The sequence below is a fragment of the Vombatus ursinus genome, unplaced genomic scaffold (assembly GCF_900497805.2).
Source record: "Vombatus ursinus unplaced genomic scaffold, bare-nosed wombat genome assembly UNPS02014791.1, whole genome shotgun sequence".
NCBI lineage: Eukaryota > Metazoa > Chordata > Mammalia > Diprotodontia > Vombatidae > Vombatus > Vombatus ursinus.
In genome coordinates, this window is record NW_020954569.1 from 48,304,415 (window position 1) to 48,578,311 (window position 273,897).

The window sequence follows — 273,897 nt, forward strand, 5'->3', positions numbered from 1 at the left end:
ACTCCCACGTGGCACCGCCCCTTGCCTCAGGAGCACAAGCTCCGGCTACTTCCTTGCACCCAGCTTATCTCACATAGCACTGCCCACTGCCTCAGGGCTTCTCAGTACCCAGCCCATCCCAGTTCACCACGACTCCGCCTACCACAGCCCCTGCCTCAACTTCCAAATACCCAGATCTTACCTTAATCTTGCCACAGTGCCCACCTGGTAGTTGCCAACATAGATAGTCCCTCACAGTTAAGTTCTAAATTCCCTTCCACCTCTAAAGCTATGATCCTAGACTCACCCATCCGAAGGAGGAGAAACGGGATGTTTGAAAGTCAATGGAAATGATCAAATGGATAAGTTCCTCAATGGAAGCAGCAGTTCTAGTATATCTTTGAGCATCTTCTTTTCCCCAGGAAACCTGTAAAACTGCCTCTCTTCATTAGATTTTTTCACCTGTTTCCCAGATCGTTCCGGGCTTTAGCACTCTTTATCCTGTTTCTGTAATGTCATACCATGCATTTTCATTCTTTACATCATTGCAATGGCTTTGACAGAGGCATATTTGGTGTTCTTAGCCCAAAGACTCTAGTGGGTACTAAAAGTGGAGAGAAGAGACTCGGTTTTTAAATCTTGTCTGAGGCACCCAAATGCCTTGGTCCCAGCTTGGGCAAAATACTTCTCTGATAACCAATGTTTTCTGTATCACAGATAACAAAGATCAATTCACTGTCTGAGGAGGAAGAAGTTGAGAAAACAGAGCAAGAAAAGGGCCGAGCTGCTTCAGTTGCTGAGGGTGAGTTAGGGAAAGGGGGGAAAGTTGGTTGCAGAGATGGCTGGTTCTAGCTGTGGAGTGAATGGGGAGAGGAGCCATTACAATAGAGAAGTCAGCTAGGAATCAGTGTCTTAGATTCCTCAACTTCCTTCGGAACTAAGCCCAAGTCTCACCTTCTGCAAGAGATCTTTCCTCCCACCCCCGCCTTACTCCCCAACACACACACACATTGCTCGTGTGCTCTGCATTTGTCCTGGATATATCATGTGTGCTCGTAATTGTTTGCACATTGTCTCCCTGTTGGATTATGAGCTACTTGAAGATAGGTGCTTTTGCCTTTCTTTGTACCCCCAGGCACTTAGCACAATGCCTGGGGCATAGTAAGCATTTAGTCAATGTTTGTTAACTGACTGAGAAGCCAGAGAGATGGGTGGAGGATCTAACTGAGGTACTTGGAGAACCATGATAAGGGCATCACAGTAGAACCAATGCCACCAACTGAATGTCAACTGACAGTCAAAGACATGCTCTGTCCGCTAACATACCAGAGATGCACAAATGCCCAGTTGCTATCTATCACACTGGAAAATGTGCTTGGAAGCTTTGGCAAATAGTAAGTTTCCTCAATCTTGAAACAGCCTGAGGCCAAGTAATGTGAGAGAATGTCATTGTAGAAAGCTGGGAATATGGGAGTATTTCTTTATTTTAACTTGGTTTGCTTCAACTGCTTGAAATGAAAAATGGGAGCACTTTGGGGACAAGGCAGGAGAGAAGGTAGTAATCATATGTTATTTTGAGCTCCCCTGCTAATTTCAAAGTGCCAAAGCACAGCTTGAGCCTGCCTAGGATGGATGAATGTTTGTTATAGATTCTATATGGATGAATGTTATAGAATTACTCTTTATTTGTTTAATTTGTTCAGCAATAACAAGTCAATGCACTTTACAAATAAAATAATAAATGACTATACTGTGCTGGAGAAAATTAACATAATCTCAAATGACCCTTCTCAGACTTATTTTTTTAAGCCCATCTTCTCGGTGTAGTTGAATGCTAATGACTTGAAGTCCAGCAATATATGGAAAAACTGACTTTGAGGCTATGTGCAATAGGAAATAAGTTGTCATGTGAATGAATCCATCAGGTATGCAAAACGTCATCAGTTTATGGTAATGAATGATGTCTTTGCATTGCTTTGCTCAGATTTTCTTTCTATGATCTGAGGTGTCTATCTCAACTCCCAAACATAAATGACACATGTGACTGACAGGACTCTCTTAGGCCATCTGGCTGATACTGCTCTTTGTGAAGTTGGGTTTGGAACATTCTGAAAATACATGCTGTAGTTCATCACACCTTTTAAGAGAATCTGTTGTAGTTACTGTGCAGCCTCATACCTCTCGGACCTGGGTAGAAATCCTGCCTGTCATACATCTCATAAATGTTAAAGGCAGGATTTCTACCCAGGTCTTCCTGGCTCCAAGTCTAGCACTCCAAGGAAAGCTTAAATGGATCTAGTTAGACTAATAATTGAGCATGAAAATATGGTACTGTAATTAAAAAATAATTGGTGACTGTTTTGGAAAACAAAAACACAATCTGGGAATGTAATTATTTCCTTCATAGTAATCTCTCCTAGTTTTAATTGCCATTTTTCTAGATGAAAGATATCATTTTTCTTTATCTTTATTAAGGAAAAAAAAATCCCTTTATTACCATTTGTTCTTTTCAAGGATCAAATTCAAATAAAATTATAGGAAAAAAATGAAAGCCAAGGAAGAAATATATGTCATAAAATTTTTACATTACTTTTAGAAGCCAGTATAACTGTACCTGTTTGTCATAGGCCAAGATATTTGTAGAACTGGAAAGACATTAGCTACCACTTCCCCTCTTTCACCCTTCCCACATTCCCAAAACACTAGCTGAGACTATTGTGAGCAAAGAACTTGTGTAAATCTGGTGCAATTTCAGTTAACTCTGCCCACAGATTTTTCTCTGACCGGTTTAAACAGGTTCCAACTGGTTAAAACCAATTTAAGCAGGTTCCGACCAGTTCAGACTGGCTAAAACCAGTGTGAGCCAGTTCAGACCAGCTAAAAGCAGTTTAAACCTGGTACAACCAGCTAAAACCAGTTTAGACAAGTTCAAATCAGCCAAAAGCAGTTTAGACCAGTTTAGACAGGCAAAAACCAACTTAAACTGATTCAACAAGATTAAACTGGCCAAAACCAGTTTAAACCAGTTGTGACCAACTAAAAGTAGTCCAGACCAAATCAAATGGGCCAAAAGAAGTTTAAACCCGTTCAGAAAAGCAAAAAGCAGTCAAAAATGGTTCAGACCAGTTTGAACCACCCCAAACCAGTTCAAAATACTTTGAACCAGCCTAAATCAGTTACAATGAGTTTAAATGGCCCCAACCAGTTCAAACTAGTTTAAACTTGTTCAAACCAGTTGAGACCAGTAAAAATGGCTGAAGCCATTTTAAACCAGTTTGAAATAGCCAAACACTGTTTAAAACGGTTTAAAATGACCAAAAGCTGTTTAAACCAGTTTTAAATGGTCAAATCCAGTATAAAATGGCCAAAACTGGTTCAAACCATTTTAAACCACCTAAAACTAGTTGAAACCAGTTTAAACTGGGCCAAACCTGTTCAAACCAACTCAAACCAGTTGAAACTGGCCCATACAAGTTCAAACCAGTTTAAAATGGTCAAAACCAGTTTCAAGTGTTATAAAACAGCCAAACCCAGAATAAATTGTCCAAAACTAGTATAAAACAACCAAAACCAGTTTAAATCAGTACAAAACAGCCAAAACCAGTTTAAAATGGCCAAAACTGGTATAAAATGGCCAAAACTGGTATAAAATGGCCAAAACCTGTATAAAACAGCCCAAACCAGTTCAAACCAGCCAGAAAGGTAAATTTCCACTTTAACTGAATAAATTAGCATTTAGGTGCAAATTTTTTGAAATAGCTATGAAGTAGTTTTTTATTGGCCACATAACCCCTGAAAGAGTATGCTACCTATGCTATGAGCTTAGACTTAAGGCAGCATCTACCCTTGAGGCCTCACCCACTTATGCAGCAGCTGACACCAGAACTACACACAACACTATTTGAATAAAAAGAGTAAATCATGCATGATTCACTTATGCAGAGGTGGTACTTGGAACAGGTGACTTGTTTTCAATATCATACAACTATGCAAGTTACTGCAGAATGCCCTGTTTCATCATTAATGTTCTCTCTATTCTCCCACCCCAGAAAAAAAAAACCCCTCAAAACCCCCCCCAAAACTAACAACAACAGCAAAACAGTGGTTCAGGCCAGATGGTGTGAAATTCAGTTAAGGAAAGGATTACTAATATCTAGGGATCTAAAAATCTGCTTTATTGTCTAAAGCTATACTTTCTTATTTTACTATACTGTCAATAAATCAACAATTATTTTTTGAGCTTTAAGTATGAACAGTCTCTCTCAGCATCAAAAGATATTTGCATCTTTGGGTAGAAGCTTGGGAATCTTTGTCTCTTTGAAACCATTTTTAAAAATTAAGTAATCAGTAAGTCTCATTTGAATCCCTTCATTTTCAGATTTCTGAGCGCAGGCTGTATTTGTTAAAAATAAAAGTGCAAAAAAATAAAAAATAAATAAAAGTGTAGTGTGTAAAACAATCATACTCATGGATACTTGTGGGACAGTAGTATATGAATTCAAGTATAGCCTTGATTTTCCCTTTTTTTTTTTTTGTTTTATTCTGCATTTTTTCCCTCCTGGAACATTATACTCTAACCTATGATCTCTTTTATCCTAGAATGTTGGTCCTTAAAGTACTTAATACTTAAAGTATTATGTGGGATTATCAGCCATGCCCTACTTGATTGTAAACTCCCCATATATTGCATTGTATTTCTCATCCACATGCCTTTGTACAGGCTACCCCAGATGCCTAGAAGACTCTCTCTACTCATTCCCACTTCTTGGAATCCCTAACACCCTTCAAAGCAGCTCAAGAGGGATCTCATACCTTTCTTGATACCTCCAATTATTAACATCTGCTAGGTCTTCTTGAAGTTACTTTGTATTTGCCTTGTTTATATTCCATATTAATTTATCCACATGTATGCTGTTTTCCCTCCAGTAGAATTTAAGCTCCCTCATAGCAGGGACCACTTCAGTTTTATCTTTGTTTCTCTAGCACCTGATAGAGTCACCAGTGCTTAATAGGTGCATAATAAAAATATTGAATATTTACATAATAAAAATATTGAATTGAAGCACGATATTTTGTTAATTTTATCTATCTTCCACCAGCCTAGCATACAGTTCTACTAAGAGTAGACACTTGATAAATGTTTATTTGGTTGAATCAAATTTGTTGTAGGTTTATGAAACTTAGAATTCTTACTTGGTGTGCTCAAATATTTACTGTCAGAGACTGAAAGTGATAATACTATCTAGACAGATGGTTTCTTTTCAAACTCTGGATATATAGTCTCCTGAGAATAGCTGATAAAAGTTAATTTGTGATATCTTTTAGGGAGAGACTTTATCTTTTAATATGTCCAATAAAGCACTATAGACATTTAAAGAACTATAGAATTGATAGCATCATACCAGAGTTATATGCTATTTAGATGTGACCTCAGAATGGGAGAGATTCGTGCCCTCTTTAAAGCTATTGGTAGTAGTTGTTGCCTTTCTGCCCTCACAGATTGACTCTTCTAGCCAGCACTTCAGACATGCCCTGCATTGGGCACCATGAAATGGTGTGGTTTAGGGGTGCAGGGACCCCAAAATACTGAGGATCAGGGTGGAATTGTCTGGAAAGAATTCATGGACTTAACCCATCTTCTAATCAAGTGGCAAAAGTTTATTGTAACGCTAATAAAGTGGGCAGAGCTCCTTAGGGAACTTGCAAGCTAGCAAGAGTGTTGCTAAAGCTTATATAAAAGTTCAGTGAATGGTGTGCCAAGTATGCCAATTAGGTGGTCAGAGCCATCCAATCAATATCCTCTTAGACAAGATAGTTTGGGCAACGGATGTATATCTTGATATCTACAATGTGTAGTACTGTTGATACCAGATATCTTAGGAGCCAGTATAAGATAATTCTTCTGGTACAAGATAGTTTATAGAAGGGAAATTCTACAGGGTCAGCTTGTTACTGTACCAGGGAGAGATAGTTTGCTTCATTGGGGCCCACTCATGAGTTACTGCCAGAGACAGTGTCTTTGGGCTGGGGAGAGAGATGGTGTTAGGGTTGAGGTCTGAGCACCCCCTCAATAGCCAAGTTTCAAAATTCCCAGGTGAAAGAGAAAATATTGCAAGCAATAAGAAAAAAAAAACAATTTAAATACGGTGGAAAAACAATCAGGATTTCACAAGACCTAGCAGCTTCTACACTAAAAGACTGTAGGTCTTAGAACATTATATTTTGAAGAGCAAAGGAGCTGGGGTTGCATCCAAGAATAACTTATCCAGCAAAATTGAGTGTAATCCTGAATGAAAAAAAATGGATATTTGATGAACTGAAAGACTCAGGTATTTGTAACAAAAAGACCGGAACTTAATGGAAAATTTGATATAAAAGATTCAGAAGAAATATAAGGAAATCATTAAAGACTAATTATAAGGCACTGATAAAGGTTAAACTATTTGCTTATGATATATGAAAATGTTCTCAGTATTCTTAAAACTGTTATCATTACTAAGGTAGTTTGAAAGAAAGTTTGTGACTGAGTTGTGTATGATGGGGTGATTCTAAAAAACAAAATTGGGTAGGAAAAGGTAAAAAGGAGCAATTATCTCATAAAAAACAGGGCATGAGAGGAAGAACTACTGAAGAGGAAACAGGCGAGAGTGGCGCGCTGGTAATGTTGGAATCTTACTCTCATCTGGGTTGAAGAGGAAACAAAGTGCACGTCTGAAGAGGTTTAGGAATCTTCAGAACTTCTAGAGAAAACTGGGGGATACGTAGGAGAGGGACTTTTAAAAGGATATATAGAATAAGATTAAGAGGGTGAGGGGAGAAGATAAGGGAAGGAATAAGCAATAAGAGGATAAGGGGGAAAAATAAGGTAACGGAGAGGGTAAAAAGAGAGGCTGAGAAGGAAAATGGTGCATAAAAAAAAGATGGAGGAAAATTCATAATAGTAATTATAACTTTGATTGTGAATGGAATGAACTTGCCCATAAAATGGAAATGGATAGCAGAATGGATTAAAAATCAGAATCCAACAATATGTTGTTTACTAAAAACACATTTAAGAATGAGAGATGCAAGGGAAGGATCATTGAAGGGGGGAGTGATTAAGGGCAATGTAGCGAGTAGAAGTAAAGGAGTCAGGAGGGATAGGAAATAAGAGATACAAACATAAAAACAAAGATTAGGAGTATAATCTATTAGGGAAAGTATATGTTTATATATGTATGTGTATATATGTATATGTGTATATATATATATATATATATATATATAAATATAAACATGCTTAATTATAGCCTGGGGGGAGAGGGGAAGGAAAGATGAAGAAGGAACAAAGTAAAAAGTATACAGCAGAGAATAAAAGAAAACCTACAAGGAAGCAAAGATGGACAGCTCTCAACACAGTGTGTAGTATTTAATATATAGGCTTTCTTGAAATGGAAATTTATGGCTATCTATTTTGAATCCTCTCTTACATTCTGCTGCGCACATGATTTTTTTTTTCTTTTATTTTATATTTAAGTTTTAATATTTAAGTTTATATGTTTCTTTTTCTTTTCTTATGTATTTGTTTTAATAAAACATTTTTAAAAGAATGAGAGATACACACAGAGTTAAAATAGAGGGTTGGAGTAGAATTTATTATGTGTCAGCTGATGCAAAAAAAAAGGCAGTGGTAGGAATTAAGATCTCAGACAAAGTTATGGCTAAAATAGATTTAATTAAAAGAGATAAACAAGGTAACTACATTTTGATAAAAGGTACCATAGACAGTGAAACAATATTAATACTGCACCTATATGCACCAAATACTATAGTATCAAAAATTTTAAAGGAGAAGTTAAATGAGTTACAAGTGGAGATAGTAATACTATAATAGTAGGGGACTTTAATCTTCATCTCTTAGAGCTAGATAAATCTAACCCAAAAATAAATAAGAAAGAAGTTAAGGAAGTGAATAAAATTTTAGGTAAACTTGATGTGATGGATATCTGGAGAGAACTGAATGGAAATAAAAAGGAATACATCTTTTTCTCAGCAGTTCATGATACCCTTACAAAGACTGATCATATATTAGTACACAAAAATATTATAGTTAAAAGTAGAAAAGCAGAAGTATTAAAAGTATCCTTGTCTGAAGTACTTTCATCAGGAAACTTGTTTCTTTAGACTTGTTTTGCTTGAGCCCAGAGAATACAATTAGAATACAGATTTCATCTGACAAAAGGGAAAGCTTACTCATAACTTGAGCTGTCTAAAAACTGATGAGCTACCCCAGGAATGAGTGCATTCACTGTCACTGGAGAGCTTCATGTTGACAATCTGTTCAGGCATTTGGCTAGATAACTGCAGAGATTCATTTGAATTCGGGAATTTTGTGATCCTTACATTTCTACCCCTTGGTATTCTGTCCATACTACCTCCAGATTCCTTTCTTTGGTGGTACCTTACTGAGTGCCAGGAAATGGTGAAGAAAAGGGGTGGAGACAGTGGATAAATTCTAGCCCAGACTGGAGCTTCTGTTGTTGGTAATGATTTGGATAGATGAAATTTAGGTTAGAGGTAGTTAGGTGGTGCAGTGGATAGAGTGCCTGGCCTGGAGTCAGGAAGACTCACCTTCCTAAGTTCAAATCTGGCCCCAGACACTCACTAGCTGTGTGACCCTGGGCAAGTCACTTTAACACTGTTTGTCTCAGTTTCCTCATCTATAAAATGAGCTGGAGAAGGAATTACCAAACCACTCCACTGACTTTGCCAAGAAAACTCCAAATGGGGTCGCAGAAGTTGGACACAACTGAAAAACAACTCAACAACAACAGAAGTTTAGGTTAGCATTTTATGGTTAATATGGAGAAGGAGAAAGCCTAGGGTTTAAGACCTGCCTCTGATGCAGACTGGCTAAGTGACCTAACCTCTAACAGTCTTCTAGGGAACTTTCTAAGACTATAAGTTGTAGAGAAGATTCTGACTTGAATTGGCCCAGGGAGTTACCTGTACCAATAAAATCACAGATTCAGACCCTAGCCCTAAATCTAGGGCAATTGGAATTGCATGATCTCCCAAGACACTGTTGTCTTCTTAGAAAGCCAGGCCTATTGATTTGTCTTTTATGTTGGCTTGGCCTACTAGAGTGAACTTAATTCTAGGTGCCAAGAATGGCTCTTCATAGCCTGGAGACCTCCTACCTTTGAAGGCTTTGGATACCTTATTCCATTCCTCCCTACACCCACCCAAGCCCCTGGTACTCTTTGGCCTCCTTGCTCCTCACATAAGACACTTCATCTCCAGACTGGGCATTTTCACTGGCTGTCCCCTTGTCCCTTCTCCTCATTTCTGCCTTTTTGCTTCTCTGCCTTTCTTCAAGTCCCAGCAAAAATCACAGCTTCTACAAAAAGCCTTTCCTGATCCCCGTTTATGCTAGTGCCTTCCCTCTGTTGGTTATCTTCAATTTATCCTGTATATATCTTGTTTATACATAGTTTTTTGCATGTTTTCTCCCCCATTAGACTGTAAGCTCCTTGAGAGCAGAAATTGTCTTTCACCTTATATTCCTGATTAGCACAATTCCTGGCACACAGTAGGCACTTAACAAATGCTCATTGACTTGACTAGTTGCAGATCACATTCTTTGTGTCCCAGTATCTGTCTCTATGCACTTAGAACGGAAACAGTGAATAACTTCCCAGTTAGGTTTTGTTGACTTGATTTGTAGTAAAAGTCTCAAATTACTATAAAATAGAATTATTAAAAACCTCAAAATGCAAAGGGGGCACATAAATGCCAAATATGGGCTATGACGTCTTCCACTAAGCTCTCAGTATCAGACAGTTTGATTATTCACTATTGATGATCATAGAGTCTTAAAGTAGAAAGGGGCCTCAGTGGAATCTACTTCAGCCTGCATTTCTTCATTGGGCAGGAATCCCTGGTATAATAGCCCGGACAAGTGGTGACTCATGCTTTGCTTGAATAATTCCAGTAATGGAGATCTTTACTTCACAAGGCAGCCTTGCTTATTAGAAAGTTTGTCCTTATATCAAAACATTTACTTTTCCATAGATCAAAGCGAAATCTGCCTAACTTTCCTTTTTCATTTGCCTTTAAAACTGGCCATTTCACAGTAAGGAAGAGTAAGACTGAATTGTCCCTCCAGAAGAGGTATGGAAGTGTCACGTAGGGTGGGAATTGTCATGTATCTGCTACAGAGCTCTGTATTAGCCTCACTGTCTACAGAAAGACCATCAATATCCATTCCAAAGTAGTCTTCTGTGCCATCTCAAGGGTCTTGGGACTTACTTTTTTCCCTGCCTGTTGGGGCTTAGCCATGCAATGCTCATCTGACCTTGGGAAAAATCTTTTCATCTTTCTAGGCCTTGATTTCCTGATAAAAGGATCAAAACACATAGTGTGGAACAGCTAGGTGGCGCAGTGCATAGAGCACCAGCCCTGGAGTCAGGAGGACCTGAATTCAAATCTGGCCTCAGACACTTACTAACTCTTTGAAAAATGTTTAAAAATTGGGTATGTCACTCAATCCCAATTGCCTCAACACCCCCGCCCCCCCAAAACCAAACCAAACCAAAACAAAACAGAAAAACAAATCCAAGCATATAGTGCTAGAAGAGACCTTAGACCCTCAATTTACAAGGAAAGAGACAGGTCCAAAGAAATTAAATGACCTGCTCTATATCCCATATTAGGTCAGAGAGCTGAAGTTTGAACCTAGGTTTTCTGACCCCAGATCCAGTGCTTTTTCCTCCTATACCACACTGACTGAAGAAGTTGGTTTAGGTAGATCTCTAAGGTTTCTTCAAGCCCTAATGTTGTCCAACTCCTGTAACCTATTTCTTTTTTTCCCCTCCCAAGGTCTTTATTTATTGATTTATTCTTGACTAAATTTTAATTTTAAACTTAAATAAAAAATGGGAAAAGAAAAAAAAATTGCCATGTACACAGCAGACCGTACCATAAGAGAGGATTCAATATAAAAAATAAATTTCATTTCAAGACCACTTATTAATAAATACTACACAATATTTCCAAAGCTGCCCAGCTTTTCTTTGCTTCCTTGTTGGTTTTCTTTTGTTCTCTATTGTGCACTTTTTACTTTACTTTTTTCCCCTCTCTCCCCCACCATCCTAAAGAAGGCTACATTTAAGCATATATATATATTATATATATATACACATATATATACATATACATGGATATCTATAAACATGCACATATACACTTATATGTATTTAAGCCTGTACTATGCTTATTTCCTCCTATCACCTGCATTTCTGAAGGTGGATAGCATCTTCCTTCATGAGTCCAAGTTTTTCTAAATCAATCAGCTGTTCATTTCCTACACCACAGCAATATTCCAACCCAATCACATCTTATCTGAGAGATTGTCTATGAAAGATTTTTCCCCCTCAGTTTTCTGCATTCCTTCTATTCTTGGCTACATAAATTTTATTTATATGAGAAAATTTTAATTTAATATAATCAAAATTATCCTTTTTACACTTCAACAATGCTCTCACTTTATAATATAGTTTAAAGTCTGCTACTGCTGAATCTACTTCCTTTACATTTTTTTTCCCCTGGTTTCTTTAAAGTTCCTCACCTTTTCTTCCAAATGGACTTTGTTATTATTTTTTCTGACTTAATAAAATAATTTTTTAGTAATTGAATTGAGATGACATTGAATAAATAGGTAAAATTGTCATTTTAAAAATTATATTGGCTTTACCTACTCATGAACAATAAATATTACTTCAATGATTTAGATCTGAGTTTATTTGTATAAAAAGTGTTTAATGTTTATGTTCATATAGTTCCTCTATCTATTTTGGCAGGTAGATGCCCAGGTATTTTATACTGTCTAGGTATTTTAAAGTATACATAAAGTATATACAATATAAATATATATAAAGTACATAAAGTATATACAATTGTTTATTAATGTTTATCTTATATTTCTCCTGGATGTTATATGCTGAATTTTCCCTTAAGTTCTGGGAATTTTGTCACAAAAACCCAAAAGTCTTTGAGTTCATTAAATGTCTATTCCCCCCCCCCATTTTAACTTGGCTGGGTAAGTCACCCTTGATTGTAACTCTTTTGCTCTATGGAATATAGTACTCTAAGACCTATAGTCCTTCAACATAATTACTGCTAGGTCTTGTGTAATCCTTATTGTAGTTCTATGATATTTAATTTTTTTTTGCTGCTTCCAATATTTTCTCCTTTACCTGGGAGCTTTGAAACTTGGCTATGATATTCCTATAAGTTTTCCTCTGGGATCTATTTCAGGTGGTGATTGGTGGATTTTTCTATGTCTATTTTGCCTTCTTGTTTAAGAACTTTAGGGCAATTTTCCTTGATAATTTCTTCTAATATTGTTTCAAAATTCTTTTTTTCTATCATAGTTTTCAGGTAGTCCAACAATTCTTATATTATTTCTGCTCCATCTGTTCTCCAGATTGGTTGTTTTTCAGAAGAGATGTTTCACTTTCTCTTCTATTTTTTCATTCTTTTGATTTTGTTTTATGATTTCTTGGTGTCTTAGAAGGTCATTAGCTTCCCCTTGCCCAATTCCAGTTTTCAAGGAAGTATTTTCTTCCAGTTTTTGATTTTCTATTTCCAGTTGGTTGACATTTTCATAATTTTCTTGATTTTTGTGGGTCACTCTTATTTTTTTAAAAGTTTTTCCTTGATCTCTCTTATTTGATTTTTAAAGTCCTTTTTAAGTTCTTCCAAAAACTCTTTTTGTGCTTGGGACCATTTGACATTTCTCATTGAAACAGGAGTGGCTTTTTTAGCTCCATTATCTTCCTCTGATTATGAACCCAGTCGTTCTCTATCCCCATAGTAACTATCAATGGTTGGGCTCTTTCTCCTTTGCTTACTCTTTTTTTTTTTGTTGTTGTTTTATTTTGTTTTTAGCAGCTATTAGTGTAATCAAGTTGTAGTCTCAAGGTATGGGGAATGACGCCGCAAGTCTCAGGCCCTTTTTACTATTATTTTCTAAGGTCTATCTCGGAGCCCCATCTTGGGCTGTCCTCTCCACTCCCAAGCCACAACTGGGGCCTCCAGCCACACTGTCCCACAAATGATCTTGCTGTCCGTGGTCCTTCCAGTGGCTGCAAAACTACAGCTGTCCTCTCTGTCCTGGAACTGAAACAAGGGACTCCGCTTTCCTGAAAGTGCCCACAGTCAGCAGCTCCCCTGATCTTTGCTACTGCACTCACCAGGGGCGTGCTAGCCCCTTCTCCCTGCAGCCACAGCCTGGGATGTGTCTGGTCAGCACAACTGTGCTTGGTGTCCCTCCAGGGTGGAAGGTCCTTCAATCTTCTAAGGCTGAAGCTGCCTTTCAGCCTAGCTGCCCCAAGGGCTTGTTGTTTATTGATTCTGCTGAATGGGCCTGGAGGTGTTTGCGCTTCACTCAAGCCAAACCTTCACCCCTGGAGGTCAGATCTTCTCAAATTGTCTTGGGACAACTGCTTTACCTGTGTTTGTTTCTGCTGCTCTGAGGAGATGTTCTGTCTTTTGTTTGTTTGTTTGTTTGTTTGTTGAGGAAATATGGAGAGCTGAAAGTTTTCTGACCTATTCCACCGTCTTCCCAGAATCTTCCTCCTACAACCTATTTCAAGAAAAACCAAGAAGGGTGACCAGAAGAAAAAAAAGTTCTAAGTCAATGCTAAACAATTCCTGCATTTTCATATCTTTACTCTTTAGATAGAATGTGGTTCAATGGAAAGAGTGTTGACTCTGGCATCAGAGGACGTGGCTTCAAATCCTATGCCCTACAGGCCCTGAGTGCCTCACTTAGCCTCTCTGAGACTCAGTTCCTCATCTGTAAAAATGAAGGAGCTGGATCGTATATGGTACAATCCCTTCCAATGTTAGGAATTTATGTTAGCAGACTAATTATTTGGCTCTGATCGCCACCTGGTGGTCAAAATAATTATTTTTCTAGTTGGCTGAGGTTTTCACAGAAAAATTCCACAGGATCCTTTCACTGGTAGTTTACATATATAAAAACTGAAATATGTTTCTTGTATCTCGTTTCTCAATTTTTTTAACAAAATTAGTTTGGCTTTTCTTGATGTATGTTTGCTCATTAAAAAAACCCTCTTCTAAAAGTTGTTTGCTCAACTTTTCTGGTTCTATATTACTAAAGGTTTAAATTTGGAAGAGCCCTTGAAATTCATAATGAAATATCATTATTGTACAACCATTTTGGAAAGTAATTTGAAATTATGTACACAAAATGACACTCACCTTTTGACCCAGAGATTTCATTGGTTGGAATATACCCCAAGGAGGTCATTGATAAAAAGAAAGACCTCATTTACACCAAAATATTTATAGTCATCACTCTTTGTGTTAGCTAAGAAGTGAAAGTAGACCAGATGCCCATCAACTGGGAAATGACTAAAGGAATTGTGGAGTGTGAATGTAATGTAATATTATTATGCTGTAAGAAATAACTTAAGTAATGATTACAGAGAAGCATGGAAAAGACTTACATAATATGATGCAGAGTGAAATAAGCAAAGCCAAGAAAACTATATAAGCAATGACTACAATAATGTAAATAGAAAAAACAATCACAAAAGCAAATGTTGCAAAATTACAATAAGTAAGTATGGCCCCAAAGAAAAGATACAAAAAGACATTCCTTCCTCACTCCTTTGGTAGGAGGTCCATAGGTGTGGAACATTTCCTATATCTTCAGACTTTTTCAATGTACCGACTTGTTTTGCTAATTTTTTTCTCTTCCTCTTTTTCATTTTTTGTCTTTTAAAAATACTTGCTATATGGGATGGCTCTCTGGAAAGGGGAGGATGAGAGAAACTGGGAGAAATTCTAGTGATGTATAATCAAAAGATGTCAACACAAATTATTTTAAAAAAGAAACACCATTATTGACAGTCAGGTTTGCTGGTATGCTAAGCACCCTAAAGACCCAACTTCAGTATGGCTCTTAAGGATAAGCTGAAATGGTCATGAAATTCAGTCATCTCAGACATTTTTCATTTTTTCATTTACAAATTTACCCAGAAACAAATAACAAATCAAAAAGTTCAGTCACATCCAAAACACAAGATAGTCAACTCTAATCAATCATTGTGTGGATTATATAGTATGTATGTGTATATACATATATACACATATATATGTATGTGTGTGTGTGTGTGTGTGTGTGTGTGTGTGTGTATATACATATATATATATGTATATATATAAAATCCAGGATGAAATTAGCCTCTGGCTAGCTTCACCTCACTATTGAGTACTTGGAAACATTTTCTCCCATTAGCTGCCTCATATTTAGGGAATGAAAACCAGTTTTTAGATTAACTTAAATAAAATGTAATTCCTCCACTAAAATGCTCCTCTGACCCCACATCATGACATGGAGGTAATCTTGGGTTCTCTTGTGACTGCTAATGCAGTGCAAGGTTTAAGAGGCAGCATAGTATAGCATGCAGAGCACTGGGATTGGGGTGAGGGGGACCCTAGTGCAAATCCTACCTCTGATACTTACTAGCTGTTGGCCCTAAGCAAGCCACTTAACTTCTTTTGGCCTCACTTTCATCTATAACTGAAGTAGGTGGACTCAAGGACCTCTGCCAACTCTACATCTATGATCATATAGGTTATAGGGTGGCCAGGCTTCAGGTGTGAGCTGGGCAATGGACTTTGTGTCTGTCATCTGTGAGCAGCCTACCTAAGTGTAAATAGGCTCTTTGTCAGAGAGTTGGGCACCAAGTGATGAATATGTATGAAAATGAAAACTGCACTGAAGCGTGGAGGAGCTTGTAATATATGCAGTGGAGGGCTGATTATGAAATCACAAGTCTTCTGAAGCCCTGAGGCAAGACATGACTAAGAAGATCATTTTGTGCTCTCTCTCTCTCTCTCTCTCTCTCTCTCTCTCTCTCTCTCTCTCTCTTTCTATGCATCTACTTACCTGCTTACCCATCCTTAAGTCCAAAGGTAAATACGAATGCCTTTTAGGTTGTTATATCTGTTCTTCTGGATTGGTCATGCCATGACTCTCATTAGCAACCCAGACAATCAAGGGTTTATTCTAACACGCGTCTGCATACTCATACATACTTACATGAATCTAGTATTCATATATTTACTTATTCTACTGCTTTAAATAATAAACAACTTAGTACAGTGCCTGGCACACAGGAGGTGCTTGATAAATGCTTATTGATTGATATATTAATCATTAATCTTAAAAGGTCTATAGAATTATAGAAATAATTATATTCTTTCTTCCCATCCCTATCTTACATTTTTTTCTTTTCTAGTAATAGAATGCTCTTCTATGGCCTTTTGCCTTCCACTCTAAGACATGCTGAAGCAGCTGAAAATTGACAATAAATTTTAAAAAGTTTATATTTTCATAGTCCATGTATAGGGAGATCCTACCTTAAGAAAATCTGATCAGCGAGATAGAAATTTGGGGCCAGAATGAAAAACTGGAATATTAGGAGATTTTTCTTCTTATCAAAAGGATTTCCCACTTCAGGGATGCCCCGGAGTGAACTTAATGGAACCCGATTTGAACGCAGATCTTCTTGACTACAGGCCTGGTCCTTTATCCACTGCACCATCTATCTGCCTTTACATCCAGATTAAGCTCCTTTGGATACTCTTCAGCTTATCAATATCCTTCCTAAATTGTGGCATTCTGAACTGAACGTGATATTTCACAAATGTGGTCTTACTATACTATTCCATTCTTGGGAAGCTAGGTGGTGCAGAGAATAGAGTGCTTGGCCTGAAGACAGGAAGACTAATCTTCCTGAGTTCAAATCTGGTCTCACTACCTGTTTGACTCTAGGCGAGTCACTTATCCCTGTTTGACTCAGTTTCCTCATCTGTAAAATAAGTTGGAGAAGGAAATGGCAAACCATTTCAGTATCTTTGCCAAGAAAATCCCAAATGAGGTCAAGAAGACTTGGTCATGACTGAACAACATCAACATTCCTTTCTTAATGCCACCTAAACTCATATTTGATTTTTTTGGTTGCGATGGCAAACTCACATTGAGCTTGCAGGCCACTCAGTTCCCAAATCTTTTCCCGGTAGATTGCTATCTACCCACTATTAAACTGGACTTTAATGAATTAGAGTAATTCCAGTAGAGATAGCCACTGTACTGGAAAGAAGGGGACATTTGCAAGAGATATTTAAAAGGTTAAGTTGGAGGTCTTGGAAACCGATTGAATGTGGGGAGTCAGAGTGAGAGAGAGAGGAGATTCCATAACCTTCTTCAGCTATCTGCTCCACTCTTCAACAGCTTTCATGGGGGAAGACTTTCTGCAGCTTTGACCAGAAAGGATAATAGTATCAACACATTTGGAAAGCAAATACTATATTGGAGAGAAAGTGTTTTAAAAAAAAATCGAACTGAAGTGATGTGAATCTAGAAAGTTAGGACAAAGACATTTTCTAGAAAGGGGGACCAGGGCTCTGCCCCATGGCACTGACATGTAGAGGGTGACAGTTTAATGCATACAGTTGCAAGAATGTTTAGTAAAAATAGGAAGCTACTATTGCTAGTGACACCCATTTGTGACACACTAAAAGTATACCAGTTCCCCATCCCACTCAACTGATTCTGTCTTAATTTCTTCTTGTTCTAGTCCTATATTGTGAATCACAAAATTGATTTGAGGACCCATTTTGAGCGGCTTGCCCCAGTTCTTTTTTTTGCATGGGGCCCCCAAATTGATACTTATGACTTTGGGAATTAATCATTGAGACAACAGGCAATTACTATGGCAAATAATAGGATCCTAAAATCTCAGAGTTGGATAAGACCTTACAGATGATCTGGCCTAACCCTTACCTGAAACATGAATTCCTTTTTGGTCATACAAAAATAAATACACAAACAAATAATATTTCAGAACCTTAGAGGGCTTTCATTCTGAATTATACTAAAATAAAGAAAAAACAACACATGATATCAAAGCACACTTACGGTTTATTTCCAGGCAGATTATTTTTATCACTCATTAGACCTTGATACAAACTGCATCTTTGTAATATAAGTTCATGGGAGTAGTCCTGTTTTTTTTGTTACATGTGATGACCATGTACTTTCCCTGCTAAGTTCACATGATCTAAATAATATACCATGGACACACTTCACTTGGCCTCAGGAGACTGTTCTTTATATGCAGAAAATACTGAAAAAAAGCATCTGTAACAAATAATTGAACCAGGAAGTGGTGGTGGTGGTGATGCATGGTAGTGGTGAATGGGCTGGGTATTTTTGAAACTGATGTAGTCCCCTGGATTGGAACCAGCTGCTCTAGAGTTTAGGGTTTCTCAGATGAATCCTAGAAATGCTCAGATGAAAGCGATTTTCTGAAGCTCTAAAACTCAGGGAAGTTCTCAAAATTTAAGACGTGGTTCTTAAACATTGGTTTTGGATCCCTCAGCTAATTACAAGTGTTGGAACGTAGAAGTATCAGTCAGAATTACAGAATCTCGGAGGTGAAAGGGATCTCTGAGGCCATCTAGTGCAACATGTTCTTGACCGTGAATCCCCTCTATAACATCCCTGAGAAATGGTCATCTATGCTTGATGACTTTCCATGAGGGGGAATCTGCTATCACCCCATCTTCCCCAAACAAGGTCGCCTGTTCCAGTATTAGATGATTGTAATTGTAGAGCAGTTTTTCCTTAAATTGAGTTGAGTTCTGCCTTATTATGGCTTCTCTTTGGACTACTGACTCCATTTCTGCTTCTAATCACTGCAAAACCAAACCAAACAAACAAACAAAACCCTACCACTGTGTTTTAAGAGAACAACGTCAATACTGGGACAGCATTAATAGATTATTAATTCAGTTTGGAAATTAAAGTATAGACACTATCATATTGTACTGCATGAGTACTGCAAAAAACATATTGTGAACCATTTGGAGAACTTGCAAACCATCTATAGATCATACCTTGAGAACCAGCTCCATAGAGAATTTGTTGATAAGAATGAAAGTCTGGTTTGCTTTTCTCATCTTTCCTCTTCCTATTCCTTGGTTAAAAGTTCATTAGCTTAGTGACCAACTCACTTACTCCTTATATTTTCTTCTATCTCTGTCTAATTTTTTATCACTGGTTTCCTTCTCATTCTATCTCATTACACCCCTGTTGACTTGGTGTCTGCTACAATTGCCACCCCCCTCCAATTGCCTACTGCCTTTACCCATGTCTTTGGCATGGTCTTTTCCCACACCCAGCTCCAAGGAAGTTTGCTTTGTCAGTAGCAGTCCTCTAGAGCAGGTTGCCTGACTATCACATCTTTTCTTTAGAATGTGCTGGACTGTGATACAACTTCTCTGAAGGTCTCAGGGATTTTCCCTTCTTCCTGTTAACTTCAACCCAGACTCTCAGAACCGACTGTGAAGAGTAAAAAAAATAGCATTCAGGTGTATTTCGAGTGTGAACTCCAAGAGGGCAGGAATAGTACTAGGTATTCAGCTTTATACAGTGCCTCACCCAGTGCCATGCATAAACAGGCATTTAATGAATGCTTGATGATGGTGGTAGTGGTGATTATGCTGGTGGTCATGATAATGATGATGATGCTTCATCTTGGTTCCATTCCCAACCCAGGACTGATCTCCAGAGGGACAAAGAAAGTTGATGCAAAAGCATCTCACTGTGATGTAGTTGCATGGACTTCTTTTAAGGCACTTAATTCATTTTTTTTAGTGCTGTGGTAAAGTTTTCTAGGGCATCTCTGAAAGATTGAAGCAAGAAGGCTCCAAGCTCATTGCTTGTTTCTTGAATGTCTGGGTCATAGCTTCCAAAGAGAGGTGTGGAAGCCTTGATGTCTTCCCGATTGGCCTGAAGTAGGATTGTATGAAGTTCTTCTGTAATCTTCTCATATTTCTGGTGATCAAATTTGGAGAGGGTGGCATCATCCAATGGATAGTTGACGCCATCTGGATAGCAGTCCCTTGGCACTGGGAATTCAATGGATTTCATCTTGGGGAGTTGACAGAAAACATTGAAGAGGCATTTCAGTGCTTGGGAGGAAAGTGGGTTCCCAAGAAATTTGAAGACTTGCAGTTTCCGGCAGGGGGTCAAACCCACAATCATCATGGTAAGGTTTCTGTCCTCAATGTTGCATTCTTCCAAGATCAGGACCTTCAGGGTACAGGAGGCTTGGCTGAGCAGTTTGAAGAAGGTTGATGGGTACAGGTTGACCACATTGTGTCCACTGAGGTCGAGCACCTCCAGATGGGGGGCATGGAGGCAATTTGCTAAGTAGGCCATATCTGCATAGTTCAGGGAGCAGTTAGATAGGTCCAGAGTTTTCAGGGGAGTTTTCAAGGGACTGTAATGAAAAATGCAAAGGAAAGTGGTTGAGAGAAATAAATAAAAATAGGACTCTACTTCTAAAAGTTTCATGGTGAAACCTGATCAACTGATGACCTCCACTTGGAATAGTTCCTATCAATGGAAGCCCTTCCTCCTATATGAGGAACCTGAAGAACTCTATAGATGCTATCATGCAACATTTCTGGTGGGAGAAAAGTTCAACTTGGGAGAAAGGGAAAACTCTTTCCCTTTGGAATAAAAGCCAAAGCAGGCTAGGCCTGGAGAAGCTGGAGAGAGGAATTCTCAGAGTCTCTCTACCTTCTCCTTTGTATTCCGTCTCTTGGGTTGATTTGGACAGATATGAAAGAAAGAACCATAGAGGGACACTATGGCTTGTAATATGTATATTAGGAGTTTCTGTGTATCTTACTGAATGCTACAATTCTGGGCATGAAAATGGGTGAGTTCCAAAACCAGTAAGAAAGAGGTGGGGGAAGGGATAAATTAAGAAGGGTTGGTTTTGGAAAGGTCTTTGTCTCTATAAGAGAAATCAAACTTTCTGAGTTCACTAATAAACACCTCTGTCGAATAAAAGACAAAATGCATGCATCATGAGTGGGGAGTGAAAGGTGAGTGAGAGAGGCTGGACTTGTGAGGGTGCCCTCTCCCTCCCTATGCAGGGCAGCCCCTTCTCTGCAATTTATAGTCTCAGAGAGTTGCCTACAACAGGGGTTTCATTCTCAGATAGAAACAGAAGCCACTAAACTCTACATAAGAATCCCTGTGAGCTGCATATGGACTCAGGAAACCATAACGGTTTATATTTCTTTTTTATTAATATACCAACATTGGATAGGGCCCACATTTTAATCTAGTTTGGGCTACATATGGTAGTGTTGTGGGGTGCATGTTTCACTGAGAGGTTCAGTGACTACTCTAAGGTCAATATGTATCAGAGGCAGGATTTTGACTCCTAGTACTCCTAGTCTTTTTTTTTTTTTTGGAGGCAATTGGGGTTAAGTGACTTGTCCAGGGTCATACAGCTAGTTAGTGTTTGAGGTCAGATTTGAACTCGGGTCCTATTGACTCTAGGGCTGGTGCTCTATCCACTGTGCTGCCTAGCCACCCTTCTTCCTAGTCATGTGGCCAGGTCTCTACTCATTGTGCTGCTCTACCTCTTTAGGGAATGGAAAAGAATGTAAATGTTTAGACAGTCTCAAAGCTGGAAGAACCCTCTGAGGTCATCTGGTTGAAGCCCTAAGCTAAACCATGTATTCCCTCTACAACAGCCCCTATACTTGGTCATCTAGCCTCTCCTAGAAAACCTCCAGTGATGGGATCCCACTAATTCCCAGGGGAGTCGTTCTGTTCTTGGGTTGTTCTAATTGGTAGTAGGTTCTTCCCAGTGTGATGTTGTAATTTATCTCTCTCTGTAGTTTTTCCTCACTCCTCTTAGCACTATCCCGTAGCACCAAGAAAAACAAGATTAATCTCTCTTCTCTGTGACAGCTCTTTAAATGCTTCAGGACATCAATAATGTCCTTAAGTCTTCTGTAGGCCTCTAACCATTTCCCGTCTGGCATAGTTTTACTTTCCTTCAGTATCCTGGTTACCCTCTGGACACACTCCTGTTTACCAATATCCTTCCTAAAATGTGGTGCCCAGATCACTATACAACATTCCTGATGTGTTCTAACTAGAGCAGAGTACCAACAGAGCTATAATCTCCCTTATTCTAGGCACATCTTTCTTCTGATACATCCCAAGATCACACTTGTCTTTTTGACAACTAGGCCATTTGGTTAATTCCAGTAGGCTTGCACTCCACAAAAAGCCTCAAATCTTTTATTCATGTGAACATTGTTTCCCCCATCTGATATTGGTGCAGTTGGTTGTTTTTTGTTTTTTTTTTTAATCCAAAGAGAGGACTTTGCATTTATTCCCATTACATTTCATCTTACTCTTTTCAGCCCCAACATCCTTGCCTGTCGTCTTTTTGGATGCCAATTTTGTCATCTAGTATATTAGCTATCCCTCCTAGTGTTGTATCCTCTATGAATTTGATAAGCAATATTTTCTCTGCCTTCATCCAAGTCATTGATGATAATGCTTAAGAGTCTAAGGCTCAAGACAGCTCTATGCCGTCACTGAAGCTTTCCCCCAGGCTGACATTGATCTGTTTAATCATTACTCTTTTTATCTGTTCACTCAACTCATTGCAAATCTACTTAACTCTAGTAGGTCCTTATCAATAGGTCCTTATCTTTTCATTCTGTCCACAAGGATATCATGAGAGACTTTCTCAAAAAAGCCTTGACAAAATCCAGCTATATTACACCTAGCACATTTTCCTGATCCTGGCTACCATGGAGAAGAAAATAAAAATGGGTTAGAAAAAGGCAAAGGATGCGTTCTTAGCAGAAAGATTAAATTTGTTCTATTTGACTCCAGAGGCAAGAACTAGGAGCAGAGGGAAAAAGCCATAGAAAAGTAGGTTTTAGTTTACTATTTTGAAAAACTTTCTGAAAATTACAGCTATTCAAAAATAGACAGAGGGGTTAGCAAACTGTAGTCAATGGACCAAATCTGGCATGCCTCCTATTTTTATGTGAACTAAGAATGTTTTTTACATTTTAAAATAAAGTTTTATGGTATTTAAAAATGTAAAAACAATTTTTAGGTCTTGGGCAGTAGAAAAAACAGGAGGCAGGTAGGTTTTGGCCCGCAGGTTGTAGTTTCCTGACTGATCCCTGAAGATGATTCAAATAGACAGTGATTTCTCTAGCCCTGGAGATCTTCACTTTGAGGCTAGGTGACCTTTAGTTGGGAATGTTGTAGAGGGGATTGATGTTTGAGACAGGGATTGGACCAGATGATCTGAGGTTCTTTCCTGCTCTGAGACTCTCTGGTTCTATATGGTTAAAAAAAAAATTGTGCTTTACTCGAAAGGGAGGTGGGGAAATAAAAGGACAGAATATGGTAGCTGAAGCTCCTAATAGCGATTGAGGAAATATCTGCTTTGAAATGTAGAATTTTGGCTCAATTTTCATTGTTAGAGTATGCAAATGAGGAATTTAGAGAATCTCCCACAGGAAGCGGGGTCATTATAGATGACAACAGTCACCAAGGTTCATTCAGCACTTAGCACAGTGCCTGGCACATAGGAGGTGCTTAATAAATGTTTATTGACTGGCAAGGTCAAGAGGAAAGAGCAAAGAGACAAGAGAAGGTTAATACTTAAAAAAAAAAAGAGCATATGAATGTCCAGGGTTTCTCCTTGTCTACCATGCCTGATATATGACAATGACTGTTCTCAGTTGTAACTCTTTCTGTGCCAGCAGGACAAGGACTATGAGTTATTGTGGCCTCCAGAAAGCCTTCTTGCCTCTTACTTCATGTATGTCACTGATCAGTGTTTCAATCTGATGCATTTTTAGGTATAGCTTTGTTGCTTACTTCCTCACTCCTTTCACATATACCTATATATGCATTCTAATATTATTAAACTGGGTAGAAGAGCCAGAAGGTCCCCAAAACAATAGTAACCATTTATTAAGCACCATCTGCTATGAGCCAGACATTGAGCTAGGTGATGGGGATATTAGTACAAAGAATGAAATGATCTCTCCTTAAAATGAGTTAATAGTTTAACTAAAAATTGGGGGACAGTGCCCTGGGAGGAGGGAATATACATTTATTTATGATGATGCAAATGGTATGTGTGACTAGGAAGTTTCAGAGCCTTCAGTGGACACAATAAACAAGTTAAACTTGGCCTAGCGTGACCCTAATGCCTTGTTCTCTCTTTGTCTGTAAGCTGGATTTAGATGTAACCAAATCCGAGGCTGGCATTTAATTCCAAAACCAAGTTGCAGTTGTTGTTTTAAAAGTTTGTTTTGTTTTCATTACTTTGATTTGGGATTTCATTAGTATGGGAGCTTCTTACAGCAGCCCTTCCATATCTCAGGAGGCAGTTTTATGAATTATGGCCAAATATTCATCACCCAGTGGCCAATTTTCTGGTCAGGAGCTTGTGTTCTCTATGAGTTAGGCTAATGTACACACAGCAGACACACTTTCTGTCCCAAGACCCAAACCTGAGGCCTTTTTAGCTGGGTAGGACCTGCAATAGCCTTTGAGGACCCAGAATTACCTCCATACCACAATAGAGTACTGGGCTATGACCTGAGTGGAGAAAACCTTTTTTTTTTTTTAAATAATGTCTAGTGATGTTACCTGTAAGGGTGCTAGTTTGAAATGAGCACAGAGGTCAAGAATGCACACATCAATATATCTCTTTGTTGGTTAATTTTACACTATGCCTTTGGCAATCAGGATTTATCTATATGCAAAGGAGTGTTGGGTGAGGATGACATCTTTTGGAGCAATTCTGAGAAGGAACATTTGAGCTGTTAGCCTTTAGCCCACTGTGTCAGAATGACACATCATTTAAAACCCAACACATGTTAAATGAAAGAGAGAAATTCATGGCCTTGGCAGAGGGGTCAGAGAAGGATCTGGTTTCTCAGGCAGAGGCAACTCTCTATGTGTTACATATTCTAGTGATCCCAAATTTTGCTCTAAAAGGGAAAAGAAAGAAAAAAATTTTGTAATGCCAAGTGGCAGAGGTATATTTTCATTCTTTTCACTATACAAACCACCAGAAATGTGCTAAGATGACATGACATTTTATTTCCTTTCACTGTATTATCCTTTTCAAATAATTTCCCTGAGCATATCCGACCTTCCTTTCAGTATCTGGATCTGTATGATTAAGGAAAGGGATAGTCTGTTGATAACACTTAGCATTTAGCAGGGTTGTGTGGGAGGGAGAAGGGATCACTGGTGCAGAATGTATATACTCCTATATAGTAATCATAGGCATTGGTCAGTGAGTCAATCTCTTTGGACCTCAGTTTCCTCATCTGAAAAATTAAAGGGGTCAAACCAGGTCAAAACCAAAGTCAAACCAAGGTCAAACCCAAAGTCAAACCCAAGGTCAAAACCAAAGTCAAACCAAAGTCAAAACCAGGTCAAACCAAGACCCCTTTTAGCTCTAGATTGATGAGTGCTTTCAAGACTCTCTTTTGCCTAAAAACGGTGTTTTTCATTAGGAAACCAAGCCGAGTACATTGCTGGGGGCAGATGTGTAATGTCTAAAATATGTAGGAGAAATATGTGCATGGTCATTGAAAAGGTGTCAGTTTAGAGTATGAGAACACACTATGAAAGGTAGTCTAATACAAACTGTGACTTGTCAAGGAAAAGGAATAGTGAGGATAACTGCCCAATAGGCTGATTTGATGAGGAAAAAAGCATCTAGTTGGCTATCAGATCTTACCATAGTTATTATTATTTATTTTGATGGTGTTTGTGAGCATTGCTAACACTGTGAAGTCTGTCAGAATTCTGTCAGGAGAATGATAGAATTTGTAAAAGAGAATCATGCCGTGACTATCAATGACTCAATCAGGTTGAATACATCTTTAAGACTATCCATCTTCACCTGGGAAGGCTTACATGAACTGAAATAAAGTGAAGTGAGCAGAAACAGGAGAACATTGTACACAGTAACAGCAATATTGTGAAGGATGATCAACTGTGAAAGACTTAGCTACCCCAATCAAGGCAGTGGTCCAAGACAACTCCAAATTCTTATGATGAAAAATGCTACTTACCTCTAGAGAGAAAACTGATGAAATTTGAATGCAGAATGAAGCATACTTTTTTACTTTTTTTTGTCTGTTTTCTTTTGCAACATGGCTAATATGGAGATTTGTTTTGCATGATTTCTCATGTATAATTGATATAAAATTGCTTGCCTTCTCAATGAGGGGAAAGGGGTGAGGAGGTGGGAGAGAATTTGGAACTCAAAATTTTTTAAAAGTGAATGTTAAAATTTGTTTACATGTAATTGGGAAATATTTAACAAAATAAATAAAATGTATAAAAAAGAAAATATATCTTCAAACTTCAGAGATTAAAAATAGAGTTCAGTTCATAGAGACACAGTACGTTGGAGCTAGAAGGGATCTTGGAGGGGATGGTATGTGGGTTGTCTAGTTAAACTCTTTCATTTTATATGTAAAGAAACTGAAGTCAGGAGAGAAGTGATTTTCCTAGTGTCTCATGGGTAATAAGTAGAAGAGCTAGGTATCAAACCCAGATCTTCTGATTCCAAGTTCAGTGTTCTTCTGTATATCAATATTTTTTAAAATTTGTTCTATGTGCTCTTATTGATTTTGATAATTTAAAAAAGTAATTGTCTTGTATTCATATGTTTAGAGGCAGCTAGGTGGCTCAGTGGATATAGCACTGGGTCTGGAGTCAGTAAGACTTGAGTTCAAATATGGCCTCAGACACTTCCTATGTGACCCTGCTCAAGTCACTTAAACTCTGTTTGCCTTAATCCACTGGAGAAGGAAATGGCAAACTAGTCCAGTATCTTTGCCAAGAAAACCCAATGGACATTATTGGTGTGCTGCGTTTCACAGGGTCATGAAGAGTCAGACATCACTGAATGACTGAACAACAATAATTCATATGTTTATTATCTATCTCATGTCAATGTCCAAAACCCAGTGTACATAAGCCGCAGTTCTAGATTGTTCAGCCATCGCTACTGAATATCTGACACCATTTTTCAACTGATAGAAGAAACCTGAGGGTGTGCTGGAGACATCTCAATTTGAATATGTCCAAAACTGAACTTATTATCTTTCTCTCCACCCCCTTCTCTTTTTCAAACTTTTGATTTCTGTTGAAGGTGCCATCTTTCATTCTCCCAGTTTCTGTTCATATGGCTGCAAATTTAGTTCAGGGCCTCATCACCCCTTTCCTGGATAACTTAAGAGTCTCTTCATTGGTTTACCTGACTCAAGTATCTCATTCACTGCTCCAGTCCCTCCTACATGCTGCTTTTGATGTTGTTCTGTATTTTCAGTCCTGCCTGACTCCTCATGACCCCAGTTGGAGTTTTCTTGGTAGAGATGCTGGAATGGTTTGTCATTTCCTTCTCCAGTGCTGTGAAAATGATTTTTCTAAGGTGCACATCTGACCACGTCCTTCTCTTCTACTCAATAAACTCTATGGGCACCCTACTGCCTCTAGGATAAAACATACGCTTCTCTTTTATATTTTAAAGCTCCAACCTGTCTTCTTCATTTTATTGGACAGTATGCATTCCTCCTCACTCCTCAACTGAGCCAAGCTAGTCTCTTTGTTAGTCACATATAACTCTCCATTTTTGTCTCCATGCCTTTGGACGGGTCCTTCCTCATGCCTGGAATGCATACACTCTTTATCTGGACCTCACAGAATCCCTCTCTGGTTTTAAGATGCAGTTCAGACATCATCTATTGCATGAAGTCTTTCCTGATCCTCCCAACTGATATTGCAGTCCTTCCAAAACCATCTTGTATTTAACTTACTTTGTTTTACTCATTACATTTGTATAACTAGTGCATAACACAGTGCCTGGCACATAGTGCATATAGTCAATTCTCATCTTTCACAGGGGTAATATTCCTAGAAAATGACACAAAAGTAAAAACACAAATGTTGATACATTGAAACTATAGATAATAAGGTATTATTTTCCCTAGACCACCAAAACCTACAATCTTTCACTAGAGATTGCTAAAAAACACTTTCCTGCATACAATTCTTTATAACAAATCAATCCTAATAATGTGTACTTTCCCCAACACAGTAACTATGAAATAACCCATAAAATGCAACATACAACTTTAACACTATTTGATGGTCCATTTTAAAAAACATTTTTGCACAAAATAAAATTGTTAACATATCAAACATTTTTTCTCACTAGCAATTCCTTAGAATTCTGTGACCTTTTGTGCTAACATCTCAACACAAAACTTGAGTTTTTAAGGCAAACAATAGAAATATGCAACAAATATATAAGGAGCTCTTTACAATGGTAGGGTGAGCAAGACCAGTGAAGCACCTAGTAGGACATCAGCTGCTCCACAAATTTGGGCCTGTTGACCTCTCATTTTTTTCTTTATTGCACATAGCCATGAATATGCATGGGTTGCTGAAAGTGAAAATGAGGTTATTAATAAAATCACACAAGTACAGGCAAATGTGGAGGATTGATTGTACTTAATTGATTGTATTGATTGATTCATTGATTGAGGCAAAACTCTAAGCAAGGATTTGTAATACCTAGCAAAGAATGCACCTCAAAAATTATCATATAATGGATTAGAACATCAGGTCATAACTCACGAGCTCCATCCCTGATTTAGGTACTCTCTAGTTCTCCCTTTATCTAGGGGGTGGAAGTAGCTCAGAATTGTTCATTTGCAAACTCGCCTGAGATTTACCAGCCTACCACAATGCTTTCCTCAGCCTATTTTCCACTATGTTGGAAAATGGGGCATTTTTGACTTGCTCAGGTTCTGAGAGGCTATGAGTGTGACTGCTTGAACAGCAGACTAATGAGTGCCCAGTGACGTCACTTGGCCAAGGATTCCAAAGGAAATCACTGCATCTCCACCACGACCTCTGTTTGCTCTGGGTGACCTCTTCACCACTTTTGCCATCCCTTCTCTCAGAGGGAGGGAGAGAGCTTATTCCTCCAACCTCTTGCTTCAGCTGTTATTACCCCTGCCTCCATTACCATGATCCAGTTTTTGCTTAGATTTATGCTTGGCAATGTGGTTGGAATGTAACTGACTCAAAACTATGAAAATCTGAACTTGACCCAAAAGCTTGAAGATACTAAAAAAAGATATAGACGCCAAGGAAAAACCTCCTAGACCTTAATGCCAACATCCAGTAATATTGTCTGGATAATTTCCTGATAGAAACAAAAGCTCCTACTCTCCAGGACTAGATGACTTTCTTTGTGCTGGGATACACTGATTTGCCTTTGAGCTAAAAATATACCACAGTACCCAAACTACTCTTTATTTCTACCCCATCTCCCCTGCCCCATACTCCTCTTAGCCTTATATCTGCGTGGGAGATTCTGATACTTGAATCATGCTGCTTGACTAGGAAATGCTCATTTTGATTGGTGGTCTCTCCCACTCCTTACCTTTTAAATTGTGCATTTCTAGTAATTTTCCTATAACCTGACCATGGGTTACAGAACCTTCCAGGATCAGTATCTCACCTGAGCAGCTTCCGAGTTCTCCCCGTCAGTATGGAAAAGGCCAGGCTGAGCTCCCTGAGCTGGGACATCCGGCTCAGCTTCTCCCCAATGGCGGTGAGGATCGATTCATCTTCTCCCTGGAGCCGGCGCACGTTGAAGGCTCTCGCGGGCAATGTGAGCGAGACCAGCCGGGGGAAGTCCAAGTGGCTGAGTAACACCTGTAGGTGCTCCATCTCCATGTGCACGTTATGGACCATCTCCAGCTTCTCCAGAGAGTCGGGCTCCACCAGGCGCAGCATATAGAAGAGCTTCTTCAGGCCCAGGCTGTCAGCCCGGAAGGCCACGCAGCGCACCTTCAGAGGGGAGTGGCGTCTCACCATCAGGGCCTGCAGCGCACACTCATAGTTGCCCTCTGTGACAAAGAAGTTGATGAAGACGTCGATGCTGATGTCCAAGATGCTCGGGTTGAATGGTCGCCTCTGCAGCTCTACCAGCAGATCAAAGCAGAGTCTGGCTAGGAGGCCGGTCCGGCCCCACCTCCCCAGAGACCTCTGACATTTGCACAGCTGGACCTCCACATCCTGGATGCCGGTGAGATTGGCTGTTCTCAGCCTCTTGGTGTAAGTCGGGGAGTCATTCAGCACATAGTCTTTGAGCCCCACCAGACAGGCTTCCAGGCAGATCTTGCAGGCCCGAGTGCTGAGGTCTTCTGGGTAATCTGCCGTTGGCCCCAACAGGTTTCCGAGGTTGAATTCTGCTAGTGGCCAGTTTTCCAACAGGTCGTGGATCACTTCTCCTTGTTCCAGCAAATAGCTGGCTTTAAAGAGGAGGGGGTAGAGGTTATACGCCACATTTCGCAGACTCTCCCTGGCCACCTGGGCATTGGACACCAGGGCTTCTGCACTTGCAAACCTCAGAGACTTCATGACACCTCTGGGCGCCCACCAGTACCGAGGGGGTTGCTCCGAGGCGCTGCTCAGACTGTGGGGCCGCTTCTTTCCCCCTTCTATTTTTAGTGGCAGCTGCTCCCGAGGCCTGACGGTGCTGGGTCTCTGGGACAGGGGTGAGTGAGCAGTCACATGCTGCCCTCTGAGTTCTATTTTGGTCTCGGCTTCAGACTCTGCCCAGGCCAATACTTGGATCTGTTTGTCCCAAGTATCTCTTTACTTTTGGTTTGCTGTTGTATTCAGGCAGGCTATTGCAGTATGAAAGCAAGGCTAGTTTACTTTTGGGGTTTAAAGGCCTTTAAGTAGAGGCTGCTTGGCAACCATTTGTGGGGCTGTGGTATCAAGGGGCACCCTGGAACTTTACAGAGGCAAGGTCACCTAAGCTGGACCTCAAGGAAGATAAGGGATTTATCAGGAAACAATATTCCCTGAAACCATGCCGTAGAAGGAATGCTTAAATTCATTCCTATGAAAGGATACAAGACCATTAGATTTAGATCTTAAAAACCTGGATTTACCTGAACTGATGCAAAGTGAAGCAAGCATAACAATAAAAGCAATATTGTACAATGATCAACTGTGAATGATTTAGCTATTACCAGCAATACAATGATCCAAGATAACTCTGAAGGACTTATGCTGCTTTAGGATTTGTTTAGGGCCATTTATTTTTTACAAGTATTTGGAGGGGTTTGGGGGAGAGCTCAAGCAAGTCACTGCTTTTACTCCGCCATCTTGGCTCTGCCCTGGACTTATGATAAAAAATGCTATCTACCTCCAGAGAAAGAACTGATGGAGTCTGAATGCAGATCGAAGCATACTTTTTCTGTTGTTTTTTTTCTTTCACAACATGACTAATATGGAAATATGTTTTACATAACTGCACATGTATAACCTATATCAAATTGCTTACCTTCTCAAAAAGGAGGGAGGGGAAGAAGGGAAAGAGAGAATTTGGAACTCAAAAATTTAAAAAACAAGTGTTAAAAATTATTTTTACTAGTAATTGGAGAAAAAAATACTAAATAAATATTAAAAACAATTTAGATCCAAGAGGGATCTCATCTTAAAAACAAGGACAGGTTATCAATATTTAGGAATTTGGAGACTATAACCAGCCAAAGAAAGTGTCTGTACAAGGATAGAGCCTGAGAAACATGAATGAAAGGAGGTCATGTCAGATAAGAGAATCAAGTGCCTCCTGTTGGTTGAAACTCACTCAGAAAAGGCAACAATTGGTTGAGTGGGAAAACACGTCCTTACATACTGACACGTAGCTCTGTCTAATCCTGCTAAGTTGGTCTTTGCGTGGAATCAAGTCTAAACCCTCTGCACCATCCATAAGTACATCTTTAGCATCTGGAATAGAAAGTAGATGATCTTAGTGCCTACCACACGAGGGAGCCAGTGTCAAACTTTGCACAGGCAAACAAAACTCTTTTCATGCTGAGTCCTGGAAAAACCAAGGACTCATGATAGGCTTTGCATGGGATAGGACTGGGTAGTCTGCAGTTAAGCTCTGGGACTAGCCTGATGGGCCCAAGTGTGGGCTGGGAGGATTAACTGATGGTGATACTGGGTTGCGGCTGGAGCCAGGGGTTAGAATTGATGTGTTAATGCAAGACTTGGGTCAGTGGTCAGATCAGCTGGAGTTAGATGGCAGGGGGATTTGATCCAAGGGTAAGTGAGGCAAGGCCAAGGTTAGAGGCCTAGACAAGGGAAGATGGGGGCTGTGACTTTTAAGTGAAGGGGGGTAAATCAAATGGGCAGACGTAAATTTTACATATAATTCATAACATACATATATGTATATGCACACACACGTATATATACATATACATATATATATACACATATACATAACACAGAATATATAAGGGATATAAGGATGGGAGATAAGAAGAATGAGTAGAAACCTGGTCAGTGAAATGTCTAAGCTGGAGAAGCTGAGAAATCATCTAGGAACAGGGAGCTAGGCTAACATCAGAAGCAATAGCTGGACTTTTCCTCAGGAGGGCAATGTTATCTTTGTGTATTGCACTAACTTTGAGTGAATGGATGAACAAATGAAAGAAAAAACATTTATTGAGCAGTTAATATGTAGGAAACATTGTGCTAAGATCTAGTGATACAAATAGAAAAGCACGGCAGACCCTGCTCTCAATGTGTGCTTCCTCACACTCCAACGAGGGAGACAACACCTAAAGAAGGTTTTGGTCTCAGACGGAAATTCCCAGCGCAGGGTACAGTTGGCATAGCAGATGGTAATTCATCTTTTTTGTGTGTCATTTCCTTTAATAAAACCATATCTGTTTCTGATGTTGAACCATTTGAGAGTGCTGAGGATTTTAGTGATGAGAAACTTTTTTTGGGGTCTTCAGAATCTGTGGCTGCCCAGGAGATTGGGGCTGCCACACCTGTGCCCACATCTTCACAAGTGTTGGCTTTGACTTGGAGGCCAAGCTGAAATCAAGGCCAGTGGTCTCTGGATGCTGCTGTTCCCAAGATTAATCTTGGGTTTGTTGGCCAGCAATTGGTATTGGGGAAGGGGAAAGAACAGCCTTCCTCTATAAGGATTGCTCACCTTGATCGTGGATGCAGGGTCCAGGCTGGAAGCAGGGCTGGTGGTCTGGGCTCTTGGGCGTAGGGCCCTGGGCTCTCTCCCATGAGGGCCTGTGAGGAGGTGGTGACTGAGGTGGTTTGACTCACTTTGTAAATGTTACCCTATGTCTCTTCCTCAGAGAGCCCAGGGTGCTACAGCTAGGTTGGCTTCCCTTCCCCACAAGTGGTGTTGGTCAGCAGTCAGTGTTAGTCAGGATGGTGTGCCCCTTTTCCACAAGGGTTTCTCCCTTTATGATGGCTGTAGGAGCTGGGATGGAAGCAGAGTAGGTAGTCTGGGGAGTTCTGTGGTCTTGGGCTTACTTGCCCTTTAGGGAGACATATAAATGGGGGACTTTTTAAGTAACTTTGCTTTGGCCATCATGGGGCCTGACCAGTTGAGGGGACTGAGCTTGAGGAAAACAGCATCTTCATGTCCCTTATGTTAGGAACTATTCATGTCAGGATCAGGAGACAGTACTATAGGATAGATGAGGACTCTCCAAGCCCTTTAATTAAATAAACATCTATAATAATAACCGTCCTGCAATAAATTTCCACTCTGATCTGTCATCATGTGGTAGTTTCTCAGACCCTGACAAGCTAGAAAGGCTTTGGGGAAGAGTATGTGTATATATATATTTGTGTGTTTGCGAGTGCACACATGCATACTCATTGTTAAAAATCTATCTTCTTGTGGTCCCCCTGAGCACTCCCTCCCCTTCTAGTCAGTGTAATAAATAAAATTATAAGTAGCCAGAGCAGGAAAGAAGATGGCAAATGGGAACCTGGAAGTCATGTACAAACTGTTATAAAGATCACAGGAGCATAATTTACAAATTGTATCATATATTAACTAAAATTCACATCCTGTTAATATGTGCTAAATCAGGAGAAACCTTCTAGGTGCTGCTCATCAAGGTTCTGGTCCCGAGATATACAAATTCCAGACAAAATCCAGACCTCCACAAATCTAGATCAGCAGAAGATCACAAAGGTGCTTATAACTTTGGGATGAGGACTTTGAAATTTTACTGATAACTTTGAGATGATATGGATAAGTTAATGAACTAACCCTGAGGGGGTACAGATAGGAGTTGGTCTATTTCCCCTGAAAACCCTACAAAAACGAGACCTTAAACTCCTGTCACTTGAGAACTCTTCCATCTCCTTGGTGTCTATACTGCCCAGTGCTCCTAATTCTAGTTCATGGTTACTGCAGTGATATTCTCCACTTCTTCCCCTCCCCATTCTCTTCCCCAACTATGCCTGCCTCCCTTTACCACCCCATCCCTTGTCCCCAGGCCATCTGCCACTATATCCCTCTCCTCTTTTTACCTTATTAAAGTGTGATTGCCACACTAATTTCTGCATTTTTCTTTCCTTCCCCACCCAACAAGCTTTCCTTTGTACCAAAGATTAAAAAAGAAAGAGGAAAAAAATGAACTCAACAGAACCACCAACAGATGTAATGGATCTGTCTTTAATCTTTGTTTTCCTTAAGATCCATTTTAACTTTGTAGGATAGGGGATAGGGAATAGACTTTGAATTTCTTTGGTATAAAGGACTCCTACAGGAGGAAATTACTTCTGCAGATGGATCACGTTCGCTGGATTTTACAGGTTTGCTGTGTTGCCCAGAGCAATGGGAGTTTAAGTGACTTGCCCTAGATCGCCAACCAGCATATGTCAGGAGTGGGAGTTGAACCCCAGTTTCACTGGACCTCCATCAGGCTCTCCTCCTATTACACCGTTAACATTGTCAACAGTCTCACATCCTTTTCACAAGTGTTGTTGTTTAGTCATTTCAGTTATGTATGACTCTTTGTGACACCATTTGGGGTTTTCTTGGCCAAGATACTGGAGCGGTTAGCCTTTCCTTCTCCAGTAAGCAAACAGTAAAACAGAGCAAACAAAAAAAACAAAAACAAAAAACAGAGCAAACAGATTTTGCCTTCTCCAGTAAGGTGGACAGTGACTTGCCCAGGGTCACATAGTTAGTAAGGGTCAGAAGTTGGATTTGAACTCAGGTCTTCTTGACTCCAGGCCCAGCATTCTCTCTACTGAGCCACCGAGCTGCCCCCTCTTCTACAGAGAAAGTGAAGAGGAAAAGAGAAAGTGAATAGAAGAAGAGAGAAAACAGAGAGAGCAAAAGACCAAGATGCCCATGACAGGGAGAGGAAGAATGCCATTAGCTATGACCTTCAAACCCTAGGCAGGACTGTAAAATTGAAAGGGAGCTTCCCTGCTACCCCCTTTACTTTCTGAGTCCTTTCCCCTACTCTGTGGAGTTCCTGCACCACCTCAGGTATTTAATATCCTCATGTTCTATTCTACATTTCCATTTATAAAAGCCCATTCTCAGAATGATAAACTTCACATTAGACGGTATAAGGCTTGATGCCCTATTTCCCCTAGAGGAATTTGTATCATAACAAGAAATAAGAAGGTGCAAGTCAAAGGAACTCATAACTTGAGGTATCATCAAACTGGTAAATAGGATATTGTTTTCAGATAGGGATACTTTTTTTGGGGGGGGTGAGGCAATGGGGTGAAGTGACTTGCCCAGAGTCACACAGCTAATAAGTGTCAAGTGTCTGAGGCCAGATTTGAACTCAGGTCTTCCTGAATGCAGGGCCCGTGCTGTATCCACTGCACTATCTAGCTGCCCTGGGGATGCTTTTTTTTTTTTTAATCCCGCCATGTGAAGCTGGCCCTGACATTGTGGCCCTCAGGTCATATGTAGATTATCTCAACCAGAGTCAGAGAATGTGAAGAGGATATGGCCCAGTGGAGGTCATCCTTCAGTCATCCTAATGCTTGGGCTCCATACCTTGGTTTCTTTCAAGTTCACAGATTCATTTTGCTAAACTTCTTTCTGTGGGAAAAATACAAGTCAAGTGCAATAAATTCATGAGTAGAAATGAAACTAGAAAGCATGCTCACTCTTTAATACACCTAGGTGCCCAGTAAAAGTCATTTCCATTTGCACCAGTGAAGAAATGTGACATGGTAGAAAAATGTTCCGTTTATTTCTTTTAAGTATTAAACAAGCCTGTATTGAAACAAAGTAACAAAAGTAAACTGTTATCAACAGCTGACAGGTAATGAAATGTTTTCATATTTGATCTCCGAAAAGGTGGTTGAAAATACTTTTAAAAAACCATTACTAAAATCATTCTCATTTTCTAAAACGGTCCATACATTTCTATCTATACACATTGTCTCTGTGGACGCTTGCAGAAGATGCTACTACTTTTAAAAAGACAAGACCTTGTCCTAGTTACGGGAATTTAAAAGTGAGGCCCCAAAATACTATTTACAAAAGCTTCCGGCTATTTCTACCTTTTTCGTTTTTGTTCAGAGGTTAGTGCACTCCTTAGGGTTGCCTACCTTGACAGGATTGCACAATACCAAGTAGAGTCAACTTGAGATTCTCCAAACATGTGTTGTTGGGAGCATGGCACTGTTAGTTTGGCTTAGCAGGAAAACTGGCCAAGGCAAGTGGAGTTATGATGTTGGCCTGGTTTTGTGGAGTTTCAGTGGCATTCAAACACTTGCACCACTTGGCTTCCCTTCCATGGTGTGGATAATCAGGAGTTGACTGTAACTTCTAATATACCTCCTAAGCTATTTACGGAAAGCTTGTTAGAAAAGAAAGAAAAGATTTAAAGTTCTTAACACCCACACAGACATGTGCTCAAAAATACATATTTAGGGCCAATCTCTGCTCCCTTAACTCAATGGGAAGCACACTTCAGGTACCCGCTCCTTCAGTCAGAATTTAGCCCATGTTTTGGTTTTGCAGGTTAGGTACACTACTAACAAAACATTTTAAAATTGATATTAAAAAGTTTGTTACCAAAACCTAAGTCCATCATTATTTGAAAGATGCAGAAGGGCAAGTAAATGGGTGGTGTAGGGACAAAAGCATCACCAGCTGGGACCAAGTTGTGATTTTGGTGTTTATAGTACCTTTGTCCCACGCGATCCTGAAGGCTGAATTTATGTGTCCTTCACAATAGAGGAAGAGGCTGTGTCTTTTCAAGAAAGAAATATTTCTGTCTCCCTTGTGACTTGTCAGCACTACTCAAGTCCCTTTGCTTCCATCTTGAAGGGCTGGTTGCCTTTCTTTGGGTGGCAGGCCCATATTTGGTCAGTCTGAGGTGGGATTGAGTCTAAAGGCTCTTCAGCCTTCTCCCTGACATGTGGGAGCAAATTCAGGGATTAGAAAGGTTCAAAATGGTGGCCGAGCTGGGGTAAAGTGAATGTTGAAATGATGTATAGGTCTAAGTTGGAGTGATCATCATCAAAGGAGACTTCTTGGGTATAAGCAGCCCTACTGATCCTTGTAATGTGGGGACTGTTGGCCCATCAGATGTCACCCTGCCTTGATCCCTTTCTTCCTGATGTCATGTTACAGCAGACATGCAGTCCTTGTTTTCTTCTTGAGATGTACATTCCCATATCTGGATCAGAAGAGTATTGAGATGGTTTGTTGCGTGGCAAATGTCACCAAGTTCAGATCAATCACAGCTGTAAAAACAGTGACTGTTGTTAATATAATGGTTATTTGCTCTTTTGGAGACTTCAATATTGCAGAAAAACACTGGTAATTGATCACACCCTTCACCCTCTTTCCTCCCTTCCCTGTTCCCTCTAGACGACAGACAGAACATTGAATCATTTTGACAAAAGAATCCAAAGCCACTCAGAGAGAAAGCCTCAAGAAAAGAGCAGTGTCTTTACATCATATTATGATGCTGCCAAAGAAAAATGACCACCAACCATGCAGTGCAAACATGCCTTACCCATGTCTCCCAAGCCTGCAGCAGCCCCTTCCTGGAAGTCAGAGTGCATTTTCCCCAGTATCACTATTTTTAGGACCATACACCACTCCCCCTTCTTCCTCTCCCTACCAATTTCTTCTCTCAACCATGGTCTTAGAGTAGGGCAGGGGCACAGGAAAAAGGTGGGTAGGGATAAAAGAGAAAGCCCAAAGTAAAAAGTAAAGGAAACTCAATGGGAACAGAGTTGAGAAGAGTGTGAAGATGTGGGGAAGCTGGTCAGATGGCACAGGCAAAGGTCTATGTACTTAATGAAGAGGTGGTTTTTCTTAATGTTAGCTGGCAAGTGATGGGAGTGCATGAATGGCTTTGTAACGTGGCATCTGCTAAAAAAAAAAAAGCATTGCTATTTCTATCCATTATCCTGAAATATGGCAAAGAGATGCTCATTAAGGTCCCTTCCGGCTCTGAAAACCAATGACCCTCTGATCAAACAGAGAAATATTTAATATTTATACCCCATCTACTGCCCTGGTACCTAATCATTCCACATAAAGCAAAAGGGAAGCTCCTTGCAGTACCTAGCTGCCATAGTGGATAGAGTATTAGCCTTGGAGTTAGGAAGACCTGAGTTTGAATCCTTCCTTAGATACTAACCAGCTGTTCTGGACCTGGAATCAGGAAGACTTGGGTTCAGATCTGGTCTCAAACACTTACTGGCTGTGTGACCCAGGGCAAGTCACTCAATCTCTCTCTGTCTCAGTTTCCTCATTAAAATGGGGATCATGATAACACCTAACTCCCAGGGTTGTGCTGAGGATCAAATGAAATAATATATATAAAGAGCTTTGCAACCCTTAAGTGTTATGTAAATGTTAGCTGTTATTGTGATAATATGTTTACATGCACATGCAGATATAGCTACAAATATACACATGTAGATACATATATGTTTTTTATATAGATTGCGCGTATGCCCAAATGTACACGAATGAATTTGGTGCCAAACATCTTTCACTACAGTCCTCCTGTGTTGCCTTATTGGGGCATGGAGGTGACACTGGCTTCTCAGAGCATTCCAAGGCAGCACGAGCTCTAGCAGGTCATACCAAGATGGAAAGACCTGAGAGACCTGAGTGACTGACGACCGGCTGGTGACAGATGATACTGTATTGTTCAACAAAGAAGTTCATCACCAGAAGGCTGGCCATCAAGATATAACGTTTTTCCCCCTTTTAGCAACCTATGAAAACATTTGAGTTGGGGTTGGGGGCTGCAACCTGCATTAGCAGAAAGAGTATTCACACAGATAAAGTTACATATCTTCTGAAGTATTGCAGTCAGTCAATGAAGTAGAGAGAGTAATAGGAGTGAATGTTTTTCATTAACTCTTCCTTTATCATTGTAAGGTCCTTAAATCAGTCAAGGGGATTAGTTGCTTCATCCCATTCCTCCTACCCCCTTGCCTTGTTAATAGAAGAAACAATGAAGGCAAATGTTATTCTGGATCTGATTCTAAACCATAAGCAAAGAATGTCTGCCCAAACAGAAATGACAATAATGTTTGGAAGGTAGTGATTGTGCCATTTTGAATTCATGGTAGATAAGGAAGCTAGGTGGTGCAGTGAATAGAATGCTGGACTTGGAGTCAGGAAGACCTGTGTTCAAATGCTTTCTCAGACATTTTCCATGCTATGTAGCCCTGACCAAGTCACATAACCTCTGTCAGTCTCAGCCTCTCTCTTTACAAAATAAAGGTAGTAATAGAACTTCCCTCCCAGGGTTGTTGCCAAGGATCAGATGAGACAATATATATATGAAGCACTTTGCAAACTGAAAAAAAGCACTATAGAAATGTTAGCTAAGGGAACACAGGGCACAGACTGATGAGGACCCTAGGTTGTTGGAAAGCAGATGGGATCTCAAGACCTACCACTCTATAAAGCCTGGGACCAACTCTATCCCAGGGAACTTGGAAAGAGCTGCTGAGCCGTTGTCACCAGTGATATCGAGAAAGAGTATAGAAAACAAAAGAGGTAACTGAAAACTGGAGAGAGGCAAAATGTACCAAATTTTCAAAAGATGAAAAAAAAAATGGATACTTCAAAATGGTAGGCCAGTAGCTTGACTTTTTGTGTGTCTTGACTTGATACCAATGCTTTCAATAAAGACAGCTTCCTTATCAGCTTTACAGTTAACATGAAGGTAGGTAGAAGAGTCAGCTAACTCATTGAATGACAAAATTGAGATGCAAAGAGATTTCAACAGGCCATAACTATGGGTCAAAGGTAATATGATGAAGTTGAATATAAAGTTTTACATTTGCAGCCAGTAGGCATAGGATTTGGGAAATATGGCTAGACAATAGTTGAGAAGAAAAGAACCTGTAGGTTTGAGTGGACTAGAAACTCAATGTAAGTCAATAATGTGACATGTAGACAAAAAAGCAACTGTGAGCTTAGGCTAATAGGAGACTAGGGTTCAGAATGATGGAAGTTATTATCCTCCAGGGGAAGCTAGGTGGTGTAGTAGAGAGAGTGCTGTGTCTGGAGTCAGGAAGAGTCTCCTGAGTTCAAAGCTGGCCTCAGACACTTGACATCTGTGTGATCCTGGACAAGTCACTTAACCCTGTTTGCTTCAGTTTCCTTATCTGTAAAATGAGCTGAAGAAGGAAATGGTAAACTATTCCAGTATCTTTGCCAAGAAAACCCCAAATGGGGTTACAAAGAATGAGACGTGACTGAAACAACTGAACAACAACAAATTATCTTACAATCTAGTCAACCACACACCTGGGATGGTGTTTTCACTTTAAGGGGTCATGTCTTGGAAAGAGTACTGATCAGCTGGAGGACATCTGGAGGAAGGCAACCAGGACAATGGAAGGACACAATGCTATACAAGAATCAGTTGTAGCAATGGGAGATAATTAGCCTTGAGAAGAGAAAACTCATGGAGAACATGATTATGGTATCAAAGCTCTAGATCTGGAAATGACTTTACAAATCATCTAGCCCAACTCCCTCATTTTACAGATGAGGAAACTGAGGCCCAGTGAAGTCACTTCCCAAAGTTACACAAGTAGAAAGTGACAGAGGTGAGATTTGAACCTAAGTCCTTCTATTAGAGAGATAACGTTTATTTCTGCTCCACTCTGCTGCCGAAATCTTCAAATATTTGGAGGTTTAGACGTGGAAGATGAATCTAACTTGTTCAGCTTGGCCCTAACACGTACGAATAGGACTAATGGATACCATGGGGAGGATGACTTTGGCCCAATGTAAAAGAAATCCCTTAAGAGAGCTGCTCAGAATTGCAATGGATATCCCCAGGAGGTAGTGATTTCCCCATCACTGAAGCGCCTTAAAGAATTGGTTGAATGACCACTTGTAGAAGAGAGGATTCCTTCTTCAGGTCCTATCTAGATTAATTGACTTCTGAGGTCCTTCCCTGAACTCTTGAGTTTTTATGTTGTTCCCCGCCCTTTTCCCTGGGTATAACTTCACCCATAACAACCTTATTGGCTCTCAGTGAAGTCGGCGTGCCTCAGGGTCCCAGGAATAAAGTGACATGCCAACATCAAAGGGGAATTTCTGTGGGCAAAATAGTCCTTGCATAAGATGCGGTTTCTAGGTTTGTGATGCTGACCCTAGAATGACAAGGTAACTATTAATACGCACATTTGCAGGAAGTTCCTCCCTGAGGGACATTGTCACAGATCAGCCTGGAGTTACCCCAAGGCTGGCAGCAGCAGGCGCAGCAGTGGCAGCCTCATCTGATTTTACCTGGCATGAGGTTAGATCGCATTGCTCTTATGATCCTAGATTCAGAGTGGGGAGGGATGTCAGGGATCATCTAAAACCAGACCCCTCCTTCTACAAATGAGGAAATTGATGTCCATAGAAATGAAGTCACTTGCCCAATGTCAGATACATGTTAAGTGTCAGAGGTGGGATGAACCGAAGCATTAACATGAATGAAACCATTTGCTTTTATAGTGTTTCCATTCACTGGGCTTGAGTTTATTTTTTTTTTCTAAACATATAGGTGAATACATTTCTTAATTAATTCTGGGAAAGCATCTATGACAAAGCTTTGCTCGTTTATAGTACCATTAGTGGGAAATGAGTCTTTGTTTAATATAAAATGTTTTTTGAATGGGTGTTGGTTAAGCCTGATTTTTTTTTACACAGTAAGTTTATTGTCACTGACTGGTCCACATCAGAACAGTTTACGCACTCTAACTTCTCATGAATTTTTTTGGTTACATACCATAACACTGGTGAAGACCTTGGCTAAGACAAGCAAGCCACTCTGGCTGCCAATCCCTGCAGATATACCCAGGTCCTGATTAGTGAGAACAATGAATAATGAATAAAGTGAAGAGGTATCATTATTTGAATTCATATTATTTAGAGTTATATATAAAATCTGGTAGTTGTTCCATCTTGATGGAAATAGGCAATCCAAATTTGAATAATGCAACCATTCATGAGATCCATTATTTACACTAATTGGAACTTACTTGTACTGTACTTTTTTTGGGAGGGTAGCAGCCCCTTTTTCTATTGAGGGGGGAAATATGGTGTAGTAATTATGGCATATTAGGAAAAAGCATGGGATTCAGAATCAAAAGGCTCTGCTACTTAAAACCTGTGTGAGTCTGGGCACATCACATTACCTTTCTGGGCCTTGGTCTCCTCATCTGCAAAACGAGACATTTGGAGATCACTTCCAATAGTGTCTTCAAGTTCTAAATCTTACAAATCTCCCTTTCCTTTCTTGGAGCTAATTTCTTGATAATGATATTTTCTCCTTCAATTATCACAGAGATATATCACATTTGACTTCCACTTCTCACCTGAGTTTCTCAGGTAGTATGTTGTCCTATGGTTATTTGTGTTATATCCTATGACCAGAGTGTAAGCTCCACAAATGCAGAGACTGTATATCATCTAGACTTCATATATTCCCAGCATCTAGCCAGGCGTGCACCAGCAGGTTAAGCTAGCTCTTTCATGTGGTTGGATGTAAAAATATAGGAAACATTTTTTTATGTTGGAAGAAATTAATTTTAATAAGAGACTATGATGACCCCAATGGGTGGCATATCAGGTATACTGGGATGGTGCTTTGAGGGTGTCATGTCACCGGAACGTAAAGAAAAGCAGTGTGTATGAAACTAGGGATATGGACCGGCCAGGGATTCAACCGTCAGAGACCTTCTGGAGGCAGAGGGTCCTCTTTTCTTTAAGTGGGAGCGCACCCCAGCCCAAGAACAAGGTAGGCCATTAATTCATTGTACCACAAAGATATTTCTGGGGAGGCCAGATCTGTAATTTCATTGGTATAAAGAATTAGCTGAGGAAATTCTCTCTCCCAATGCAGTTCAGCACCTGTTTTGTAATTTACAACCTTGAAAGGTTGCTTGAGGTTAAACTGGGTCACATAATAGGTACCAGAGTAGTACTCAGGTCAGACTGATTTCTAGCTCTCTAGCTACTAGGTCATCCTAACTCTTAGCATACAGATATGTCCTGAAAATATTTTTTTTTTAGGCAATCAGGTTTGAGTGACTTGCCCAGGGTCACAAAGCTAGTGACTATCTGAGGATGGATTTGAACTCAGAGCCTCCTGAGTCCAGTGCTGGTGCTCTGTCCACTGCACCACCTAACTGCCCTCTGAAAATGTTATTTAAAAACTGAGGCATTCCCTGGCTCAAGCTGAAGGCTGTGACAGCCAGCAAAGCTTAGAGATTCCTCATGGATGAAGATGCATAAGAATGCCTCAGGGAGTCGAGTTGGGAATAAGCTTCCAGCTGGGGCTGAGAATTCTGCTTTGATGCTCTCTTGGTTTGAATCTTTTTCAAAATTCCAAAGTATATTGTTTGTGGGGTCTTGCTTTTGATTCACTTGTGGGCAGCACTGTCCACTATAAATCTTCCTCAGTTGAACTCTTCCCATATCCTGGGATCAGATGACTAGAGGAAACAGAATGCAGGATGTTCCTATGGGATCCCTAAATGGACTAGCAGACTGGGCTGTCCCTTCCTATCAAAGCAATCCCTCCCTATCAGCCTTCTCTGTCCAGTATTTGAGCATCTATTGTGAGAACTGTGTACTTTAACAGTTACTGAGAACTCATTACTTGAAAAGGCTGGGTGGTCTAGGTAGGTGGACAGGGGAAGGGAGGAGAAGGGAAAAGGGAATACAGGAAAGAATAGGTAAAATGGAAAGGGGGAAAGAAAGCAGTAGGTAGGTGAATAGAACAGAGACGATTACCCTATTCTTTAATTCCTAGTAATCTCTTAATCCCAGGCAAATTACTTAACGGTCATTTCTTTCCCTCAGACCTTCCTTATGTACCTACTATGTCACAAGTGTTGGCAGACAGGTAAAAGAAAGCTTGTCGAGGCACGCTATTGACTTATTCTCAAAATAAGTCAAGAGGTGTGGTATTTTTGTTTTTATTTTTAAGCTTCTGGTGTTGGGTTAACCTATGCCAGGTTCTCTGGTCATTCATCCTGGTCTTAGGCAGTTTGTAAAGCTGATGATAAATGGGATGGGATTAGAACTGCCATATTTTATTGCGTTTCCTAAGTGAAAATATTGTCCACACTCCTAGTGGGTAGAGTTTGGCTGCTGCAAAAGTCACCTTTCTGTTAACAGCGCAATCCATCCCTAAGATAAGAAGTGGCTGGACACATGATACATGGAGGGGAAAATTCAGGGAAGGAGAAGCAGCAGAGAGGAGGGTTACATTACCTTTCTGGCAGAACCCCCCCTTAGGAAGGAAGCATTGTTAATATCAGGCAACGCAATTAAGCTTCCGGTGCTCTTTTAATATGGTTAGACATGCAAATCAGCCTGGAGAAATGTCTGCATGCTCCAATTTAATTGATTGTTAACTTTGACACAGATGTGGCAGCTCAGAGCATCCCTCTTCCCAGTGTTGAGCTGAAAAAACCAGTTACTTACTGAATGTCTGCCTGCCAGTCAAACCACTGTTGAGAAGCCTAATACATGAGAGGTTTTGTTCTGACAAAAAAGGGAGGGAAATCAACTAATTAAAACCAATGTCATTGCTTATCCTAGACAATTTTGGGTATACAACTTCCCCTGAACCAACTGACTGTTCCAAGAGCTATTGCCCATCCTCTTGACTCAGAGGACCGCTAAAATATGGCTGGATATAAAAATATAGGAATATTTACTCTGTGCCTGACACATAGTAAGTGCTTAATAAATGCTGGTTTGCTGGCTGACTGACTTGTAGGTTAATTCATTCCCCCTGCCACTTTCTTACTAGATCTTGGGAGGGACATGACTATGGAAAAAGAGGTATGCATTATGAGTTAGAGAGGATGGTAACTGAGCCAGCATCCTTGGTAACATTCTCAGAAAAGGCTCTGAAGCCTGAATTAACCTTCGAAAGTCACTACATGTTTTCTTCTCCCAGCCTCACCATGGCTACTCATCCTCTTCTCTCATTGGCTCTCATTATAGCCCCATGTCTCCAGCCAGACTTTCTCTGCGGCCATCTTTGCATTTTTATCCACCTCTGCTTTCATTTTTGCTTTTCTTTCCTCGTAAGATGTCTTTCTTCTTTTCAGCCTCTATACTTCAGACTGTTTTGCACTTGATCCAATTCTAGGGGCCTCCTTCCCTAAAGTACTCTATATTTAACTACTTTGTACTTATTTTACATTTATTCTCTCCAAATTTACATATTTTCTCTCCCATAGAAGGTAACTTCCTGGAGAACAGGGATTTTTTTTAATTATTATTTATTTTATTTTATTTTTTTTTTGTGTTTGTATCCCCAGTGCCTAATGCAGGGACTGGATCATGGTTGGCCATGTGAAATGATTGTTGATTAATTGACTGATACTCTGATCAATGTCTTACTTTGCATTTCTAAGCCCTTGTACATTGTTTGTCTTAGATCATCTTAAAGTCTTTTATGTCCTGTTGTGATTGCTAATGCTTTTCTTTTTAGCCTAATTACACCATAAGTTCCACTTGAAGGGCCAAATCTGTTACTTCTTTTATATTCCTCACAGCAACTACTACCTAGAAATGGTAATTAACAAAATCTTGGTGAATGAATGGATTGTTTATTTGCTAATTATCTTTTCTATGAGCATCCGTCCTCATCTAAGCTGTTGAGTTTAGTTTTAATATCCTCAATTCTTCACTGCCTAACTATTTAACTGTGTTAGTGGTTCTTAATACATCCCGGAGATCTACTAAAGGGGATTTAGGGAAAACAAATATTAAATGAGGAGTGGAAGGGTTGTGATCTGTACCAATGGAGGGAGTAACACCCTGAAGAGATCACAGATTCATTGTAGTATGAAGTATGTAGTTGGCTAAAGGACCAACAGCGCTAGTCCATGAACTATCTCTTGATCTCCCATCTGTCAGGACTGTAGAAGCTACTTTCTCCTCCCTCAGAAGAGAACAAACAGATTTTTAAAATCTTTAACTTTAAAATTTAAATCTTTAATTCTTAAATTAACATTAGGGAGGTTTGATGACATTCTGGAACTTTGTATTTAAAGACAGAACAAATTTTTGTACAATGAGTGTAAGATTAACTTTTCTTTGAAAAAAAAAGGTGATTCATCTTTAGTTCATTGCCTTGACTTTTCAGTTTCATATTTTTATCCCCCTTTTTCCATGATCAATTTTAATTCTTAATTCTTGGCAATGTGACATTGTTTCATCTAAGTCTGGTTGTCCCAGTTAGCTCAAAAGTCATCTTATCTTTTTAAATCCTCCAAGATGAGACTAAGTCTCCTTTCCCAAACCAGTGTTATCACCCTTAACAAGGAAGGATGGTGGTATAAAGGTCAGAGTCATATAGTGGGACCTAAGAGACCCAGATTCTACTCCCTGCCCTCCCTTTACTAGGTGATCATTGACAAGTACTTTAACTTTCCTGGGACTCAACTTTCCTCATTTGTAAAATAAGGGGGTTGGACCAAATGATGTCTGAAGTACCCTCAAGCTCTAACGATGTCCGAGTCTAATCCATGTGACCTTCAATGGTGGAGCTACTCATGAGCTTATATTCCATTGGTGAAACATACTTCTAGCACTGAAATTGAGTGAGGAAGAGTTCTCTTTTAGGTAGCAAGGCAGCAAAACAGGTCCCATCCCTAACATCCATGTGGGGCACCAGGGACGTAGATAGGAAATGCAAATTTTATGGCATAGTTTTAATTCTCCTAAAACAACTCTAAATGGCCTCTTATTATAAAAGGTTCTATTGTTTCTCTTGTATTGCCCTTAAGTGCTTAATATAGTTTGTAAGTAGACAATTACCAGGTTCAGTTATTGACCTGGAAGGCCCTTTATGAAATTTCTTCTGAAATTCTTTTGTATGGACTTAGCTATGTATGTGTTTCCCCCCGGGAGACTTCTTGAGAACAAGGATTGTTTTATTTTTATTTGTGTATTCTCAGGGCCTAGATAGTGACTAATACATAGCATATAATAAGTGCTCAAAAATGCTTATTGAGTTGAGTTGAAATGATGTTTTCTCTTAATGTATATTTGTATTAATTCCCTAATGATTACTAATACTAGTGACTAGAATTTTCTTTGGAATGGCTAGATGGACAGTCATAGACTCTTATAGCATCTCAGTGGAATTCAGTTGTTGAAGAGAGTCTGGCTAAGCAGAATTCTTGGTCATTGTCTTCTTTTATTCAACAAGGTAATGGCAGGGCCTTCTTATCCACCTAGACTTTCTGAATTGGGAAGGACTACTAAGAAAAAGGCACCAGCTACATGGACTGTAAATACCATGGGATTGTCTAATGGGTTTGGTTTGCAAGCTGCCTCACTTAAACCACAATTTCATCAGTGCCTTTAAGGCACGGATCCAAGTTGGAGTATTGGTTTTATGACCAGTTTGAAATTGTACTTTGTTTAAAGCTCTCCTATCAGGACCAATAGGTGTTACTTTGGGTTCTCTATCATGGTGGTTCCCACAAAAATGAATGTTATGCTAAGTAGACAGGCTCTTCAGTTTCTGTTGATTGACAAGCAGAGGGCTGGCCAGAGTCATGTCAAGACCACCATTAACTCCCATTGCCCTCCTATTGGTGCAAATCTTATAAGAAAAGCAAAAAGTCTTGTACGCAGTGGGGCTCAATGAACTACACTGCTCTGCTAGCTAATTTCTTCCTTAGTAGAACTGTCCAAAAGTGGAATGGGCAGTCCTAAAACTGTCCACAGAGACTAGTGAGATTACAATACCTACTAACTTCATAAGTATAGGGGTCTAAGTCCTATTTATCTTTGTAACTCTCCCAGAGTCTAGCACTTTCAACATATTTAATTAAGGGAATGAATGTTCATTGGGAGGTTTTATAATGGGAGGCCATTTAGAGTTGTTTTAGAATTAAAACTATGCCATAAAATTTGCATTTCCTATCTACGTCCCTGGTGCCCCACATGGATGTTAGGGATGGGACCTGCTTTGCTGCCTTGCTACCTAAAAGAGAACTCTTCCTCACTCAATTTCAGTGCTAGAAGTATGTTTCACCAATGGAATATGAGCTCATGAGTAGCTCCACCATTGAAGGTCACATGGATTAGGCTGGTTCTGAACTCCCCTTCATGTACTCTATAGTCTATCAACTTTTTGTTTCCCTAATTGCCTCTTTGCCTTTGCATGGGCTGTCCCCTTTACCTGTACTGCAGTCCTTCCTCATCTTTACTTTTTAGCATTTCTACGTTCTATCAAAATTCAGTCCATGTGCTACCTTCTACAGGAAGTCTTTTCTGATTCCTCTCTCTCTCTCTCTCTCTCTCTCTCTCTCTCTCTCTCTCTCTCTCTCTCTCTCTCTCTCCCCCTCTCCCTGTCCCTCTCTCTCTCCTCCTCTTCCTCCTCCTCCCTCCAGATTATTTTGAATTTACATATTGTATCCCTCAATAGAATGAAAGTCTCTTGAGGGAAGGGAGAATGGAAGGACTGTTTTTCCTTCTGTCTTTGAATCCTCAGCACCTATCATAGTGGCTCACACATAGCATGTCTTCATTAAATGCTTGCTGAATTGAAGCCAGGTGAATTCAAAGTCAATAGATAACATGGATATAGCATGAATTTATTAAAAGACAAATACTTACTGTTGTAATATACTGATTACTATCATTTTTCAACCTGGAATTCTTCCCAGGGAGAGCTGGTGATGTGCACTGGGAGGGGGGTTTGGAGCCAGGATTTGAAGCACTTTCATCTGAAAATGTGTCTGGAAGAAGCTGAGACAGCCCAGGGTGGGCTGAGCTGCTAACGCCACTGATGCTCTCACCAGAGGTGCACTGTGATGACTCAGAACTCTCGGTAACTACAGACCAGAAGGAATAATAATAATGCAGTTTAATCAAACATTAATCAGTTTATTAATTTATAGAACATAAGTGCCCCAACCTCTTGTGCTTCAAGTCTAATTTCTTTTGATATTGGAAAGCCTAAATTACAACATTCTCTGCATATTAATTCCTTTTCATCTTCATCAATTCATGTAATCCCTGCTGGTGACTAGGAGAAACTGTAATAACTGCTAACTTTTACTTGGAGCTGTTGTAATAACTGCCAACTTTTTAGTTTTCCTTGGATCTTTATGTTTGATAACTACTTTAAAAATCACTTGTTTTTATCTTTTTAATATTTTTTTGCTTTTTGGTGAGGCAATTGGGGTTAAGTGACTTGCCCAGGGTCACACAGCTAGTAAGTGTCAAGTGTCTGAGGCAGAATTTGAAGTCAGGTCTTCCTGACTTCACATCACTGCACCACCCAGCTGCCCCTAAAAATCACTTTTAAAGTGAAGAGTTGGGCTCTCTGTTCGTTGATTTTTCCCCCTCTTGTAACTACTCTGTGGTATATATTTATATTTTTAAGTTAAAGTGAGTTAACTTTGAGAATTTCACAGCAACATTTGCAGTAATCAGAAACACCTTAAGACATATCCAAACTCAGTGGCCTAGGCAGTCGAGATATCTCCCTCTAACTCAGTGAATCTGAGCACCTGAACCAGCCTTATCAGTAAACTTCACCCCACCCCCACTATTGTACGCCCCTCCCCCCACCTCACGTAATTTTAACATTCTTTAGTACCATGTACAAATCCACTTACTCATTGATGGCTGGCTTCCTATTTCCTGTTCTAGCTCATCTTCTTCTATACAAGTTTTAATGTCATAAGTCCAATGATAGAAGGGAGGGCTTAGCAGACCTGAATAAGATGGACTAGAATAAACATGCAGGTTTAGTGACCCCAAAATTGAAGACGAGGACTGGCTGCTTGAGGAAGAGGTGCTGCTGTTGGAGATGGTAGAGTGGGGCCTTTTGAAGGGTGTTGAGTGATCAAATGAAGATACAGCTATAGATGCCCTAGATCTTGACTCTAGAGACAAAAGAATAAAAGGAAATGTTAGTCTTGCCTCTTTTCTCTGTTCTCATCCAAGCCACTGATGGATTAATCTTATTGCATCTCTTCACTTCCCTTCTCTTCCCTTCCCTTCTCTTCCCTTTCCTTCTCTTGCTTTCCTTTCTCTTCCCTTCCTTTCCCTTCCCTTCCTTCCCTTAGCTTCCCTTTTTCAGACTAAGTCTTCTATCTTGCCCTAGGCTAGAAGTACAGAGGCCACTCCAGTTACTGCTTGCAAAGCAGCTTTGATCTGCTTTGTTTCCAATCTGGGCCAGTTCATCTCCTTTTGGTAGCCTGATATTCTCCTACTCTAGGGGGCTCATTGTATTAGTTCTGGTCTTAAGGTGGACACCTGATTTGAGTACTACAGCTCAGAAAACCTGAGCTCTGTGGCAGTAGGGATTACATCCATGCACCATCATGGCCAGCCTCAGGTTAACCTTCATAGGGCATAGCTCCACTCATAATACCCTCTTCTTCAAAACTCAGAACCTCAAAGCTGGAAGAAGCTCAGAGAAATACAACTTGATATTGATTAGGAAACTCCTCTATGACATAACCAATAAGTGGTTTTCACCTTGGACCTGAACACCGTAAGTGAGAACAAGCCTGTTCCCCGCCAAGGCAGCCCACTCTTCACTTTGAGATAGCTGCAATAATTATGAAGTTTCCCACCTTATATCATGTCAAAATCTTTCAGTAAATTTTTAATAACTCTCTATTGCCTCTTAAGTAAACGAGTGCTCAAGTGGGATGCAAACTTTGCATTATATTAGTCTGGAAATACAACTACCACATATTAGAAAATTCATTATTTTGCTTCTCCTACATTTTCAATGAGGGGATCATTCATTGGTTATGAGACCTTACTGTTCGTGAGACTGTGATTGTTATACATAAAATCCTTGACCCTAAGCCACCAAAGCTCCAAGTCTGGTGTTTTATCTTTAAAGTCAAGTTTCTCCAGTAGAAGAAAGAAGGAAGAGCAAAGTAATAAGTGGCACCTGTTCCCTTCATGATGTAATCTATTGCCCGGTCACTTATGGCTGCGTCGCTGGGTTTGATGTCCATGAATGGCTTGTTGCCTATTCCCATAGATACCATTTCTTGCATCCTGAGTTCTAAAATAGAAACGTGTGTGATATTTGAGAGAGAAACTTCACAGAATTGTAGATTTTCAACTGGAAGGAATGTTAGGAGTCATCTTGCCCATTCCCTCTTTTCTCAAAGGACATTGTTCCTAGAAAGGTCATGTGACTTGCCCAATGATGCGCAGATTGCAAAAAGCCGAGCCAAGATTCAATGCCAGGTCCTTTGACTCCAAATCCAATGCTCTTTAAGTGGATCTTAATTGACAATTTACTAGGGAATATTTACTGTTTCAGGGCATCTGTCAATAGAGAGACTGAACTGACAAACAGGAGAGAGGAGGACTAAAGTGCAAAGTTGAATAAGGCAGGCCGTCGAAAACGAAAAACTATTGTCATGATCTGAGAGATTTGTAGGAGCCGAAGATAGACGAAACAAGAAAACAGCCCTGCGGCAACAAGAAGGATGTGGATAACCGAGGGAGCTCTCTGTCTTTGGCTCAGTTTTTATAGCTGTAGGAACTAATTCCATTGTGGCTCTCTGGGGTCCTGGCAGCAGGGGAGCATGTGAATGGAGTCACCTAGCTAATGGGAAGGAAGAGCATGGGGGTAGAGAAAGCAGCAGCTTCTAGCCCGGCAGATCCCGAAAATCAAATGGAAATGAATTCTGGGAAAAGGCCATTTGAACAGGCAAGAGTAGGGGGCAGCTATGGAGAGGTCAGTTTCATTAAAGTGGACTTTCTCCCAACCACCTATTAAAAAACTCCCCTCTAGGTGTAAAGTATTTATAGCTTTCAGGTAGCTAATTCTCCATAGCTCCAGAGAATAGTTGCTCTGACTCACATGGCTGAATTCTTTATGCTCAAGATGTAATATGACCTGTCTTGTGTCTCTATCATATTAAACTATCATATAAAATGAAATTTGAATGAGCCCTCTCCAGCAAGAACTACTGCTATTGCTTTGTAACTTCCTCATGTTCTATACCTCTGTTCCTCAGAGCTTGTCTCCAAAGGATTTTCCCTATGATATTTGTCCAAGCAATTTTCACTTCTGCTGAACTTGCTTGAAGGATGTATGTATCCTGGGATTTCCGCCTCCTTCGGAACCAGATCTCAAATCTCAGACCACTGTCTCCAACGTTCTCTGTCATTCCAATTTCAGCAGTCTGAAATCATATGCAGAAAAATCAGTGTGTTCAATTTCATCTTTGCATTTTCCACAGCCATGCAAAATTGATTTCACTGCTAAGAATCTGATGGTCCAAATAATTCAACATGGGAATTAATTTACTGTACAAAGCAAATCTTGATTTTCTATGGTCGCTTCTGAGAACTGCAACTACTTCACACATTTATGAAATGTTATTTTTCTCAAATGACTTGTGTATATCAATGTTATCTCCCCAGTCAACCTTATTCATTAATCCATGGTTAAGGGAGGGGGCAGAGATTATTTTCCATACCCTCACCCCCTTTTAATATAGGACAACTAAAATTATAATTAAGTGATTTTCTTAATGCTTAGTTATGAGCTTTAGCACACACACACACACACACACACGCACACACACACACACAGACACGCCCCTCCAGTGGTTCCCCCTATTTCTTCAGGAGCAAATGTAAAATCCTATGTGACATTTAAAGCCATTTACAACCAGGTCCCTTACTGTCATTCTAGTTTTCTCACACTTTACTCCCTTGTGTATACAATGGACACTAGCTTCAATTCACACTGATCTCCTTGATGTTCCTTATAGAAGATACTTCATCTCCTGACTCCATGCATTTTGACTGGCTATCCCTGGTGCCTGGAATATTCTGCCTCCTGGCTTCTTTGAAGAATCTGCTCAAATATCACCTTTTGCAAGAGGTCTTTCCCAATTTTCACTCCACCTCTATCCCCAAGCACGCCATTGCTACTGCTTTCCCTATGGGATTTTTGTTGTTGTTTTTCAGTCATGTCTGACTCTTTGTGACCCCATTTGGAGTTTCTTTGGCAAGGATACTGGAGTGGTTTGCCATTTCCTTCTCCAGCTCATTTTATACTTGGAAAAACTGGGTGAAGTGACTTGCCCAGGGTGACACAGCTAGTAAGTGTCTGAGGCTGGATTTGAACTCAGGTCCTCCTGACTCCAGGCCTGGCACTCTATCCACTGGACCATCTAGTTGCCTTAAGAGATTATCTTCTATTTATATTGCTTATATCTTGCATGTACAATTTTTTGCATGTGAGCTCCTTGAGGGCAGGAATCAGGTTTTTGTATCATCAGTGTTTAGCACAGTGCCTGGTACATAGTAGCACTTAATAAATCCTTTCTGATGGATTAACATGTCTTGTCAAAAGTTAATCAAGGGCAGAGACAGGAGCAAAGGGTGAGTTAGCAGAAACCCAGACTGAGGTGACCATGATGTTGGGATGAAATTACCCCAGTCTAGTGCTTGGCACACGATTGGCTCTTAATAAATACTTGTTTGGTGATTGACTAATCTTTCCCCTTCCCCCTTCCATTTTGTATCAGCCAGGACTCTGATTACTTTGTTATTTATTAGATGGCAAATTCCTAGGTGGTACAGTGGATAGAGTGCCAGACCCAGAGTCAGAAAGACCTGAATTCAAATTTGATCTTAGACTGACCTCAGACCCTGTTTGCCTCAGCTTCCTCATCTGCAAAATGAACTGGAGAAGGAAATGACAAACCCCTCCAGCATCTTTGCCAAGAAAACCCCAAATGGGATCATGAAGAGTCAGACATAAATAAAATGACTGAAGAACAACAACAACAAAATCTCATAGGAAAGGCACTAGCGGTGATAGGCTGGGGGTAAGGGTAGAGGGGAGACTGGGAAAAGTCTTCAAAGTGACCCTGGGCAAGTCACTTCACCCTGTTTGCCTCAGTTTCCTCATGTGTAAAATAAGCAGGAGAAAGAAATGGCAAACCACTCTAGTATCTTTCCAAGAAAACCCTAAAATGGGGTCATGGAGGGTCAGACATGACTGAAATGACTCAACAACAGCAACAAATTCCCGGTTAGTGCTGTGCTGTGAATTAATTAAGCTTCTGTGGAGCACTTTCCCAGGGTCATGCAAGGGATGTTCTGATCCCAGGAGTGTTGGCTCCCATAACAGCGCCATCCCCCCTAGACTACCCTGTCCTGTGATGGAAAAACTCTGAAACCCAATGTTTCTTGCAAACTGAAAGAAGAGGTTTTGCCTTGGCACTCTTTGAAGTGCTAAATTGTTATGGATACATTCCAACTTGGAGAGTAGATGCTGTATATGTGAATATGCCATGTTTTTATTTTTTTAAAATCTAGACAGTGGCCCACACTTTCTCTGCAACTTATAATCTCAGACAATTGTCTACAGCGGGGATGGGGAACTTCTAAATCCTTGGGTTCGGCCTTTTGACTGAGTCCAAGTTTTACAGAACAAATCCTTTGTTGTTTTTGGTTTTTGGTTAGGCAATGGGGTTAAGTGACATGCCCAGGGTCACATAGCTAGTGTTATGTTTCTTGAGGTCAAATTTGAACTCAGGTCCTCCTGAATCCAGGGCTGGTGCTGCCCCAACAAATCCTTTTATTAAGGGGATTTGTTCTGGGAAGTTTGGATTCAATTGAAGGGCTGCACTTGAGGACCTAGAGGGCCACGCGTGGCCTCCAGGCCAAAGGTGTCCTCTCCCTGCTCTAGAGTACTAAGAGGTTAAATGACTTGTGCAGGGTCACCCAACCAGTGTGTGCCAGGTTGGACCAAGGTCTTCTAATTCCAAGACTAGCCCTCTTTCTAGCGCACCACACTGCTTCCTATGTCCTCGCTTGTGTTCCTAATTAAAGGCAGGTGGTCAGAAGCTCCCAATTAAAGGGGACTGGAAGTCCACAGTCAGTTTGGCCCAACTTGCCGGAGCTTCTGTACTGCCAAGTGTGCCGAGGGGCGCGGTTCAGGCAGCTGCTGACTGCCCAATCAGCCCTCTCCACCCTAATAGAAATGCAAAGTAGAATGATTTGCTCAGGAAACATCTGGCTTCCAGTTGAGTCTCATTTAGTAAGACATCTCAATGTACCATATAAATAAATACAACTGGTACAGGGATGACTAACACCTCTGGGGAATAAAGCTGAGTTCACAGTGGTCTGAAGTTTTTGGAAAAATCAGGTAATAGGCATGAAGGAATTACACAGTGAGGTGTAAAAATGCTATCGTGTTGCTCTCTGTTTCATTCCATGAAGTTCAGTTTTTGTCCTTTTTTGCCTTTCCTCACTTACATGTAATTTATGGAATTAGAAAACCAAGAAAACTGTGAGCTCTTTTTAATCCAGAAATAATTACCAACCAACCCCATTCAAAAAACTGTACATTCTGTGCAAAAATCCCATGCATTATGCCCATGCCTTGCATAGGGCGGTTTGTTTGTACCTTGAATGACTGTTTATACATGTAAATATCATATCCCCCATCAATCTTCTTGGTCTTGCTAAACAAGATAAGATCCTCGAAAAGGAAGACGTGTCTCAGATATTTTTTCCTTCCACAACAAACAATAAATTCATCCTGACATCTCAGCTGCCCTTGTTCTTTTAAATTCACCTACAGAGAGAAAGAGAAAGAGAAAGATTTTAAAGAGATAATAGAGATCTTGTCTGATCTGAATTAGGTTAAGGATATTTTTACATTGGTGTCATTGTTCACCTTTAAACATCGCTTTAGCCATGCAAAATTGAAGGATGTTGGAATGGGTGCAAGCTTCTAGCTTAAAAAACAAATGTTAGAAAATTGTTTTAACATGAAATTGGAGAAAATTTTTAAAAAACATATATGTACAAAAGAAAATACGTCTGGACAATATTTTTAAAATTCAACAATATACTTTTAAGCACTGATTAAGCAACAAGAATTGTGCTAGTCGCTGAGGATACAAACATAAAAAAATGACAATCCCTGCTGTCAGTTGCTTCCTCAATTGTAAAGTAGGGGATAATAACAGCACTTACTTCCCAACCTTGTTGTAACAATCAAATGAGGTCATATTTAAAAGTGTTTAGTATGTCTGGCACATAGTACGTGCTATATAAATGCTAGCTATTATTATTATTAGTTTACTATCTAACAGGGAGAATAGGATATGTGTATAAATATGTATGACATAGAGTAAACGAAAAGAGTTCTGAAGAATTTTAAGAAATTTGAAGAAGTTTTGTTGTTTCTTCTTATACAAACAACATGACTAATATGGAAATGTTTTACATGATTGCATATCTATGTATATATGTATATATATGTATAAACCTTTATCAAATTACTTACCATCTTAAGGGGGAGGGGAGGGAGGGAAATTTGGGACTCAAAATTTTATAAAAAAAGAATGTTAAAAATTGTCTTTACATGTAATTGGAAAAAATGAAATACTATTTGAAAGAAAAAAAGAAATTTGAGGAAGATATAAAATTGCATGCCTTCTCAAGGAGGGAGGGAGAGAATATGGAACTTAAAGAAATTTTAAGTATGTTAAAAATTTTATTTACATGCAATTAAAAATAAAATAAAAATCAAATGTTTTAAAAAACAAACTCAAGGAAGGAAAGATGCAAGGCTGAGGGCTAGGGAGAAAGGATTAAGAAAAGCTTCAAGGAAGAAGGTTCACCTGAGTTAGGCCTTGATGAAAAAGAGATTAATTTGAACAGTCAGCTATGGATGCAGGGCTTTCCAGGTAGGAGGATGGCCTACATGAATACACAGAGGCAGGTAAAGGGTATGACAAAGTCTAGGAACAGCTAATGGTCCAATTTGGCTGGAACACAGGATATGAGAAAGGCAGAAATGTGATTGTAAGGTTTGTTGGAGCCAGATTGAGAAGGGCTTTAAACGTCAGACAAATAATAACAGTAATAGCTAGAATTTATAGTACCTACTATGTGCCAGGCACTGTACTAAGTGCTTTATAAATATTCTCATTTTGATCTCACAACAATCTTGCAAAGTAGGTGCTATTATTATTCTTCACATTTTACATTTGGGGAAACTGAGGCAGATAGCGGTTAAATGACTTGCTCAAAATCACACAGCTAGTAAGTGTCTGAGGCCAGATTTGAACTCAGGTCTTCCTGACTCCAGGCCCAGCACTTTATCCATTCACCTCCTGGCTGCGCAAGGTAACCCAGTAAATGACAGAAGCTCTCAGCCCTCAGCCCAGTGAGGCTAAATTCTCTCTTTTTCAGCAGATATCACAGAATGAGCTGATCACTCTAGTTTTAGGAGATAACCTAGAGAGTCACAGAGGTTTTGAAATTGGTCCAGCATCAGGCAAATTGGAATGGGAAAGTTTCTAAAATTTGTTGGAAAATTTCAAAAGTCCAACGATTCTGCAAAGACCAACATTCAGTAATTTGTATAATACTCTGAGGAAGTATTTTGTATAATTTGTATAATACTTTAATACTATAATACCCTGAGGAAGACACTTGTCAAGTCACCTTTCATCTCAGACTGCTAGAATAGTGACATTACCATATGGTGGCACTCTTCATGTCAGTCCAATGAGATTAGTGACTAGAAATGTGTTTTACTTTTTTAATGATTCCAAGACCTGGTACAAATTCCTGTGAACAGGAGTTCAGCTACATCAGAATGCCTGACGTAGAAGGAACCTGAAAGAACATTTAGTCCAATTCCTCTATGTTACAGATGGGGAAACTGAGACCTGGAGTCTTCAGAAAAATTGTTGATTTAATGCCTTTTCCAGCTCTGCTATGGAGCAAAAAGGGCTTAGAGTATAAAGTCAGGAGATATAGAGCTCCTTGAAAGAGATTGTCCTTCACTTTTCTTTTATCCGCAGGCACAGTGCCTGGCACACAGTAGGTGTTTAAGAAATGCTGATGGATGGATTGATTGATGTATGCTCTCTGACACTGGTCATTTAATTTCAGTGAGCCTTGGTTTTCTCTTCTGTGAAATGGGGATATCTGCACTGCTTACCTTGCAGGGTCATAGTGAGGAAAGCAGTTGGTCGACTTTACAGCACTGTGCAATTGAAGTAGTATTATTCTAATTATTCTTATTCTTGTGTGGCTGCGACTGTGAGGTGCGTTTTAAAACACTCAAGTGAACTGAACTTAGCTAGTTCATTTGCTTAGTTTCAGAGTGACTGGATTTTGCAGCTTGAATGACCAAGTGACACAATACTCACTCTCTTCCATGCCCATCCCTAGGTTGGTTAAGCGTGTAGTGCACAAATACCTGCAGGATACTGGAGGATTTATGGAAGGACGGGGACAATAATTACACACAATGAGGAAGTGTGGACGGTTTTAAATCTCCACCAGTGGAAGAGGGCAGTGTCCACATCAATGACATCATGGGTCCTTTGTAGGACTGACCATTGCACAGCAGAGGGGCTGACCGCTAGAGAGGAGCAAGGAACAATGGTATTCCCATCTTCTGATTCGCTTTAATTCTGGGCTCCCTTTAAAGAGCAGCTATCGACAGCTGCCAGAATCACAGAAGCCGAGTGTTGAAAGGGACCAATCCCATCGATACCCAAAAGGACTCTTCAGTTCTAAAACATCTCTCCCACTGTCCTTATCCTTCTTTCCCATCAAAGTCCAAAGTGGCAGATTGGAGCAGATGATTAGGCCTGGAGATATGTGAATGTAATTTCCTTCCTCACTTTCCCACACCCCTACTTAGCCGGGTGGCACTTCTTTGGTCACTCCCTTTACGAAGGGCAGGAGACAGGGACCTCCCGCTGACTTCCCACATGGCATGCAAAGCTTGTCAGGAGGAAGCAAAGAGAGGAAGAACCCTTACATCACACCCCCGGATGGCGTCCATGGCCAACAAGTCGTTCCCGTGGCGAAGCTGGAATTTGACCATCTCCTCGGCAGCTCGGAGGTCACTGAGCTCCTGCTCCTGAGTCTTCGTGCATTCTTTGATCATGTCCTTTAGCAGCAGAGCATATTTGCTCATCCTCTGGATTGGTTTAAGCAGGTAGGAGGCTAGGTCCATCTTATCACCCAGATCTTGCTGCTTGTTCTAAGAGAATGTCAAAAGGGTGAAGACAGAGGTTAGTGCATGGCTGGCAATTCAGGGCCACCAAAATATCTATCACTCACAGACATTGGGTGTAGGCTTCACTGGATGGAGTAATGAAAATATGATTACTTTAAAGAAGGCATTCCCATGGCTGCTAAGCAAAGCATCGGATTGTGGTTTGTTTTTGCTGTATAGTGCATACATCCCAAACTGTTCTTCCTGAAAAAAGAAGAGGAGATACATTTTTTTAAGGTGAAGTCAGTAAAAGTTTACATTCATATGAAACATATCTGCTTCTAAACTGGAAAGAGACTAGATATTTTTCTGTAACTGGAGGGACGAACTGTCATCTTTGTCCTGTGAAATCCTCTAGGTGGTAGTCTTGGTTTAGATGCATTTGAGAGTAAAAAAGCTCTTTGCAAAGTTTTTGTTCTCAGTGGTTCAACTTAATGTTTCATTTAAAAATGCCTCAGGCATCCCAAATCAAGCAGGAGAGCTTTGGAAACCATCCACTTACCATTGCATACACAATTCCAAGAATTCTAGCATTCTTCTTAAACAACAGGACATGAGAAAAACAGGGGAAATGCAGTACTTGTGACTTAGTGGGGAAGTCAGGGAAGAGAAGCTAGTGGTTTATGGTGAAAATTCTGACTGATGGCTTGGATACAAAGTCCTCTAAAAACAAAAATTCATATTGTCATTTGTGATTATTATGCAATACAGAAATTGCAATTTGTGGACAATAATAATTTTTTTTTGATGAGCTGAAAGGATTTTGCAAAGGGGATCTTATGGATCTTTCTAACACTTATTATTAGTGGATTTATGTGTATGATAATAGTGTATTTTGGTTAGTAGAGGATGAGCCAAGAGTTTATCTACTGGGGCAGCTAGGTGGCGCAGTGGATAGAGCCTCCGGACCTGAGTTCAAATACGGTCTCAGACACTTGACACTAGCTGTGTGACTCTGGGCAAGTCACTTAACCCCATTGCCTAGGGAAACCCCCCCCCCAAAAAAAAACAAAACAAAAATCCCAAAAAAACCCATAATAATCATTTAAAATAAAAAGAGTTTACTTAAGCCATTATCAGCATAGATGCTACCATGAGATGGTTACTATTTTTCCTCCCAAGAATGCTTATTCCTTTTGTATCTTTCTATAGAACCTAGTGGGGCAGCTAGGTGTTACAGTGGATAGAGTGCCAGGCATGGAATCAGGAACACTCATCTTCCTATTCAAATCTCAGACAGACACTTACTAGCTGTGTGACCCTGGGCAAGTCACTTAATTCTATTTGCTTCAGTTTGCTCATCTGTAAAATGAGCTGAAGAAGGAAATAGCAAACCACTCCAGTATCTTTGCCAAGAAAACCCCAAATGGGGTCACAAAGAGTTAGACACGACTGAAAAATGACTGAACAACAAATAGCACCTGGTACAGACATATGTTGAAAAGTTGTATTAGTTTGGTGAAAAACGTGATGTTGAGCAAAATCACATTATGTGGGGCAAACTGAGTTTACACCCACAATGCTTTAAGTGGGCTAGCAGTTGAATGGCATTACAGGAAGTTTTGTGACTTTGCAGTAGGGTGTTTTTGTTGTTGTTGTTGTTGTTGTTTTTTTGGTGAGGCAATAGGGGTTAAGTGACTTGCCCAGGGTCACACAGCTAGTGAGTGTCAAGCGTCTGAGGCTGTGCAGTAGGGTTTTGCTATTATGCATTAATGCTGTTATTACAAAATGATGTTGGAGCAACCTCATATTGGGGCACACATATATGGTTCTCTGCATAGAAGAGGCATTCGGTACATATCAACTAATTAATTAAGTAACTTTCCTTATTCCGAGGTGAGAGAAAGGAGATTCACAGCAAGTTCATACAACGTAATTCCCTGTAGCACCCATATCAGGATAGAATGAGTCTGTTTAGAAAGCAGGGTGTATTCCTTGGAGCTTTTTGTCCTCAGAGAAAAATGATACTACTTTTCAAAGGGTAAAATAAACACGTGAGCTCCATCCTCTTATTAGGGAAGAATCCTAGGACTGCTATTGTTTCTCTCTCAGTGGGGGTATAAGATTCACTAATTCTTGGTGTGACTCTGGACCCTTCCTGGATTTGGAAAAGCCTTCTTCTTAGGCATAGTACTGTATTTAATGTGGAACAGCTGAGTGGTGCAGTGGATAGAGCACTGGGCCTGGAGTCAGGAAGACTCATCTTTCTGAGTTCAAATCTGGCCTCAGATACTTACTAACTGTGTGACCCTGGGTAAGTCACCTAACTCTCTTTGCCTCAGTTTCCTCATCTGTAAAATGAATCGGAGAAGAAAATGACAAACTGCACTATTTTTGCCAAGAAAACCCCAAACGGGAGTCAGACACAACTGAAATGACTGAACAACAACAAAATATCTGATTCAGAGCAGCAGCTGCAGATCAGGAGAGATGGGGAGCTGGTTGAGTCTTTTATAGGGAAAATTATTGCTCTATTCAGCACAAACCTTTACAATTTGGAAAATGGGCCCAAGAAGTCACAGTGTAAAATCTTACCACCCCTGTAACCCAATCTGATGGTGTGGCCAAGAGGCTATGCTTGAGTATGGTGTGTAGTGTGTGAGGTATAACTATGAAGTGACATACCTTGCTTCAAGTGAGATATATGTAAAGTGCTTAGTACAGTGCCTGGCACATAGTAGGTGTTATATAAATGTCTCATTCCATTTCCTTTTCAAACAAATATATTAAAAGTCATACATCCAAATGAAAGTTGCTTTTCAAAGGGAACCATTGTCCTTGGAAAACTTCCTACCTTTTCTTCTGATGCTGCTATTGCTCAAAATATCTCTGAGACTTGGTCTTTGACAGTTGCCTTCAGAGTCTGTGCCACCTACTTTGTAATACACTCCATGGAGGTAAATATATAACATGTAGGAGGGGATTTGATTTTTTGGAAATGGCTCCAAATTACATGGGGTCAAATTAGGCTGGCGCAGTGCAGAGTTCACTGGCTCTGGATTTAGAAGACCTGTGTTCAGATCCTGCCATTGATGCCTATTACTTGTGTGTGAGCTTGAGCACATCCCAACCTCCCTGGGCCCCATATTCCTCCTGTAGAAAATGATGGGTTTGGATTATAGCTATATCTACATTTATGTGTATATATATCCATATATAGAGCCTTCTAACACCAGATCTATGATCCTATAAGTTGCTGATTAAGGTGGATGATCAAGCTTGCCAGTGCTGTCTTTGGTTTAAAAACAAAACACAAACGCATCATGGATATAAAATTAAGAGGTTGATTTTCTTGTGGGCCTTCAAAACTGACTCTTGAGACCATTCCAATTTTTTCTCCTAAGTTTTCAGGGAGAGCATACTATCTCAGCAGCTTGTATCTATTTGTTGAGGCTAAAGACATATTTATAAAAGCAGAATAATCAAAAAATATTCATTATTAAATTCCAGAACCAGTGCTTTGTTTATGTTTATTCTGAAAGATGATCATTTGTAAGAGCTTATGTAGGTCAGCTACTCATAAGTATCTGAGCCCGAAGTTCTGTGGCAAAAGAAAAGATGTCGGTAAATTCAAACATGCTTTCTTTTACTCAAAAGAATCAATGATTTGTAAGTGGACTATCTTGTTTAAAATCAATTAGGGGTACCTGGCTTATAATTGTGACCCCTCCACTAAGACATGGTGTAACCTTAGACAAGTCATTTAACTTTTCTTGGCCTGTGAAATGAGAAAGCCTTAGAGAGGTTTCCCCTTGATCTGTGACTTCATGAAAGAAGTCATTCAATCTGTTCATTAAAATGATTAACTTGGATAATTACAAGCCAAATCTTTTATTTTGGGGGGGGGAGGCAGTTGGGGTTAAGTGACTTGCCCAGGGTCACACAGCTAGTAAGTGTCAAATATCTGAGGCCAGATTTGAACTCAGGTCCTTCTGACTCCAGGGCTGCAAGCCAAATCTTAATAAACAAGCGTGCTTATTGTTTTTTTCCCTGTGGGATGTGAATCTTTCATTGCTGGCTAGACCACATCTTAAATTTTGCTAGAGCTCCCAAAGTATGGACCTAAATCCCATTCTCAGTACATATCGTAGAGTCACAAATAGAAGTGAGGCATTTCTAAGAAAAGGTATTGCACAGTTTTGAAAAATGGTTTATTGTCTAGAGAAGTATAAATTACATTGTGGGTAAACAGATTGTCATTTATTTATTTTATTTGTTTAAACTCATTCAGATTGATTCAAATCTATAACCATAGGATTATGGAGTTAGAGATGAACTTAGAGGTTGAGTCCAACCATGTCATTTTACAGATAAGGAAACCAAGGCACAGAGGGGTTAACTGATTTGCTTAGAGTCACACAACTAGTAAGTGTCTGAAGCAAGATACGACTCCAAGTCTTTCTTGCTCCAACTTCAGCGCTCTATCCAGTATATCACAATTTAGAGCTAAAGTGAGAGTCATAGATTTAGAAGTAGATGAGACCTCAGAGGACACCAATTTACTCTCCTCATTTTACAGCTAGGTGCCAAAGTGGATAGAGTGCTTGGCCTGGAAGCAGGAGGACTTGAGTTGAAATCCAACTTCAGACGCTTACTGGCTGTATAAACCTGGACAAGTCACTGATTGCCTCAGTTTCATCATCTGTAAAATGAACTGGAGAAGGAAATGGCAAACCACTCTGGTATCTTTGCCAAGAAAACTCCAAACAGGGTCATGGAGAGATGGACGTGACTGAAACGACTCAACACACATTTTACAGATGAGGAAACTGAGGTCCGAAGAAGTGGGATAATTTGTCCAGCGTCACATGGGTGAAGGCCCTAATGCCCTCACGCCTGGACTTTTGCAATAGGCTGCTAGCTGGTCTCCCTGCCACGAGGCTCCCCTCACCCCGTTTCATCCTCCACTCTGCTGTCAAGGTGATTTTCCTAAAGCACAAGTCTGACTAGGTGACGTTCAGTGGCTCCCTATTGCCTCCAGGATGAAATGTAAAATGCTGTGGCGTTTAAAGCCCAACTTCCCCACTTTTCCAGTCTTCTTACCGCCCCTTTCTCCCACATACTCCAGTGCCACCTCACTGTTCCTCAAACAAGACACTCTCCTGACCGAACATTTTCTGTTGCTGTCCCTCATGCTTGGAACGCTCCCCCTTCCAGCTTCCCTGGTTTTCCTCAAATGCTAGCTAGAATATCACCTTTTACAGGAAGCCCTCCCCGATCCTCCTTAATGCTAGTGCCATTCCTCTGTTGACTATTTCCAATTTATCTTGCAGAGAGCTTGTTTTTGTTTGTTTGTTTGGTTTTTTTTAGGCAATTGGGGTTAAGTGACTTGCCCAGGGTCACACAGCTAGTAAGTGTCAAGTGTTTGGTCTGAGGCCGTATTTGAACTCAGGTCCTTCTGACTCCAGGGCTGGTGCTCTATCCACTGTGCCACCTAGCTGCCCCGAGAGCTTGCTTTTACATAGCTGTTTGCAGGTTGTCTCCCCATTAGATTGTCAGCTCCTTGAGAGCTCCAACTATCTTTGGCTTTTCTTTATATCCCCAGTGCTTGGCATATAGTAGGTGCTTAATAAATGTTTATTGACTGGCTGAAATGGAGAATATGTAGCACAGCTACTATTTCAACTCAGGTCCTCTGATTCCAAATGCAGTGTTCTTGCTTCTGCCCCTTTGTGGTTCCCACTCCCCAAGCACTTAGAAATTCATCTTGGTTAATACTCAGGTGGTTCTCAGCCACACTTTGCATAGAGCAGGTTCTCAATAGATATTTATTGATTTGATTTGATTCCCAGTAAATGCCAAGACTACTTCGGACCTGCCTCCAGAATCACTTACACCTGATGATGGGGAAATGAATTCTAAATTCCACATTTAACAGTCTAAATTCTGCCCTTGGGAGGAAGCCTGGATTCATCTAGGAAACAAAGGGAGCTGCCCGTGTAGCGCCATATCTATTTTTATAACCAAGTGTCTTATTCGTCAACCCTCAAGGGCAGGGGTTTGAGGCTTATTGGTCACATCTGATTCTCATTTTATTTGAGTCTGTAGCGGGTTTTACACAGCATAATGAAGTTGAGAACTGAGCCCATATCTTGACAATTCTCACTCCAGTATTATACTGTTTTCTTAATTATTTGGGTAATTCGGGAAATGTGAAATCTACCTGGGTGATTGAGGCTAGGTAGAGGGCATGTATTTCTGAGGTTTGGTTCCCAACAGACCTATTTGATTCTTGGAGAAAGAGTAATGAAACATGGAAATTATCACTGCCACCACTCTAACAGATTTTCATTATTGATTCTCAGTCACAAGGCGGAAATTGCCCCCAGGTGTATGGCTGAGTGAGCCAACAAGTCTCTTCTTGGCCCTTGACGGGCCTTACTGTCTCTGTGGTCAAAGCAGTTAGGTACAAGTAATACCACTCAGTTGTGTTAGTTATCATATATGCAGAGAGAAGTCATTTATTACCATTTGTGGGGAAAAAACCCCCAGATTAACAACTACCAGTATAGAAATCCATTAGGACTATTGAAGAAGGCCAGGGAAGGGAAATTGAGCTGGTTGAAAATCATTGTGATTTTCCGAGGATATGGAGAGCACATGTGGAAGAGTTTGTGGATACTAGATTAGGATGAGTCACATGGTGGTCATCTATGCCTCCTGCCCTTCCTGGTTTCCTTCCAGACTCGATTTAAATGCCACTTTCTGCATGATGTCTTTTTAGTACCCATTCCACCCCACCTCTTCCACCTAGACCCTACCCCTATCTTCTAACCAGTGCCTCACTACTGCCTTCTCTCTGAGATTACTCTGATTATATACTATTTACACTCCATATGTACTTTTAAAAATGTTTATATGTACAACTTTTTGTTTTTATGTTTACATGTATGACTTTTTCTTTTTCGTATTTCCCTCATTATATTGTAAACTCTTTGAGGGCAGGGACTGTTTTGGCCTTTGTTTGTTTGCACAGTTAGAGTTAAATAAATGCTTGTTGACTGTCTAACTGGTGGAGCCCTGGGAGAGGACGGCTATGGAGGACACTGGACTTCTGTGCTCATTTCACATAAGGTCTGTGGAAGAAATGTGAATTATGGACAGATACAGATGAAGAACCCTTCTTGGGAAAAACCTCTCCTTTCTATTCACTTCAATAGATAATTATTAAGCTCTTGTGGTATATAGAACACTGTGCTAGGTACTTGAATAAATACAAAATCTTGCTAAAATAATCTTTGGCATCATGGACTATGACCCATACAAAATTAACATATTCTTAAGGGCAGATTTTTTTGCTTTTTTGGTTTTTTCTCTCTAGCTCTTACCACAGTTTCTGGCACATGGTTAATGTTTAATAAATGCATTTTCATTTATTCATTCATATATTTATATATGTACAAATTGTCCCTCCTAATGGAATGTAAACTCATTGAAGATAGGACAGTTTTGTTTTTGTCTTTGTGTCTCTAGCACCTAGGACAATGTCTGGCCCACAGTCAATGCTTAATAGATGGTTGTTGATTGATTGATTGATTAACAGTCCTATGAGTCCTGAATCCTAAACACTTTTCAACTCTAATGATGTTAGAGAACGAAACTCTGTGGGGAACTAAGGGGATGTCGGGCTTTAAGTTTGCCAGACTGCCCAGGAACACAGCTGTGTCACCAAAGGTCCAGCTGCCAAAGGGGCCCAGGATAGGATGAAGAAGGATGACAAATGGGGTGACAGTTTAAGTCAGTTTAAGACAGTTTAAGAGATTATGATGTTGTAACAAAGAGGAAGTATGAGGTGGAGAAGCAAGGGCTCTGTTTGGTCTAGCTGTGGTGATGGGCTGGAGATGCTGGGGGGACGGGAAGCTGGCAACAGGTTAAAAAACACTCTGTAGTGGGCCACAGAGGAGTTTCAGAAAGAAAATTGTCACACATGGTTATCTTATTAATCCACATTGATAACAATAACAATAATAATAGCTAGCATTTATTTAATTCTTTGGGGCAGCTAGGTGATGCCATAGTGCACAAAGTATTGGGTCTGTAGTCAGGAAGACTCCTCTTCTTGAGTTCAGATCTGGCCTTAGATACTTACTAGCTCTGTGACTCTGGGCAAGTCACTTAACCCTGTTTGCCTCAGTTTCATCATCTGTAAAATGAGCTTGAGAAGGAAATGGCAAACTACTCTAGTATCTCAGCCATGAAAACCCCAAATAGGGTCACAAAGAGTCGGACTTGATTGAAAAACAACTACACAACAAGAATAACAACGTTTGGTTCTTAAAGGTTTGCAAAGCGCTTTTCATAGGTTATCTCATTTGATTTTCACAATAATCTTCTGAGGTAGATGCTATTATTATCATCCCCATTTTACTGGTTAGGGAACTGGGACAAACAGAGATTAAGGGACTTGCCCAGGATCACACAGTAAGTATCTGAGACTCAAGTTTCCTGATTACAAGTCCAACAGTCTACACATTGTTTCACAAGAGGTCCCTTGGGAATGGAAGAGTTGGGAAACTATTTTGCCAAAACACATACGTTGCATTTTTATAAATGGGAAAGGGAAATACTAGTTGATAATCACTGAGCGGGGTGATGTTATTTTTGAGGCTTTGGGGAGGTCTTGTTGAGGGAGAGAACAATGAGACCAAGAGGTGGACGACTCATAAACCGCATAGGGACAGTCTTAAAATGAGAAGAACTAACACCTCTGTCCCAAGCCACCCTCATTCAAATACCCTCCTTTACACGCTTAGGTGTGAATGCTTACTTAATCCTAAGCATGATTACTACCTGGCAAAGGCTTAATAAAAAACATTAGGAAAGGCAAGTATTTTAGGAAAGACTCTCCACCCATTTATTTCCCTCTAACCTTCAGGGAAGCCTGGGAGACTCTCTTGAAGTCTCCTACTTCATCAACTCCAGCTACCTTAGAGAGAGTGTGAAGATAATGTGGCATGATGCATAATAGAGAGCTAACCTTGGCATCAGCAATCAGAAGTTCATTAGCTGTGTTTCCACAAGCAAGCTGCCTAACCAATCTGAGCCTCAATTTCCTCACCTATAAAATGGATGAATAATAGTACCTATATTACACGACTGTTGCGAGGCTCGAAAGAGAAAGTGTATACAATGAACTTCACAAATCTGAAAGTGTGATATAAATGTGAGCTATAATTATTATCTATATATAATATAATTATATTACAAATATATATAATTTGGTAATTATATAATAATTACCAAACCTAAACACAGGCAGGCTCTGAAGGTGAAACTCTAGAATCCAGAAACCACAATAGTCATGATCAACATAGGAAGGTTTCTAGGAGTGCCCTGTAACAATGTAGTATCTCCAGCAGAAACAGCTATTGAATAGGTTTCTTGGGGCCTGTTATCCTCTACTTGTGGGAAAGAGGGAATAGAAAGAAAAGAGAACTGAGGGCTAGAGAAAAGAGAAGTGTTAAAATGCTAAAAAAGGAAGAAAAATGGGAAACAAAGTTACAATGAAGCAAAAGTGGATTTATTTTCTTAAAGTATAGGCACTGGACCTGTGATTTCATTGGCATTGGGCCCATCCTGGTAAGAAAAAGTCCTCCTAAAAATGTAAGTTGGAGCCTTCTCTTCTACTTAATGTCTTTGACAGTCACCCAGCATCACATAGTTAGTGTCTGAGGCCACATTTGAATTCAGGACTTCTCCCTAAGCTTAGCGCTGTATCCACTAGGCCACCGAACTGCCCCTGGACTACTAATCAAGAAAATGTTTTCAGAGGTCATGACTTAGTACTGTTGTGGCCTAGATTTTTTTATTTTTTTTTAAATAGCAAAATGCTAACATCTGAAGCAGCAGCTGTTTATAGGGCTGATGTGATTACTGAGGGTGGGGAAGGGAGAAGAGGAGATAGCAGATTTTTAGTTTCCTTATCAAAGCTTCCATTTTGACATTGTATGCATTTGGGCCCTGACAATCCAGAAGCTTTTCTTATATTGGTAATGTTCCCCAGGCCACCTAGCGTACTTTATTTATTAATGGGACTTGGGTTGTTTTCCTCTTGCTTGGCAGACCCTGGTCTTGAACATACTGCTAAGGAACTGACAAAAAGACATCTAGTAATTTCCCCTTTCTCTTTCTTTGGCTCTTGGCATTCTCCTTAAGCTTTTGCCAGGGGGTGGAGGGCAGTCAGGGGATGGCCATCTCTCAAAGTCTGTTTTGACATTCCCAAGCTCAGTGTGATTTTGGCATTGCTCCTTGAGCACTTTCTTTATGGTTCTGCTGTACAAAGAGCAAAGAAACAATAGTTTCAAGCAACACATGCCATTATTCTCCCACATCTAAATAGAATGGGTGCCCAAATCTGAAAGCAGGGCTCTAGCTATCACTTATGGTGGCCTCACTTTCTGACCTCTGCAAGCTTCAAAAAATGGTTACCAGTTTCCTTTGGCAATCACTGGAGGGGAATTGAAGGGAGATGTAGAGTTCTTGACACATTCTGTAGCCTGTCTACCATTACTCAAGATATTAGAGAGGGGCATTAATAAGCATAAGCTCATTAATCTTCTTATTATCCTCCTCATTATCCTCTATGGGGACAGGAGAACTGAGTATATCCACTTGTTTCTATTCACTCTTACCCAATAACCACCACTGAGAAAAGGGAATTGCTTTAGAATTTAGGGATGAAGTGTGTGTGTGTGTGTGTGTGTGTGTGTTGGGGGGGAAGGGTAGGAATAGGAAATATGACTTTATAAAAACAAGCTCTTAACATGAACATTCTGATGAAAGGACAAAAGAGACAAAAAAAGTTCTAATGGTCCCAGGATAGAAAATGAAGCCCCTTTCCAAGTTGAAGGATCAAAGATAGGGTCATAGAATTCAGAGCTGGAAGGGACCTCAAAGGCCAAGGAGCCGTCTAGTCCAATCTACTGTTTAGTGATGGGAAAACAGAGATCTGGGGAGATTAAGTGACTTGCCCAGAAGGTGAACGGAATGGAAAGCAACCATTCCTCAATCACTAACCTGAGCTCTTCGAGACTTTAGCTGCCACATTCAAGCACAGAGACCATAGAGTACAATTCTGGATTGGGAGTAGGTGGTATGTCAGTACGTAGGCTAACCCACAAACAGATGTCTATGAAAGCATTTTGAAAACTGCAAAGTCCTATACAAATCCATAGCATTCCTCTTCTTATTTTCATGGACAGGCACTAGGAGGCCAGTAGCAAGAAAATCCGAGATTGCACGCCTACTTCATCTCTTTGACATTGAGTTTGGGCACTTTATGACCAGAGAGCCTTTGCTTGAATGTCGGGAGATGAACTGTACAACTGATTTCATTTACATGTACAGTCAGTATATTTTCTTCCATCCCATGTGTGTGAAATTCCATCCTTTTATGTGAAATGTTAGTTCTCCAGTAATGAGGAGAAGCATTGTGAAGTGTTATTTCCTTCCATTGGTACCTTCCCCTCCTTCTTGATTTTAGGATGATCAAGCTAAATAACACTTCAGCTTTCCCCAAAAAGTGTGGAACCAGATCCCGAACAAGCCTTTTGTAAGAACAATAAATTGTTTTGGTGCCAAATTTTTTGTTTCAAAAATAGCCTTGGAGTTTGCCTCCTATATATATTTCCTGACTCTATATCCCAAGCATCTGAAAAATTCAAATTCACTGCTGTGGGCATATAGGAGTACTCACTGTCCAGGAGGAATTTTTAAAACTGGGAAGGACTTCACAGGGCATTCAGTAGCTAGAGGCCATTTCCTCAGTGAAACCCAGAACAGGTAAGGAATACAGCAATTCCCTTGGTAATCCTAACAGCTAGCTAGCTGTAGACACCTGGAATCTCAAGAAGACCAACCCTTCCTTGGAAGGGGAACTTACATGTCTCAGAAAACAGTGGCTGACAGGCAAGGGACAGTCTCTGCAGTGCTCCAGCTCTTTGAGAAAATACTGACAGTGGAAATCATAGAGCTTCTCCAGGTTCCCAAAGATTATGTTGCGCTTCCCTCGCAAGTCCTGGGGGAGGTCCATTCTTTCCATTTCTGGAAAGTAGTTGTCGATGATATATCCTAAGGATCTAACATATTCCCTTTCAGTGGTGATCATTTCATCCATTATATGCTGCACTTTATTGCTGGAAGACACAGAACAGCTGTTTTGAACATGGAAAGGTCATGACAATGTTTGCTCAGCACTCAAACATGGCGAGGGGTCCTTGGCTGCAGTCACAGTGGCTTTGCTTTGGGTTTTATAAAAGAAATTTTATTTCATGTTATACATGTCACACATAGGAACAAAAACAGGCTTAGAGAACCCTAGTGTTTAAAAAAAAATCAATTTTTGAAGTGAGGAGGTAAGCTGGGTTATAAATAGATTGGTCACATGGTCAAAAAGATAATCTTTCTATTCAGTTCTTCCAGTTTTCAAAGAATGAATAATTCCAAGCGGTAAAATATTCACAGTCTTAGTGGATGGCCTAATACCTTGGTTTCCCTCCTTTCCTCCCAGATAACCTCAGAGTAGAGCCAGGATAGGGTTTGTGAGTACTCTAAACAAGGATGAAATTAGCATGACATCTCTATCTACCTTTCCCTCTACTTGAAAAATTCAATTCCTCTATGCTACTTAAAGTAAATTATCACAACATAAATCCCCGTATTGCACAGACAATGGAGTTTTCTGGTATTAAAAATATGCGCATTTATAAAAAAGCATTCCTCTATGCATCCTTCCTTCCTTGTATTACACTCTTGGTTGCATGCTACCTACCTTACCTTATTTAGTCCTAAGAGTTGCTTTTTTGAGGTAGGGAAGTAAGAAATGGTAGAAAAAATAAAAAAGCCTTAGCTGGATTTGGAAAGATCTTTCTGTGACAAGAAAGTTTTCCATATTACTTGTAAAAGGCAGTATTGGCCTTTCCTCACCCAAGTGTAAAGGACCTGTTGGAAATGAAGAGGATGATGTATAATATGACTGAATTCCACACAGGCTCCATGCATCACTGAATTTTAGATTTGGAAGGGATTAAAGAGGCCACCTATCGCAAACTGTCCTGGAAACAGGATCATATCTAACTGATGTACTTGACAGATTGTCACTCAGCCTTTGCATAAAGACTTCAAGGAAGGGAAACTTGCCACCTGGCAAGGTAGCCCAATTATACTTTGGGATGCTTTAATTATCTCGAAGCTTTTCAAGCCTAAACTTGCCTCTTTGTGATTTCCATCCATTCTTCCCAGTTCTGCCCTCTGAGGCAAAAAAGAAAAAGTCTAATCTCTCTGTAATGTATCAGCCCTTCAAATGTGTTAAGATAGCTATTTTGTCTCCCTTTAAGTCTTTACTTCTCTACATTAAGCATCCCAAGTTCCTCCAGCCAGTCCTCTTAAGGCATGAACTTGAGGTTTCTCTGTCCTGTTCACTCTCCTCTACCCACTCCTCAGTTTATCAATGCTCTGCCTAAAACATGGCACCCAAAACTTCACTAAAACTTCAGATGTGGTCTGACAAGAGCAGATAGTGGGACTATCACCTCATTTTTCCTGGATCTTATGTACTTCCATGTAACCTAAAATTGCATTAGTTGTTCTGCCTTCCAAGTCACACTGTTGACTTTTATTGAGCTTATAATTCATTAAAACTCCCAGATATTTTTCACATGATTTGCTGTCTAGTCATACTTTCCTCATTTTGTACTTTAGTTGATTTTTTAAATCCAAATTAAGATTTTACCTTTATTCCTATTACAATTCATCTTTTTAGATTTAACTCAATCTTCTAACCTATCAAAATCTATTTGAATCCTAATACTGTCTTCCAACATGCTAATTATCCCATCTTCACATTGGATATGCATGATATCTTTCCCATTATCCAAGCCATTAATAAAAATTTTGCATATATTTTGAGTCAAAGTGACTTTCATTTCAGAAATAAATCCAGTTCTTGGAGTCTTAAATACACAAGTAGTTCTATAATTAAATAAAAATGGAAAATATTCAACAAAATAAAACAAGAATGAGATGAAATAAATTGGAGAAAACTGACTTCTGATTCATAAGCTAACTACCCAAACACAAAATGCTCTGAAAAAATCTATTTTGTCTTATAGTCACAAATTCAATCAAATAAAAAATGAAGAATATAAGCTGTGGATGGAAGTCAACAGGCCTCAAAATAAAATGGACTCCAAAGACACAGGAAAAGAAATGGTTGAGATGACAGTTCAGGAAATAGTCAAGAAAAGTTCAAGACACCCAGGTCAAGGAGAAGGAGTTATGGAACTAGCAAGATTATACCTATCATGGCCAGGGTAAATGTTCACAGGAGACTGTCCCTGAAATAATCCATCCTAAAATCGGGCTGGGAGATAATTTACTACAAAGATAAGTGTATTTCCTATCAGGAAGTAACTGCCTTAAAATGTGATCAATGTAAAATGGGCTGTGTCATTAGAAATTATGACATATTTTGAAAGGCTGATAAAATGAAAAAATGGGATATTCTAATCCTAAACACAGAAAAAAGCTCATGGTCATTATGGAGTGGATAAAAAGGAGAGATATAGTCTAAGAATTTGTCATGGTGTCTCCAGAGTGAGAAAGTGGGAGCCTGAACAGCTAAAATGAATATCTCTTCTTTGTGATTCAAGGTGTGACTGTCTCCCATAGCTTGACAACAGTACCTAAAGCCATTCAAGTATGTTGTAATAAAAGGGTACTGGATTTGGAATCTGAGTACTTGACTTATGATCTCAACTGTGTCATCTGCTACCCAATGTAACTTGAGCAAATCACTAAACCCCTTTATACCTCAGTTTTCTCATCTGTAAAATAAGAATGCTGGACTCTATGGCCTCTGAGATCTCTTCCGGCTCTGAATCCATGAATTTATGACTTGTAAGGGCTCTTCTAATTCTAAATCCATGATCCTGTTAACCTTTTTGCTGTGCTTCTGTATTCAGGAAATCATCTCTTGACTTTTATTTCATTTCCCAAGAAGGTGTCCTTACTGGCAAGAGACCATATTGTCTTATTGTAGTTCTCAAAATCGAACATATTGGCCTTCTGGTTTACAAATCAATCTTGTATGAGTTTTGTTAGTATGACTCACTTCACCAGACCCCTGCATGATAGATAAAGTGGGTCTTCAGCATGAAATCCTGGAACACAAATAGAAGGCAGAGTAACTGAGAGGCCAAGTCTATGGGATATGAGATTCAGTGTTCTGGTTGTGTGGAGAAATCAGAGTGTGATTACTTTCAATTTATGCCCCTACCAGATTTAGCTTTTGTGCCCTTTGGCTTAAATCAATATTCAACCATACTTTCAAGAGGAGACCTAAATGAAGTGACAGCTTGTTTCGTAGCCATATACAATCCTTAAAAAACAAAACAAAACAAAACTAAGCACTTATCTTGACTCTTTTCTAGGATACTGTAAATTAAAAGTCTTCTGAAATCCTCAGTAGTACCTGCAATAATTCAGTAGAGGAGTGAATTGATAAGAAGTGGTGGGGATAGATGTTGAGTTGTCATCATTTATACAATGTGACAAAGTAAGTATCAGCTACCTAATGACAGAAATGATATCCACAGTAAGAAATTCTGATGATATTTGATTTGTAGCATAGCTGGATAGCTGGTTTGATTTGCTCACTTCATCAGACAGTGGGTTTTTTTTTTTTAAATAATGTGAATTGTTTAAACAAATTCAGATATGACAGATTATTAATAGCACCACTGGCCTATGAGGAGCTGACCAGGACAGCTGAAACACATTTCTGGCAGGTATTTGTGCTACCAAATTAACTTTCTCCAGCAGACCAACAAAGAAGGAAAGGATTTCCTCTGCTGAACAAGACTTAGGTTTTATGGTCAGTTTTAGAAGTACTGATCCACCACTACTACTGGTAAGAGGGAAGCATATGGAATTAGTGATTTTTGTTCTTAAATTAAAATGGGGTTGCAGTGGGAGCAGTGAGGGGGAAGAGGAAGTAGGGTGTAATATTGAGAACAAACTCCTTTTTCTGTCGTTTGTTTGTTATAATTCAATCCTAATTTTATCTGGATAGCTAAAATAGTAATCTTTATTTTTTCTTGAGGGGGCAGTGGTCTGGTGATTTATTTTAATTGGTTTTAATGTTTTGTTGATGCCTTCTGTTTTTCCATCACAGTTAATCTGATGACTCAGCTCAAAATAATAATTTAATTAGATTAGGGAATAAAAGTCAGGAAAGAAGGGAGTATGTAGTGATTGCATTCCTGACCATTCCTGAGTTTGTCTCTCGCCAGTTCACTAAATAATTCCTCATTTTAGAAATTTTGAATTACCATAAAGATGTTAATGAAGCACTAACCTGAAATAAGGCATGCCTTGCTTAAACAATCCGGGTGCCAGGCTTAAGTTGTTATTAAGCGAGACTTGAGCAAAGTGTCTTCTTTTTGAAAAGCACAGGGCTTTTGGATAAAAACACTTTAGTTTAGACAATAGTCTGCATACCAGTATCTGAAAACAATATTTTAAATTTTTCTTTTTGATTCTTGCAATGAAAAGTGTTCCCCTAACTTTGATTTTTGGGAAGGACTGAATTTCCTCTAAGTATGGGTGTTTCCCCAACAGTGTGACTTCCTTCCACAATTTCTATTGCAGTCTGTATATTTCTACTCAATGCAAAATTCCTGAACCTATCCCCCCAAATTTGTACTTTGCATACAGCAAAAAAAAAAAAAAAGATAACGTCTCTTTGAAGTAGCCTATTTATTCCCTGTAGGGCAAATTCATGTCAGAAATAATGCCTTTCTCAGAGTGCAGACTAATTCAGAGATGGGCCTGAGTAAAGGATGGAAACCAAGCATGCTTGGTCCACACACAGAGCTCATGTCCATGGCACCCTAAGCTCAAGCTTTCCCTCTCTGCCTCCACTCCCTAAGAAGTTAAATGCAGTTAACTCATTGATTCAGGGGCTAATTATCAAATTCATGATGAACCAGGCTTTTGGATTGTCCTATTTGTCCACCTTATATTGGCCTCTCTCGCCAATTTCATTACTCCTTGGAACCTCTGGTAAAGAATAAGAGAAGAGAAATGAAGATAAAAAACCCAGCAAGCATGGCTACTTCCTCAGAATTTTTTGGGTATATTCACATGAAGAGGTGTGTGTGTGTGTGTGTGTGTGTGTGTGTGTGTGTGTGTATCTTTTTCTTTTGCAGTGGGAGAATAGAAGACACCAACTATTGACTAGAATGGAGTTTTGGGATTATCTGTGGATCCTGATAATCAGGATTCACAGATCCTCATTACCTCATTATTATCCTCGTTACCACAGATAACTCAGAATAGATTAGAGGTTACCAGGGTTGCAAGACAGCCCAGGAAATAATTATATTTATATTAAAAAAAAACTCACAAAGGCATCTTGAATCTTATTTGCTTTTATGTTCTATGTAAAGATAGACATTTAATATGGCAGTATAAATAAAGAATGATGAGGATTGAGGAAAGGCTATTAGATAGTACACTTAAGAGACTATTGGTAACCTTGGAGAGGGCAATTTTGGTTGAATGATGAAGTCAAAATGCAGAGAGGGTTATGAGAGTGAGAGGACATAGAAGCACTGAATGTACACAGCTTTTTCAATGGGTTTAGCTGAGTAGGGGAGGAGGGATGAAGGATGATAGCTGGCATTACGATGCAGCCAAGCTTTTTAAAACCAGTAGGTAGCCTTGGGCATGTTTGTAAGCAGCAGAGAAGAAACTAGCAGTTAGGGAGAGATGGAAGATTAGAGACAGTACGGATGATGATGGGATAGTACTTACAATACCTTCTTCATAAGGTTTGTTAGGAGGGAAAACATAGTTTTGGCAAATGGTAGATGCTCAATAAAGGCTCCATGTATTGAGCTGAAAGTACTTTGCATACTTTAACTCAGTATAATGCCTCCTCACAAAATTGCCTTGAATTAATTTTGCATATTCTTCTATGTTGAAATTTCTTCCCCTATAGAATGTAAGTCCCCTGAGGGCAAGGACTCTTTGCATTTTTGCCTGCATGCTTGGAGCCTAGTAAGTACTTAATAAATACTTGTGACCAATTTATTATTTTAAAAAATTATATACACATTTAGCAATCTTAGGTGTGTAGTGTTTGTGTGTGTATGGTTGTTTTGCCATTCAGATGTCCTAAAATGTTAGCCTATTGCTATAATTATTGCTCTGACCTCATCATCCTCATTTTGGATTAAGGTGCCACTTTAAGCACTAATGAAAAATACCTTCCTTTAGAACTTAAAACCAATGAAACCCCAAACCACATTCAAACTGCTGATAAAGAGGCTCAGACAAGAAAACATTATGATATAAAAGCTGAAATTCAAGTTGAATATGGAGTTATGGTCTAAATTTCTTAGCCACTGGTGAATGAATTATCTTTATCCTTATTTTCAGTAAGTCAGTTTCTTTACAAACACCTTAAAGTTTGACAAATCACAATTTACTCCTTCAGGAGACATGATCAAACAGAGAAATTATACACAAAATTCTTACCTCTTGGCACTTAGAAGTAAAGAAAAATAAATTTGTTTTTTTTTTAATGTAATTCATTTTCAAATGATGGTGTTGGTTTGCTTACTGTATTTTATCCATCTGGACCAGAAAAAAGAGTCTGGTCCAATGTCTGTACAATTACCAGCTTGACAATCAATCAGTGCCAGTATTTGTGGGACTCTACACCACAAGGGAATACGGAAACAAAGAGGAAATATTTTCACTGATCCCCACCTTAAAAAATCAGGAAAATATTTCTGAACATATTCAGTTGACTCAAACCAAACTCATGTCTTTTTCAGCCTGGTTTGGATCCTGGAGTTATGCATCTCAGTTTCTACTTTGCGGAAAAGCATGGATGCATTTACAGTTTGGGTGTTTCTAAAATCTTCTCCCTAAATTCAGAGGATTAGTGGTAGTCATTTCTCACCTTCCTACTCTCTTTCTTTCCTCCTCAGTGTGATGAATCCTGGAAGGGGATGACAAGCTTCGGTTCCTACTGATCAGCGGGCTCTTAACATTTGGCCTTTGCCCATGTTTTTTCTCAGAGGCCACGTTGCTGGCCACCTCCAGTCCTTTTATGTAAACGCCAGTGTATCCATGCCGGTGCAGCTCACTGGGGCTGCTGTCAAGTTGAGGAAGTTCAAAGCTCTGTGTCTTCTTCATGATCTTTTTGAAAGGGTGTTTCCTGTGCCGGGTGGTTGGGGACTGAATAGGTTCAGAGTAGCAAGTAGAGATGTTGTCCATATCCTCCAAAAGAGGACCAGTCCTGGGGAGCCCCCCCAACAGTGGAGTAACGCTTGGTGAGGGTGATGAGCTAAGAGGAGAAAACATACCTGAACTTGGCTCCTCTTGCTCTGAAAGAGCCTGTATTCCAGAGAAGCTGGCTCGTTGGGGGAGCAGTAGTCTGTTATTCTCCCAGAGGCTACTGTCAAGGTTAGGAAGTCCAGGAGACTGACCATGTTTCCACAGACCTTCAATGACAAACTCATGTTCCACTTTTGGACTAGCCTCCAGGGGACCCTGGCTGAAAGACTGTCTGCCAGAACCTTGGATAGCTTCAGAGAGGACCTCTTCTAAATGATGCTTGGTCTGCTGACACTTCAGCCATAAAATATTCCACTGTTTCTGTTCTTTCTTGCTATCAAGGCCCAGCACTATGTCATTCACTTTGTGGAAGTTCTCAGCAGATATTTTAGTAGCTTCTTGGTGGTAGCTTTTTAAATAGTCTATCACTGATGGTGAATAATTAGTCTCTAGAGAGAGATGTTCAAGATACTCATTGCAATGGAGCATCCAGCCGTTTGCCTGCATTACCAGAAAAGAAGGAATGGATCAATCAGAGCATGCAAGTAAGAAATATCCCTATTTTCTGAGATGCTTCAAAGTAAAGTGGGCCAGTAGGCCAATACTATTTCTATGAATTTCTGAATTCGCAAGGCAGGGAAATGATGAACTTGTGCAAAAAGTATAAATAGGCTCACCATCTAATTCTCAGCAATAACTTCCATATAAGCCATTTGAGAAAAATCCTTAGTGAACTGGTCTCTGCTATTGCATAGCCCATAGAAAACTTACTATCTTATCCCCTGTTGACCAACAACTCCCGATAGTGGAGAACATTGATCAAATAGCATGAAAATAAGGAGATGGTTTCAGAATTGTAGAACTTAATAGCTGAGAGGGACTTTAGTGGTCATCTTATCACCTAATCCAAACACCTTATTATATATATGAGAAAACAAAGACCAAGAAAGGTTAAGCGACTTGCTTACGGTTATGGTTTGATATCAGAGCCAGGGCTGGAATCTGACTCATAAGCCAGGACTTTCTTGCTTCTCCTCTGTTTCTGTCATTTAAAGAGAATCTCTTCTTAAGGCAAACTTTGGCATTAGCAGTCCAGGGAGGAGAAGAATGACAAATGAGTTGGCAGCTATATATTGAGTTGGTTGTTAAGTCTACCTAAGGGATTTGGGGCAATAAATGAAATTGTAGGACTTCAATCATTAGCAGAAAGAAAAGATTTGTTTATTCAGGATAATTTGGCATAAAATTCAATCTGCTTCCTAAAGTTAACAACATGGAACTGAGAAGAAATCATCTCTACCTATGGCTAAATTAGTATCTCTCTTAAGTTAGAGAACTGGTTATATTTTAACTCGACAACAATACTTAAAATACTTTTTTTAATCTTGTTGATCTGGATACCCCCTCCTTTGGTATCAGTCATAATCCATTTATGCCTTCTCATCTTGAGTGATTATTGTCCCTATTTTTTCACAATCCCCCACAGAGACATATACTCAACATGCTAAATGTCTTTCTTTAGGTCATTCAACATTTTGTGGCAATATTGATGAGGTTTAATTCCTTTAGCAACATACAGATTTGGTCATTGGACAAAGATAGCACATTTAGATGAAACACAATTAAAGTAGTGTTTATAGATGGTTTCGAACTTGTGGAAACAGGGAGATTGCATAGGGCTGAGGATGATTTTGTTCTTTCTTTTTTTCTCCCCATGGATTGCTGTGACCAAACATTTCATTACACATTGATCAAGATGCTGGTGGCATGCCTCTCCATTGTCAGCTAGGTCCCAATGGGACTGTATGTGAAGCTTTTCTAACTTTGTGTAGCCAGTCAGAACTTGGGCACTCTGGAAATAACTTTCAAGAGTATAGCATTAGTACCATACCAGGATGAAGCCTAGAGCAGGACTTGGGGAGGAGTTATATTTTATCAAATTTAAAAAAAAAGATGCTGCCCCAAAAAGGTCATTTTTTTTTGTCACATTTTCCAGAGGCAACTGATTCTCTTACCGTCTCATAAAATTCATAGAGATTGGCCAACTTCTCCAGCTCCCCTTTTCTTCTCTCTGTTTGACTGATGATGTCATTTAGGTACCTTTTGAAGTTCTGAATTTTTTCTTCCATGTTTGGTGAGTTATTATCTTTCACCAATTGTAGTCCTTTCCTACAATATTGCTGCAGTATCAAGAACAAAACATCAGCTAAAGTCAACCTGTGGAATTTATTACTTTTGCTCTCAATAGTCTAAAGAAGAAAAGTATTTTTGTGACCTAAGATGCCACAATGCATTTCCTCCAATTCCATACTGGACAGATACTACTTTCTTCCAAGATCATCAGTGGCTTGTTGCTAAATCTTATTATTATTTTTTTTAGGCGATTGGGGTTAAGTGACTTGCCCAGGGTCACACAGCTAGTGTTAAGTGTTTGGTCTGAGGCTGGATTTGAACTCAGATCCTCCTGACTTCAGGGCCGGTGCTCTATCCACTGTGCCACCTAGCTGCCCCCTTCTTGCTAAATCTAATATCATCTTTTTTAGTCCTTGTTATCCCTTGACTTCTTAGAAGCTCATAAAACTGTTGAACAACTACCCATCCACCCACTCCTTCTGGATACATTGGCTTCCATGACCATACATTCTACTGATATTCTTCCTATGTCTCTTATCCTTTCTATCAATCTCCTTCCCTGGATTCTCTTTATCTTTCTGGTTCTTTAAGGGGGGAGATATGTTTCCCTAAGATTCTTTCCTCAGACCCTCTTCTCTTCCTGGACGATTTTGCTTATCCTTACATCTTCAACTATTTCATTTATAGACCTGACTTCCACATCTTTATCTCCAGCCCTAACCTTTGTCCTAGACTCTGTTACCACATTTCCCACCACCTAATGGAGGTTCCAGAACGTATCACTCTTACTTTTGAAATCTTGGTGTTTGACTTTTCTCCGTGTCACCTCCCACTTTCAGCTGTGTGGCCAAGTTCATGAATTCTGCCTCTACAATGCCTTTACACTCTTTTCCTACCACCACAGGTTTCATTAAAGCCTCTATTACCAGCTCTTTAAAAAACAAAACAAAACAGAATCTGTGATTTTATTAGTGTAGAGAAACCCTCTACTAACTGGTAGAGACGCCCTTGACCAATTCAGATTGGCACCCTCTCCACAAATTATAATCTTCAAGAGTTGCCAGGGGTGCTGGGAGTTTAAATGAACTGCCCAAAGTCACATAGTCAGTATGTGTCAAAGACAAGACTTGAGCCAGATCTTCCTTTACGTCAAGGACAGCTTTCTACCCAGTTCAACACAATCGGTATCCACTAATGAAGTAGAGAAGCAATGTTGTACAACAGAAACAATGCTATATTTGGCATTGTTCACATTGGATTCAAATCTCAGCTCTGCACCTTGCTTTCTATGTTAACTTGGAGAAGTCATTTAATCTCTTTGGACCTCAGTTTCTCATCTATAAAATGAAGGAGCTGGATTATAGGAACTCAGGTTCCTTCCAGCTCAAAATTCTCCAGAAGTGATCAGAATTGCAACATAAAAAATAACCTTTTTCAATAGCCTCCTAACCTAAAAATTAACATCATTAAGAAGCAGATGTCAGCTAATGCCAAATCATGGAATTTATTACTTTTATTCTCAATAGGATGAATGAACAGAATTCTAGTGGCCCAAGACACTACAGTACATTTCCCCCAACTCTTGTTTTGGGATCTTCTACTACTACTACTACTACTACTACTACTACTACTACTACTACTACTACTACTACTACTACTACTACTACTACTACTACTACTTCTACTACTAAACCCAAAGGTAAACAATGACTACTTGTCAAATCCAGCAGCCCTTCTTTCAATCCTTATCATCTCATCACATTATTATCCTTGACCTTTCTCATCCATTCAATCTATACAAAACACCTTTGCTAAAAACTATCCTTTCTTACTATTCCTTACACATGACATTCTATCTCTGGTCCCCCTGCCTTTGCTCAGGTGGCCTTTACGCCTAGTATTTCTTCCTTACTTCTACTTGGTTTCCTTCAAAGCTCAGCTCAAACCCAGCTCTAGGAAAGAGGCCTTTCCTGATCCCACCTTTCCCACCCCCAGCTTATAGTGGCTCCCTCCAATAACCTTGTATTTATTTCAGATATATTTTGCTTATACTTACATGTGGACACCTGTTTTTTGAAGGCAGGGACTCTTTAACTGATATCTTTGTAATAGGGCCTAGCACTTAGTAGGCACTTAGTCAATATTGATCGATTGAATGAATGAATGAATGAATGAATCAGAGACATACTGTTTATGGTAATTTATATTCGTATCTCTGATCCCTATTTTTTCCCCTTGTCTATAAGAAATAGAATAGATTTTGTGCCTAAGGCATTTAGTTACTATAATAGATAATAGGTAAAATTTGATGAATATAAACCGATACCACTTAAACATCCTTATACCATTTAATCCACATATGTATCTAACAGATTATTGTAGTACTAATAATAGAGATAAATGCCTTCCTGTCTTCCAGGAAAAATCAAGATTCAATTACTTCTTAGAGGTACAAAGCAAATTCAGATTTCTACTTAAACACCTATGTGGGGATATCAGAATATAACAGAAGGATGATAATGGTAGAAAAGAGCATTTGTGAAGACCACAATGGGAGTGACCCATTCCATAACACCTACCATCACCATGTCACCAAATACCCGAAATTCTTCCTGCTTTTTCTTCACATTCTCCAAAGAAAGTAGCTCCAAAGGGCCAAGATATTTTTCTCGCTCATTTTCAAACCATAATTTAATCTAAATAGGAAAAGAAGATTAAAACAATTTTTAAGTGCATGTAGGACCATGGCCCGAACAACATAGCAGAGTATGATAAAATGAAGCCTATTTTTATAACCTAGAAGAGGTCATGTATCATGGCGCCTCAGAAGAATCTAGTAACCTCACATGGGTGAGTCAGTCTCTCACTTTTAGGAAATAGTCCTACTTGTTTCATAGTGGGATAAGATCATTATTTATAGGCACATAGGTATTTTTAATTTCTGTTAATTAAGTCTTGATTAGATATACAGCAATCAAAACCAAATGTATGAAGAATTAGACCTGTTATTTTAAGAAATGAATGCTGTATGTTTTCTAACAGGGTCAACTGAGAGACAAAAGTTATTAAATAAACAAAATATGCACTGATGAGCTCATGTTCTTCATTTCAATTTACCCAAGTGCTCAAAGCACAAGAAATTGTCTTTGGCTCAAATTTACAAGTTCCATTGCTTAGAAAGGGGACCTTGAAGTAACATGTTAAGTGGATTCAAAATCTTCAGGTTTGGAATGTGTGGATGTCATGAGAGGCAGTGTCACAATGGATAGAAATTTGGGTTCAAGTCCTGTGTCTGACACTTATGACATGTATGAACACAGGCAAGTCACTTAACATCTTAGCACCCTCAGCTATTCCCTAAGAATTTAAGTCACCGAGCAGGTGCTTTAGTTGCATTAGTAGAGGGACTTTGGAAGTCCAAAATGATAAGAGATGTTAAACACGCCACAGGAACATTCATTAAGCTGTTCAATAACTGTAGCCTTTACTTTTCTCTGTGAAAAGTAGAGCTGAACTTCCTTTAAAAGGGATGACAAACACCCAATTTGTCCTGGGTTTAACACACTCGGCCATCTTGTCTCCCCCTCCATCTGGTACCTATGATACATCTGCAATTAGAATCTAAACTTGTGGGTTGTTTTTTTTTAATTTTAGAAGCAAACCTTTTGGACCAACATTATTTAGTCTGTTATGAGAAATAGCAAGGCAATCTTTCCAGTCTTCAGAAAATAGCTGCCTTCAAGAAGGAGGGGCAATTGCTTACCAGATGCTCAGAGACAATGGTATTATGATGGAAAACATAAAGGATTAAAGGAACCTTGTAGCTATCTTAGATCCTCAGAGAAAAGGGAAGAAAAGTGATAATCTCAGGAGTGATTCCCTTGGGGATCAGGGCTAGAAGTCTGGGGGCAAGAAATCAGACAGAATAAAATCTTTTAAAGATGAACATTAGTTTATCAACTATTCTTTAATTTTTTTCTTTCAAATTATAGTTGTCCAACAAGGATGTAGATGGCCAGATTGAAAGCCAGAGGCTTGGATGCCCCTTATTTGTTTTGTCTCAAGACGAGTACTGACCTGGTTACATCCCTCCTCAAGCTTTCTTAATTCCTGCAGGTTCTCCAGCTGCTGAAGGCACTTATTAGATGAGAGGACTAGCCTATGGACCTCTTCATCTACTTGATTATATAGTCTGGTTATAGCTTCCATAGCATCTCTGATGAAGAGAAGACAATAGCAGTCAATGCATAGCACTATTCAGACAGGCCTGTCACGAACAGAAACAGCTTCTTTGAATACTTCTGGGAAGGATGTTGGAATACGCCAGTGCGATGATGACTCAGAGTAATAGAAGTCCTAATTTTGTAAACTAAGTCATGCTTGAAAGCCAGTACATGATGCTTCCACACAAAGCCACGGCCAAACAATGAGCCTTTCGCTCTCATATATATGTGCATGTGTATGGAGTAAAATCACCCATCCTGAAATTCAGTCTCTTTGGAGGAGAAACAATGACCCTTGAGCAGCATGGAGCAAAGCTGAATTCCATGTCTAATTGAAATGGCAAAAGGAATTTAGGTAGGCAGAATGGAGTTTCCCAAGATGAAATCAAGTTGGAATATTGGATAACAAAGGAGAATTCATTCATAATCAAACAGGGTCTCTGACTCTATGGCAGATATGATGAGTGTTCATTTTTCTTCCATTTGAGTATTTAAATAAAATTAGCCTGTTTTTGTTTTACATAGACAGATGCAGATAAGGACTGGCCCTGCCAATGCGTGGAGATTGTGGCTTCAAGGGGAGGAGAGTTTTGGGTTGCATCTCTCACAATTGCATTTTTTGGGAGAACAGTTTCTAAGGAACACAGCCATATATGTTTCAGTGTATGATAAGTACTGTTCTTGCAAATTCTCATTCTTGATTAACATGAAATTTTGGCTACCACCCAATGTCGCTTTGAAAGCATCCACTTACCTATAATCTTCAGTTACACAGAAATCTTCTTTCCGGAGCCTGGCAAGGACTGTGCCACCTTCTAAGCGGAGAGTTACCAGAAGGACATCTTCCAGAACAAGCTTCATCATCGTCTTATGTTTGTTGATTAGTTCCACCACCTCCTACAGGGAAAGAAAAAAAAGATATATATGTTTATTTATTTATTTGGGTTTTTTTTATATTTTTAGAAAGTTTACATAATGTATTCATGGATAGTGCTTTGAAGTATGAACTAATATTTAAGACTCAGGTGCTTCCTGTCTAAGAAAATGAGTGACAAACACCATGCCATAGCAACTATCACATGGGAGGAGATTAACCCCTCTTAATTCCAGTGCTTTCCCTCTGTTGACTATTTCCTATTTATCCAGTATTTGGATGTATTTGTTTGCATGTTGTTTCCCCAATTAGGCTGTAAGCTCCTTGAGGGTAGGGACTATCTTTTTTTTCTTTTTGTATCCCTAGCACTTAGCACAGTGTCTGATATGTTGCAAGTGCTTAATAAATGTTTATTGATTTATTGAGTTTAGTTTTAGCAGAGACAGTGCAGGTAAAGAAATCCCAGTATCACTCCACAGGAAGAAATGGCTTGGAATTGAGGCCTATGAATAATAACAGGAGTTGATGAATGTTAAATTCACAAATAAAAATAAAAATTTTCAAGTCCTTATGAATCTTGAACAGAAAAACAAAGAATGGAATAGAGGGAATTGTCAATTGGCTAATCAAGCTGTTGATCAGTGATACTAAATTTTTGGTCTCCAGACCCTTTGTTGTCTGCAAGTGCACTCCATGTTTGGTTTCTTGTAGCATTTTTGTTGGTAATGACATTATCTATGGTTTTATTTCTGTAATTAGTCCTTTACTAGTCACTGGATCATTGCTTTTAGAACAGACCTCAAAGAAAAAAAAAGCAAAATATCTGGTCCATCCTCCTGCATTTACTGATGGAGCAACTACAGTCCATAGAGTTTAAATTAATATATTGTCTTTGATAGTATAAAAGGAGAGGCAGAATGAAGTAGTGGATAGAGGGCTGACTCTGAAATCAAAAGACCCAGATTCCAGTCCTGCCTCTGACTCATAATGGCTGTGAGGCCTTGGGCAATTACTTAACCTTTCAGAGCTCTGGGCAACTAAGTCTAAAAGTTGCAAAGAAGGTCCCTACCAACATTGGTAGAAGCAGTTTCTCTATATCAATGAAATCATAGATCTAGTCCCTATCACTGTCTAATATCATAAAAATAAAAGTTCTAATCTCTATCCTACAATAATAAAATTGAGGTTTTAAAAAAATTCTGAACCTGTGATTTCTTTTGTGTATAAGGAACTCCCAGTGAGAAGACTCCTTCTACTAATGCAGACTAGCACCAAGAGAGTTATTTTAACGTTTTTGAACTTAAAATTTCCCTTTGTACAAATTTTCTTTCTATAAAAAGTTTAAAATTAAGAAGATTTTTTAAGAAGGAAAAATAATATTTTAATCCCTTCTGGTTCTGTCCTTAATATTGGGCTTGACAATTTTTTATGCCTCATCTAGAAAAGGGACAAATAACCCTTTGAAGAAGGCAGGACAAAACTGATACATGGATAAAATAATAAATTGTTAATATATATTTAATACTCTAACATTTGTAAAAAACTTTACATGTATCATTTTGTTCGATTCTCACAAGAAGTCTGGAAGGTAAGTGCTATTATTATCACATTTTACAAATGAAGAAACCAAGGCAGAGAGGATGTCCAGGGACATGCAGCCAGTAAGTGTCTGAGGAAGAATTTGAACTCAAGTCTTCCTGGCTCTAAATCCAATGTTCTTTCCATTATGCCCCCCCCAAAAGATATGAAAGTGCTATGAGAAACACAATTTTATACAACTGAAAGCTAATAATAAAATCACAAAAGTATCAAACTACGATGCACATAGATTAATATCTCATTTTCAGTTTTGTATAGGGTTGACAAGGTAAGCTCAGTCATTGACTTAGGGCTGAGGAATGGCCACAGGAGGTCTCCTTTTTTCTCTTCTCCCCCTTTTTCTTTGCCCTCAGCTGCTACCAGTGGCTGAGCCCTCCTCACTCTCTTCTCACTTTACCACAGACTCTCCCAACCCTACCAGTACTCATGTCAACCCCTGTTCCACGTCCTTACTCATCAGTATTCCAGGGACCAGTGCCTATGGAAGCTTGAGTGTAGATTTCCACTGAAATACAGATGAATCTTTATTTAATCCATTGTTTGCAGTCCCACATTTGTGAGAATTCATTTTTTTCTTTGTTTTGAAAAGAAGGGAGAAAAAAGGGAAGGAGACCTTTTTTATTCTCTTCTTTGTTAATAAGATTTTTTGGGGTGAAAAATCCCAGGAAACCTTTATAAAACTTTCCATGAGGCACATTTTTCCTCAGAGAAAAACCCTGTTCAGAAGTGATAGGCAGCAGAAGGAGAGGTGGGCAGAACAAATCCTGTGGGTTCAGGAGAGATAGGTGAATGGAGCCCTGCCCACTATGCCCCCAAGTTCCTTCATCCTTCCTCATCTCCACTGCTGCTCCCAATACCCTCCATCCTTGCTTTGCTGGACATAGAAACAGAGAACTTTAGCATTAGAAGGGGTCAGAGAGATGGAACTAGTTCAATCCCTTCCCCCATTTTGCAGACAAGGCAACTGAAGTCTAGAAAAACGACTTATCCAAGGTCATCTATCTACTTAAGAGTAGAACCAGGATTGACTAGAATCTAGGTTTTCTGACCCCAATCCAGTGTGTTTTCCTAGTCCACAGGGCTGCATAACTATTAGGTGGTCCCCAGATGAAAGGCGCTGTGTTGGGCATTGTTCTGAGGATTTATCAGCCTATCTTCTGACCTGTTCCATTTTTCAAAATCCTATGTTCCCCTTTCCCTGGCCCCTCCTACATAGGGAACTTGCATTATTGGCATCTCCTGGTTAGTAACTTATATGGTCTTATGCCAAGTCACTAATCTAAGATTACAAGAAAATCAAAGGCTTCTTATTAGGAAAAAATGTGATCTCCTTTGGGGGAGGCATTCAAGTGATTTTATTAAAAAAATCATTTTACATGAAACTTCTCTGGAATACATCTGTAGTGAAAGTCAGGTTCATTTATAGTATAAGACATAAACCACTGTATACATTGTCATTCAGTTGTTTTCAATTGCATCTGACTCTTCATGATCCCATTTGAAGTTTTCTTGGCAAAGATTTTGGAGTGGTTTGCCATTTCCTTCTCCAGCTCATTTTAGTGATGAGGAACTGAGTAGAACAGGGTTAAATAACTTGCTCAGGATTACACAGCTAGTAAGTGTTTGAGGCCTCATGAAGATGAGTCTTCCTGATGCCAGGCCTGGCACTCTATCCACTATGCTACCCAGCTGCCCAATATATATGTAAGTAGAAGATTAAAGGAAAAGGAAGATGAAAATGGGATTTAGCTTCAGGTCACTCAATTTTCTTGAGATTTGTATTTTGCTAGGAAATGTTAGTGACTTTGTAAATGGGAAAATTACCTGTATTTATAATGTATATGGGATTTTATAAATGGATAAATTCCTACTATAGCTACATTAAAAAAAAAAACCAGAGTCCTGACTCATGTATGAGAAGCCCCAACCAGTGCCTTGGAGTTGTGGGATTAACTATTCTCATCAGCAAGCAGGTAAGGAGAGGAAGTCACTGGTCCCATTATAAGAGGTAGGATAAGGGAGGATAATATGGGTTCTGTCTCCCGAGAAATGATATATTTCCTCGACATATCTTCAAAAATGGTGCCTTCTTTTTGGGAAGGTTACTTTCATGGGGGTAGTGAGTTGGAAAATGTATACTAAGTTTCTTGTGGAAATTGTTCTACCATTTGAGACATTCACAAACCAAACAAATGTTTGAGGACAATTACTGCAGGTAAGAAAGGGAACTAAAAGTTGGACATCCCATTTCCAATAAACATTAGTTTCCAAAACTAGCCCGCTACCCAACAACCTATACTTTAATGAATATGTCTCTTTGCTTTTAGAACCAAAAGTTTATCATCTTTCTAAATAAATAAACAACCACTTACTTGCACTGTACTTAGAGTCCTGTTTGTGTTCAGGGAACAGACGGAATTCTGTAGAAAAGTAATGGCTTCTTTGCAGTTTGTAGCAAATGGTTCCAGTTTCTGCCATGTTTTGTGAGGAGGAAGAGATGGAAAGTAAGAGATGAGATTTCAAATGAACAGTCTGGGCTTTGTTTGTAGGATTAAAGTCATTATTGGTTATAAAATCAGTTCAAATCAAATCAATTTTACAAATATTAAGTATTTGACTGTCTGCAAGAACATTGTGTAAGCACTGGGAGAGATACAAAGTTTAAATAAGACACATTCATGGAGTACAGCTAGGTAAGGCGCCATAACTAACTTTGTGGAGTTTACAGGATAGGCAAGAGATAGGTCACCTATTTTCTTGTCTTTTTTTAGCGGATAGTACGATTTTATCACTGTAGGATGTTCCTAATGGGGAACTTCCCCTACCATTATAGATTAGTGCTCTCCCACCAATTTATGATGTTAGAGCTACTTGAGATATGAGAGGATAAGTGACTTGGCCAGGGTCACACAGCTAATATGTGTCAGAGGTAGGGCTTGAACCAAGCCTTCTTGCCTCCAAGGCCATCGCTACATCACACAAAATCACAGAATCTCAGGACTTCAGAGACAATCTAAGCTAAACCTGATAAGGAATTCCCTCATCTCATCTCCAAGTGTTCATTCAGTTTATGGTCACTAAATCCCATGATGGGTAACTTACTCTCTCCTAAAGTAGTCCATTCCTTCTCTGAACATTATGAAGAAGATTTTCTTCACATCAGGTCTAAACCTATCTCTCTGTAACTTTTATTCATCGGCCTCGGTCTTGCCCTCTGGGAGCAAACAGAACAAATCAGATCCCTATTTCTAAGTGTTTGTTGTTCGATCATGTCTAACTCTTCTTGACCCTGTGGACCAGAGCACACCTGGCCCTCTTCTGACCTGAGGGGTTCACCTTCCAATGTCATAGCTTTTAGCATCTTAATAAGGTCCATGGGGTTTTCTTGGCAGAGATACTGGAGTGGTTTGCCATTTCCTTCTCCAGTGGATCACCTTTTATCAGAATATCCACTATGTCCATCTTGGGCAACCCTGCATGACATAGCTCATAGTTTAATTGAGCTACACAAGCCCTTCTGCCTCAATAAATTTGACTGTGTGCAAATACTGGAAGGCAGCAATCATGTCCCCCATCCCCCATCCTCCTGCAGTGATAGATGTATAATTAGAGAAGAAGGGTCAGATGTGACAGAGTTGTAGAGAGAGAACCTAGAGGGCTGGTGCCCGATTCCCCCTGAGTGAGGGTGATCTCTCCCTCCTTATATTTTCTTATGGGACTTTGATTGTATATCTCCTTTGCTTATCATATTCCACCTTGTTAGAGTTAGTGTTAGGAATGGTCCCTATGATTTCATTGGTATGGGGAATTCCCAGATGAAGACTTTCTGATTACCAATTAAGGTTATCACCTCATCTGCTATTTATAGTCTTAGAGAGATATCTAGAGCGTTGAGGGGTTAAATGACTCACCCAAGGTCACACAGCTAGTATGTGTGTATGTGTCAGAACTCAACTCAAACACATCTTCCTAGCTCAGAGGCCACCTCTTTTTACATAGTGGCAAGCTATCTCCATTCCACCTTGTATATTTATTTGAATGCATGATAACAAGAAGAATAGTTCACATTTACATAGAACTCTAAGGTTTGCAAAACATTTTCCTCACAATGTAAGCTCCTTGATGGCTGCCATGTTTTTATATCTCTAGTGACTAACACATTGTTTGGCATATAGTAGACACTTAATAAATGCTTGCTGTATGAATGAATGTATGAATGACTATAAAATAATGGGCAGAACAATAGAGTTCTGTACATACTCAGAAATGGAAAAACAAGGGAAGGGAGCACTGAGCCAGAATGCCGTACTTACCCTTCGGAAACGGATCCAGTCACTGTGGTTGTAGGGAAAGGTCCCATCAAACTCTGCTGTCAGCTGCGTGCTGTCAATGAGTTTATGCAGGGCCTTTAGGGAGGTCAGGACCTCGCACTGCTGAGGAAAAAGAGTTGAAAGATTTTTTATTATTGCCATGAATTCAGCTATTGGGAAGAAGGGGATTTTGTGAGGAATGGGCTTTTTCCTGCTTTCTCAGCCACTCTAGAGAGTAAATAGGTTATACCTGAGAGGCCTGCTGCCACGCAGAGGCCCTGGGTTTGAGAAGATCCAGGCACAGCTTTCAGTTCTGTATTGTTTTATTGTGCAGCATTAATCATTCCGTGTTCCTGTAGGGCCCAAGACTGACCAAATGTCTGCCCTGCCTTTGCTCTCAGGGATTCGAGAATTAGTGGAGAATGTCACCCTGACGCACTGCTTCCTAATATTTGAATTCTGCAGAATGCCTTTGGAATTCTGAATGCTTGGAGACGGAGAGTTAGAAGCCTGGAAATAATTGGCTGAGGTTTTGTCTTCCTAGCCGTGGGGTCAGAGTAAACCTTTGAATACTGCATGAATTGGAATACAACAGGGGTGGGGAACTTGCGGCCAGATGGGGCCAGAACAAATAATAAGAGGATTTGTTTTGTGAAGTTTGGATTCAGTTGAAAGGTCACACTTGAGGACCTAAAGGGCCACAAGGCCACAGGTTCCCCACCCCTGGAGAGACAATGATAAACAGCAAGACTAGCTTGTGGTATTCCCATTTCAGTTTCATATGGTATGAACTTCTCACAGAGACTTCCTTATGTGGTCCCTGCCTGGGGCAAGGCTTGGTTCTGAGTCCGGAGGAAAGTTAATCTTCCAGGTGGATGTTACATTGGCATTGCTGCCAAGCTTGTAAGGACATGGGACCTGTAAGTTACACAGGCCATGGCATGTGGTATAGAGTAAGACAAAACCACCTATTGATTGATAGAAATTTCCACTTTTAAAATAGTTTATTTAAATAGTTTTAAATAGTTTATTAGTTTATTATTTAAATAGTTTATTTTAAATAGTTTATTTATTCTAAGGAGCACACAGCTCCTTAGACTAATTTCCAGCATTTGTAAAATTATTACAATCAGGTGCTAAATAATTCAAGGAAATCAACAAAAACAAATAAAAGTGCAATAGAACAAAAGTTCCCATACTCTCAACTCCTTTTGGCTCCAAATAAATATAAACTACTATTTGAAGATTTTATTCCTTTCTATACTAATGATCAACAATTTGAATAAGAAATAGTAAGATTCTTTTTTTACTGAGTGACTTGCATGATACATAAATGATTTTATACTTTTCTTTCTACACTGACTTGGATTTTAATTCAAGAAGGGCAAGAAGAAATTTGAGTTTAGTCTATTAAACCAAGTACTCATATCGTTGTTCTGTTATGTCTGCTTGTCATTTATCCTGCTCAAGCTTAAACTACCTATCTGTATTTTAATACGTTATGTTTTTGTCCCCCAAACTACATCTAATGTCAAAGTGAAAATTAAATGAATATCAGTTCCCACTTCTTTATCATCACATTTGGAAAATAACCTCAAGCTTGTCTTGATGGAAAAAGAAAGATTATATTCAAAAGACAAGATAAATAAACTTATTTTTGAGAAAAGTTGGGGCCATTTCTCAGTCAATAAACATTTATTAAGTGCCTGCTATGTGCTAGGCACTGGGCTAAGTGCTGGAGGAGACAAAAAGAGGCAAAAGATAGTCCTTGCCCTCAAGGAGCTTACAACCCAAGAGGGAAGACAAGTAAACAAATATGTACAAATAGCTATATACAGGATAAATAGGAAAAAAATTAAAAGAAAGAAGCATAAGAATCAAGAGGGTTTTTTTCAAGAAACAAAAAAGCTAAGTCTTTGGAATCTTTTTTTTTTTTTTTTTTTTACTGTATACCTTATTTTTCTTAGCACACACAAACATCTAAACATTATATATTATTTTGAGTTTATGCACAGTGCTAAAAATCTAAAACCACTTCTTAATTTTACCTGTAGTGCTGTATCCTTGTCAGGCCTGAATGCTGATTCTTTATCCACCAGAAGCAGAATGCTGTGAATGGACTGAGGTGCAGAATTCTGGAATGAGAAAAATGATGTGAGTAATCATTTTGAAGTTTTGTTTACTTTTTATTGTCAACTCAACAATCATCAATACAAAATGTCCAATATATAAAGAATAAGAAGAGGATTTAAAATTTTGAATATATAACTTTTTTTTTTGTGGCAATTGGGGTTAAGTGACTTGCCCAGGGTCACACAGCTAGTAAGTGTCAAGTGTTTGGTCTGAGGTCAGATTTGAACTCAGGTCCTCCTGACTTCAGGGCTGGTGCTATATCTACTGTATCACCTAGCTGCCCCTTGAGTATATAACTTTTAATTATACATATAATATATTATATGTATTTTAAAAGCATATATTAAATTTAACATATAATAAAAATAGCCATAATTGTGTTCCTTTCTGAACCTCTTTTTGATTTCTGCTATGTATTTTTTGTTTTATTAATCTTCTTTCTTTCTTTTTTGTATCCCTATCACGTTCCACTAACTCAGCCCCCTCCCTTACCCAATAGAACCCCTCACTATAATAAATAAGTATAGTCAAACACTTCAAATCAACATATTAGCCATGCTTGAAAATGTATGTCTCATTCTGACTCCCTAACTCATCACCTCTCTGGTAAAAAGCAGGAGGAATACTTCATCATCATCAATACTTCAAAGTCATAACATTTTCTAATTTTTTTAAAACTGAAAAATAGGTTAAATACTGTTGCACTTGATTGGCACTATGTACAAAAACTAAATATTTGCCCAAGCCATACATTTCTAAATTGAAGGAGAGATAGTGGGGTATAAAGTGAAACAAACAGCAGCCTCAGAGTCAGAAGATACCCCAAATCTGAGGCTGTTGGATATTCTAATTCTAGCTTTGCTTACCACCAGTTGGGTGACGTTGGGTGGGTCAATTGACCTCTTGAGACCTCACTTTCCTTTCCTATAAATTAAGAGGTTGGAAGATGATTTCCAAAATCCCTTCCAGTTTTCAACTTTCTGTGATTCTGTAATTTACAGTTTCCTCATTCAACAAACATTATTTTGTTAATGATTAAATTCACCCTGGTTAGATAATTATTTGCTCCTATGAACTCATTTGTTGTCTTTTGTGCTTGAAGAGGACCAAAATGACATCATGATGTTGGAGTCAATGTACAGTTTGTGCAACTATGGCTGATCAGAACAATACTAGCTTGGAAGGCTCTACCACAGGTTGGGCACAAATAGTCTGTGTGACCATTTGGGAGGGAGATGTCTCTAAATTTACATGTCTCACATTTCTTTTGAGCTACTGTAATTCTGCTTTGCTCATAGAGCATAGTGCCTTCTTTGATGTGGACACACCATGCTGGGTGGTCCTCTCTCACAATCTATTCCAAAGTTCTTCAGAGAGACATTGAGAGTGTCCTCGTAATCTTTCTTCTGACTGCCATGTGAGTGCTTGCCTTATGTGAGTTCTCTGTAAAACAGTGTTTTGGGCAAACATACATTTGGCATTTGAACAACCTGGCCACCCCATCAGAGTTGTGCTCTCTGGAGCAGAGTTTGAATGCTTGGCAATTCAGCTTGACAAAGGACCTCAGTGCTGGCACCTTATCTTGCCAGGTAATCTTCAGAATCTTCTTAAGACAATTCAAATGGAATTGGTTCAATTTTCAGCTCTGATGGAGCCACACTGATCAGTGATAAGAATGGATCCTGGAGGGATGGGCTGAACACTTCCATAATGTTCTCAATAGACCATCATCAACCAGTGCAGAAGCCATTGACCATACACTTCAGGTGGAAGTCAATACCTCACAATACCTAGTGAATTTTTATCACTAGGATTTATTGACAGAATGCAAGCTCATTGAGGAGAGGAACTGTTTCATTTTTGTCTTTCTATCCCCAGTATCTGGCATTATTCCTGACACATAGTAAGTGCTTAATAAATGTTTTTGATTGTTTCTGTTGTATTCAAAATTCATTGCAGAAGACATGTTAGCTACAGATAAAACTAATCCTTTAGAGTATATGGCAGTGGCCCTGTATGGTGAGTAGGTAAAATACAATAAATTTTTTAAAGTGTTAGGTTTTATTATCCCAATTCTTCCAGGATCCTCCTTAAGTTTTACAAACATCACTATTCAATATTGTAATGATTTTCAAACTCCAAAAATGGCTTTTTAGTTTCCAATGGCTAGTTTGGTTTAGTTTCAAATTTAACTTAAATAATTTACTTCTCTTCCTTGTCAGAAAAATGTGTGAGGTGCATGCTGAACGGGAATTAGAAATCAGTCAGAAATGGAATGTTCAGACCTTCAAATTTAATCCAACTACAATACTATCATGTCTCCCTAACACTCTTATCTCCACTTCCTTCATTGGAAATGAACATTCATTGGACACTTTGCCAAAATCCATTCTGCTGCTTTTAGGAGTTCTTTTGGTATGAGATTATGATGTGTTTTTTTCTTAAGACCAATACCTGTGACAACCTAAAAATATCCAACACTGAATGCAGCTTGAAAGCCAGATTTAAAAAAAGAAAAAACAATTACATCAACATCAACTTGATAATATTTGGATGTCCTTTTATAAGTTATTACAAAATCCCTTGGAATATCCAGTTAAGATAGAACACTTGAGAAGTGAGTGGAATTCCTTCACTCCTCCCCACCCCCTTAAGTTTAGCTTTTCTAAAAAGTGCTTGTCTCAGGGCAGCAGCTGTGCATGCAGGAAGGGAGGCTATCCGTATCCAAGGACCACATATGGCGACTGTCGCCAGCTGGGGGAAATTAGCTGTACATGACTCAGAATGGATATTAAGCAAAAGCAGTAGTTTGGAGGCACCTGACTACACAAATGAAAAACAATAAGTGATAAGGCAACTGGTATTGTGTCAATTTAGCCCTATCTGCAGAGCACACAGACTAGCAATCAGGGACTATGTGCCAATTAACTAAAATCTGTCTAGGTTTGTAATGCTAGATTAGAGAATTCTATTTGAATTTTTTTCTTGTTTTCCCAGCTCTGCTTCTGACTTTCTGGACTTCAACATGAAGCTATAGTTTCATATAGTTTATAGCTATAGTTTCACCCTGGTATCTCCTTTAGTGCCTGGAGCCACCATGTCCTGGAATATCCCTCCATCAGGTGGGCCCCCTTCTCCTATTTGTGAGTTATTCTTGGGGCCTCCATTTTGAGCAGAGTTCCAGGCTGGCCAGACTTCATTCCCCTCCTGCTTTTCTGTTCCTGACTTTTCAGACTTCAACACCACGCCTCTGCACCAAGTACCTTATTCATTCCCTGCTTTTCAGTTCCCTTTAACGTTATCTTCCACAATTAGAATTTAAGCTTCTTGAGGGCAGGGACTATTTTTATTTTTGCTTATATTTGTTGTCTTCAGCACTTAGCACAGTGCCTGGAACATAGTGTTTCATAAATGCTTGTTTATTAACAAACACAAACATTTTAATATACAAAAAACAGAAAAGAGGATTATATATGAAAATGTGAACTTTTTTTTTTTTGGCAATTGGGGTTAAGTGACTTGCCCAGGGTCACACAGCTAGTAAGTGTCAAGTGTTTGGTCTCAGGCCAGATTTGAATTCAGGTCCTCCTGACTTCAGGGCTAGTGCTGTATCCACTGCACCACCTAGCTGCCCCCAAAAAGTAAACTTTTGTTACGTACTTTCTCAAGCATATATTTAATCAGGAAGTTAAAAAAAAATGAACCTACTTTTCTGTACCCTGTTTCTTTTGTATATTTTAAAATATTTCATCGAAATTCTTTGCTTTTAAAAAAAATTTCTATTGCTCTTCATACCCCTCCCCACCAATTAGAAGACTCCCCTTCTAACAAATAGGTACAATCAAATAAACATATTTGCTAAGTCTGAAAATGTGTGCCTCATTCTGCTCTATTCCATCAGCTCCTTGTTAATAGCTGGGAGACACATTTCGTCATCAATCTTCTGAAGTCATGACTGATCACAGCAGTGATCAAAGTTTTGAAGACTTTCAAAGCTGTTTTCCTTTACATTATTATTTTGGTCATTGTGTAAATTATTCTCTTGGTCTTGCTCACTTATCTGGGCATCAGATCACAAAAGTACTCCTGGGCCAGTTTCTCTCAATCACCCATTCATTATTTCTAATGTAATGCTCCATTAAATTGCTATATGAGATTTGTTCAGGCATTTTCTATCTGATGGGCAGCCACTTTGTTTCTAGTTCTTTGTACAACAAAAAGACCTGCTATAAATAATTTTGTACAAATGGATCCTTTGTCTTGGTCTTTGACCTCTCTGTTATAGGCAGTGGTCCCACATGGTCAAATGGTATGCACAGTTTAACTTCACATCGCTTTCTAGAATGGTTGGACCAAGAATTCTAGTAATAAATATTTCAAAGTTTATTAAGGGTATTGAAGAAAGGCTCTACCATGATGAGTGGCAAACTTATGGTAGGATATGAACAAGAGTCCCACTGTATGGGTCGGTATGGATAGGTTGAGATCTACATTCCATTGGGAAACATTCCAACTGTGGACATAACAGGTCATATTCAGGACAGTATCACATCTATTTAATCTACCTTGCTTGTAAATTCATAAAGAACAGAAATTGTTTCTTTTGTGTTTTTGCAACTCTGGTGCCTAGCAATATGCTTTGAACAAAGCAGGTGCTTAATAGATGCTTGTTGAATTAAAATAAATAAATGAAGTAGCTGCGAATTGAAAGATGTTTAGCAGATTCTTTTGGGGGCAATGTGAATGAAGGAATTGGCAGAATTGGTTTCATCACCATGTGCCCCAGCACAGCAAGAAATGTCATTGTATGAGATATTTGACCATCTTGCTTTGAAGTTCTAAGAATAAGCACATGTGATAGACCACCATGAAGACACTTGTAGCTTATTGTGATGACATCTGTTGCAGCAGATTAAGAAGCTAAGAAATTCTATGAAGAGCTTGTTCGCAGAATTTTATTTCAGAGTTAAAAGGAACCTCATTAGCATCTAGTTCAAGCCATACCTGAAACAGAACCTGATCTACAACATATCTAACAAGTATTCATGTAGCCTTTGGTTGAAACCCTCCAATTAAGGAGAACCTGCTAGCTCTTGAGGTGGCCCATTCCTGTTCTGGATAGCTTTAATTGCTAGGAAGCACTTCTAATAGCAAGATTAAACTTGTCTCTTTCTAACTTTCATGAAATGATTCTAATTCTGTTCTCCCAGGGTCAAAAAAACCAATTCTTATCCTTCTTCCAGTTACAGCCTTTCAAATACTAGAAGATACCTATTAGATTCCTTTCTTCTTTAGGATAAATGTACCTATTTCCTTCAATCCATCTCTGTATGACATGAAACTGAAGTCCTTCACCATCCTGGTTGTCCTTTTCTGGATGATCTCCAGACTAAGACAACATTTTACCTTGCTATTCAGCAATTTCAGTATAAAAGTGGACTCCAGAAAGGATGACAAAAATATATTGGAAGATACAATTTGGAATCAAAAAATAAAACAGGAAGAAAGCTTGTACACCAATTAGGAACCTTGTGCCAACATACCTTGATTACTTTCTTTTTTTAAAAAAAATTGATTTTCTTGATATGTTTTGTATTTATACCACCTAGATTTCTCTATCCTCTCTCTTTCCCAGAGAGCAATCCCTTATCACAAAGAATTACCCTGACTGCTTCGTTCAAGAAGAGAGGTGGAAAGTTGCTGATACGGCAAATATTCAATGATTCCATAAAAAATGAAATTGGCTGTTATTTTAGGGATAGGAACTAGACTTGTGATTTTATTGGCACAGGAAAGTCCTAGATGAAGAAACACCTTTCACCAACAAAGGTTAGCACCTCTTTTATGATGTGTTGTTGTTCCTTCTTTGTTCTCAGAGGACTGATGACATCATGAGAGTGATATCTTGACTTGTGAGTGAATTGGATTTAAATGAGGCAGATCTGTGCAAGTCATCAGTCTCAGTCTCTTTTTCAGAGTTATTAGACTCCAATGGCAAGATACAAATCAAGGCAACTGGTGATGGCCCCTTTACTACATGTAGTCCTAGAGAGTTACCTAACATTCTAAAATGTTAAGTGACTTGCCCAGAGTTACAGCCAATATAGGCCCAGATCTTCTTTGCTTCAAGGTCAACCCTCTATTCACTATATCATACTGCCTCTCATGTTGTAACGGAGAGGAAACACCTGGTTACAGATGTGGGAGTCATTTCAGTATTGGCTGTCTACATGCAGTCAGATCATTAGAGGGTTGGAACAAAGTTTCACAGAAAATATCAAATTAGATGAGATTGAAAAGAATTAAAGAAAGTGCTGGGTGTAATCACTGCAGACCTCTACCCCTCCACCCTCCCCCGCCCCGCCCCAGCTTAGCTGCTGACTTCAATAGAAGGTGAAATGGGTAAAAGGAAAGACATTAACTTAATCACTGTTTCTTAGAGAAATTTAACCAATGCAAATAGAGAGCTTTAACCAAGGAAAATTAGTCACCACAATGAAAAGGTTGAAAGAGCCCAGGAACCATCTCAGCTCATAAACACTTTATGTCCCCAACAAGACGAACCACATGAAACTATATTCCTATAGCCACGGTATCTATAAAAGAGCCATGTGGCATTATTAATATTGCATATTTGTGGAACCATTGCAAAGTCCAGTACTCTGGAGATTTATCTTTAAATGCACTTTGTTAGCTATTAAAATCTTGCCTTTTTGAGGTCATAGGGAATTATGAATTCTTTGCATTGATCACTAGCTTACAAATAGATCCTTTGTGGGTTTATTTTCCAGCTTTGTATACCTTTCACGGGGGATGTAGGCAACCCTTTGCATCCAAACATCTTTGCTTTCCACATATGACACAATTTATATAGAGTATTCTTAGCTGTCATTGATGCCAATTTATTTATTGGATTAACTGAAGTTATGATGTTCTCTTCTCCAGATCTGTGGAATAGGCTGTCATCTGTTAACATAAATCTAACATTAGACACTTACTAGTCAGTCGGTCAATAATAATTTATTTAGAGTTTACTATGGGCCAAGTTGTGAGCTGTGCTGTGATCTGGGTGGCAAAGCAGATAAAGTGCCAGACCTGGAGTCAGGAAGACCTGAGTTCAACGCTGGTCTCAGACACTTACCAGCTGTGTGACCCTGGGTAAGTCACCTCTATTTGGCTCAGTTTCCTCATGTGTAAAATGGGGATAATAAAATAATAGCACCTACCTCCCAGGGTTGTTTTGAGGATCAAATGAGATAATAGTACAGTACCTGGCACATAGTGATATATAAATGTTAAAAAAAGAGATACAAAGATGAAAACAATGTTCTTGCACACAAGGAGCTTACATTCGAAAAGAGAAGACATGTCAAAAACTAGGTCAAAAGACTCCATAAAACACCATGCCTCCATGGTGACTGCATGGTAGAGTTCTATGCTGCTGGGCCAGAGAACTGAGGAACAAAGGAACTCATGAACTGAGTGAGGAACAGAGGGAACAGGGGCAGGACACATATATGTGACTGTGTGATGCTCTACTAAGCCTGAGGAAACTGCTCCATAGACTTCTTCCCCCTTTTCATCTTTCTTTTGTGTGTTGTCTTCCCCTCATTCAATTATTACAACAAACATGTGAGGTAGGTACTATTATTATGCCCACATACTGTCACAAATATAGGTTTTTTTTCCCCTCTCAGTCATCTGTTTTTCTTTTTAGACTTAAGTGGAAGAGATTCCTCACTTTTACTGTGTCCCAATCTTACTTTGTGTCTGAAATTTCAGGCAAAAGTTTTTTTTTTTAAATTTTTTAACTTTGGAATAACTCAGGAGTCTATGTGAATGGATGAAAAGCATTTATTAAGCATTCATTACGAATTAAGTGATGGGGATCACAAATATAAACGCAAATAGTCCCAGCCCTAAAAGGAACATTCTAATAGTGGATATAGCATTTATAGGGAAGAGTTAGCCAGGGAAGAGTGTTTGGGTCTAGGAAGTCAGTGGGATAGTGAGTAGAGCACTTAGCATAGTGCCTGGCACATAATCTAATTGTTTTTCACTCGTGTCCAAATCTTCGTGTCCCCATTTGGATCAGCATTGATGAGTTCTATTAATATATATCAAGATCCTAATCAAATTTGTTTGTATAACAGTGCTTTAAGGAATAGATGCATTTTTTGAAAAGTTTAATGTAAACTGAATTTTAGTATAGTTAAGTCAAATTAACATCTATTAAGTGCCTATTACATGCCAGGCACTGTGCTAAGCACAGGGAATACAAAGACAGGCAAAAACAGTCTCTGTCCTTAAGGATTTTACAATCTAATAGAGGAGACAACATTTAAGCAACTATGTACAAACAAGATAAAGGATAAATGGGAGATAATCATGGAAGACACTACCATTGATGGGGACATGAAACACTTCCTATAGAAAATGGTATTTTAGCTGAAACTTGAAGAAAGTCCGAGAAGCCAGGAGGTGGAGATGAGGAGGGAGAGAGTTCTAGGCATGGGCGACAGCCAGAGAAAATTCAGAGTCTGGAGATGGAGTGTCTTATTAGATAATTGGCATGGAGGCCGTGATTGCTTCTCTTCTTCCAGATTACCCATTAATTCTGTGCATTTGCATTCCTAAGCAGTTATCCTCTCTTTTGTTTCTTTGGTGAGACTTGGCACCATGGATTCAAGTTTTTCTATTCTGCCAATTATTTCTTCAGTGAAGGCCATAAATTCTTTCACAATTCTTTCTCTTTTAAATCATTCAGGAACATTCATGAACTCCTGGGAATTTACAGGGTCCTCTATCTCATCAGTGTTGATTCATTTCCTTTTGTCTTGTAATTTTATTCATAGATGTCATACTCTTTTACTTGATCTGGAGACTACACTTCCTTCTGCTACTAATATCTTCTCTGTTGGCTTATCTGCTTATGTTCAAGTTTCTGAGTTTGCTTCCTCCTGAGATCTTTGGTAATTTCAGTCTTCCTCCACCCCATTACTTTCCTTTATTGCTAATTTTCTGACTCTCTCCCCTTTCATAGAGGTTTTGCTGTGGGGTGTATATCAAAGAGTTTCAGCTTCCTTCCATGTTGGGTCAACCAGCTTCAATCTCTGTCCCATGTGACTTCTGAGGTGGGGGGGGTGGGTACAGAACTAGTCACAACTGGATGATGCTAGGCACTTTCCTCAGGCTTAGTAGAGCATCATACAGTCACATATATGTGTCCTGCCCCTGTTCCCTCTGTTCCTCACTCAGTTCATGAGTTCCTTTGTTCCTCAGTTCTCTGGCCCAGCAGCATGGAACTCTACCATGCAATTGCAGCCTTAGCAAATTTCTGTTATTTGGATCTTTGGGTCACTGGGATCTAGTGGAGATTTGGGGGAAAAGAGGTAGGGGTATAAAGTTGAGTTCTGTTGTAAGCCGGTGGGTCAGCTTGTGCAACCCAACTACTGGGAATGTGGTGGGCTGTAGTATGGGGCTGCTGAGTAAGCATGCTTTAGGGGTTTAAGGCTTATTGGCTTCTGTTGCTATTTCATCAATTTTTTTTTAACCTTGTTTGTATTTTTGGTGTCCTAGATTGTGGAGATGGTTTAAATTACTTTATCTGTGGCCCTGAACTCCTCTTTTGGAGAGATACAAGAGGTCATGAGAATTGGAGAAAATGTCTAGTTTTCAATCTTGTTGGTTATGTGACTAACACCCCACAATATCTCCTAACTACCAAACTCATGGCCTTTTCTCAGTCCTCAAGCTTCTCAACCTGCCTGCTGGCCGGTCATTAGAACAGAGTATGTAGGGGGAAGTAAGATGACTGGAAAGGTAGAAAGAAAGCCAAGTTATGGAATTTTTAAAAGCCAAACAGAGGATTTTACATTTGATCCTGGAGGTAATGGGGAGCCATTGGAGCTTATTGAATAGGGGAGTAACATAGTCATAGCTGCACCTCAGGGAGATAACTTTGATAGCTAAATGGAGGATGGACTAGAATGGAGAGAGACTTAAGATACGGACATCAACTTGGAGTGGGGGTAAGGGCGGGGTTACCATGGTTACCTCTTGAAAACTCATGGGAGGGCATGGCAAGAGGCGCACAGGTTGGGAATGTATGATTGGGTTTTGATTTCCCTCAGTGGAAGGTGGGGACATCCACTCTGATGAGATCACAGAACCACTTGAATATGTGAGTTAAACCCTCCTGATATAACCAGATATGTATGAATGGAAAAGAAGATGGGCCAGTCGTGTAACAAAAGTGACAGATAACCAATGGGCAGTCAATATGCTTTACTGGCATTATCCATACAATGTCAAGGGGTCTTGAGGAGGGGTTCCAATATGAGTGGACCCTCTGTAGAGGATTTAGAGTAGATCCTTTGTGGAAGATTTAGGGGGGTTGGGGAAGCACAATGACTTATTGAGCACCTACTAAATGCCAGACTCTGTGTACATTATTATTTCATTTGGTTCTCACAATAACCCCAGAAACTAGCTGCTATTATTATCTCCATTTTATAGATGAAGAAAGTAATGTAAACAGAGGTTAAGTGACTGGCCCAGGTTCACACAGCTATTAAATATCTGAGGCTGGATTTAAACTTAGGTCTTTCTGACTACAGGTCCAGCACTCATTACTTGTGTAGGAACTCTGGACTTTGGGGTAAATAATAATAATAATAGATAGTAACAACAACTAGCATTTACATAGCACTTTAAAGTTGGCAAAGCTATTTTCAAATAGCTCATTTTGTTCTTATAACAACTATGGGAAGTAAATGATATTATTATCCTCATTTTATAGATGAGGAAATTGAGGCTTGAAATGGTTAAATGACTTTCCCAGGGTTACACAGCCACTAAGTATCTGAGACTAAATTTGAACTCAGGTCTTCTGACTCCAGGTCCAGCATTCTATCCCTTGGTCGACTTACCTGCCTCAGAGAGTCACAAAGAAATGGAAAGAGAGTTTAAGGTACAAGGAAGGAAAGAAATCTTGCAAGGTGGAAGAATGATTTGGTGTGGGGAAAACCCTAAAATCTCATGATTTTCTTATGTCTGATACTGGCTAGAATATAACTTTTGTCCTAAACAATAGGAATCAAAATACTATTTCTCCTTTAATTCACTGTCACAAAATTATAGTTTATAGCAAAGAAGCAGTACATGTGTATTTACACAGAAAGCATGTCTATACATGTGATATAGTTAAGGATGAAATTCAGGACACAGCTTTTTGGAATAAAATGATTATTTTAATGTATGATGAATTTATGGCTAGAAGACACCTAAACAGTCATCCATTCCACTCCCATTACTTCTCTATCCCTATCACCCCTTTTTTAATAGATTAGAAAATTGAGACCCAGAGAGGTTAAATGCCTAGCCCTTTTAGTAGGGTCTTCTACCTTATTTAAAATAATTGGTAATCAGTGATAAATGATCAAAGTATCATAGAGCTAGAGGGAGAAGGGATATCAGAAACCATCTACTCCAACTCCTCCATTTTACGGATGAGGAAACTAAGGCCCTAGGAGGTTCAGTTACTTGCCCACGGTCACACAAATAGCGCGAGGGGTGAAATGACGTGTTTGGATTTCGACAAGGATCCAGACAGTCCACACTTTTTCTGTAAGGGCCTACTTAAGTTAACAAAGGATTAGATACATTAGATGCATTCTGTTGCCTCATAATATATTCCACTAATTCTTTCTTCCATCTTTTAAAGATAAATTGTTGTTTAGTCACACTCTCGGGACCTTGTACTTAGGATTTTAGATAAAGACCACACTAAGGCTTTTGGGGAACTCTGTATTATTCTCTAACAGAAGTCTAAACAGGACCTTGATTCATGATTTTATTTTCATTGTTATTCCCTTCTGTGAATATTAGTAAATGTTAATTCTTTAGTTGAAACATATAAGCACATATACACTCTCAAACACACACACACACACACACACACACACGCACACAAGAGTTTTTCTTTGCAGAACCTTACATGTAGCCAGAGGACAAATAAAGGAAACTTTATCTTCTCATAATTCAAGGAGGCTATTGTCCTTACAGATATCAGCACCATAGGTACTATACTTGATGGGGCTGGTGAAGTATTTCCCTTCATCCACAATACAATGTGCAAAATGGCCTTCTCAATGTTTTGCAGCAGTAAATTACAATGTAATGAAAATGACCAAAAATCACTTTTTCCCCATATTTTGAGAATGCTGTGGAAATAATACATTTCAATGAACTAGAATTTTTTTATTTGTTTATTTTATTGTTGTTTTAGGAGGCCTTGGGGGGTGGGAGAAGGAAGGGATATCATTCTAGTAAAACAAAGCAGGATCACAGTTGTTTGTATCTTTTTTTTAAGTCACAAGGGAAAAATACAAGACAAATGACTTTTCTCAAGGGCTGTTCTAGTTCACTTTTATGTCCTTTTTCTTGTGTGTCTTTTTTCTCTGGGATTACATGTTCATAATAAATGAATAAAATACGAATAAAAGACTCTTTAAACAATCTGCCTTTTGAGAGTCACACGAAGTTTCCTGGAATAGCATGTCACCTAATTACACTATAGTTATCTTCATAGATGTTCTCATGAATTCAGTTAGACCAGTATTTTCATTAAATGGACACCAATTTCCCCTTTTTTTTTTTCCATCCCAAGTTCTTCATGTCTGGAGTTGAAGCCCTTCTTACCCAAGACTGGCTATAACACAGGTCTAGGACGATGGAAGGCTAATAAAGGAGCAAAAAGGAAGTTGGGTACAGTTGAATAATATATAAAGAGAATGTGTACCAGTAGGAGAATTTGCTAAGGAAGTGAATCAAGTGATGCTGAGAAACCATAGGACTATCAAGTGAAAAGCCCAACCATGCTTTATTCACCACGCTCTGTATTTTAGCATAATGAAGTCTGATGGGGTGACTGGCAAAAGATTGCCTGTGGTGAATTTCTAGGGTATAGATAGGTTTTGATTTTCATCGATGGAGGGAGAATATTTACATTGAGGAGATTACAGACACATTTGAAGATTTTGAGTTGAGATCTCATGATATAGGCAGAGATTGGTGAATGGAGAAAGAGGTAGACTAGTTACATAACAAGAAAGACAGGTAACCAATGACCAGTTGACTTGCTCCACTGGCATCTATAATATGTCATAAGTTGGAGTGTATCCAGAAGAGGGTTACCATCGGTGAAAAGAATGGAGATCATTCTATATAAATAATAATTATAACGACAACAACAATAATAGCTAGCATCTATATAATGCTTTGGGCAGCTAGGTGGTGCAGTGGATAGAGTGCTGGGCCTGGAATCAGGAAGCCGCATCTTCCTGAGTTCAAATCTGGCCTCAGATATTTACTCACTGTGTGACCTTGGGCAAGTCACTTAACTCTTTTTACCTCAGTTTCCTCATTCGCAAAATGAGCTGGAGAAGGAAATAGCAAACTACTCCAGTATCTTTGTCAAGAATAACCCAAATGGGGTCACAAAGAGTTGGACGTGACTGAACAACAACATATAATGCTTTAAGGTTTACAAAGTGCTTTTTATACATTACATCATTTGATCCTCACAAAAATTCTGTGAGATGGGTGCTATTATTCTCCTCATTTTACCCATGAGGAAATGGAGGCTGAGAGACATCAGTTGACTAGTCCAAGGTCACACAGTTAGTAAGTATTTCAGGCAGAATTTGAACTCAGGTATTTTTGACCCAAGGAATTTGTGGAAGAGTAGACTTAAGAGGGGATGTGATTAGTTAGTAGTCTTTATGTATCTGGGGAGCTGTCATGCACTATAGAGTTTAGAATTGTTTTGCTTGGTTCCATAAAGTAGAAGTTACATACAAACCAATTTCATTTCATTGTAAAGAAAAGCTTCCCAATATTTATAGCTGTCCAGAAGTACAACAGACTGCCTCAGGAAGTAGGAATTTCTCCATTACTGGTGATTTTCAAATGGAAGTTAGATGACTATTTGTCAGAGATATAATAAAGGAGATCCTTAGTCAGGTAAGGGTTAGAATAGATGACCTGTGAAATCCCTTCAGGATCTGAAATTGTAAGATACTGTGATATAGTAAGCTCTTAGATATCTGTTTATAGAACTGGATGTAATTTAAAAGATAAAAATTTGATTTTTTCCCTACTTTTTCCACTGTTTATTTCCTCCATTCTTCTCAAGCCTATTTATTATGACTCAGAAACCAGACTTGGAGTTTTTCTATTGAATGTGAACAATAGCACTTGGCCCTGATCCCCCGGTAGCCTTGGAAATAAATCACTGAGCAGAGCAGCTATGTTCGTGTGCCCCAGAGGCAGAACAGCCCAGGGTTATGTTTCCTACCTCCCCAAAACATTGTGCATCAGTAAAATGTCTAAATTTGCCACCATGGGTTGCTTAGCCCACAAGTCTTAGCATTGCAGTCCTGGGGACACTTCGGTAGTAGGAACCAGGAACTAAGGAGAGGGAGCAAGCCAGTGGTTCAAGCATCAGGTTGCCAAGAGAGGAAGAAGTTAGTTTTTTAAGTTCATAGGTTTCAAGACCTAAGAACATTTTGTGCTAAGACTTTTGTTGACTGGTAAAAATTTCCTTTATGCTAGAACTAGTTCAAGAATCAGTGATGGGGTAACATATGGCTAGGAGTCTGGAGACTAAGGTTATAGTCCCATCTTGTCTCATTCACTGAGCTGTGTGACCTTGGGAAAGTCACTTATCCTTCCACTTGGCCTCACTTTCCTCACCTGTAAAATGAGGAATTTGGATTATATGACCTCTTAGGTTCCTTTCTAAAGGTCTGTGATTTTTAATATCTTCCCCACTCATCTAATTTACTGGGTGGTCATATTGATAAAATGATATAACAAATGTGAAAATGCCTGATGAAATAAGAAAGGACCACATAGAAACCACCACTACCACCACCACAACATGGAATCATAGAATCTCACCAATGGAAAGTACCTCAATGGTCATATGGTCCAAAGTATATCTGAAAAAGGATCCCTTTTATAACATACAAGACGTGCCTTTACTTTAAAATTTCAAGTAAAGAGACCCTGCTGTCTATGAAGGCAGCCCTTTTGAATGGCTCTAGTTCTTACTAAGTTTTTCCGTAAGGAAAACCCCAAATTATTTCTTTGTAACTTCCAGCCTTTGATCATAGCTCAGCTCTGTGGAGTGAAGCAAAACTTGAATTCTTCATCCACATGGTAGCTTTTCAAGGACTTGAAAAGAGCAATCTTACATCTTTAAGGTTTTTTCTCTAGTCTGAACACTTCCAGTTACTTCCAAAGTTTCCCATATGGCATTAATCCCAAGCCTTTCAATATCCTGGTTATCCACCTCTGGCTACTTTCTAGTTTATCAATGTCTTTCCTAAAATGCAAAACTCAGAATGGAGTACAGTGTGGCCCAACCAGGGCAAGAACTCCATGGTCTTGGTTCCATTCCTCTCTTAATATAGGGTAAAATTGCATTCTGTTGCCTCAAATATATCCCACTAACCTGAATCTTTTTTATCTTTGATTTTTTAAAAAAAAATTATATTGAAATATTTTATTTTTTTCAATTACATGTAAAACAATTTTTACATTTTTTTTTTACAATTTTGAGTTCCAGATTCTCTCACCCTCCCTCCCTACTCCCCTCATTGAGAAGACAAGCAATTTGATAAAGGTTATACATGTCCCTCACATCTTTTTGAAATGAATTATTGCTTAGTCAAACTTCGCTCACTGGGTACTTATGTTGGATTTTTCTTTTATCCCAATTAGACTACACCTTATTAAATTAGGCCAAATAGTCTCAAGATCTTTTTGGATCTTGATTGTCACCCAGAGTGATAGCTATCCTGTCCAGCTTTGTGTCATTTGCAAGTATGATAAAGATGCCATCTATATCTTTCACCAATTGATAAAAAAATGTTCAATAGCACAGGGCCAAGCATAGATCCACTATGCACTCTGCTGGAGACCTCCTTTCAAGTTGACATCAACCAAGGCTACCAGCCATTCAACCCCTTCCACATTCCAGGGAAGGAGCAAAAACAAAACAAAACAAAACAAAACTCTTTCGTGAGTCGCCTTGAAGTATTGGAGTATTAAAGTAAATAAGAAAATGAGGTCAAGACTCCCAGAATTTTTTAGTTTTTATATCAACCTGACCCCGATGGAACTTATAGTTTCTCAGAGCAAACGAGCAGCATTCTTGATGCTCCAACTAGATCACATGATCCATCACCAGAGAACTTTCTGACCTGCTGTTTGTTTTTCTTTCAGTTACTACTAAAACCAAAGGTTATCCTAGTGGCCACTGATGAAATCAAATGCCATGGAATCTTTGCAATAACTTCTGGATCTCTTTTTCTCTTTCCAGTAGCTAGTGTTGGCATGATGTCAAGAAGAGACTACTTTGGCTCTATTTTGTTCTTTTAAAAAAAAATCTGACTTTGGAACAAATACAATATCCTTTTGGTCTCTCATTCCAATTCTTTACATTTCATTTCAAAGTATCAGTGATAACCTCTCTACCCACCTCCTCCAGAATTCCCCTTGGAGCACAGCATAAGCTTTACCAGGTAAACTGCAGTTTAATTAATTCTGAAGGCAAAACAAAGGCTTTTAAAACAACAACAAAGGATGAGGGCAACAAACACACCTGTAATGCTGTGACAGCTCTGAAGAAAGCAGGCACAGGCTGGCATTTCCGCGCCTCCACTAAGATGACCAGTCCCAGATCCCGCACCTCCTTCCTGTAAAAAGAAAAGCAGGTTAACTTTTAAATGGTACATTTAAAATTTCTTAGCAAGAAAGGTTATTGCTAACATTTCAATAAGACTAAAGTGATCTCTAAGGTCATTTGTGGCTCTAAAACTTGGTGATTCTACTGATTTCTAGATACTCAAAATCTCCTTTCGTCCCTTTCTTTTCCCAAGAAATGAAATTATATTCAAATTAAAATTATTATTCAGGTTTAATCAGTTAATTTTGTCAAGTAGCTGATTCTAGGGCAAGCTGAGACCTTGTATTACATTGATGATTATTAACAACATTGCTATGGTTACTCTTTAAAAAATCTTATACAAAGCAGAAAATATACTTAGCACTGTCAAATAAATTAAATATGAAACAAAAAAGCAAAGACTTGTCTTTGGGTTTTTCAAAACAAATAATATATTAACTGAGATAACACATGTAAAGCATTTTGCAAACATTAATACACTGTTTAATGTTAGCTATATTATTATCAGCATTAATCAAGAAGTATTTAATAAGAGCTTAGTATGTGCCATGCATTATTATTTACTATTGGACAAAAAAGTTTATCTTGGCAGTGCTGAGAAAGAAGATCTTAGCAAGACCTAACCTTTACTCACTGATTTTTCCAGAGGTAAGGAAGATAATAGAAAATAATGCTCTGAGAGATAAGACCTTGGGGACAAGGGAGATCAACTCTCATAGCTGGTACAAACCTATATGAGGGTTTCTTAACTACCTCTCTAATGGGTTCCTAGAGTTTGGGGGGTTGGGTTGGCTAGCCTTCTTGTCTTTCTCTCTTTTTTTATTGCTGCCTCTATTCCTTGACTGATCTCCTAACTATCCTTTCATCTAGATTTTCCTGGCCATGCATCCTGCATGGATGTTCCTTATCTTCCCCTTAGTTCATCTGAGACAGAGTTTGAGTTTTTCAAAAAGAACTTTGTAACAACTCAGGAAAATCTGACACAAAAATGTAACAAAGATCTTTGGATAAGATTCCTCTGCTCTGGAACTTGTCAATATTTTACTCCGTTAAGTATTTTTTAAAATATTACATTTTTATGTCAGATTTTTTTTTGAGTCAGCTAGTACATTTTAGATGCTGAAACTTAGATTTATAAAATGTTAATTTTCTGAGGAGACTCCTTTAGATCTAACTGATGAAACTATTATTTTTATAATTATGATATTTTACTGCATTAATAATAGGCATAAAATGATCAATAGGAATCAAAAGTTTTATGCAACTGCTAAAAATAAGCCATATTTTTTAGTTGCATTAATAAAAGCAGAGTATCCAGATCCAGAAGGCTGGGAAAGAGGTTTGCTACTCTTGGGGCTTGTTGAACCAAATCTTGGATACTGTATTCAATTTTTGTTGCTAAATTTAAAAAATGGACATTGACCAATAAGAGTTTGTCCAAAGAAGTAGGGTCAGTATGGTGAAGAGTGGAGAAAATAATATGTTAGGAGAAATAATGGAAAGATATGAAATTGTTTAGTAGAAAGTGAGCTCCTTGTAGGCTGGGAGAACTTTATTTTTGTCTTTGTATCTTCAGCACCTAACACAGTACCTAGAAAATAGTAGGTACCATATAAGTATGTGTGGAAACGAACTAAATTAGATAAGACGAGAGTTATGTTCAAACTGACCACTGTTTTAAAAAATGTGAAACTCTGACTGTAAAAACAATGCAACTCGACAATTATTTATTAAGAGCCTATTGTGGGAGTGTGTTCTGTGATGTGGGTAGAAATTGGAAGTAGAACAACTTTTTATCAATTGTTGTTGTTCAGTTGTTCAGTTCTGTCCTCTTGACTCTTTGTGACCCTGTGGACCATGTCTGTATGTAGCATGCCAGTACTGTCCTTGGAGTTTTCTTGGCAAAGATACCTGGAGTGGTTTACCATTTCCTTCTCCAGTGGTTTAAGAGGTTAAGTGACTTGCCCAGGGTTATACATCTATTAAGTGTCTGGGGCTGGATTTGAACTCAGGTCTTCCTGACTCCAGGCCCAGTGCTTTATCCAATGAGCCTCCTTTTAATAATTAGAGTTGTCCAATAACAGAAGAGGCACAGTGAGCACACTCGCCTTCACTTGAAGTCTGTGAACAATGATTGGATGGCCGTACTTTTGTGATGCTGCAAAAGGATTCTTGATTGAGATGAAAGACTGGGGAACTTCTCTGATTTTATGTCATATCAGCAAGCCAGCAAGTGACATTTTAAAGACAGCAAGGATATTTGAAAGAAAATGTATCAGAACATTTCTCTATTTAAAAGGAAAAATGGAAATTAAGTCTTCAGATTATAGTTTCTCATACTAGAGACATCTCTTCACCAATTACCTAACAGGCATCTTTTCAGCTGGGGAATAAACAATTTCTTTTGTTAGTTTTAGAGAAGCTGGATGTTTTGGCGGCCTGTTCTGAGTAATGGAAACATTTTTTAATGTCATTTTGGTAATGAGAGTTGTGAATTCAATAAAAGTATCAATTGTATAAAGACTTCAGCCTTTGATTCACTAATTAATTTTGCAGAAATGCAGCCATGTTACAATGTTCTGGAAGTCACATGCTTTATTCCACTTTTGAAAGAAAGAGGCAGTTGAGCCTAAAACATCAAAACCACTGCTAAAATCCATACCTACTTAGCCCTGTGTCTATAGCTACATGTCTATGTCCGTACCTATAGGAACAGAAGCTAGAGTTATCCCAAAGTGGAACGGCTTCCCTCACAAGAGAATGGGTTTCATCCTAATAGAAGTCCTCCAGCATGATCAATTGTTTGCTATTTTGTAGAGGGAGTTCTTATTCAGGTATGGGTTGTACTTGGTTGCCTCTGAAGTCTGTTCCAACTCAGATATTACATGAAACTATTGCAATGCTTCTAGAGGAAGATGCCTAGGATGGTAAAATATGTGGAAACCATGTCATATAAGGACTGCTTGAAGAAACTAGATGGAAGTTTTTCCTTCTGGAGAAGGGAAGACTTTGAAAAGACAGGAAGTTATCTTTGAATATTTGAAGAACTGCCTTTTGATGGAGATATTAAAGTTATTCTGTGTAAATCCATTCATTGTATGTAAATCATTGTTCCTAGAACAAAGACCCATGAGTAGAAATGGGAGGCATACAGACTTCAGCTTATTTTGCCGATAGAACTGCTAACAGATCAATCTTTAAGCAGCTTGGGCTTTTTTTTGTTTGTTTGCTTTTGTCCAGATCTGTTATTTCATTTCTATAGGGAGGTCCTGGTGAAGAATTTCCTTTCCTGATCCAGACAGTCATATGCTCTTCAACTTACATCATTAGAAACTGATCTAGGGATATGGAAAAGTTAGGTGACTTGGCCAGGGTCACAAAGTAGTATTTGTTGGAGTAGAGCCTTGAACCCAGGTCTTTCTGATAATGAATGAGGCCAGCTTTCTATCCACAATACCATGTTGATGGTCAGGCAGCCAACTTGTCATAACTATAAGGTTATACTAAATGAAAATTAAGATTCCATCTAATTAAAAAAATTTAAATACGTGTACTTGTAGTTTATGCACTTGTGGAAAGTCTCCCAGAGATCATTTGCTAAGACCATCTTAGAAATGGCATGCATTTAAAAGAATCTTCTCTTGTGTTTCTCCATACTCTAACATGTTAGACTCTCCCATGGCCATTTAACAGTGTTTTTTTAGTTAAGAAAAGCTTTTAACCAAACTATAGATCAAATGCTTGACAGAAAGATCCTGGTTTTAACTATAAGGAAACTTTTTGTATACTCCCAAGAAAATAAATTTAAAGTGTTTTGAAAAGGACCTAAGAGAGGGAGAAAGAAGAAAAAAAAACTTGGCATCTTAGAAAAGATGAGATCTGGAAGAATGCCCTAGAAACCCATGGAGCAATCTGGCATAAAGACTAGAAGATTTAGTAAAAAGTATGTAAACAAAGGAGATCCAAACATGTGAAGTAATTTTGCAATAGCAGTCTCAATACAATAAATCAGTTAATCAACAAGCATTTATTAGGCATCTAATACATGTCAGACACTGTTCTAGGTGCTGGGTATTCAAGAGTAAAACAATCTAGATGGACAGGGTTTAGAACAACATTGAGCAGGAATTCACAGTCACAGGAACTGGCTTTGATTCTTATTCTTTGTGTCGTTTTGAGCAAATCACTTAAATTCTCAGCCTTGGTTTCCCTTATCTGTAAAATGAGGGAGTTGTGCTTTCTAATGTTCCTTGTAGTTCTAGATCCTATGATCCTAGAAACAAGGAATTGTCTACATGACCACTGACCCTAACCTGATTCATAACACTCTTGAGAGAGTGACAAAATGATATCTTGACTCATATCAAGTCTATATAATACCTAGGAACAAGAGAGAAAAGACTCATGACTATTTGGCTTCCATCCAAACTGAGATGGAAAGGACCTGAAAGTCAGCCAAAAATTGGATGGTCTACCAGTGAGTTGGGAAAATAAAAAGTATGTTAGGATTCTGCCATAAAAACAAGTACTAAAGAGATATGAATGGAAACCCAAGATCTTTTATCTAGGGAAGTGTATATGGCTGACCTTCATGCATGTATATATACATAAGTGTGTGTATATATCTATATATGATATAGATATATACACACATATATAAACATGTCAGCCATGTATATATTGCATGGATAAGAATCATTAATAATCATCATTTTGGTTTTTGGCCAACGGGCACCAAGATTTATTTTGAAAGTCATTGGACCCAAAGCTGAGGTATTCAAGGGGTGGATCAAAGCTTCTTATTGGTCTAAAATCTAAAGTCCTTATAATAAACTTAAAATATCTTTATTATACTGAGACCCCTTGCACCAAACACTGTCTAAAACAAGTGGGCCATTGTAGAGGGTCTGGAATTTTGTTTTAATTATGCAGGTGGAGTCCATTTTTAAACAGATTGACAGGGTATCAAATGGGTCAGGCACACAATAATACTCCTTCCCACAAGAATTGGCCTCTCTAGTATCTCTCTCTCATGCATAGGTTGGCTCCAATTGTCTCAATTGAGAAATAATTACTGATTCAGCACCAGCTAGCTGCTTGGCACTGTGCTGGGGGCACTGTAAGATACACAGAAGTATGAGGTATAGCTCCTTGTCTTAAGGAACTTATAAACTAATTGGGGAGGCAAAACTAATACATGAAATGGGAAAGAAGGATGTATGCATTCACAGATTTATAAACAACATTCATATCTTTCTTTATATATGGAAATACTTATGTTTGTTAAGGTCTAAGTTCATAAGAAAAAATAAATTTAAAACTATGTGGTAGTAAACACATTAAGAGTTAAGATAAAAGAGATCATGAGGAACAAGAGTAGTCAAGGCAGGCTTCTCAAAAGAGGTGATATTGGAGCAGAGTCTTGAAGGATGGGAAGAATTTAGAAAGATAAAAGAGGGGGAAGTGAGAGAAGAAAACTGCAAATCTCTGATGGCAGGAATGAGTATGTCATGTTTGGCTTATTATTGCCTAGGATGATGATAGTGATGATGATTCTTTTTTTCATCTTCTTTTTAAGAAGAAGCATATTTATTTGACCAGATTCTTTTTAAAAATTTAATATATTTTATTTTTTCCACAATTCCACGTTAAACTGTTTCATGTGTTAGTTTTGTCTCCCCAGCTAGTTTGTGCCAGAAGGTAGCAGGAAATAAGGTTGAGGCCAGATTATGGAAGGCCTTGAATACCAATAGTAACTTCCTTTTCTATTGTGCCTGGTCCAAATGTATCCAGACACATGAGTGTATGGCAGCATCTCTGTATTTAAACCAGGGAATTACATGGATTTTATTAGAAGACAAGGCTAAAAGGTTGAATCAACCCAACTACTGATCATGATTTTGAATGAAATTTGCATTTTATTATGCCTGGAAAGGAAGGAAAACTCCATAAATAAACAAAAGGCTTTCTCAGACCATGCCATCACATCTTAATCTGAAAGCAGAAAAGTAAGCTGGCTCTGAAGTGAGGCCTGACCTGGGGATGCTGTAGAGGTACATCAAAAGGCGGGTGAGCTCACTGCTTGAAGACTGCTCCTTTGACCAGAAAGCACTTCTGGTGCACACCTGTACCACTGCCCTCCCATTACGGTCTCTGGTCCCTGCAAAAACAAAGAGCCACCTTTGAGAAACCTGTGTAACAGGTGACAAGGAAATGGAGAGACGCAGTGTTATTCTGGCCTGGATACTGTTCTTGGCTTTGCGTGAGATGTAGTGAGCAACAACAGCAGGGAGCTAATCAGTCGGAATGTAAATACGAGCGTTTGTAAAATAGTTTTGATAACATCTAATGTGTGTGGCTTGGCTTGGACTGAAGAGACTGGCATGCTTTAGAAGGTCCTTGTGGGGATAGGAATTTGGATGTAACTTACCAGGGATGGAAATGATTCCTGACTGAAGTAATTCCTGGTTGATTTCAAGTAACTGGTTGGGCAGCTTGTGATAGAAGTCTCCTGTGTTTGTAGACAATGGTTCACTCTCACAGGGCAGCGATTCAGGGGAAACGTTTGAAAATGTGTCGGACTCATGGCTTTGGAAGCTGTTATTTGCATCTCTTACAGTTGTACTCTGAAGAACATCTGGTCAAATGAGAGAGAGGTGGTTGAAAGTTTTTTCTTTCTGGTTAAAGGCTTTTACAATGGGTACAAGTTAAAAAACATGCTCAAGAAAATAGAGATTTACAGATGGTTCTTTGGCCAGCGTCATACCATGCTGCTGCACTCCACGTACCACCTCTCATAGGGCAGGTCCAGATCTTATTTCTCACTAGTGAGAATTCATGCTACCTGTCCTGACCTTGACTCACCATGCTATGCCATGTCACTGCAGCTACCTGCCCTGTTTCCTCTTCTAGTTCTGGGAACAGTCATCAAATCAATTCTATTGGTAGTCAATTGTCCTGTGACTCAACTCACTATCTCATTTCCTAGACCAAAATACTTCCTTTGCAACCACTCCACTGAACCTGCTGCCTTCCTCTATTAGAACACAAGCTCATTGAGGGTGGAGATTGCTGTCTTGTTTTATATTTTTGTATCCCCACTGCTTAGCACTGTTTATGGCACATAGTAAATGCTTAATTAATGTTTTTTTTTTTATTCATTATGACAATCTGCCCCAAATTAAGTTTGCTTAATTAGATGTTCCTAAAAAATTGGGTATAAATAAAAATTTAAAAGCATAGACTATTTTAAGTGTACCAGGAAACTCATTGCTTAAAAAAAACAAACAAACCCTACAGTAAAACATTTTGCAAAGTGAAGACTCTTTTTTAATATGAATAATCACTCTCTAATCTATTTTCAGGTTTTTATATAACTGACATTTATAAACATATAGCACTTTACAGTTCACAAAATATTGTCACATTTGAGCTAATGTTTTCTTGAATTAAAATTTTATTTAAATTCAATAAATTGTAAGTGTGGAACACTCTCCCAGATGCTGGCAGAGATACAAGGATGAATTAAGACATGGTCCCTCCTCTCAAATTACTTAGAATTTTGTAAGGGAGATAAAATCTTTAAACAAAATATATGTCATACAATGAACATAATAAGTGCATAACACATTCAACCAATAAGTCCACGCATATTTCCACAACTTTTCCTAGAACACTTTGATCTCTCCCTTGCCCCTCTTCATTCTCTAACTTGTATTATGCTTATCTATACATGTACCAAATTTCCAAGTGGAGTATAAACATCCTTAGGAGAGGATTTCATTTTTGACCTTTTATGCTTTGTAGAACCTAAGTAAGGTCTGATTGGGAAGATCATTGAATACCATATGGAGAAGATGGCCTTTGACTTGATTAGGGAAGGATGGGTAGAATTTCAACAGATCGAGATATACATGGCAGGGACAGGGTGCTCCAGACATAGGTAAATTCATCTGTGAAGCCTGGGAACTGGGGAAACATAGGGCATGTTTGAGGCACAATGGATGGTAGAATCTGAGAGGACAGAAAGTGGGGTTGGAAGGAGGTATGTAAGATAATGCTTGCGCTAGATTGTAGAAGGCCTTGGATTCCAGGATGAAGGAAGTGGACGTTCTTCAATAAGCAGTTAAAGGGTTTTGAGTAGAGAAGGGACATTATCAGATCTGTGCAGAAAGCTTAGCCTGGAAATGTTGTCCAGTATTAATTGGGGGTTGGGAGGAGGAGAATAGTGAACCTGAAACTGGAGTTGGAAAGATCTGGGCAATAAATCACTAGGGTGGTGGTGGTAGGAAGAGAGAGAAAAGTAACCTATCAAGAAATATATTAAATATAAATATGTAGATATGTACATATATTTATATAAAATTAGGATAAAAATCAGGAAATATATTAAATATAAATATGTAGATATGTACATGTATTTATATAAAATTAGGATAAAAATCAGGAAATCTATTAAACATAAATATATGTACATATTTTTATATAAAATTAGAATAAATTAGCTAGAAATGGAACTATGCCCGAACAATGACACACAATGTCCTACGTAATAGAGAAAGTTGTATAAAGACTTTGTTATTAAAGATTCGTAGACATAGAGCTAGAATTGATGCCAGAGGCCATCTAGTCCACCTCTCCTCTTCTTACAGATGTGGACAGTGATGCCCAGGGAGGTGAAAAGACTCGTCAAAGGTCACACTGCTAACAAGCACTCAAAGGCTGGATTCAAACCCCGGTCTTCTGACTTAACCCTTTTTGCCTCCATTTCCTCATCTATAACATGAGCCGGAAAAGGAAATGGCAAACCACTCCCGTATCTCTGCCAAGAAAACCCCAAACAGGGTCACGAAGAGTCCGATATGACTTGAAAAATAATTGAGCAACAACAACTTCTGATTCTAGAGTCAAAGTTCTTTTCCCACTCTACCACAATTCAACAAAATTTGCCAAGTGCCTATTTGGTACAATTTCCCTTTATTTTTCCTTTTCTGAAGTGCCATGGCAAGAGAAAATAATTTTATAAATTACTGGCTTAACTGAGTTACCAATGATCCAAGGAGAGATCATCACATGAAGAATGATGCAGGTTACAGCGGTAGAAAGAGGAATGAAAGAACCCATGCAAAGGCAAACTCTGCTACTAACCACCCACATGGTCTTGGACAAGTCCCTTCACCTCTCCAGACCTCATTTTCCTCATCTGTATAATGAGGGAATTAGACTCTACAATCTGTGAAATCCTACTATCTCTGCATTCTATAGTTCTTGTGACTATAACACTTTTTAACTAGAGCCAACTCTAGTAGGGAACTGGTCTCCACCAAGGAGTGAAAATCAAAGGTAACCATCCCAACACTCAACAGAGCATAGCTCAAGATCCTGCCTCTCATCATCAGCATCCTTGAGAGGAAGTGCTACGTGATAGCAGTGAGCTTCATTTAGTAGCTGTAGGTTGGATTTGCTGCTTTTGTTAAAAGTTATCCTTAGCCTCTGAGTTACTTCAGACCTGGCTTATGGGTGAGCGAATACATTGCTCACATACTTTTTCATTCATAAGGAAATTAGAAGGAAAGTAGATAATCCTCATTTGGGCCTTTCCCCATCTAACTCCCATCTCTTTGTGTGATCACTTTTTGGTTTGGCCCCTCAGAAAGCACACATTGGCAGACTAAATGCAGGGGAAGCAGAGTTTCAGTGAGGGGGCAGACACTTGTTAATAGACATTGTTCTGTACACCGATAGCATCACCCGGGTGAGACATTTTAGAAATAGTGGGCTGACTTTAGAAATAGTAGACTGACAAAAGGTCCCCAACCCAGGGAGTGAGAAAGTTCATGAAGACTTAATTAACATTCCCAAGAACAATGGTATTTACTTATATGTATGGTTAATGTTAAGTAGACTGCAAGATACCAGAAAATGGCATTCTGATTTCAGTGATTCATGCATGTATCAGCATTATCCTGCCTGAGGTAATTGAGGTCTTTGGGTCAGAGATAAGTAAATAGTAGATTCCCAGAATGGATTAGTAAGATAATGTATTGTTGTTGTTCTGTCCTTTCAGTCCTGTCTGACTCTTCATAACTCCATTTGGGGTTTTCTTGGCCAAGATTCTAGAGTGGTTTGCCATTTCCTTCTCTAGCTCACTTTACAGGTGAGGATACCGAGGCAAACAAGGTTAAGTGGCTTGTCCAGGGTCACATAGCTAGTAAATATCTGAGGCTGGATTTGAACTCGAATCTTCCTGACTCCAGGCCTGCCACTCTATCCACTGTGCCATCTCTAAATTAATTAGCTCCAAACTAATAGAGAGGGGGGAACCTTCGAAAGTTAACTGTTTTTTTCTTTTGGAATAGAGCATATGGATTGTGTATGCCCCAAGGAAGTCAATGACAGAAAGAGAGATCCTATATATACTAAAATATCCATACCAGAACTTTTTTGTTGTATCAAAAAAATAGAAACAGAGTGAGTACCCGTCTCTCAGACAATGGATGAACAAATTCTGGTATGTGAATGAATGGTATGTTATTTTGCTATAAGAAATGATGAATGTGAGGAGTCATGGGAAATGCGAGAAGAAGGGCAGTTTGATACGATGGAAAGAATAACAAATCTATAGTCAGAAGGTCTGAGTTTAAATCTACTTACTACCGAGATGACCTTGAACAAGTCATTTAACTTCTCTGGGTTTCAGTTTCTTTATCTGCAAAATAATGGACTTGGAATAGATGTAGTAGGGGAGTCGGGATCTGCAAATATTCGTAGTATTTCCCCAAAGGGTTGTTGTAAGGAAAGTGGGGGAAAGGGAAGAGGAGGAAAGGGAAGGGAAGAAGCATTTGTTAAGTACCTACTATGTGTCAGGCATTTTGCTAGGCACTTAAAAACATTATCTCATTTGGACATTTGGATGCTTTTCAAACTCTTAAATAAAATGAGTTATTGCTGTTGTTGTTAGCTCCGGGTAAAAAACAAATAGCAGAAGGAGGGGATGTTAAACTCTTTAAAAGTAAAGTAAAGTAAAGCTTTCTTCTGACTGGAGAGGATCTGTTTTGAGGAATTTATGTTTTTATTGTGTGGCTCCTTTTTGCTTCTGCAATGCCGAGGGATCTATTGCCTAAAAGAGGCAGCTAGGTGGCTCAATGGATGGAGCACTAGACTTAGAGTCAAGAAGACCTGAGTTCAAGCCCAGACTCAGACACCACTAGCTGTATAACCTTGGGCAAGTCACTTAACCTCTGTTTGCCTTAATCAACTATAGAAGGAAATGACAAACAACAGCAGAAAGCCCATGGACAGTAAGTTCCATGGGCTCATGAAGAATTGGGTATGACTGAACAACAACAAATAGCCTAAAACAGACTGACTCTGTCTCCTGTAATTGCCTAACTTTTAGACAACAGAAGGAAGCAGCCAAGTAAAACCCCAGGAGACTGGCAAGGTCCAGGTGGGATTTGTACCTAGATAAGGGTGAATTAAAAAGGAAAATTCTAATCAAAGTCTGAAGATAATGGCAGGGTTGGACTAAATTATATTTTCGATTGCTAAGTCAGCTACTGCTTAGGACTTGTCTTTAATACTTTTTTTTTTTGCTTTTTTTTGGTGAGGCACTTGGGGTTAAGTGACTTGCCCAGGGTCACACCACTAGTAAGTGTCAAGCATCTGAGGCTGGATTTGAACTCAGGTCCTCCTGACTCCAAGGCTGGAGCTCTACCCACTGTGTCTTTAATACTTTTAAGAACTCACTTTATCATCTTGAAATATGAGCTTTGTTATATTTCCAGTGATTGAAGAATCAGATATGGTAATATAATCAGATATACTATCATAAAAAAGGAGATATATATATATATATGTATACATACACACACATACATGTGTGTGTATTTATCTGTATATATCTATCTGCATATATCTATCTATCTGCATATATATCTAGATATATATATATATAAATCTAGATATAGATAGAGACCTATATCTGTCTATATCTATATATTTGCTTTATACCTGTGATTTCATGTAATTCTGAAGTGAAAACTCCTTCTAGTGATGCAGATAGCATTCAACACTTACAGTCTTAGAGAGGTGCCTGGGGTACTGAGAGGTCATATAACTTGCCCAAGGTCAGTAGTGTGTGTCAGAAAAAGGATTTGAATCTATCTTCCTGACTTCCAGGTGGGCCTTTTAACCACTCAGCCATTTTTATAAAAATATAATATTCCCTCATATCATCCTACTCTGCTTTATTTAGTCATTCTCTAACCACCGGAAATAGAACAGACCTGCTTTTTCTATAACAATGGCAATCGATGTTGCATAGTGGACAGCGAGAGCTGGCCTTGGAATCAGGAGGTCTTGGGTGGGGTTGAGTCTCACCTTTGATGATACAAACTGGTTGTGTGACCAAGAATATAAATGAGGGAGTTAGGAAGAAAGCTAGAGCACTGAAACAATTTAGACTGATATGAAAAGCGACACAGAATAAACCCTTTTTTGTTTTATTTGTTGTTTCTTTTTTTTTTCTTTTTTTCTTTTTAGGCAATTGGGATTAAGTGACTTGCCCAGGGAATACCTGTTGTTTCTTAATTCCAAGGATTGAAGACCTAGAGCTAGAAGGAAATCTATAGGAATAGTTTGGGAGGCAGAGGGTTTGGGTTTGAATCCTACCTCTGACTTTTAATAACTATGTGACCTTGGGCAAGTCACATAAACCTCCTTGTCTTCCATTTCCTCATTTGTAGTCAGTCAATAAATATTTATTAAATTCCTACTATGTGCCAGGCACTGCGCTAAACCCCAGGGATACAAAAAGTGGCAAAAGACACGTCTCTGCCCTCAAAGAGCTCACAATCTAACCAGCACACAGTCAGTATCACCTGACTGAAGAATATGTAGAAGGGTATGAAGTATAATAAGCCTGGAAAAGTAGAAGGAGATAGATTATTAAAAACTTTGAATGCCAAACAGAGCATTTCGTATTTTATCTTAGAGGTAATAGGGAGCCACTGAAGTTTATTGAGTACGGGGAGTGACATGGTCAGACCTGTGCTTTAGGAAAAATTTTGGTGGTGGAATGGAAAATGTATTAGAGCGGGGAAAGACTTGAGGCAGGCAGACCCACAAACAGGTTATTGCAGTAATCCAGGCATAAGGTGATGAGGTCCCGCACTAGAGTGGTGGGAGTGTTAGAGGAGAGAATGGGGTATATTTGACAGATATTTCAAAAGTGAAATCTATAATCTTGGCAAAAGCTTGTATATGGAGGGTGAGAGATAGTGAGCAATCCAGGATGACTCCCAGGTGAGGGAGCCTGATGGGAACATGCTGTTGCCCTCTGAAGTAATTGGGAAGACGGTGGGGAAGCTGCTTAGGAGGAAAGATGAGTTTGATTTCAGGCATGTTGAGTTCAAGATGTCTACCGGACATTTAGCTCAAGGTGTTTGGAAGGCAGTTGGAGATGGGAGAATAGAGGTCAGCAGAGAGGTTAGGACAGGGTAGGTAGATCTGACAATCATCAGGATACACATGGAAATTAAATCCAAGGGACCTGATGAGATCACCAATGAAGTGGCATAGAGGGAGACAAGAAGAGGGCTCAGGACAGAGCCCTGAGGGACACTTATGGTTACAGGGCATAATGTGGAGGAGGATCCAGCAAACTGTCCAAGTAGGGGGACATTGTAATAGTATAGATGAGAAGAATAATGGCCTGAGCTAGGAGGGTTGTCTTGACCGAGAAGGGGAAGGATACAGGAAACATTATGGAGGTAGACTTGATAAAGTTTGGCAGCTAACTGGATGAGAGGGGCACTACACCTGCCTGCTAGAACTCATTCCCTCTGGAATGGCCAGTGGCATCCATTATCTGTTGAACTAAAGATCAAGAATAAAATGAAAACATTTGACTTCAATATTTCAAGGTTTTATGGTTTCATCAGATACAGGAATATCACCTTGGCAGCTGTGTGAAGGTTTGACTGGAGGAAGGAGAGATTTGAGGCATAGAGACCAGGAGGCTCTTCCAATCATTCAGGTGAGAGGTGGTGAGAGACTTGATTGGGAGGTAGCCAGGTGAGAGCAGAGCAGATGCCAGGCATGTTGTGGAGGCAGGCTTGATAAGGTTTAGCAAATGATTGGCTATGTGAAGTGGGGAGAGTGAAGAGTTGAGAATGTCTCCAAGATTGCAAACGGGAGTTAATGGTTCCATAATAGGGGAATTTAGAAGAGGGGGAGTTGAGTGGGAGTGTGTGTGTAAGAAAATGAATTTTGTTTGGACATGTTGACTTGAGGATGTGCTGCTCTTTTTTCCTAGACCTAGGACTTGGCTCCATCTCCTGGGCTTCAGTACCCTTTCCTTTGCTAATTGATTTTCTGGCCCTGAAACCATGACTTTTACTCTTATACTGTCTGCCAAATTCTTTTGGCTAGACCAATGCCCAGCCCTGTCTTCTCTGCTTTGTTCAGTCCTGCTTCCTCCCAGTCCCTGACAATGATGCTATAAATGGGACAAGGGCTGCATGATTGGCTGGCATCTCAGAAAATGGAGGCTGCAATCCAGTTTTAGATAGCTGATACTTACCTGCCCCGTGACTGGTGCCCATAGGTACTCAGGTAAGGCTTTTCATGTTCATAGTCCTTTACGATGAAGAAATCAACAATTGTGTCTCTGAGAGATAGTTCCAGGGGCTGGAGCCATCAATTAATGCCTTATTTACAGTAATAAAAAAGAGACTCCCTGGGATAGTCTCATGACATCTTGTTTTGGTGAAAGTGCCAAGAGGATAGCAAACACACAGCATTCTTCATACCACACAAAAACAAAGCAATGCATTATTGGTTTAAGGATCAAAAGAGCTCAAAAGCTGTCTCTGAGTCAGACCACAAATGAACACTGACTCAACTTGATCTGAAAACAAAGCTTTTCAACCCAGGAAACCAGCTGCGAGACCCTCCCTGTGCTTGCCCGAGAAGCACTCCTGAGAACCACAGACTGTTTTCAGTCTGGAGTTTTCTGACCTTGTCTCTTGCCTTACAGTAGGGTTCTAAGAGAAATGGTTGAGATTTTGTGTTTGTGTGAGCTTCTTGAGTCAGTTCATGCCCAGAACAGGAGAGTGCAGGTATTCCTCTGGCCTCAGTTTAGACTCTTTAATCAGGGAGGATGGCTCCATAGTTGATAACAACCAGCTCCAAAAGAAGGACAAAAAACAAAAACAAAAACAAAAACAAACCCACAACAGTCCCCCATGGCCACGAGCCTCTATGCTTTAAGCAGTTTTGTTTGACTGGGACAGCTGCTCTGACCATCTGGGTTTCTGCCTCCCTGGATTCCTGTGCATACCTGCTCTTAATGCTTATCCACTCATGCCTAGCAGGGCATATAAGTACAAGACAGAGGGCAGCTAGCCTCTGCCCTCGGATCACTTATAACATCATTGAGGGTTTCCTTGTTTACATGGAACATCTGCTTGTCTACTTCTTTCTGCCTGTTCTGAATCTGCCTGGGTTCCCTGTTTGCCCACTAGTTTGGTTTGGAGCTCTTGACATTGCCCTTGGCCTGGTTTCTCAGACTTTGCTTGCTGTCTCTCTTCCCTTCCTCTGCTGGTATCCTTGGACACTGGACATATCCACTCTCAGTACCGCACACTTCCCTGCTGCTGACTGACCCCTGGCTTTGACTCTGTAGGTACAAATCTAGACTCCAGGTCTTGACCTGTCCTGCTTGGCAAACAGTCATGACCTGGTGTTGACAGCCTGAACAGATACACCTTCTCACACATAATCAAATTGACTTGTGAATATAAATTTCATTTAATTGCTTATTTTCCTCATTGGAATTGTGAATATACTGAGCTTATTGGGGAAGCAATTCATCACAAGTGAGGTGACTGGTGTGAAGAGAAAAGGATGAAGTATGAATCTTACAGTGTATTGGTACTTGGTACTCACACACATATGGAAAGGTTTTTTGTTTTTTTTTTTCAGATGATCATTCTGCAACTAAAAAAACAAAGAAATATATCCAGGATTTCAACAGTAGTCAATTATAAGCTTGGAAGCACTTTAGGATTTCTCTAATATCTTCAGGTGTACCTGGATCTGTTTAATGCCCATTAATGCATTACAGTGCTTCAAATCAGTTTTCACTTCAAATTATACTAACATTCTGTTTAAGAGGGAATTTAACCAGATACACATCATTTGCAGCATACTTACATGCTAAGTAAGATTCCTTTGCAATTACTTTTAAAGCCAGTTTGAGCCTTACAAGAAAATCTCATTTCTGTCTAGGCACTCCCCATTTTTGACTAACAATGGTATTCTTGCCCAGCTTGATCAACAATACCTTTCATTTAGGTAGTGGTTTTTAAAATACTTTCACATGCATTATCACATTTGTCAAATCAATGGTTGCCAAACTTCCAGCTGATCCCAAGCTAGAAGGGATAGCTGATATGTTAGATAACAGATAACATAGGATACTCAAAAGATCTTGATGGGCTAGAGCTATGGGTATAATGAAATAAAAGGAAATTTAACAGGGATGAATACAAAATTCAACCAGTGGATTCAAAAAATCACCTTTACAAGCACAAGAGGGGTGGGTGGGTAGGGCCTATGGCTAGGCAACAGTTCTGATGAAAGGTCTGGGGTTTTTAGTAGACTATAAGCTCAATGAATTGACCACATGATCTGATAGTTATAAAAGAGCTAAAGGTAAGTATGGCATGATGGATAGAGCACTATACTAGAAGCAGGAATACCAGGGTTCAAATCCTGTCTCTGACACTTACTGTGGGATTGTGACAGTCACTTAAACTCCCTGAATATCAACTTCTTCACCTGTAAAAGGCAGATAAGTTGTACTGTCATACCTCATAGGGTTGTTGTGAGATTCAAATGAGATAAGGGAGATAAGGTATGTAAAAAGCTTTATTACATATGTGTGTGTGTGTGTGTGTGTGTGTGTGTGTGTGTGTGTAGCTTTTTGGTGAGGCAGTAGGGTTTAAGTGACTTCCCCAAGGTCACTCAGCTAGTAAGTGTCATGTGTCTGAGACTGGATTTAAACTCAGGTCCTCCTAACTCCAAGGCCAGAGCTCTATCTACTGTGCCACTTAGCTGCCCCTTATTATTAATATATTGAGAAGCGAAGTATCAAGAATGACAGAGGGAACACTTCCACAGCATTCCACTCTGGTCAAACACTTATGGAGTACTGTTTAGTTCTAAGCACTGCATTATGGGCAAAACATAGACAAGATGGAGTTCACCTAGAAGATGGCAACCAGCATACTGAGAAAACGGAAGGGCATGCCATCTGAGGACGGACTGAACAAAATGGGGCAGTTTATCAAGGGAGAGAAAAGACTTAGGGGAAACATTGCTTTCTTCAAGTATTTGAAGGATTGTCAAAAGGAAAGATTAGACATACCCTGCTTGGCCCCAGAAGGCAGAAATGGGAGCAACGTGAAGAAGCTGCAGGGAAGTAGGTTTAGGCTAGGCATAAGGTTAAATTTCCCAATAATTAAAGCTGTCCAGAAGTGTAATAGGCTGCCTTGGAACGTAGAGGGCTCCTCTTCACTGGACGTCATGGAGCCGTAACTGAGGCATCAATTACTGGTTCTGTAGAAGAAGATAATCTTACACAGTTTGGGTCAGGGGTTCTTAATCTTTTTTGTATCGTGGGCCTCTATGGTAACTTGATGAAGCCTATGAATTCCTTCTGAGAATGTTTTTGCTCTAGAATTGACTTAGCGTCATTTTAAAAAGCTATTTATTTGGAGGGGTTTGGGGGACAGCTCAGGGGAGTCTTTGCCTTTACTTCACCATCTTGACTCTGCCTCTCCTCAGAATGTTTTTAAAAGCATAAAATAAAACACATAGGATTACAAAGGAAAGCGAATGTTTTGAAATACAGTTATTGAAATATTTTTTTAAAAACCAAATTCATGGACCACAGGTTAAGAACTTCTAATCAGGGGTTAGGTTAGAGGGCCATTAGGGTTCTTTCTAACTTAGATTCAAAAACCCTATGTAGTGAGGGTGGTATTGTCCCTATTTTATAGATGAGGAAACAAGGATCTCTTAAAGAGGCAGAAATTAAGTGTTTGCCCAGAGTCACATTGCTTACTTTTAAATGTTGGACCCTATGCACCAAATTATTTCTGTATAACAAAATAAATTAATAAAATCCAATGTTTAAAAAAAATGAAGATTTGCCGCTACTGAGGGCATTCAAAAGAATATGCCACAGGTTGTGGAGGTTGTTTTAAATGAAGAGTTTCAAAATGTGTTTTGAGCAACTTCTATATTGTTGGATCAAGTGTGAGGTTTTTCAAAGTGACTACTTTGGGGGGACAACATTCATTTCACTGAATGAGTTCTGGTATGTTTGTTAAAGAACCAGCTCCCCTATTTTTTAGTGACACCTGGAAGCATAGGATCACAGACCTAAAGCTAAGGGTGGTAGTGGGGGGGGAGGGGCTCAGAGGCCCTTTAGGCTGGCCTGCCCCTTCGTTTTAAAGACAAGAAAATTGAGGCCCAGGGAAGTGAAATGATTTGCTGAAGGTCACATAGGAACTAAGACTCAGTGGTAGGATTTGCAACTGGATCTTTCATAAACAACAAGATTTTTTTTTTTGGTGAGGCAATTGGGGTTAAGTGACTTGCCCAGGGTCACAAAGCTAGTAAGTTCTAAGTTTCTGAGGTCAGATTTGAACTGAGGCCCTCCTGACTCTAATGCCGGAGCTCTACCTACTTTGCCACCTAGCTGCCCCACAACAAGATTTTTAAAACAACTTTTTTTAGGTTTAGCAACCCAAACATGCCTTAATTTGGTCAGTCAACAAGCATTTCTTAAGCATCTACCAGGGTCTAGGCACTGTGCTAATAGATTTATGTTTTCACAGCAATGAAAAGATGATGGTGATTACAGGTATAGATAGTGGCAGATTGGAAAGAGACTTCTTCTCTTAAGAAAGCACTGATGTGAACTTTGGGAATGAAAACATGATCTAAAGCAAGCAACCAGAGCCAGAATCCAATTGTACCTTGCATATAGAAGTCACCTGATCTTTGTTTTTTGAATGAATGAATCGGATCTGAGCATGACCTAGTAGCATTAATTAAATTAGGGGCCAAACAACATTCTTGACCTGGTCCTCTAAAACCACACCTCTGGGATAATATCTGACCATAAAACTCCATCAGATAACAGCCTATGCCCCTAAGAATAATATGGCTTGCATATTAGGACCTGAGTTTTTCAAAAAGTCACATTTTTTCAAACATATTCTGTTATCTTGATGCAACAAGGAAATGCAGCATCAGGGATCACTTTACTGGCCTATCTAACTGCATGCTTGCAAATGGAAAGTAATGAGGAAAGGGACATCTTCTAATTCAGCATCCAAAGAACACAATATTTCGTATTTCAGATTAGAAATGGAGGAAAGTGGAACAAAGATCTCTTACTTATCTATAGTCTACAAACAATACATTTAGGACCCACAACTATGGGAATATTGTTACACTTTCTTCTTTTTGCACGCTATAATTATCAACCTCCTTCCAAAACACACACACACACATTCTTCTCCTCTCCCCCACCCCATAGGTTTTATGAGTTGTTATATGGCTGAGGCTGAAATTTTCCTCCCTGGTAGTCAGAACTCTGGTGGTCAAATCTCATGGGTTTCATGAGTTGCTATGGCTGAAATTGTTCTCACTGGTGGTCAAATCTCTGGCAATAAGTCTCTCTGAATCTGGTTAGACCAGTGTCAGATTTAAATTTATACATATATGTATATACACATGTACATATATGTATATGTATACACACACATATATGTCCTTCTTGGGCCTATATTCTAGCTTGGAAGGATTTCTGGAAGGTAAGATCCCTCTGCTGGCATAGTCTTTGAGACCCAGTATTACTTCCACACCATGATAAGGCATCAGGGTACAATTTTGATAGAAGAAATAATGACAGCAGCTTATATTTGTACAGTACTTTGTAGTTTATATGTAAACTTGGGGCAGCTAGGCGGCTCAGTGAATAGAGTACTTGGCCTAGAGTCAGGAAGACTCCTCTTCCTGAGTGTAAACCTGACCTCGGACACTTGCTAGCTATGTGACCCTGGGTAAGTCACTTAACCCTGTTTGCCTCAGTTTCCTCATCTGTAAAATGAGCTGGAGAAGGAAATGGCAACTCACTCTAGTATCTCTGCCAAGAAGACCCCAAATGAGGTCATAAAGAGTTGGACATGACTGAAACAACTGAACAATTATAGTTTCCATTACCATGTTTGATTCCCACTACAACCTGTGAGTTTGGTTGTTCAGCTATCGGCCCCATTTTACAGATGAGGAGAACTACAGAGGTCAAGTGACTGTTCCAAGGTCATACAGCTGGTGAGTGGCTGAGATGGGGCTATGAATCTGGGAGTAATGAGCTTTGAGTTCATGGTCAGCATGCTTTCTACTATACCACACTGCTTCCCATAAAGAAAGTGAGGATGAGCTAGAATAGAATGGAGCCCCGTTAGGAAAAGTATTAAATATTTCCCATGAGTGCAGAAAAAGGATCAAGTTTAAAATCAGGATGACCAAAATAGGCTTGCCAACATCAGCTATTGAGAAAAATCTGTGTTGTGTGCTGACCAAGATAAAAGTATATTACTCAGTTAATTAAGTGCTCTTGGCATCATGACATACATGGAACAATTGACAGTTTTTCTAAGAGCTACAGCATATTTGAAATGTTGAGGCAACTATAAGAGCTAGTTGAGCTTCATGTTCTTTTCTCGTGATAATAGTATTGTCCAATGCAACCATTCCAAGCCAGCATGGGTCAAACTCTGAATTGGCCAATTGATTAAGCTTATGAAATGGCTGAGACATCCTGCCATACATTGAACATTCTAGTGACACTCAATGCATTGGCTAATGGATCTACTGATTTACATCACCAGCAGATTTGAAGAATAATTTCAAGAAATAGTTTGTATAGATATAAATGAAGAATAAGAATGTCTGTATAATGCCTAAATCCAAAAATAAACCCTATCTTTCATCATAGACTTCACATGTAGCCCTGGGCAAGCAATTTACAATGGTATTATTGGTTAAGGGGGATGAGGCAAAAGAGTATGGATAGCTCAATGCAACTGGTCATCACAGATAATAACCACAATAATAATAATAATAATAATAATTTTTCTGATGATGCTTTTTTTTTTCTTGTTTGTACTGAGCTTGTAATTACAACGTCATAGTGAGTTCCCAGTGAGGAACTTCCTTTACCAATACAGACCATTACATTCTCGGCAACTTACAATCTTAAAACATTGCCTGAGGCCATGAGTAGTCAAGCATCTTGATCAAAATCACACCTCTAGTTAGAAATGAGACTTGCACCCAGGCCTTTCTAATTTCAAGACCTGCTCATTATCCATTATACATATACATACTTATACATACATACATTTATACATACATATATATTACTATAGTTTGTAAAGTGCTTTAAATTAATTTTTCATTTGGTTTAAAAAAAAAACAAACCAGTGAGGTAGATATTGCAAATATTGTCTTTGTCCCTGTTTTACAGATGAGGAAACTGGGGTTCAGAGGAATGATGTTACTGGTTCAAATCTGGTTTGTTTGTTTCTTTGTTTTTTGCTAGGCAACCGGGTTAAGTGACTTGCCCAGGGTCACCCAGCTAGTTAAATGTCAAGTGTCTGAGGCCAGATTTGAACTCAGGTCCTCCTGACTCCAGGGCCGGTGCTCTATCCACTGTGCCACCCAGCTGCCCCTCAAATTTGGATGAAGAGTCAGTGACGAAGGCAGGAATCATACCAGTTTTTGTAAGACCAATGCTTTTTCTGTGACACCATTCTCTATTTCTACTACAGGATAAATGGGATACATATAATACTGATGGCACAATATCCTAAATTAAAAGGGTGGACTAGTTGGAGAGGTAGCATGATAAAGTGGAAAGAATATGGGCCTTGGAATAAGGAGAGCTGGCTTCTAATCCAAGCCTGATTACTATTGACCATGTGGACTTGAGCAAATCCCTTAACCTCTACAGAAATTGATCTAGCAATACATACATGAAAAATCAAATGAATTCTGGAAGCATGTTGCCAAGATTTTGACCTGAAATTGGATAGGTGGCCATTGAGTTACCCAATGAGTTCTATTTATCTTCAACAATGGAAGGGACAATGAGCTAGGCCCAGAACTGAAGAAGAGAAGGAATAAGAAAATCAGAATTCCTGGGGGGTGGAGCCAAGATAGCAGAGAGAAGCCAGGAAGTTGCCTGAGGTTTCCCTAGTTTGCCTTGGAAACAATGTTAAATCAAGCCTCAAGACCACACAGTCTTCCTAACTCCAGGCCCGTACCCACTGAGCCGCCTAGCTGCCTCCTTAGAACATTGCACTGGAGTAATGAGAAATCAAGTGTCTTGGCCAAAGTCATACCTCTAGTAGGTGTTAAAGGTGAGACTTCAACCTAGGCCTTCCTATTTTCAAGACCTGCTCATTATTCACTATCCCTATGTCCTAGTGATGCCAAATGGTTATGAACCATGAAATACTACTAAGGGTTAATGTTGTAAATGACTCAAAAGACAGCAGAGATTTGTATGGTGAGTGTAAAAAAAATTGTAGAATTATTACCCAAGATGATTTGCAAACAAGAAGGGACATAAAGGGCATCAAGAAAGAAATGCATAAGCAAAACAAAGAAGTGGGTGGCTCAAGGGCTACTCTAGTAAATGAAAAGCTCAAAGGCCAAAAGAAAGACTTTCAGGTTAATGGGAAGTTCCAGTAGATACAAAGGAAGATATAGGAAATAACTGAACAAGAAGAGAAATTAGGGATGAATTGTGATCTATACCAGTCGAGGAAGTGCTCTCATTGATAAGAGCAGGGATTTATCAAAGTAAGCTGAAAAAATAGCAGTGCCATGCCTGTCTAAGCAGTCCTATTTAGCTCATCCTGAGTGGAAAAATAACTAAAAAGTTGTCTACCTCACCCAACTTAGGGGCACCAGAATAGCTCAGCTGTTTATTTTTCCTTTTTTAATGGAAGAATAAAAACACAGCCATGAAAGCATCCAACATCATGGCATCACCGAGGGCTGATATTGAAGGTCGGGTCCCAGAAGGAGATTGGAACCATTCCCAAGAGAGTTGTCTTGATCTTGGTCAACACTGCAGCATGTGTTGTTTGACTGAAAGAGCTGGGGACTGGAGTCCAGGAGACCTAGGTTCTAGTATTAACTGCCATTAACTATCTCTGTGGTTCTGGGCAAGCCACTTTATCTCTATGGAATTCAGGGTCTATTCAGGTGTAGAATAAGAGGTCTGGGTTAAATGAGATCAGATGTCCTTCCGGCTTAACGTTCCATAGTTCTACTGATTGTAAATAAACTTCTTGAAGTCGAACTACAGCCTAAGGTAAAAGGATTAAACCCTTAAGTCATGGATTTATAGGCATAGTCAACCATTTAGGTCAACCCTTACACACCCAAGGCAAGTAAGTCAAGTCAATAATTTCATTTCTCAAAGCTACCTCTTAACAGGTTCTAACAGGTTTGTATATGTAGTCCTGATTTATAGTGGTTATTCTTTTCTTCCACTGACTTAATGATAATGGCACAGGAGAATGTCACTAGCCTGGCAGATATTAAAATCATGTAGAGTTGGAAATTCTCTTCTCAGAGCTCTTCTGTGATCATTTTCCATTTAGAAAGAGTTAAATTACCTTGATATGTCCATGGGGGGGAATGATACGGATTTTTTTGTTTTTCAGAATATTGCAGGGATTCTTAACGTGGTGTCTATGAACGTACTTTAAAAAAAATATTTTGCTAACTGTATTTTGATATAATTGCAATCCTATGCACTTTATTTTATGTATGAAAAAAAGATTATTCTGAGAAGGGGTCCATAGGTTTCCTCAAATTGCCAAAGGGGTCCAAGACATAAAAAAGGGTAAGAATCTCTGATATTCAGCAATCATGGTGGCCTTTTCTTCTTGCTATCATAACAAACAAGAAGCAGGAAAGTCTTCTAAAAAGAGCTTTTGTTTCAGAAGTAAATTCCACCCAATATTAGAATAAAGTCACTGGCCAGACTTGGATGCTAAGGGATTTGTGCCCTAGGCATCCAAGGTTCCAAAAACCTTGAGGGCAGGAAATGGGGCGTGAGTGATTATATAGAGACACTAAAGAATAAATCCACAGTCTATTTCCTGAATTAACAGTATCCTAGCAATAAATACATATTCTACAGTCACCTGAGTGGGGGAGAAAAGAATAAAGTGCAATTCCTCTAATTCTAATGTTACCCATGATTGTTGAGAAAATTCTGTGCCTGTGACTACTGGCAAACAATATTGCTTGAGGACCTCTCATTCCTTTGGTCTCAACTAATGTAATGACCTATATCAAGCCAATGTACAGTACACGGAGTCCAATGAGCAAATACTTTACTTAAAAAAGAAAAAAGATCTTATTTGCATTTCTTTTGGAAATGCTAGTCATTTATCTCTTCTCCCTTTACTAGATCTATAGACTGAAAATTCTGGGTGGAACTCTAGAGATCATCCAGTCTAACCCTCTCATTTTACAAATGAAGAAACTGAGGCCCGGAGAAGTGATGTCTGTCTTATTTTTTATAGGATCACAGAATCATAGTTTTAGAGCTAGAAGGGACTGCAAAGGCCAAACTTCATTTTACAGATGAGGAAACTGAGGCACAGAGATTAGGTGGCTTGTCCAAGGTTACATTGATTGTAAGTATCAGAGGCAATATTTGAACCCAGGCCTTCTGATTGTAGATCCAGTGTTCTTTTCCACTGTTAGTGCATGGTAACACATTTGAATTTCATTCTAGTGACATATCACCAGGCTCAGCCAGTATTCTTTCATATTTGCATTTGCAATGAAGGTATAAGGTTTTAAGCTGACAACTTTTTACTATCAGTAATAGAAGTGCAAATAGAATTCTAATCAATTTCTAATCCAAGTGTTCATTTTTGTTGTGCCATAAGAAAAAAACATGCATTTTACCCTAAAAAAACACAGGTCAGCAACTGCAGCAACGTGTTGAAAAATGTAATTTAAGACACTAGAAGTAGCTATTTTATTTGGATTTCTTATTATAATGCTCCTCAGCATCACATTTAAAGTTATCAACTGAGATGAAGAATTCAGTAATGAAAAACTTTAATCACGGCCGTGCTATAGCTGATTCTAGCTCCTTGCTATTATGCCAGGACATACATAATAGGTGTTTAATAAATGTTTATTGATTGGTTGTTTTTAAATGGGTACAGTTCTATGATTTAGAAGGGCCAGAGTCACTTCAGAGTACTGTGTAGCTATTATTTGAGCATGTGGCTAGCTAAAATTTGGGAAAACTCGTCATCAAAAGGTTGCTCCCCAAGCAATAACTCTGATCTTTATCAAGTCTTTATGAAGGCTGTTTCCAAAGCTCTACTGCCCTTTTATTTAAAGGGAAATGTTGGAGTTAGTTCAACATATTACCATGTCTTGTATTTGTTTCCTGCCCTGAAAACTTTATCAGTATCACATATACTTTACAGAGCTGCATGGGGAAAAAAGACAAGCAATTGCTAGACTTCTGGATGAGGCTAAAAAAACATTTGTCCCACTAAGATTTTTTTCTTGGATATCCCTTCTACACGTGTTGTGCCCTTGTCTGTGAGTGTACGGATGTGTTTGATGTGTGTATAAGGGAAGTGCCAGAACAATAATTTACTTGATTATAAAGAAGATTGTCAAGCTGATTTGTGAATTATGAAAGGAGTGATTATACAAACAAAATTTACATCTCAAAGGCCTACTCAGAAAGTTGAATAAATAGGCTAAGAGTTTAAGTGAATGAGCCAAAATTTATGTATGGAACTTTGATTAAAAAAGTTAACTGTAAAATAATCTCTCTCTCTCTCTGTCTCTGTCTCTCTCCCCCCCCCCCGCCCCCATTACCTTCATCCTCTTTGGTGCATTTGTGACTTTTAGCAGTGATACAGAAGTGGTTGTTAGGGTCCAGTTTTTCAGGATTTAAAGCTTGTCCATTTAAGAGCTTTTTCGGATTTACATTTGATGAATCATCTGAGGCCTGACGGGGGTCACGGCCTTTATCTAGGGAACTTTTGTGGGATCGATCCAAGGATTGAGACCTCCTGGGACTAGCCCTTCTTCCAGATACTAAAGAAGACCCAACAGGTCCAAGCTGCTTTTCTGATGGCTGGGAACAGGACTTAGGACTTATGTTTCCTCTTAGTTCTTCCTTAGGGAGAAGTCTCTCAGAAAGATAACTTTCCTTCTGAGTTGGTTTAGCAGTAGCCCTGACATCTGCTGTTTGCTCATCATTCATTTTAGGTGAATGAATGATCTGGTCCGAGATCTCCTCTGTTATTGACTCTTCTGAGCTGGAGCCAAGGTGCATTGGGTTTTGTAAGGCTTCCATGTATGATTTTCGAAATAGACGTCTGGTCTCAAAATAAGTAGAATCCCTTAGCGGCCGCCGCCTAGCACAAGGACTGCTCAAGTCAGTGCTGAAAGTAATATTTCTCAGGCCAGTCTTCTTCTCCTCCACTGTGTCAGATAATTCCTCAACATGGAGTGCTCTGTCTGTCTCCTCACACACCTCAGGGGGTTCTGAAAGGCCCCTCTCTAAGCTAGGGCACTCATGGGCAAACACTGCAAGGTTTACATACTCTCCTTCACAATCTCCAGTAGGGGTTCTGGGGCTTTCTAATTCAGTTCTACATTCAGGGGAATGGAGTGGGCTAGACAGGTCACTCCCCGAGCTTCCCTGGCTGCAGGACAGTGAGGCCTCCATGACCGTGCAGCCAGTGTCATTGGAGGTAGAGCTGCCTCGAGAATGGTTGCTCTCCATGGTGTGTGTGGGTGACCGGGAATCCAAATTATGGCGACTCAATCGGTTTAGCACTGGGCTGCCAGGATAATTATGAAGGATGGTTTCAGACGTAGGGACAAAGATGGGGTTCATAATGTTGCTCCATGGGGTGCGGTAGACCACTGTGCCTGTGGTCAGCAAGCAGCTCTGCAAGGGGAAGCTGGTCCTCTCGCAGTTCACATTTTCCAAAAACTCTGCCGTGAAGATGCATCCATACATGGTTTCAGGTACGGTGACTTCTTCCATTCCTTGTCCATGTTGGGCGAGGCATTTCAGAACCAGTTTGGCAGATTGCTTCCCTGCTGCAACAACTTGCAGATAGAAATCTCCTGGCTTGAGCCGTACTTTGTGGAGCGATGCTAGCTGTACCACCACCTTTTCGTGGATACACAGGGGCCAGCCTTCATGGTAGAAAATGAGGCCTGTGTACCTTGCCTGCAAGTCAAGAAGAGAGAGAGAAAAACATCAGTGAAAACAAAGGCCCCCATTCAGACAGGAAACGCTGTCCATTGTCTTGTGAGGTCAGCATGATTCTTCTGAAATTCTACTTTCCTCCAAGAGGCAGTAATATTAACTAGTGAGCATGTGTACCCTTGTAGAACTGGCGTGTTTGGTTTTTTGCTTGGATTTGTGATTTCCTGAGTAGTGAGAATTCCTAGGAAGGAAATTCCCTCTAACACCGAAGACTAGCAACTGCTCTCTATTTATAGTCTCAGACAGCTGCCTGGGGTACCAAGTGTCACCATGTGGCAAAGTGAATAGAGTGCTGGGCTTGAAGGTAGGAAGATTTGAGTTCAAATCCTACCTCAGATACTTACTAGCTGTATTACCATGGGCAAGTCACTTCATTTCTTTGTGCTTCAGTATCCTTATCTGTAAGTAAATTGAGGGGATTGAGCTTAAGGTCCCTTCGAGCCCTAAATCTATGATTCTAAGCCTCAGAGGCAGCACTTGAACCCATGTCTTCCTAACTCCAATGCCAGCTCTCTAAACACTCTGTCATGATGCACAGGAGAATTGGGTTTTCCAACCAGCTTACTAAATTTTTCATTGTTATTTAGTTGTGTTCTACTCTTTGTGACCCACAGGGCCCTGAATGTATATGGGGCAAATGGTCACATGCATAACTACAACTAGGTTGTGGCGACAAGGGATTTGTTCTAGGGCACCAAAATTAAGAGAACTTGAAATGTCTCAGCAGCAAACTTACTAATATCTAAAATAAGTTAGAAATCCCATAAAATCTTTACAGAACAGTTAATACTGATGCTATATAATTTTTTCCACAAAAATTGAGAAAGGCAGCATTCTACCAAATTCCTTTGATGAGACAAAGATGGCTCTAATACTCAAACTAGAGAAGGACAAAACAAAAAACAAACAAACACAGTACCTCTATGTTAAGGAATTCTACTTCTCTCTCACTCTTTCTGGCAGGCACACACCAGGTGATTTCCTCCACTGTCTGGCACTTCCCTTTCCCCTTCCCAGTGATTCTCCCAGAAATAGACTTTTAGTATTTTCCCACTCTCCCACTTACTCCAGGAGTCAAAATTGCTAGATATGATTCTGCCCATGAACGGTGGCAGGATGGTATTTTTTTCCTCCTCTTCAGCATAAACTCACCACCTACATGAGTTTGTTCTGTCCTAATTCATGGGGGATGAATCAAGCCCGATAATTTATTGAGAATTGCAGTCAATTAAGGAAACAATACAAACTTCACAAATTACATGTTTTCACCCACTGCCATTGGAAGGTTTTGCTTTCTAGGAAGATTTGCTCCAAAGTCATCAAAGCAAACTATAGCAAGGGTAGGGAGCATAGGAAAGACACGGAATGGCAGATCGAAAAGAAGCAGCAAAAAAGGAATTGGGACTTTTTTCTTAAATGGAGAGGATAACATTTCTTGCTTCCTCTAATTTCCTTTCACATACTTGACACCTAACACATGACTGTTGTGCATGGTCCTAGTTCCTGTTACCTAGCTGCCTTTTCTTTCAGTGTCAAATTCCTTTGTGATCAGAGTCTATTTACTTTGAATTCCCTACATTGTCAAGTGGAGTCCAGAATAAGGTACTGAATACAGAGGTGACGTGCCCAGGAAGACAACATCATTTGGAGCTTTGTCTGAAAAGAGAGATGTGGAGGAAAGAGTGCACAAAGATCTGTTTGTCTGAGATGCATTACTTTACACCTTCTGAAAGAGCCAGGAATTTGATTAGAATGCTCAGTCTACCTGCCAGGGACTAAATACTTTCTGTCTCATATTCCCCATTATAGTGTACAAGTTGTCTTTACACTCAATTGTTCTAAGAGATTATCTAGGTCAAGAGGAGAAAAAGCAAGAGATTTGGAGTCAGAGAACCTGAGTTCAAAATCTGTTTCCATTATTTTACTACACTATGTGACCTTGGCCAAATCTTTTTGCCTTTGTCTTAGTTTCCTCATCTATAAAATAAGGGTTTTGGATTAGATTACCTGTAAAGTTTCTTCCAACTGTAAATCCTGTATCTAAAAGATACACAGTCTTATGTCTCAGTTTCCTCATATGTAAAATGGGGATAATAATAGCTATAGTGTCTACCTCTCAGGGTTGTTGTTGACTTGGTTAAATTATTAGATCTTTAATGGATCAATGTGAAGCTCAAGATAGGTTTCTAGTGGAGTGCCCTTAGGATCCATCCTTTCCCTGTTCTATTTTTATCAATGACTTGGGGAAGCTACCAAACTTTTAAGTTTCCAAAGCATTGCACATATATTATCTCATTCGATCCTCACAAACACAGCTGGGGTGGATGCTATTGTTATCCCTATTTTACAGATTAGGAAACTGAGGCCAAAAGAGGTATGATTCATCCAGGGATAAAAAGCAAGGTGGGATTTGCACTCAGGTCTTCCTGATTTCAAGACCAGTGCTCTAATCCTAACCTAGCTGCCTCTTGTAAATGATATAACAGAGGGAGGGTATAATTACTACATTAATTGTAGCAAGCAGAATCCAAAATATCAATAGGCTAGAATGATGGGCTGAATCTAAAATTAGGACTCTTGGAGAATAAATTTAAGTGCTTCTATGTAGGTTTGAAAATTTTTATTGCATGAGGACAGAATGAGAAAGATGTGGCTAAGCAACGGTTCATGTGAAAAAAGTATTCTTCTAGCTCGGAATCCTATGATTTGATCTCATGGGAGTTTTGGTGGATTTCAGCGAGTCAGCAATGTAATGCAATTGCCAAAAGAACTAAATTAAATTTAAGCTAAATCAACATCCAGAGGAACAGGAAGGTATATCTAGTTCTGCCATATTTTTGTCCTAGTTTGGACCATATTTGGAATATTGTATTCAGTTCTAAGAGGCACATTTCAAAACGGAAACTGACAAGCTACAGCATGTCTAAAGGAAGGAGATAAAGCTAAAGAGGACACTCAAAAATCAAGCATTAAGAGATTGGGTTATTAAAATTTTAATTTCTTATCCCGCTAATCTGGGTATTTTATATTTTTGCAGATATTCATCCATTTTATTTATATTGTCAATTGTGTTGGCATATAATTGGGCAAAATAGTTGCTAATAATTTTCTTTATTTCTTATTAATTTGTTGTGACTTCTTTTTCATTTTTAATAGCTAGCATTTATATAGCACTTTAAGGTTTGCAAGTATGCAATTTACAATGTATATACATAATAATAATAACATAAATATATGCTATTTCATTTAATCCTCAAAACAACTTTGGAGGTACTATATGAAGGTACTGTTATTATTTTTGATACTGATAATTTGGTTTTCCTCTGTTTCTTTTTTAATCAGACTAGCTAATGATTTATCTATTTTATTGAGAACCAAGCAATATGAAGGTCAGGTAAAGGTAGGTAGAATGTTTACCCTGCAATAGAGGGATATGCAATCTTCAAACTGATAAGGGCTATCATATGAAGGAAGGATTCGACTGGTACTTGGCTCCTAAGTCAAGTACTAGGAGCGATGGTGGGAAATTACAGAAGGGCAAATTTTGGCTCCCATAAGGAAAACCTTTCTAACAATTAGAGTGTGCCCACAGTGGAAGGAGATCCTTATAAAATAGTAAGTTTTGCATCAGTGAAGGTATCTGAATGTCACTTATTAGGGAAATTATAGAGGATATTCCTGGTAAGGTACATTTTGGACAATGTGACTATTCTAAGTCTCCTGCAGTTTACCACTGCTTTGCTACCTGGAAGAACTTTGGATCTTCTATCAACACAGATTTTATCACAGCTCTCCTTTCAAGGTTTCTGTAAAAAATTTAAATGGTTCTAGTAATGTTTTCATAAGGATCTATTTGTATTTTTATCCTATCTAGGGAAGTCCTCATTTTTTTCAATTGAATTTAAAAACATTTGCTAAGGACCTGCAAACAACTCTGCTGGAATTTGGAATGCAAAAAAATGATAGACTCTTTGCCCACGGAGACATAGAGGCAGAAATATCCAACAATCAGATGGTGATGGAGGAATAGAATTCTGAGGGTAGATCAGGGTTGAGTATAAAGATCTGAATCACCATTGTATAAGTGATAACTGGCGGGGCATCTAGGTGGTGCAGTGGATAGAGCACCAGCCCTGGAGTCAGGAGGACCTGAGTTCAAATCCGGCCTGGGACACATAACACTCACTAGCTGTGTGACCCTGGGCAAGTCACCTAACCCCATTGCCTAGCAAAAACAAACAAACAAAAAAGTGATAACTGGATCCATGAGATCAAATGAGAATACCAAGTGAAGAAGTACTGAGGGAGAAGAGAAGGCTCTGGATAGAGGCTTAGGGGACAACCACATGTAGAGGGGATGATGATGATAATGACCCAGCAAAGGAAACAGAGGAGTTGTCATATAGGTTAGAGAAGAACCAGAAGAGAACTGCTGTACCTGAGGGGAAGAGAATACCTAGAAGGAGATGTTGAATGCTGTAGAAGGGTCGAGGAGAATGAAAATCCAGAAAAAAAAAAAGTTATCAGATTTAGCAGGTAAGAAGATATTGGTGGCCTTTGCTTTTTTGTTTCTAAATAAGTTCCCCATATATGATAAAAACAAGTCCCACAAACCACAATGTTTCCATTTTAATATAGTCTTGCAATTTCCCTTTCTGTATAACATTTTGTTGTTGAGTCATTTTTCAGCTGTGTCCTTCTCTTTGTGACCCCATTTGAGTTTTTCTTGGCAAAGACCCTGGAGTGATTTGCCATTTTCTTCTCCAGCTCATTTTACAGATGAGGAAAGTAAGGCCAACAGGGTTAAGTGACTTACCCAGGATCACACAGCTAGTAAATGTCTGAGGCCAGATTTGAACTCAGGAAGATGAGTCTTCCTGACTCCAGGGTGGCACTGTATCCCCTGTACCACCTAGTTATTTCTTCAGTATATTTTTCACATGGGTTTATCCATGCAGATATCTTGTTGCCTTTTCTTTAATGTTATATTTACTTAAGTTATTCAGTGACTGTATTCTTTCTTAGTAATCCTACCAATTTGTCAAGCGTGGAAGGTGCCAACATTTAAATGTTCATCAAAATAAATGACTCGAAATGAGATTTCTCAAAACTTACTTTTTCTTTCTTGTCATCTTATCAATAAAGGCACTTACTAAACAAAATGAAATTGAGCTAGGTGTGGAGAATGTGGGTAAACAGTGCTTAATATTCGGCAACATTTAGCCAATCAGTATCGTCATCAAGCTGGGTCAATTTCCTTCTTTTTCATGCTTTCTTTTGCCTTGCTCTGTTTCAATTAGAGTATAAGCTTGCTAGGAGGTTATTTATTCCCCTGGATTCTCTTCTATGACAAACTTTTATCCACTTACAAGTAACAAGGAGAATAAGCCCAGGTGTTCCTCTATTGGTAGGAATTCTTTTTTTTTTTTTTTTTGTGAGGCAACTGGGGTTAAGTCACTTGCCCAGGGTCACACAGCTAGTTAGTGTTATGTATATGAGGCAAGATTTGAACTCAGGTCCTCCTGACTTCAAGTCCAGTTCTCTTTCTACTGCGCCACCTAGCTGCCCCTATTGGTAGGAATTCCTGTCCCTTAAGGATGACACACCAACTTTTCCATTCCCACTGACCCCTCTCAAAATACAATCCTATTTCTACCACATAGTCCATTGACTACAACAATACAGAGTTGCTGTTAGCTAGTAAGGAGAGTGTGTCCTAAGGAGGAGTGACTAGCATTCCATTCCAAAAAGACTTCACATTCTTTTACCATGTTATTATGCAAATTATGGTCCGTTTCATCCAAATTATGGGCATGCCTTTATGTAAAAAATGAATATACTCAACAATTATGTCTCCTTAGCATTTATGAGAAATATAGTAAATCCCTGGTGTTTTTTTCCCACAGATTTTCATATACAATGGATCAGAGCACAAATCTTGAAAGATATAGCTACACAGTAAAAACATGAAATCACTTGGTCTGTAATGCATAAATTGGTCTTCTTCTCTGACCCTGTGTTATTAAGAGCATTCTCCTGCTTGGAAAATGCAAATAAGATAAATACATATTATAGGGGAAATAGCTCTGAATCTGGGATTGGGAGACATGGGTTAGAATCCCAGATGTTATGTACCAGCTATGGGAACATGGGCAGACTTAACCTTTCTGGACCTCAGTCTCCTCATCTGTAAAAGAATTTGGCCCCAAATTATCTCAAAGTTTTCTTTCAGCTCCAGATACCATTTCTGGGCGGGAAGAGTGGTTATTCTCCAGTTGCATGACTTTGTAAATGTAGTGCATCTTTTTTATTTCTCCTTTTTCTTTACTCTCCCATTACCAATGTAGACTGATTGACAACTCAACTATGGCTGACAGTCTTGGGAAATTGTTCGGGGGCTCAGAGGTCAAGGAACTTGCCCAGAGTCACCCAGGCAGTATATGTCAGAGGTGTGACTTGTACTTCTTCTAGACTCTAAGGCCTAGCCTTCATTACCACACACTGGACCTTAGCCTATGATTTGCTCCTATGAAATACCTTTTCCAGAAAATAGATGTCGTTAGTTAAGCTTTACTGACATAACTGAAAAGGAAAATAAAATCTGCCACGGGCTTACTACAAAACACAAGTGATTTGTATCTTGACAGCTGACATCATGAGCTGGAGAAAAAAATAACAATTTTTACCTTGTTTCTGTACTTCTTCCCCATGGACCACTAAGCAGGGGGCATTTTAACTCCCAGAAAAACCACTTTCAGGGCTTTGGTTCCAGGTTTCCTTTTAATTAAAAAAAAAAACCCTAACAATAGTGAGATATCAGGGAACCAAAGAATGAGAATAACGAGGCTGAAAAAAGCCAGTCAACCAAGCCTGAATTAAAAAGTTGTCAAGAGACCAGTTTTTTCAAGTCACTGAAAGAGCCAAATATATACAATGGAGGCAGGTAGGCAGACAGAGAAGGACTTGAGGGCATCAGAGGGAAACAAAGTTATTCCTTGTCTTTATTATGGTCAGCTCAATGGCTTCTTTACAAACTTCCTCTTGGTAACCAAGAAACTTTGCTTTCCCAAAGTTCCGTCTCAGTTTGATCTGAGCCCTCTAGGCACAGGGGGAACCTCTTAAGCAAGTGGCACTCTTGCAAATTTGGGATCCTGCTGCATCCCTCTCTCCTCCCCGTTAAAACTTACGTAGGTGGATGGGGAATGAGACTATAATTAGAAAAGAAGAGGGCAATCATATGATCATCGAAGTCCTCTCCTACCACAGGTTCCCTAGTCCTGATTTTACTGTAGAATTCACAACACTTTAGGTTTAAACATGAACATCATGCAGAGCTGGCTTGTCTAGAGATATGAGTGTGTTTATTCCCTTTTCCAATCAAGCTTAGTTGTGAACTTGGAGGATCATAGATCATAGATCTAGCAGGAGAAGGGACTTTGGAGACTGTCTAGTCCAAACCCCTCATTTTACAAATGAAGAAACTCGTGCCCAGGTGACTTGCCCAAGGCTACCTAGGTAGAAGGCGGATTGGAACCTAGTGCTCTTTTCCTCTTCCAGACCTTTGGGCAAACTGATTTTTTTTTAATCTTGTGGACTTTTAAAAATGGAGCTTTCAGAAGAGGCCAAGTAGTCCAAGGCCATGGTTCATTTCTTTAGCACTGGGTTGGCCAAAGAGAATTTCAGGGCAAAAGGAATTTAGCTTTTGTACTTCATAGCGGTCCTGGGGCACTGTGCAAGCAGGTTCTGGAGAGCTCTAAACTAAGCTTCTTGGGAATAGAGGCAGTGATTTCTTAGGACAGCCAAGTATTATGTTTCTTTGTTAGAGTTGTGGGAAACTATGGGCTAGATGCTTTGGAGATCTTTCTCCTGGTGTCATATGAGGCTTTGTAAAGGTATAGAAGTTGGGGGCAGGAGGAAAGAAAGGGAAAATTGGGTGAGGTAGGGCCATATGGAACCATGATTTGTCAAATATCTTCACATATCCAATATTTGCACAGAAAGGGGATTTAATAATAATCTAGACAGCTTTCACTGTTACTACTGAGCAGACATACAAAGAAATGGATGTAATCCAAGCAAGCAGCATTGTTTGCGATGTGTTGCCTATCAATCAAGCAACAACCATTTTAAAGTACCTACTACTGCCAAGGAGACATGAAAACAAAAGTAAAATAGCTTTTGCCCTCAAGGAGGCAGGTATAAAATGCATCCTAAGTGGTTTTGTTTATTACCCAATTGTGCCCCCTCATTCTTCATTCTAATAGTAGTAATTAGAAAAGCAAAACAACTGAAAAAAACTAAAAAGTACCTTTGCCACTACAATACATACCCATAAAAATAAAATTTAAGAAACCAAATCAAATTACTTTTAATTAACATGTGTTTGAAATTATTTTGAAGCACTGAAATGGTTTGTCATCAAAGAGTTGGAGGACATTTCAGAGATCCTCTCATGTAGACCAAGTCTGATAAAAGAAAACTCTTTACAATATCCTGACATGACAGGTAGTCATCAAGCCTCTTGGGGAAGGAGTACAGAGACAAGGAACTCATTACCTCCAGAGACAGTCATTCCTTTTTCGGACAGTTCTAATGATTTTCCCTTATATTAAGTTGTAATTAGCTTCCCTATAACTTTCTTTTTTTGTTTGTTTTGGTTAGGCAGTGGGGTTAAGTGACTTGCCCAGGGTCACACAGTTAAGTAAGTGTTATGTGTCTGAGGCTGGATTTGAACTCAGGTCCTCCTGAATCCAGGGCTGGTGCTCTATCCACTGCGCCACCTAGCTGCCCCCCCTATAACTTTCTTACCTATGGTTCCAACTTCTGCCACACAAAACAAATCTAATCCCTCTTCCATGTGACAACCAGATAGAGCAGAGATGGGGAAAGATTCAAAGGATTCACCAAAGGGCCACACTTGAGGACCTAAAGGGGCCACATGTGGCCTCAAGGCTGCCCCCACCCCTGAACTAGATAAAGAATTTATCAAGGGATTAGTACATGCCAGACCCCATAGGAACTAAGCACTGGGAATACAAATACAAGCAAAAAGAAAGACAACTCCTGCCCTAAAGGAGCTTACATTCTAATGAGTGAAGACAAGACATGAAAGGGAGCTAAAACAGAGAGGGAGAGTTGGAGGTAAAGGTAAGTTAGAGGTTGGCATGGCTGGCTGGCATGAGTGGTTTCTCAAATAGAAGTTCTTGGGAGCAGCTGACCCATCAGGGGAGAAGGAGGAGCAAGTACCAAGAGTGGAGGTGGTGCCAGTCTGAAAGTCCACTGGCAGGGAGGTGGAAAATTGTTTGGGGGAGTCTAGGGCTAAGCAGGGTTAGACATGTCAACTACTTGGCCACTCAAATAATTGACAATGATCAAGTTTCCTGTAGTTCTCTCTTCTCTGGGCTAATTGTCTCCAGCTGATCCTTGTTTGGAATGGTTTCTAGTCCTCTCAATACCCTGGGCACTCTCCTCTGGATGCCCCTAAAAATTGTCAATGTCTCTTAAAAATATATTTTCCCCAAATATACATAAAGACAATTTTAACATTCATTTAAAATTTTTTTTGAGTTCCAAATTCTCTATCTACCTCCCTCCTCTTCCCCCTCTCTGACAATGTCTTTAAGATGCATGTCCCAGAGCTAAACAGAGTATGACAGGAATGGTCAGATTAGGACAGAGGTTTTTAACCAGGGCCGTGAATTTGGTTTTTAACTGTAACTGTATTTCAATATAATTGGCTTCATCTGCAAAATCCTGATGCATATATTTAAAAACATCATTCTGAGAAGAGAGTCATAGGCTTTACCAGACTGCCAAAGCAGTTAGGAATCCCTGGCCTAGAGAAAAGTAAAGCAGGACTATCACCTCTCTCATTCTGGACACTCTAATTGTAGCTAGTGTTTATATAGCAATTTAGGGTTTATAAAGCTCTTTACAAATATTATCTCATTTTATCCTCACGATAATCCTTACTGTTATTATCTCCATTTCAGAGAGAGGGAACTGAGGCAGATAGGTTAAGTGACTTGCCCAACGGGACATAGCTAGTAAGTGTCCAAGGCTAGATTTGAACTCAGATCTTCCTGTCTCCAGGTCCAGTGCTCTTTCCATTATCATTTTTTAAAAGTTTTTATTGACACTTTCTGTTCCTTACACCACCATAGTATCCCATGTATCTCTCCCTCTGCCCTGCTCAGAGAGCTATCCCACAGATCAAATAATATTTTTTTAAGAGAAAAAAACAGGTCAATGCAATTGCATTGAAAAAGTCTGAAAATATGTGCAGTGTATAACACTTGTGGACATCTCACCTTCACTAAGGAGTAGATTGGGGGTGTTTTCTCCTATCTCTTCATTTGAGTCCCACTTGATTTTTATAATTTTGCTAATCTACTTTTGACTTTTTGTAATGTAGTTGTTCTTTCCAATTACATTGTTGTAATTATTGTGTATATTGTTTTCTTGGCTCTGCTTACTTCACTCTGCATCAGTTCATATAGATCTTTCTATAGTTCTCTGTGCTCATCACACACATAATTTCTTATATCATAGTAATATTTCATTATTTCATGTAATTTGCATAGCTATGCCCTAATTAGTGGGCTTTTACTTTGTTTCTAATTCTTGGCTATCACAAAAAGTGCTGCTATAAATATTTTGGAGTATGTGGGGATTTTTTTTTCTTATTAATAGCTTTCATGGGGGTATAAGCCCAGTAATGGAGTTTCTGGTTCAAAGCGTATAGACATTTTAGTTACTTCACTTGCATAATTCCAAAAATTGTTTTCCAAAATGGTTGTGCTACTTCATAGCTCCACCAACAACGTACTGTTGTGCCTATCTTCCCACAACCTCTCCAACATTGACTGTTCCCATTTTTTTTTGACATTTTTGCCAATTTGCAGGGTGTCAGAGTTGCTTTGATGTGCATTTCTCTTATTATGAGTGATCTGGAGCCCTTTTATTTCTATTAATGCAGGTTAAAAGCACATTAGTGATCTTGGAAGGTTTCTCTGCTTACATGAGGAGTAGAGGTCTGTCATTTACTGTGTAGCCTTGAGAAGGCCACAAACTCTCTGAACCTCACCTTAATTGCAAAATGAAAATGGGACTAGATGAACTCTAAGGTCGCTTCAAGCTCTAAATCATTGATTCTATGATGAGAGCTGTACAAATGCAAACTATTATCATTATCCCTGTTAAGTTCAATCATTGCCTTAGCCCACTAGTCCAGCCAATTCAGGTATTTTCCTATTCTGATTCTGTCATTCAGTGTATTAAACTCTCCCAGCCTCAGGCTTCTGTAATATGAGGTTACCCACAAATCAGATATGAATGTCAGCTGTATCTTCAGTCAAGTCATTGATAAAAGTGCTGAACAGGACCAGGCCAAGGGCACTGTTGTGAAAGCAACGTCTGGTAAATAGACAATTTATTTTTTCTTCAAATATATACACATAATGCAAACAGCTAATTTAGAGAGACAAAATTTGGATCTTATCTGAAGCCAAAGGGCAGAAAATGGGAAAGAAATGAACATTTTTATTTCTCTGGATCATTTTGAAGGGAGAGGACAGGGAAAGCAAAATATCAATCAATAATAGTTGCCTCAACTTGACAGAACAGCGTCCAATCATTAAGAGTGTCATCTTGGAAGATAAAACATTGTTTTAATTAATAGATTTAAAATAATACAAAACTTTTGGGTCTTCATGAGGAAGGAATTAGAGAACACAGAGCCTTCAGTAGACTCCTCCTACCCCACCCTCATTCCAGCAAATGCAAATCAAATTACTGGATCTGACAACTTTTATAACTTGATTTTGTGCTACTTCGATTTTCTACCCCGAATTACAGATTTGTAATCAGACAATGGAAAAGTTCATACTAAAATGTCTGTGATAATATCATATTCTCAGATATAAAATATATCAAACCATCTAAAATCTAATACTATATCTGAATCTGGCCACATAAACAGTTTCTGTGACAATGATCAAATTAAGGGCTGACTATTCAGTTTTAGCTCACCAGAAGGATGTGTCTGTAACTTGTTGTGCTCCAAAAGAACTGTTTCTAATAGCTGGAAATAGGAAGTATACAATTTAGGGATGCTAATAAAAATGAGAGCTCACAATTTATACAGAACTTTGCTATTGTCAAAATGGTTTCATACTCATTTTCTCAGTAAATTCTCACAAGAACCCTGTGAGGGAAGGAAGGAGAGCAAGAAATGTCATCCATTTTTTGTAAGAGGAAATTCACAGAGCTAGTAAGCAGTAAGGCCAAAATTTAAATCCAGGTTGTGAGACTCCTACTTCTCTAAACGTGATAGAGAAAAGTCAAACCCACTTAGAGACCTGAATTATCTTTCTAAATCAGTGGTTTTCAAGGGATCTGGGGGGGGGGGTAGGGTAAGGAGGCGCCCCCTTGGAAGCCATATCAATTTTCCACATGATTCCTGGGATAGAATAAAATGCAAGTCACAAGAAAAACAGCATGTTTATTTTTAAAAGTGCATTTTTCCGATGAAATAACTGTGAAGATCTGCATGGAGGGATATAGAATGAAGTGAGCAGAACCAGGAGAACAATTCTTACAGTGGCAATAGCTTTATAAAGGAAAATAACTTTAAAAGACTTTAGAACTCTGATCAATAAATACAATGATAAATCACGATGTCCGAGGACTAAATAAGAAGTGTACCACCTACCTGCTGCCAGGGAAATGATGGTGTTAAAATGCAGAATGAGACATGCATTGTTAGATATGGCCAATGTGGGAATTTGGTTACGCATATTTATTACAAGGCTTTTATTTTTGTTATTGTTCTATGGAGGAGGGGAAGTGAGAGTGAGAGACAATAAATGCACATAAATTTGAGACGGAGCAGTATGGTAAGATGTTGTGCTAGACTTGAAGTCAGGGTGACCTGGGGGTTCAAATCATGCCTCAGACAGTTCTCAGATGTGTGACCCTTGCTAAATCACTTGACCTCTCTCAGCCTCAGTTTCCTCATCTGTAAATTGGTGATAATAATAGTTCCTAGGACCAAAGGAGATAATTTAAGTGCTTTGCAAATTTAAAGATAATATATAAAGATTAGTTTATATTGTTATTGCCAGAAAAGATTATTGAACGTGAAGCCATGGTAATTGTTATTTACCCCAAAACACCACAAGACTGTTTTTCTATGGTGGTGGTAAATGAACCAGGAGTACTAAAAGTTTAACACATTGAGCAGTGAAGATTCCCAAAAGCATTATGAGGATATATTTTCCAAGCATTAATTTTGTTTTTCAAAGTGCCTAACTCCCTCTTTAATCTAATTTAAATACATTTAATAAATATTTGATGTATAATTTATTATAAATACGTATTCATGCATAAAATATAAAAATTTATTTATAATGAATAAATTTAAATAAATCAGCAACCTAAGAGTAAATAGCTCTTCTGAAGTGCCCTAGTTCTCCTGGTGCCATGGCTAAGTTCCCAGTCACCTGGTCTTGAAATTTTGTTTTGTTTTGTTTTGATTCGTCCCTTTCTTTTTTCTGATATTCAACTTGTTGACAATTCCTGTCGAGTCTGACAATGAAATCTTTCTCAGATGTGTCCCTTTTCCTGTTCTCACTGTCACTGTTCAAGCCCTCAAATTCTCATAGCTTTAGAGTGAGAAAGAACTTCAAAGGTCATTTATTCCCACCCTCTCTTTTTATAAATGAGGAAACTGAGACTGGAGGAGTTGGTTGCCTAAGGTCATGCAGATAATAAGCAGTAGAGAATTCAATCTCAGATCCTCTGACCCCAAACCCAGAGCTCTAATGATTGCATTAATCTCCTAATAGGTGGCCTGTCTCTGGTCTCTGCTCCCTCAGCTTCATCTAAAACTCTAACCACATTACTCCCTGGCTCAGAGGTCTTCAATGATTTCCTAAGGAATGATGTACAAAGTGCCCAATTTGGCTTTCAACCACTATGGGTTCCTATCCGGTCTTTCTGGCCTTGCCTTCCACAGAGCTCCAGTCAAGCTGAACTTTCTCCCTTGAACACACCCACACTTTTCTCCTTCTCTTTTTCTGGTTAGGCTATTCTCTCTTCCTGTAACAAGTCCTCTTGCTTTATCTCAAAATGCTTCCTACCCTTCAGGACCCCGTTCAGATGCTGCCACTTGTCAATGAAGCCCTCGTCTCCCTTATGATTTCTTGCTCCTCTGAACCACCACTATGTTCTGTACCTCTGTGTTGTGTGTATGTATATATCTACATATATGTGTTTGTGCAAATATACATATATGTGTGAATATGTATGTGTATTATGTCATACACACACACACACACACATACACACAAAGTAGGGGTTCAATAAACATTTGAGTTGAAAGACTAAAAGGGTGGTATGATGACTGAAATCCTTGTTGCTTACATTACAAAGGAACTAAGTGGCACAGTAGATAGAACACTGGGCCTGGAGTCAGGAAGACTTGAATTCAAATCCAACCTCAAATACTTACTGTGTGACCCTGGGTAAGCCACTTACCTTCTGTCTGCCTCAGTTTCCTGAATTGTAAAATGAGGATAATAATAGCAGCCAGGGTTGTTGTGAGTATAAAATGAGATGATATTTGTAAAGTACTTTGGAAACCTTAAAACACTATATAATTGTGAGTTATTGTTATTAATTTACAATACATAGCTTGTAAGTAGAATTTTTAGAAATATAAGGCCAGTTAGGTAAGAAATACAGTCCTTCCTAGTCACAACAGGATTCTATGTTTCAGGGGGGAAAATCCCAAACTTTTTGAAAATACATCCTTTGATTATCCTCCCCCATTCAATCTTCACCCCCTAGGGGGATTCTAAATTAGAAAGAGCAACTACTATAAATCTTCAAGTCATTTTCTGAATAGTTCCAGTCCTGAGAAAATTCCAGTTTGTAAAGTGCAAATGCGGGTAAATCTTCCTCTTTCTCTTCCTGTCCTTGGCTTTGAATGTTTTCTCCAATGCTATCCTAAGCTTATTTACACAGTGGTTTTCAACAGGAGGTTATATTGGTTTCTTTCTTCCTTTCTTTCTTTCTTTCTTTCTTTTTTAAGAAAAGTTGTCTTATTCAAAAGAGCTGGGAAGAGTTTTGGTGTTTTAATGCATCACTCAACTGTTCTTCTAATATATGATGTCCAGCTTTAGCAGGAGCCTAACAAGGGGATGAGGAATCTAAATTTCAAAAGACTACTAAACAGATGCAAACATCCCCAGGGTTGTGAAACATTGGTTTAAGTGACAATAAATTAATCACAGCAACTATGTCAACATTCTAAAAAGAAGCATAACTTGGGACACCCCCAGGAAAAGACAGGGAATGTTGCCATCTTCTCTAGCTTCTCAAGAACACATGTTTCTGAACTTAGATTTAATCTTTAAAAAAGAGCTATAGATTTCATAGGGACAACCATAGTCCAGCTGTACTAAGGACAAATAATAGCTAATAATAATAATATTAATCATTAGGTTACACACACAGTAGATTTTCACCTCCATAATCGGTGCATTTGCACAGGGGGAAAAAAGCTAGAAGGGTAGTTAAATAAAATATTCATATTATGCCTCACTTTTTGGTGTTTCATTTTGTTTTTATATATCTTCATTTTAAAGTTAATATGTCCAGGACAATCAAAATCTATAAATGGTCAGGCATCTCTGGACCCTTCAGAGGGTGTGTCTTACCCATCCATCCATCCATCCATCCATCCATCCATCCATCCATCCATCCATCCATCTATCCAACCATCCATCTATTCATCCATCCATCCAAGAAAGGTGTGGGGTAGATAACAGCAAGTACATGGCACTGTGATAATGGCTTTCCAGAGAAATTTAGGGCAGGTAGAGTTTTAGGAACTTACCATCACAATCATTAATCCAGTGCTTTACATAGTTTTTAAAAAATAGAACAGTGCAAACAACGAGAGTCCAAGAGTTGTGAATGAAGAGTCACATCTCTAGGTAGATATTAGAGAAATTTCATCTTTGAGAATCAGGAGTAGAGAGGAAAAAAAAAGTCAGTCATTTAAATGAGCATTTTGGATGAGAAGCCATCTGTCTGCCCATAGCTTTTTAGAATAGGAAAATTCAAGTTGAAGCCATTAATACATTCCTGGGTTGGAGGAAGAGATGCCAGACGTTACTCAGCAAACAATACTGTACTTTCATGTATCTCAGGCTCAGCAAAGCAGCCTCCCTTAAACTAATGATAATATTTAGCAAGGTTGAAGATAAACGTTGGTTTCACCAAGCTCTTATGAAGTCATGATAACCCCCCCCCCCCCCCCCCCCCCGTTACCTTCTTCTGTCTCAGGTATTTTTATCTGTCAGCACAGAGGGGATCAGGTGAATTAAGATAACAAAAAGGACTTATGTTGGGCCTGAATATCAATTGGACTGTAAATCAGTGCTATGGACTAATTTACATAATATAGTGCTTGAGGAACAAACACTAAAACCTCCCAAATGTGAACTTCTATAATTCAAAATTTGTAATCAGTTGACAAAGGGCTCAACCAAGGTTCACTTTTCTTTAGCAAGCTCTTTTATGAAAGAAAGTGCAATTAATTAGCAAATACCAGGCAAGAAGTGCAATGTTTAAATATTTAAGAGACGAAAGCTTTCACATTCTACTTCCAATATCTTTAGATACTTGGGAAGCACCTATTCAAACACAATACCTAATTTCAAATCATTCTTTTATTTACATGTTGTTAAAATTTAAATGCAATTTAAACTTACATTTAAAATTTAATTTAAATTTACCTTAAGTTTATTTATTTATCTTTTTTATTTATTAAAGTAGCTCTCCTAAGGAGTCTACAAAGCAACATTTGTTTCATTTACAATGGGTACTATAATTCTTGTTTATCCATGGGCTATTAAACTAATGGATTAATTCAATATTAACAATAGTAGTTGTCTAACGTCCAATGTTCAGTATGAATTAAGAAACTAGAAAATATTCATAGAATCATAGAATTCAAGAACTGAAAGAGACCATTGAAGTAATCAAGTCTAGCTCTTTCCCCTGTTGAGCCTGAACTTCTTCATTAAGGAGCCATTGATTAATGTGCTCATTTCCCTTACTGTCCCCACGTCCCTCTCCCTTAGGGCACCACTCTCCTTAAACAAGTCCTCCCTGATAAAATAATGAAAAGAATAACAGCTCACATTGATACAGTGCTTTAGTTTACCGAATGCTTTGCATATATTATCTCATTTGATCCTCCCAATAACCCTGTGAGTTAAGTACTGAAGGTACTGTTACCATCCCCATTTTATGTGTTAGGAAAGTGAGCCGCAAAGATTTAGTGACTTGCTCATGTCATACAAGTAGTAGGTGTCAAAGTTAGGATTCAGACTCAGGTCTTTTCAGTCCCCAAGTCCAGCCTTCATTTACCTACAGCACATATCCACTAGTCCTTTTTATATCCATCAAGTTATATCCATGAGTTCTTTTTAAACAAAGCTCATAAGAAGAAAGTTTTAAACCTTCATGGGAAAATGTGATATGTTCTCCACTTTCTCTCTTCCTTTATCCTTTATCTCAGTCCCTTCCCTGACCTCTGATTGATTTTTTAGATATATTAAAAAAAAAAACTAAAAATAAGGAAAATTTCTCTGGGTAGAATGACCAATTTTCCATTAAAGACAAAATTAGGTCAAAGTTGATTTCCTTCAATCTAACTCATTAAATACTGATTGTGAAAAAAGTTTAATAAGTAAAAGTAGCTCAATGTTAATAAAACTACATAATTAAGTACAAATGGAGCAATAAGACAGGCTGATATGTAATAAAAACATTGTTTAAGAACTATGCATAACCTTCCCACTACTCTATGCCAATAAACACATAGCTTAGCTACTGTACAGCTTTATCTCTACCTTGAAATACCCTGTAATAAAAAAAAAGGTTACAAGAAACAAACTAAACACATAAGAAATCTATTAAGTAAGGCTTGTATACACTGGACTTGCTCCAATAAACTGGCTATGTGATGATTAGGGCAGGGAATGATTCACTTCCTTCTTTCTTAGTTCCCAAAAAGAGTCCACCAGAGGAATCGGGGAGAATCCGAGTTTGTGAATAGGGAGCTCGTTATGACTCTTACCCAGGGCAGCCCCAACTGAGATGTCTCATATTTGAGATGCCACGGAAGTGTGTTTGGAAGCAAAGTTTGGGTCAGGAAAGAGAAAAGGAACATGAAAAGGAGGAAGGAGACAGAAGTAGCAGAATTAAGACAATTATTCCAAATGCACCCTACCTCACTATTCTTGACCTTGCACCCAACATTTCTATGTACTGAATGTACCTCTTTGAGTTACAGTTTCTCATTCAACAAATCTCATAGACTAGATGATATCCACAGTTACCTTCCACTCTCATATTCTATGCCTCTGTGATTGTTTTTCCTTGATTGTGCTGAGATTGGATATGTGACCATGGCAGTGGATAAGATGAGCACAGGTGGATAGCACAGGAATAAGTAGCTACTTTTTCATGATCTGTGCTGTAATAATAGTGTCGGGAATGCTCAGGCTCAGAACAAGCTGAGGCTGGCAATGATTGCTAAGGATAGCAAAAATGGCTTTTGAAGCTATACTGGGGATGGGAGGAAGGGAGAAGGGTTGAGACAGGAAGATCAAAGAAAGCCAGAACAGCTATCACTATCTTAAAAATAACCTATCATCAAAGTATAACAAGAAGCAAATTGAGTTCATGAATGGAACAATGAATGGCTGGTGGCACAATTAAACTATTTTCTTTTTGTTTTTGACACCAATTAGAATTTAGGATTGGGAAAGAAATAATAAAGATGGTTAACAGAGAGATGAAACCCAAGATAAAGTGAGGGAATAGTAAGAAATCATCCCTAGCTGCCCTCAACAAGTTCAAATCCTAGGATAGTAAAAGAATTGGTGTTGTGAGGGGACAACAAAATCAGTATGAATTAATGTTGTTTAGCCATCTACATTCAGTGCTTCTACTTTCTCTCCTTTTCATGGAAGCCCGTTGCAATCTAGTTTTCAACCTAATCACTTAGTTGAAACTCCTCACATCAAACTTGCCAAAGTTTGCTTAAAAATTGTCACATATAATGTTATTTTCTTAGTCCTCGTCTTTCTTGACTTCTCTGTGTAGCTCAGTACTGTCAGCCATCTTCTACTGCATACTCCCTCCTCCTCCACCTCCTTCTCCTCTTTGGGTTTTCATGACTTCACCTTCTCTTGGTTTTCCTCTTTTGAATTCTCCTTCTCAGTTTTCTTTCTTAAATCTTACATCTATATCATGTCCATTAACTGTGGTGGTCTACCAAGTCTCTGTTCTGTGCCCTCTTCTCTTTTCCCTCATCATTTCTTGCTTGATGACACCATCAACTACTTTGCATTAAAATCATTTTTATGAAAATGATTTCTAGATCTTTGTCATCAGCCCTAATCTCTCTTCTGAGCTATGGTCATGCAAACTGAATTACTTATTGGATGTCCCCATAGGCATCTTAAACTCAACATGTCCAAAACAAAACTCATTATCTCTCCTCCCAAACCTTCCCTCTTTTCAACTTCTCTATTACTGTCAAAGGCACCACCATTTTCTTAGCCACTCAGATTCACAACCTGATTGCCATCTTGAATTCTTCACTCTTACTCACGCCCCACCCATATCCAATCAGTTGCCAAATCTTGCCATTTCTTTCTCTACATCATCTCTCACAAATGACCCCTTCTCTACACTCCCATAGGCACCATACTAGTTCAAGCCCTCACCATCTCTTGCCTGAGTTATCACAAAAGCCTTCTCATCAGATTCCCTGTCTCAAGTATCTCTCCACTACAATATATCTCAACACAGCTACCAATGTAGCTTTCCTCAAGTGTAAGACTGATCAAGTCAACCCTGCACCCTCAGAATAAACTAATGACTCCTTCCTACCTATAGGTAAGAATATATATAAACTATTCTGTTTGGCATGTATAGCTCTTCACAATCTGTCAGCTTTCCATCTTTCCAATCTTATACTTTATTCCCCTTCACAAACTTGATGGTACAGTATTACAGTCCTGCTTATTATTCCTCTCACACAATGTTCCATTTCCAGGCTTCATGCCTTTGCAGAGGCTATTAACCATTTTGGGATGCCCTCCCTCCTAATTTCTGACTGTTGGAATCCCTGGCTTCCTTCAAGTCTCAGCTGCTGCCTATCCTGCCTTTCCCAGTTCCCCACAGCTGCTACTCCCTTTTCCTTTCAGATTATCTCCCATTTACTCTGCATGCATCTTCTATTTATGGGCAGCTAGGTGGTACAGTGTATAGAGTGCCAGGCTGGAGTCAGGAAGACTCATATTCTTGAGTTCAAATCTGACCTCAGATACTTATTAGTTGTGTCATCTTGTAAAAGTCACTTAACCCTGTTTGCCTCAGTTTCCTTATCTGTAAAATGAACTAGAGAAGGAAATGGCAAACTACTCCAGTATCTTTGTCAAGAAAACCCCAAATGGGGTCACAAAGAGTAGGACACGACTGAAAAATTACTTAACACACACACTTAACATCTTCTATGTATCTATTTGTGTATATGTTGTCTCCTTGTTAAAAAAAATAAGCTGCTTGAGGGCAAGGACCATTTTTTTCTTTTTCTTTGTATCCCCAGTGCTTAGTGCAGCACCTGGCACATTGTAGAGCTTACTGATTGATTGTTAATTGCTTGCATGATTGAGGGCAACGCCCCCCCAAAAAAACCTAAAGAGGTCTGAGGATGTGAAGTGTTCAGAACAAGAGCAGTATTCACCTTGTACCCTGCTCTGCCCTCTCTGAGTACTGTGCTGAATTCTAAATGCTTTATATTAGAAAGGACATTAACAACTGGGATTGTGCCTAGAGAAGAGTGAAAGGGCTGGACACCCCTTCACATTGAAGAAAGGTCTATTGAAGAAAATGAGAATGTTTCATCTGTGGAAAAAAAGGGAAGAAGAGAGCAGTTTTCAAGTGTTTGAAAGATTCTCGATTAGAAGATGTTTTTCTAGGACTCCAAGAACAGAAATTAGAGCAAAAGGAGGAGCTATAAAGAGACAGATTTAAGCTTAAGGGGAAGAAAAAATATTCCTTAATGATGACTACTGTGCTCAAGTGAAATGGGCCACTTTGAGAAGTAGTGAGTTCCCCTATCAATGGAGTAAAGGGTACATGACCACTTGTCAGGGATGCCATGACAACCTCTGAGTTCTCGTCTGGTTCTGAGAATCAATGGGAGGACTCTTGTTCCACTGTGGGAATCACCTCTCTTTCTACCTGAACCTTCCCTTCTTCCACTTTCTGGCTCCATCTCCAAAGCTCTCTTTGGGGTTGGGGTGGTCCAGAACTGCTCCTGGCTTAGAAGTGCCATCTGCACAGCTCTCTAGCCTTTACCCCACCCACTTTATGACACTGATGGCCATGTATAGATATGACCTTGGTTACCTTGGAAAACCTGGAGGCATGCAAAAAGGGAGAGCTCTGTTCCCTCAGTGACTCCAATGACTATGCTATTGCTTGCTGAACTTGTAGGACAGAAATGAGCAGATTGTTGACTGGTATATGGGCCTTTTTAATCTCTGCTTAGTGGCTATCTCTCTGGATATCACCACACTTTATTAAAAATACGGTAATGAAATGACCCTTCCATTATTACTGGTGAAAATCATATGGGATTATAGCTTTATATGTACATGTAATATGTTCATGGAATTGTAAACAGGACTGAAGATCTGCAGCTAATGGGGACCCAGAGGCCATGTTGTCCAACTCCCTCATTTTACAGTTGAGGAAATGGAGGCTCAAAGAGAATGAGGTCACATAATTAGTAAGTGGCAGAGACAGAATTTGATCCCAGGTTCTCTGATGCCAGAACCAGTGTTCTTGGCACTGTGACACCTAGAACTTAGCATAGTGTTTGACACATTGTAGGCCCTTAATAAATGTGGATTGATTGACTTGTCAGGAGCTCCGTGTAAACACTTGCCTTATGGGGTTGGGAGTGGTGGTGTTGGAGAGGGGTGTCAGGTACAGTTCATTAAGCTGGGTTTAGGAAATTGATTAGAGCTAGCAGGTAGACTGAGATTGGTATGTGACATGTCACTGGATCTAGGAGCTGTCAGTCAAGCCTAATCTGTGTAATGCGCATGAAGCTTAATAAACGCTTGTTGACTTGATACCAGAACTCAATGAGATATGGTGATAGAGGAACTAGTTGTGCTGCAAAAAAGGAATAAGGAAGTAAGTTGGGGATGGAACCAGAGAGAGGCAAGATCAGGGTCTTCTGAAGCAGCATATTATTTGCCCATAAGGCCAGGCCAGATTTAAATCCTGGATTGATGGGATAGGATTAGTTACTCAAAAAAAATAGGCCTTCCATCCTTATTTGAGCTAGAGATGCCTTAAGCTTAGATTGCTCAACAATCCATCAATTCTGCACTCTATAAATTTGTTTTAAAGGTCTGTACGAGCAATAAACAAATGACCCCAGGGTTAGCACCCCGGTGCAGAAATGACTCTGGCCTTGATGTAGGATGTGGCTTTGAGAGCTGGTTCTCTTCCTGTCTGCCTGGGGATGTATCTTTGGAGACAATTCTCTTTTTTCACATCCTCTATGGTTTTCCTTAGCAACATTTAGGAAGCAACAAATGTTTAAGCATTATGTGTCAACTCTTATTTCTGGCCCAGTTTTAAAAGGTTAGAAACTGCCTATTGTCACTATCATCGGATGCCTAGCATTTGCACTACTCCCTTATCCAAAACTCACTTTGCTTGGCTCAAAAATTCTCCAGTTAAGAGATTCTATTCTGTCTTATCTCTTCTCTCCCAATCAGGAACATAGAAAGCCTCTGTTATGGCCAAAGGAGGTAGACTTACGCAGGTTTCTTGCTGAATGCACTGTAAGATCCTCTTGGCAGGAACAAGGAAATCAATCAGGCAACGCAGACCATCTCCTCCATACAGCTTTTCAACAATAGTGAAAAGCTGCCACAGGACAGTGGCAGCTGTTGCCTCAAAGGGAGGATACAGTGCAGAGAGTGTGTTCTGAATGTAGGTGTCAAGGGATTCAGAGTCCTGTGGAAAAAAAATGAACAGTTGTCAGAGACATTCAAATATATAACTTTCAACAAAGCATGAGGAACCCCTTAATGATGGTGCTATTGGAGGATCCTGCCCTCCAGGCTGCCTGAGTAATGTTAGGCTTTTACCCTGTAGACAAATCTTATAATACTGAACCACATTCAATGGTTTTATCCTTCTGAGATTCACTGCTCTGTTATACTCAAAATAAGTTGTCAATCACCCAAAAGTACATCATAGAAGGACTCTTTCTCTCCAAGATGGAGAGTTTTAAATGCCAAAGTGGAGTTTAATGTTTACAGAAACCTTTACAAAGCACCCAATGCCACTGTAGCAACATATTTCGAACAAAGATTTCGTTAGTTTGTATTCGTTCGTTAAATATTTATTCGACTCCAAAGTAGAGAAGGAAAGAAATTGTCTATGTATCCATACACTGATTACAGTTCCCTGTATAACCGTCTAGCTCCCATCTATGTCTCCACAAATTATTCTGTTGTAAATGAGCTGGAATATGTTTGCCTTAGTCAGATTTCATTCATTCATTCAGTGCTTATTAAGCCACTTTTATTATTTTTTTGGGAGGGGGTTGGATCTGTGATTTCTTTGGTATAGAAAGAGCCCTCTAAAGCACCTCCCTCTGCCAGAGCATATGAGTACCTGTTCTGCAACTTAACTGTGTTAGAGAGTTTCCTATACTGCTAAGAAGTTAAGTGACTTGCCCACACTGTCGGCATATGTCAGAGGTGAGACTCAACCCACGTCTTCCTGACTCCAGGGTCAATTCTCTATCCACTAGGATATAATGCTTATAGGAAAAACAGTGTGGCATAGTGGAAAGGCTCTGGGGTTAGAATTAGGAGTGCTGGAATTCAGCCCTGGTTCTGTTACCAACAAGCTATGTGATTTCTGGCAAATTACCCTATTTTGTTGTTGTTCAGTTGTTTTTCAGTCGTGTCTGACTCTTCATGACCCCATTTTGGGGTTTTCTTGGCAGAGATACTGGAGTGATTTTCCATTTCCTTCTCCATCTCATTTTACAGATGAGGAAACTGAGGCAAACAGGGTTAAGTGACTTGCCCAAGGTCACACAGCTAGTAAGTTGTCTGAGACTAGATTTGAACTCAGGAAGATGAGTCTTCCTGACTTCAGCCCTAAACCATTGCATCACCTCTCTGCCCACAAATTACTATATTTCTCTCAGTTTATTCTTCTCCAAAATTAGGTTAGATTAGATAACCTCTAAAGTCTTTTGGAGAGAGAAAGTTCCTAGGATTTAAGGATTCATTTTCTTAATGCTGCTGAAGAAGAGTAACCTAGCTCTTAGGTAGGGCAGGGGGAACAATTTTATGGATAGCAGATAGATTTCAGTTGCAGTGGGGACTGATCACTCTCAAAAATAACATTATTGTTGAAGTAGACAGTAGGCATAGTTCATTAAGGTCACATAATTCTTTTCATAGCAATTTGTTGTAGTAGGGTTTTTTTTGCCTGTAATGAGGGAATGCTGCTTTCCCAAAATTACAATATGATTTTAAAAGTGCTATTTTTAGAGTAGACATTTCCTGAGGAAATACCACAAGATATATTTTTGTTGGAAAAGAAATGAAAGACTAGAAAGCACTGTTTAAAAAAATCCAGGGGATCAAAAATGAGAAATCAAAATTTAAAAACAAGTGTTCCCCATCTGAATTTTTGTAAAGAAAATTTTTTTAGGGAAAGTAAAGAGGGGTCATGTATGAAATAAAAATTCACTGCTCACTAGATGACTGGCCCAGCTTCCAGTCTGAGATATAAGGAAGAGCCTTTTGGCTCAGACAGAAACCAGTACAGAGACAGGATGATCTTAGAAGAGAGATATAGCAGAATTCCAGGGGAATAAAGACGATCTCAGAAAAGCTCAAAAATGGATGAATATTTATTTCAAATACTAGATCAGGGTCCCTTATTCTCCATAAAGCATGAGCAGACTCATTCTAGCTGCTCATCTGGACTATAGAATGTTCCTAAAGAAACAGATCTTCCCATTTCTCTCATTAACCCCAATAATACCAGGTTTATAAAGACTGAGCAATCTGTTCAGAATTAATTTAGCTTGACTATGCATGTTTGGCACAAGGGTTTTGTTTTTCTTTTTCTTTTTTCAATGAGGGAAAGGAGAGGAGGAAATAAAATTAAGGTTTGTTACTTGAATAAAATTTAATAAACACAAAAGAACTGGAATTCTAAGGAACTATCCACTTATAATGTTTCCTTCAATATTGTTTTTCAAACTTCTAGTGTTAAGTTTTAGTATTAAAACTAAGAGTTGGAAACAAGGAAAAAGAAAGAAAGAAAGACTGGAGAAAACCCCCCAGAGGAGTATGGCAATGAAGGAATATTGACCTAACAGAGTTGACAGCAGGTAAGAGTGTTCATTTTTATTTGGGGAATGATATTATAATTGATATAGACAATTTATCTGCAATGTCCCAAGGTCTCTGGGTAAGTGCAAAGTAGTATGAGAAAATGAAAATATCAAATCTCAATGAAATGGGCAAGGAGCAATTCCCCACTAGCTTTGGATTCAGTCTTCCAAAAGGTTAAGAAAAACAGAATTCTAAGAACCCAGAGACCCTTGTGTTCTCTTCTCTGAGATTAGGGCTTTCATTCTCTACTAGAGCCTTGTTTTTGCATGATTCTGGAACATCAGGGACTCAATGTCAGACAAGTCTGTGTTGGATATTGAACAAGGCACTTTATTATTGGAACAACCAGCCATGCATGTGATCATAACATTGTTTTGCCAATAACATCGTCCCATGGCACAGACCTTGAGCACTGCAATATGGCAATGCTCCTGCCAACATTCATAAGAATATGTCTCTGTGTGCCTTGGAACAAAAAAGACCCACACCCCACCCCACCCCACCAACCTGCACTTCAATATGTCAAAGAGTCCTATCCATGATTTCTCTGGGTGAAATCTAGAGTCAGAATTTTATACTGCACCCACAGAGCCTCCCTTAATGTCAAAGGTGAAGTCTCTGTTATTAATTACCTTTCCACAAATATCTTATCATCCAAATCAGGCATCATTACAGCTCATGTGCTGTCAGATTTCTAAAAGTCCAACTATATGAAAATCTTGCCTTAGAAAAAATGTAAATGAAGACTTATCATGCATTTTCCAAGGTATTCTTGGCTTTGCAAAACATTAGACTTCCTATTTCCTTTTAACAGTGAGTGCTAGTGCATTCAAGTGATTCAATCTACTAAAATTTAATCCAACCACAGGCTTTTAAGAGCACATCTATTGTTTCGAGAAGAGGTATCAAGCACTGAATGAAACAGTCCTGAGTGCAGGCTGAACCCAATTAAAATGTAATTGGGAAATATTTAACAAACTAAATAAAAATACAGTCAAACATAGATAATATTATATTTTAAAACTAAGTCAATATGTGACAGCCAGGATCCTAATCTTATTATTAATGGTCCCCATTTCTATTTGTCCTAAAGTAAGGCATACCTTTTGTAGGCATCAGAAAATATATAAAGTGGAGGTAAAAGTGTTTGGAGGGGAGCAAGCTAACTCGAGAAATCAAGGACAGAATAATGGTAAGGGTAGTGAAAATAGGAGAAGGTTATTCAGGTAAAAGCAGAGGTAGTAAACCTGATGAGGTGACGATTTTTTTTTTTGGTAAATAACATTTTGTTTTTTTCCAATTACATGTAAAGATAGTTTTCAACATTCATTTTTTTATAAGATTTTGAGTTTCAAATTTTTTCTCCCTCCCCTCCCATCCTTTTCCCCAAGACAGCAAGCAATCTGATATAGATTATACATGTATAATCACATAAACATATTTTCACATTAGTCATATTGTGAAAGAAGAAACAGAACAAAAAAGGAAAACCAGAGAAAAAAAACAAAAAAAAGTGAAAATAGTATGCTTTGATCTGCATTCAGATTCCATAGCTCTTTCTCTGGATATGGACATATTCCGTCATGAGTCTTTTGGAATTGTCTTGGATCATTGTATTAATGAGAAGAGCTAAGTCAATCATAGTCGATCATCACACAATGTTGCTGTTACTGTGTACAATGTCTTCCTGGTTCTGCTCACTTTATTCAGCATCAGTTCATGTAAATCTTGGTAAAGAAATTTTTTAAGCTCCTAAGCAGGGGCATAGGTGAGTTGTTTACGCAACCATATTCTGATCTACCAATGAATTAGAAAATGGCCATGATTTTACTCCCTTTCTAGACTAACCACTCTGTCTGTCCAACTAGAGCTAGGTTGCCTGGTAAGGAGATTCAGTGATCTTTATTGTTGTTGTTGCTTAGTCATTTCAATCATGTTTGACTTTTCATGACCCCATTTGGGGTTTTCTTGACAAAGATACTGGAATGATTTGCCATTTCCTTCTCCAGCTTATTTTACAGATGAGGAAACTGAGGCAAGCAGGTTAAGTGACTTGCCCAGGGTCACATAGCTAGTAAGTGTTTGAAGGCAAATTTGAACTCAAGTCTTCCTGCTTCCGAGCTTGGCACTCTATCCACTGTGCCACTTAGCTGCCTCACATTAGTGTGAAGATAGTAGTTGTATTTATCAATCATTGCTTCACTTACTCTTGGGTTGCAGACTTATTTTTATATGTTTTTTAGAATAAGAGACCTTCTTGGTCTGGGCTTCTAGAAGATGGCTTTAAAAAATAAATCATTCTATTATGATGAACTGATGCTAGGACTCATCCAGTGATCTTTCCAGAGGGACTGGAACTTAGATAAATCAATCTATGTCTCCACTTTTGCTTCTATCAAACAGCTGTTGTAACATTTGCCTGCCAACCTCACAAGGTCATTGTAAGGATCAAGTGAAATGGTAGACATCAAAAGTGCTTTAAAAATACAAAGCACCAATGTAAATGTGAGGCATCATTATTAGATGGAGCCTTTCTCTCAGACCTATGAAGAACACTCTGTTTTGCAATTCTCTAATGCACTTGTAGGACACTGTGCACTATAATGATCTGGTTTTGTGCCTTATCCCTCTATGACACTGCGTTCCATGACATTTACTCGTCATGTGTCCCGTGGGAAACATTACTTAACTCCATGAACCTCAGCGCTTCTTCTATAAAATAGAGATACAAATAACTTGTGGGTCATAACAGCGTTGATCTAGACCTGGAAGGGACTTCTGAGACCGTGTAATTCAACTCCCTTATTTTACGGCTGAAGAAATTGAGAGACCCACTTCACTTCCCTTCTTGCCCAAGGTCACACATGAAGTATCACGGGTGGGATCTGAAACTAAGTCCTCTGATTCCAAGCCACGTCCAATTTCTCCCGTAGTGGGTTATTGAGAGAACCAAATGACATGGTTGTTGTGCTTGAAGAAATGGGAAATATGTCAAATGAAGGAACATATTAGTCAGGAGGCATTTATTAAGCACCTACTATGTGCCAGGCACTGTGTGAGGTGTTGAGAATATAAAGACAAAAATGAAACAAACCCTGTCCTCGAGGAGCTTATGTTCTTTTGTGGGGAGACTATCTATCTAGATATCTATACTCACATACATAGAGATGTACGTAATTATGTATATAAACACATCCCCACTTACATATATGCATATGTTATATATATATTTATATGCATGTGAGTATATAAATACAAAATAAACACCAGGAAACTTTTTTGGGGAGAGGCAATGGAAGCTCTAGTTTTTACAGCAATCAGGAAATACCTCCCATAGAAGGTGGCGTTTAAATGGTCCTCTGAAGGAAGCCAGGGAGTTGAAGAGGCAGAGAGATGCATTCCAGGCAAAAGGGGACAGGTTGTACAAAGACACAGAGATAGGAGATGGAATATCATGCAGGAGGAACATCAGGAAAGTCAGTTTAGCTGGATAATAGCATGTATGAAGTGGAGTAATAAACAATAAGTCTGGAAAAGGGATTTGAATCCAAGTTGTGATGGGCTTAAATAGAGGAGCTTGTATTTGTTCCAGTGGTATTAAGAAGTAGGATTTATTTATTGTGGCTTATCCTCCTATTACAGGGCAGCTAAGGTGGAGCAATAGATAAGAGTGCCAGGCCTGGAATCAGGAAGACCTGGGTTCAAATCTGGCCTCAGATACTTACTAGCTATGTGACCTTGGACAAGTCAATTAACTCTGTTTGCCTCAGTTTCCTCATCTGTAAAATGAGCTGGAGAAGGAAATGGCAAACCACTCCAGTATCTTTGAAAAGAAAACCCCAAAAGGGGTCACAAAGAATCAGATATGACTGAAATGACTGAACAACAAATCTTCTTACTACGCTAAATTCCACAACACTTACTAGCTTTGTGTTCAGCGGAAAAATCACTTAAGTCTCTGAAGCTCAAACTCAAGAAACCAGTAGGAAGGTAACACTGTCAGGTCTGAGTTTTAGGAAAATCAGCTCAGCTGCTCTGTAGAGGGTGGTATGTGTGTAAATCACTGTGCAAATTCTAAGGCACAATTGATGTCAGTTGATGATGATGATGATAATGATGATGATGATGGTGATGATGATGACAAGAACTGAACTTTATCTAAACTTTGCATCTCTCCCAGGGTCTAGCACAGCACTTTTCACACAATGTTTTCTGAATGGATGACATTCTGAGTTTTCCAAGTGACCTGAAAACATATATTCCCCTGCACAGGTGACCAAGATTTCTCACCACACCATCTACTACGACTTGGTTTTCCTGGGAGTGTGGGTTTTGTGAAGGGAAGATGAACTTTCTGATCAGCTAGGCAGACTGTATGGTATTGATTTCCACCAGCAACTGCGACTTGTTTATGCCTCTGTTTGCCTTGAAGCTTCTGGGAATGTTTGTTGAGGCTGTCTCCTAGAGAAAATTAATATTCTGTTCTTCTGACAAAGATAATTGCTTTTAAACAAGCTCAATCTCAATTGAGTCTGTCATAGATGAAGTAGAAAACAGAATCGTGATTTGATTTCCTTCTCAGAACATCTGTTGCCCAGCCTGAACCAGCCTGCTTTGAAGGAAGGCTGGTGAACCAGACCAGCCAGAGAGAGAAGGCTGGGAAACTGAGGAAGGCAAAAAAAAGAGGGAAACAAGCCTCTCAGGAGTCTGAAAGGGAATATCAGAGCAACATGTTATAAGGAAAGCAGTACAGGTGTAGGAAAAAACATTCAATTTATAGTTAGAGGACCTGGGTTTGAGCCTTATCTACTCCTACTTTGTTATTGTGCAGTCTTTTCAGTTGTGTCTGACTCTTCGTGACCCCATTTGGGATTTTCTTGGCAAAGAAACTGGAGTGGTTTGCTATTTTCTTCTCCAGATTATTTTACAGATGAGGAATCTGAAACAAACAGGGTTAAATGACTTGCCCAAGGTCACACAGTGAGTCTTCCTTACTGCAGGCTCAAGCACTCTACCCACTACGCCACCTAGCTGCCCCAACTGAGGCAAGCAGGGTTAAGTGACTTGCCCAGGGTCACACAGCTAGTGTCTGAGGCTGAATTTGAACTCAGGAAGATGAATTTTCCTGACTCCAGGCCTGGCACTCTATCCACTTCTCCACTTACTTATCAGCTGCTTAAGTTTAGGGCCATCACATTTCTTGGGGCCTTAGTTTCCTTATCTGGAAAATGAGGGGGTTGAACTTGAATCAGGGATTCTTAACATTTTTTTTTTATCATGGACCCCCTTTAGCAGTCTAAAGAAGCTTATGGACCCCTTCTCAAAATGATGTTTTTAAATGCATAAAATAAAGTACCAAAATACAAAAAAAAACCCCAAAACCCAACCCAGCTATTTTGAAATACAGTGGTCAAAAAATTTTTTTTAAAGAACAGCACAAAGCCATGTTAATTACCCTGGATTAGATGCTTTCTAAGGTCTCTTCAAGCTCTAAATCCTATGATTATTCCAGGAAGACCTGGCTTTCTCCTCTTCTTCTTGTGCCAACGGTACAGGAGTGGGTCAAGTCAGTTGTACTTCTGCACTATTAACCCAGCACTATTACTGTTTCTCCTTTTTAAAAGTCCATGCCTTCTAGCTATACTACTCTCTTCAAATCAAGGGTTTAGCAGATGACCTCTACTGTCCCTTGTATCTCTAACTTCATGATCCTAGGTCCACAGACAAGGGTACCATTAGTGTCTTGCCTGGGACCACCTCTGCTGTTGACCTTTAAAGGGTCTCTTGCTTCTGGGTAAGGAGAACCTCTATGATGGGGGCAAAGTACTGTTTTAATTTATTTATTTTTAGTTTTCAACATTCACTTCCACAAGATTTTGAGTTCCAAATTTTCTCCCCATCCCATCTCTCCCCCCACCCCAAGATGGCACGCATCCTGAGTACCCCTTCTCCTAATCTGCCCTCCCTTCTATCTCTCCTCCCCTTCTCTTATCCCCTTCCCCTTCAATTTTCCTGTAGAGCAGGATAGATTTCTATACTGTATATCTTATTTCCCAATTGCATGTGAAAACAATTTTCAACATTTGTTAAAATTTTGGGTTCCAAATTTTCTCCCTTCCTCCCTCCCCACCCACCCTCATTGAGATGGCAAGTGACTAGATTCAGGTTATACATGTGTCATCAGAGGCAAAGTACTGTTCAGAGGAACCAGGGGTACCTCTTTAATGCCTGTTTCTGTCAATAGACTCAAAGGTTTAGTAGGCCAGAGTGCAAGTCTACCTTGCTTTAAGCAAAATGTGTATGTATGTAGATAGATAGATAGATAGATAGATAGGCAGACAGACAGACAGACAATAGATAGATAAGAAAATAATCACTCATCTTGGGCAAAGATTTATCATAGAATTTCAGAGCTGGAAGGGTTCAGAGACATAGTTTACATCAACCACTTTATTTTACGGAGGAGCAACTAAACACAGACAGATTAATTGAATAACCCAATGTCACAAAGCTAATTAGATCTAAATTATAAGTCCTCTTGAAAACAGAGTTCCTCTATTTATGTTTCAGTGTAGCCCTATTTTTTTCCCTTCAAAGAGATCCCATTTCAGGAGTACAGCCTGTATTTGTGGGTGGCCATGCTGAATACCCAACAACCTTCATTTGAATCAGCTCCCATGACTTTTGTCATGGATCAGACCAGTAGTAAAATAAGTTGCTTTTACATACAGCTGTGGTAATGGAACTTCTGAGTCAATGCTACCATGGGAATAGCAGATTATACCAGCCAGAAAAAAATTTGCCTAGAATAGTAAGGTTTTGTTGGGGGACAGATTTCTAAAGGGCTATTAGAATAGTTGTTGCTAGCATGACCTTCACCGTCATATCCATTGTCTCTTCAGGCAGCTGTGTGGGCATGTTGCCATGGAATGAATCCTACTATCCTAACTCAGTAGATTATTCCAGAATTTAAGGCTCCATGTTGCCATTCTGGGGTGTGGGAGAACGGCAGAAAACTGCCTGATGATTCTAATGCTTCTTTGCACTCCCACAAGAGGGTAAAGATAGGGTGGTTATTGCTAACAGCAATGAAAAGAGTGGGCATGGAGAAATGTGGTGCTTCCTACTATCATGGTGTAGTTGAAAGAGCCTTGAACTTGAAAGAATTTGAGTCTGAATCCTGACTCTAACACTACCAATTCTGTGGGCCTCAGTTTTCTTATCCTCTCAAATGAGAATAATAATAGTACCTAACTCACAGGGTTGGTTGTGTAAGGATTAACTAGTATATATATCTAGATCTATAAATCTATAGATCTAGATATATATGATGCTTCGCAAACCTTAAAATGCTAAATAAATATTCATTATTATTATTCCTCCTATTGTGATTAGGTGTATAATCTCTGACACTTTTCATTGATTTGCTATTTCTCCAAACAGTACTTTTCATATGGTATGGGGGTGGGGGAAAAGAGACAGGACTAGATGAAAGTGGGGATCTCCTATATCCTTCCATCTTTCTATGTTCTAACTTTGTTATTTAAGCCCTCATAATCTCGCACCTGGCTTGGCACTATCTCACTACACTCTCTGACTCTATTTTCCTCTCCATCTCCCCATCTAATCCATTAGAACCACTGACCCACCCCACCAGCTAATCTTTTTTCAGACAAAAAATGTCATATAACTCCCTTGTTAAAGAATTTGTAATGGCTCTCTATTGCCTATCGAATCAAATCCTAACTCTTTAACTTAGCTTTTGAGGCCCTCTAATAATCTGGTTCCACCCTATCTTTCTCCTACTGCCTTACCAAACCCCTACACACTAATACCCATGCACTTTATAAGACAGGCACTCGCTTAGAAATTTTTACTCTTGTTTTACACATAATTTGAGCAAATTTGGTGTTTTGGTTTTACCAGACCACAGATGATAAGAATAACAAATTGGAAGAGGAAGATATCATATGATCAGAGATCTAGAAGTGACCTCAGAAGCCATCTAGACCTAACCTCTCATTTTACAGATGTGGAAATTTAGTCCCAGTGAGGTAATGTGGCTTAGAGCAAACATAAGAAATGGGATTTAAATTCAGATCTTTTGACTCCAGAGGCAGTACTCTGTACTGTACAATGTTGACTACTACATTTGGGAGATACTGCAGATAATGATTGCAGAAATAAAATATATATATAATGAATGGAGTGAAATCAAATATATTTTAACATATAACCTGCCTATCACAGTCTAAGAAGCAGTCAACAAGCATTTATTAAGTGCTTAATATGTAATATATACTGTACTAAGCATTGAAGATCAAAGAAGAACCTAAGTAAGGTCCACAGCTTCAAGGAGCTCACATTCTAATGCAAACAACCATACAATGTAAATGGGAGGTAATCTTGGATTTCTAGTGTGATTTCTGGTGTTGGGTCTGGGGCCTGATACAGACAGATGTCTTGCTGAAGGATGGACAAAAAGGGACTTCTCACTCATGATTTATTCCCATGGAGAATAAAACACTCATTGAGAGGGAGCGTGGTGAATGGATGGAAAGCTGGATTAGAGCACCTGGTTCAAGTCCTGTTTTTAACAGATATAAGCTCTGTAAATTGGGCAAATCACTTAGCCTCTTAGTATCCAGTGCAATTCTTTGAAGACTACACAACATAAAAGAGTTTTCCAGCTTTCTAGTTTCCATTCTGGAAATTCCCCACCATGGTAAGATCATAGGTCTAGCTGAAATAAACAAACAAAAAAATCTATTTAAAAAGACAAGGAAGAGTTGGTTCAGTGGATAGAACACTGAACCTGGAATCAGGAAAACCAGAGTTCAACTCTGGCCTCAGACACTTCCTAGCCGTGGGACCCCAGACAAGTCACTTAATTTCTACTTGCTTCCGTTTCCTTATCTATAAAATGGGGATAATAATAGCACCTACTTCCCAAGTTGTTGTGATGGTCAAATGAGATAATATTTGTAAAGTGCTTTGCAAACCCTAAAGCACTATATAAATGCTAACTATTACCATTGCATTGAAAATTTAACATTTGAAGAAAAAAGTGTTAGTACTTTAAGGTGTAATCTTCATTTGTCTGGAAAATTCACTTATAAGTAACAATTCATTCCCTGATAAAGTTGGATAGATGAGACATTAGAGACTTTCTTTTGTATTCATCCCCATGTCAAGGAGGATGGTTTAAGCACACACTCAAATAAAAAGCTTCAGGGAGCATGGCTACAGCTACAGGTGGGGTAACAGCAGCAACCCTGCTATCTCACAGACTGCTTCTCTTAGTTGAAAGGCTAAGGAAGTCAATGGTAAAAGGAAGGAGGGAGGGAAGTAGGGAGGAAGGTAGTATGGGCAAAATTTCCACATCTGTAAAATGAGAGGTTAGGTAAGAGCTTAGGAGGCAGTTAAAATTGTGGACTATAAGATATTTTTGGACAAAGAAACTTTTAAAAATTAATTACTTCCGTTCCCATTTTAGGGTTAAGAAAGAGTCAGAGAAGATATAAATTTAAGGCAACAGATTAAATGTTTCTTGTGATAAGCCCTTCTTAGTGTTCTAATTTATGGCAGCTATATTTATGATTTAATTCCACTATTTACCAATTCCTAGCATACCACTCAAAGCACCCATCAGAGAAGAAGAATGGTAGAACACAAAGAACTATGTCAGTGGTCTTCTTGACATAAAGAATACTGAGTCCTCATATATCTCAGGATATTTCTTTTAGTGTGCAAGCACACACACACACAAATATGACTGAGAATTCAGAACTTTTTGCTATTTACCAGACTGCTAATGTTGCCTACGAGTACAGTTATCTACTAAACATAAGCTAGAAAAATGGTTTAAAGAACACAACTTAATGACTTCTTGTTCCTTATCACATTTTTACTCCATAAATTCACCCACTGAAAGTTTAAATTCAGTGTAGCAATTGCTTTGGATATATAGATAAAAGAAATCCCTCATGATTAAATTTATTAAGTTGAGTTACTTTTCAAAATGGAAACAGAACAAAAGCTAAAAGTCTGGAAAAGTAATTCTACTGAGTCACCTTAGAGGTTATTTAACTCCATCTTCTCATTTCACCAGTGAGGAAACTTTGATTCAGAGAGGAATGTGACTAAGCAAAGCTGCATTTTGAACCCAGATCTTTGGACTCCAAATCTGGTACTCACTCCACTCTACCAAGAGGGGATTGATTTTTGGCTTACATTCAGGAATGCAATTTGAACAAGGGAATTTTTTTTTTAATTCCACGCTTGATGTGTAGTTCACTTAATTTCCTGTTTGATTTAACATGTTCCTCCCCAACCCTCCCCTCCCCAAAGCAGCTAACATGTTAGATCTCTTCCAGGGCTTGAGAGGTTTCGTAGGGTTAGTTGAGGAAAAAACAGAAAGCATTAAATACAAGGAGGTAAGTAGAAAACACTTGCTCTCCCTTCCGTGGCATCACTTAAACTATTTCTATTGGGGTGAGAGGGTGGGGAGAAATATTGTTGACTTGTATTGGTATTGTTGACTTGACTGGTATTCCTCTGGTTTTTAAGACTAGCAAGGGACTGCCTAAATTCTAAAGATAACAGCTTTTGGGGGCAGTTAGATGGTGCAGTGGATAGAACACCAGCCCTGTATTCAGGAAGACCTAAGTTCAAATCTGGTCTTAGACACTTGACACCTACTAGCTGTGTGACCCTGGGCAAGTCACTTCACCCTATTGCCTTAAAAAAAAAAGATCAGATTTTAGGGGGCAGCTAGGTGGCACAGTGGATAGAGCTCTGGCCTTGGAGTCAGGAGGACCTGAGTTCAAATCCAGACTCAGACACTTGACACTTACTAGCTGTGTGACCCTGGGCAAGTCACTTAACCCCAATTGTCTCACCAAAAAGCAAAAAAAAAAAAAAAAGATAACAGCTTTTGCATATGGGTAACACTGACCAGTGAAAAATCAGGCTGGAAAATTCTAATCCCTTTATACAATCACATAATTTTAGAGCTCAAAGGGATCTCAGGGAACCATATGGTCCAACTTCCCCTGAACAAGAATCAAGAATCCTCTTGACAACATCCGCAACAAGTCTTTACCCAGATTTGGTTCCAAGACTCGCCATAAGAGGAGCTCACTGTTTCTTGAGGCTGTCCCTTTGGGATGGCTCTAAATCTAAAGAAGTTTATTTTTTTTTCTCTCTTTCCATGCCTAAATTTGTCTCGTCACAACTTCCACTTCCTCCCCTCCCCCCAATTCTGGCGTTAAGTAGAATGAGTCCTTTGTCCAGGTGACAGCCCTTCAGATACTCAAACATGACTATCATGTCCCCTAACATGATGTTCTCTTCTGCATGCTAAACATCCCTGTTTCCTTTGATCAATTAACTCAATATTTCTTAAAGAAAATTTATCATCTTTCCCCATAATCCTACCCTTTTTCCTACCTTCCTTTTTCTATAGATGCTACCATTTTTCCTATCACCTGGGTTCACAAACTCAGAGTCATTCTTGACCTTTCTTTCAACCTCATTATCGATCACACTTCATCATAGTTGAGGAAATCATAATAATGTAGCCTGAGTCTTGTGGTACAGAAATGGGATGGATTTTTTAAAAATTTTAAACAGCCAAATTAACTTTACACCAAAAGATGGAACATCTTTTTGATAAGTGTACTACTGTAGTACGGAACTCCAGGTAGAACTCATGATGAGCCTTAAGAGCCATCCCTATCCTGAAAAAGCAACATAACAAGGAGACAGAATCAGAGAGTCACAAATTCCTAGAATCTTAGAGTAGGAAGGAACCTTAAACTGATCTAGTCCAAATTCCTCATTTTGTAGCAGAATAAATTGTTAAACAGTATATATAACCCAGGAGGGAAAAAAGTCATTGGATTTAGAATCCTACAGCCTGAGTTTCATTCCTGGTTCTTCTACTAATTTATCAGTGTGAAATTGGACAAGTTATTTCATCTCTCTGGACTTTAGTTTCTGCACCTGTGAAATGAGGGGTTTGGCTAGCATAGTGCAACACATTTGCCATCCCTATTACCGGGGAGGTTGAGGCTGGCAGAGATCTTAGTTTGAGGTTCTTGGTTGCAGTGGGCTAAGCCAATCAGATGTCCATACTAATTTTGGCATAATGTGATGAGATACTTAGGGTGGGTGGAGGGGGAATCTACCAGGTTGCCTAAAGAAGGGCAAATCAGCCTAAGGCAGAAATTGAGTTGGCTAAAGCTCCTGCATCAGTCAGTAGTGGGATTAGGTCCACTACACTTCCAGTTTAGCATATAGGGAGGCCCAATCTGAGAGAGAGACAGAGAGAGACAGAGAGAGAGACAGAGAGAGAGAGAGAGACAGAGAGAGAGAGAGACAGAGACAGAGAGACAGAAACAGAAAGACAGAGAGACAGAGAGAGATAGAGACAGAGATAGACAGACAGAGACAGAAAGAGAGAGAGAGAGAGAGAAAGGGAGGGAAGGAAGGAAGGAAGAGAAAAGAAAAAGAAAAAAACCAGGGAGTTGAATCCAGTGAACACTATGATCACTTTCAGCTCTTAATTCTATGCCCCTACCACCTCATACCCATCAGATTGGTGAAGTTGACAAAAAAGGAAAATGACAAATGCTGGAGGGGCTGTTGGAAAACGTACATTAATGTACTGTTGGTGAAGCTGTAAAGAGGCCCAACCATTGTGGAAAGCAATTTGGAACTATACCCAAAAAGCTATTAAACTATATAATACCCTTTGACCCAGTGATACTACTATTAGGTTTATACCTCAAAGAGACCAAAGTAAGAGGAAAAGGATTCCTATGTGCAAAACTATTGATAGCCTCTCTTTCTGTGGTGGCAAAGAATTGGAAACTGAAAGATCATCCATCTATTGGGGAATGGTTGAACAAGTTATAGTATATAAATGTGATTGAATACTATTGTGCTGTAAGAAGTGTTAGAGGGAATGGTTTCAGAAAAACCTGGGAAGACTTGTATGAACTGATACAAAGTGAAATGAGCAAAACCAGGAGAACACTTTATACAATAATAGCAATATTTTAAAGATCATCAACTTTCAAAAACTTAAGAATTCTAGTCAACCAAGTGTGACCAACCAAGATTCCAAAGAACTCATGATGAATGATGTTCCAGATGGAGGCAGAGTGTATATTGAAGTATATTTTCTTTTCTTTTTTTCTCTTTGTTTCTGGACATGGTTCATGCAGGAATTTGTTTTACATGACTGTGCATATCTGTAATGGGTTTTTTTTTTCTTACCTTACTTTTTCCAGGGGGGGGGGGGGGGAGGAGGGAGACAGTTATTTGAAATTGAAAATAAAATAAACTTGAATGTAAAAATAAAAAATTTCAATGACCCAATGGAGCCCAGAGCATTAACAAATGATTCCGTAACTAATTAGTGACATAGGCAAAGCTAAAATCTACTCTACTGAGGTTTTCCCCACATTGAAAGATAAAAAAATACTGTGTTGTGTCAAAACTCCCGCAACATAATGCCTCAAGATCTTTTAATGTAGTCTCTAAATGGTTTTCTTTTATCAAAAACTTGCACAGGCTGAAACATCAGTGTGATTCTCATGCAAAATGAAGAGCATCCTCAGAGGGCACTTATCCATGTGGCAAAGAGTCTTGATGGGCAAACATGGAGAACTTACGAGAGTTAAAGATAATGTTATACACGTGCTGTTGGATGAGTAGGGACAAAAAGAAGCTGATCTGGAGTCAGAGGGTCCAAATTTGAATCCTGCCTGACCTGTGTGACCCTAGATAAGTAATTTGACTCTTAGTTCCTTTATTTGTAAAATTAGAGGGTTAGACTAATGGTTTTTAAGGTTTCTTTTGGCTCTAAATCCTATGATTGTGTTACTGTAAGAGTTCCAAAGTATTTACATAATATAATACATAGATATAGTATTTACATAATACAATACAATACAATACATATAATACAATACATAATATTTTTTCATAGCCATGCAATAGGCATGGCACCAGGGATAAAAGTAGTAACAAAAGGAAAAAGGGCACTGCCAGAATGATGTAATGATGATGATGATGATGATGATATGTCACATTTGTATTATACTTTCTTTACAAGAGGTCTATTGGGTACATAGTATGCTATTATAACCCATTTTACAGATGAGGAAATGATGGCTCAAATAAATTAATTAACTTATCTATTGTCACGTATTTAAAGCAGAGACTCAAACCCAGTACTTTTAAGTCTACTACTAGTTGCTATCCTACTCTATCAATCTATTTCTTAACATGGAGCTTCTGTTTGCCTTTGTCACTTATATCAGTCATATTTTCTAAAAGACTGTGACATTATCTAACATTTTAACATTATCAAATCATCCAGAACGCTTCCCACACTCCCTAATCTCTGCCCCACCAAATTCCCTCCTAATTATTTTGTATACACAGTATTTTATATATGCTTGTTCTCTCACCAGATAGAACACAAACTTTTTAAAGACAAGACAGTTTCATTTCTGTCTTTGTATCCCCAGAGCTTTGCACAGTGCTTGGCACATGATAAGTAATTAATAAATGCTTATTGATTAATTAGTATAAAATAAGATATCAAGGACCAGAAAGTAGTTGGATTCTTCAAAGGGAATTCTTGACCTTTCTACTCTGAGAGCTAAGCTGAAGTATAATGCCAAGGGACAGAATATCTTTGTCATTTATGATAAACTTCAGTCAAAGAATGACAGTCGAGGTACACGTTTGACAAAGGAGACTAATTGATAATGTAAAGGAAAGTAATATTGAAAGACTTTGAAACTTTGATAAACGCATCACCCAATCATGATTTCAGGAGACTAATGATGAAGTGTGATATAGAGGGAATGGGATAAAGACACAGAATGATACATACATTAGTGGATAAGGTCAATACATTCATTCGTTTTGCTTAACTATACTTTCTTGTTACAAGGGAAGATTCTATGTGAATGGAATCACTGGAAATTGGTATGAATATTTTTTAAAAGTAGCTTTTTTGCAAAGTAGGTTGATGAGTGGAAGAGCAAATGCAGAGAAACACTGCCAATACACCTTTGACAGAGCTTTAATTAGTTCAGTCAAAATAAGAAAGCGCTAATTTGTTCACCCCCTGAACCAAGCAATACTATTACTGGGTGAAAAAGTAAAAACAAATTGACTGTCTATCTATTGGAAAATGGCCAAACAAATCATGATGTATGAAACAATTATTCAGAGAAACTTACGATGATTTGTATGAAATCCAAGAAGAGTGAATCAGAACTAAGAGAATAGTATACACACTGATCACCACGATATATAGGAAAAAATCACTAAAAAATTAGCTACGTGGCGCAGTGGATAGAGTACCTAACCTAGAGTCAGAAAGACTCATTTTCCTGAGTTCAAATCTAGCCTCAGACACTTGGTTGCTGTGTGACGCTGGGCAAGTCACTTAACCCCATTTGCTTCAGTTTTCTCATCGCAAAATGAGTTGGAGAAGGAAATGACAAAGTACTTCAGTATCTCTGCCAAGAAAGCACCAAATAGGGTCACAAAGAGTTGAATACAACTGAAAAAACAACTAAACAACAACAATGACTACTTGCCCTTGGAGGGCTGAAGATGAAGCATAGCTCCTTCCTCCCTCTTGATAGAGAGGTGGCAGGCTACAGATGCACAATGAAGCAGACACTTTTAAATATGATCAACATATTGATTTGTTCTGTTAAACTATACTTTGTTATAAGGGGAAGGAAGGGTTATATTGTAAGGGGGAGCTTATTGGGAGGTGACAGTGATATAAAAAGTTCAACAACATTAAAAAAGCATTTTTAAAATGGTCTAGAGTTGTCATTTTTCCTTTTTTGACAACTCAGACAGAAAACAATCAGGGAGAGGTTCAATAGTAGAGGAGTCCTCCTCAGGGATAGACACACATTTGAACCTGGAAGACCTGGAAGGTGACAAGTTGAGATTGCTAAGCAGTAGCAGAAGTCACAGAGCAACAGACACCTGATGTCTGCTTGGGCCTGTTATCACAGAATCAAAAATTTAATGATGGCAGCAGATGTAGCCATTGGTAAAGTTTTCCAGAGCTTTCTGAGATCCCTTGGCTACTAGTTAGAGAACTCAGATTCCAGACCCTCCAAGCAAATGGATATGAAAAGCCTTTCTCATTTCTTTTCCAAGGCTGTTCCCTTTTGAATTAAAAGAATCTTAGTCAGGCAACCAAAAAGGTTGGGTGTGAAATCCCTTTCTCTCCAGGAGGTTTATCATAGGGCTATTAACTAGGCTATATCCTCTCAGGTGCTATAAACAGTAGTGTTTGTTCCTGGGGGACATTGATGGACCTCAAATGGCAGACAGTACTGTCATTCTTTCATTTACTGATATCAATCTTTGCCATCCTGTTTGCATAGAACTCAGAATCTACTTTTCTTCTTTCTTTCTTTCTTCTTTCCCCCCAAAGTAGTTCAGAAACCTGTCTGCCTGGTTGGGCTCTGTTTGTCTACTTGTCTATACTAGTTCCTTACATTTAGCATGGGAGAGCCTTTTGTGTGTTTTAGACTCTTGGCCACCACAGTGTAAGCAAATTAGGTTTTTCAGGTAGTTAGCCCAGAGTGTGAGCACAGAGAGGTTTCTAGCTGTCTTTTCAAGGTTTTATTCTTTACCTTTATGGGGACTGGTTACCTGCCTGAGAAACCCGATAACAAAAACAAACAAACAAAAAAATGATAGGATGAATTGTGCAATTGACACTCAAAATTAATTGATTTGCCTTAGAATTACTAAGCAAGATCCCTCAAGTAGAAAATCTCACCAAAATAACCTATATGGTCAATGATTTACTCCTCAATCAATACCATCTTGCTTCGATACTTGAATGTATTTAAGGTCTCATCAATGGAGGTGCCTCTTCCAAGGGTACAGATTAAGGCCTTGACTTATTCATCAGACTCGACATTTCCAAAATTAATATTATTCTTTCAATTCTGCCTGGGGTCAGAATAGGAATATAAAGTCTGAACTGTAACCAGACACTGAGCTCAAATGAGCTAAAGAGCAAATTATTCTCCCCCCGCCCACAATGTTTTTAAAAGATTGTTTATATATTCAAGCTTAAGGTTTACTTCTCCTGATTGTCCTACAGCTGTTTAAACAGTAACATGTTAGCCTCATTCAGTTGAAACCAAACCTGTTGTGATTAATAACCCAGAAAAAAAGTGTGAATTCGTTAAGTCCTTGGGATACTCTACCTTTTCCTCCTAAATGTCATAGTAGAAACAAAGGCTAGGGTATCAAGATAGAAGTTGCTCAAGGATCTAATTGGTCCTTAGAAAATCCTCCCTTGGGTGTTTGCTGAGTCAGAATTTGGAATTTGTCATTGTCCCTTCGTTGTCAACAAAAATTGCCAGATGGGGTCAAAGCACTTTTTCTCCTTTGTCCAGATCCAGTTTATTGATGTCCCCATCACTATGGTCATATTTCAGGACTCACAATGGCCCGAAGTGCTTTGTCAGCCTCTTCAAATGCCGATAACTTTCCACTGAATGATAGTTTCAATTCATCTATTCATTCATTCATGCATGCATTCATTCATTTTCTGACCCTAAATCCTACACTGGCATAAACGTAAAAGAAGAGGGAGTACCGGCAGGATAATTAGAGGTGGGGGGCAGTGTAGGAGAGGAACACAAAGTACAAATCAGGATATATACAACATGGAGAACCAGAGCTTATCTTTGGGGCCCTGTCAACATGGGCAGACATTCTACTTGCACATACTGTGCGGTGGTGGCCACCCTACTTGGAGCTTAGTTATTCCAGACTCTGATTGGGGAACTGGAGATCAGCTGAAATTGATCCAGTCACTGAAAGAAGTTTTAGGATCCCTTTTGGTACAGTTGGTGAAGACTCTAGTCATACCAAACTATTTTCCCACCAGCTGGGAGTTGAAATCGAGCATGCCAGTTTGTGGGAGGCAGTGGTCACCCACTGCAACTCCTTATCTTCTTCTCTGAGGGCCACACAGACCCCTAACGTGGTAGGGGAGAAAGAAGCATGACTTCAGAAATCCCACCATGCTGCATCCTTAACTCTCTTGTAATGTCTGAAGGACTCTGACGGGGGAACAAAAAAACCAACAAATAAACCCAAAACAAAAATAAAATCTTAATCCGTAGGCCTGGAATATCTTTCCTCTCCTTCTTTGATTATTGAATTACTACCCACCCTTAAAAGCTCAACTCAAATGCCACTGTTCCTAATGTCCCTGCCTGGAACAATGGAAAGATCACTTTTTTTTGTAACCCTTTAATGCATTTCTCATGCAACAGTATCTATCCACCTCCTAGAGAGGAAGCATGGGGGAGTAGGTGGAGAGCCAACCTTACACTCAAGAACACCTACAGTCAGACACACACTGGCTGCATCAGCCTGGGCAAATGCTTAACTCCCCTGTGTTGCAGGTAACTCTCTAAAGCTGCAGGTGCTGCTTGGGAGTGTGAATTTCTTTGTTGGGACTTCCCTATGTTAATGAAATCCTAGGTTTCCTTCCTCCTCCTTCCTCCCAGAAAGAAGCCTCGTCTTAGCCCAATGAGGGCAGGAACTGTGTCTTTTCTAGACTTTGTATCGACCTCAGCATCATTTTAGAAGAGTAGGTATCACTGTCTCTAATTCTCTTAGGAATTTTATGCCCTTAGAAGGCCATTGGGTAGCAAAAACCAAATATACATATATATATATAATTGAGTATTATCATGTCCTAAAAAACCTTTGAAAATAAAGATTTCAGAAAAACATGGGAAGACTTGTATGAAATCATGCCCAGAAGAGAAAGTACAACTAGGGCAATACACAAAACGACTATGATGATTTCAGCAACAATATCTCTGAAAGGCAACTGACTCGCATGAAATGCAATGACTATCTAGATCCCAAAGGACAGCTATGAAACACATTTCCCTCCTTTTGACAAGAAGGAAGGGATAAAGCATTCATTTAGCGCCTACTATGTGCCAGGCACTGAGCTAAGGGCTTTACAAATATTATCTCATCTTATCATTACCTTATTTGATCCCCACAATAAACCTGTGACACAGGTGCTATTGAAGTTCAGTCTACAGTTGAGGAAAATGAGGCATACAGAGGTAAAGTGATTTGCCCAGTGTTGTATAGCTAGTAAGTGTCTGAGGCCAGATTTGAACTCACTCCAGGCCAACTCTCTATCCACTGCACCCTGTAGCTGACTCTATGGGTGAATAATGCTTCACACTCTCTCATACACAGCTATTGTGTGGGTTAGTTTTGCTCAACTCTTAATTACAAAGGAGGGTTCTAGAGGGGTAAGGTATATTAGAGAATGACTGGTGTGCCAAAACCAAAAAACATCAATAAAATTTAAAAGAAAAAAAAGATAGGCACTGGAGGGTGATCTGCTACTAGGGATGACTGGGAGGAGCGTGCCTGGGGGAGAAGAAGAGGGAGGTGAAAGGAAACAAAAGATATCAATGCAAATTTAAAAAATTTAAGTTTCTTTGAATGCTTTGAGTTTTTAAACTGCACTGCCAATAAATTTAACAAATAAAAAAAATCTCTTTAATCTTTCAGGTAACGCAAACTAAGAACCCACCACGTTAGTAATTTTTGAAAATGTATGGGACTTGGAGTCAGAAGATACAGGTTCACACCTTGCTCTGCCACATACTAGCTATGTGACCTTCCAGGGGTGAGGAACCTGTGCTTAGACAAATCTCTTTACCCTTCTAAGTCTCATTTTCCTTATCTGTAAAATACTCACTTGACTTACCTTCTAAGGCTGTTGTGGGAAAAGCACTTTATAAACCATAAAGTGCTATATAAATGTGATCTATTATTACAATCCTGCTCTTTCTTCTTGTAATGACCTTCAGGTGACATTGGGCTCTACAAGGTCTACATACGTAGAACTCTAGACAAGTCCTTTTAAGTTACAAAGCTTGGTTCATGGGTCCAGTAGCATGCTGTGTGTCTAACATCCAAGAATCAGCCCAACTAATTTAATTCAATTCAACAAACATTTATTAAATGCCTACGCTACACAGAATACCTTGAAAGGCACTGAATGGGAAGGAAGAGGGTGAATTTAAAAGTTTAGCTAAGAAATGAAAGTTTTCAAAAAGTTTGCAGGCTAGTCCAGGAGCTTTTAACCAGGTGTACCTGCACACATGCACACGTATCATGGACCTCTTTGGCAGCCTTGTGACATTTATGGTCTTCTTCTCAGAACGATGTGTTTAAATACATAGAATAAAATATATAGCATTACAAAAGAACACAATTTTGCTGAAATACAGTTATCAAAATATTTTTTAAAAATAAGTTCATGGACCCCTAGGTTAAGAACCCATAGTCTAACAGTTGCTAAGTTTGGGGAGGGGGAGCAGTGCTTTTTGGCCACAGCAACTGATGGAGTCCAAAGCCTTCATATTGTGGTATGTAAGGGCTGTAATCTATGCCAGCAGAGGGAGTACACACACTAATGAAATCATGGATCTTTTGAAGTATTGCCAATGAGGCACTGAATCTGACCTAAACCCAATGGCTACGATGAAAGCTTAATAATGATGAGCTTTATAGTGGTCGTGATTTCCCTAGATTGACAACTTATCCTTGAGTGACAAGCAAGACAAAAGCATAATCTTGCACTGTGGCTGGCTGACCATTGATAATGAAGCCCATTATGTCTGACTCCTACAACCCACAGGAGGTGTTTCGTGCCTGCCAGACATTCCAAATAGGCACGCTTGAAAAAATCCACACATTCCAGTACACTGCCCACTGTTTGCTCTGCTCCATGGTAGAAGCAAAATCATCTTGCAACTGTACCAAAGATATCAATAGACACTTTGCTTTTTGTCTTCTGCCCTCCAAAATTCAAACATCCACTTGGCAATGAACAGGCTGCATTTTACAAAATCTCTTCTCAGGACCTCCCCCCACCCCAAACTCTGTTTCTCTGTTTGTCTCTGTTTGTCTGCCCCACCCCCTTTCTCTCTCTTTCTCCAGAGCTTCACTTTCTGCTCAATCTTAGAGCCAACCTATATCGTTCTAGAATGTTGTATCTCCATATATAACATGGAATATGTGCCTTGGTTACTACACTATATTGTGGACACAATACAAGGTATTCACAAAAGCCTGGTGAATAAAATTTTTTTTAAATTTCTAAACTGCACTATCTTATATTACAGGGCTGATAAAAATAATCTGTAAGTAGAAGCTGTTGTTATTTGTCACAAGATCTGAAAAGAAAATCATCCATACAAAATTGTTTAATGGAGCTGAACTAAACTGTAATAAAATGACATTAAGGTACTATTTAAAGTTTGTGGCTGTCACACCTACAACCTACAACCAACATACCTATAAGTATTAAAGTTTAAAAGTTCACAAGGACTTTGTGAAGACCTTATATAACATGACCTAAAACTTTTCTGGGCAAAAGTCTCTACTAAAAACATGATCTAAACAACAAATAAAGTTTTAACCCGAAGACTGTTTCCCCCTCTGTAAAATGGGAGAGTTCGAGGAAATAATTCCTAAGATCCCTTCAAGCTCTAACAAACAATGTAAGCTCCTTTATTAGACTAGAAAGTCTTGGAAGGCAGGAGCAGTGTATTACTCTCCATTTTATCTTCCCTCTCTCCATTCTCATATCTAGTGCCTCATATCTAGTAGATCCTCAATATATTCCTCTAAGATTGAAGTCTTGTTTTTGTTGTTGTTCAGTTGTTTTCAGTCATGTTCAGCTCTTTGTGACCCCATTTGGGGTTTTCTTGGCAAAGATGCTGGATTGGTTTGCCATTTCCTTCTCTAGCCCATTTTACAGATGAAAAAACTAAGGGAACAGGGTCACACAGCTAGTAAGCATCTGTGGCCAGATTTGAACTCATGAAGATTGGTCTTCCAGACTCTAGGCCTGGCACTTTATTCACTCCTAAATTCCCAACTGAAATGAGGAAGGGTGACATGGAATTTCTATTCTTTAATGTGTGGAACAAAGCATCTCAAGTCCTCTTCAGGTTTTGTAAGGATTTAATGGTAAAACCCAAGATTTTAGAAATCCTTTCCAACAAAAACACCTTACTACCTAAGATGAAGTTGTCGTAGATCTTCCTTCCTTTTGTTAAATTCATGAAGATGCTAGATTTGAAGAAAAGATGGGACCAGATGAATGATCCTGTGATATTTCAACATAATTAGATTCTTATTTTTAATAAATATATAGAGAAAATGAGGCAATGTATATTTCCTTATTGAACTTATCAGAGAAGTTCCCATTAAACTTGCAAACACACATCAAGTCAAGTCATGAAGCATTTATTATGTTCCTGTTATGGGCCAGGCACTATGCTAAGAGCTGGGTACACAAAAGAAAGCAAACAAAACAAAATAAAATCCAGTCCCTGTTTTCAAGGAGCTCACAGTTTAATGGGGAAGATAATAGCAAATACCTAAGTATATGCAAAATATATACAGGACAAATTAATGATAATCTCAGGAGAAAGGCATTAAGATAAAGACTGGGGAAGGTTTCATGCAGAAGGTGGGACTTCAGCTGAGATTTGAAAGAAGCCAGGGAAGCCAAGAGACAGACACAAGCTCTAGCATGAGAGACAGCCTGTGAAAATGCCCAGAACCAGGCAACAAGAATAACATTTATCATAATATGGGATCTCTTATTTAGTGAAAGCAGAAATATTTCTGTCATTCATGATACCCTCTTTCTCTTCCTCATGATTTCCCTTGCTGAATTCTCTTTTCTCATACCTTTGCAAAACTAAAATTCATTCCACTTTCTGAAAAAATGTATGTGTTTCTACTGCCAGACTGGTGGTTTCTAGGAAAAAAGACAAAAACGTGGCCAAACAGCTTCTTTGGAATAATCAACAACTAGAAATTTCAAGATTCCTTTCAAACCAGAAATGAGGCTACTGAGATAGTAAAGAACACGCCAGAGGTTGAAAGTACATTACCGGAATCGCTGACAACAGATTATTAACCTAAATATTATCTGGAACAGGGAAAACACCCCAACTTTTTACTTAAGGGTAAAGAAAGACTTTATAATGGCTGTTTTCTTCCCGTCTCACTTTTTATTGTTTACTTGAAATGGGTATACCATTGAAGACAGATGCTTAAGGGTGCATGGATTGAAGATGAAATATATATATATATACACACACATATATATAATTTGCTTACAAAAATACATATTAAGCAATCTAGAAATCCTGACCCCATGCTTGGGCAGTTAGTCTACAAAACTTTGGAACTCCTGACCTGGAACTGAGATGTCTTTATTAGTACCTGAGTGAGAACTACTATCTTTAGCTGGTCCTAGTCCAGACCATGCTTCACATCCCATCCAGCAATCCACCCAAGGCAGTATTGCCATCTGCCATGCTATCACACACTAAACTCCTCCCTCTCCCTCCATACACATTTTCCTTCTCCTATTCTTGGGCACATTTATCAAATCAACATTGCCATTACTTCCAAAAAAAAAAAAAATTCCTATCACTTGACTGCTAAATGGTTGAACTCATCATGCCTATGACTGTTCAGAACAAAACTCCTTTGAATTGTACTCTCAGGACCCTATTATAATGCAAATTCCTTGGGGGGGGGCGGCTATCTTGCTTTTGTCTTTATATTTCCAAAACTTTGCACAGTGTCTGGCAAAAAGTACTAAATAAATGCTTTTCCATTCATTCATTCAAAAACAAACTTTCAAAGATACAAAAAAAAAAAAACCAAAACCCCAAACAACCTACAACAAAGATAATTATTCTTGGCATCACCAGATGCCAGACATTATTGACATCCTGCCATAGTGAGGGAAACCAGGAGCAAGTTCAGCTAGTATAATTTGGACAGGTAGAGCTAGACAAGATCCAAGTGAGCTTCATTCCCACTTGTTCTCTGTGGCAGTACGTGCTATAATTACATTATAAAAAACTGGCATTTATGTAGCATTTGAAGGTTTGCTAAGAATTATACACACACATTATCTCATTTGAACCTCACAAAAACAGTATGGTATTATTATTCCCATTATAGAAACGAGTAAGGTTAAGTGACTTTCTTTTAGACACAAAGCAAGTAAATGCTAGAAGCAAAATTCAAATGCAGGATTCACTTGATTCCAAGTCCAACATTTTTTCCATTACACCATGCTGCTTCCTCAGTTGCAAAACTAGGCGTACTCCCAATAAACACAAACCCACATGAATACTTCCCTCCCCATCCCCACCTTTGACCATTCCAAGGGAGGAAACTCAAGACCAAACACTGGGACCACTGTACCCTCCCCCTCCAACTTCCAAGCTCTCAGGGGCTTCCCCAGAACTGACTCTTCCCTCTAGTGCTAACCAAATTTGTTTTCCAATTTCTAACCATCAATCGTAGCCTTCCTACTGCCTGGCACGACTAAAAATCCATATAGAGATTCTAATGCAATATCCAGCTGATCTGGTGGCAAGGAGAGTGATGCAGTGAACTCTGCTTTGGAAGGTGAACCAACTGCAGCACAATGCTGACTTCCAATGCCCCAGCCTGCAGGATCTCCTGACAGACAACAGAAAGTAGACCTAGAAAGATTCCATTTTTATTTTTTTATTTCAGAAAGAAGGCTCCATATTTTTTGTAGTAGCAAACGAACTGGAAACAAAAAGTAAATGTCTCAGGACTGGGGAATGCCTAAACAAATTGTGGTATATGAATGTGATGGAATATTATCATGGTGCCAAAAACAATGAACAAGAAGAAGTCAGAGAAGCATGGAAAGACTTACATGAGCCTATTTGGAGTCAAGAAAACAGAACTAGGAAAACACTATAGGCCATGATTGCAACAAAGAAAATGGAAAAGCAAACAACAAAATCCACAACACTGAATGTTGTGTAATTATAATGACCAAATTTTTCCCTGAAGAAGAGATGAGAAAAGGTACCTCCTTCCCTTTTTTGCAGACATGAGGAATGTGGAATTGGAACTCTACGCATATATACATATCCATATATATATATATATATGGATATATATATATATATACACATATCTCTTTATTACAAAGGATAGCTTGCTGGGGAGAGGATATATTCAGAAATAAAGGTTATATTAAATCAAAAGATCAGTAAACATTTTAAAAGGGTTTTTTTTAAAATAAGATTTCAGGGAATCCTTTGAGAAATAACCAGAAGCAGAAATTGCCTTATAGAAGAATTTCTTCCAAAAAACGTGGCCTAGGGGTGCAGAATGAGATATGCATTTTCAGACATAGTCAATGTGTTGATTTTTTTTTTTTGCTGGACTTTGTTATGGAGGACTTATATTGGGGATAGAACGGGAGGTAAGGTTACGTGGGTACTGATAATGCAAAAAAACAAAACAAAACAAAACCCAAAACCCATGGCATCAAAAAACATTTTTAAATATACAAAGAAGCAAATAAAAATATGGAAGTGGATACAAATAAGGACAGTGGTTTGTTACTACCTTATTAAATTATGAATATGTATGTTACATATGAACATACACAATTACATAAATACTTCTTAAAACAAACTGTACATAACTAAAGTTGTTCAGTTTCTTATATGTTTTCTTTCCTGATGTTCTTTATATATTGAAATTTGTGTTTGATGATGATTAGGTACACCATAAAAAAGGACATTTCATTTAAAAAACAAACAAACAAACAAGGTTACATTTAAATGTCTCATTAATAGAGTTCTACTCATACCCTGGAATACAACTTAAGATGAACAAGAGAGCTGCAAACTAGGATAAGCCTAGCTAGTTGCTGTTTAGTCATGTTTGACTCTTTGTGACCCCATTTGGGATTTTCTTGGCAAAGATAGTGGAGTGGTTTGCTATTTCCTTCTCCAACTCATTTTACAGATGAGGAAATGGAGGCCAATGAGGTTAAATGATTTGCCCAGAATCACACTGGTAATAAGTGTCTGAGGCCAAATTTGGACTCGAGAAGATGAATCTTCCTGACTCCAAACCTGGTGCTCCATGCACTATGGCACCACCTAGCTACCCCTCCCTGAACCTAGTCAGAGCAGGCACTCCAAAAAATATTTGTTGAATGATTGAATAAATGAGTAGATAAATGTATTGGAAATGTTGCTAAAGTTGACCTAACAAAAGAAGAGGGCATCAGGAGTATGTATAGAAAATCTGCAGACATAACAATTCCAGACAGGAAGCTGATGAATGATTTGGATTCAAGGAAAATGATAGAGGATCAGTTTCCTTTCTGCTTTTTAATCAGGGTAATCACGTCATAGTAAATACACAATGGGACCATTACAAAAGACTGTTGTTGGGTGCAGGTGAAATTGGGATAATGGATGTGGGCCTCTTGGAAATGGTTTTTCAGAAGGAACTTACTAAAAAAAAAAGATAAGAGGCTCAAGTAAGCAGCTAGGAAAAAAAACCTCACAACAGCATTGAAACCTACTGGTTCCATTAGCAAGCAAGGGGATCTGGAAGGATACTCAACGGATAACCTTAAGGGCTGTGTAACAGCTGCCCCTTTGATGCTATCGTTTAATTCCACCTCCCCCCCACCTTTTTCCTAAAGGATGAGGTTTCTGCCGTCAAAGGGAGCTTTGGTTCTCCATTGTTTGGATAACTCTGCTTATGCAGCCTAAATATAGGTGTGGCCTGCTCTAAACCAAGTTAATATATACATAATGCATATTATAATATAAAACCATACTCACAGAACCTCAGAGGTCATTTCACAAAGGGCTCTTTCGCTTAAGAGAGGCTTCCCTTCAGCTCTCCTTTTAGTGTTAAGCTCTCCTGCATCAGTTTAAAGTGAGATTTCATTTACTAACGTTTGGTTAGTACACTTCTCACCTAGCTCTGGGTGGAGACACCAACAGTGACCATTCCCTATGAGCCACTGGGACCTGGTTCCGACTGCCTCTGTGTTTGGGAGCATGCATGTATGTTCTTGGGCAAGTATGACAAACAAACTGTTAATCTACCCTGACCCACCCTTCAGTGAACCTGCTCTATCCCTGCTGAACTCCCCATGCTCCACCAGTCACATTACTAGACTTATTTCATGCTTTAAGAAGAGTAATGGGTGATCCTTACAGATAAAGAAAGAATCACTGGCTACTGATTAATTAGTAATTGGTAACTGGAATGATTACAAGTAGTTGCAGTTTGCACATTAAGCTATGTAAACGCTTTGAAAGCAGGAAGTAGAACCAGAGGGAAGATTATGCTGTCATCCAGAAATGAGTTACTTCTCTGTGATAATCCTGGGCAGCATGGAATTTGGGCATGTTTTAAGCGTCAGGTTTCTTGGGAACATTTTGGTCTATTAGACTCTAAATTCCATAAAGGAATAGATTATTTCATCTTGACTTGGCATCTTCTTTAGCACCTAAGCACAACACCATGCAATGGTATGTGCTTAATAAATGTGGAATTGAACTGGTCATTAGGTACCCGACTGGGAATTCCCCAGAGCCTGGGTTATTTACAAAAGCCTTAAGAGGAGTTTCAGGAATGCTGGTTCTATCCTGAATTGGAGCAGATACCTAGAAGGTCCTTGAGGAGGCTACATCCCCAGGAGAGTTCAGAATGACTTAATTTGTAGTAACTCTTCCTTCTTCAACAAGGATCTAAAATTCCATTGGGCCCCTAAACTCACTGCCCTCTCGGGGGCCTCTGGAAAACCAGGTGCAACTCAGGATGGCTCCAAAATGGGGAAGATTAGGACTGCCTTACTTTGGATATAAATCCAATCCTCACTAAGAGACTGAGGATACTTTTGAAACACCCTAAGTCAAAGTGACACATCTATTCATAACTCACAAAGCCACCCTAAGTCAAAGTGACACATCTATTCATAACTCACAAAGCCACCCTAAGTCAAAGTGACACATCTATTCATAACTCACAAAGCCTCCCTTGCTGGGGGGCAACAATGATCAATCTTAAGGCAGAGAGACAAGTTAGGAGGACATTGGTATAAGAGAACTCTAACATTCTGTGCTCAGAGAGATGCCATATTTAGTGAGATATCACTTTGCACTTCCCATAAAAAGAACATGGAATTTGGAGTCTCAAGATCTGAGTTCAAAAACTGTTTCTGCTATCTTCTAAAAACCTAAGGGACCCCATGGACAAGTCACTTAAACTCATTGGACCGAAATTTCCTCATCTGTAAAATGGCCTCGATAATGTTTAAGGGCCCTTCCAATTCTAGCTCTAGGATCTTATAACCTGATCTGCCACTTACTAGCTACAACTTTTTGACTTCCAAATATTATTATCTATTAAATGCTTTGTTAATCTTGAAGAATGATGCAAATATGAATTGCTAGCAAAAAAATAATCTTGCTTGATCCTTGTAATAACCATGTGAGATAGGCAGTATAAATATTACTATCCCCATTTTACGGATGAGGACCCTGAGGCTAAGAGATGTGGTTGTTATTCCATCCATCAAAGCATTGAATAACAACCACATCGCTGAGCCTCAGGGTCCTCATAAAATCTCATAAAATGGAGATAATAATGCTTATCCCGCCTATTTCACATATTTGTTGTGAGGATTAAACGGACGAAAGTATGTAAAGCCATTTGTAAAATGCCATACTGTGAAGGAGGGTTAGACAAAAGCAAAATTTAAACTCTTCTGGGGCATTTTCTTAATGTACACATTGCTTATCAGATAGAGGTAAAGCACTCAAACTGCCAGCATTCACTCACTTTTGAGTCAGTGTTTAGATGACAGTGGATTAGAGAGTGTTGGGGGTACTTTGCCAATGATAAATCCGTTAACAGATCTGAACAGTTCCAACCTCACTCCCGGGCAGCTGCCAATTTCAGCATGCTGGGACTTTTCACTTTGATAATTATACTGAAGCTGCTTAGCTTTGGACTACTGCCAGGCCAACTTCTTTGTCAAGTTTATAAGGGTGAAGGGAAGAATTAGAAATGAGCTTGTACTGCTTTTCTTGCCTTTCTTCCCTCCCTCCCCCAAATTCATTGTTTTTGTGATTTAGTCTTCATTAGACTGAAATCCACCTAGAACCATGGACTTTCCAGATGGCTTACATTCCACTGTTGGAATTTCTTTTTTTATTAACTTAAGTTCTTCCTGCTTATACTCTTTATCACAGGCTAATTTAGTGGTATGAGCAGATGTTTAATGAACTGCCTTTGAAGAACTGATTAAAAGTTGGAATAGGAAAAACAGACTTTTGATAGTTCAGTTGGTACACCCTGGAAGAAGAGCTCTGAGTTTGGCCATACACAGAAGATCTTGGAAAATGGAAGGCTAAAGAGAACCTTTCTCCCACTGTCTATTCCAACCCAAGCTAGTTGCTTCCATATGAACAATGTATTACATGTGAATGATGTTTTCAGAGGGGCTTAGACCTTTGTTGTGGGCAGCTGGGTGGTACAGTGGATAGAGTGCTGGGCCTGAAGTCAGGAAGACTCATCTTTGTGAGTTCAAATCCAGCCTCAGATACTTACTAGCTGTGTGATCCTGGGTAAGTCACTTAACCCTGTTTGTCTCAGTTTCTTAATCTGTAAAATGAGCTGGAGAAGGAAATGCCAAGAAAGCTCCAAATGGGGTTGTGAAGTCGGATGTGACTGAATTAACAGCAAAAGACCTTACTTTGGTTAAAATGTATTTATCATGTTCTTTGTGAAGCAAGTTTGTTTGGGGCAATGCAATGTAAAGGTATTCCTGCCTTACCATTCTTTAGCATCTATATCCTTAGTGACATCATACTGACGCCATTAGTTTTTATAAGAGGACTTCTCTTTGTTCAGGACAGCTTGCTCATTTTGATCTCCTAAGCACACTGTTCTTCCATCCAAATATAGGCAGTCCTCAACTTTTTTTGCCCCAGGGCACTGCTGGAAACCGAACTGTAGACTGGCATGATGCAGAATGGATTTTCCCATAGGAGCAACATTATAATTGAGGGTGGTGTTTCAAACCACAGGTTCAGCACAAAATAAATCACAGATATAGTCAAAGTGCTGTCAGAGAAGCAAAGATACAACTATAAACCCCCATAATCACCTTGGATGGTAAATATATGCTCCTCATTATAGTGATAGAATTATAGTGCCAACAAGGCTCTTAGAGCTCATCTAGACCAACCTCCTCATTTTATAGATAAGCAAACAAGCCTTGAGAGGTTAAGGGACTTACCCAAGGTCACACAACGAGTTTATGGAACAGCTGGGATTAGAACCTCGGTCTTCTGATGACCAATCTAGTTGTCTTTTATAAGTCCTGCCTTCCTTAAATTAAAATGTCTTATTAAATGATTATCCAAAGGTCCTCCAATGTATTATACAATATTCAGAAAGAACATTAAACACTCCTAAAGTTGATCTAGCTAAAATGAATCAACTCTCTAGAATAAATATTAGACATTTAATTAAGAATAGGTTGGAGGGTTATTTGTTTTTATGAGAATCTGGGAATAATTTGGGGCGATGATATGGGTACCTCTTAAGAAAAAAAATGCTATGCAGGTGTCCCAGGCCATTATAGCTGCTTTGGGGGAGATTTTGAGAGAAAAGCCAGCCAAAACTTCTAAATTGCAATCAGCCTTATATTAAAGACAAATTTGACTTCAAACAAGGGAAGATGGCTAATTTTGGAAACTGGGGGTCAAGAGTGAGGATGAGAAAAGGAAAGAGGAAAGACAGTGGGCAATAAATAGAACCAGGGTGGTGGTCACTCATAGAGTCCAGGATACAAATAGAACTCTTGGGAAGGTAGGATACACGGCATCCAGGCTACAGGTGTGCTGTTGTGAGGATCTTCAGCTTGAGCAGGAGGAGGAAGGGGACAATGAGTGACCTAACAAGAAGCACTCCCATCTTGGCTCCCTAGGGGTACCAGGCTCTTGGTCACGTCAATGCTTTGGTGTAGGCTGTCCCACACAACACTAAAATGGAAGAGGGTCACCTATTTTATAGGGAGGGAGGGGTCTTTCTTATGAACATTCGATTTATTTCTAACCTCTGATGTCACAGGCAGGGAGGTGTCAATCAAAAAGATTACGTGGGAGATGGAAATTTTCAGGATGGATGATTTCTGATTGTGTGTGTATGTGTGGTCAGCAAGGGAGGGGAAGGTCTCCAGAGAAGGGACAGAGTGTATCATACAGGAAGAAGGGGACGGAAGACGTACAGACATGCTATTGCCAGAAACACAAAATCCAGAAAACTCAGACTTTCAGGACTACCACACAAGGAAGTTTGGCCATTTGCCTTCACTATCTCTTCATAAATTTCCCAGTAGCAATTTGTTGTTGTTGTTGTTGGTCCTTTGTTCTTGAAGAGGACCAATGACATGAGGAGGGTGATGTCTTGACTTTCAGGTGAATTGGATTTATTTTTTTTTATTTTCTTTTTTTTCATTTTTTTCTTTTTTAAACAAATTTTTTAAATTTATTTTGATTTATCAATAATCACTTCCATATGCTTTTGAGTTTAAAATTTTTCTCCCCCCTTCCTCCCCACCACCCTCCCCAAGATGGCACACAATCTGATATAGGCTATACATTTACATTTATATTAAACATATTTTCACATTAGTGATGTTGTAAGTGGAAATTAAAACCAATAGGAGGAACCATCAGAAAGAGGAAACAAAACTCAACAGAAGAGAAAAAAAAATAACAGTTCGGCTTCCATAGTTCTTTCTTTGGGTGTGGATAGCATTTTTCATCACAAGGCCTCTGGAGATGTCTTAGATCCTTGTATTGCCAGGAAGGGTTAAGTTTATCAATATTAGTCATCGCACGTTGTGCGATGTTATTGTATACAACGTTCTCTTGGTTCTGCTCACTTCACTGAGCATCAGACCATACAAGTCTTTCCAGGTTTTTCTGAAGTCATCCTGTTCATCATTTCTTATAGCACAATAGTATTTCATCACATTCATATACCACAACTTGCTCAGCCATTCCCCAATTCCCCAAACAAGTCCCTAAAACACACAATTGGCCAATTGGAAAAAAAGTACAATGAAGAAAATAAATCCCTTAAAAATACAATTGACCAATTGGAGAAGAAAGTACAAAATCTAACAGAAAAAACAATATGTTAAAAATTAGAGGTGAATTGGATTTAAATGAGGCAGAGCTGTGCAAAATCATCAGCCTCACTATCTCCTCCAGAGTCACTGGAGTCCAGCGGCAAAACATAGGTCAAGAGGACTGGCGATGGCCCAGAAAGCAGTGGGAGACCTTTCTCTTTCTTTCCCAGGTCCCAGGTTGTATGAGGCAACACCTATTCAGTAGTTAAAGGCTAGATAAGAATTGAGGTAAAAGACGGCAGTAACAATTAAAGTATGTAAAGTTATATCATGGATAATTCTTTTCAAGAAAAGCCCTAGCGACATCTAAATATCTGAATGTTTTATCAAAGAATTTAGTTCTGAGGGTATTTAGAGTAGCTACCTTTTGAATCTGTTCTTTTTCTCAATCTTCTTATCCACCTTCCTTCTCTTGTCTTTTCTTCCCCTTCTCCTCCACAAAATCCACACATACTTTAAGGCAATCATGAAAGAGAGTTAAAAAAGGTGATCCAGAAGGGGAAGTGGAGGGAGAGCCATTCTGCTACCCCTGATGGTGGTGTAGGTGTTTACTGCTTGATACACAATCTATATGGTGGTCATCAGCCTCTGATTTTTTATTTTTTTAAACATTAGCTGGTCAGAAGCGTGTCTTTTTTTCCCCACCCATTAGCCTCCCACGATGAGGTTACTTGGGAGAAGGACATTTATAGCATGGATGAAATTGGAATTATTGGGGGGGGTGTTAGAAGGGGATAGTTGACACAAGGGTCTCTTGATGACTTCTAACATTTTTCCCAAGAGAGAAAGGCTCAGAAAATGTTATCAAAGATGCAACTTTTAGTGTCCTTGTTACATATTGTCGTCCTTGCCCAGACCTTTTCTAAGCCCTGGGACAACTCACAGCACAACCTAAGGCATAAGACTACTAGAAACGCACAGACTACAGATATATAAATAAAGTCACACAGCTACAAAGGGGTCCTGCCTGTATCTTTTGTTGTTCTTCCTATCAATCCAGTCATTCAACAATCACTTTTTAAGCTCCTACTATGGTGCTAGGGAGGCAACTAGGTGGCTCAGTGGATTGAGTGCCAGGCCTGGAGTCAGGAAGACCACCTGAGTTAAATCTGTCTCAGACACTTACTAGCTGTGTGACCTTGGGCAAGTCACTGAACCCTGTTTGTTTCTGGGTCAGATTTGTGCCTTAAGAATATTATTTTGGAAACTGGGTGGAGGATGGATTAGAGAAGTGAAAGAACAACTACTCTTCTTTTGCATTAGTCCAGACAAAAGGTGATGAGGGCCTGAACTAGGGAGGCAGCCTTGCAAGTGGAGAGAAATGGAAATATGTATGAGAGATTTTAGGAGCAGCTAGGTAGGAATACAGCACTGGGTTTGGAAACAGAAAGATTCACCTTCATGGGGTTCAAATCCAGCTTCAGACACTTACTAGCTGTGTGACCATGTGCAAGTCACTTAAACCCCGTTTGCCTCAGTTTCCTCAACTGAGGAAATGAGCTGGAGAAGGAAATAGCAAACAACTCCAGTGTCTCTGCCAAGAAAACCCCAAATGGGGTCACAGCAAGTCGAACATGACTGGAAAAACAACAACAGATGACAACGACAGCAACAGATTTTGGAAGTGTAACAGAGACACTCAACTCTGCTGTCATGGTATAAGGCCCTGTCCTGCTTTCTTTCTGATTCACTGTGCACATAGGGTCCTCATGCAGAAGTCGACAAATGAGTAGATCAAGGTATTAAGAAGAGATGAACGGTATGAAAAAGCTCAAGAAAGGTTGCCTGTTCATGAAGAAGGGAAATTGGAATTTATTGCCGGGGCCATTGTTTGCTAAAAGCCTCCACCTGGCTGGGGGATGGGGGTGGGGGGGGGAAGGTTCTCATTCCACAATCTACATAGCACATCTGACGTGGAGGTCTACTTAGTTTGAAAGGCAAAACACTGAAAACCCTGGTAGAGTGAGCAAATGGTAGCCTCAGCCTTAGCTCTGTCATGAACAAAGGAACTGGATAAGAGCCCTGAACTTTCATAGGATCCCAGCATTTAGAATTGGAAAGGATTCTTAGAGATCACAGTTCAGCCTTCTCACTTTACAGATGAAGGAATGGAAGCATGGAGTATGGAAGTGACTGCCCAAGGGCACACAAATATAATGGTCAGTGTCCACGCCAGGTTCTGGTCCTTTGAACTCTAAATCTACTTTCCACTTTACTATTCTGTTCCTGTAGCATGTTTCCTCATTTGTAAAATGAGAAAATTACTGCTAATCTTGCTCATGGAACCTTCTTTGAGGGCAAGAAATAATTAACAATCTCAGAGATTGTTTTTAAAGTGACAAAGAATTTTGCAAACAAACCACTTTTTCGTTATTTGCACTATATAGCCTGTCCTAAAAGTCTTAGTGCAACTTTAAGCTTCAATAACTTCAGAAGTATAAATGCCACAAGCTTATAAAAAGTAACATTTGAAAGGTTAATTACCTATATGTGAAAAATGTTGATGTTTCTTATTAAAATTCAACATAAACCACTATACATCACTATAGCTGATTTTCAAATTCTATAAAAGCTTTCTTCAGCTGCCACTCAGTGACTGAAAGAATTGATTGATAATACTAGCCTTAATATTATCCAAAGATTCAGATTTTGATATATACATGACAGGTTGGATATGACTCAACAAGAAAAATTCTAATGGGGATAGATTAGATGACCAGGGTGGTCAAGCAAGAGGGCCCTCCTCTACCCATCAATGGTCTGAGAAAATGTCATCCAGAAACTGGGCACTAACAATCCAAAATGATAGGGTGACCTATTTGTTAAAATTTAAAATAAAAATCAGTTATTCAAAATTTACAAAACTAAATAAGGATAAAAGAAATTTAAGTAAACTTTTAAATCATTTCGAGTAAGTGTACTTATACTTCTGACATTATGAAAGTTTAAAACTGCACTAAAATTTTTGGGACATCAGATAGACAAGGCTGATATTCATCACAGTATTAGTTTCACAATCAGTAAGCACGATAGAAGACCTGGGTTCAAATTTCCCCACTGATACTACTAATCCTGAGAAAGTCACTTAGCCTCTCTTGGCCTGTTTTTCATCTATAAAATAAGAATGTTGGACTGAAAGACCTTTAAGGTACCTTTTTGGTCTACATCTATTATCCTGTGAATTAACAAATACTATATAATGAACTGGAGTCAATATTTTCCCAATCCAAAGAGGGTCTCTTCAGTCTTCTCCAGGATCAGTTCAATGAAAAAAAAAACTTTTAACCTTCTCCAAGGATGATAACTATTGACTATTCAAATTAAATTCTGTCTTAAGGATTAGGTCAATTGCATGAAGGTTCACAGGACTGAGAGCTAAGAGATTCCAGGCAACCTTAATGAATGAGTTAATCTGAGCAGGTCATGCATCTCTCTGGGCCTATATTTCCCATCTATAAAACAAAATTGTGGACAAATGGGTGATTTTTTAAAAATGATGCCTAGAAAGCACTTGGATTGAAAAGAAATATGTTCCCTAAGCATATGTTTTCAGTACTCCTTCGGGGCTTTAAAATAATCCTTTCTAATATCCTAAAGTTGAAGGTGGGGAAACGAACCTTGTTTCCTTCTGGTCCATCAAAGTATTTTGTTTTTGTTCATTCTCTTTCTCTTTTCAATTTCACTCACTTAAATCTAGCCAAAACAAACTAGCTTTAAAGATGAACAAAAATGTCTTTTGTATGAGTCAAACCACCTTGCCAATGTCTGTCTGGTATCCTGTCTTCAAACAACACACCTGGCTTGTAGCTCCCTTCCCGGTAGATGTTTCCCAATAGCATAACAATTACTCCTTTCTAGTATTTTTGGATGCTTTAATTTTTCTAACTAGTAACTCTCATTTATAAATGAGAGCAGACACTCAATATAATTTTAAAATGAATTTTCTTTATTTTCATTTTGAATTTATCCCTATAGGCAGCAGTTGTCATAATAACTGACAAAAGCTAAGTGCAACTATAACTATGTTTTTGAATTACTGGTGAAAAATATGTTCTCTAACTTCTTTTTAGAAATATGCATACCATTGTAGCATTCAAAGGAAGATATTTACTAGTGGTCATACCTTCATGGTGCCCATTGTATACACACACTGCTTTTATATGTGGCTGATACTCAACAATCCTTTATTAATCTGTTAATAATGAGAAAAAAAACATTATCTAACAGAAAACAAAGGAAAACTTTTTTGAAACTACATATGGCATATTAGATTTTTTTTAAAGAACCACATAATTTAAAGTTAATCTTTCAGGTTGAATCAGACAGTTAATGACTAATATTATGAGTTGTTTTCCCCAAGAAGTTTTGGATACTAAATGATTTATCAGCAGAAGTTAAGCCTGAAACCAAGCAGAGATATCACTGTGTATATAAAATTATGCCTGATGTCTTAAATATATTACTTTTCCAGACTGCATTTTTGTGTAAGGGAATTTTTTTTTCCTTTTCCTATTACTATTACTGATGAATATTGCATGGAATGAGAGTCCCAGGGCATCTTATTCCTGCCAAAACAGCATTTAAAAAAATCAATCAACTTTGGCTTTAATATATAGAAATATATTTTTATAAACCACTTGATTGGTAATGACTACAATCTTTTTACACTATTTTTCACTGGGGTAGAATTTTTGGCATATGTTTAGTCTTTTGCTTTTCCCACTATATTTTCCATTCATATAGCAAAATTTTACCTATCCGCATTTTTTTCTGTTGTATATTTTCTAATAAAAAATTTGAAGCCAAATTGATCTTTAAAAATACTAATCATCCATTGGCAATCAACAATTAGTGATGAAAATGTTTTTATTCTTTTGATTCTAGAGAATTGATGATGAGAAGATACACTTTCCTCCTCAAGGTAGAAAAGTGATGGACTGAAGGGTGGGATTGTTGTTTATGCCATTGGTTGCAACAGTGCTGATTTGTTTTGCTGAACTATTTTCTATATTATAGAAAGTTACAGTGGCAGGAAAAGGTGTTGGGAAGTGACATTGATGTAAAAAATAAGAGGCATATATAAAACCTTTAAAGAAAACAAGAAAGTTCATTTCCTATCTAAACAAAAATTGCAGAGTGGATTAGAGAAATTGCTAGACTTTTGAACCCGGGAAAAGTTCTCCTAGTATTCTGATTAAGACATTTACAAGCTGTGTTATACTCGGCAAGTCACGTAAACTCTCGCAACTTCAATTTCTTTATCTGAAAAATGAGGACAAAAGTAACATCTACCTCACCAGAGTATTGTGATGTTTAGATGGTGATATATGTAAAATATCTGTAAACCTTAAAGTAATACTTAAATGCCAGCTTTTGTTTTTGAGAGACAGTCAGACTTAGAGAGTTATGTCCACTATTCAGTGGATGTGACATTAGACTTAGAATCAGGAGGATTTTGGCCAGAATCACACTTTAGACATTTACTATGTGACTCTGTGTGATCGCAAGCAAAATACTTAATTTCTTTCAGCCTCAGTTCCCACATCTATTTTGGGGATAAAGATAACTCTAGTATGTTATCTCATACATAATTATTCAAATAGGAAAATAAAATGTAAAGGACCTTGCAAACTTGAAAGTGCTATTCAATATCAATGATTACTTCTACCACAATTTTTAAAAGTGGGATTTTAGCGTGGGATCTTAATCTCACATAAGCAAAGACAGGATTTTGAGATCCATTCATCTTATTATTTTGCCTATCATAGAATGACACTGTTCTAACTGGGTTTGTAAGTTGACTGTACTTCCTCAAACTTCATGTTCTCCTTTGTCAATGAGAACAGGGACACAGGGTACCCTTCTCCCATTTTAGGTTCTGGGGAGAGCAAACCCTTTTGCCCTGCTTCCTAGTTTTCTTCCTCACTGTCATTTTTCCTTGAGAAGCAATGCTATATAGTTCATAGGATTAGTTCAAAAGGACTGCAAGAGACCATCTAGTCCAACCCCTCATTTTACCAATTTGGAAACTGAGGCCCAAGAGATGAAGTGACCTGTTCTGTGTCACACGTACAGTAGCAAGCGTGAGAGGCAGAGTTTTGAACCGAGGGTCTCTGTAGAAACAGTGCTCTATCCACCATACCGCAAACCAAGATGTTGTAATAGAATGGAGATAAAATACTTTGAGAACCTTAAAGTGCTTTATAAATGCCCATTATCATTATTATTAATTAGCTTATAGTCACCAGGCTTCCAACCTAGTGGGTGACTTTATTCACTGAACCTTCTATTGCCCTCCTGCTAAGCTCAAGCAATGTTGATGCATTACAGGGGTGCACTGGTCAATGTTTAACCACAGGCTCTCCAGGGGGAAAATGTCTGTACAAACACTTCAAGTTATATCTGCATTATTGACAATTTCTTAGATCTAGACAAGGGCAGCTAGGTGGCACAGTGGGTAGAGTGTCCAGCCTGGAGTCAGAAAGACTCAGCTTCCTGAGTTCAAATCCAACCTTAGACACTTATACTTGCTAGCTATGTGACCCTGGGCAAGTCATCTAACCCTGTTTGCCTTAGTTTCCTAATCTATAAAATGAGCTGGAAAAGGAAATGGCAAACCACTCTAGTATCTTTGCCAAGAAAACCCCAAATGGGGTCACAAAGAGTCGTACACAACTGAAACAACTCAACAGCAACAACAAAAAGTCTAGATAATTAACAAAACAAATAATCAAGCCCTGGTTTTTAGAAATTGCCAATTACTGTTCATACTGAAAGTGAATACTTGCCTCTCAAGCAGGTTAGAGGTGGCTCCAGCATGTCCCATCCACACACTAAACTAGGATTCAAGGAGAATCAGATTGAAGTCTTGGCTTTGTTAGTAACTTGCTGTGTGACTTTCAACTCACTTTATCTCTTTTGGTTTATTTATTCAATCACATTAAATCCTACAACTTCAACCAGCATCTCTATGCAGATAATTCCCAAATCAATATCTCTAGCCTGATGTCTCTTTTAAACTCATTCTACAACATTTTCATATGGATATTCTACTTATACCTCAACATCAACACATCCCAAACTAATTTCATTATTTTCTCCTTCTGCCTCTACTATTTCTTCCTATGACATCACTATTCACCATGTGTCTCATGTTTGAAACTTTGGAGTTATCTTCAATTCTCCCTTATCTTTCATTTCTCTAGTCTAGTACGTTATCACATCCCATCAATTCTGGCTCTGCAATATCTCTTGTATCATCAGTCTTATCATTATTCCTAGTGGTGCCACCCTATTACTGATTTTCATTACAACCTTCTTTCAATATTGTAATAGCCTCCTAACAGGTCTTCTAATTTCCATTGGCTACCCCCTCCAATACAACTTTCCTATTGTCTCATATGTGTGTGTGTGATATTCTTACTGCCTGATATGTCACATATCAGACAATAAGAATAATTTTAATTTTGAACTTAATATTAAATAAAATTACTATTTCTATATACATAATAGAATAGAAAAAGAGGGTTGTAAATGAAACTGAGTCTCTTATGTACAGATTACTTTTCTTTTTAAACATATAATCAGTTAAACATGTAACTCTCAAAGCTGACCTGCTTGTCTGATTCTTTTTGATCCTCCTTCTGTTCTCTTTTATGCACTAAAACATATTTCAATAACCCTCTTTTCTTTTTATTTCTTTTTTTTGTCTCCCAGATTTCTAATCCCTCTTTCCTCCCATCTCCCTAAGTTAGAAAAAAAGAAAGAAAACCAACATAGAATTACTAGAATAATTTCAATTATATACAGACCTGGTCATGTTACTCCTCTACACAGACGTGTTTGGTACCTCTTTAATGTATAGAAAGTAACAGTTTAACTACTTTGCTTGTCATTCAAAACTTTCTATAAAATAACACCACCCTAATTTTCAGTCCTATTTCATATTACACCCCTCCATGCAGTCTATCCTTTTGCTAAATTGGACTATTCATTACCCATGGGAAATACCTTGGTCCATATGCCTGAAAAGTCATTTCTCCCTTCCTTCATATGTTGTACCCATGCTTTTAAAGCCCAATTCAAATGCCACCTCTTCTACAAAGATTTTTCCTAACTCTCAGTTTTTAAAGAGAACATCCTCCATGGACATTACACAGCACTTTATTTCACACCTTTCTCATGCATTTAATATGTTATATTACATGGTATCTGTATTTGTGTCTTAACATCTACTAGAATATAAGCTCCATGAGGGCAGGTGCCTTATCTTATCTAAACTTTGCATTTTCCTCATTACTTTGCACAGTGCTTTGCATACAGTGGTCACTTAATAAAATATTTGTTGAATGAATTTTCCGCATATTAAGGAAATAAGACACATAACAATAGTACATGAGATACATATAAAATACATTAAAATTATTTTGTATCCATAATAAACATAAATGAGAGGTCTATTGGAGCTATGTGGTTAGTGTTTCCCAAGTTGCATCTACATGGAGAAATGTGTTTTGATAACATTGCATAGTTAACACTTTCTTCATCACTTTCCTAAGTCTACATAACCAATAGAACAATTAATCAAGCTCTGATTTGTAGCAATTGTCAATTGCTGAGGCATAAATGCTCACACTGAAAATTTGGCAATTGGCTGTCATGAGCCAGCTCAAGCTGACTCCAGCAGTACACCCTGCGTGGACTAATGTTTTGAGAGGAATTTACCTCTAGCTCTGCCTGTTGTCATAAGCAGGAAAAAAGGTCCAATAATTTATTTTGTGCACTGTCATATCTAAGTTGAGCCAACAAGGTTAGATCAACAGAGGATTGGCACATTGCCAATTTAACCCAGATTATGTAAGGGTATGGAAGTGAGAGATAGAATGTCATGGGTGAGGAACTGGAAGAAGGCCATTTTGGCTGGACTGTAGAGTGAGTGAATCAGAATAACTCATAACAAGACTGGGAAGGTAAATTAGAACCAGGCTGTGAAGGCCTTTGAATGTCAAAGAAAGGAGCTTGCATTTGATCCTAGAGACAACAGAGAACCTTTGAAGGTTAGGTTGGGGAGAGACACGATCAGATCTGTGCTTTAGAACTTTCACTTTGGCAGCTATGAGGATGGAGCTTTGGAAAGAAGAGATATGAGGCAAGGAGCTATTGGTAAGAGATTATGAAGACCTGAACTAGACCTTCTAGGATGATGGCCATGCTATTGAGGAGATGGGGACTGATGGGAGAGTACTGTGGGGGTAGAATTGACAAGATGGCAACTTATTAGTTATGCACAGTGAGCAACTACGAGGAGATAAGGGTCGCAATGAGGCTGTAAACCTGGGTGACTAGAAGAATGGTTGTACCCTGAACAGAAATAGGAAAGTTTAGAAGATGGCTATGTTTGGGAAGGAAAGATAATGAGCTCTGTTCAGGAAATGTAGAATTTGAGATGTCTATGAGACATCCAGTTTAAAAAATCAAATAGGCAGTTAGTGGTTCCGGACTGGAGCTCAAGTGCTCAACCAGGGCTAGATATAGAAATCTGAATGTCATCTGTGTACGGCTAATGACTGAACCCGTGTTATCTTGTGAGGTCACCAAGGGAGAGACTAGAGAGAGAGATAAGGAGGGCCTAGGACAGAGACTTGGGGTACACCCACAGTTAGGTCAGACATTTAGGAGAAGAAACAAGTTAGAGCAGTGTCACCAAAACCCAGAGACAAAAGAAGAAGACAGAGCAGTCAGTGTCCTCAAATGCTCAGCCAGGTGAAGAAAGATAACAATTAGAAAATACCATTGTATTGGGTACTTAGTTGATGATTAGTAACATTTATGTTTACAGATAAATATTTGAACAAGATGGAACCTATGTATGTCATTTATTTAGACTTTTGGGATTAACAAGGTACTCTACCATGCCCTATTTTTAAAATATTGCATCACCATGGGATTGGGAGTGATATTTTATACAGACAAGGAACTGGCATAGAGATAGGAAATAGAAGGTAGGGACAAATGAGTACTTCTCACTAGTTGAAAAGGTATAAACAATGAGATCACCTGGGGATGAATACTGGGATTAGTCTTATTTAACACTTTTTTTTAAATGTTCTGGAAGGGGAGAATATAATGAAGTCTTCAAGCTTAAAGATGATGCTGAAACTCTTTTAAATTCTGATACACTAGCCAAGCTGACAGACAGAAATTGTAGGAAAATCTCTTGAGGTTAGATATGTGGGCAGAAAAAGAGGCAGAGAAGTTTCAGTGTGGTTAAATGTTAGTCTATTTAGGGAAAGATAAATCTAAATCATATGTATAAGACTGAAATAAAATAGAAGATAAAACATTATTCTTGTTTTAAACCACAATGAGTCTGCAGGTACAGTTCTATACTTCAGGAAACTTTAAATAAGAGTAACTAAAATGGTCAAAGGATGTGAGTGATAGAACAATGGGGGAGGAAAGTAGAAAGATGCTCTCTGAGTCAGATTAAAAGAGTTAAAAACCTTCGATCTAAGAGGAGATAACTGAAGTCTAAAAAAATACAAGAAGAGTAGAAGTGGAGAAAATATAGTTTTTTTTCCCCATCAAATACTGGAAATCAAGAGCTAAAGTGAAGCCCTTGATGAACTAAAGAGGTAAATTTATTACAGGTAAATGAATTTTTGCTTTATAAGGCAAGTAGTAACTCATAAAACTCATTACTTCAAAAGACATTGCAGGGCCAAGGCATAAACAGATTAAAAAAGAGGATTTAGATAAATTCATTAACATTTGTTTGTAATACATGCCTTACAGCTAATATTGGGCTGGATAGAGCATTAGGCTGACCAAGCATGGGTATAAATTATGTTATATTAAGTTCATATCCAATCTAAATTAATGTGGTGCTTTGTGAATGAACACATCTGAGATAAAACAGATAGTACAAGTTATTATGGTGCTTATCAGTTTATCTATTCTTTAGAGCCCTGGCTGAGAGGAAAGTTACCTTCTATCTTAGTCACATTCAGTAGGGGAACATTGACAGCTAGAGCAACCTCTCTGGGGTGGGACTTCCTAATATCTCTATTCAACTTACTAACCTCCTTGTCAAAGCTGTTACCCTATGACTCTTTTTTTTTTTCAGTTTTTGCCTCAAAGAATAGTTCACTTTTCAAAAAGCTACATTTAGAAAGGCTGCTCTCAGAGCACTGATGGGTCAACAGTCAGCCTCATGGTTTTAAATACAAGCTGTGTCTATCTTCCTTGCAGATGGAGATGGTGGCTCTCCATTCAAGCCCCCACCAACGTACAACCATTAATGACCCTACCTTTTTTAGACAAAAATAGAACTTTATGAAAACAGTTAAACTCAAGCAAACATTAATATAGATGAAGCTTTCAGAGCAAAATGTTTATTTTCTTAGACTCCCTCTGTCCTATATTTCTGGTTCCGATTTGTGTCCTACACGCACAGGCTGACCAGAAGTTGGCTCATGTTACTCTGGAGCATCAAGGAATAGGTTCAATGGCACTGGAGCCTATAAGTCATAAGTGGCAGGTCAAGAGAGGCTCTTCTCCATTCCATGCCTGAGAAGGTATACAACAATCATCTTTTTTTGATACAGAGGGATACATAGTATTACATATAGAACAATGAAGATAGGTTGAAAGAACTAAGGACCTTTCATTTAGATAAGACTAGGAGCCATATTAGCTTTCTTTAAGTAATTTTCTGGTCATGTGGAGGAGGGATTAGAACTTATACTACCTGGACCAGAGGTCAGAACTAAAATCAATGAGTAGAAGTTGCAAAGAGGAACACTTAGGCTTAACACAATAAAAAATATGCAAAATTGGAATGGGATACTTTAGGAGGTAACCATGTATTAGATCCTTCCCTTTCTAAAGAGGTCAGAATTTTAGAGAGAATTGGTGCTCCCTAGAGTGGAATGCAAGAAGAAATCCAGGAATATCCTAGAGGGTAGTAGCACTGAGGGTTATGAATGGTTTAAGATGAGGAGATGGGATAGTGATAAGGTGGGCAGGATGAAAAGATGAGGAAAACGGGAGGTTGTAGCAATCTCCCTTACCTCTTGCCATTCTGCATTGCTATATGTATGGTGTATAGGAACTTAAATGTCTAGAATCACAAAATCTTAGAGTTGGGAGGAACCTTAAAGGTTACACTATATAATCTACCACCCAATATAGAAATAATTTCTACAATATGCCTGTCAGATTTTCATCCAGCCTCTCTCTAAAAACTACTAATGAGAGGGAGCTCACAGCTCAATAATGAAGCCTGTCCCATGGTAAGACAAATAGAGCTGTTACAAATTTCTTCCTTATATTGAATTGGAATAAACCTCCCTATAAATTCCAACCATTCTTTGTCCTGCTCAAACAAATTATTCTCTGATCTCCTTAACAATGCTTTAAATATTTGTAGACATCTATCATAGCTCCCCTAAACTTTCTATCTTCCCAGGCAAAAATCACCAAGTTCTTTTAACTGGTGTTGGAAGAACACTTCATATGATGTTCATATGGAGTCAGTTATCCAGCTATCCTGCCATCCTTATCACCTTCTCCTAAACAAATTCTGGTTTATCTATATACTTTTAAAAAAATTGGCACCTAGAATTGAATGCATTTCTTCAAAGGTGATCAAATTGATGCACAGGTACACTGGAAGCATAACTTCCTATCATCTAGATGTTATAGTCTATTAATACGACCTAAGATGGCATTGGCTTTTATTTTTTATTTGCTGCATCACAGTGTTGGCTCATTAGCTTGCGGTCCATTAAAATCACTAGATCATTTTTTACAAGCTGCTGACTATGTCGAACTATGCAATGTTGAACTTGTGCAATTTATTTTTTAAACTTAAATCTAAGACTTTACATTGAATTCTTTTAAATTTCATCTTCCTGTAATGAAGCCTCATTAAAGTATGAAAATGTCCTGGAAGTTTGTAAAGACTAGATTGATTAGAAGGGTGCAAACTCCTGGAGGTCTGACAAAGATGGAAAATCTTTTTGTAGAGGTCTAGCTACAGAATGTCTCCTGCCTTAAGAGCAGTCTAGCTAAATTTAGATCAGGCTCATAACTAGAGCTGTAGAGGCTAGCTGATTAGTTTTTTTGGGCTAATCCATTTGGTGCCTAAAATAGACAATAAAAATGGTCTTCAGGCCTAAGAACTATTTTTAGACCACCTAAAAGTATTGATTTAATTTCCCTGATTCCCTTGTTATTGGTGTTTTACCTGCATCCTTGAAACTGTCTTTTACTTGTTATGTATATACTTTGTATGTCTTTATCACTGTATAGATTTTTTCTCCTAGGATTATAGAAGTTCCCTGAAGGCATTTTTTTTTTTTTGCTTTTGTAACCCCAGAGGCTGGCAGAGTTAAACTGGTAGGAGCCAAATAAATGTTCTTTGAATTGAGTGACTCTATCATATCCATGTTTTTGTTCTCACTATAAATAAAACCGAAAAGCAAATACATCATGGCCAGGTAGAAGAATGATTCATAGGGTCACCTCAGAAAAGGGAATGGAAGAATTGGTTTCATTATGTGCCCAAAGACAGTAAGAAAAACCATGTCACAGAACTTGGTAATTTCACTTTTCAGTGCTCGTAAGTAAAAAACAAATAGACAACTATGAAAATAATTGCAGTTTATCTAATCCAATATTTGTACCAAAGAATCAAGGAACAGAGGAACTCTATGAAGAATTTAACATGATCATACAAATGAAGTTAACATTACACCTTGATTAATTTGATGGCTTCAGTGCCAGGTGGTCCACGAAAAGATGGAGAAAATTGTGTTGGTAAATAAGTTTTAGCATCCTGAAAAAAGATATTGATGATACCAGGACAACAAACAGATGCAAAAACAGAACAGAATTTTCATTATTGTTATGGTGATCTCTTCTCATCAGCAGCTATAGTAAAATTACTACATTGATTTCTACTATCATCAAATCCAATGCACTATGTGAGGAAGTGGCAATTCACTTTAATTCAACAAGCACTGATTAACCACCTATAATAATGCTAGGTTAGGTGATAGAGATATAAAGGTGAAAAATTATATAGTTCCTGCTCTCAAGATGTTCACATTCCGGTGGGGAGATACAACATGTATACAGATAAATAAGTCCAATGAAATTTTTCAGAGAAGTTGGGGAGGGGATTTGTGCTAACAATGTGAGGGTCAGGAAAGGCATTTCATGGTGGGTTATCTGAATTGATTCCAAGAGGTAGGGGAGAGGAGGGAGAGCATTCTAGGTAGGGGGACATATATCACATATAGGGGAGTAATGCAATCAGTCTACAAAGACAAGAGAAGACCAGCTTGTGAAAATTTTACCTGTTGAACAGACAAGTTTGCATTTTATCTAAAAGACAGTTGAGACCTCTTGAAATTTCTTGAATGGGGGAATAATATGGTCAAATCTGGGCTAAAGGAATAGCATTTTAGCCTCTGTGTGGAGGATGAATCAAAGAAGGAAGAGGCTATAGGCATGGAAACCAATTGGGAGGAGGGCCTGAATGAAGATAGTGACTGTGTAAGTAGAAAGAAGAAGATAGTTGTGAAAGATGTGGATGCATAATTAACACAGAGGTGAGAGAGAGGGAGAAAACGAGGATGACTCTTGGGTTGAGAATCTGGAAGATTGGAATTATGTTAATATGCCGGACAGACATAGGGAAGCTGAAGGAGGAGTGGATTTAGGGAGATAGCTCCTGGGTTTTGTTTTAGACATTTTGAGTTGGATATACCAGTGGAGCTGTCCAGCGGGTAGCTAGTGATTCAGGTTCAAGAGATGATGAGGGACTGATATGTACATGGTACTTAAGATGAATTTGAGAAGAATGCCTAGATATGAACAAATACATATAGAAAAATAATCCATACTTGGGGCAATATATTTTAAAGGTGCTAAGGGATTGATTTTCAAAATCTCAAAGAGAAAAGATTCCAAAAGAATAGAAAAGGTCATAGATGGTGCTATTATTAAAAAAAAAAAGGTGAAAAGAATCTGTAAATATCAAGCCATGTCTAGTATCTCATATAAAGCAAGGGTTCTTCACCTGAGGTATGTGGACACATTTTATATTTTGATAACTGTATTTCAATGTAGTTGGTTTCCTTTGTAATCATAAATATCTTATTTTTTGAATTTAAAAGAAATATTCTGCAAAGCATCCATAGGGTCAATCAGATTACCCAAAGAGTCCATGATATAAAAAAGTTAAGAACTCCTATCATTAAATCTTTTTAATGTTCTATGCTCAGACAATTTTTTAAAATAGCCAGGCTCTCTGTAAATGACTTTCAATAGCACATTATAAACTCACAGTCATTCAGATGAGAGGTAGAGAGAATATGAGATACTGTTGTTTGTCTAACTTGGTGTGTGTGTGTGTGTGTGTGTGTGTGTGTGTGTCTGTGTGTGTGTCTGTGTCTGTGTAGATATATGTTTGTATTTAGATTGGAAGCAGTTAAGTGGCTCAGTGGATAGAGCACTGGGCTAGCAGTCAGTAGTTCAAATTCAGCCTCAGACACTTAATAGCTATATAACCTGGGGCAAGTCACTTAACCTCTGTTTGCCTTCATCCAATGGAGAAGGAAATGATAAATCACTCCACTATCTTTGCCTAGAAAACTTCATGGACAGCATTGGCATGCTATGGTCAACAGCATCATAAAGAGTTGAATATGACTGAATGACAACAAAATGTACTTAGATAGGCACTAAAGTAGAATGATGAGCAAACATTGAATAGGAGAAAAGGCCAGATTATATTGCATTTGGGGAACTGGGCATTGTTTTTTGATGATCCTGAGCTGCTTATTACTGCAAACACCCATCTCTCTAACACCTACACACTCACATTGATGCTCTATGACTATGAATTATGGAACAAAGTGATCTCAGAGGAAACAGACTTGCTTGTGCCCCAAAGGGCAATGGAAATAATCATGGTGGGTATATATAGGCTGTAATCTTACCAACAATGACTTTTGCATGACAGGTAGAACAAGAGATCAACAAGGACATTTATTTCCACAAAAACATGTGGCTTGGTCATGTAGCAAAGATGAGAGACAATATCTGAGTAGCCCAGGTATTATTTTGTTACACTAAAAGAATCAGAGAAAGGACTCTAATGCATTAGTTGAATTCTTAATGATGAATTTATGTAAAGTCAAGAACAAAAATCCCTTGAGATGAGAAGGTGATCTTCTGCCAGTCCAGAAACCTCATAACAAAAAAGGGACTTGTCAGTTTGAGCTGATATTCTTAATGAGACTATGTTGGCTGCCATTAATAAGCATATTCTTACTCTTTAGAAGTAGATGGTTCTCAAAAACTACTTACTAGTCTGTTCTATAATTTTATGATCAATGTTAAGCTTATCATGCTTTCATTTCTAGTTCCCTCTTCTAATTTTTTTGAAAGCAGGAAATTCTTTTCTCATGATTCAAAAATTGTTGTCAATGGTCTTTAGTGGCCTAAGGTATAACTCATTTTGGCCTGGAGATCTGAAATTGCATAAAGTATGTGAGGGCTTTCCTAATATTTACCTACCTATCCTGGGTATCAATTCCCTCTTTACATTGTTTAGCCCTTCCAATGAGAAGACCAGTCTCCTCACTGATGAAGACAGAAATCCAAGAGAAATTGTGGTTTTCTGCCTTCTTTCTGTCACCTGATAACATTGCATTATAAACCCTGAGCAGTGGGGCTTCTCCTTTTTTTATTTTTTATCTACTGTAGGAATAGGTGACATGTGAAGCAAAAGGAAAACCCTTTCCTGTGGTAAATGAGTCTGTTTTGAGGGGGAGTGTGTGGTAAGGCTGGGTCAGCATAAGGTACTTGTTGGGACCGTTCAACTTCTAAGTCTCCAACATTTATTTCACACAAGAGTTTTGAAAAATGACATGGGTTAGACTAGATGGCTCCCAAGTCCCCGTTCTAATACCGAGAGCCCGATTCAAAGGTTTTTAGACCTATTTCATACAAAGTAGGCACTTAATAAAAAACTTTTTGATAGAGTGATAATCACTATAAAACTTCTTTTCTGGAAGATCTTCAAGGAAAGGATGGTGATGTCACTTTATGATATTTCAGTTATGGCATCCATCACTCTTGAGGTGGTTAGTTCATCTTGACTACTTTGCCTGCAATTAGGATCACCTCACACAAGGGAACGCAGGTGAGGGGGCAGCAAATATGTGGTCTGTGGTCCAAAAGGAACAATGCTTATTATGTTATTACTATGTACTAGGCACAGTGCTAAACCCTGCAAATACAAATGCAAGCAAGCGAGACACTCTCTGCCCTCAGGAAACTTACATAGGGGAAGACAACACATACCACAGGAGAGTGGTGATTAGGTAGGGGTGTTGCAGTAGATTTCTGTTCTCAGCTAGGGTACAGTAGAAAAGTGGTGGTAAAATGGGAGGAGGATGCATGTTCATTGATGTGGCATGAAGATGCCTAGGGAGTGCGAAGGTGGATCTTGACCCAGGCTACATGTGGTGAATGCTCACCAATGAGAAGCCCAGAGTCCCAGAGTGGTGGTGTGGAAGATGATTACTGGACAAAGCATACGTTTTCATTGAAAAATGAGATGAGCACATTTTTCTTTTCTTTTTTTTTAAATAAAAATCTAAATCTCTTCTAAAATAGCTAAGTACAATAAACTAAGACTGTATTGGAACCATAAAATTGTATGGCACCAAAGAGAGCATCTAATACAACCCTTACTTGAAGCATAGAACACTCCCAAACACTATGTGGACATCACACTGATAAGGCTGTATTGACTATCACCACTCCACAACAAACTGATTTAGACATTATAAACAACCTCTAGTACCTTACTGTAACACATAACTGTAGCCTTTTGAGCTGATCATTTAAAACATTGTTATATCTTTACTATCTCCTGTAACATTGCTTCTTCTCACATTATGTTTTCACCAAGTAATGATATTGGGTATGACCTGTGTTTTAAAAGATAATACGTATTTGTTTATAAAAGAAAAAAGCATGTATCTGGGTATTAGCAATACTCACTCGTGTATCCTGGCAATATTCATACACAAATGCCTGAATTCTTGTATCTAATCTGGAAGCTATATTCCCTTTTGTTTATTAATATCTTCCCTGTTGGTTTATCTGTGTTCAAAGTTTTTGAGGTTTTTTCCCCTCTTGACATCTTTGGTAATTTGAGTCTTTTCCCCTCAGTTTTCTCTTATGGCTCACTTTCTGACTTCCTCACCTATAGAGGTAGTTTCCTTGGGGGCTGGATTTCAAAGCTTTCTCAGCTTTTTCCCAGATGGGCAAAATTCACAGTTTACTAGCCTCAGTTTCTGATCCAAGTGACTTCTGGGGAACAAAACTAGCCCTAGGTTCTTTTCCTCAGGCCTAGGGTAGTATCACACACACACACACACACACACACACACACACACACACACACACACACACACACACACACACACACACACACACACGCGCACGCACACACACACACACACACACACACACACACACACACACACACACACACATCTTGCCAGAATTTCTTTTGCTTCTTAGGTCTTAGATGAATTCTGCTGCGGTACAGAACAGAGCTCAGGGTAAGAGGGCTGTAGAGTCAAGTTCGGCTGCAAGCCCTTGGGTCAGCCTGTGCGTCCCTGCTGCCGAAGTGTGGTGGTGGAAGCGTGGCATGTTAGATTACAGATTACTAGCCATCTCTGTTGTTAACTCATTGGATTTTTACTTAGTTTTACAGATGAGGAAACTGAAATGGTACAATGGATAAAGAACGGGGCCTGGAGTCAGGAAGACCTGAATTTCAACCTCACTTCAGACATTTACTAGCTATATCACCTTGTGCAAGTCACTTAACTTCAGTTTCCTCAAATGTAAAATGAGCATGATGATACCTGCCAGGGCTGTTGTGAGGCTCAAATGAGATAATATCTGTAAAGCACCTAGCATGGTACCTGGCAATAGTAGGTGTATAGAAATGCTATTTATTATTATTGTGAAGTTCATTGTCATCAGCAGGCAGGGGGAAAAGCCTTAGACTCCAAGAATGCTGAGATGTTAAAACACACAGGACTGGATTCTAGGAAGTGCCAGGTATTGATCTCACACTACAAAAGTGAAAATTAACTATGGGCTATTTATGGATTGATTTTGGTGGTATTAACTAGGCTAGTGGTACCCTTATGAAGTACAGTAAATTGTAAGAGAAGGCGTTGGAAGGTGTATGTGAAACAATGAAGACATAGTTAGAATGGCCCTCTAAGGTTCTGGGTTCCCTCCTCCTGAATTGTAACTTCTGTCTCACTGTGGTATTCCTCTGTTCAAAAAGATGCTTGCTCTGTGGGTATGACTTGTGCATGTATCCTCTTGAGTGTTTGAAAAATATTGTCATTTTTATGGTATTACAAAAGTAAGTGTTACGGATATTTGGGTAGAGAAGGCATCAGGGCTGAATGCCCATTTACACCACTACTTGGCTGAAGTTTTGTATTACGGCCTTCCCCCTTTCTTGTAAGAAAATGATCCCTTCAAAGGTTCAAACACCAGAGGATCACAGGATCACAGATTAGAGGTGGTCATTAAGTTCAACCCCCTTCATTTTAGAGGTGAGGAAACCGAGGCTCAGTGAAATTAAATCACTTGTCAAGGTTCATACAGCCATCAAGTGCCTAAGGTAGGATTTGAACCTGACATCAAGATCAACACTGTCTCAGTGTGACACCACACTGGCTGTCAGATACCAGTTAAATGATGTGATCATAGGCAGTAAGAGGCATGTGTGAGGTTCTAGATATGAACACTATTAAATTGCATTGAAGCGAAAATATTCAGAAAAGTTTGAGAAAAAGATATTTCTCAAGTTTCAATTAAGTCTTTATATTCTTTGATCAACTAAACTAAAATCCCAACTCCTTTGAAGTTTACCAGAAACTTCTTTTATCTACTCATCTGTCCTTGTTTTAATGATACAGTTTGAGACCAAGCAGCAAAACAAATGTGTGCAATTGTAGGGAACGGTAAAACATGTCATCCTGGGAATAAAGACAAAGAAGGACAAATGAGAATAAGGTGCCAAGGGAAAAAATCAGTTCAGCCAGATTTTAGTTTTAAAGGAAACACCTGGTTATGCTAGGCACTGCTTCAGTGTGAGATGAACAATACAAAGTTTAACCATGGTGATGTAAGTTACATTATATATATATATATATATATATATATATATATATATATATATGTTTGTGTGTGTATGTGTATATGTATACATTTCCCCTGTCCTCGACCTCACTGAAGAATTTAAATACTTAACAGGTGAGGTTGTTTTTAGTGGCCTACTGTTACCTTTCTAAACCTTCCCTGCCCCCTGTAAATTTGCAAATACTTTTTTAAAAAGCCAGTGTGGTTATAACAGAAATTTCATATTCCTTTACTCTGATATACTGATAAATAATAGCGCTTGATAGTTTGGAAATAAATTGTGGCAAACTATTCATCACTTTATTCCAAGACAAAACAATAGATATAAATTCAAACCTGGGTGATGAAAATGTAGAGAAATATTGGAATAGAAACCATATTGTTATATTTGACCAAGGACCCCTTTGGCAGTCCAGTGAAACTTAGGGGCAGCTTTTTAGGATACTATTTCTAAATGCCGAAAATGAAATACTTGGGATTATAAAGGAAACCAATGATGTTGAAATAGTTATCTATCTACCTACATACCTATCTCCACACACACACACACACACACACACACACACACACATATTGAGAGAGAGAGAGACAGAGACAGAGACAGAGATTTTAAAGATACATAGACCCCAGGATAAGTACCTCTGCATTAAAGCAACAGCAGTTTTTTTCAGCAGACATAGAAACGTTTAATACGTTCTTGGTTTGTGGGTGGTCCTTCCCTTATCTAACCCCAGTTAGACCGAACTCCACTCCGAACTTTTGCTCACCTACAAGGCTCCTAAGCACTTGAAGGTGATTCCAGGTCTCAGCCTGTCGGGGGTTTCTGCAAGCCCTCTGCAAGCTGCTGCTGTTTTGGTGTTAGAAGGGCTCTGGACACTTTGGTTGCTTGGGGTTCAGAAGCTCACAGCCCTGACTTCTATCAAAAACCTAACCAAGTCATGAAGGAACTCCTGTAGTCCCAAAAGGTGTTTCTTTTTCTACCTATGCAGTAGCTCCTCTGGGAATCTGGCTGCTGCTTCTTCCTCCATGGTGGGAATGTTGTTGTTTAGTTGTTTTTAAGTCGGATCTGACTCTTTATGATCCCATTTGGGGTTTTCTTGGCACAGATACTGGAGTGGTTTGCTATTTCCTTCTTCAGCTTCTTTTACAGATGAGGAAACTAAGGCAAATGGGATTAAGTGACTTGCCCAGGGTCACACAGCTAGTAAGTGTCTGAGGCCAAATTTGGACTCATGAGTCTTCCTGACTCAAGGACCAATGAACTATCCATTGTACCCGCCAGCTGCACCATGGGGAGGAATAGCAAGACTTTAAGGAAGACAAAATCCATGAAGATGATGTTTCCTCCTGGAAATTCCTATTCTAGTCAGGAAATCTGGGTATAAAACACATCCAAAACCAATCTTGTCCAACCCTTTCTCCCCTTAATCTCTAAATCTTGTTCTTCCTGTTTACTTCCTCATGTCCCACCTCTGGCAGATATTGGCTGTGTGACCCTGGGAAAGTCATTGAATTTCTCAGGGCTCTAGGCAACTCTCAGACTCTAAGTTACAGTGAAGGTACAGACCCGTACTGGCAAAGGGATTTTTCTCACTAGGGACTTACTTCCCCGTATCAGTGAAATCCCAAGGCAAGTTCTCTCCCTATCCTGTTCTGGCAGCTCCCCAGTTATCCACACTCAAAACCTCATAAGGCACTTTTATTCATGTCTGACCATCCAAAGTAACCTGAAGTCACGTTATCTATCTCAATTTTATCCCATTTTGATAGCAACAGTGCCCATTATAATGCACAGAATTTGACAAATGTAAATTCTGAGATCTTATTGTTAATAAACATGGTCTCAGAACTACCTGTTAGTTTCATGAAGTTTTTAAGAATATCTGGGATACAGAACAGATCTAGAAAAATAAAAAAGAGAAGAAAAAGGGGCAGGTAGGTGGTGCAGTGGATAGAGCACCAGCCCTGGAGTCAGGAGGACCTGAGTTCAAATCCACCCTCAGACATATAACACTCACTAGCTATGTGACTCTGGGCAAGTCACTTAACAAAAATTGCCTTGCCAAAAAAAATCATTCCCCAAATTTTACCAATCAATGAATAAATTGTGGTTTATTAAATGGCATACTTTGTACCCAACCCTGACACTGTTGTCCTCTGTGGTATAGGTATTTGTGAAAAGGCATGGCACAAAGCAGATAACATACAAATCCTATGAGATATTCCAGAACTATAGGCAATCACTTAAGGAAAACAAACTAGTCAGAATTCATCAGAACCTTTAAGCAATAGAGTACTTTTTTTTAACAGTAAAATAATTTTGGTATACTTTTAAAAGAGCACATAAAATAATGACCCAAAGGCCAAGCTTTCAGAAGGAAGTCTCTTTTAGCCAATGCAAATAAAAACAATGTAATCTTGTTTTCTGTTTTGCTATAGAAACAGAATGGAAGGATGGCGTGTGGGTTGACATTTTTGTAACCCCTGGGGGACACAGACTCTCCAGCTACTTCTCACCGAAGAGCTAGTCACAAGGGAACAGTCCCAGGTTTTTGGATGTCCCTTGAAGTCTAGAGACCTTGATGGCTCTCCTGAACCTAGAAAAGATTACTTTGGGAAGAGATCTTTGATTCCTGAGGCCTTCCCTCATTCCAAGGGTACCCCTGAGGTCTCAAAGAAAAAAAAATGTTTTTGAAAGCTAAAAATTAAATTGTCCTACAATAAACCGAAGGGCCTACATAGACCCATAGATAGTTTCATAATTGTTCTAAAGAAAAGATATTTCTACCCTCATTATGGATACAGAAGGAATCTTAGAAAAAAGTCATACATGATCATGTAAGTAAATTTTCTACCACAAGGCATAAAGCCTTATAAGCCTAGTAAATGCTATATTCAATAAACATTATTCAATATATTTATATACTCAACAAACAATAAATATTGATTTATTGAAATGTAAGGAAGTCACTGATGTGGGAAGAAAAGACTGCCATTTAAAAGTCTCCATTGTGATCAGAATGGCAATCAATAAAGCTCGTAGACCCTATAAAATACATCCTGATATTTGGTGAGGCATGAAACCTAACTTGGGAAATTACATAGGAATACAAAGATGCTACCATTAACATTGCCAGTAGAAAGAACACTGGTTTTGAAGTCAGGGGACCTGAATTCATATCCTGCTTCTAATGCTTATGACCAGTGAGACCGGAGGCAAGTTTCTCAACCTCCCGGGGCCTCAGTTTCCTCATCTGTAAAATTGTTAGGCTAGATTTCCCACTCTAGATATATGATCCTATTAATTCTGACTATAGCAATAGCCATGGTATCTCCCTACTCCCTATTAGGCAACTAGATGGTGCAGAGGATTGGGTACCAGGCCTGGAGTCAGGAAGACCTGGGTTCAAATCAGGCCTTAGATATTTACAAGCTGTATGACCCTGGTCAAGTCACTTTGCCTCTCTCTGCCTTAGCTTCCTCATCTGTAAAATGGAGATAATAATAGCACCAAGCTCCCAGAGTTGCTGCGAGGATCAAATGAAACAATAATTGTAAAATGCCTAGCACATAGTAAGTGCTATATAAATCCTAATTATTATTATTATTATTAGTAGTAGTAGTAGTAGTAATTTTGCTAGCAGGAACTTTGCCATGTTCCTTTAGGATGAAAGGCAAGACTGGTAGAGATTGTGATTTTATCACGATATATGAGTATATTGTGATAAAAGAAGTATAGGTAACTCCTGGGTAAGAAAATTTGCCACCCTTTCTGCAACTGTGGGTTCTTAGAGACTTGAACTGAGAGTTGAAGTGACTTGCCCAGGGTAACCCAGACAGTAGGTGACAGAGAGAGAACTTGAACCCAGGCCCTCCCAGCTTTGAGACTGGCTCTTGATCTGCTGCCCAGCTCTGCCTGCAGGATTAGCCAACAAAAAATATATCCTAATCAGCATGCTCCATGAATTGTAATGGGCCTTTAAGCAATCAATCTGCTAATAAACATTTATTAACCACTCACTACATGCCAGGCTCTTTGCTAAGTGCTGGAAAGAGATGAAAGAAAGAGAATCATTGCTCTTTGAAAGGTAGAAGAGAAATGCAGAAACATATTAGGTAGACTGTATTCTGTGAGTTGATGAGAGAGAGGGAGAGACAGAGAGACAGAGAGAGAGACAGAAAGAGAGACAGAAAGAGAGACAGAGAGAGAGTCAGAAAACCTCAGCTCTGATGGCTACTAAACATGTTTGGCTGATCCAGAGGTTCACCACAATCCTAAAATCTTGGCATACTTGTATGATACTGTGATGAAATGCCCCCAGGATATATGAAATAGCTTCTGCTGGAAGTCCAAAGTCCTTTCCCCGGGGTGTTTCTTCCTTCTTTTCCTATTGCTACCAGCATACTGCCTGACCTGTGCTGGAACATGGACTTGCCCCTGAATCTTGTGGTCGTAGAACCTTTCTTCTCTAAATTCAACCAAGAGAAAACTGTAGTTAAGAAGATTTTCTTGGAGGAAAAGTAAAACCAAAAAAAGTAAAACCAAATAGGTACAAAAACATAGAATCATCAATTGTATAAACACATAGAGACAACAGGATCATACATTTAGCGATAACAGAAACCTCAGATATTACATAGTACAGCCTCCTGATTTCACATCTTCAGTTTAATCTCATATGAATCTCTAGATCTTCAGACCCATTCCTAATTCCGAGTTCAGGAGTATGTGTATAGCTAAGAACTTGTTTCATTGTGACCAGAAGCCTCTTCGATCATCATATTCAGAGAAGGCTCTTCCCTTACTTGAAATGAAACTTAGGTTCTTTACTTTGTGTTGAAATTGGCATCAAGGCCATCCTAGGTCCCCCCAATGTGGTCCTTAATAGTTGCAATCATATAAATTCCACGAGCCTCCCCTTGCACAGGGTGGCTCTTTCCTCCAGAGCTCATAACTCACTCGCTTTTACTAGTTTCAAACTTGACACTTCTCTCAGCCTTCCCTCCAGCTTACATTTCCAGGTGCCTTTTCTCTCAAAGTCATTTGTAGAAGGGGAATGATAAACATATTCTCCAGTTTAGAGCTTAGTAGTAGAAGCAACTCCCTCTTTCCTAAGAACATTACAAATCATACATTTATCAGACCAGGCTTATCATCTCTGCCTACTTCCTCATGTTAATGATCTGTGGATGAAATACCCTCAGGAAAATGGTCTTTTCTTAGAACTGCAACAGACACTTTTACAATATCCTAAATTCCTTAAACGTAGTCTTAGGTGTCAATGTATAGGTTCAAAGTGTTGTGAGTCCTCTATTATATTGTGGTGCTTCATCTTCATGAGTTCAAATCTAGCCTCAGACACTTACTAGCTATGTGACTCTGGGCAAATGACAACTGTTTGCCTCAGTTCTTAATCTGTAAAATGGACTAGAGAAGAAACTGGCAAACCATTCCAGTATCTCTGCCAAGAAAATCCCAAGTGGGGTCACGAAGAGTTGGACGTGACTGAAATGACTCAACAACGATGAATATAGAGCAGCTCTGCCCACCAGTACGCCTCCAATCAAAAGGAGTTCCAAAGTCATTCAATTCTGACATTCAACAGCTTGTCTTGGTAGAGAGGCATTCTACAATTTCCATCTAGGTAGCTCCCAGTTTTCTTCCTTATCTGTCCTGTTTTCTCTTACCCGCTTCCTTTTCCCTTCTTGGCATTCATTGCATTGACTCAGACTTTGATAATTCACTATGGTTTGCCTGCCCATCATCTTGATACTTTTCTTCTCCTGCATTCCCTGGTCAGACACTCCTACGTCAATCCATACAAATTAATTTGGCTCCCCCAAGCATTACAGCACCCTAGCTGTCCGCTCCCCTTCTCAGCTCAAAGGAGATTGCCCTAAGAGCCAGCACTCAGTTACCCTCTTGTTAGCTCCTGTGAGCCAGGTTAACTCCCTGCCTGCCTGCAACAAACTACGTTCACTTTTGAAAATAGCAAAGAAAAGAGCCATACAAAGTAGTTAGTCAGTCAAGAAACATTTATTAAGCATTTAGTATGTTCTGGACACTGTACTAAGCAATGGGGTCAGAGAATTAGCGTTAGTATGATTGGTCAGTCACATCAGAATTGTTACTCATATCTGAGTCATTCATCATCGCCAATGGAGCAAAGGAGCATGAGGACAAGTTTGATTCTATTTCACTTAAAATGTGACTGATGACGTAGTAAGGGAACTGGAAGTTGGCCATTTGGGAAATTTCTAGTCTCAGAGATTATGAAGATCATCAGAAGTCCAGGAGCATTTGGAATAATTTGGAGTCATGTGTTCTATATGATTATTGAAATTCTGAACCATACCTATGATTATGGACCTCAAGACACAACGAGCACAATTGAAGCAGTTACTTTTTACATGTATGACCTTGGACAAGTCATTTCACCTCTCTAGGGTCTCAGTTTCCTTATTTGTAAAATGAGGGGGTTGGACTAGATAAGCTCTAAGGTCCCTTCCAGACCTAAATCTAGAATCCTGATCTCAATGCCAGGTGAAGTTGTGCTCTAGTTGTCATTTAGTCATTTTCAGTCATGTTTGACTCTTCATGACCTCCTTTGGGATTTTCTTAGCAAACCAAGACACTGGACTCCTTTGTCATTTCCTTCTCCAGCCCATTTTACAGATAAAGAAATGGTTAAGTGACTTGCCTAGGGTCACACAGCTAGTATGTACCTGAGGTTGGATTTGAACTCAGGAAGAAGAGCCCTGCACTCTATCCACTACACCACCTAGTTGTAGCAGAAAACCTTTACCCACTGTCAAAAGCTGTCATTGGTTATGATAGCAAGCATCAGGATTGTTTGGCCATTACTTTCACCTCAGAAGTTTAACTTTCCAAGGACAGCCTTCAAAAGACAGTTCATTTCTTTCCAGGACCTTTAAATGCAATTAGGCCGTGAATGATCACTGGAGCCTCGGTTTTGGCCTTGTGATCTGAACAGTTAGTCTTCCCATTGCTTCATTTTCCATCCTAGCAGTTCATTTGCTGTTTGCATTCCTAGATTTTTGTGTTAGCATTGAAACCTTTGCTACTTGAGTTTCAACTCTCCTATCTTTAGCTCAGTTCCTCCAATATCGACTCAGTTTTAATCTTTAACTACTCCAAGTGTTGACTAAAGACACTTAGTATCATGAGAGGGTCTAAAGAGTTCAGATCAAAACAGCCATTATCTGATGCTGAAAGAGACCTTAACAGGGAGGAGCTTAAGATTAGAGACAAGAGAGGAGGACAAGTATCTACAGGAGGAGCATAGCTTACCCCTAGACAGAAGAGCAGAAACCAAGGAGTAAGAACTTCAATGTCAGATGAAACAGGGCTAAGGTAAGAACCAACCTAAGCAGTGGAGAAACTAAACAGAGTGGTGACAAGTGTGGCTCTGTGGAGTATGAGGCTGAGGCACCCCCATTCACCTGATGGCAAGATATCCTAATTAAAGGAAAGACACCAAGAGGAAACAAGAGGCCCTTTGAGGCTGACATTACCAATCTACATCCTATGATGACAGCCAATGTCAGAAAAATAACAAGCCAAATGCCATTCATTTTTACTATAAGGGTAGAGTTTTGTTCAATGATATCCTAGTAAATGAAGGGGTAGAAAATGGATTCAGAACCAATGTGTCCTTTGGGAGAACGGGACATGTCATGTGATACCAATGTAGCATTGGGCTCCAAACTAAAGAACTAAGAGAAAATAGTTTACAATTGTCTTTACTGTTGTAAAGCCACTGCCTACTTCAGATGTTACATTTAATTTCTCTATCCATTTCACAAGCATAATCTTTATGCTATGATCAATACGGATTGATTAAGGTTTGGACCTCTTGTCCTCTCAACCACTAGGCCCTCAGTAGTCAATGCCACCTGAAATTCCTCAATACTGTGTGCATGAGGCAGGCCTGAAAAGCAAACTATACTCCCTGAAACTGAGTAAATAAAGCCTAAGTCTCCTGCTCACAAATCCAACAAAACCCCTCGCTCCAATTGTTTCAGGAGCAAATTCAGAAAATAGGAGGACATTGAAATAATCCCTGTCATTCTAAGCTCAAGTTGTCTACATGCTCATTTCAGCTAGCTTCAGGATGACTAGAAAAATTTCCACTGAGGCTACTTACATAGGCATATTTTCTTGTTCCCTATATGTTACTGCGCACCATATCCTTCACCCTGTCCTAAGGAGGGATGTATTTTCTAGTTCTCTCTCTCTCTCTCTCTCTCTCTCTCTCTCTGTCATGATACAGGTCAATCTGGATCTCAAGTCTTGACTATTACAGATGGGACTAGGGAGGGGGTTATGGGAAGAGAGCAAGTTACACCCCTTCTTCCTGGTGAATATGCCTCCTTTCTTTTCTAGTAGTCTCACTTAGGCTTAATCTGGAGTTTCTGGCATTTCTGGCATTGCACTGGGATCTCAAATGTATGCCCTGGCTGTCTTCCCACAACTCCCATGCAGCCCTTATTCTCTGCTTGGGAATCTCAATAAAGTGCCCTTGCCTCAGCCAGTCACTCCCTTCTCTGGTCTATCCTTCATACCGCTGATGGATTATCTTCCTGTAGTATAGTTCTATTCATGTCCTTCTACTTAAGAACCTTTACTAGCTATGCATTTTCTATTGCATTAAGCCCAGACTCCTCAACCTGGAATCCAGACTCCTTGCATATGTTTCTAATCTATTTTTCCAGCCTTATTTTAAACTTCTACAAACACTAAGTTGACTCTTCATTGGATCTATGATCTCATCGATGTGGGTACTCCCTCTGACAGTACAAATTGCAATTCATCCACATCTTTTCATTCTGTATGACTCTTGTGTATAGTCCCTTGTAAATCCTCCATATGGGGACCACCCAATATGATGAAGGTCTTACTTTTTTCTTTTAACATTCCCTGGATGCCAGCAATATTTGGGCCATCCATCTAATATACCTTGAATTTGCCAAATGACCTTTTCACCTCCTTTTCTGATCATACATATCTCAGAAAATGTATTTTATGCTACTTCTTAGGTGAAAGTCATTATTGGTCACATGTTGTCACCTATTTTTACAGCGACCATATGTTTCTGTTCTTACTAGGTCACCTGTAATTTTTTACTCTGGAGATTTTGGTATCCCTTAACTTATAGTAATATAGCAAGAACATTAGGACAGCTAGGTGGCTCAGTGGATAGCACACCAGACCTGGAGTCAGGAAGACCTGAGATCAAATCCAACCTCAGACACTTGCTAGTTCTGTGACCCCCGGACAAGTCACTTAAGCCTGTTTTCCTCAGTTTCCTCATCTGTAAAATAAGTTGGAGAAAGGAAATGGCAAACCACTCCAGTATCTTAGCCAAGAAAACCCCAAAAGGGGGTCATGAAGAGTTGGACACAACTGAAAATGACTGAACAGCAACAACTAGAATATTGGTGTCAAAAGGATGGGACTTTCAGAGATCAGCTTGGAATCTTTAAAAGTGCTATATGATTTCACACTATTGTCCCTATATATACTTTACATGTGTGTCAAACTTTAGTGTAAAAACAACAAACACCTTTGTTTTTACTATTCTCTCCATTTGAGACACCCTCTCCACATATGTCTACCTGTTGAAATTTTACTCATCCTTCAAGACTAAGCCCAAATATCACCTCTTTCATGAAGCCTTCTGTGATCCCCTTTGCTCAGTGTTTAAACTCTCTCTCCACTTAATTTATGCCATTATTATAGTATTTATGAGGCTTTTTTTTCGGTCCAATTGTTCTTTGCATGCCTATCTTCTCCCCTGCACCAGATTGTAAGCTCTTCCCCTTCTTTCCTGTGGCTCCTCTCCAGTTTGCACCTAATTGAGGCAGGGGGAACTACCCTTTCTCCAGGGAATGGCTATGGATTGAGTGAGCTGAGCACAAGAATGAAAGTCTTGAATAATTTAGCATCATCCTTGTCATCATCAACATCATCATCAACAGCATTAGCAAATGTCAAAACATCTTGTGTGGGCCACTGTCTTAGTGACTAATTAGAGCCCCCAATAATTTGCTGCAATTTTTATGAAGCAGCATAAATAAATAATAAATAACAATAAATAAATAACATATGCTCATTCTTTTTTTTTCTTAAATGGGAGTAATAATACTTTGTTTTTATATACACATGTGTAGGTTACTAAGAAAATGAACATAACATGCTGCAAAGTCTACGAATTTAGGGCTAAGTAAGAATCAAAACTATTATTACATTTGATTTAATTATTTTGTCCTGTGGTCACTTCCTAATTAAGCTTGGAGTTGCATTCAGGGATGAAAAATAATTTCCTCAGCCTTAATTTTTCTGTATACTATTCAAGTAACCAAGTATTCATTTCAGAGTACCAAAAACCATATGCATATTAATTCATCTGCCAGTCCCAAATTTAGCTTAACATATATGGTATAAGGTAACATTGGGCTAAAACCACTGCAGCATCAAAAGTTGTCCCTACACCCATTGTAAGGGAAGAAGCACTTATTAAGCACCTACTATGTGCCAGGCGATGTACTAAAAGCTTTACAAACTTTATTTCATTTGATTGTACAGGGGAAAGAGTGCAGGCTCTGGAGTTGAAGGCCCTTATTTAAGTTCTATCTCTGATGTTTACTGTGTGTGTATGTGTGCATGCATGCGTGCGTGTGTGTGTGTGTGTGTGTGTGTGTGTGTGCGGGCATGAAAAAAACAGAGAGAAAGAGAGAGAGACAGAGAGAGAGCTAGGACAAGTCATTTAACTTCACTGATCCCTGTTTTGGGGGAAAGGAGGAGACTCAGAAGGGAGACTGGATGGTCTTTGAGGTCCACTCTCAATTTGTTATCAAAGGAGATGCTAAATGATGTAGCAGGAGGCATATCAAACTAACTAAATTCCATCCTTCCCCTAAGAGCTTTGATAGAAGCTAAAGTCACTGTTCTCTGCTGTTTCCCACTCCATAAGGATGCTTAGGTCCTAACCATTCAGCATTTGCTTATGTAAAGCAAATGCCAGTTTTAGGAGTGTGATAATTTACCCTACAACATATTCTAAATATGCTGGTGTTTTCCTAGTAGACAAAAGAAGTTAGTAACCCTGGTGGTTCCCTTTAAACAAATCACAACTTTGTAAGGGTGGACATTAACCATGCTGCCAATGCAGGGAATAAAAATCCCATTACAGACAGAAATCTGTTATTATTAAATGCCTTATAAAATTCTGAATGCCACTGTGAAGAAAATGTTTTCCTAGAGAGGCAAAGTAGTTTCTTGGAAAGAGCCCTAAATCAGTACTGAGAAGCTTTGAATTCTAGGTCCAATTCTGTCACTACTTAGCTTGGTAACCCTTAGGTAAGTTGTCCATTCCTTTTCAGGGGGGCTGAGTTTCCTCATGTGTAAAATGATGAGGTTGGACTAGGTGATCTCCAAGGTCCTTAACAGCAGGGACATTCTACGATTTTATCTTATACTAAAGTAAATTCCACTTCAATCCAAAACCTTAACTCCCTTATATATGCCCTAAAATCTTACTTGAAGTAGGGGATACTTATCTCCCCTGAGCAGGGTCATCATTTAGTACAAACAACTTTTTTTTTCCCACACTCTCCTCATTTAATGCAAATGTTTCAAAATAAAAAAAAATCATGCACAAAGTTTCACTCATGCTTCATTTAATTTTTTAATTATACACTTTAATTCTTAATTAGGCACCTGAACCAACCCACTAAATGTGTGTTAACCTGTTTTTGAGCAACAGAAGTGTAATTAACTACCGGAAAAGCAGTCTTTAATTTAGCTTTCACAGGAAAAGGCAAAGACCAAATCAACTCATTTTTGCAATTCATAAGAAGAAACACAAAACAGCTTCTGTCACGTTTATCCAAAGCTGGAAAGATCGCCTCCCTTTACTAATCAATGCCCATTATTTAAGCCAACAGACATTGCTACATCAAAGCCAACCCCGGTATTTTTAAGGCGACAAATTCCTTTTCTTCTCCAGCCCGATGCAGTTCACGGAGTTCATTTTACATGCTTTGGGCTAAAGACTCAGTAGGGCTCACTACCATCCCCGGCTTGGGAAACCTGAAATACAGTACAGGCAAAATGTTCCTAAATGCCCCCTTTGTCCCCCATACCCCACTCAGATCCTGAGGGTCTAACTCTCCCTTGAAAGGCAACGCTTTTGAGTTCTTTTTCTTTTAAATATTTATGAGCTGCCGGGCTTGAATTTTCTAAACCGGTTTGATGTCAAAGAATCAAACCAAAAGTTATCAAAATGTCAAGGCTTCCTCCTCCCACGAACTAACAGAGGAAGAAAGTAACTAGAGTCGTCTCTCCATCTGCATCGTAAACTTCCCCACGAATGTGGCACTTTCTGTAATCCCAACATACCTTTATGCTCAAATAGTTATCACCTCGGGTCTTGGGAGCAGGGGCTCTGGGATTCATGTTGGCACTGCCTTTGTTCCAATCTCAATGTAAAAAATGTTTCCATAAAATCCACTTTGTCAAGAGAGCCCACACTGTGCAGAAGTCCCCGGTACCCTGAAAAATTTCATCTGACACCTCCCTGCTGCCCTCATAGCTCTCGGCTTTAGCCTGCGGTCTGTCCCGTGCTACATTTCTTAGGGAAAGAGTCCCAGGCTGCACTTTAGGCAGTCGCCACTTGTTAGACCGTGAGAAAACCCGAGCTCCCACCTCCTGAGCCTCACGGGCTGGAGGTTCTCAAACTGCTTAATTATGCAGGCTGATGTAACTTCCTCCATCAGCACAGAACAGAGAGCTTCCCGCTCCACCACCAAACAGAGCTATTCTCACTGCCCCTCAGGGAACCAAGGGTTCTTCATCTCTCTTTTTACACTGGCTTGGGGGGAAATAAAAATACAGCAAAGCTCTTTCCAAGATAAAATTACAATCTCGTTGCCATATCAAAGGACAATTGCTCCAAAAATTGGCTTAACACATTAGTAGATTTGCAATAACCCTGATATGCTGATTATAGGGATCCAGCAGACAAAGAGGTAACTGGAGAACAACTACAGTTGAAAATGGATTCCTTAGCCTTGAGGAACACCGGTAGTTTAAGGAGATTTGAAATTTAGAGTCAACAGGATTTCCCCCTCTCTATTTAGATTTGAAAGAGGGCTCCTACATAAAAAGGGAGAAAACCCCCATAAGAATCAGAATTTAAGAATTTCAGTCAAAAAAGACGCTACAGACCATCTAATCAAACCATCCTGTGCCTGGATAAGAATCTCATTCTTCTTCAACTGTAAAATAAGGGGGTTGGATCAGATGCCCTCGGAGGTCCCTGACAGTTCTAAAACTATAACCCTCAGATCCTGCTACAACATACCTCCAAAGTGGTCACTCAACTTTTTCTGGATGACCTCCAATCAGAGACAACCCATGGCCTCCCAAGACAGCCTAAGTCTTCCAAAACAATCTTTCTCAATAATGGAAATTCATTTCAACAAACATTAAGAGCCTTCTTGGTTAGATGTACTGAGCTCAGAAGAGATGAGTGGTGTGTGGCATACCAAGCAGATGGCTTAGGATTCCAAGTTAAGGAGTTTGTACTTTATTTAGTAGGTAACAGATCAACTGAAGGTTCTGAGGGGAGGGGATGCCTGTGATTGGAGCAACATATTATAAATACTACCCTAGAAACTAGATAAAGGATTTAAAGTGAAGAAACTGGAGGCAGAATGATCAATTAGTAAACTGTTATGCTTCTTTCTCTCAGGTGAGAGTTGATTGATGGCCTGAACTAGGGTGATTGGTTGTGTGAATGGAGAAAGAGGAATGAATGGAAGAGATACTATATTTGTAGGGATTTTTTTTTAAAAAAATGAAAAGTAAGATTGAAATTCGATTTTTTGCTTCTTTATCCCATTAAGCTCCAGGTAGCTCAATCATAGTCTTTATACTTAATACATGAAGGTTTGCACTTAGCCTGATTTTTATTGTTCAGTCAATTTTCAGTCACATCCAACTCTTTTTTTTTTTTTGCAAGGCAATTGAGGTTAAATGACTTACCCAGGGTCATACATCTAGTATGTATCAAGTGTCCAAGGCCAGATTTGAACTCAGGTCCTCCCCACTGCACCACCTTGCTTCCCCCTGACTCTTCTTAACAACAGTACTGGAGTAGTTTGCCATTTCCTTCTCCAGCTCACTTTACAGATGAGGACACTGAGACAAATATGATTAAGTGACTTGCCCAGAGTGACAAAGAACAGATTTGAACTCAGGTCTTCCTGACTCCAGGCCTGGTACTATATCTATTGCACCACCTAGCTGCCCCTACTCAGTATAATAGTTCTAGTTTTGAGTCAAAATTGGTTCATTGATTCCATTTTCTTGTCCCTCTGAAAAGCCTAACATCTCTTTTCTGTACATTATAGAAAATTTGTACCACCTCCCTTCTTCACTTGGAAGTGGAGACATGAGAAAATAGTTTGCCTTGGTTTAGGCAATACAGTTTACATTGAACTTTTCCCTTTGAAAAAACCCAAAGCTGTTTTCTACACATATGTGCTGTTGTATTTCATCCTTGCGATATACACAAGAGCTCAGAGTAGTTAAATGGCTTGCCTGAGGTCATAATTCATGGCAGAACTGAGTTTAGGATCCAGGTGTCCTATCTTCCAGCCCAGAGCTGTTTCCAGTAGGCCACCCAACTCATTGGATCAAAGAAACATGAGTTTTGGCTCTTCCTTCTCTGTAACCTGCATAATTATGGGTAACATGAATTTAGCACACACATTTTGAAGCCTCGGTAATTTAAAAGAAGAATGTATATGAGAAGACAACTCCTTCTTCTTTCCTTTGCAGAAGAAGGGGACCATGGGTGTGGGATACTAATTCTCAGATTTTTTTGTTTCTCTTTTTATTTTTTTTCGGACTTCCCTCTGTGCCCTTCTTTATACTTTACTATAAAGGATGGCTCTTTGAGAGGGAATACGGGGAAGCATGTAATGGAAAACACAGGTGATGTAAAAGCAAAACATATCAATAATATTTTTTAAAAAAACAACAGTGGTAGATCACAAATTTTGGATAAAATCACCTGTATATGGGGATTGGGCAGGAATGAGTTCTTTTTCTCCACCTGCTACTGAAATCCTATATCCACACATGAACCCTGCTTAAATATACTGTATATCCTTGCCTGTCTTCCTCACACCTTCTTTGCTTTCTAAAGCTTCCCAGTTCCATGACAATGCTGCCCTCCCTCACCCCATGTCTCTCTCACAGGGTGATGGCAGCCCCTTTCTCTCCACTGTGGTTTCTGCCCTCAACATTATGGATATGAGTATGAAAATATAAATGTATGTAGCCCACAGGTGCAGATTTGGATTGGAAAGTCATGAATGCAGATCAGATATGGATAATGAAAAGTAAACACAGAATTCTGGTTGTTGCCTTGTGTTTGTTTGGCTAACCTCATAACAGTAATTGGAGTCTGAATAATTACCCTCAGTTCAAGTCCCATTTCCTCCATAAAACATTCTCCAGGACCACCTTATCCATAGTTTTCTCCTCCTCTGAACTCTGGTGGCACTTAACATTATATGTCATTCATCTATCATAAAGCATATATAATCCTGTATCAGTAAATTTGTTTTGCCCTGAATTAAACTTTTGGCTCCTCAATAGCAGAGACCATGTCTCATTTTTCTGCCCCTCCCCCTGCACTGAAGACTCTGGGTTGGTTTTGTTTTTTAAGATTTTTGCCTAGTGCCTAGCACAGTGCCTTGAGTCTAATTGGTACTTAATATTTATTGAATTCAGTTAAATAGACAGAACTATTAAGTGTCCTGCATAATCTGTAATAGGTGCTCTATCAACCTCTCTTGATTTGGTATATGACTCCAGAGAAGAAAAAGTGTAAAATCTGGAGTTAATGGACTGAGTTTTGTTTGCCCTGTCCAAGGTCAGGGGACAGTATTCTCTGGCTCAGGACAAGGTTGTTTTGTCCACATTCCCCAGAGATTGGGTTTCCATCATCTGCTCTCAGGGGTGGGTGGTCCTGGAAGAGGAGTGTTCTTGTGTGGTCCACTGGCATGTCACTAGTCTGTGATGAGCCTTGGCTCACAGGCTCTTGTTGGAACAGAATGATCATAGACCCCCACCTCTAATGTTAGCAGCAGTGAACAGAGTGGGGGAGCCAAGTAATTGGTGACAGTATCCTTGGAAGAAAGAGTTAAAAACAATATGATTCCAGTTATACAATCAAAGCAGGGGTCTGCCTTTACTATAGGGGGCCAGATGCTATAGAAATGACCTAAAACATCTATAGATTTCTCATTTCTATTCCTCCCTTAACAAAGATTTTACCTTTGTTTTTTGAGAGAAGAAAGTCTTTTCTTGAAAACTCTCACTACCACCTACTATGTCAGACTGTCACCAGGTGTTGCTATCTAGAGATAGGGGTAGGTTGGGTGATTTCATTGGTACATGGTGTTCCTGATGAAGAATTTTGTCTACTAATGTAGGCCAGCCCCTCTCTGCAACTTAGATTCTTAGAGAGTGACCCTGAGCCCTGAGAAGTTAAGTGAATTGCCAAGGGTCACTCAGACTGTATATATCCAAAGCAGGTTTGGAACCCAGGTCTTCCTACTCAATATCAGATGCCCTGGCACTTTAGTTCCAGGAGTTAACAGCAAATATATAACAAGGCATCAGGCCTCTCAGGCATTGCCCTCAATCCTCTGTTAGTCTGTTAACTTCTTTAAAATATGTGACCCACTCAAAAGCTCTCTCCATGTACTTTTATGATGTTCTTTAAAATCCCAAGAGATTAGTGGATTCTAAAGAATTCAAGATATGCCCAAAAAAGACAACAGCAGAGTAAAGTTTTTTCCTTGCTTGTTTGACATAAATATGAACAATTGTCCTTTGATTTTTTTCAGAGATGTACTGTATTCAATGTTTATTATGGGTTATCTTGCGAACCATGTTTTTGGGGTTTTGGAGAAAACAGATGTTTACAGCTCAGAACAGACCCTTGACAGTAAGGTGTCATTCTCACAATACTGACTGTTCAGTAACTCCAGCCCTACTCCAAGATTACAAAGGGAATTTCTTTGTTAACCTTTGGGTCATGTTGGTTCTGGGTTTCTACTCTAAAGATGAAATTAGTTCCTTTGGGAAGGAGGAATGTTCAAAACAGCAGTGTCTTCCTAGTCTTAGAGGGAAATTTCCCTAGGTTATCATTATAGGAACTGTAGCAAACAGTCACATAAAGTTGTGTGATGAAGGGACTCCATATCAAGATCCGAAAGTGGGTCACTTTTACTATGTGTTGTCTAAGCACCTCAAATTTCCTCAATGAAGATAGAATTTGGGCTTCTAGAAAAAAAATAAATCAACTCTATTCCCTATATTTATTTTCAGTCCTAATTATTGAAAATAATTTTAATTTTGTTGTTACTCTGCCCCAGTTAAACCTCATTGGAAATAGGATGTACAGTTTTAGACGCTGCATTTTATAAACAGAGAGGGTCACCAAGGGGTAAGGGGACTTGAAACTATGCAATGTAAGGAGGATGGGTTTAAGGATTTGAGGAAGTTTAGCCTATGGAAAAGAGAAGAGAATACTTGGGGAAACATGATAAGAGTCTTTAACTATTTAAAGAATTGTGATATGGAACAAGGATCAAACTTACCCTTTGTGGCCCTAGGGGACAAAACTAGGACAAAAAAAATTCTAGGGTGGCAGATTTGAGCTCAACATAAGGGAAAACTTCGTTATAATTTAGAGTTCTCCAAAAGTTGAAGGGATGGTTCAAGAGATAGTGACTTCCTCATTACTGGAAGTCTTCAATCAGAAGCTAGGGTGTTTCATGATCTCAATAGATTAGGATTGGGTTAAATGACATCTGGTATCTTTTCCAACTCTGAGTTTACGATTCTGAGTGAAGATTTCTCCCTAGAAGAAGGGAGAAAATAGTCACTATTAAAATTTTCCCTTTTATGATATCTTTAAGGAATAAAGATTTTTCTCTGTGTCTGAGATGGGGCAAGGATAAAGAACTTGGGGCCGACTTTTTTATTCCTGTTGTTCCCATTGAGCCAGCCTGAAAGATTGGGTCATTGTACTAATTTTGACTCTTGCTCGAACAAGTTGGTGGTGTGCAGTTCAGGAATAACCCCATACCGGTAACAATCTGTTCCCTATCTGTTAAAATAGAATCGATTTCTTTTTTTGTGTGTCATGTTATTCAGCACTCACCAGTTCTTTCCTCAAAGAAGAAAATGTTCATAATATGGAGCCATGGGGCTTCTGTTTAGTCTACAAGTCTTTGGCCTTTCTAATTACCTTTTCCTGATCCCTATTTTCTCATGTATGACATTCTTTTTGCATCATGTATGCATATTTTCATGTATGACATCCTTTTGTGACATATTTGCACCTTTGTGCTGATGTCACTAAGTATCAAAACATATGTTGATTTAATTTGTTTTTTCTTTTTTAAATCAAGGTCATCAAGCTTCTCCACTTCTTAATCCTATGCAACAGCTATTGGTGCTTAAGCTATAATTATTTTTATGGCAGTCTTCCTTTCCACCCCCACCCCCACCCCCAATACTTACCAGGAGCACAATGTAAGAAGACCAAATACCCATGAAATGGTGTTTCTTGTTGCCTTTTAGCACAGAATAAATCCAATTCTGCTAAATTTCTCTATTCACCTCTTCGAGGCAAACCCTTGAACCCTTTGTGACAATTTGCTTATTTCATATCATTTATTTTGAGACTTTATTGATCCAGATTGAAACAGTTCAGTTTCTCCAGTGCATCCACTCATTGGTCACTTGAGATGGCTCTCATAGTTAGAGTACCAAGAGCTAAATTAAATGGGCTAAAAACTATGCAATTCTTCGCACCCTCTGCCTTCTTCTCTGCTACTCTTCTCTATCACTGCAGAAGTGGAAGAGATTTACACAGGACTAAGGGTCACTTTTTTAATTTCCTTTTTTTTTAATATGTTGCCAGTCATCAAACAATTCATCACCAAATGTCCTGCCTGCTGGTGATGAACCTGCTTGGCCAGACCAGACCTTTTAAAGCAGACTCAGTTTATTGATAGAACTAGACTCAAAGCTTAAAGAAAATAATAAACAAAACAAAAATTATTTTAAAAATCTTTCTTAGTATGAGGCTTAAGGACCACTGAATATTTGTCACTGGTGGCAACTTGTCAAAAATCTCTAAAAATTGTACTTTTTCTTCATTGATTTGGTGATGCTCGTAGAGCTTATTGTGCCTGTTAAGTAGGCATTGGGCATCAGGAAATGTTGGCCCATACTTAATGTCATTGGATTTGTTTTCCTGTAAAGGTTTTGAGAGTGGTGGTGTCAGCCTGTTGAATTTGCTCACTTTTATTTCCTGCACTAAACTTGGCAGTGAGTGGGGCCTGCTCCTGGTGAACAGATCACTAGGAAAAGAGGGAGAATCCAAACTCCTCTGGAAGATTCTGCAATGTTGAGGCATCAATGACCCACATGTGGGTTGAATTCTGCTTTACAGAAGATAAGAAAGGATAGAAAAAGAGTGAAGTCAAAGGCCCTGGAACCCATAGCCCTGATCAGTCTCAGGAAAAGGAAACTGGTGAAAGGGGAGCTCACTGAAAAATCAGGATACATGAAAGTTCATTATGGCCAGCCACAGTCCTGAAGAAAAATGAAAATGAAAGCTACTTGGGGACAAAAAAAGAGAAGATTTTAATTCATCAGCCTTCAGAGCATTTTTTAATGGGCTACTGTATTGCATTAAGTCCTTATTCTGACAGTATTTTCTTTTCTTTTCTTTTTTTAATTTAATTTATTTATTTTTGTTACATTTTTAATTCCAGATTGTCTCTCCCTCCCTCCCCACTCTGTACTAGAGGAGGCCACCATTTGATCCAGATACATACACATATGTGTGTGTACATATATATACATATATATACACATATGTAAACATACAATAAAGTTCATATATACATATATACACACATATATAAACATACAATAAAGTTCATATATATACATATATATAACATTTTATATAATATGTAAAACTATACTACACATACTTCTATTTATCAGAGCTTTCTCTGGAGATGGATAACATCTTTCTTCATAAATTCTTTGTAGTTGATTTGAGTATCTATAATACTCAGAACAACTTAGTCATTCACAGTTATTCTTCAAACAATATTGCTGTTACTATAAACAATGTTCTCTTGGTTCTGCTCATTTCACTCTTCATTATTTCATTTAAGTCTTTCCATGTTTTTCTAAAATCAACCAGCTTATCATTTCTTACAGCACAATAGTATTCCATCACAATCATATACCATAACTTGTTTATCCATTCCCCAATCCCCTCAATTTCTATCTGCCACTACTTTCTAGAAGGCACAGTTCAACGCAAAACAAGTCTGTCTTAAATTATCCAAGGGGGTTTAGCCCCTAATACACTCCAAGGACTTCATTTATAAGAAGGCTCTACTGAATGCCTTTCATGAACCATTGTACAGTTTTCTCTGCACTGAGCACCTTCTCCCAAATTTAATTCCTTAATGTTGAACCAGATGCACATCTTAAAGCCTGCTCTGAGGCCTGACCATAGGTGTACTGTGAAATCTTCCAGAAGCTTATAATTGAACCTCCCTCTAGGAGGTGAGCCAGTGTTCACAGGGTTAGAAGCTGGTAATCATCTATATTATATTAATAATTAGGTTTTTCAGTTTTAAAAATCACATTCATATAATTTTCTTAAACCTATTTGACATTTAATAATTATAACTCAAATGACCAACTTTCAAAATGAAAAGGGAAACAACCATTTCCCTAAAAATAACAACTTTGGACCATGTAAATTCTAACCGACCCTTGGAGATGAAAAACAACCCCAATACCAGAAACACCTGAATTTTGAAAAAGAGAATCTTTTTATCTCTGCCTCTGTTATTTCCTTCTTGAATCAGGAAAAATTGTTCTCCCAAGGCGAGCTGGGCCACCACACTGACGAAGCAGTTCACTGTCACATTTCTAATTATAGGTGTTCTCTTCACATGAACAATCTGCTGAGAAGTGCAAATTATAGGGAGGGAGGACATGACTCCAAAGTAAAAACATCAAATAATAACTCTAGCCCAGAGATAAAGGAGGAAAAGTGTTTTTATAAATCCAGGAAGTAATTATATAAATAAGTTGCTTCTAAGCATGAGAGAAAGAGAGTTTCATAATCGTCCAGAGACCTGATAATGAGCCAATTTTTCTGGTCCAAGGGTTATTTATCAGTCCTGGGGGATTTTCAGCTGGAAGGAACCTTCGTGTCCAACTCCCTGCTTTCCTACTGAGATTTAGAAAGAGGAAGTGATTTGCCCAAGGTCAGAGGGGCAGTAAGAAGCAAAGCCAGGATTCAAACTCAAGGGTCACCAAAGCCAGGGCTCTTTCCATTATAGACCTTCAGGCATAAACCTCAATTTATTTAATTTAATAACCTTCAGGTATAATTTAAATAACCTTCAGGCATAAACCTCAAGAGAGCAGCCCTTCAGAGAGTTATGCCTCCTTGAATCAGGATTTATGTGTCAGGGGCTCAAGGTACTCTTCTGGAGGTTCTGCCATGGGCCTTTGATGCTGGCACACCCTGGGTTTGGCTGGAGATCACAGAGCAGAGAGGAGATAGCACCCAACAGGCTTGGGGGAGACAGATTCACTTGTGGGTCTTAACAAGAAGAGTAGAAGAGCCCCCTTTCCTCTGCACTTAGAAAAATAAGTCTTCCCTGATGAAGGGAAGACAGCCCAGCTCATTCATTGGTATTTGTGCAGCACAATTTCTAATGGCAATAAAAACTCGTATCTGTTAGCTCTGTGACTTTAGGTGAATCATAAAACCTTTCTGTACCTCAGTTCCTTCCTCTGTAAAATAGGGATAGCAGTATCACCTACCTCACAGCACTCTTATAATGATGATAGGATCATAGATTGAGAGTTAGGAGACACCATAGAAGTCGCTTAGAATATTCCCTCCATTTTACAGGCGAGGAAACTGAAGTCAGGAGACGTTAGATGACAAGGTCACATTGATAGGACTTAAACCCATGTTCTCCTTTGAATCCAGTATTCTTTCCAATACATCATGCTTTGCAATTGAAAAGTACTACATGAATTCAAATTTTTATTATGATTATAATAAACCTCATCATAACACAGTTTGGGATGTTCTCTGAGTCAAATTATGCCTCAATTAACGTCTTCTTCCACTACATGGGACAACTATGTACAATAAAAGCCTGATATAACATGGCATGGCACGCCAAATGTCCTCTCACAGTATTATAAAACAGCTGGTCTATAAATTAGTTATTTTATACAATTGATCAACAAGCTTTTATTTAGTGTCTATTACATGCCAGGCACTTTGTGCTAGGTATTTGGGAATACAAAGATGAAAAGGAAGAATGTAGAATTTGCTTGGAGAATACATTTCAGACAAAGTAGATTCCTTGGGCAAGTGTTCACCAACAGGCACCATATAGATAGTAGAGTACCCTCAGACTCCCTGGGGATTGAGGGTAGATTTCAGTCCTTCCTCAGTGCCATACTGCTGGATCCTCAGGGTTTCCTAGTGCCTGATAACTCTTCTTGTAGACTTTATTATTATGAATTGTGGGTGGGGGAGGGGCAAGATTTGGAGGCTTTTATTTAGGATGGGAAAAGAAGAAGAGTAAGTAAAAGACTACAAAAAAGAAAATTAAAAAGAGAACGATGCCAACCTCAGGCAGAAACCACAGAAAGTTAATTACACGGCATACATTCAGGAGACACAAAGACAAATTGACATCTCTTTCAAAACATCTATCTTTTTTTTTTTTTTCTGAAGAAAGTCTGGATAAATGCTTTCTCCTGGCTAACAAACAGGACACCCTCCCCTTTTTGCTTGTAGTTCATTTTCATAGCCTGGATTGGTAGCCATCACACAGTCAAATTGCACTAATTATGGGGAAGGCTGGTAGAAATTATTATAATTGTCGATAACAATACTTTACATTTGTATAGAGCTTTAGCCTTTCCAAAGCACCTTCTTAAATAGTATTTCATTTGATCCTTACAACAGCCCTGTCTGGCAGGCAGAGTGAGCCATTATTATCCTATTTTACAGATGAGAAAACTGAGACACTGTAGTTAAGAGACTTGTTGAAGGTCACATAGCTAGTTAATGACTAAGACGAATTTAGACCTTAGTCTCATGATCACTTGCTCCCACCATGCAGCCTACTCTAGCTAATCTTACTAATGCAGCTCATTGATCATGACACTGCTTTACTCAGGAAAATGTCAATGGCTGCTTACCATCTGAAAAAAGTAGAACTTCTTGATCCCAGCATTCAAGGCCTTCTGTAATCTGCCTCCAACCTACGTCTCCCTCCTTTTCTTATTTCCTTTACAGATGTTATCTTTCAGACACTTTAGATTGGGTTCTCTCCTCCATTCTTATCAGTCTTTTCTTCTCCAGATTATTCTCATTCCATTCCCCAATCTGGAATGGATGCCTTAACACCATTTTATTTAAATACCTCCCTTCAAGGCTAAACTCAGGCTCCACCTCCTGCTTGGAGGGCTTCCTTGAAACACTCCCTGCTCTCATCTTCATTCAAAAGTGATCTCTTCCTTTCTTTTATCATAAGACTTTGCCTGGACCCTTTCTTGATGCCTGTCTCACTCCTTCTCTTCTTATGTTTGCTCCTTTTTCCCCACTCCATAAACTCCTTGAGATAGGGTTTTGTATTTCTGTATCCCCAACTCTTTGCACATATTAGGCATTTAATAAACTTTTATTAAATTGAATTGAATGGTCTCCCAGAATTAGTGGAAAGTCTGAATCTGATTTTTCTTTGAAAGAAGTGTACTTTTGTTAGTTGCAAGGACACTAAGCTAAGAAAATATCAACAAGTTGAGGTCCTTGTAGACTCAATGAAATAAAGAGATAAGAATTATTTTAAATTAGGCTAATGGCTGTTTGTATCAATTTTGTTTTCTAAATATGGGTTAAACTTCCCTCCTACTAATGCACATACACTGTCAAGCAGTTTCTAATCATATGCTGAACAAAGGCAGACTTTAGTCAGGAGTGATTAATATTTCTGAAATAGTGAGGTTCGGATTAGTAAGATTAGTAGTAATTTAAATTTGAATTTTAAATTTCATCTTATTTTCACCCCATTTCAGTCTGTAATCATGATTTGTTCCCCACCCCGCCCCACCCCCAAGATCTCCACCTACCTCTTTAGGAAAAGAAAGGACAGCATTAGTGAAATCACAGTTCTTGTGAAATCACATTGTCTATTTAGACAATGCCCTCTACCTCTTATCTTACTGGCCAGTTCACTGCCAATGAGGGTATATAACTCGGGCTATAGTTAGTCTTTTTTCCATATCCTATTTATGAATTTGGGTTTCTTTCTCAGATGTCAGCGAGAAAAGGCCACTGGGAGTGCAGAGAGGCTGCAGAGAACATACAGAGCATTTCACAATGTACCCAGGAGATTCTTCTGGGATGCTTCCTACAGTGCCAGAGCAACAAGACAGCTGAACCAAGTGGCAGCGGATTGCAACAGTACTGTCAGAGACGTATTTATGGGAAGCAGATAAGGGGAGGGGGGCTAGTGTATCTTGGACTAAAGTGGCTATTACATCTGATCAATGCATTAGATATAGTACTAGTATATGTGCTAAGCGCTGGATGATACCAAGAAAGGCAAAAATAGCCCTTGGCCCCTGAGAAGCTTACATTCTAATGAGGGAGAAAAATATGTGAATAAGTGGATATAAGCAAGAACAAATATAATAAATGGAAGGCAGCCTGAGACAGGAAGGGACTGGCATCTGGGGGCAACAGGAAAGGTCTCTAGTAGCAGGTGGTATTTGAGCAGAATCTTGAGGGAAACCGGGGATTCTAAGGCGGATGGGAGAGAGAGCATTCTAAGCATGGGGGGGAGGGGGGAGGGTGGCTGCCAGTGCAAAGGCCCAGAGATGGGGAGACAGGAGCTAGAGTGTCATGTTCAAGGAATAGAAAGGGGCCAGAGTAGCTGGCTAAGGAGAGTCAGTGTGCTAAAAGCAGACTGCCTCAGGCCGAAAGGCATTGGGCAACTGTGATGTTGGTGCTGTTCGGACCTGGGTCTCCACCTCTCCACCTCCACCCCACCACCCACAGATGTTCACAGGTGTGTTTGGTAGTTCTGAGTTGTGGCTTGTATTGCTACAGAGCTAGGGTCAGATCTCAGTCTATCACAGCTTATCTGATTAATACCAGATGAATTTACTGCCAACTTCCACCCCTAGAAAGGAGTAGGTAGTACAGAACACTGGTCATAAGGGCCACCAAGAATACTGCTTTACCTTTGTCCCTACTAAATTTGGTCCAGGTTGTTTTCATAGTCTAGCCATTTGGTATGAATAACTATTGTTTTTAAAACTAGGATTACAAGGAATCTTCTTCCACTACAGCTAATGCCCTTCTGACTGCTAATATGCCTGTTCTGAAGCTGTCATTAAAATAGCACTAAAACATAATTCTTCATCTCACATTATGGTTATTCTATACAAACTCTGCTTACAGGAAACCTTTTACTTTAACAAGCTACCTGTCTTCTCTGACTGAAGTAAAGTTAACCCTAGCGATGGAAGCAACCTCACAATGTAGTTTAGGTATCACACCAACCGTAACTCTCACCAGTATCTCCCTATCCCTGTGCTATGGTTGACTTGCTCACCTTGCACCTGCATCTATGATGACGGGTTGTGTTGTGCCCCTGGAGGGGTGGCCATATGGCCACTACCCTCTCTCTCAGATTCCTAGGGATAACCCTGGTATACAAGGATAGACTCCTTATAGCTTCTGAGCCCCCACTGATGTGCTTCTCCTCTATACAAAATCAATCACAATAATACCATTTACTCTTTTTTTAACTGTTTACTTTTAAACATAAAAACATTTACTTAATGAGAAAGCAAAAGTAGGAATAATTATAATATTTACTTAATCTAAGGCAAAAGCAGGCATAATGAAAATATAAAAAGTCATTCATTAATGTGGGTCACATTTGTCCAACAATACACATAATGTTCTTGTGGGGATAGCAGGTATACACTTCTGAAAACCTACCTAGGAGGCACATGAGTAAGGCAACTCATGTGCCCAGGGTAACTCATGACTCTGGAACAGATGTCACTGATCTATCTTAGAGAGCAATTTAAACAGTGTCACCTGCCCTCCTTCTGAATCCCTCCAAACTCCTGCTGGAAGAAGGAGGTACTTCTCTGTTACTCTTGGGCCCCTGAAACAGTGTTCAGCTCTATTAGTAAAGATGCTTTAAGTCTGTGTCCCCATAATGTATTCAACAAACACACAGTAAACACTTATTATGTGTAATGGCCTGAACTAGGAATTAGATAATATATGAAAATAAATGACCAGTAGTCCATTCCCTCAAAGAACTTATTACCTCGTTCAGGAAACAAGTGCCCTACACAAATAGATACAAGTGAGAATATAATAAGTGCTATAAGATTATAGTGTTTCGGTGAACTGGTGTTCTCTCTATTACAGAACCTGCCAAGCTAATCAGGTCTCTTCTTTATGGGCTATGAGGCATTTTCCCTTATTAAGTCATAGAGGGCAGGAAAGATGATCTAAGGCAAGTCCCTGAGGGGCTGCCCCTTTCTCAAGCTGCAAATTGCTATAGAACAACATATAGTCTTTCACCAGTCATCTTTCAAATAGTTGTGAATTCTGTTTTCTCCAATCAGCTCTCAGCAAAATAATGCCGCTTCTTCTTTCAGTGCCCTGCTCACCACCACTCACTCTTCTCCCTTTCAAGACACAGAAGGCAGAAGAAGACATGAGTCCCTAAGAGTTCTTTCTCTTTCAGACCACAGATGGCGCTAAAGGGCAATAAGCCCAGCCTGAGATTCTACTTTCCTCCAATCAGCTTCCAGCAGCTACAGAGCCTATGGTACTCTGCCTCAAGCAACTACTCTCATCTTCTGATTCTACTTTTTTTTCAAGGAGTTAGGAGCAGTTTCTATCATCAGCTACGTCTTCCCCTTCCATCTCCTTATCTTTTCATCTCTTTGTCTATTATCTTCTAATCCTCAAATCAATGCTTCTCTGTGAGTAGTGATCCATCATGACCCAACAAGTCAACAAACATCTATTGAAAAGCACCTACTAGGTGCTAGGCTTAACTTAGGTCAAAACACCTCAACTCTGCATTTCTATAAGGCATACAAACAACAAAACCATTTACCATAGCTCTCCAAAAGTTCTTTGAAATACAGTCTCTTAGTGATATATTTCAAAATCTTGGAACAGTCGTGTGTAAATGAACTTACAGACAATAGGGCCTTGAAGCCATCCCTACTTTCAGTTATTCCTTGTGACTTCGAGCTACTTGCAAATAGACCCTCTTAGTTTATTTATCCAAGGACTGGTCTTTCCTCAGGTCCTCAGAACTGTCCTAAGCTGTTTATTTTTTTCATAAGAATGTCCTTTTTCTGCTCCCTTTGGCAAATAAAATGTCCCCATAGAGAAGGGACACGACCTTCTACCGCTTTGTGATGTTCATATTTAGCACCTCAGTGTTCTCACTGCTAAAACAAGGAAGTTGAACTTAGATCACCTCTAAGGTTCCTTCCAAACCTAATCTTCTATGGATCTGCTAACTTTGATTTCATGTGATGAAAGCTTAGTTTCTTCAAAAGTGTTGTTTTATAATCTTTAGAATAGAAACCAATCACAAAATCCCAAAGTCCTAACACTCTTTCTCTTTAACTTGTTTGTTTGTTATTTTTAATATCAAAATCTGTGTGGGATTCATGGCTTCCTCAATTTTCAGTGGTAAGATCAGGCCATCTTACCTCACCTCAGTAACAGTCAGGGAAGTATGATTGTGTGTGCTGCCCTCTTCTGGAAGCAGTGAGTCATACCACATCAGGGGCTAGTTCAGAGCCAGTGAGCTGTGAGGCAGAAGGAAAAGACAGCATCCTTCTGTACCAACTCGATAGTCCACCATATTCAGGGACACTGAGCTGGTGCTGGAAAGGGCAGTGGTCTATTTATTGGAGCTGCATGGTGGAGGGGAGTCTGGAACCAGTCAATTAATAAATGTTTATTAAGTGTCTACTATGTGCACTGTTCTAAGGGCTTTAGTCAATAATAGTCAATAAGTAATATGTGGATATATACATATACATACATTCAATAACCATTTATTAACTGCCAACTATCTACCAGGTACTATGCTAAGTGCTTTAGTCAATAATCATCAATAAACATTTATTACATGCCTACTATGTGCCAGGCACTGTGCAAAAAGAGGCAAAAAAAAAACCCAGTCCCTGCCCTCAAGAAGCTCACAATCTAATCAATCAGAATATCTGGTTTCACACTTGTGTAACTTTGGGCAAAGCCTTTCACCTCTGTGGACCTCTTAGTGTCTCATCTGTGAAATGACAGGGTTGGACAAGAAGACTTTTAAGATGGCTCCTTGTTCTAGATCTAGAAACCTACCATCCTGGGTATTTTCCCCACCTCTTCATTCGTGGTAATGATTGTGGAGCCATCTGCTTCTGGAACATTGGCCCTACAGTCTAACCTGAAGAAGTGGGAAAGGAGATCACTGTCTTCAAATATCTGGAAGGTTATCATGTGGAAGTGAGATTGTATGAGATAGATAGATAAGTAGATAGATAATTGATAGATAGATAAGATAAGATAAAATAGGTAGGTAGGTAGATAAGATAGAGAGATAGATAGAGAGATATTATATAGACACATTCTAAGAGGGTGGAATGAGGACCAGAGGGTGAAAGCTACAGTGAGGTAGATTTTAGTTCAATATCAGGACAAATTTCCTAATCATTAAAGCTGTACAAAGACAAAATGGGCTGTGTTGATAGGTAGTGAGTTCCCCATCACTGAAGCAGAAGCTGGATGATTATTTGCTGGGTATTTTGTAGAGAAGATTTAAGGGGGAAATAGTAGATGACACCTGCAGTTCCTTTCCAGTCTAAGAGAATATTATTCTAATTCATTCATCTTCAGTTTTCTCAGGAAGATATCCTAGGGATCATCAAGGACACTGAAGTATACCTACCTCATAGGATTGTGGTGAGGAAAACACTCTGCAAATCGTAAAGTGCTATAAAAGTTTAAGCTATTTTTATTCATTCATTTATTCATTCAATATTCAGATATTGTTCAGACAACTAGATCTATAGTGTAGTGAATAGAGTGTTGGACTTAGAGTCAAGAAGTGAGTTCAAATCTTGCTTCAGACACTTACTAGTTGTATGATTCTGGTCAAGTTACTTAACCATTCTGTGCCTCAGTTTCCTTATCTATAAAAGGCTACTTGAGGCTACTCTCAGGTTCCTTTCAGCTTTAAATCTATGTTCCTATGATAATGAACACTTATTAAATACCTTTTGTGTGTAATGGTCTGGGCTAGGTATTAGAGAACATACAAAAATAAATGACCAATAGTCCATGCCCTTCTGGAGTATTATTACCTAGTTCAGGGAGCAAAAGTCACATTCATAACATAAGTTAGAATATAAATGCTATGACATCTGATGAAAGATCCTAAAAAGGAGGACGGTGTGCAAAGGAGAGGTAAGAGGCCCCTTTAGATATAGAAAAAGTGTGAATGATGTTGAAAGAGAGGAAAAGGTTGGGAGGAAAGAGGGCAGAACTCTATCCTGGGGTAGGTATGAGGAACAACTATCTTCTCTCCTCTTCCTTGTAGGTAAGTGCATTACATGATTGGAAGGTAGAGGCTGGTGAAGGAAACATTTGGAAAAAGGAAAGAAAAATTTATAAAGGGATGGAATGCCTTTTATTATTCTTTGGGTTAGTGGTTGCCTTTGATACAGTGGTGTATTTGATTCTGAAGAGACAGAGGAGCCACAATAGGGCTCAGAAAGGAAAAAGGAAGGATCAGGTTACTTCATAGTGGTTTGTTCTCAGCTTATTCTAGACTCAGGGTACTAAGACAAGGAGGACACAAATTCAGTCTAGTTTATTAGGGTAGGGAAGGAGAAAGGGACTCAAAACAGATACTGTCTAGAAATAAAGACTATTTAATTGGTGAGAGCTCCCCATGTGCTCTGTCTCTTAGAAGTTGGGGAGTGTCAAATTTGGGAAAGTACAGCAGTGGTTCTTCAAGTTTTTGGTCTCAAGACTCTTTACACTCTTAAAAATTACTGAGGACCTCAAAGAGCTTTTGTTTATGTGGGTCATATTTATTAATATTTACCATATTAGAAATTCAAACCAACAATTTAAAAAATCCATTTGTTTAAAGACAATAAGAAACCCATTACATGTTAATATAACATATTTTATGAAAAATAAGTATATTTTCCAAAACAAAAAAATTAGTGAGAAGAGTCCTTGTTTTACATATTTTTGCAAATCTTTTTCATGTCTGGCTTAATAGAACACAGCTGGGTTCTCATATCTGCTTCTGCGTTCAAACTGTTGTGATTTGGTTGATGTATATAAAGCAAATACAATCTCAAACAGAAATATAGTAGGGAAAGGGAGGCATATTTTAATAGACAAATAATGCCTTAGTATTATTATGAAAAGTGTTGACAGTTGAACCCCCTAAAAGGGTCTCAGGAACTCCTAGAGGTCCTTGGACCACACTTTAAGAACTGCTGAATGGTAGAGGATAGTTAGGGGCCCCAACAGATAAGATGAACCCTGAAAGAAAGATGATGCAACTCTATGAAGTACAGTTATCCCTAGGGATAGTATTAACTAGAAAGGACAAAGTAGATAACTTAAACATGTTCTTAACAAAAAAAAATGGCCATAATAAATAAATAATCATTTATTAAGAAGGAAAGCATTTCAGGCATGGGGAAATACATAGAGATAGGAGATTTGGTGTGATGTGTGAAAAACAGCAAGTAAGCTGCTATCACTGGATTGCAGAGTGTTGAGGGACTGGAGTATAAGAAGACTGGTAAGATAAGAAGAGGCTAGGTTATGAAGAGCTTTAAATGTCAATAGAGGGATTTGTGATTTTATCCTGGAGGTAACAGAGAGGCTCTGGTTTCCTGAGTAAGGGTGGTGGGATGACATGGTCAATCAAACTTTCACTTCAGGAAAATCACTTTGGGAGCTGATTGGAAAATGGATTATAGAGGTCAAAGACTTGAACCAGGAAGACCATTTAGAAAGCTATTATAATAGTCCGGCTGAGAGGTGATGAGTTGAAGGAAAAACAAAATATTTTTCTGCACTTTACGACATCCGTTAATTATATTATTCATGTCAACCTGTCAGTGCCACTCATATATGAGATTCACCAGGCTTCAGCTCTAGTTTAGATTATTCAAATTCTTCTTTCTTTCTTTCTCTCTTCCTAACTTACACTTCTGCCCCAACCTCTATAAGAAAAGATGAGCTAGAAATATTCCAAGTGCTTCTTTTCACTCAGAATTAGAATATTCACCAACCGACATTTTCTATAGCAGACAAGATACCAAAGTTCATAAATCAGCTTTTAAAAAAATGCATTGGGGCAGCTAGGTGGTGCAGTGGATAGAGAATCAGCCCTGAAGTCAGGAGGACCTGAGTTCAAATCTGGCCTCAGACCAAACCTTTGACACTTACTAGCTGTGCAACCCTGGGCAAGTCATTTAACCCCAATTGCCTAAAAAAAATTTTTAAAAAATGCATCAATCAGTTGTACTGTTTACTTTTGTAATTTTAACTTAATTGATTTTAATGGAGCCACAGAGACCATAATACATATTCTCATTTTGGCATGTTGTATTAGAAATTTTTGTCATAAATTATATTGAGTTGGAGGAGGGGGAGGATTTCATGGTTACATAAGTGGTTAACTAGCTAACCAAGCTTCTCTAAGTCTGTGTTTGGGGTTAGCTCACTCTATTTCCATTGGTAAAGCTTTAATTGTGTCAACTTGAGGTGATGTTTTCTTTATACCATCCTGTAGTGTAGTAGCCAGAAGGCTGATCTAGGTGTCAGAGAGAGCCAGGTGTGAGTCCTGCCTCTGATACATACAAACTCTGAGACCAGGGACATATCCCTTATATCCCACAGTGCTAAGGATATTCTTTAAAACTAAGTTACAGATGACTTATCAATCTGTATCAGCAGAAGTAGTAAAATCAGTGAGAGGTAGTAAAGTAATAGTGAAAAGAGCACCGGTTCTGCAGTCAGAGGACCTGGGTTCAAATTTACTTTTGTCACTACCTGTATGACCTTGAGGAAGTCACTTAACTTTTTGGGGCCTCAGTTTCCTTATTTGTAAAATAAAGAGGAATACGTGGCTTCTAAGGTCAATTTATGATCCTACAAAAGGTCCAGATAAAAACAAAAACAAAAAAACAACCAATCCTCATAGTAAAATAGTCTAATGGTTCAAGAAATAAATATCCCTTTCACATTCTTTTAGACTTCATATTTAGCCTAATAGAATTTCCAGGAAAGCAGAGATTATTCTCCTTCTGTCTTTGTACCTCCAGTACTTAGTACAGAACTTTTCACATTGCAAGTGCTTAACAAATGTTTGTTGAATTGATTTGAATTGAATGACCGCAAGACCCCAAAAAAAAAGTCTTTCCCTCACATTTTTAAGGAAGTTCACAGTGGTATTTTCAAAGCAATAGGTGGAAGTCTCAGAGGGGCAAATGTAGGCTCAAGAGAAGTAAAAGATTCCTAATAATCAGAGCTATTCAAAATAGGAATGGCCTGTGCCAGAAGACGGCGGCTTCTCGCTCACTGAAGGGCTTCTTGTTGGTGGTGGTGGTGGAGTGGATATACTACCACTCTTGCTCAGGAATGGGATGAAGAAGATAACTTCTGAAGTTTCTTTCATCTCTAAGCTTTGGTGATCCTGGGTAAAGCTTCTTGGGTGTGATGATGGATCTGGAGCAACGGATATGCTCCCTCTACTGGAGTAGACTGCAGCCTCTATCAGGGGCTATGCACCTATCAGGCAGGATCAGTTTGATGACTCATTCCATACTGGCAGATTTCCTTCCAAAAAGGTTGCACTTCACCAATGCAGTGCTGTACATGTTTCCCTCCATATCTACCAGTATTGAATTTAATCACATATAGTTAGCTGTCTTTGACTATTTGACTCATGCAACATGGTAGCTCAAGGTGGTTTTCATGGCTGGGCAGAACATAGTAAATTGCAACCCTCTGAAAGATTCCAAATCCAAGGAATGTGATAAGCATCCACTTAGTACAGTGCCTGGCACTTAACAGACACTTAATAAATATTTACTAATTGATGGATACTATCTATATGCTAATATAATACGTGCTTTCAAAATAGATTCCTTTTTGTCTTCCAGAGGAAAATAAATTTCACATCCAGCATGGATTCTTTGAAGGGGAATTATGTCTGATAAGTTCGCTTCATGAAGTTCCAGTTTCCTAGGCCCACTTAGACATTTCTCACTCAGTCTCTTTGTGGGGATGTTGCGCTTTGTAGGGAAACATTGAGTTGCCTCATACCTAGTTGCTTAGAGCCTCAACCTTGAAAAGATGTCCAAGAACCAATGTGGAATTTGGATGGCATATTTAAAATAGAACTTAAAATAGAAAAACAGAGACAACATTTAACAGGTGTTGTATTTAAAGGGCTTTTTTTTAGTAACTTTAAAGTCACATTGTTTCCTTTCTTCTGTCTCTTAATTTTGATTCCTAGACATTTCCATCTTATTTCTTTTATGACACAAAAACAGCAAATTTTGGTCCTCTCACCTACTTGCTTTGGTACTAAAACTTCCTGTTTTACTCACAGGTTCCAGGCTTTAATTGAATTTAAAGTGTCCCTAGCTTCTTTTACAGCTTTGGGTTATAACTTCAATCTGAGCCTCTCCTTTCTCAACCTAACATGGAAAAAAGATGTTTGAGGTCTGGTGTAGAGCGAAAGGGACAGAGCGGTAAGGAGGAAAGAATGTTAGGTCTGGAGCCAAGGGAATTGGGTTCGAATCTCAGCTTTGCTAATTACTTGCTAGCTGTGATATTGATATTGGACAAGTCACTTATCCTCAGTTAAGGCCTCAGTTTCCCCATCTGTAAAACTGAAAGGCTAGATGAACTCTGAGATTCTTTCCAGCTCGAAGCCTTTATGATCCTCTCTAATTCTGGGCTTCTTGGCCTCAAGTCCTTTCTTTCATGAGGCAGAAGCAGGAAGAGAAGTAATAGCTTTATAAGGCATCTCTGTTGCTACTTTAGGGCAGCTAGGTGGCTTAGTGGATAGAGCACTGGGCTTGGAATCAGGAAGACTCATCCTCCTTATAAGTTCAAATCCTGCCTCAGACACTTAGTGGCCGTGTGACCCTGGGCAAGTCACATACCCCTGTTTGCCTCAATTCCTCATCTGTAAAATCAGCTGGAGAAGAAAATGGCAAACTACTCCAGTATCTTTGCCAAGAAAACCCCAAGTGGGATCATGAAGAGTTGGACATGACTGAACAACAATAAGTACTACTTTTCCCCAATCACAACCTCATCATCAATAAGCATTTATTAAGCATTTACTGTATGCCAGGTACCATGCTAAGCACTCAGAACGCACGAAAGATAAATAACCTTCCACTTCACTTTCTTCAGTCCTTTCCTCTTCCAGCTTCCTTACTCAGCTTGAGAGAGGCATAATTCAATCTGCACACAAAGCTTGTTCACTTTTATACATTTTTTTGCTCTTAGCAATCTTGAATTTACAAACTGCCTCAGTTAAAGTGGCTGCATCCCTTTATACAGTTCTATTCAACAAGCATTCATTGAGTTCCTACTATGTTCAAGGCACTGTTCACCAGAAACTGGGTTAGAAAGATAAAAATGAAAACACAGAACAAAACACTTTGAAATGCACTTTAAAAAAGAAAATTAGGCCGAGTTCTAATTGATTAGATCACATGTGGTTTTGGAGATAATGAACAGTGAGAATTCATTGTATTATGAATTTCAGATTATATATGTCACATGTGTAGGAAACAATTTCCCCACACTGATCTGCTGGCCCAGCCCTAGATAAAACTGTAAGACTGCCAAAGTTGGTCTTTGTTTTTTTATTCACTTTGAATGATCAGTTCCCTTCCTCCTTCCTCTGGCATAAGCCTATAGTATTCTTAAATAGTCCTGCTGTCTCTTTCTTCTGTGCAGACATCAATTTAACAAATTAAAAGGAATTAGCTATTTAATGTAGTTTTTTTTAAACCTGTCCCAGGAATATTTGAATTTCAGGAGAACCAATACGTGAGGTCAATGCTTAACAAAGAAATAGCTCTCTACCAGTAAAATTTCACTCAACAAACATCTATTTCATATACTTCCAACAGGAAAATATTTTTGAACAGTTGGGGCCTTTATGGGACTCTTCAAATAATGTCACATAAACCACTACTTATCTATTTGCTAATCTGTAGTCATCTATCAACTGGCCTAGAGCTAGTATACAAGATAAAAAGAAGCCTGAGACACAGACTACACTCTGAGCATTTATAATACAGTTTCATGAAAAAGATATGTACACCTGAAAAAATCACTATGATTTTTGTGGTTTGTGGGGCAACATTGGCTTGCCTCATACCTTGTTACTTAGAGACTCAACCTTGAAAAGAAGTCCCAAGAACCAACATGGAATTTGGATGGCATATTTAAAATAGAACTTAAAAGAGAAAAACAGAGACAACATTTAACAGATGCTGTATTTAAAGATTTTTTTAGTAACTTTAAAGTAAAGTCACATTGCTTCCTTTCTTCTGTCTCTTAACTTTGATTCTAGACATTTCCATCTTGTTTCTTACTGCAAACACAGTAGCAAGTGATAAGTCCCAAATGAAAAGTGTAGATCAGTGATATCAAATAGAAATTTGGCCACTGAACTTACATAAGGATTCCTGAGGGCCACATATGGACTTAGTTTTAAATGTGATGTTCTTTATGTTGCATTGTATTTTTATTTATTTCTTTAAATTTTTCCAGTCACGTTTCAATCTGGTTCAGCCACACTCCAGAGTGTCCAGAAGGCCAGTGAGCTATGTGTTTGACTCTGCTGGTGTGGATAAAACAAGGTTAGAGTCTTCATGGGAAGGAGAGGTCCTTTTAGTAGGAAGGAAAGCTTCATCTCAGAGTAGGCTAGTCAAGAAGAAAAAAGTAAGATGCAAGTTGGTCCCTTAAGGAAGGTTGTTATGAGGGAGGGAAGATATAAAAGCTGCCAGACTGACAAAGGTCTGGAGGCAGTGAGCAGGTCTGTTCTGCAAAGGAACCAGTTTGAGCAGAGGAAAGAGCTTACGGATACATGTAGTAAGGCTGGAAACATGAGTTGTGAGGTCAGACTGTAAAGAACCTTGAATACTAGACTAAGAAATCTGAACAGTATTCTGTGAGAAAGAGGTATTGATAGGGTTTTTGTTTTTTAGGACAGTGAGATCATAATAGCAATGACTTAAAATCAGTCTGGCATTGTACTGCAAGATAGATTGAGGAGGAAAAAACCAGTTAGGGAGGCTATTGTCATAGGTTATATGTGAATTAACTAGGGCCTTAGTAAGAGGTGATATTAGTGGGAATATAATGGAAGGGGGATAGGTTCTAAAGCAGGTGTTTTTAACCTGAAGTCCATGAATAAGACTGCCATATTATATTTTAAAAAATATATTTAATAGCTATAATAGCAACATAATTGATTTCCTTTGTAATCTTACATATTTTATTTTATGCATTTACATTTTTATTCCAGGAAAGGAGCCGTAGGCTTCACCTGTCTGCCAAAGGACACACATGAAAAAGGTTAAGAGAAGAAGAAGAAGAAGAAGAAGAAGAAGAAGAAGAAGAAGAAGAAGAAGAAGAAGAAATGACAGAACTAAGTGATTGAAGGAATACTAGGAGTAAGGTGGGGGAGGGGCCTGAGAGATTATTGAGGTCTTGAGCTTAGATACCTGGAATAATGGTGGTTTCACTAACAGAAATGGAGGCATTAGGGAGAGATGAGATTGGGACAGGGAGGGGGGATGAGAATGGCTTCAATAGGTGTAACAGAAAGGTGATAGAAAAATTTGGGACAGTAGAAGAGTTGGCTTCAATACTTTCATCAGTACAGATCATAGCTTCTCTACCTTAGCGAATGGTTTCATGAACGCTGTTGTCAGAAAATCTGTCTACTGATGGGGAACTTTTCATGATGAACCTCTTACACTGGACTTCAGACAAGAGTCCATTACTAGAGCCATATTTGAAGCTTTGCTGGCCTGAGGGGACTTCTCAGAGCTTGAATTTTACCAGCATAGCCTCCAAAAATCCAGAATCAGCTTGATGTCATATTAAATGCCAGGCTTTGAGGGATTAGATGGAAGAAAATGTTTAGCAAGTAGTCAGAAGTAAGGGACTAGACTTTGAGAAAGAAGATGGAGGTGTAGATGTAAATATGGCAGACATCTGCATAGATGTAAGGTTATGGAAATGATTGTGATCTCCAAGGGAGAGAATGTCAACAGAGAACAGAATGCCAAATATGGTACCTTGTGGTACACTAATATTTAGGAAGTGGGAAGAAACTGGAAAAGAGACAAAAGTAATGGTCAAAGGTGTGGAAAGAAAGATGGGATGGTGAAGGGTTGTGGAAGTCACAGGAGGAAAGAGTAACCAGGAGGACAGAATAGTCAAGATTCAAGGACTACAGGGACACCAAGGAAGATGAAACTTGAAAAAAAGACCAATGAATAATCTGGCCAACAATGTTCTCTTCCCTCACTCCTGGATGCCCATAGAATTTGTTTTGGCATTTGATTTCTTTTGTTCAGCTCTTGGTTATTGATTGTATTTTGTCACTACTTGTTTTGCGTGTAAATCTTATTTCTAAAACAAGAGTGTAAATTTGATATCGGAAAACAATATGTGCTGACTTAGCATTTCTACAATGCTGGGTAAATAATAAGTACCCAATGAATAACAATAGAATTCATCTTGAATTTAATTGTCATTCTTTTAATTGAATGAATTAATTCATTTTAAAAAGCATATTAAGTGCTTGTTATATGCCATACATTCTGCAAAATGCTAAGGATACAAATATTAAAAAGAGAGACCATCCCTGCCCTCAAGGAGCTTACATTTTAATAGGGAAAGATAAAACATTTTGGGTAGCTGTTACAAGCGAGAGGAATTTTGGCCTGAAGAGTCACAGAGAAGGTGACTTGATGTATAGAACAATCAACTGACATGCCCTTTCCAGAAGTGATAGTATTATTGATTTGATTATTATTTCCAGAATAAATGGTGGAAAGGAGTGGTGGAGCAGAGGTTGCTGACCAAGAGGGTTTGCCCATGGTGGTAAGCAGATGGTAAAATGGCCTGGCTGGACTGGATAGTAAGGTGGGACTTGTTCTGGTATCTAGGGCCAGCTAGTAGAGTGGGCTAGTTTGAACTCACTCAATCACCAATTAATTAGGCTAGCTCCTGGTGCAGGAACTCCAAAGATGAATGCATTAACTTCCTTAAAGAACGAGGGCATTTGCTTTAGTAGAAAGAGCCCTAACCTTGAAATCAAGAGGCCTGGGTTTGAGATCCAGGCTCTGACACTAATGAGTTGTTTGTGTCATCCCTTTAGCAAGTTATTTCCCTTCACTGGGCCTCAATTTTCTCATCTGTAAAATGAGGGGCAGTGAACTAGACCATCTCTAAGGCCCTTTCAGTTCCATGATTCTATTCTGGACATGCTTCTGTTTTAAATTTTATTAAGTTTTAATCAGAGATCATCTTGGGAAATGTCTTGACCACAGAAAGTAGAATTTAATATGAAGCAGCTGAATGGGAATGAAAATGGGAGGCACGGAACCAAAGAGAAAATGAATAAAATAAGAATTGAATTAAAAAAAACAGACATCTGACTGTGTGGGCTCCATCTGGGTGTGTATATGTGGGGGAGAGGCTGGGCAGCTCCTTTTTTTCCCAGCCTCAGGAAACCATGAGAACTAACCAGGCAAAGGGACCATGGTCAAGATGTCAGCTATCTGAGCTTAAAGGAGAGAATCAATCTCCTCTTTATTTCTCTTCTAAAGACAGTCGTGAAGTTTCTTTGAGGTCTGAACAAACTTTAGGACATGCTATATTCAGGTACAACTGTTGCAAGTTCAATGTCCTGAAACTAGTTTTTATTATGAATCAGCAGCGTGGTGTGGTAGAGCTAGCAATGACTGGGTTTAAAGCAGGAAGCAGTAGATTTGGAGGACAATGACCTCCAAATGTCAACTCTATCATTTGCTAGCTGAGTGATCCTGGAAAAGTCTCTTCGCCTCAGTTTCCTCAATTTCAAGAATAAGTGGTTTGGATTAGATGAGCTCTAATATCCCTTCCAACTCTGAATGCCCATGGTCCTTAAAGGGACTGCTACATTATAGCAAATTGCAATAACTGAGATTCACAATAGTAATTCAACATTCACCAAAAAATAAAATTATGTCAACCTACTCTGATTAAAGGGGCAAGGAAGTACCTAATAAAATCATTTTTTAAAAAAGTTTTGGTGCTTAAGGGAATTTCAATTACATGGAAAATTTGCTTAAGTGGAACATAAATAAGAAAATAATCTCATTAGTCAATTCAAAAATCTTCCAAAATACAACCCAACCGTACCTTCTATAAGGCAATGGTCCAAAGGTTGCTTCCTAAGGCTAAGGATGGGGACTGGACCTTTGATGATAAGAACTTCTGGGGAGAGACTTTCTCTAGCAATGTACCTTCTCTACATCTCACAGTCTTAGAGAGCTGCCTAAAACACACAGAACATCAATATTTGCTCAAGGTCACATAGCTGGTGTATGTAAGAGGTTATACTTGACTCTAACTCTTTCTGGCTCCAAAGCTAGTTCTGTATCCATTACGCCACAGAGAATCAGGAAGATTCATCTTCATGAGTTTAAATCTGACCTCAGAGACACTTAGTAGCTATGTGACCCTGGGCAAATTACTTAACCCTGTTTGCCTCAGTTTCCTCATCTGTAAAATGAGCTGGGGAAGAAAATGGCAAAACACTCCAGTATCTTTGATAAGAAAACAAACAACAAATTTCACCAAAATCAAAATTAATGGTTTATATTTGTATTCTGAATCATAAGTGGGTTATGTATATGGGATTGGAAGCAAAAAACACCGTATAATAATAACAATGATTTCAGATCATATTTGTATGGCATGTTATTGTTTACAAAGTGCTTTCCTCACAGCAAGCTTATGGAGTAGGTTGTGGAAATATTGTTATCTCCTTTCTGCAAGTGAGTCAGCTAAGTTGGTTGGCTTGTCAAAGGTCATGCAGCTAACCAGTGGTTCTACCTTGTGAAGAACGGGTGATGGGTAAACATCAAGAATTGACAATGAAGTTTGAAGATACAGAGAGAGGAGTAAGGAACTACCACAGACAGCATTTACAGATGAGGAAAAAAGAGGTTACGGGATTTGTCCAAGGTCACACAATTAGCTCTATACAAGTAGCAAGGGGCCCTGCTGTGCTCTTTCTCCTAAGTCACAATGTCTCTCACTATAGCAGGTCCCATACACAATCTGGAAATGTTATTGAATCTATAGTGGCTTTCATCATCTTTTATTTCACATACTAATTGCTTATTTACCCAGAGGTTTCAACAAAATGCTAGTGATGTATCTTATTCTTCTTTCTTTTTTTTTTAAAAATTATTTTATTTTTAATTTATGGCATAAAACAAGCATTTCTATAACTGTATAATTAAAAAAGATAATTGCATGTGAAACTGCAAATCTACTAGGTACAATTTTCTATTCCTTTTAAATATACAACAAAGTGATCATGTAAACTTTTTTTCCCTTTTTTCTTCCCTTCCCTCCCCCCACCCTAGAGATGGTCATCATTAGATACAAAATAGGTATGTGCGTGTGTATGTCTACATATATATACACACACACATGTATGTATGCATCTATGTATATAGATACATACACACATATGTATGTATGTATGTATATATGTATATGTAAAATTATTATCTACATCTAAGTTTTTTCTCTGGATGCAGATAGCGTCTTTCTTCATTTGTCCTTTATAGTTAATTTAGGTATTTATAATAGTCAAAATAACTTATTCATTCCAAGTCATTCTTAAAACAGTATAGCTGTTACCGTATACCATATCCCCTTGGTTCTTCTCGGTTTGCTCTTCATTATTTCATGCAAGTCTTTCCAGGTCTTTCTAAGATCACTGAGCTCAACATTTCATATAGCACAGTAATATTCCACCACAATCATATAGCACAACTTGTTCAGCCATTCCCCATACTTTCCATAATTAAACACATTAAAAATCCATTAAGATAGTTGTGTCAGTGAACTATACCCTACAAAGACTTCCTCCAAAAAAATCTGCCTTTTTTCCCTTGTCATACTTTTCACCTTCTATCAACCTCCCCTAGATGCCACTGTGTTTAAAGGGCTTGGGTATCTCACTCTCATTTCAAACACCTTCCATTCCCATTCCCAGTAATTAATAGAACGCTTAAAAAAGAGATTAGGTTTCCAGGAATGGTATGAAATAGTTTTTTTCTGAGCCACTGAAATGCCAGAAATCTGCTTCGTCAAATTGAAGTAATCAATTGTTATCTTGCTAAAGTTGCTCATCAAAGAGGCAATGTTCTAGGAATCTCGTACCAGAGAATTTTTACTCTGAATTCATCCCCATTTCTGGTATTAACGGCTTGACCCTGCACTAACCCTCAGTTCACAGGTCACTGAGCATATGTGGGCTTAGAATGTGCCTAGGTATACAGCTTTGTCTTTCTGTCAGTTCTTTTCAGAAAGCACAACACTTTTAACTGTGAATGAAAATCCTTATGGCTTGTGTTATCTGATGATTTTTTTTAATGCAATTCTTGTTCTCACAGACAACCAAAAAAGAGGGGCGGGGAGAGGGAAAGAGGAGAGAGGTACATCTAGTTCTTGGTCCAGTTAGCTAACTAAAAAGTTAACAAAAGAAACCAAGAAAACACACTTGTTGAAAAGTGAGCTTGAGTTAACTAAAATACTGGCACCCCAAGTATGATTAAAAATCCAAGGTCTGAGAACATTAAGTTTAAACTTCTTTAAAATGTTAAAAGTATATATTTGTGCTGAACTTTGAACAGAAGCAAAATCACCCAGTCACTGACAATGGCTCACATGACTTGAGAGGTCATAAATTAAGTCCATTCATTTATAAAAACGTATAAAGTATGGCCCCAAACAAAATGTTCCTAATGTCATAGGGAAAATCTTCCAGTTCTTAAATGTAAAATCTGTAAACTCCTCTAGGAGAAAAGGAGAAAAAAAAATTCACAACATACTTGTATCACACCCTATCTCACAAAGTACCACATAATTTAATTCTGATGTAATCCAGAGCAGTTGAGTCAAGTGATTCAACATAAGTGACAGCCACTAAAGAGCAGCACAAAAAAGACAAAAGAATTTGTTAGTGAGGCCCTTCCCGGGAGTCCCGTGTACACAAAGGCATAGGATCAGACCCTAAATAGTTGGCAAACATTCCACCGCGTCACTGGCATGGCAGTTGATTTAAAATAATTCAGTCTGTTTCCTTTGAATAACTGAGAGTGCAACTATATGTTGTACCTTATATGTAGAAACATGCCAATTTGCAGACAGGAGTGTCTATTTGTAAACAGCCAGATGGGCAAAGAACAATTTAGGATTAATCCAAAATAAATAAAATGGTAGAAACTTGGGGGGAAATGACTTTTAGCAACACTACCATAAGCAAAAGGCAGCTATGAGACATACAAGGCCCTTAGAACTTTGCTTTAACATGGAAAAGCAGAGAACAGTTAAAAGGGGGTCATAATAGAGCCTTCCTTGTCACACACCACTAGACACCTCTCACCTCTTTAATGACTTCTTTTGGCCTGATCATTTAGCAAGTTCTGAATGCACAAAAGATTCCATCGTTTAACCAGGGTGTGCTACTAAATGTTTAACAACCAGCTCTCCCTTCTTTCCCCTAGATGTATACAGGACACATTTTAAGTTTTAATATGCATTATTAACATTTTCTCTATTACTTTCTTAAATCTAGACCAGAAAAACCAGTAAAGACCATATTTGTCATTTGCCAATTTCTGAAGTATAAATACCAACACTGAAAATTTTATGAGCTGGTATGAGCTGGCTCCAGCACACCTTTGCATCTCTAATATATGCAGCATGAAAGAATCTGTCAAATGATTTTTTGCCAAAATCTAGTTCTAGGAGGACTACATTGTTCTTCTGATTTACCAATTTAGTAACCCAGTCAGAAAAAGGAAGTGGGGTTAGTCTGGTATGAACCATTTTTTAATGAGGTCACACTGGTTTGTGAGAGTTACCATTTCTCTTTCCAAATGCTTACAAACCATCCCTTCAATAGTATATTCAATGTTTCCAGAAATAAAAGGCAAGCCTGGTAACCCCTACAGTGACTTTCATCTGAACTTATTTCTCCCCCATTAGAATTTGAGCTCCGTGAGGGCAGGGATCATAATTTTGCCTTTCTTCCTACCCCCAGTGATTAACACAGTGCTTTGCACATAGTAGTTACTTAATAATTGCTTATTGTTGCTATTGATGATGATACTAATGATACTTATTTCCCTTTTTTGAAATTAAAGGCATTATTTGTCCATTTCTAGTTCACAGCATATCTCCTCTTCTCCAAGGTCTTTCAAAGAACACTTACAATAGTCCCACAATGACATCTACCCCTGTTGTCGGTACCCAGGATGCTTCTAAGGGGGCTGGTGTTTGAATTCATCAGGAGCAACAAAAGCATTCTCTTGTTGTTTCCTTCTTTATCTTGGGAATTTAACTCCCAATGAATCATTTTTGTTCTATTGTTTTAAGACAGTAGATCATGCTCTTTGAGGGGGAAAAGCAGCAAAATCAGCATCGGGCAGTTCTGCATTTTCTCCAATTGTCCTTTATCATCTGCCCCATCCAGACCAGCAGTCCTATTGCTTCTTTTTGTCTTCCTCTTTTCCTTGATATAGCCATATGAAAAGGCTTCCTTCTTGCCCCCATCATGCATTGCTGGCTTCTGCTCATTCTGTGCTTTAATGTTCTTGATATGATCCTTACAAGGTCCTCCCACTGGTTTTTTTGTTTTTTGTTTTTTGTTTTTTGCTTTTTTTTTGGTGAGGCAATTGGAGTTAAGTGACTTGCCCAGAGTCACAGCTAGTGAGTGTTATAGAGAAGCTCCTACTGCTTTGAGTTCATTCCCTTGCCTCCAATTTCTGTCTATGTCTTTTGGGAATCTAATGATCACAGGCTCATAGATTTAGAATTAGAAGCGTACCTTACATATGAAGAAAATAAGGTCCAAAGAAATTATGTGACTTGTCTAAGGTCACACAGATATTGTAAGTAGCAGAGCCAGGCCTTCTAACTTCAAATTCAGCAGTCCGACAGCTGCAGTATGCTGCCTTTCTATTTATTCTCTCTTCACTTGTATCTATTTTTTTATCTCTTTTTCTAGATCAATAAATTTTTCCCCATTTGTGCATTTAGAATTCCATTCCTGACCGCTTTCTGAAGCATGCATTTTCAAATATATTTAATATATTTGCAGTGGAGGAAATCAAGGGACAACCCCCTCCCCCCCCCAAATCTATTGAACTTGGATACTTCCCATGGATCTGAGCATGTGCTTTGACTCTTTCTTTAAAAAAAAATTAACATATTTATTTAAAGTTGAGCTCCAAATTTTATCACTTCCCTCCCCCCTTCCTGAGACAGTAAGCAATCAGATATAGATTATGCATGTGCAATTACATAAAACATTTTCATTTTAGTCACTTTGTACAAGAAGACTCAAATAAAAGAAAAAATGAAAGAAAGTGAAAACTAGCATACTTCAGACTGTATTCAATCAATATCAGTTCCTTCTCTGGAGGCAAATAACATGCTTCATCATTAGTCCTTTGGTATTGTCTTGGATCATTGTATGGCTAAGAATAGTTAAGTCATTCACAGTTCTTTAACGCTCAATATTGCTGTTACTGTGTAAAATGTTCTCCCAGTTCTGTTCACTTCACTTTGTATCAGTTCATGTAAGTCTTTCCAGGTTTTTCTGAAGTTATCCTGCTTGTCATTTCTTACAGTACAATAATATTCCATTACAATCACATACCACAGCTTATTTAGCCATTCCCCAATTGACGGGCATCCCTTTGATTTCCAATTCTTAGCCACCACAAAAAGAGCTGCTATAAATATTTTTGTACAAATAGGTCCTTTTCCCTTTTTGGGGATGTCTTTGGGATATAGACCTAACAGTGCTATTGCTGGATCAAAGAGTATGCACGGTTTATAGCCCTTTGGGTATAGTTCCAAATTTCTCTCCAGAATGGGTGGGTCTGTTCACAACTCCACTAACAATGCAGGAGTACCTGACTTTTTCCAGGGGGCCACATGATCTAGTCTTTGTTAAATAACAAACATAACCAATGACTCCAGTTTAGTCCCTGTATATCATCATGACTAGGGATTGTGTTGAAGATAATTGATGGCAGAACCAGAAACAACTACCCTGTCAATAGGCTATTAGAAGCATACAAAAACTCTACCCTTCTCTCTTTTGGAGTCCCCACCTTATTTGGAACATAGCTCTCCTGTGGATTCCCAGTGGGGAGTGGATTTCTCTCCCCTCCCACCCCACCCCCTCAGCTATGGAGGTTAAGAGTACATGGCAGTGAGAACATGTATTTCCTAAGACTAGACTTCAAGTCTCTGGCTACTTCCTCTGTTTTGGGTTGCTTTCCCTGGGTCTAGGTCACAGAATCTGGTTGTTTCTATCCCTTGTCAATCAGTTATCTCATGAGTCTGAGAGGTTCAAAGGTCCTGAGTCAGATGCTGGTGGCCCAATAGGAGATGATTTCCACAGAATCTCCTTAAAGAAGAAGATGACTGCTGCCAGGAGGATGTTGAATCTGAAAGGACAAGGAAAGCCCAAGCTCTGTGCTTTCTGTCTAGTCAGAGGACCTGAACTTATGAGTACCTTGCCCTGTATGGATTCGAGGTAAATGTGAAATACCTGTTGAGCAGTCATACAAAGTTCTCTTTACCTCCTGAGTGAGTATAAGATGGCCAAGAACCCATCTTTTTTATCTTTTAAGCCACTGTCCAGAAATCCAAATCCTGTTCTCAGACACCATCTTCTTAAGCAGTTATTCATTTACCAAATCTGCTAATCTTTTCTGAATCCTCACTCATCTCTCCTCCTTTTAAAAACCCAAGACACAGCCTTGACAAAACCCTGAGCATTTCCTTTTTTCAAACTCTCCAGAGCAATGAAAAGGAGGACAGAACTCAAATTGGAGTGACCTGGAGACACACACATTATGGAAGCTCTCCTCCATTTTGTATCTGCTGTTCTGCTTGGTTTCAACTCCATAGAACAAGATGCCCCTCCCAGGATAAGCTTATCACTTCCAATCTGATCACTGTGTTATTACCTGAAGTGTGATTGACTCCAACTCCCTCAGCCTCCTCTCCCCTCTGATTAGACAGCTGGAGGGTGTAGTACCAACCTTCTCAAAGCAGTCCTTTGTAAAGAGTAGAAACTGGACTCTCACCTCCTCCACTTTGCATCTGCTGCTCTTGTTATTTAAGTCATTATTCAGTCATGTCCAACTCTTCCTGACCCCTTTGAGAGGGTTTTCTTGGCAAAGATACTGGAGTGGTTTGCCATTTCCTTCTCTAGCTCATTTTACAGATGAGGAAACTGAGGCAAACAGGATTAAGTGACTTGCCCAGGGTCACACAGCTAGTAAGAGTCCAAGGCTGGATCTGAACTCGGGTCTTCCTGAATTCAGGCCCTGCACTCTACCCACTGGGCCACCTAACTGTCCACCTGCTGCTCTTCCTGCTTTCAACTCCATAGAACAAGATGCTGTATACTCCTGGTATCTCTCTTCCCCTTTACCATCCCCCCCCAGCCCTGCCACACATACCCCTTTCCTGCCTCCTTTTGGGTATTGTCTCTTCCCCTCCCCCATTCAACTGTAAGCTTCTTGAAGGCAGGGAATATCTTTTTTTTTGTAAGTGTATCTTCAGTGCTTCGCACAGTGCCTGGCACACAGTAGGCACTTAATAAATGTTTATTGGATTGGACTGGCTGCCTCTCCTGGTATAGTTCTGCACTCTCAGTCTCCCATAAGCCATAAGCCCGTTTGCTGGCTGCCTCTCCCTTTTTCCCAGAAGTGAAAACACTGTATTTTCCAACTGTGTGGAACAAGATTTATTTAGTCTGTGAAGTCAGTCTGCACCCTCATCCTGGTACTGTAGGTAATTAGTGAAGTGTATGTATTGTATTCATATAGTTTCTTTTACATACATAGTCAGAAAGACTGGTCAGACTGCCCATGGGGAAAATGATATAGTTCTAAATGACCTCTTTCTTGACACTTCCATGAGTTTATGTCATTATTGTTTGGAATGAAAGAAGTTATTTCCTTCTGAAATAGTCCAGCTTCCTCACTATGGGAAAAGTATGTCATTTACTTAGCTCTAGTTATTCAGTGGTTCTGCTTCTTCCTTTGTCATATATATATATATATGTATATAGACTTTCAGCCACCAATCTCCTAATAAGATGTTAGGATTTATTTCCTTCTGGCTCTTCAGAACTTCATTATTTCTTTTTTATACCAAAGCATTTCTTCCATTCTTTCATGGAATTTTCTACTTAATAACTTGGAGAGTGGGGAGATATTCTTTTATCAAAATTTTTTTTATTACAGACTTAAAATCAACAAACATGAAAGTCATACTATATAAAGAATAGAAAACAGTGTTATAAATGAAATCGCAGGCTTCTATGTATACTTGTATTTTTTTAAGTGCATAGTAAATTTAACATGATAGTAACAAAAACTTTCCAACTTTTCTGTGTCCCTTTCTGCACCATGGAGATGTATTACTCTGACTTTTTCATTCTCTTCTCTTCTAGGAGGAAGAATAATTGGAATTTTTTTTCTTTTTATACATAGCAGTTACTTGGCACTAACAAAAATACAAACATATTGTACTCTTTTCAAGTCACTGAAAAATTTTCCTAGCCCTCAATATTTGCTGAAAGTGAGTTTCTTCACTCTTCTTGTTGGTAACTCTTGAAGGCAATTTGTCATGCCTGCATGCTTCTGGAGGTTCAGTTACAGGGGGCTGCTGAGGCTTTATTTATTTATATCAAGTATCTGTAGAATGAGAGGGTGCATACTAGGTGACCCCTATAGTAATAACGGTCCTTTCAGCTCTAAATCTATGGTTGGGCTTTTTTTTTTCTTCTTTTGGTTATATTGCCACTTTGTTCCACTGCCTTTGATGGGCAATTAGTAGCTTCCTGCCCAAGTCCTACTGCAAAGAGAATTTCTACATAGTTATGTACGGAGGTTTTCAATGGACTCCAAACACCAACCCCTTAGCACCTCTTCTACTCCATTCCCAGTGATCAAATTTGGGAAGCTTCCAAAAGTTTTGTCCTTCTCTGAATGGATGCTTCAGAGCTTTCACTGGGCTCAAGGGGAGGTGGTAGAGTAATTTCCTTCTAGGTTCTTGAGAGCAAGTGAAGAAATAAAGTGAAACTCAAGGCAGGTAGACTGTCCAAATGCCACTGAGCGTTTTGGAGCTTTTCTTGAACTATACCTCTTAGGAATCACCCCAGGGTACAGAAGGGTGAGGGATGCCAATTGTTTTAATTCTTGCAGGGGTTTATTTATTTTGCTTGATTCAAGTCAGAGTTGCAATGGTTTTGAATGGTTCTTTTTTGAAAAAAAAATCAGAAAAAAGAAGAAATTTTTTAAAAATCAGATGTCATAATCAGAAGGAATTGAGGAAAGAATATAATATTGTAAGGGCAGTACAGATTGACCAGAACTTCCCAGTTATATTTTCACCTTCATACGGGATTTGCTATATGCTTTTAGATAAATCCTATGCCACAGTAATAATAGTAGGCTAACCTGTCAATCAGCAAGCATTATTAAGTATTTACCATGTGCTAGCACTGTGTTAGGCACTGGGGACCCAAATACAATAAATGAAACAGTCCCTATTTGCAAGGAAATTACATTCTAACAGGAGATACCACAAGATTATATGTACAAATGTATATATGTATGCGTATACATATGTATTCATATATATGCCCACATATACTTTCAGAACAAATATAAAGAGATCAAAGAAAGGCAGTTAGGTGGTTCAGTGGATAAAGCCCTGGAGTCAGGAAACCCTGGGTTCAAATTTAGCCTCAGATGCTGACTACCTATGTGACTGTGGGCCAACCTCTGTTCACCTCAGTTTCTTCAACTATAAAATGGGGATCATAAAAGCACCCACCTCCCAGGGTTGTTGTGTGGATTAAATGAGAATATTTCAATGGTCCTTAATAGAGTACCTGGCACATAGTAGGCGCTTAATAAATGGTTGTCCCTTTCTTTTGAAGAAAGTGGCCATTGAGCTGACCCTTGAAGATAGTTTAGTTTTCTCATCATGCAAAACGGAGATAAAAGTGACTTTGACCTCCCTCAATTATTGATAATATTTGTAAAGTGCTTTACAAATCTATTAACTAGAAATAAATACAAAATAGTTGAATACAAGGTGGTTTGAGAGAAAAGATCACTAGTAATTGAGATCAAGAAAGATTTCCAAGTAGAAGGTGCTGCTTGATCTGCATCCTGAAGGAAGAGAGAGAGTCTATGAGGCAGAGCTGAGGAGGAGGGCGATCCTGGCATGGGGAACAGTCAGTGCAAAGGCAAGGCACAGAGATGGAAAATGGAAGGTTCAGTGTGAGGAGCAGAGTAGTAGGTTAGTTAAACTGAATGGAGTGAAAAGTTGGAAAGGGAGTAGCTACTGCCAGTACCTGTAAGGAGAAAACTTCTTTCCCACCTGGGGGAGCAATAAGTATCAGGTGCTCACTGATGGTACCTAGAAGGGGACCACCATACTGTGACCGCAGGACTGGTTATCCACAGACAGAGAGAGTGAGACAGATAGAGACGACAGAGAGACAAAGACATAGAGACAGAGAGACAAAGACACAGAGACAGACAGAGAGACAGAGACAGAGAGAGAGAGTCCAAGTCAAGCTGGTACACCTCCACGGGTCGACTATTGCCGTGTCTGCATTCTCTTTTGATTTTGTGTGTGTATGTCTCTGGAGAAGTGTCCTGCTCTGTGCTATGAATTACTCAGGTCTTGGGCATGGAGAACCCCAAAGGGATTGGTGATGAATCTATGTTACAAGAGCAGCAACAGTTGCTTCCTTAGTAATACCTCCTGAGATATTTCCTCTTCTCTTGGGTGTATCTGGGTCATGAGTTGTGACTCTGATACTCTAAACTATAAACGTATTTTGAGTTCCTCCTTAGTCAAACATGATCCTTCCCAAAAACAATGGGAGTCTGGGTTGAGCCTGGGTCAGGGAAAGGGGAAAGATCAGTGATGAGCTGCTGAGGAGACAAATCCTAAATGGGGGGTGGGGATAGAGGAGGTGATTCACATCAAGAAAGACACAGAGCAGAAGAAAAGTCAGTGTCCCCAGAAGTTTGCAGGGGAAATCTCAGGGAGGCAGCCAGCTGGAAACTGAAAATTCACATAGAAGCCCAACAGTGGGCGAGGGAGGTGTCATATGGGGGAGGAGGAAGGAGGTATTGATTCATGTTATCTTCCGGAGTGAAATATGTTAACAATATGTGCCCTGGTTTGGGTTTGCACGCTCACACTTTGTTCAAGATGTTCCTAGCTCTCTGAGCACCGGACCCTGGGTGGCTACAAAGCAGAACGAGTAGAGTAGATGAAAGCTGGAGCCAGCCAGAACTTAGAACCTAGAGCCATGTGCTGCTGGGAGGTATGGAGGATTTCGGAATTGGGAGCTGCTTTAAGAAGAAGGTTACTTGACTGCCGCAACTTCTGGAGGGGAAAGGTACTAAGAGAACTTGGATTAAATAGTTGAGAGTTAGTGGCTGAAAAATCCGACAAACTAGTAGGAAAAGGAAAGCAGGTAGATTTCAAGGCAACAGGTTAAGGTGTGAATGAAACAGGAAGGAGTAGATAAGACAGGATGCAGATTCTGAGTAGCCATAGCTGAGCTAACGAAAGTTAAGGATTTGGTTAAAAGAGCAGAAAATGTGGAGACGGGCAGCTAGGTGGAGCAGTGGGCAGAGCACCAGCCCTGGAGTCAGGAGGACCCAAGTTCAAATGTGGCCTCAGACACTTACTAGCTGTGTGACCCTGGGCAAGTCACTTAACCCCGATTGCCTCCCCCCAAATAAAAAATGTGGAGACAAAAACAAGATGGACACAGACATGACTATTTATTCCAGGAGAGTACTTCCAACACTTTCACTCCTGCTGACTCTAAAAGCAATGGTAGAGGGGACACAGATACTGCTGGTATAAATTAATCAAGTTTAGGAGACGATTTAAGAGAGGGAAAGATGAGGACACAGTGGTGATCTGGGAATTATTAAAAGGTACTCCTCTTCCCATATCTGCTTCATCTACCCCTTGGTCTGGAAGTGGCAGATCACGAACAGCTAGACATCAATGTCTAATGAGTCAAGAAAAATCCTCCATAGAGGAACACTGAACTTGATGGACAGCACCTGGAAGTCATAAGGCCTGAATTCAAATCCTGGTTCTTCCTTACTGTCCATAAGATGCTTAGTAAGCCATTTAATCATCAGATTCCTCATTTATCAAATGAAAGGCTTGGATCAGATGACATGGGGTCAGCTGGTGACACAGTGGATACAGCACTCCTCCTGGAGTCAGCAAGACCCCGGGCAGGTCACTTCATTTCTGCCTGCCTTGGTTTTCTCATCTGCCAAATCTTCCTCACAGGATAGTGAGGACGATAAAATGAGATAATACCTTTGTAAAGCACTTCACAAACTTCAAAAATGCTATATAAATACTATTATTTTCATTATTATTATTATTACTATTATCAAAGGTCCCTTCAAACACTAAATCTTTGATCATAGATTATAGAGTAACATGTGTGAAAACATTACAAGATGCTACAGTTTTCCATGTCCTGGTAAACAGAGGTCCATCAGACAATCCAGTAGTCTGACTGTAATGTCATATATGATATAAGAAAAAAAACAAAAAACAAAAACAAAAAAACTTCCTGAGAATGAGAGCTACCCCCAAGAGCAATGAACTATTTCAAGAGACAGTTGGTTCTCCCTTGATAACGACCTTCCAGCAAAACCTTGCTGATGGCTTGCTTGGTATAACAAAGGAGAATTGCTGTCAGATACAGCCTCCGGAGGTGCTGCCCAGCTTTGAGATTCTGGGATCGTGACTTCCATTCATCCAAAGAGTTCCAGATGGAATTCCAGAAACTACAGGTTAATGAGTCATCCTTCCACATTAGAAAAAAAAATAATAGAATTTGTAATAAAAAGGCAGATCACTGAATATTTAAGCAAACATAATCTACTGGGGCAAAGACAACATGGTTTCTCTAAAGAAACATCCATGCCTGACTAATCTATTAGAGTTCTTTAAGATAGTAAATAAAGATGTGAACAAGAGGGTTCTACTGGATGTAATTAATTTTGCCTTTCAAATAGCCTCTAACAAGATTCTATAACTAAAATCTACTAAAAAATTGATTCACTGTCACCATGGAATCAGGACTAACATTTTTTTTTTCCTTTATAGAATCCTGACTTAGATCCAGGAACTAAAGGGGACAGATGGACTTATCTGAATGGAAAAGGGATAATGATGGAATCTATGAGGAATGAGTAGTAGGTTGGGTCTAATACAATTTTGTTGTATTAGAGTTGGTGTAATTGTATTAAAGTTGTATAACTGAGTTGGTGAAAGGAGGATATAGTGAAATGTCCACATTTTCAGATAATACAATACTCAAGGGGATAGTAAAATGCTAAACTGATGGAATTTTCTCTGGCAAAAGTTTGTCAGGATATATGTATGAGTATAAGTAGCAGGTGAGTGTTAGCAGGGAAAACAATAATAACTCACATTTATATAGAACATTGGGGCAGCTAGGTGGTGCAGTGGATAGAGTGCTGGGCCTGGAGTCAGTCAGGAAGACTCATCTTTCTGAGTTCAAATCTGGCCTCAGACACTTACTAGCTGTGTGACCCTGGGCACGTCACTTCACCTTGTTTGTCTGAGTTTCCTCATCTGTAAAATGAGATGGAGAAGGAAATGGCAAACCATTCCAGTATATTTGCCCAAAAAAACCCCAAATGAGATCAGAAAGATTCAGACACCACTGAAAAGAGACTGAACAACAACAAGTAACAATATAAAACATTGTTTTGCAAATGACTTTATATATATATATATATTATCTCATTTAATTCTTAAACAATTCTCTGAGGTAGGTAGTGCCATTATTGATTCCATTTTAGAGATAAGGAAACTGAATGACTGAGGTTAAGTAACTTGTTTATCAACAGACGTGTGCTGATAAATATTTAACAGAACCAGACTGTCTAGGAAAAAAAAAAGTACGCACATTTCCTTTTAAGTTTATTTTGCATTATTAACATTTTCTTAAGTCTAGATAATCAGCAAAACAGCATCAAGCTCTGATTTATAGCAATTCTTATTTGTGAGGTAGAAATGCTCCCACTGAAAATTGAGCAATAACTCTCAAGCTAGTTAGAGCTGGCTCCAGTACACCTTTGCCCATCATCATACAGTTGGGAGTTCGTGAGGCAAAAACTGAACTCTTAGCCATCAATTCGGTACTCTATTCATTCAGCAACATTGCCTCCTGACCAGGTTTTGGTAATTTAGGGAAAAGCAATTCAAATTATGAAAGGCAACATGGGATAGTAGAGGGATGTCCTTGGAATCAGGGAGACCTGCATTCAAACCCAGCCTCACACGTAACTCATGGGCCTCGGCCTGCCTCAGTTTCCTCATCTGTAAAATGGGGATAATAACAGCACCAATCTCCAAGGGTTATTGTGAAGACAGAATAAAGTAAAGCATTTTGCAAACCTCAAAGTGTGTATACATGCTAGCTGAAATCAATAGGCCCTTTATTTTAGCAAATTGATTTTAGCAAATTAGGTTTAACTGGAGACACCCAAGGGATCATAAGCACAAAGGTAGGGAAAACAAAGGGAGGAGTGTGGGGCAGAACCCCTCTTAAACTGTGGTAGAAGTCTACACCTTCAAGGTGGCTCAGGAAAGGGATAAAAACCAAAAAGATGGAGAGAATCACAGCCATGATAGTCTTCAGTCCAAGGCAGAAGGAGGGAACCCATGATTGTCTTGGGAGAAGTTGTTCTGGGAAGTTGGCACATTGTTACACTAAGCTCTGGCCAGTCCCAGACGCAGGATTCCTGGGTCCATCACCACCCCATACACTGGCACAACTTGGATGAAGAATCAGGTCAGGTATGTAATAGGCTAAGTCTCATTCTGTTATATCTGGGTGTTTTCCCTTCTCTGATGGGAGACAGGTCATAGGAATCAATCAACTAGAAATTTCTAGCTTTTAAGCTTCTGAGGTTAGAAGCTTCTAAATACTGGAGTTCTCCCAAAAAGAGAAAGTACAGGGATGGAGGAGGCAGCAAGTAAGAAATAAGGGGGGAGGTATGGTAAGGTGAGACACAGTCTGATGAAAATACACTAGGGTTGAACTGAGATTATGACACTATTGCCTATAAAACATCAACTTGTATTCCTACCAGAGACAAAATACTGATTAGCTTGTAAAGCTGGTGCAAATACATATGTGTTGTCTGCCACCCTAGTTTTTTTTTCTTTTTTAAGAACACCCACTGTGAGTATTCTCTTACTATAGAAACAGTAGCTGCTGTGAGCATCTGTGAGAATAATTAAGTCCCACTGCTTGTTGCTGTGAGGCTAAGTCCCAATTTTACAAGCTGTTTCGTAGTGCACAAGCTTCCTTTCTTGGGCAAGGTATGGGCTTCAGAGTTCAGGAACCAAAAAAAAAATAATCTCAGAGCACCATCCCACCCTTCTACCTTCCCCAAGATCAGTTTTTCTCAAGTAGAGGAAGAGAAAGTGAGGCATTGAGCCCACTCCATAACATACAGACACATACGTGTCTATATGTTACAGGTCACACACATACACACATATTTATCACATACATATATAAGTACATAGCCATTCCTATATGACTTTTATGCTCATAGTAAAATCAGGTCCATTATCATTATTTCTAGGTCAAAATGTAACAGCATCCTCATGATAGATGAATGTGAATTCAGCAATTATGGAGCACCAGAGACAGCCTGTCTTTGGCCTTCCAGAGGAGAGGTTAATGGTGAATGTATTACCATGCACATCCCATTAAAATGCCAAAAAGAAGGATCGTCATGAGACCATTTGTTAAAAACTCTCCCAGCTTCTCAGTTTATTTAATGGATTTAGTTTCTTACTTCCTAATTAAGTAGATTTTAAGAGTTAACAAATCTGACGCAAGGATTTGGGTGTTCCCACGCCTTGTGTGTCCATCTGTGGATGATTATGTCAATAAATTTAGTTGAAACTGGATTTGTTTGCGTCATTATGGGAAGGGTTACCTTGGACATAAACTTATACGTAGTTGATACCAAGTCTTCCAGATGCCAATTTCGAAACATCCTCAATAATTTTTTCTTACAGAAACATAGGTTCTGAAGAAAAAATCATGACTTCTTTTCTTTTTGTCTCAGTATTACCTGTGACAAATGAAATCTGAGGCTGGATCCCTGGACAATGCCTTCACAGTAAAAAGAAATGTTAGCCGTATTGTCACAAGAGAGCTGCAAGATTGTTCCCACACTGGAGAGCATTAGTGTCCCATTTGGCTCCCAAGAAAGGAATTGATTTGTGTTCTTTGATCTGCTATCCTATTATGATCTCCTATTGAAACTGTTTAAACAAGCTGAAGAGATGCAGGGGCAAAGTTTCAGATTCATCACACTTTATTCCATTTGTTCTGCTTTTTTAATTAGTTCTCTGAAAAGGGCTATGAAATTGTACACAGAAGATGCAGGAACAGGGGAGAAACTGGATCTTCCCATCTATTTACACATTTAGCTTTTAAAAAATAAAAATGCCTCCTTACCATGAGTCATGAAAAGCCTTACCATCTGTCCACAAAAGTGAGGTGGCGAATTAAGTCAATTAACTAGAAAAACCATATCACAAATGATCATGAACAGAAATATCCAGACTATTGAAGCCAAAATATTTCATTTTTTCTTGAATTACTTGAGTACCTCATTCAAAAATCCAATTACCTTTGCAGATATAGCTCCAGTTTTTCTCAAAGAAATGGCTTAGAGATCATAGTTTCATGGGATTTAGATCCGAAAGGGTCAGGAGAGATTTTCTAGTTGAACCCCATTGTTTTACAGGTAAGGAAACTGATGCCAAAAAGAGGTAAAATGAGTTGCCCAAAGCTACATGGGTAGTTTGGCATCAGAGCCAGAATGAGAATTCAGGGTGTCAGATAGAGGGCTAAAGAACTCTATTCTTCAGTCTCTGACAGCCCTGCACTCCACATTACAAAAGAGCATCTGCTCTTCATGTTAAGGACACATTTCCCTCTCTCTCATTCCTTGTTTGTTGGTGGTCCTCTTGCTTCCCTACATCCTTTTGCAACTCCAGCCCAAATGCTTTCTTAGGGTCACTTAACGTTCTATGCTTTGTTGACTTTCTGGCTTAAATAATATTTCTACTAGTCTTGATTATTCTTTTTTTAAAAAATTAATTAATTAATTAATTTAAAAAATTTTTACTTTTCAACATTTACTTCCACAAGATTTTGAGTTCCAAATTTTCACCCCATCTCGCCCCTCCCCCCACCTCGAGATGGCATGCATTCTGAATACCCCTTCCCCTAGTCTGCTTTCCCTGCTATCTCTCCCCCCCTTCCCCTTCTATTTTCCTGTAGGGCAGGATAGATTTCTATACCCCATTTCCTGTATTTCTTATTTCCCAGTTGCATGTGAAAACATTTTTTTTTAAACATGTGTTTTTAAAACTTTGGGTTCCAAATTTTCTCCCTTCCTCCCTCCTCACCCACCCTCACTGAGAAGGCAAGCAATTCTATACAGATTATACATGTGTAGTCATGCAAAACACTTCCGTAGTAGACATGCTGTGAAAAACTAACTCTATTTCCCTTACTCCTATCCCCCCCAATTTATTCTATTCTTTCTTTTGACCCTGTCCCTCCTCAGTAGTATTTGCTTCTGATTACCCCCTTTCCCAATCTGCCCTCCTCTCTATCATCCCCCTACTCTCTTGTCCCCTTCCCCTCCTATTTTCCTATAGGGTAAGACAGATTTCCATACCCAATTGAATGTGTATGTTATTCCCTCCTTAAGTCAAATCCTATGAGAATAAAATTCGCTCATTCCCTCTCACCTTCCCTCATTTCCCCTCCACTGTAAGAGCCTTTTCTGGTTTTTTTTTGTGAGATAATTTACCCCGTTCTACCTTTCCTTTTCTCCTTCTCCTAGTATAATCCTCTCTCACCCCTTAATTTTATTCTCCAGATATGACCCCTTCATCTTCAACTTACCCTGTGCCCTCTATCTATCTATCTATCTATCTATCTATCTATCTATCTATCTATCT

At 39.0% G+C, this 273,897-nt stretch overlaps 2 protein-coding genes and 1 pseudogene across 3 annotated transcripts; 1 reads left to right on the forward strand and 2 right to left on the reverse strand.

The window, feature by feature from the left end:
• Positions 1 to 19,653: 19,653 nt before the first annotated feature.
• LRRC14B (leucine rich repeat containing 14B) lies at positions 19,654 to 30,379 on the reverse strand. The gene is made up of 2 exons (XM_027868735.1): positions 29,475 to 30,379; positions 19,654 to 20,345 (listed from the first exon to the last, which is right to left on the reverse strand). Exons 1-2 carry the CDS (start codon positions 30,377 to 30,379, stop codon positions 19,700 to 19,702), a joined length of 1,551 nt encoding a protein of 516 aa, XP_027724536.1. The 3' UTR covers positions 19,654 to 19,699.
• LOC114048057 lies at positions 28,978 to 29,122 on the forward strand (annotated as a pseudogene).
• Positions 30,380 to 35,993: 5,614 nt separating the features above from the next.
• PLEKHG4B (pleckstrin homology and RhoGEF domain containing G4B) lies at positions 35,994 to 228,840 on the reverse strand. Of its 2 annotated transcripts, none has more exons than XM_027869104.1 (24): positions 228,570 to 228,840; positions 161,099 to 161,296; positions 136,756 to 138,127; positions 117,161 to 117,367; positions 116,767 to 116,890; positions 110,647 to 110,740; positions 93,890 to 93,976; positions 91,845 to 91,961; positions 89,904 to 90,002; positions 85,813 to 85,955; positions 84,913 to 85,051; positions 83,415 to 83,531; positions 80,718 to 80,882; positions 78,326 to 79,203; positions 71,237 to 71,489; positions 59,470 to 59,559; positions 59,116 to 59,340; positions 55,729 to 55,899; positions 52,300 to 52,480; positions 51,229 to 51,345; positions 49,934 to 50,203; positions 48,927 to 49,144; positions 44,763 to 44,822; positions 35,994 to 37,534 (listed from the first exon to the last, which is right to left on the reverse strand). In XM_027869104.1, exons 1-23 carry the CDS (start codon positions 228,624 to 228,626, stop codon positions 44,781 to 44,783), a joined length of 5,364 nt encoding a protein of 1,787 aa, XP_027724905.1. In that variant the 5' UTR covers positions 228,627 to 228,840; the 3' UTR covers positions 35,994 to 37,534; positions 44,763 to 44,780. The 2 variants fall into 2 exon arrangements, with proteins under 2 accessions (XP_027724905.1, XP_027724904.1); XM_027869103.1 differs by having other exon boundaries at positions 91,845 to 91,964.
• Between the last annotated feature and the right edge of the window lie 45,057 nt (positions 228,841 to 273,897).

What these genes read in the sequence shown, in the direction of transcription:
- LRRC14B (XM_027868735.1), bottom strand. Translation starts at nt 30,379, where the DNA reads ATGAAGTCTCTGAGGTTTGCAAGTGCAGAAGCCCTGGTGTCCAATGCC. An exon ending in AGAACTCGGAAGCTGCTCAG is followed by an intron (nt 20,346 to 29,474) that starts GTGAGATACTGA and finishes TTTTCATTACAG; the next exon opens with TCCCTTGAAAACTCCCCTGA.
- PLEKHG4B (XM_027869103.1), bottom strand. Translation starts at nt 228,626, where the DNA reads ATGAATCCCAGAGCCCCTGCTCCCAAGACCCGAGGTGATAACTATTTG. An exon ending in TGTGTAACTGAAGATTATAG is followed by an intron (nt 85,052 to 85,812) that starts GTAAGTGGATGC and finishes TCTCTTCATCAG; the next exon opens with AGATGCTATGGAAGCTATAA. An exon ending in GAAAGAAAGAGAGTAGGAAG is followed by an intron (nt 71,490 to 78,325) that starts GTGAGAAATGAC and finishes TGTGTCTTCCAG; the next exon opens with CAATAAAGTGCAGCATATAA.